The 243793-nt window shown below is 51.4% G+C and overlaps 122 non-coding genes across 122 annotated transcripts; all 122 read left to right on the plus strand.

Moving 5' to 3' along the window:
• The first annotated feature begins 40752 nt into the window (after positions 1 to 40752).
• Positions 40753 to 40824, plus strand: trnam-cau (transfer RNA methionine (anticodon CAU)). The gene has a single exon. It is a non-coding gene; the product is annotated as a tRNA-Met (tRNA).
• Positions 40825 to 43362: 2538 nt separating this feature from the next.
• trnam-cau (transfer RNA methionine (anticodon CAU)) lies at positions 43363 to 43434 on the plus strand. The gene has a single exon. It is a non-coding gene; the product is annotated as a tRNA-Met (tRNA).
• A 1233-nt stretch (positions 43435 to 44667) lies between these two features.
• trnam-cau (transfer RNA methionine (anticodon CAU)) lies at positions 44668 to 44739 on the plus strand. Its single transcript has one exon. It is a non-coding gene; the product is annotated as a tRNA-Met (tRNA).
• A 2537-nt stretch (positions 44740 to 47276) lies between these two features.
• On the plus strand, positions 47277 to 47348 carry trnam-cau (transfer RNA methionine (anticodon CAU)). Its single transcript has one exon. It is a non-coding gene; the product is annotated as a tRNA-Met (tRNA).
• A 1233-nt stretch (positions 47349 to 48581) lies between these two features.
• Positions 48582 to 48653, plus strand: trnam-cau (transfer RNA methionine (anticodon CAU)). Its single transcript has one exon. It is a non-coding gene; the product is annotated as a tRNA-Met (tRNA).
• Positions 48654 to 51191: 2538 nt separating this feature from the next.
• Positions 51192 to 51263, plus strand: trnam-cau (transfer RNA methionine (anticodon CAU)). Its single transcript has one exon. It is a non-coding gene; the product is annotated as a tRNA-Met (tRNA).
• Positions 51264 to 52496: 1233 nt separating this feature from the next.
• On the plus strand, positions 52497 to 52568 carry trnam-cau (transfer RNA methionine (anticodon CAU)). Its single transcript has one exon. It is a non-coding gene; the product is annotated as a tRNA-Met (tRNA).
• A 1232-nt stretch (positions 52569 to 53800) lies between these two features.
• Positions 53801 to 53872, plus strand: trnam-cau (transfer RNA methionine (anticodon CAU)). Its single transcript has one exon. It is a non-coding gene; the product is annotated as a tRNA-Met (tRNA).
• A 1233-nt stretch (positions 53873 to 55105) lies between these two features.
• Positions 55106 to 55177, plus strand: trnam-cau (transfer RNA methionine (anticodon CAU)). The gene has a single exon. It is a non-coding gene; the product is annotated as a tRNA-Met (tRNA).
• Positions 55178 to 57715: 2538 nt separating this feature from the next.
• trnam-cau (transfer RNA methionine (anticodon CAU)) lies at positions 57716 to 57787 on the plus strand. Its single transcript has one exon. It is a non-coding gene; the product is annotated as a tRNA-Met (tRNA).
• Positions 57788 to 59020: 1233 nt separating this feature from the next.
• trnam-cau (transfer RNA methionine (anticodon CAU)) lies at positions 59021 to 59092 on the plus strand. Its single transcript has one exon. It is a non-coding gene; the product is annotated as a tRNA-Met (tRNA).
• Positions 59093 to 60324: 1232 nt separating this feature from the next.
• trnam-cau (transfer RNA methionine (anticodon CAU)) lies at positions 60325 to 60396 on the plus strand. Its single transcript has one exon. It is a non-coding gene; the product is annotated as a tRNA-Met (tRNA).
• Positions 60397 to 61629: 1233 nt separating this feature from the next.
• Positions 61630 to 61701, plus strand: trnam-cau (transfer RNA methionine (anticodon CAU)). The gene has a single exon. It is a non-coding gene; the product is annotated as a tRNA-Met (tRNA).
• A 2524-nt stretch (positions 61702 to 64225) lies between these two features.
• Positions 64226 to 64297, plus strand: trnam-cau (transfer RNA methionine (anticodon CAU)). Its single transcript has one exon. It is a non-coding gene; the product is annotated as a tRNA-Met (tRNA).
• Positions 64298 to 65529: 1232 nt separating this feature from the next.
• trnam-cau (transfer RNA methionine (anticodon CAU)) lies at positions 65530 to 65601 on the plus strand. Its single transcript has one exon. It is a non-coding gene; the product is annotated as a tRNA-Met (tRNA).
• Positions 65602 to 66834: 1233 nt separating this feature from the next.
• Positions 66835 to 66906, plus strand: trnam-cau (transfer RNA methionine (anticodon CAU)). Its single transcript has one exon. It is a non-coding gene; the product is annotated as a tRNA-Met (tRNA).
• Positions 66907 to 68139: 1233 nt separating this feature from the next.
• Positions 68140 to 68211, plus strand: trnam-cau (transfer RNA methionine (anticodon CAU)). The gene has a single exon. It is a non-coding gene; the product is annotated as a tRNA-Met (tRNA).
• A 2524-nt stretch (positions 68212 to 70735) lies between these two features.
• On the plus strand, positions 70736 to 70807 carry trnam-cau (transfer RNA methionine (anticodon CAU)). The gene has a single exon. It is a non-coding gene; the product is annotated as a tRNA-Met (tRNA).
• A 1232-nt stretch (positions 70808 to 72039) lies between these two features.
• trnam-cau (transfer RNA methionine (anticodon CAU)) lies at positions 72040 to 72111 on the plus strand. The gene has a single exon. It is a non-coding gene; the product is annotated as a tRNA-Met (tRNA).
• Positions 72112 to 73344: 1233 nt separating this feature from the next.
• Positions 73345 to 73416, plus strand: trnam-cau (transfer RNA methionine (anticodon CAU)). The gene has a single exon. It is a non-coding gene; the product is annotated as a tRNA-Met (tRNA).
• Positions 73417 to 74649: 1233 nt separating this feature from the next.
• On the plus strand, positions 74650 to 74721 carry trnam-cau (transfer RNA methionine (anticodon CAU)). The gene has a single exon. It is a non-coding gene; the product is annotated as a tRNA-Met (tRNA).
• A 2524-nt stretch (positions 74722 to 77245) lies between these two features.
• On the plus strand, positions 77246 to 77317 carry trnam-cau (transfer RNA methionine (anticodon CAU)). The gene has a single exon. It is a non-coding gene; the product is annotated as a tRNA-Met (tRNA).
• A 1232-nt stretch (positions 77318 to 78549) lies between these two features.
• Positions 78550 to 78621, plus strand: trnam-cau (transfer RNA methionine (anticodon CAU)). Its single transcript has one exon. It is a non-coding gene; the product is annotated as a tRNA-Met (tRNA).
• Positions 78622 to 79854: 1233 nt separating this feature from the next.
• On the plus strand, positions 79855 to 79926 carry trnam-cau (transfer RNA methionine (anticodon CAU)). The gene has a single exon. It is a non-coding gene; the product is annotated as a tRNA-Met (tRNA).
• A 1232-nt stretch (positions 79927 to 81158) lies between these two features.
• trnam-cau (transfer RNA methionine (anticodon CAU)) lies at positions 81159 to 81230 on the plus strand. Its single transcript has one exon. It is a non-coding gene; the product is annotated as a tRNA-Met (tRNA).
• Positions 81231 to 82463: 1233 nt separating this feature from the next.
• Positions 82464 to 82535, plus strand: trnam-cau (transfer RNA methionine (anticodon CAU)). Its single transcript has one exon. It is a non-coding gene; the product is annotated as a tRNA-Met (tRNA).
• A 1233-nt stretch (positions 82536 to 83768) lies between these two features.
• Positions 83769 to 83840, plus strand: trnam-cau (transfer RNA methionine (anticodon CAU)). The gene has a single exon. It is a non-coding gene; the product is annotated as a tRNA-Met (tRNA).
• A 5098-nt stretch (positions 83841 to 88938) lies between these two features.
• Positions 88939 to 89010, plus strand: trnam-cau (transfer RNA methionine (anticodon CAU)). Its single transcript has one exon. It is a non-coding gene; the product is annotated as a tRNA-Met (tRNA).
• Positions 89011 to 94155: 5145 nt separating this feature from the next.
• Positions 94156 to 94227, plus strand: trnam-cau (transfer RNA methionine (anticodon CAU)). The gene has a single exon. It is a non-coding gene; the product is annotated as a tRNA-Met (tRNA).
• A 1232-nt stretch (positions 94228 to 95459) lies between these two features.
• Positions 95460 to 95531, plus strand: trnam-cau (transfer RNA methionine (anticodon CAU)). Its single transcript has one exon. It is a non-coding gene; the product is annotated as a tRNA-Met (tRNA).
• Positions 95532 to 96763: 1232 nt separating this feature from the next.
• On the plus strand, positions 96764 to 96835 carry trnam-cau (transfer RNA methionine (anticodon CAU)). The gene has a single exon. It is a non-coding gene; the product is annotated as a tRNA-Met (tRNA).
• A 1232-nt stretch (positions 96836 to 98067) lies between these two features.
• trnam-cau (transfer RNA methionine (anticodon CAU)) lies at positions 98068 to 98139 on the plus strand. The gene has a single exon. It is a non-coding gene; the product is annotated as a tRNA-Met (tRNA).
• A 1232-nt stretch (positions 98140 to 99371) lies between these two features.
• trnam-cau (transfer RNA methionine (anticodon CAU)) lies at positions 99372 to 99443 on the plus strand. Its single transcript has one exon. It is a non-coding gene; the product is annotated as a tRNA-Met (tRNA).
• Positions 99444 to 100653: 1210 nt separating this feature from the next.
• Positions 100654 to 100725, plus strand: trnam-cau (transfer RNA methionine (anticodon CAU)). Its single transcript has one exon. It is a non-coding gene; the product is annotated as a tRNA-Met (tRNA).
• A 1232-nt stretch (positions 100726 to 101957) lies between these two features.
• On the plus strand, positions 101958 to 102029 carry trnam-cau (transfer RNA methionine (anticodon CAU)). Its single transcript has one exon. It is a non-coding gene; the product is annotated as a tRNA-Met (tRNA).
• Positions 102030 to 103262: 1233 nt separating this feature from the next.
• Positions 103263 to 103334, plus strand: trnam-cau (transfer RNA methionine (anticodon CAU)). The gene has a single exon. It is a non-coding gene; the product is annotated as a tRNA-Met (tRNA).
• Positions 103335 to 104567: 1233 nt separating this feature from the next.
• trnam-cau (transfer RNA methionine (anticodon CAU)) lies at positions 104568 to 104639 on the plus strand. The gene has a single exon. It is a non-coding gene; the product is annotated as a tRNA-Met (tRNA).
• Positions 104640 to 105872: 1233 nt separating this feature from the next.
• trnam-cau (transfer RNA methionine (anticodon CAU)) lies at positions 105873 to 105944 on the plus strand. The gene has a single exon. It is a non-coding gene; the product is annotated as a tRNA-Met (tRNA).
• A 1232-nt stretch (positions 105945 to 107176) lies between these two features.
• Positions 107177 to 107248, plus strand: trnam-cau (transfer RNA methionine (anticodon CAU)). The gene has a single exon. It is a non-coding gene; the product is annotated as a tRNA-Met (tRNA).
• Positions 107249 to 108481: 1233 nt separating this feature from the next.
• Positions 108482 to 108553, plus strand: trnam-cau (transfer RNA methionine (anticodon CAU)). Its single transcript has one exon. It is a non-coding gene; the product is annotated as a tRNA-Met (tRNA).
• Positions 108554 to 109786: 1233 nt separating this feature from the next.
• trnam-cau (transfer RNA methionine (anticodon CAU)) lies at positions 109787 to 109858 on the plus strand. Its single transcript has one exon. It is a non-coding gene; the product is annotated as a tRNA-Met (tRNA).
• A 2537-nt stretch (positions 109859 to 112395) lies between these two features.
• trnam-cau (transfer RNA methionine (anticodon CAU)) lies at positions 112396 to 112467 on the plus strand. Its single transcript has one exon. It is a non-coding gene; the product is annotated as a tRNA-Met (tRNA).
• A 2538-nt stretch (positions 112468 to 115005) lies between these two features.
• trnam-cau (transfer RNA methionine (anticodon CAU)) lies at positions 115006 to 115077 on the plus strand. Its single transcript has one exon. It is a non-coding gene; the product is annotated as a tRNA-Met (tRNA).
• A 2537-nt stretch (positions 115078 to 117614) lies between these two features.
• Positions 117615 to 117686, plus strand: trnam-cau (transfer RNA methionine (anticodon CAU)). The gene has a single exon. It is a non-coding gene; the product is annotated as a tRNA-Met (tRNA).
• Positions 117687 to 118919: 1233 nt separating this feature from the next.
• trnam-cau (transfer RNA methionine (anticodon CAU)) lies at positions 118920 to 118991 on the plus strand. The gene has a single exon. It is a non-coding gene; the product is annotated as a tRNA-Met (tRNA).
• A 1233-nt stretch (positions 118992 to 120224) lies between these two features.
• trnam-cau (transfer RNA methionine (anticodon CAU)) lies at positions 120225 to 120296 on the plus strand. The gene has a single exon. It is a non-coding gene; the product is annotated as a tRNA-Met (tRNA).
• Positions 120297 to 121529: 1233 nt separating this feature from the next.
• Positions 121530 to 121601, plus strand: trnam-cau (transfer RNA methionine (anticodon CAU)). The gene has a single exon. It is a non-coding gene; the product is annotated as a tRNA-Met (tRNA).
• Positions 121602 to 122834: 1233 nt separating this feature from the next.
• Positions 122835 to 122906, plus strand: trnam-cau (transfer RNA methionine (anticodon CAU)). The gene has a single exon. It is a non-coding gene; the product is annotated as a tRNA-Met (tRNA).
• Positions 122907 to 125444: 2538 nt separating this feature from the next.
• Positions 125445 to 125516, plus strand: trnam-cau (transfer RNA methionine (anticodon CAU)). The gene has a single exon. It is a non-coding gene; the product is annotated as a tRNA-Met (tRNA).
• Positions 125517 to 126748: 1232 nt separating this feature from the next.
• trnam-cau (transfer RNA methionine (anticodon CAU)) lies at positions 126749 to 126820 on the plus strand. The gene has a single exon. It is a non-coding gene; the product is annotated as a tRNA-Met (tRNA).
• A 1232-nt stretch (positions 126821 to 128052) lies between these two features.
• Positions 128053 to 128124, plus strand: trnam-cau (transfer RNA methionine (anticodon CAU)). The gene has a single exon. It is a non-coding gene; the product is annotated as a tRNA-Met (tRNA).
• Positions 128125 to 129357: 1233 nt separating this feature from the next.
• trnam-cau (transfer RNA methionine (anticodon CAU)) lies at positions 129358 to 129429 on the plus strand. The gene has a single exon. It is a non-coding gene; the product is annotated as a tRNA-Met (tRNA).
• Positions 129430 to 130662: 1233 nt separating this feature from the next.
• On the plus strand, positions 130663 to 130734 carry trnam-cau (transfer RNA methionine (anticodon CAU)). Its single transcript has one exon. It is a non-coding gene; the product is annotated as a tRNA-Met (tRNA).
• A 1233-nt stretch (positions 130735 to 131967) lies between these two features.
• Positions 131968 to 132039, plus strand: trnam-cau (transfer RNA methionine (anticodon CAU)). Its single transcript has one exon. It is a non-coding gene; the product is annotated as a tRNA-Met (tRNA).
• Positions 132040 to 133271: 1232 nt separating this feature from the next.
• On the plus strand, positions 133272 to 133343 carry trnam-cau (transfer RNA methionine (anticodon CAU)). The gene has a single exon. It is a non-coding gene; the product is annotated as a tRNA-Met (tRNA).
• A 1233-nt stretch (positions 133344 to 134576) lies between these two features.
• Positions 134577 to 134648, plus strand: trnam-cau (transfer RNA methionine (anticodon CAU)). The gene has a single exon. It is a non-coding gene; the product is annotated as a tRNA-Met (tRNA).
• Positions 134649 to 141078: 6430 nt separating this feature from the next.
• trnam-cau (transfer RNA methionine (anticodon CAU)) lies at positions 141079 to 141150 on the plus strand. Its single transcript has one exon. It is a non-coding gene; the product is annotated as a tRNA-Met (tRNA).
• A 1232-nt stretch (positions 141151 to 142382) lies between these two features.
• Positions 142383 to 142454, plus strand: trnam-cau (transfer RNA methionine (anticodon CAU)). The gene has a single exon. It is a non-coding gene; the product is annotated as a tRNA-Met (tRNA).
• A 1233-nt stretch (positions 142455 to 143687) lies between these two features.
• trnam-cau (transfer RNA methionine (anticodon CAU)) lies at positions 143688 to 143759 on the plus strand. Its single transcript has one exon. It is a non-coding gene; the product is annotated as a tRNA-Met (tRNA).
• Positions 143760 to 146297: 2538 nt separating this feature from the next.
• On the plus strand, positions 146298 to 146369 carry trnam-cau (transfer RNA methionine (anticodon CAU)). The gene has a single exon. It is a non-coding gene; the product is annotated as a tRNA-Met (tRNA).
• Positions 146370 to 150197: 3828 nt separating this feature from the next.
• Positions 150198 to 150269, plus strand: trnam-cau (transfer RNA methionine (anticodon CAU)). Its single transcript has one exon. It is a non-coding gene; the product is annotated as a tRNA-Met (tRNA).
• A 1233-nt stretch (positions 150270 to 151502) lies between these two features.
• trnam-cau (transfer RNA methionine (anticodon CAU)) lies at positions 151503 to 151574 on the plus strand. Its single transcript has one exon. It is a non-coding gene; the product is annotated as a tRNA-Met (tRNA).
• A 1233-nt stretch (positions 151575 to 152807) lies between these two features.
• Positions 152808 to 152879, plus strand: trnam-cau (transfer RNA methionine (anticodon CAU)). Its single transcript has one exon. It is a non-coding gene; the product is annotated as a tRNA-Met (tRNA).
• Positions 152880 to 154111: 1232 nt separating this feature from the next.
• trnam-cau (transfer RNA methionine (anticodon CAU)) lies at positions 154112 to 154183 on the plus strand. The gene has a single exon. It is a non-coding gene; the product is annotated as a tRNA-Met (tRNA).
• A 1233-nt stretch (positions 154184 to 155416) lies between these two features.
• Positions 155417 to 155488, plus strand: trnam-cau (transfer RNA methionine (anticodon CAU)). The gene has a single exon. It is a non-coding gene; the product is annotated as a tRNA-Met (tRNA).
• Positions 155489 to 156718: 1230 nt separating this feature from the next.
• On the plus strand, positions 156719 to 156790 carry trnam-cau (transfer RNA methionine (anticodon CAU)). The gene has a single exon. It is a non-coding gene; the product is annotated as a tRNA-Met (tRNA).
• Positions 156791 to 158022: 1232 nt separating this feature from the next.
• On the plus strand, positions 158023 to 158094 carry trnam-cau (transfer RNA methionine (anticodon CAU)). The gene has a single exon. It is a non-coding gene; the product is annotated as a tRNA-Met (tRNA).
• A 1232-nt stretch (positions 158095 to 159326) lies between these two features.
• On the plus strand, positions 159327 to 159398 carry trnam-cau (transfer RNA methionine (anticodon CAU)). The gene has a single exon. It is a non-coding gene; the product is annotated as a tRNA-Met (tRNA).
• A 1232-nt stretch (positions 159399 to 160630) lies between these two features.
• On the plus strand, positions 160631 to 160702 carry trnam-cau (transfer RNA methionine (anticodon CAU)). The gene has a single exon. It is a non-coding gene; the product is annotated as a tRNA-Met (tRNA).
• A 1232-nt stretch (positions 160703 to 161934) lies between these two features.
• trnam-cau (transfer RNA methionine (anticodon CAU)) lies at positions 161935 to 162006 on the plus strand. The gene has a single exon. It is a non-coding gene; the product is annotated as a tRNA-Met (tRNA).
• Positions 162007 to 163239: 1233 nt separating this feature from the next.
• Positions 163240 to 163311, plus strand: trnam-cau (transfer RNA methionine (anticodon CAU)). Its single transcript has one exon. It is a non-coding gene; the product is annotated as a tRNA-Met (tRNA).
• Positions 163312 to 164543: 1232 nt separating this feature from the next.
• trnam-cau (transfer RNA methionine (anticodon CAU)) lies at positions 164544 to 164615 on the plus strand. The gene has a single exon. It is a non-coding gene; the product is annotated as a tRNA-Met (tRNA).
• A 1233-nt stretch (positions 164616 to 165848) lies between these two features.
• Positions 165849 to 165920, plus strand: trnam-cau (transfer RNA methionine (anticodon CAU)). The gene has a single exon. It is a non-coding gene; the product is annotated as a tRNA-Met (tRNA).
• Positions 165921 to 167152: 1232 nt separating this feature from the next.
• Positions 167153 to 167224, plus strand: trnam-cau (transfer RNA methionine (anticodon CAU)). The gene has a single exon. It is a non-coding gene; the product is annotated as a tRNA-Met (tRNA).
• Positions 167225 to 169760: 2536 nt separating this feature from the next.
• Positions 169761 to 169832, plus strand: trnam-cau (transfer RNA methionine (anticodon CAU)). The gene has a single exon. It is a non-coding gene; the product is annotated as a tRNA-Met (tRNA).
• Positions 169833 to 171065: 1233 nt separating this feature from the next.
• Positions 171066 to 171137, plus strand: trnam-cau (transfer RNA methionine (anticodon CAU)). The gene has a single exon. It is a non-coding gene; the product is annotated as a tRNA-Met (tRNA).
• Positions 171138 to 172370: 1233 nt separating this feature from the next.
• trnam-cau (transfer RNA methionine (anticodon CAU)) lies at positions 172371 to 172442 on the plus strand. Its single transcript has one exon. It is a non-coding gene; the product is annotated as a tRNA-Met (tRNA).
• Positions 172443 to 173674: 1232 nt separating this feature from the next.
• Positions 173675 to 173746, plus strand: trnam-cau (transfer RNA methionine (anticodon CAU)). The gene has a single exon. It is a non-coding gene; the product is annotated as a tRNA-Met (tRNA).
• A 1233-nt stretch (positions 173747 to 174979) lies between these two features.
• Positions 174980 to 175051, plus strand: trnam-cau (transfer RNA methionine (anticodon CAU)). The gene has a single exon. It is a non-coding gene; the product is annotated as a tRNA-Met (tRNA).
• Positions 175052 to 176284: 1233 nt separating this feature from the next.
• On the plus strand, positions 176285 to 176356 carry trnam-cau (transfer RNA methionine (anticodon CAU)). The gene has a single exon. It is a non-coding gene; the product is annotated as a tRNA-Met (tRNA).
• Positions 176357 to 177588: 1232 nt separating this feature from the next.
• On the plus strand, positions 177589 to 177660 carry trnam-cau (transfer RNA methionine (anticodon CAU)). The gene has a single exon. It is a non-coding gene; the product is annotated as a tRNA-Met (tRNA).
• A 2537-nt stretch (positions 177661 to 180197) lies between these two features.
• trnam-cau (transfer RNA methionine (anticodon CAU)) lies at positions 180198 to 180269 on the plus strand. The gene has a single exon. It is a non-coding gene; the product is annotated as a tRNA-Met (tRNA).
• Positions 180270 to 181501: 1232 nt separating this feature from the next.
• trnam-cau (transfer RNA methionine (anticodon CAU)) lies at positions 181502 to 181573 on the plus strand. The gene has a single exon. It is a non-coding gene; the product is annotated as a tRNA-Met (tRNA).
• Positions 181574 to 182805: 1232 nt separating this feature from the next.
• On the plus strand, positions 182806 to 182877 carry trnam-cau (transfer RNA methionine (anticodon CAU)). The gene has a single exon. It is a non-coding gene; the product is annotated as a tRNA-Met (tRNA).
• Positions 182878 to 185413: 2536 nt separating this feature from the next.
• Positions 185414 to 185485, plus strand: trnam-cau (transfer RNA methionine (anticodon CAU)). Its single transcript has one exon. It is a non-coding gene; the product is annotated as a tRNA-Met (tRNA).
• A 1233-nt stretch (positions 185486 to 186718) lies between these two features.
• On the plus strand, positions 186719 to 186790 carry trnam-cau (transfer RNA methionine (anticodon CAU)). The gene has a single exon. It is a non-coding gene; the product is annotated as a tRNA-Met (tRNA).
• A 1233-nt stretch (positions 186791 to 188023) lies between these two features.
• On the plus strand, positions 188024 to 188095 carry trnam-cau (transfer RNA methionine (anticodon CAU)). Its single transcript has one exon. It is a non-coding gene; the product is annotated as a tRNA-Met (tRNA).
• Positions 188096 to 189328: 1233 nt separating this feature from the next.
• Positions 189329 to 189400, plus strand: trnam-cau (transfer RNA methionine (anticodon CAU)). The gene has a single exon. It is a non-coding gene; the product is annotated as a tRNA-Met (tRNA).
• A 1233-nt stretch (positions 189401 to 190633) lies between these two features.
• trnam-cau (transfer RNA methionine (anticodon CAU)) lies at positions 190634 to 190705 on the plus strand. The gene has a single exon. It is a non-coding gene; the product is annotated as a tRNA-Met (tRNA).
• A 1233-nt stretch (positions 190706 to 191938) lies between these two features.
• On the plus strand, positions 191939 to 192010 carry trnam-cau (transfer RNA methionine (anticodon CAU)). Its single transcript has one exon. It is a non-coding gene; the product is annotated as a tRNA-Met (tRNA).
• Positions 192011 to 193242: 1232 nt separating this feature from the next.
• On the plus strand, positions 193243 to 193314 carry trnam-cau (transfer RNA methionine (anticodon CAU)). Its single transcript has one exon. It is a non-coding gene; the product is annotated as a tRNA-Met (tRNA).
• A 1233-nt stretch (positions 193315 to 194547) lies between these two features.
• Positions 194548 to 194619, plus strand: trnam-cau (transfer RNA methionine (anticodon CAU)). The gene has a single exon. It is a non-coding gene; the product is annotated as a tRNA-Met (tRNA).
• A 2536-nt stretch (positions 194620 to 197155) lies between these two features.
• Positions 197156 to 197227, plus strand: trnam-cau (transfer RNA methionine (anticodon CAU)). The gene has a single exon. It is a non-coding gene; the product is annotated as a tRNA-Met (tRNA).
• Positions 197228 to 199763: 2536 nt separating this feature from the next.
• trnam-cau (transfer RNA methionine (anticodon CAU)) lies at positions 199764 to 199835 on the plus strand. Its single transcript has one exon. It is a non-coding gene; the product is annotated as a tRNA-Met (tRNA).
• A 1233-nt stretch (positions 199836 to 201068) lies between these two features.
• On the plus strand, positions 201069 to 201140 carry trnam-cau (transfer RNA methionine (anticodon CAU)). Its single transcript has one exon. It is a non-coding gene; the product is annotated as a tRNA-Met (tRNA).
• A 1233-nt stretch (positions 201141 to 202373) lies between these two features.
• trnam-cau (transfer RNA methionine (anticodon CAU)) lies at positions 202374 to 202445 on the plus strand. The gene has a single exon. It is a non-coding gene; the product is annotated as a tRNA-Met (tRNA).
• A 1232-nt stretch (positions 202446 to 203677) lies between these two features.
• trnam-cau (transfer RNA methionine (anticodon CAU)) lies at positions 203678 to 203749 on the plus strand. Its single transcript has one exon. It is a non-coding gene; the product is annotated as a tRNA-Met (tRNA).
• A 1233-nt stretch (positions 203750 to 204982) lies between these two features.
• trnam-cau (transfer RNA methionine (anticodon CAU)) lies at positions 204983 to 205054 on the plus strand. Its single transcript has one exon. It is a non-coding gene; the product is annotated as a tRNA-Met (tRNA).
• A 1232-nt stretch (positions 205055 to 206286) lies between these two features.
• On the plus strand, positions 206287 to 206358 carry trnam-cau (transfer RNA methionine (anticodon CAU)). Its single transcript has one exon. It is a non-coding gene; the product is annotated as a tRNA-Met (tRNA).
• A 1233-nt stretch (positions 206359 to 207591) lies between these two features.
• On the plus strand, positions 207592 to 207663 carry trnam-cau (transfer RNA methionine (anticodon CAU)). Its single transcript has one exon. It is a non-coding gene; the product is annotated as a tRNA-Met (tRNA).
• A 1232-nt stretch (positions 207664 to 208895) lies between these two features.
• Positions 208896 to 208967, plus strand: trnam-cau (transfer RNA methionine (anticodon CAU)). Its single transcript has one exon. It is a non-coding gene; the product is annotated as a tRNA-Met (tRNA).
• A 1233-nt stretch (positions 208968 to 210200) lies between these two features.
• trnam-cau (transfer RNA methionine (anticodon CAU)) lies at positions 210201 to 210272 on the plus strand. Its single transcript has one exon. It is a non-coding gene; the product is annotated as a tRNA-Met (tRNA).
• Positions 210273 to 211504: 1232 nt separating this feature from the next.
• Positions 211505 to 211576, plus strand: trnam-cau (transfer RNA methionine (anticodon CAU)). The gene has a single exon. It is a non-coding gene; the product is annotated as a tRNA-Met (tRNA).
• A 1232-nt stretch (positions 211577 to 212808) lies between these two features.
• Positions 212809 to 212880, plus strand: trnam-cau (transfer RNA methionine (anticodon CAU)). Its single transcript has one exon. It is a non-coding gene; the product is annotated as a tRNA-Met (tRNA).
• Positions 212881 to 214112: 1232 nt separating this feature from the next.
• Positions 214113 to 214184, plus strand: trnam-cau (transfer RNA methionine (anticodon CAU)). The gene has a single exon. It is a non-coding gene; the product is annotated as a tRNA-Met (tRNA).
• A 1233-nt stretch (positions 214185 to 215417) lies between these two features.
• trnam-cau (transfer RNA methionine (anticodon CAU)) lies at positions 215418 to 215489 on the plus strand. Its single transcript has one exon. It is a non-coding gene; the product is annotated as a tRNA-Met (tRNA).
• A 1232-nt stretch (positions 215490 to 216721) lies between these two features.
• trnam-cau (transfer RNA methionine (anticodon CAU)) lies at positions 216722 to 216793 on the plus strand. Its single transcript has one exon. It is a non-coding gene; the product is annotated as a tRNA-Met (tRNA).
• Positions 216794 to 218026: 1233 nt separating this feature from the next.
• On the plus strand, positions 218027 to 218098 carry trnam-cau (transfer RNA methionine (anticodon CAU)). Its single transcript has one exon. It is a non-coding gene; the product is annotated as a tRNA-Met (tRNA).
• A 1233-nt stretch (positions 218099 to 219331) lies between these two features.
• On the plus strand, positions 219332 to 219403 carry trnam-cau (transfer RNA methionine (anticodon CAU)). Its single transcript has one exon. It is a non-coding gene; the product is annotated as a tRNA-Met (tRNA).
• A 1232-nt stretch (positions 219404 to 220635) lies between these two features.
• trnam-cau (transfer RNA methionine (anticodon CAU)) lies at positions 220636 to 220707 on the plus strand. Its single transcript has one exon. It is a non-coding gene; the product is annotated as a tRNA-Met (tRNA).
• A 3841-nt stretch (positions 220708 to 224548) lies between these two features.
• On the plus strand, positions 224549 to 224620 carry trnam-cau (transfer RNA methionine (anticodon CAU)). Its single transcript has one exon. It is a non-coding gene; the product is annotated as a tRNA-Met (tRNA).
• Positions 224621 to 225853: 1233 nt separating this feature from the next.
• On the plus strand, positions 225854 to 225925 carry trnam-cau (transfer RNA methionine (anticodon CAU)). Its single transcript has one exon. It is a non-coding gene; the product is annotated as a tRNA-Met (tRNA).
• A 1233-nt stretch (positions 225926 to 227158) lies between these two features.
• On the plus strand, positions 227159 to 227230 carry trnam-cau (transfer RNA methionine (anticodon CAU)). Its single transcript has one exon. It is a non-coding gene; the product is annotated as a tRNA-Met (tRNA).
• A 2537-nt stretch (positions 227231 to 229767) lies between these two features.
• On the plus strand, positions 229768 to 229839 carry trnam-cau (transfer RNA methionine (anticodon CAU)). The gene has a single exon. It is a non-coding gene; the product is annotated as a tRNA-Met (tRNA).
• A 1233-nt stretch (positions 229840 to 231072) lies between these two features.
• Positions 231073 to 231144, plus strand: trnam-cau (transfer RNA methionine (anticodon CAU)). The gene has a single exon. It is a non-coding gene; the product is annotated as a tRNA-Met (tRNA).
• Positions 231145 to 233681: 2537 nt separating this feature from the next.
• trnam-cau (transfer RNA methionine (anticodon CAU)) lies at positions 233682 to 233753 on the plus strand. The gene has a single exon. It is a non-coding gene; the product is annotated as a tRNA-Met (tRNA).
• A 1233-nt stretch (positions 233754 to 234986) lies between these two features.
• On the plus strand, positions 234987 to 235058 carry trnam-cau (transfer RNA methionine (anticodon CAU)). Its single transcript has one exon. It is a non-coding gene; the product is annotated as a tRNA-Met (tRNA).
• A 1233-nt stretch (positions 235059 to 236291) lies between these two features.
• On the plus strand, positions 236292 to 236363 carry trnam-cau (transfer RNA methionine (anticodon CAU)). Its single transcript has one exon. It is a non-coding gene; the product is annotated as a tRNA-Met (tRNA).
• A 1232-nt stretch (positions 236364 to 237595) lies between these two features.
• Positions 237596 to 237667, plus strand: trnam-cau (transfer RNA methionine (anticodon CAU)). Its single transcript has one exon. It is a non-coding gene; the product is annotated as a tRNA-Met (tRNA).
• Positions 237668 to 240204: 2537 nt separating this feature from the next.
• On the plus strand, positions 240205 to 240276 carry trnam-cau (transfer RNA methionine (anticodon CAU)). The gene has a single exon. It is a non-coding gene; the product is annotated as a tRNA-Met (tRNA).
• Positions 240277 to 241509: 1233 nt separating this feature from the next.
• On the plus strand, positions 241510 to 241581 carry trnam-cau (transfer RNA methionine (anticodon CAU)). Its single transcript has one exon. It is a non-coding gene; the product is annotated as a tRNA-Met (tRNA).
• Positions 241582 to 242814: 1233 nt separating this feature from the next.
• On the plus strand, positions 242815 to 242886 carry trnam-cau (transfer RNA methionine (anticodon CAU)). The gene has a single exon. It is a non-coding gene; the product is annotated as a tRNA-Met (tRNA).
• Positions 242887 to 243793: the final 907 nt, after the last annotated feature.

Below are 243793 nucleotides of genomic sequence, written 5' to 3' on the forward strand. Positions count from 1 at the left end.
GAGCGTGCGGCAAACCAGATTCCCCACCCACCCTTTCCTTTAACCACTGTCTGCCCCAGCTGTGACAGAGACTGTAATTCCTGTATTGGACTGAACAGCCACCTGAGAACTCACTTTTCGAGTGGAAGCAAGTCTTCCTCGATTTCGAGGGGCTGCCTCTGGTGATGACTGGAGCAGTGGTTAATCACTCCCATCCACCACGTGACCCCGCGGCCCAATCCGCTCACTAGAGCAGCTGTCAATCACACGCAACCGCAGCCAGCCATGTCCAAGCACAAGGAGGTGCAATTCATCAGTTCCAACACCAGCAGCAGAGTGGCGCAGCGGAAGCGTGCTGGGCCCATAACCCAGAGGTCGATGGATCGAAACCATCCTCTGCTAAAGGCAACTTTTAATGTGGTTGCAGCCAACACTTGCACTGCAACTAATCCCAACCTTGACAAGGATGCATCTCTAAAATCATTCTCTTTCAATTAATTTGAGGAGCTTTGGCTGACAGAGCACACTCATAAAATATGAGCTTGATATTAAAAGTCTTATTGTTTCCTCTTCTTTTACTAAATAAGTTTTGCTGATCTGCAAGCAAATCGGAATATGATGCTGTGGCAATAACTGCGATCTGGCTCAAAGGGCAGGCGTGGGCCGTAAATATAGCTGGATATCGGGTGTACATGAATGGTAGCAGTTGGGGTGGCAGTATTGGTTAAGGACAATGTTAGTGTTGACGAGAGAGGATGTCCTGTAAATATTGCAGGATACAGGCTGTTGGGCCTTCGGCCGCCGGAGGAAGACAGTGTTCCAAGATCAGGCCTTCAAATCTGGCACCAAGCTCATGGTATACAGGGCTGTAGTGATATCCGGCCTCCTGGGTGGCTCAGAGACATGGACCATATACAGCAATCACCTCAAATCACTGGAGAAATACCACAACATCCTGCAAATCCCCTGGGAGGATAGACGCTTCAACGTCAGTGCTCTCGATCAAGCCAACATCCCCAGCATCGAAGCACTGACCACACTCGACCAGCTCCATTTGGCGGGCCACATTGTCCGCATTCTCGACACAAGACTCCCAAAACAAGCGCTCTACTAGGAATCCTACACGGCAAGTGAGCCGCAGGTGGGCAGAGGGAACGTTTCAAGGACATCCTCAAAGCCTCCTTGATAAAGTGCAACATCCCCACCGACACCTGGGAATCTCTTGCCAAAGAGCGCCCTAAGTGGAGGAAGAGCATCCGGGAGGGCGCTGAGCACCTCGAGTCTCGCCGCCGAGAACATGCAGAAAACAAGCGCAGGCAGCGGAAGGAGCGTGCGGCAAACCAGACTCCCCACCCACCCTTTCCTTTAACCACTGTCTGCCCCAGCTGTGACAGAGACTGTAATTCCTGTATTGGACTGAACAGCCACCTGAGAACTCACATTTAGAGTGGAAGCAAGTCTTCCTCGATTTCGAGGGGCTGCCTCTGGTGATGACTGGAGCAGTGGTTAATCACGCCCATCCACCACGTGACCCCGCGGCCCAATCCGCTCACTAGAGCAGCTGTCAATCACACGCAACCGCAGCCAGCCATGTCCAAGCACAAGGAGGTGCAATTCATCAGTTCCAACACCAGCAGCAGAGTGGCGCAGCGGAAGCGTGCTGGGCCCATAACCCAGAGGTCGATGGATAGAAACCATCCTCTGCAAAGGCAACTTTTAATGTGGTTGCAGCCAACACTTGCACTGCAACTAATCCCAACCTTGACAAGGATGCATCTCTAAAATCATTCTCTTTCAATTAATTTGAGGAGCTTTGGCTGACAGAGCACACTCATAAAATATGAGCTTGATATTAAAAGTCTTATTGTTTCCTCTTCTTTTACTAAATAAGTTTTGCTGATCTGCAAGCAAATCGGAATATGATGCTGTGGCAATAACTGGGATCTGGCTCAAAGGGCAGGCGTGGGCCGTAAATATAGCTGGATATCGGGTGTACATGAATGGTAGCAGTTGAGGTGGCAGTATTGGTTAAGGACAATGTTAGTGTTGACGAGAGAGGATGTCCTGTAAATATTGCAGGATACAGGCTGTTGGGCCTTCGGCCGCCGGAGGAAGACAGTGTTCCAAGATCAGGCCTTCAAATCTGGCACCAAGCTCATGGTATACAGGGCTGTAGTGATATCCGGCCTCCTGGGTGGCTCAGAGACATGGACCATATACAGCAATCACCTCAAATCACTGGAGAAATACCACAACATCCTGCAAATCCCCTGGGAGGATAGACGCTTCAACGTCAGTGCTCTCGATCAAGCCAACATCCCCAGCATCGAAGCACTGACCACACTCGACCAGCTCCATTGGGCGGGCCACATTGTCCGCATTCTCGACACAAGACTCCCAAAACAAGCGCTCTACTAGGAATCCTACACGGCAAGTGAGCCGCAGGTGGGCAGAGGGAACGTTTCAAGGACATCCTCAAAGCCTCCTTGATAAAGTGCAACATCCCCACCGACACCTGGGAATCTCTTGCCAAAGAGCGCCCTAAGTGGAGGAAGAGCATCCGGGAGGGCGCTGAGCACCTCGAGTCTCGCCGCCGAGAACATGCAGAAAACAAGCGCAGGCAGCGGAAGGAGCGTGCGGCAAACCAGACTCCCCACCCACCCTTTCCTTTAACCACTGTCTGCCCCAGCTGTGACAGAGACTGTAATTCCTGTATTGGACTGAACAGCCACCTGAGAACTCACATTTAGAGTGGAAGCAAGTCTTCCTCGATTTCGAGGGGCTGCCTCTGGTGATGACTGGAGCAGTGGTTAATCACGCCCATCCACCACGTGACCCCGCGGCCCAATCCGCTCACTAGAGCAGCTGTCAATCACACGCAACCGCAGCCAGCCATGTCCAAGCACAAGGAGGTGCAATTCATCAGTTCCAACACCAGCAGCAGAGTGGCGCAGCGGAAGCGTGCTGGGCCCATAACCCAGAGGTCGATGGATCGAAACCATCCTCTGCTAAAGGCAACTTTTAATGTGGTTGCAGCCAACACTTGCACTGCAACTAATCCCAACCTTGACAAGGATGCATCTCTAAAATCATTCTCTTTCAATTAATTTGAGGAGCTTTGGCTGACAGAGCACACTCATAAAATATGAGCTTGATATTAAAAGTCTTATTGTTTCCTCTTCTTTTACTAAATAAGTTTTGCTGATCTGCAAGCAAATCGGAATATGATGCTGTGGCAATAACTGCGATCTGGCTCAAAGGGCAGGCGTGGGCCGTAAATATAGCTGGATATCGGGTGTACATGAATGGTAGCAGTTGGGGTGGCAGTATTGGTTAAGGACAATGTTAGTGTTGACGAGAGAGGATGTCCTGTAAATATTGCAGGATACAGGCTGTTGGGCCTTCGGCCGCCGGAGGAAGACAGTGTTCCAAGATCAGGCCTTCAAATCTGGCACCAAGCTCATGGTATACAGGGCTGTAGTGATATCCGGCCTCCTGGGTGGCTCAGAGACATGGACCATATACAGCAATCACCTCAAATCACTGGAGAAATACCACAACATCCTGCAAATCCCCTGGGAGGATAGACGCTTCAACGTCAGTGCTCTCGATCAAGCCAACATCCCCAGCATCGAAGCACTGACCACACTCGACCAGCTCCATTTGGCGGGCCACATTGTCCGCATTCTCGACACAAGACTCCCAAAACAAGCGCTCTACTAGGAATCCTACACGGCAAGTGAGCCGCAGGTGGGCAGAGGGAACGTTTCAAGGACATCCTCAAAGCCTCCTTGATAAAGTGCAACATCCCCACCGACACCTGGGAATCTCTTGCCAAAGAGCGCCCTAAGTGGAGGAAGAGCATCCGGGAGGGCGCTGAGCACCTCGAGTCTCGCCGCCGAGAACATGCAGAAAACAAGCGCAGGCAGCGGAAGGAGCGTGCGGCAAACCAGACTCCCCACCCACCCTTTCCTTTAACCACTGTCTGCCCCAGCTGTGACAGAGACTGTAATTCCTGTATTGGACTGAACAGCCACCTGAGAACTCACATTTAGAGTGGAAGCAAGTCTTCCTCGATTTCGAGGGGCTGCCTCTGGTGATGACTGGAGCAGTGGTTAATCACGCCCATCCACCACGTGACCCCGCGGCCCAATCCGCTCACTAGAGCAGCTGTCAATCACACGCAACCGCAGCCAGCCATGTCCAAGCACAAGGAGGTGCAATTCATCAGTTCCAACACCAGCAGCAGAGTGGCGCAGCGGAAGCGTGCTGGGCCCATAACCCAGAGGTCGATGGATAGAAACCATCCTCTGCAAAGGCAACTTTTAATGTGGTTGCAGCCAACACTTGCACTGCAACTAATCCCAACCTTGACAAGGATGCATCTCTAAAATCATTCTCTTTCAATTAATTTGAGGAGCTTTGGCTGACAGAGCACACTCATAAAATATGAGCTTGATATTAAAAGTCTTATTGTTTCCTCTTCTTTTACTAAATAAGTTTTGCTGATCTGCAAGCAAATCGGAATATGATGCTGTGGCAATAACTGGGATCTGGCTCAAAGGGCAGGCGTGGGCCGTAAATATAGCTGGATATCGGGTGTACATGAATGGTAGCAGTTGAGGTGGCAGTATTGGTTAAGGACAATGTTAGTGTTGACGAGAGAGGATGTCCTGTAAATATTGCAGGATACAGGCTGTTGGGCCTTCGGCCGCCGGAGGAAGACAGTGTTCCAAGATCAGGCCTTCAAATCTGGCACCAAGCTCATGGTATACAGGGCTGTAGTGATATCCGGCCTCCTGGGTGGCTCAGAGACATGGACCATATACAGCAATCACCTCAAATCACTGGAGAAATACCACAACATCCTGCAAATCCCCTGGGAGGATAGACGCTTCAACGTCAGTGCTCTCGATCAAGCCAACATCCCCAGCATCGAAGCACTGACCACACTCGACCAGCTCCATTGGGCGGGCCACATTGTCCGCATTCTCGACACAAGACTCCCAAAACAAGCGCTCTACTAGGAATCCTACACGGCAAGTGAGCCGCAGGTGGGCAGAGGGAACGTTTCAAGGACATCCTCAAAGCCTCCTTGATAAAGTGCAACATCCCCACCGACACCTGGGAATCTCTTGCCAAAGAGCGCCCTAAGTGGAGGAAGAGCATCCGGGAGGGCGCTGAGCACCTCGAGTCTCGCCGCCGAGAACATGCAGAAAACAAGCGCAGGCAGCGGAAGGAGCGTGCGGCAAACCAGACTCCCCACCCACCCTTTCCTTTAACCACTGTCTGCCCCAGCTGTGACAGAGACTGTAATTCCTGTATTGGACTGAACAGCCACCTGAGAACTCACATTTAGAGTGGAAGCAAGTCTTCCTCGATTTCGAGGGGCTGCCTCTGGTGATGACTGGAGCAGTGGTTAATCACGCCCATCCACCACGTGACCCCGCGGCCCAATCCGCTCACTAGAGCAGCTGTCAATCACACGCAACCGCAGCCAGCCATGTCCAAGCACAAGGAGGTGCAATTCATCAGTTCCAACACCAGCAGCAGAGTGGCGCAGCGGAAGCGTGCTGGGCCCATAACCCAGAGGTCGATGGATCGAAACCATCCTCTGCTAAAGGCAACTTTTAATGTGGTTGCAGCCAACACTTGCACTGCAACTAATCCCAACCTTGACAAGGATGCATCTCTAAAATCATTCTCTTTCAATTAATTTGAGGAGCTTTGGCTGACAGAGCACACTCATAAAATATGAGCTTGATATTAAAAGTCTTATTGTTTCCTCTTCTTTTACTAAATAAGTTTTGCTGATCTGCAAGCAAATCGGAATATGATGCTGTGGCAATAACTGCGATCTGGCTCAAAGGGCAGGCGTGGGCCGTAAATATAGCTGGATATCGGGTGTACATGAATGGTAGCAGTTGGGGTGGCAGTATTGGTTAAGGACAATGTTAGTGTTGACGAGAGAGGATGTCCTGTAAATATTGCAGGATACAGGCTGTTGGGCCTTCGGCCGCCGGAGGAAGACAGTGTTCCAAGATCAGGCCTTCAAATCTGGCACCAAGCTCATGGTATACAGGGCTGTAGTGATATCCGGCCTCCTGGGTGGCTCAGAGACATGGACCATATACAGCAATCACCTCAAATCACTGGAGAAATACCACAACATCCTGCAAATCCCCTGGGAGGATAGACGCTTCAACGTCAGTGCTCTCGATCAAGCCAACATCCCCAGCATCGAAGCACTGACCACACTCGACCAGCTCCATTTGGCGGGCCACATTGTCCGCATTCTCGACACAAGACTCCCAAAACAAGCGCTCTACTAGGAATCCTACACGGCAAGTGAGCCGCAGGTGGGCAGAGGGAACGTTTCAAGGACATCCTCAAAGCCTCCTTGATAAAGTGCAACATCCCCACCGACACCTGGGAATCTCTTGCCAAAGAGCGCCCTAAGTGGAGGAAGAGCATCCGGGAGGGCGCTGAGCACCTCGAGTCTCGCCGCCGAGAACATGCAGAAAACAAGCGCAGGCAGCGGAAGGAGCGTGCGGCAAACCAGACTCCCCACCCACCCTTTCCTTTAACCACTGTCTGCCCCAGCTGTGACAGAGACTGTAATTCCTGTATTGGACTGAACAGCCACCTGAGAACTCACATTTAGAGTGGAAGCAAGTCTTCCTCGATTTCGAGGGGCTGCCTCTGGTGATGACTGGAGCAGTGGTTAATCACGCCCATCCACCACGTGACCCCGCGGCCCAATCCGCTCACTAGAGCAGCTGTCAATCACACGCAACCGCAGCCAGCCATGTCCAAGCACAAGGAGGTGCAATTCATCAGTTCCAACACCAGCAGCAGAGTGGCGCAGCGGAAGCGTGCTGGGCCCATAACCCAGAGGTCGATGGATCGAAACCATCCTCTGCTAAAGGCAACTTTTAATGTGGTTGCAGCCAACACTTGCACTGCAACTAATCCCAACCTTGACAAGGATGCATCTCTAAAATCATTCTCTTTCAATTAATTTGAGGAGCTTTGGCTGACAGAGCACACTCATAAAATATGAGCTTGATATTAAAAGTCTTATTGTTTCCTCTTCTTTTACTAAATAAGTTTTGCTGATCTGCAAGCAAATCGGAATATGATGCTGTGGCAATAACTGGGATCTGGCTCAAAGGGCAGGCGTGGGCCGTAAATATAGCTGGATATCGGGTGTACATGAATGGTAGCAGTTGAGGTGGCAGTATTGGTTAAGGACAATGTTAGTGTTGACGAGAGAGGATGTCCTGTAAATATTGCAGGATACAGGCTGTTGGGCCTTCGGCCGCCGGAGGAAGACAGTGTTCCAAGATCAGGCCTTCAAATCTGGCACCAAGCTCATGGTATACAGGGCTGTAGTGATATCCGGCCTCCTGGGTGGCTCAGAGACATGGACCATATACAGCAATCACCTCAAATCACTGGAGAAATACCACAACATCCTGCAAATCCCCTGGGAGGATAGACGCTTCAACGTCAGTGCTCTCGATCAAGCCAACATCCCCAGCATCGAAGCACTGACCACACTCGACCAGCTCCATTGGGCGGGCCACATTGTCCGCATTCTCGACACAAGACTCCCAAAACAAGCGCTCTACTAGGAATCCTACACGGCAAGTGAGCCGCAGGTGGGCAGAGGGAACGTTTCAAGGACATCCTCAAAGCCTCCTTGATAAAGTGCAACATCCCCACCGACACCTGGGAATCTCTTGCCAAAGAGCGCCCTAAGTGGAGGAAGAGCATCCGGGAGGGCGCTGAGCACCTCGAGTCTCGCCGCCGAGAACATGCAGAAAACAAGCGCAGGCAGCGGAAGGAGCGTGCGGCAAACCAGACTCCCCACCCACCCTTTCCTTTAACCACTGTCTGCCCCAGCTGTGACAGAGACTGTAATTCCTGTATTGGACTGAACAGCCACCTGAGAACTCACATTTAGAGTGGAAGCAAGTCTTCCTCGATTTCGAGGGGCTGCCTCTGGTGATGACTGGAGCAGTGGTTAATCACGCCCATCCACCACGTGACCCCGCGGCCCAATCCGCTCACTAGAGCAGCTGTCAATCACACGCAACCGCAGCCAGCCATGTCCAAGCACAAGGAGGTGCAATTCATCAGTTCCAACACCAGCAGCAGAGTGGCGCAGCGGAAGCGTGCTGGGCCCATAACCCAGAGGTCGATGGATCGAAACCATCCTCTGCTAAAGGCAACTTTTAATGTGGTTGCAGCCAACACTTGCACTGCAACTAATCCCAACCTTGACAAGGATGCATCTCTAAAATCATTCTCTTTCAATTAATTTGAGGAGCTTTGGCTGATAGAGCACACTCATAAAATATGAGCTTGATATTAAAAGTCTTATTGTTTCCTCTTCTTTTACTAAATAAGTTTTGCTGATCTGCAAGCAAATCGGAATATGATGCTGTGGCAATAACTGCGATCTGGCTCAAAGGGCAGGCGTGGGCCGTAAATATAGCTGGATATCGGGTGTACATGAATGGTAGCAGTTGGGGTGGCAGTATTGGTTAAGGACAATGTTAGTGTTGACGAGAGAGGATGTCCTGTAAATATTGCAGGATACAGGCTGTTGGGCCTTCGGCCGCCGGAGGAAGACAGTGTTCCAAGATCAGGCCTTCAAATCTGGCACCAAGCTCATGGTATACAGGGCTGTAGTGATATCCGGCCTCCTGGGTGGCTCAGAGACATGGACCATATACAGCAATCACCTCAAATCACTGGAGAAATACCACAACATCCTGCAAATCCCCTGGGAGGATAGACGCTTCAACGTCAGTGCTCTCGATCAAGCCAACATCCCCAGCATCGAAGCACTGACCACACTCGACCAGCTCCATTGGGCGGGCCACATTGTCCGCATTCTCGACACAAGACTCCCAAAACAAGCGCTCTACTAGGAATCCTACACGGCAAGTGAGCCGCAGGTGGGCAGAGGGAACGTTTCAAGGACATCCTCAAAGCCTCCTTGATAAAGTGCAACATCCCCACCGACACCTGGGAATCTCTTGCCAAAGAGCGCCCTAAGTGGAGGAAGAGCATCCGGGAGGGCGCTGAGCACCTCGAGTCTCGCCGCCGAGAACATGCAGAAAACAAGCGCAGGCAGCGGAAGGAGCGTGCGGCAAACCAGACTCCCCACCCACCCTTTCCTTTAACCACTGTCTGCCCCAGCTGTGACAGAGACTGTAATTCCTGTATTGGACTGAACAGCCACCTGAGAACTCACATTTAGAGTGGAAGCAAGTCTTCCTCGATTTCGAGGGGCTGCCTCTGGTGATGACTGGAGCAGTGGTTAATCACGCCCATCCACCACGTGACCCCGCGGCCCAATCCGCTCACTAGAGCAGCTGTCAATCACACGCAACCGCAGCCAGCCATGTCCAAGCACAAGGAGGTGCAATTCATCAGTTCCAACACCAGCAGCAGAGTGGCGCAGCGGAAGCGTGCTGGGCCCATAACCCAGAGGTCGATGGATCGAAACCATCCTCTGCTAAAGGCAACTTTTAATGTGGTTGCAGCCAACACTTGCACTGCAACTAATCCCAACCTTGACAAGGATGCATCTCCAAAATCATTCTCTTTCAATTAATTTGAGGAGCTTTGGCTGACAGAGCACACTCATAAAATATGAGCTTGATATTAAAAGTCTTATTGTTTCCTCTTCTTTTACTAAATAAGTTTTGCTGATCTGCAAGCAAATCGGAATATGATGCTGTGGCAATAACTGCGATCTGGCTCAAAGGGCAGGCGTGGGCCGTAAATATAGCTGGATATCGGGTGTACATGAATGGTAGCAGTTGGGGTGGCAGTATTGGTTAAGGACAATGTTAGTGTTGACGAGAGAGGATGTCCTGTAAATATTGCAGGATACAGGCTGTTGGGCCTTCGGCCGCCGGAGGAAGACAGTGTTCCAAGATCAGGCCTTCAAATCTGGCACCAAGCTCATGGTATACAGGGCTGTAGTGATATCCGGCCTCCTGGGTGGCTCAGAGACATGGACCATACACAGCAATCACCTCAAATCACTGGAGAAATACCACAACATCCTGCAAATCCCCTGGGAGGATAGACGCTTCAACGTCAGTGCTCTCGATCAAGCCAACATCCCCAGCATCGAAGCACTGACCACACTCGACCAGCTCCATTGGGCGGGCCACATTGTCCGCATTCTCGACACAAGACTCCCAAAACAAGCGCTCTACTAGGAATCCTACACGGCAAGTGAGCCGCAGGTGGGCAGAGGGAACGTTTCAAGGACATCCTCAAAGCCTCCTTGATAAAGTGCAACATCCCCACCGACACCTGGGAATCTCTTGCCAAAGAGCGCCCTAAGTGGAGGAAGAGCATCCGGGAGGGCGCTGAGCACCTCGAGTCTCGCCGCCGAGAACATGCAGAAAACAAGCGCAGGCAGCGGAAGGAGCGTGCGGCAAACCAGACTCCCCACCCACCCTTTCCTTTAACCACTGTCTGCCCCAGCTGTGACAGAGACTGTAATTCCTGTATTGGACTGAACAGCCACCTGAGAACTCACTTTTAGAGTGGAAGCAAGTCTTCCTCGATTTCGAGGGGCTGCCTCTGGTGATGACTGGAGCAGTGGTTAATCACGCCCATCCACCATGTGACCCCGCGGCCCAATCCGCTCACTAGAGCAGCTGTCAATCACACGCAACCGCAGCCAGCCATGTCCAAGCACAAGGAGGTGCAATTCATCAGTTCCAACACCAGCAGCAGAGTGGCGCAGCGGAAGCGTGCTGGGCCCATAACCCAGAGGTCGATGGATCGAAACCATCCTCTGCTAAAGGCAACTTTTAATGTGGTTGCAGCCAACACTTGCACTGCAACTAATCCCAGCCTTGACAAGGATGCATCTCTAAAATCATTCTCTTTCAATTAATTTGAGGAGCTTTGGCTGACAGAGCACACTCATAAAATATGAGCTTGATATTAAAAGTCTTATTGTTTCCTCTTCTTTTACTAAATAAGTTTTACTGATCTGCAAGCAAATCGGAATATGATGCTGTGGCAATAACTGGGATCTGGCTCAAAGGGCAGGCGTGGGCCGTAAATATAGCTGGATATCGGGTGTACATGAATGGTAGCAGTTGGGGTGGCAGTATTGGTTAAGGACAATGTTAGTGTTGACGAGAGAGGATGTCCTGTAAATATTGCAGGATACAGGCTGTTGGGCCTTCGGCCGCCGGAGGAAGACAGTGTTCCAAGATCAGGCCTTCAAATCTGGCACCAAGCTCATGGTATACAGGGCTGTAGTGATATCCGGCCTCCTGGGTGGCTCAGAGACATGGACCATATACAGCAATCACCTCAAATCGCTGGAGAAATACCACAACATCCTGCAAATCCCCTGGGAGGATAGACGCTTCAACGTCAGTGCTCTCGATCAAGCCAACATCCCCAGCATCGAAGCACTGACCACACTCGACCAGCTCCATTGGGCGAGCCACATTGTCCGCATTCTCGACACAAGACTCCCAAAACAAGCGCTCTACTAGGAATCCTACACGGCAAGTGAGCCGCAGGTGGGCAGAGGGAACGTTTCAAGGACATCCTCAAAGCCTCCTTGATAAAGTGCAACATCCCCACCGACACCTGGGAATCTCTTGCCAAAGAGCGCCCTAAGTGGAGGAAGAGCATCCGGGAGGGCGCTGAGCACCTCGAGTCTCGCCGCCGAGAACATGCAGAAAACAAGCGCAGGCAGCGGAAGGAGCGTGCGGCAAACCAGACTCCCCACCCACCCTTTCCTTTAACCACTGTCTGCCCCAGCTGTGACAGAGACTGTAATTCCTGTATTGGACTGAACAGCCACCTGAGAACTCACTTTTAGAGTGGAAGCAAGTCTTCCTCGATTTCGAGGGGCTGCCTCTGGTGATGACTGGAGCAGTGGTTAATCACGCCCATCCACCACGTGACCCCGCGGCCCAATCCGCTCACTAGAGCAGCTGTCAATCACACGCAACCGCAGCCAGCCATGTCCAAGCACAAGGAGGTGCATTTCATCAGTTCCAACACCAGCAGCAGAGTGGTGCAGCGAAAGCGTGGGGGGCCCATAACCCAGAGGTCGATGGATCGAAACCATCCTCTGCTAAAGGCAACTTTTAATGTGGTTGCAGCCAACACTTGCACTGCAGCTAATCCCAGCCTTGACAAGGATGCATGTCTAAAATCATTCTCTTTCAATTAATTTGAGGAGCTTTGGCTGATAGAGCACATTCATAAAATATGAGCTTGATATTAAAAGTCTTATTGTTTCCTCTTCTTTTACTAAATAAGTTTTGCTGATTTGCAAGCAAATCGGAATATGATGCTGTGGCAATAACTGGGATCTGGCTCAAAGGGCAGGCGTGGGCCGTAAATATAGCTGGATATCGGGTGTACATGAATGGTAGCAGTTGGGGTGGCAGTATTGGTTAAGGACAATGTTAGTGTTGACGAGAGAGGATGTCCTGTAAATATTGCAGGATACAGGCTGTTGGGCCTTCGGCCGCCGGAGGAAGACAGTGTTCCAAGATCAGGCCTTCAAATCTGGCACCAAGCTCATGGTATACAGGGCTGTAGTGATATCCGGCCTCCTGGGTGGCTCAGAGACATGGACCATATACAGCAATCACCTCAAATCACTGGAGAAATACCACAACATCCTGCAAATCCCCTGGGAGGATAGACGCTTCAACGTCAGTGCTCTCGATCAAGCCAACATCCCCAGCATCGAAGCACTGACCACACTCGACCAGCTCCATTGGGCGGGCCACATTGTCCGCATTCTCGACACAAGACTCCCAAAACAAGCGCTCTACTAGGAATCCTAGACGGCAAGTGAGCCGCAGGTGGGCAGAGGGAACGTTTCAAGGACATCCTCAAAGCCTCCTTGATAAAGTGCAACATCCCCACCGACACCTGGGAATCTCTTGCCAAAGAGCGCCCTAAGTGGAGGAAGAGCATCCGGGAGGGCGCTGAGCACCTCGAGTCTCGCCGCCGAGAACATGCAGAAAACAAGCGCAGGCAGCGGAAGGAGCGTGCGGCAAACCAGACTCCCCACCCACCCTTTCCTTTAACCACTGTCTGCCCCAGCTGTGACAGAGACTGTAATTCCTGTATTGGACTGAACAGCCACCTGAGAACTCACATTTAGAGTGGAAGCAAGTCTTCCTCGATTTCGAGGGGCTGCCTCTGGTGATGACTGGAGCAGTGGTTAATCACGCCCATCCACCATGTGACCCCGCGGCCCAATCCGCTCACTAGAGCAGCTGTCAATCACACGCAACCGCAGCCAGCCATGTCCAAGCACAAGGAGGTGCAATTCATCAGTTCCAACACCAGCAGCAGAGTGGCGCAGCGGAAGCGTGCTGGGCCCATAACCCAGAGGTCGATGGATCGAAACCATCCTCTGCTAAAGGCAACTTTTAATGTGGTTGCAGCCAACACTTGCACTGCAACTAATCCCAGCCTTGACAAGGATGCATCTCTAAAATCATTCTCTTTCAATTAATTTGAGGAGCTTTGGCTGACAGAGCACACTCATAAAATATGAGCTTGATATTAAAAGTCTTATTGTTTCCTCTTCTTTTACTAAATAAGTTTTACTGATCTGCAAGCAAATCGGAATATGATGCTGTGGCAATAACTGGGATCTGGCTCAAAGGGCAGGCGTGGGCCGTAAATATAGCTGGATATCGGGTGTACATGAATGGTAGCAGTTGGGGTGGCAGTATTGGTTAAGGACAATGTTAGTGTTGACGAGAGAGGATGTCCTGTAAATATTGCAGGATACAGGCTGTTGGGCCTTCGGCCGCCGGAGGAAGACAGTGTTCCAAGATCAGGCCTTCAAATCTGGCACCAAGCTCATGGTATACAGGGCTGTAGTGATATCCGGCCTCCTGGGTGGCTCAGAGACATGGACCATATACAGCAATCACCTCAAATCGCTGGAGAAATACCACAACATCCTGCAAATCCCCTGGGAGGATAGACGCTTCAATGTCAGTGCTCTCGATCAAGCCAACATCCCCAGCATCGAAGCACTGACCACACTCGACCAGCTCCATTGGGCGAGCCACATTGTCCGCATTCTCGACACAAGACTCCCAAAACAAGCGCTCTACTAGGAATCCTACACGGCAAGTGAGCCGCAGGTGGGCAGAGGGAACGTTTCAAGGACATCCTCAAAGCCTCCTTGATAAAGTGCAACATCCCCACCGACACCTGGGAATCTCTTGCCAAAGAGCGCCCTAAGTGGAGGAAGAGCATCCGGGAGGGCGCTGAGCACCTCGAGTCTCGCCGCCGAGAACATGCAGAAAACAAGCGCAGGCAGCGGAAGGAGCGTGCGGCAAACCAGACTCCCCACCCACCCTTTCCTTTAACCACTGTCTGCCCCAGCTGTGACAGAGACTGTAATTCCTGTATTGGACTGAACAGCCACCTGAGAACTCACTTTTAGAGTGGAAGCAAGTCTTCCTCGATTTCGAGGGGCTGCCTCTGGTGATGACTGGAGCAGTGGTTAATCACGCCCATCCACCACGTGACCCCGCGGCCCAATCCGCTCACTAGAGCAGCTGTCAATCACACGCAACCGCAGCCAGCCATGTCCAAGCACAAGGAGGTGCATTTCATCAGTTCCAACACCAGCAGCAGAGTGGTGCAGCGGAAGCGTGGGGGGCCCATAACCCAGAGGTCGATGGATCGAAACCATCCTCTGCTAAAGGCAACTTTTAATGTGGTTGCAGCCAACACTTGCACTGCAGCTAATCCCAGCCTTGACAAGGATGCATCTCTAAAATCATTCTCTTTCAATTAATTTGAGGAGCTTTGGCTGATAGAGCACATTCATAAAATATGAGCTTGATATTAAAAGTCTTATTGTTTCCTCTTCTTTTACTAAATAAGTTTTGCTGATCTGCAAGCAAATCGGAATATGATGCTGTGGCAATAACTGGGATCTGGCTCAAAGGGCAGGCGTGGGCCGTAAATATAGCTGGATATCGGGTGTACATGAATGGTAGCAGTTGGGGTGGCAGTATTGGTTAAGGACAATGTTAGTGTTGACGAGAGAGGATGTCCTGTAAATATTGCAGGATACAGGCTGTTGGGCCTTCGGCCGCCGGAGGAAGACAGTGTTCCAAGATCAGGCCTTCAAATCTGGCACCAAGCTCATGGTATACAGGGCTGTAGTGATATCCGGCCTCCTGGGTGGCTCAGAGACATGGACCATATACAGCAATCACCTCAAATCGCTGGAGAAATACCACAACATCCTGCAAATCCCCTGGGAGGATAGACGCTTCAACGTCAGTGCTCTCGATCAAGCCAACATCCCCAGCATCGAAGCACTGACCACACTCGACCAGCTCCATTGGGCGGGCCACATTGTCCGCATTCTCGACACAAGACTCCCAAAACAAGCGCTCTACTAGGAATCCTAGACGGCAAGTGAGCCGCAGGTGGGCAGAGGGAACGTTTCAAGGACATCCTCAAAGCCTCCTTGATAAAGTGCAACATCCCCACCGACACCTGGGAATCTCTTGCCAAAGAGCGCCCTAAGTGGAGGAAGAGCATCCGGGAGGGCGCTGAGCACCTCGAGTCTCGCCGCCGAGAACATGCAGAAAACAAGCGCAGGCAGCGGAAGGAGCGTGCGGCAAACCAGACTCCCCACCCACCCTTTCCTTTAACCACTGTCTGCCCCAGCTGTGACAGAGACTGTAATTCCTGTATTGGACTGAACAGCCACCTGAGAACTCACTTTTAGAGTGGAAGCAAGTCTTCCTCGATTTCGAGGGGCTGCCTCTGGTGATGACTGGAGCAGTGGTTAATCACGCCCATCCACCATGTGACCCCGCGGCCCAATCCGCTCACTAGAGCAGCTGTCAATCACACGCAACCGCAGCCAGCCATGTCCAAGCACAAGGAGGTGCAATTCATCAGTTCCAACACCAGCAGCAGAGTGGCGCAGCGGAAGCGTGCTGGGCCCATAACCCAGAGGTCGATGGATCGAAACCATCCTCTGCTAAAGGCAACTTTTAATGTGGTTGCAGCCAACACTTGCACTGCAACTAATCCCAGCCTTGACAAGGATGCATCTCTAAAATCATTCTCTTTCAATTAATTTGAGGAGCTTTGGCTGACAGAGCACACTCATAAAATATGAGCTTGATATTAAAAGTCTTATTGTTTCCTCTTCTTTTACTAAATAAGTTTTACTGATCTGCAAGCAAATCGGAATATGATGCTGTGGCAATAACTGGGATCTGGCTCAAAGGGCAGGCGTGGGCCGTAAATATAGCTGGATATCGGGTGTACATGAATGGTAGCAGTTGGGGTGGCAGTATTGGTTAAGGACAATGTTAGTGTTGACGAGAGAGGATGTCCTGTAAATATTGCAGGATACAGGCTGTTGGGCCTTCGGCCGCCGGAGGAAGACAGTGTTCCAAGATCAGGCCTTCAAATCTGGCACCAAGCTCATGGTATACAGGGCTGTAGTGATATCCGGCCTCCTGGGTGGCTCAGAGACATGGACCATATACAGCAATCACCTCAAATCGCTGGAGAAATACCACAACATCCTGCAAATCCCCTGGGAGGATAGACGCTTCAATGTCAGTGCTCTCGATCAAGCCAACATCCCCAGCATCGAAGCACTGACCACACTCGACCAGCTCCATTGGGCGAGCCACATTGTCCGCATTCTCGACACAAGACTCCCAAAACAAGCGCTCTACTAGGAATCCTACACGGCAAGTGAGCCGCAGGTGGGCAGAGGGAACGTTTCAAGGACATCCTCAAAGCCTCCTTGATAAAGTGCAACATCCCCACCGACACCTGGGAATCTCTTGCCAAAGAGCGCCCTAAGTGGAGGAAGAGCATCCGGGAGGGCGCTGAGCACCTCGAGTCTCGCCGCCGAGAACATGCAGAAAACAAGCGCAGGCAGCGGAAGGAGCGTGCGGCAAACCAGACTCCCCACCCACCCTTTCCTTTAACCACTGTCTGCCCCAGCTGTGACAGAGACTGTAATTCCTGTATTGGACTGAACAGCCACCTGAGAACTCACTTTTAGAGTGGAAGCAAGTCTTCCTCGATTTCGAGGGGCTGCCTCTGGTGATGACTGGAGCAGTGGTTAATCACGCCCATCCACCACGTGACCCCGCGGCCCAATCCGCTCACTAGAGCAGCTGTCAATCACACGCAACCGCAGCCAGCCATGTCCAAGCACAAGGAGGTGCATTTCATCAGTTCCAACACCAGCAGCAGAGTGGTGCAGCGGAAGCGTGGGGGGCCCATAACCCAGAGGTCGATGGATCGAAACCATCCTCTGCTAAAGGCAACTTTTAATGTGGTTGCAGCCAACACTTGCACTGCAGCTAATCCCAGCCTTGACAAGGATGCATCTCTAAAATCATTCTCTTTCAATTAATTTGAGGAGCTTTGGCTGATAGAGCACATTCATAAAATATGAGCTTGATATTAAAAGTCTTATTGTTTCCTCTTCTTTTACTAAATAAGTTTTGCTGATCTGCAAGCAAATCGGAATATGATGCTGTGGCAATAACTGGGATCTGGCTCAAAGGGCAGGCGTGGGCCGTAAATATAGCTGGATATCGGGTGTACATGAATGGTAGCAGTTGGGGTGGCAGTATTGGTTAAGGACAATGTTAGTGTTGACGAGAGAGGATGTCCTGTAAATATTGCAGGATACAGGCTGTTGGGCCTTCGGCCGCCGGAGGAAGACAGTGTTCCAAGATCAGGCCTTCAAATCTGGCACCAAGCTCATGGTATACAGGGCTGTAGTGATATCCGGCCTCCTGGGTGGCTCAGAGACATGGACCATATACAGCAATCACCTCAAATCGCTGGAGAAATACCACAACATCCTGCAAATCCCCTGGGAGGATAGACGCTTCAACGTCAGTGCTCTCGATCAAGCCAACATCCCCAGCATCGAAGCACTGACCACACTCGACCAGCTCCATTGGGCGGGCCACATTGTCCGCATTCTCGACACAAGACTCCCAAAACAAGCGCTCTACTAGGAATCCTAGACGGCAAGTGAGCCGCAGGTGGGCAGAGGGAACGTTTCAAGGACATCCTCAAAGCCTCCTTGATAAAGTGCAACATCCCCACCGACACCTGGGAATCTCTTGCCAAAGAGCGCCCTAAGTGGAGGAAGAGCATCCGGGAGGGCGCTGAGCACCTCGAGTCTCGCCGCCGAGAACATGCAGAAAACAAGCGCAGGCAGCGGAAGGAGCGTGCGGCAAACCAGACTCCCCACCCACCCTTTCCTTTAACCACTGTCTGCCCCAGCTGTGACAGAGACTGTAATTCCTGTATTGGACTGAACAGCCACCTGAGAACTCACTTTTAGAGTGGAAGCAAGTCTTCCTCGATTTCGAGGGGCTGCCTCTGGTGATGACTGGAGCAGTGGTTAATCACGCCCATCCACCATGTGACCCCGCGGCCCAATCCGCTCACTAGAGCAGCTGTCAATCACACGCAACCGCAGCCAGCCATGTCCAAGCACAAGGAGGTGCAATTCATCAGTTCCAACACCAGCAGCAGAGTGGCGCAGCGGAAGCGTGCTGGGCCCATAACCCAGAGGTCGATGGATCGAAACCATCCTCTGCTAAAGGCAACTTTTAATGTGGTTGCAGCCAACACTTGCACTGCAACTAATCCCAGCCTTGACAAGGATGCATCTCTAAAATCATTCTCTTTCAATTAATTTGAGGAGCTTTGGCTGACAGAGCACACTCATAAAATATGAGCTTGATATTAAAAGTCTTATTGTTTCCTCTTCTTTTACTAAATAAGTTTTGCTGATCTGCAAGCAAATCGGAATATGATGCTGTGGCAATAACTGGGATCTGGCTCAAAGGGCAGGCGTGGGCCGTAAATATAGCTGGATATCGGGTGTACATGAATGGTAGCAGTTGGGGTGGCAGTATTGGTTAAGGACAATGTTAGTGTTGACGAGAGAGGATGTCCTGTAAATATTGCAGGATACAGGCTGTTGGGCCTTCGGCCGCCGGAGGAAGACAGTGTTCCAAGATCAGGCCTTCAAATCTGGCACCAAGCTCATGGTATACAGGGCTGTAGTGATATCCGGCCTCCTGGGTGGCTCAGAGACATGGACCATATACAGCAATCACCTCAAATCGCTGGAGAAATACCACAACATCCTGCAAATCCCCTGGGAGGATAGACGCTTCAACGTCAGTGCTCTCGATCAAGCCAACATCCCCAGCATCGAAGCACTGACCACACTCGACCAGCTCCATTGGGCGAGCCACATTGTCCGCATTCTCGACACAAGACTCCCAAAACAAGCGCTCTACTAGGAATCCTAGACGGCAAGTGAGCCGCAGGTGGGCAGAGGGAACGTTTCAAGGACATCCTCAAAGCCTCCTTGATAAAGTGCAACATCCCCACCGACACCTGGGAATCTCTTGCCAAAGAGCGCCCTAAGTGGAGGAAGAGCATCCGGGAGGGCGCTGAGCACCTCGAGTCTCGCCGCCGAGAACATGCAGAAAACAAGCGCAGGCAGCGGAAGGAGCGTGCGGCAAACCAGACTCCCCACCCACCCTTTCCTTTAACCACTGTCTGCCCCAGCTGTGACAGAGACTGTAATTCCTGTATTGGACTGAACAGCCACCTGAGAACTCACTTTTAGAGTGGAAGCAAGTCTTCCTCGATTTCGAGGGGCTGCCTCTGGTGATGACTGGAGCAGTGGTTAATCACGCCCATCCACCATGTGACCCCGCGGCCCAATCCGCTCACTAGAGCAGCTGTCAATCACACGCAACCGCAGCCAGCCATGTCCAAGCACAAGGAGGTGCAATTCATCAGTTCCAACACCAGCAGCAGAGTGGCGCAGCGGAAGCGTGCTGGGCCCATAACCCAGAGGTCGATGGATCGAAACCATCCTCTGCTAAAGGCAACTTTTAATGTGGTTGCAGCCAACACTTGCACTGCAACTAATCCCAGCCTTGACAAGGATGCATCTCTAAAATCATTCTCTTTCAATTAATTTGAGGAGCTTTGGCTGACAGAGCACACTCATAAAATATGAGCTTGATATTAAAAGTCTTATTGTTTCCTCTTCTTTTACTAAATAAGTTTTGCTGATCTGCAAGCAAATCGGAATATGATGCTGTGGCAATAACTGGGATCTGGCTCAAAGGGCAGGCGTGGGCCGTAAATATAGCTGGATATCGGGTGTACATGAATGGTAGCAGTTGGGGTGGCAGTATTGGTTAAGGACAATGTTAGTGTTGACGAGAGAGGATGTCCTGTAAATATTGCAGGATACAGGCTGTTGGGCCTTCGGCCGCCGGAGGAAGACAGTGTTCCAAGATCAGGCCTTCAAATCTGGCACCAAGCTCATGGTATACAGGGCTGTAGTGATATCCGGCCTCCTGGGTGGCTCAGAGACATGGACCATATACAGCAATCACCTCAAATCGCTGGAGAAATACCACAACATCCTGCAAATCCCCTGGGAGGATAGACGCTTCAACGTCAGTGCTCTCGATCAAGCCAACATCCCCAGCATCGAAGCACTGACCACACTCGACCAGCTCCATTGGGCGAGCCACATTGTCCGCATTCTCGACACAAGACTCCCAAAACAAGCGCTCTACTAGGAATCCTAGACGGCAAGTGAGCCGCAGGTGGGCAGAGGGAACGTTTCAAGGACATCCTCAAAGCCTCCTTGATAAAGTGCAACATCCCCACCGACACCTGGGAATCTCTTGCCAAAGAGCGCCCTAAGTGGAGGAAGAGCATCCGGGAGGGCGCTGAGCACCTCGAGTCTCGCCGCCGAGAACATGCAGAAAACAAGCGCAGGCAGCGGAAGGAGCGTGCGGCAAACCAGACTCCCCACCCACCCTTTCCTTTAACCACTGTCTGCCCCAGCTGTGACAGAGACTGTAATTCCTGTATTGGACTGAACAGCCACCTGAGAACTCACATTTAGAGTGGAAGCAAGTCTTCCTCGATTTCGAGGGGCTGCCTCTGGTGATGACTGGAGCAGTGGTTAATCACGCCCATCCACCACGTGACCCCGCGGCCCAATCCGCTCACTAGAGCAGCTGTCAATCACACGCAACCGCAGCCAGCCATGTCCAAGCACAAGGAGGTGCAATTCATCAGTTCCAACACCAGCAGCAGAGTGGCGCAGCGGAAGCGTGCTGGGCCCATAACCCAGAGGTCGATGGATCGAAACCATCCTCTGCTAAAGGCAACTTTTAATGTGGTTGCAGCCAACACTTGCACTGCAACTAATCCCAGCCTTGACAAGGATGCATCTCTAAAATCATTCTCTTTCAATTAATTTGAGGAGCTTTGGCTGACAGAGCACACTCATAAAATATGAGCTTGATATTAAAAGTCTTATTGTTTCCTCTTCTTTTACTAAATAAGTTTTGCTGATCTGCAAGCAAATCGGAATATGATGCTGTGGCAATAACTGGGATCTGGCTCAAAGGGCAGGCGTGGGCCGTAAATATAGCTGGATATCGGGTGTACATGAATGGTAGCAGTTGGGGTGGCAGTATTGGTTAAGGACAATGTTAGTGTTGACGAGAGAGGATGTCCTGTAAATATTGCAGGATACAGGCTGTTGGGCCTTCGGCCGCCGGAGGAAGACAGTGTTCCAAGATCAGGCCTTCAAATCTGGCACCAAGCTCATGGTATACAAGGCTGTAGTGATATCCGGCCTCCTGGGTGGCTCAGAGACATGGACCATATACAGCAATCACCTCAAATCGCTGGAGAAATACCACAACATCCTGCAAATCCCCTGGGAGGATAGACGCTTCAACGTCAGTGCTCTCGATCAAGCCAACATCCCCAGCATCGAAGCACTGACCACACTCGACCAGCTCCATTGGGCGAGCCACATTGTCCGCATTCTCGACACAAGACTCCCAAAACAAGCGCTCTACTAGGAATCCTAGACGGCAAGTGAGCCGCAGGTGGGCAGAGGGAACGTTTCAAGGACATCCTCAAAGCCTCCTTGATAAAGTGCAACATCCCCACCGACACCTGGGAATCTCTTGCCAAAGAGCGCCCTAAGTGGAGGAAGAGCATCCGGGAGGGCGCTGAGCACCTCGAGTCTCGCCGCCGAGAACATGCAGAAAACAAGCGCAGGCAGCGGAAGGAGCGTGCGGCAAACCAGACTCCCCACCCACCCTTTCCTTTAACCACTGTCTGCCCCAGCTGTGACAGAGACTGTAATTCCTGTATTGGACTGAACAGCCACCTGAGAACTCACTTTTAGAGTGGAAGCAAGTCTTCCTCGATTTCGAGGGGCTGCCTCTGGTGATGACTGGAGCAGTGGTTAATCACGCCCATCCACCACGTGACCCCGCGGCCCAATCCGCTCACTAGAGCAGCTGTCAATCACACGCAACCGCAGCCAGCCATGTCCAAGCACAAGGAGGTGCATTTCATCAGTTCCAACACCAGCAGCAGAGTGGTGTAGCGGAAGCGTGGGGGGCCCATAACCCAGAGGTCGATGGATCGAAACCATCCTCTGCTAAAGGCAACTTTTAATGTGGTTGCAGCCAACACTTGCACTGCAACTAATCCCAGCCTTGACAAGGATGCATCTCTAAAATCATTCTCTTTCAATTAATTTGAGGAGCTTTGGCTGATAGAGCACATTCATAAAATATGAGCTTGATATTAAAAGTCTTATTGTTTCCTCTTCTTTTACTAAATAAGTTTGCTGATCTGCAAGCAAATCGGATTATGATGCTGTGGCAATAACTGGGATCTGGCTCAAAGGGCAGGCGTGGGCCGTAAATATAGCTGGATATCGGGTGTACATGAATGGTAGCAGTTGGGGTGGCATTATTGGTTGAGGACAATGTTAGTGTTGACGAGAGAGGATGTCCTGTAAATATTGCAGGATACAGGCTGTTGGGCCTTCGGCCGCCGGAGGAAGACAGTGTTCCAAGATCAGGCCTTCAAATCTGGCACCAAGCTCATGGTATACAGGGCTGTAGTGATATCCGGCCTCCTGGGTGGCTCAGAGACATGGACCATATACAGCAATCACCTCAAATCGCTGGAGAAATACCACAACATCCTGCAAATCCCCTGGGAGGATAGACGCTTCAACGTCAGTGCTCTCGATCAAGCCAACATCCCCAGCATCGAAGCACTGACCACACTCGACCAGCTCCATTGGGCGAGCCACATTGTCCGCATTCTCGACACAAGACTCCCAAAACAAGCGCTCTACTAGGAATCCTAGACGGCAAGTGAGCCGCAGGTGGGCAGAGGGAACGTTTCAAGGACATCCTCAAAGCCTCCTTGATAAAGTGCAACATCCCCACCGACACCTGGGAATCTCTTGCCAAAGAGCGCCCTAAGTGGAGGAAGAGCATCCGGGAGGGCGCTGAGCACCTCGAGTCTCGCCGCCGAGAACATGCAGAAAACAAGCGCAGGCAGCGGAAGGAGCGTGCGGCAAACCAGACTCCCCACCCACCCTTTCCTTTAACCACTGTCTGCCCCAGCTGTGACAGAGACTGTAATTCCTGTATTGGACTGAACAGCCACCTGAGAACTCACTTTTAGAGTGGAAGCAAGTCTTCCTCGATTTCGAGGGGCTGCCTCTGGTGATGACTGGAGCAGTGGTTAATCACGCCCATCCACCACGTGACCCCGCGGCCCAATCCGCTCACTAGAGCAGCTGTCAATCACACGCAACCGCAGCCAGCCATGTCCAAGCACAAGGAGGTGCATTTCATCAGTTCCAACACCAGCAGCAGAGTGGTGCAGCGGAAGCGTGGGGGGCCCATAACCCAGAGGTCGATGGATCGAAACCATCCTCTGCTAAAGGCAACTTTTAATGTGGTTGCAGCCAACACTTGCACTGCAACTAATCCCAGCCTTGACAAGGATGCATCTCTAAAATCATTCTCTTTCAATTAATTTGAGGAGCTTTGGCTGATAGAGCACATTCATAAAATATGAGCTTGATATTAAAAGTCTTATTGTTTCCTCTTCTTTTACTAAATAAGTTTGCTGATCTGCAAGCAAATCGGATTATGATGCTGTGGCAATAACTGGGATCTGGCTCAAAGGGCAGGCGTGGGCCGTAAATATAGCTGGATATCGGGTGTACATGAATGGTAGCAGTTGAGGTGGCAGTATTGGTTAAGGACAATGTTAGTGTTGACGAGAGAGGATGTCCTGTAAATATTGCAGGATACAGGCTGTTGGGCCTTCGGCCGCCGGAGGAAGACAGTGTTCCAAGATCAGGCCTTCAAATCTGGCACCAAGCTCATGGTATACAGGGCTGTAGTGATATCCGGCCTCCTGGGTGGCTCAGAGACATGGACCATATACAGCAATCACCTCAAATCGCTGGAGAAATACCACAACATCCTGCAAATCCCCTGGGAGGATAGACGCTTCAACGTCAGTGCTCTCGATCAAGCCAACATCCCCAGCATCGAAGCACTGACCACACTCGACCAGCTCCATTGGGCGGGCCACATTGTCCGCATTCTCGACACAAGACTCCCAAAACAAGCGCTCTACTAGGAATCCTAGACGGCAAGTGAGCCGCAGGTGGGCAGAGGGAACGTTTCAAGGACATCCTCAAAGCCTCCTTGATAAAGTGCAACATCCCCACCGACACCTGGGAATCTCTTGCCAAAGAGCGCCCTAAGTGGAGGAAGAGCATCCGGGAGGGCGCTGAGCACCTCGAGTCTCGCCGCCGAGAACATGCAGAAAACAAGCGCAGGCAGCGGAAGGAGCGTGCGGCAAACCAGACTCCCCACCCACCCTTTCCTTTAACCACTGTCTGCCCCAGCTGTGACAGAGACTGTAATTCCTGTATTGGACTGAACAGCCACCTGAGAACTCACATTTAGAGTGGAAGCAAGTCTTCCTCGATTTCGAGGGGCTGCCTCTGGTGATGACTGGAGCAGTGGTTAATCACGCCCATCCACCATGTGACCCCGCGGCCCAATCCGCTCACTAGAGCAGCTGTCAATCACACGCAACCGCAGCCAGCCATGTCCAAGCACAAGGAGGTGCAATTCATCAGTTCCAACACCAGCAGCAGAGTGGCGCAGCGGAAGCGTGCTGGGCCCATAACCCAGAGGTCGATGGATCGAAACCATCCTCTGCTAAAGGCAACTTTTAATGTGGTTGCAGCCAACACTTGCACTGCAACTAATCCCAGCCTTGACAAGGATGCATCTCTAAAATCATTCTCTTTCAATTAATTTGAGGAGCTTTGGCTGACAGAGCACACTCATAAAATATGAGCTTGATATTAAAAGTCTTATTGTTTCCTCTTCTTTTACTAAATAAGTTTTGCTGATCTGCAAGCAAATCGGAATATGATGCTGTGGCAATAACTGGGATCTGGCTCAAAGGGCAGGCGTGGGCCGTAAATATAGCTGGATATCGGGTGTACATGAATGGTAGCAGTTGGGGTGGCAGTATTGGTTAAGGACAATGTTAGTGTTGACGAGAGAGGATGTCCTGTAAATATTGCAGGATACAGGCTGTTGGGCCTTCGGCCGCCGGAGGAAGACAGTGTTCCAAGATCAGGCCTTCAAATCTGGCACCAAGCTCATGGTATACAGGGCTGTAGTGATATCCGGCCTCCTGGGTGGCTCAGAGACATGGACCATATACAGCAATCACCTCAAATCGCTGGAGAAATACCACAACATCCTGCAAATCCCCTGGGAGGATAGACGCTTCAACGTCAGTGCTCTCGATCAAGCCAACATCCCCAGCATCGAAGCACTGACCACACTCGACCAGCTCCATTGGGCGGGCCACATTGTCCGCATTCTCGACACAAGACTCCCAAAACAAGCGCTCTACTAGGAATCCTAGACGGCAAGTGAGCCGCAGGTGGGCAGAGGGAACGTTTCAAGGACATCCTCAAAGCCTCCTTGATAAAGTGCAACATCCCCACCGACACCTGGGAATCTCTTGCCAAAGAGCGCCCTAAGTGGAGGAAGAGCATCCGGGAGGGCGCTGAGCACCTCGAGTCTCGCCGCCGAGAACATGCAGAAAACAAGCGCAGGCAGCGGAAGGAGCGTGCGGCAAACCAGACTCCCCACCCACCCTTTCCTTTAACCACTGTCTGCCCCAGCTGTGACAGAGACTGTAATTCCCGTATTGGACTGAACAGCCACCTGAGAACTCACATTTAGAGTGGAAGCAAGTCTTCCTCGATTTCGAGGGGCTGCCTCTGGTGATGACTGGAGCAGTGGTTAATCACGCCCATCCACCACGTGACCCCGCGGCCCAATCCGCTCACTAGAGCAGCTGTCAATCACACGCAACCGCAGCCAGCCATGTCCAAGCACAAGGAGGTGCAATTCATCAGTTCCAACACCAGCAGCAGAGTGGCACAGCGGAAGCGTGCTGGGCCCATAACCCAGAGGTCGATGGATTGAAACCATCCTCTGCTAAAGGCAACTTTTAATGTGGTTGCAGCCAACACTTGCACTGCAACTAATCCCAGCCTTGACAAGGATGCATCTCTAAAATCATTCTCTTTCAATTAATTTGAGGAGCTTTGGCTGATAGAGCACATTCATAAAATATGAGCTTGATATTAAAAGTCTTATTGTTTCCTCTTCTTTTACTAAATAAGTTTGCTGATCTGCAAGCAAATCGGATTATGATGCTGTGGCAATAACTGGGATCTGGCTCAAAGGGCAGGCGTGGGCCGTAAATATAGCTGGATATCGGGTGTACATGAATGGTAGCAGTTGAGGTGGCAGTATTGGTTAAGGACAATGTTAGTGTTGACGAGAGAGGATGTCCTGTAAATATTGCAGGATACAGGCTGTTGGGCCTTCGGCCGCCGGAGGAAGACAGTGTTCCAAGATCAGGCCTTCAAATCTGGCACCAAGCTCATGGTATACAGGGCTGTAGTGATATCCGGCCTCCTGGGTGGCTCAGAGACATGGACCATATACAGCAATCACCTCAAATCGCTGGAGAAATACCACAACATCCTGCAAATCCCCTGGGAGGATAGACGCTTCAACGTCAGTGCTCTCGATCAAGCCAACATCCCCAGCATCGAAGCACTGACCACACTCGACCAGCTCCATTGGGCGGGCCACATTGTCCGCATTCTCGACACAAGACTCCCAAAACAAGCGCTCTACTAGGAATCCTAGACGGCAAGTGAGCCGCAGGTGGGCAGAGGGAACGTTTCAAGCACATCCTCAAAGCCTCCTTGATAAAGTGCAACATCCCCACCGACACCTGGGAATCTCTTGCCAAAGAGCGCCCTAAGTGGAGGAAGAGCATCCGGGAGGGCGCTGAGCACCTCGAGTCTCGCCGCCGAGAACATGCAGAAAACAAGCGCAGGCAGCGGAAGGAGCGTGCGGCAAACCAGACTCCCCACCCACCCTTTCCTTTAACCACTGTCTGCCCCAGCTGTGACAGAGACTGTAATTCCTGTATTGGACTGAACAGCCACCTGAGAACTCACATTTAGAGTGGAAGCAAGTCTTCCTCGATTTCGAGTGGCTGCCTCTGGTGATGACTGGAGCAGTGGTTAATCACTCCCATCCACCACGTGACCCCGCGGCCCAATCCGCTCACTAGAGCAGCTGTCAATCACACGCAACCGCAGCCAGCCATGTCCAAGCACAAGGAGGTGCAATTCAACAGTTCCAACACCAGCAGCAGAGTGGCGCAGCGGAAGCGTGCTGGGCCCATTACCCAGAGGTCGATGGATCGAAACCATCCTCTGCTAAAGGCAACTTTTAATGTGGTTGCAGCCAACACTTGCACTGCAACTAATCCCAGCCTTGACAAGGATGCATCTCTAAAATCATTCTCTTTCAATTAATTTGAGGAGCTTTGGCTGATAGAGCACATTCATAAAATATGAGCTTGATATTAAAGGTCTTATTGTTTCCTCTTCTTTTACTAAATAAGTTTGCTGATCTGCAAGCAAATCGGATTATGATGCTGTGGCAATAACTGGGATCTGGCTCAAAGGGCAGGCGTGGGCCGTAAATATAGCTGGATATCGGGTGTACATGAATGGTAGCAGTTGAGGTGGCAGTATTGGTTAAGGACAATGTTAGTGTTGACGAGAGAGGATGTCCTGTAAATATTGCAGGATACAGGCTGTTGGGCCTTCGGCCGCCGGAGGAAGACAGTGTTCCAAGATCAGGCCTTCAAATCTGGCACCAAGCTCATGGTATACAGGGCTGTAGTGATATCCGGCCTCCTGGGTGGCTCAGAGACATGGATCATATACAGCAATCACCTCAAATCGCTGGAGAAATACCACAACATCCTGCAAATCCCCTGGGAGGATAGACGCTTCAACGTCAGTGCTCTCGATCAAGCCAACATCCCCAGCATCGAAGCACTGACCACACTCGACCAGCTCCATTGGGCGGGCCACATTGTCCGCATTCTCGACACAAGACTCCCAAAACAAGCGCTCTACTAGGAATCCTAGACGGCAAGTGAGCCGCAGGTGGGCAGAGGGAACGTTTCAAGGACATCCTCAAAGCCTCCTTGATAAAGTGCAACATCCCCACCGACACCTGGGAATCTCTTGCCAAAGAGCGCCCTAAGTGGAGGAAGAGCATCCGGGAGGGCGCTGAGCACCTCGAGTCTCGCCGCCGAGAACATGCAGAAAACAAGCGCAGGCAGCGGAAGGAGCGTGCGGCAAACCAGACTCCCCACCCACCCTTTCCTTTAACCACTGTCTGCCCCAGCTGTGACAGAGACTGTAATTCCTGTATTGGACTGAACAGCCACCTGAGAACTCACATTTAGAGTGGAAGCAAGTCTTCCTCGATTTCGAGTGGCTGCCTCTGGTGATGACTGGAGCAGTGGTTAATCACTCCCATCCACCACGTGACCCCGCGGCCCAATCCGCTCACTAGAGCAGCTGTCAATCACACGCAACCGCAGCCAGCCATGTCCAAGCACAAGGAGGTGCAATTCAACAGTTCCAACACCAGCAGCAGAGTGGCGCAGCGGAAGCGTGCTGGGCCCATTACCCAGAGGTCGATGGATCGAAACCATCCTCTGCTAAAGGCAACTTTTAATGTGGTTGCAGCCAACACTTGCACTGCAACTAATCCCAGCCTTGACAAGGATGCATCTCTAAAATCATTCTCTTTCAATTAATTTGAGGAGCTTTGGCTGATAGAGCACATTCATAAAATATGAGCTTGATATTAAAGGTCTTATTGTTTCCTCTTCTTTTACTAAATAAGTTTGCTGATCTGCAAGCAAATCGGATTATGATGCTGTGGCAATAACTGGGATCTGGCTCAAAGGGCAGGCGTGGGCCGTAAATATAGCTGGATATCGGGTGTACATGAATGGTAGCAGTTGAGGTGGCAGTATTGGTTAAGGACAATGTTAGTGTTGACGAGAGAGGATGTCCTGTAAATATTGCAGGATACAGGCTGTTGGGCCTTCGGCCGCCGGAGGAAGACAGTGTTCCAAGATCAGGCCTTCAAATCTGGCACCAAGCTCATGGTATACAGGGCTGTAGTGATATCCGGCCTCCTGGGTGGCTCAGAGACATGGACCATATACAGCAATCACCTCAAATCGCTGGAGAAATACCACAACATCCTGCAAATCCCCTGGGAGGATAGACGCTTCAACGTCAGTGCTCTCGATCAAGCCAACATCCCCAGCATCGAAGCACTGACCACACTCGACCAGCTCCATTGGGCGGGCCACATTGTCCGCATTCTCGACACAAGACTCCCAAAACAAGCGCTCTACTAGGAATCCTAGACGGCAAGTGAGCCGCAGGTGGGCAGAGGGAACGTTTCAAGGACATCCTCAAAGCCTCCTTGATAAAGTGCAACATCCCCACCGACACCTGGGAATCTCTTGCCAAAGAGCGCCCTAAGTGGAGGAAGAGCATCCGGGAGGGCGCTGAGCACCTCGAGTCTCGCCGCCGAGAACATGCAGAAAACAAGCGCAGGCAGCGGAAGGAGCGTGCGGCAAACCAGACTCCCCACCCACCCTTTCCTTTAACCACTGTCTGCCCCAGCTGTGACAGAGACTGTAATTCCTGTATTGGACTGAACAGCCACCTGAGAACTCACATTTAGAGTGGAAGCAAGTCTTCCTCGATTTCGAGGGGCTGCCTCTGGTGATGACTGGAGCAGTGGTTAATCACGCCCATCCACCATGTGACCCCGCGGCCCAATCCGCTCACTAGAGCAGCTGTCAATCACACGCAACCGCAGCCAGCCATGTCCAAGCACAAGGAGGTGCAATTCATCAGTTCCAACACCAGCAGCAGAGTGGCGCAGCGGAAGCGTGCTGGGCCCATAACCCAGAGGTCGATGGATCGAAACCATCCTCTGCTAAAGGCAACTTTTAATGTGGTTGCAGCCAACACTTGCACTGCAACTAATCCCAGCCTTGACAAGGATGCATCTCTAAAATCATTCTCTTTCAATTAATTTGAGGAGCTTTGGCTGACAGAGCACACTCATAAAATATGAGCTTGATATTAAAAGTCTTATTGTTTCCTCTTCTTTTACTAAATAAGTTTTGCTGATCTGCAAGCAAATCGGAATATGATGCTGTGGCAATAACTGGGATCTGGCTCAAAGGGCAGGCGTGGGCCGTAAATATAGCTGGATATCGGGTGTACATGAATGGTAGCAGTTGGGGTGGCAGTATTGGTTAAGGACAATGTTAGTGTTGACGAGAGAGGATGTCCTGTAAATATTGCAGGATACAGGCTGTTGGGCCTTCGGCCGCCGGAGGAAGACAGTGTTCCAAGATCAGGCCTTCAAATCTGGCACCAAGCTCATGGTATACAAGGCTGTAGTGATATCCGGCCTCCTGGGTGGCTCAGAGACATGGACCATATACAGCAATCACCTCAAATCGCTGGAGAAATACCACAACATCCTGCAAATCCCCTGGGAGGATAGACGCTTCAACGTCAGTGCTCTCGATCAAGCCAACATCCCCAGCATCGAAGCACTGACCACACTCGACCAGCTCCATTGGGCGGGCCACATTGTCCGCATTCTCGACACAAGACTCCCAAAACAAGCGCTCTACTAGGAATCCTAGACGGCAAGTGAGCCGCAGGTGGGCAGAGGGAACGTTTCAAGGACATCCTCAAAGCCTCCTTGATAAAGTGCAACATCCCCACCGACACCTGGGAATCTCTTGCCAAAGAGCGCCCTAAGTGGAGGAAGAGCATCCGGGAGGGCGCTGAGCACCTCGAGTCTCGCCGCCGAGAACATGCAGAAAACAAGCGCAGGCAGCGGAAGGAGCGTGCGGCAAACCAGACTCCCCACCCACCCTTTCCTTTAACCACTGTCTGCCCCAGCTGTGACAGAGACTGTAATTCCTGTATTGGACTGAACAGCCACCTGAGAACTCACATTTAGAGTGGAAGCAAGTCTTCCTCGATTTCGAGTGGCTGCCTCTGGTGATGACTGGAGCAGTGGTTAATCACTCCCATCCACCACGTGACCCCGCGGCCCAATCCGCTCACTAGAGCAGCTGTCAATCACACGCAACCGCAGCCAGCCATGTCCAAGCACAAGGAGGTGCAATTCAACAGTTCCAACACCAGCAGCAGAGTGGCGCAGCGGAAGCGTGCTGGGCCCATTACCCAGAGGTCGATGGATCGAAACCATCCTCTGCTAAAGGCAACTTTTAATGTGGTTGCAGCCAACACTTGCACTGCAACTAATCCCAGCCTTGACAAGGATGCATCTCTAAAATCATTCTCTTTCAATTAATTTGAGGAGCTTTGGCTGATAGAGCACATTCATAAAATATGAGCTTGATATTAAAGGTCTTATTGTTTCCTCTTCTTTTACTAAATAAGTTTGCTGATCTGCAAGCAAATCGGATTATGATGCTGTGGCAATAACTGGGATCTGGCTCAAAGGGCAGGCGTGGGCCGTAAATATAGCTGGATATCGGGTGTACATGAATGGTAGCAGTTGAGGTGGCAGTATTGGTTAAGGACAATGTTAGTGTTGACGAGAGAGGATGTCCTGTAAATATTGCAGGATACAGGCTGTTGGGCCTTCGGCCGCCGGAGGAAGACAGTGTTCCAAGATCAGGCCTTCAAATCTGGCACCAAGCTCATGGTATACAGGGCTGTAGTGATATCCGGCCTCCTGGGTGGCTCAGAGACATGGACCATATACAGCAATCACCTCAAATCGCTGGAGAAATACCACAACATCCTGCAAATCCCCTGGGAGGATAGACGCTTCAACGTCAGTGCTCTCGATCAAGCCAACATCCCCAGCATCGAAGCACTGACCACACTCGACCAGCTCCATTGGGCGGGCCACATTGTCCGCATTCTCGACACAAGACTCCCAAAACAAGCGCTCTACTAGGAATCCTAGACGGCAAGTGAGCCGCAGGTGGGCAGAGGGAACGTTTCAAGGACATCCTCAAAGCCTCCTTGATAAAGTGCAACATCCCCACCGACACCTGGGAATCTCTTGCCAAAGAGCGCCCTAAGTGGAGGAAGAGCATCCGGGAGGGCGCTGAGCACCTCGAGTCTCGCCGCCGAGAACATGCAGAAAACAAGCGCAGGCAGCGGAAGGAGCGTGCGGCAAACCAGACTCCCCACCCACCCTTTCCTTTAACCACTGTCTGCCCCAGCTGTGACAGAGACTGTAATTCCTGTATTGGACTGAACAGCCACCTGAGAACTCACATTTAGAGTGGAAGCAAGTCTTCCTCGATTTCGAGGGGCTGCCTCTGGTGATGACTGGAGCAGTGGTTAATCACGCCCATCCACCATGTGACCCCGCGGCCCAATCCGCTCACTAGAGCAGCTGTCAATCACACGCAACCGCAGCCAGCCATGTCCAAGCACAAGGAGGTGCAATTCATCAGTTCCAACACCAGCAGCAGAGTGGCGCAGCGGAAGCGTGCTGGGCCCATAACCCAGAGGTCGATGGATCGAAACCATCCTCTGCTAAAGGCAACTTTTAATGTGGTTGCAGCCAACACTTGCACTGCAACTAATCCCAGCCTTGACAAGGATGCATCTCTAAAATCATTCTCTTTCAATTAATTTGAGGAGCTTTGGCTGACAGAGCACACTCATAAAATATGAGCTTGATATTAAAAGTCTTATTGTTTCCTCTTCTTTTACTAAATAAGTTTTGCTGATCTGCAAGCAAATCGGAATATGATGCTGTGGCAATAACTGGGATCTGGCTCAAAGGGCAGGCGTGGGCCGTAAATATAGCTGGATATCGGGTGTACATGAATGGTAGCAGTTGGGGTGGCAGTATTGGTTAAGGACAATGTTAGTGTTGACGAGAGAGGATGTCCTGTAAATATTGCAGGATACAGGCTGTTGGGCCTTCGGCCGCCGGAGGAAGACAGTGTTCCAAGATCAGGCCTTCAAATCTGGCACCAAGCTCATGGTATACAAGGCTGTAGTGATATCCGGCCTCCTGGGTGGCTCAGAGACATGGACCATACACAGCAATCACCTCAAATCGCTGGAGAAATACCACAACATCCTGCAAATCCCCTGGGAGGATAGACGCTTCAACGTCAGTGCTCTCGATCAAGCCAACATCCCCAGCATCGAAGCACTGACCACACTCGACCAGCTCCATTGGGCGGGCCACATTGTCCGCATTCTCGACACAAGACTCCCAAAACAAGCGCTCTACTAGGAATCCTAGACGGCAAGTGAGCCGCAGGTGGGCAGAGGGAACGTTTCAAGGACATCCTCAAAGCCTCCTTGATAAAGTGCAACATCCCCACCGACACCTGGGAATCTCTTGCCAAAGAGCGCCCTAAGTGGAGGAAGAGCATCCGGGAGGGCGCTGAGCACCTCGAGTCTCGCCGCCGAGAACATGCAGAAAACAAGCGCAGGCAGCGGAAGGAGCGTGCGGCAAACCAGACTCCCCACCCACCCTTTCCTTTAACCACTGTCTGCCCCAGCTGTGACAGAGACTGTAATTCCTGTATTGGACTGAACAGCCACCTGAGAACTCACATTTAGAGTGGAAGCAAGTCTTCCTCGATTTCGAGGGGCTGCCTCTGGTGATGACTGGAGCAGTGGTTAATCACGCCCATCCACCACGTGACCCCGCGGCCCAATCCGCTCACTAGAGCAGCTGTCAATCACACGCAACCGCAGCCAGCCATGTCCAAGCACAAGGAGGTGCAATTCATCAGTTCCAACACCAGCAGCAGAGTGGCGCAGCGGAAGCGTGCTGGGCCCATAACCCAGAGGTCGATGGATCGAAACCATCCTCTGCTAAAGGCAACTTTTAATGTGGTTGCAGCCAACACTTGCACTGCAACTGATCCCAGCCTTGACAAGGATGCATCTCTAAAATCATTCTCTTTCAATTAATTTGAGGAGCTTTGGCTGATAGAGCACATTCATAAAATATGAGCTTGATATTAAAAGTCTTATTGTTTCCTCTTCTTTTACTAAATAAGTTTGCTGATCTGCAAGCAAATCGGATTATGATGCTGTGGCAATAACTGGGATCTGGCTCAAAGGGCAGGCGTGGGCCGTAAATATAGCTGGATATCGGGTGTACATGAATGGTAGCAGTTGAGGTGGCAGTATTGGTTAAGGACAATGTTAGTGTTGACGAGAGAGGATGTCCTGTAAATATTGCAGGATACAGGCTGTTGGGCCTTCGGCCGCCGGAGGAAGACAGTGTTCCAAGATCAGGCCTTCAAATCTGGCACCAAGCTCATGGTATACAGGGCTGTAGTGATATCCGGCCTCCTGGGTGGCTCAGAGACATGGACCATATACAGCAATCACCTCAAATCGCTGGAGAAATACCACAACATCCTGCAAATCCCCTGGGAGGATAGACGCTTCAACGTCAGTGCTCTCGATCAAGCCAACAACCCCAGCATCGAAGCACTGACCACACTCGACCAGCTCCATTGGGCGGGCCACATTGTCCGCATTCTCGACACAAGACTCCCAAAACAAGCGCTCTACTAGGAATCCTAGACGGCAAGTGAGCCGCAGGTGGGCAGAGGGAACGTTTCAAGGACATCCTCAAAGCCTCCTTGATAAAGTGCAACATCCCCACCGACACCTGGGAATCTCTTGCCAAAGAGCGCCCTAAGTGGAGGAAGAGCATCCGGGAGGGCGCTGAGCACCTCGAGTCTCGCCGCCGAGAACATGCAGAAAACAAGCGCAGGCAGCGGAAGGAGCGTGCGGCAAACCAGACTCCCCACCCACCCTTTCCTTTAACCACTGTCTGCCCCAGCTGTGACAGAGACTGTAATTCCTGTATTGGACTGAACAGCCACCTGAGAACTCACATTTAGAGTGGAAGCAAGTCTTCCTCGATTTCGAGGGGCTGCCTCTGGTGATGACTGGAGCAGTGGTTAATCACGCCCATCCACCATGTGACCCCGCGGCCCAATCCGCTCACTAGAGCAGCTGTCAATCACACGCAACCGCAGCCAGCCATGTCCAAGCACAAGGAGGTGCAATTCATCAGTTCCAACACCAGCAGCAGAGTGGCGCAGCGGAAGCGTGCTGGGCCCATAACCCAGAGGTCGATGGATCGAAACCATCCTCTGCTAAAGGCAACTTTTAATGTGGTTGCAGCCAACACTTGCACTGCAACTAATCCCAGCCTTGACAAGGATGCATCTCTAAAATCATTCTCTTTCAATTAATTTGAGGAGCTTTGGCTGATAGAGCACATTCATAAAATATGAGCTTGATATTGAAGGTCTTATTGTTTCCTCTTCTTTTACTAAATAAGTTTGCTGATCTGCAAGCAAATCGGATTATGATGCTGTGGCAATAACTGGGATCTGGCTCAAAGGGCAGGCGTGGGCCGTAAATATAGCTGGATATCGGGTGTACATGAATGGTAGCAGTTGAGGTGGCAGTATTGGTTAAGGACAATGTTAGTGTTGACGAGAGAGGATGTCCTGTAAATATTGCAGGATACAGGCTGTTGGGCCTTCGGCCGCCGGAGGAAGACAGTGTTCCAAGATCAGGCCTTCAAATCTGGCACCAAGCTCATGGTATACAGGGCTGTAGTGATATCCGGCCTCCTGGGTGGCTCAGAGACATGGACCATATACAGCAATCACCTCAAATCGCTGGAGAAATACCACAACATCCTGCAAATCCCCTGGGAGGATAGACGCTTCAACGTCAGTGCTCTCGATCAAGCCAACATCCCCAGCATCGAAGCACTGACCACACTCGACCAGCTCCATTGGGCGGGCCACATTGTCCGCATTCTCGACACAAGACTCCCAAAACAAGCGCTCTACTAGGAATCCTAGACGGCAAGTGAGCCGCAGGTGGGCAGAGGGAACGTTTCAAGGACATCCTCAAAGCCTCCTTGATAAAGTGCAACATCCCCACCGACACCTGGGAATCTCTTGCCAAAGAGCGCCCTAAGTGGAGGAAGAGCATCCGGGAGGGCGCTGAGCACCTCGAGTCTCGCCGCCGAGAACATGCAGAAAACAAGCGCAGGCAGCGGAAGGAGCGTGCGGCAAACCAGACTCCCCACCCACCCTTTCCTTTAACCACTGTCTGCCCCAGCTGTGACAGAGACTGTAATTCCTGTATTGGACTGAACAGCCACCTGAGAACTCACATTTAGAGTGGAAGCAAGTCTTCCTCGATTTCGAGGGGCTGCCTCTGGTGATGACTGGAGCAGTGGTTAATCACGCCCATCCACCATGTGACCCCGCGGCCCAATCCGCTCACTAGAGCAGCTGTCAATCACACGCAACCGCAGCCAGCCATGTCCAAGCACAAGGAGGTGCAATTCATCAGTTCCAACACCAGCAGCAGAGTGGCGCAGCGGAAGCGTGCTGGGCCCATAACCCAGAGGTCGATGGATCGAAACCATCCTCTGCTAAAGGCAACTTTTAATGTGGTTGCAGCCAACACTTGCACTACAACTAATCCCAGCCTTGACAAGGATGCATCTCTAAAATCATTCTCTTTCAATTAATTTGAGGAGCTTTGGCTGACAGAGCACACTCATAAAATATGAGCTTGATATTAAAAGTCTTATTGTTTCCTCTTCTTTTACTAAATAAGTTTTGCTGATCTGCAAGCAAATCGGAATATGATGCTGTGGCAATAACTGGGATCTGGCTCAAAGGGCAGGCGTGGGCCGTAAATATAGCTGGATATCGGGTGTACATGAATGGTAGCAGTTGGGGTGGCAGTATTGGTTAAGGACAATGTTAGTGTTGACGAGAGAGGATGTCCTGTAAATATTGCAGGATACAGGCTGTTGGGCCTTCGGCCGCCGGAGGAAGACAGTGTTCCAAGATCAGGCCTTCAAATCTGGCACCAAGCTCATGGTATACAGGGCTGTAGTGATATCCGGCCTCCTGGGTGGCTCAGAGACATGGACCATATACAGCAATCACCTCAAATCGCTGGAGAAATACCACAACATCCTGCAAATCCCCTGGGAGGATAGACGCTTCAACGTCAGTGCTCTCGATCAAGCCAACATCCCCAGCATCGAAGCACTGACCACACTCGACCAGCTCCATTGGGCGGGCCACATTGTCCGCATTCTCGACACAAGACTCCCAAAACAAGCGCTCTACTAGGAATCCTAGACGGCAAGTGAGCCGCAGGTGGGCAGAGGGAACGTTTCAAGGACATCCTCAAAGCCTCCTTGATAAAGTGCAACATCCCCACCGACACCTGGGAATCTCTTGCCAAAGAGCGCCCTAAGTGGAGGAAGAGCATCCGGGAGGGCGCTGAGCACCTCGAGTCTCGCCGCCGAGAACATGCAGAAAACAAGCGCAGGCAGCGGAAGGAGCGTGCGGCAAACCAGACTCCCCACCCACCCTTTCCTTTAACCACTGTCTGCCCCAGCTGTGACAGAGACTGTAATTCCTGTATTGGACTGAACAGCCACCTGAGAACTCACTTTTCGAGTGGAAGCAAGTCTTCCTCGATTTCGAGGGGCTGCCTCTGGTGATGACTGGAGCAGTGGTTAATCACGCCCATCCACCACGTGACCCCGCGGCCCAATCCGCTCACTAGAGCAGCTGTCAATCACACGCAACCGCAGCCAGCCATGTCCAAGCACAAGGAGGTGCAATTCATCAGTTCCAACACCAGCAGCAGAGTGGCGCAGCGGAAGTGTGCTGGGCCCATTACCCAGAGGTCGATGGATTGAAACCATCCTCTGCTAAAGGCAACTTTTAATGTGGTTGCAGCCAACACTTGCACTGCAACTAATCCCAGCCTTGACAAGGATGCATCTCTAAAATCATTCTCTTTCAATTAATTTGAGGAGCTTTGGCTGATAGAGCACATTCATAAAATATGAGCTTGATATTAAAAGTCTTATTGTTTCCTCTTCTTTTACTAAATAAGTTTGCTGATCTGCAAGCAAATCGGATTATGATGCTGTGGCAATAACTGGGATCTGGCTCAAAGGGCAGGCGTGGGCCGTAAATATAGCTGGATATCGGGTGTACATGAATGGTAGCAGTTGAGGTGGCAGTATTGGTTAAGGACAATGTTAGTGTTGACGAGAGAGGATGTCCTGTAAATATTGCAGGATACAGGCTGTTGGGCCTTCGGCCGCCGGAGGAAGACAGTGTTCCAAGATCAGGCCTTCAAATCTGGCACCAAGCTCATGGTATACAGGGCTGTAGTGATATCCGGCCTCCTGGGTGGCTCAGAGACATGGACCATATACAGCAATCACCTCAAATCGCTGGAGAAATACCACAACATCCTGCAAATCCCCTGGGAGGATAGACGCTTCAACGTCAGTGCTCTCGATCAAGCCAACATCCCCAGCATCGAAGCACTGACCACACTCGACCAGCTCCATTGGGCGGGCCACATTGTCCGCATTCTCGACACAAGACTCCCAAAACAAGCGCTCTACTAGGAATCCTAGACGGCAAGTGAGCCGCAGGTGGGCAGAGGGAACGTTTCAAGGACATCCTCAAAGCCTCCTTGATAAAGTGCAACATCCCCACCGACACCTGGGAATCTCTTGCCAAAGAGCGCCCTAAGTGGAGGAAGAGCATCCGGGAGGGCGCTGAGCACCTCGAGTCTCGCCGCCGAGAACATGCAGAAAACAAGCGCAGGCAGCGGAAGGAGCGTGCGGCAAACCAGACTCCCCACCCACCCTTTCCTTTAACCACTGTCTGCCCCAGCTGTGACAGAGACTGTAATTCCTGTATTGGACTGAACAGCCACCTGAGAACTCACTTTTAGAGTGGAAGCAAGTCTTCCTCGATTTCGAGGGGCTGCCTCTGGTGATGACTGGAGCAGTGGTTAATCACGCCCATCCACCATGTGACCCCGCGGCCCAATCCGCTCACTAGAGCAGCTGTCAATCACACGCAACCGCAGCCAGCCATGTCCAAGCACAAGGAGGTGCAATTCATCTGTTCCAACACCAGCAGCAGAGTGGCGCAGCGGAAGCGTGCTGGGCCCATAACCCAGAGGTCGATGGATCGAAACCATCCTCTGCTAAAGGCAACTTTTAATGTGGTTGCAGCCAACACTTGCACTGCAACTAATCCCAGCCTTGACAAGGATGCATCTCTAAAATCATTCTCTTTCAATTAATTTGAGGAGCTTTGGCTGACAGAGCACACTCATAAAATATGAGCTTGATATTAAAAGTCTTATTGTTTCCTCTTCTTTTACTAAATAAGTTTGCTGATCTGCAAGCAAATCGGATTATGATGCTGTGGCAATAACTGGGATCTGGCTCAAAGGGCAGGCGTGGGCCGTAAATATAGCTGGATATCGGGTGTACATGAATGGTAGCAGTTGAGGTGGCAGTATTGGTTAAGGACAATGTTAGTGTTGACGAGAGAGGATGTCCTGTAAATATTGCAGGATACAGGCTGTTGGGCCTTCGGCCGCCGGAGGAAGACAGTGTTCCAAGATCAGGCCTTCAAATCTGGCACCAAGCTCATGGTATACAGGGCTGTAGTGATATCCGGCCTCCTGGGTGGCTCAGAGACATGGACCATATACAGCAATCACCTCAAATCGCTGGAGAAATACCACAACATCCTGCAAATCCCCTGGGAGGATAGACGCTTCAACGTCAGTGCTCTCGATCAAGCCAACATCCCCAGCATCGAAGCACTGACCACACTCGACCAGCTCCATTGGGCGGGCCACATTGTCCGCATTCTCGACACAAGACTCCCAAAACAAGCGCTCTACTAGGAATCCTAGACGGCAAGTGAGCCGCAGGTGGGCAGAGGGAACGTTTCAAGGACATCCTCAAAGCCTCCTTGATAAAGTGCAACATCCCCACCGACACCTGGGAATCTCTTGCCAAAGAGCGCCCTAAGTGGAGGAAGAGCATCCGGGAGGGCGCTGAGCACCTCGAGTCTCGCCGCCGAGAACATGCAGAAAACAAGCGCAGGCAGCGGAAGGAGCGTGCGGCAAACCAGACTCCCCACCCACCCTTTCCTTTAACCACTGTCTGCCCCAGCTGTGACAGAGACTGTAATTCCTGTATTGGACTGAACAGCCACCTGAGAACTCACTTTTAGAGTGGAAGCAAGTCTTCCTCGATTTCGAGGGGCTGCCTCTGGTGATGACTGGAGCAGTGGTTAATCACGCCCATCCACCATGTGACCCCGCGGCCCAATCCGCTCACTAGAGCAGCTGTCAATCACACGCAACCGCAGCCAGCCATGTCCAAGCACAAGGAGGTGCAATTCATCTGTTCCAACACCAGCAGCAGAGTGGCGCAGCGGAAGCGTGCTGGGCCCATAACCCAGAGGTCGATGGATCGAAACCATCCTCTGCTAAAGGCAACTTTTAATGTGGTTGCAGCCAACACTTGCACTGCAACTAATCCCAGCCTTGACAAGGATGCATCTCTAAAATCATTCTCTTTCAATTAATTTGAGGAGCTTTGGCTGACAGAGCACACTCATAAAATATGAGCTTGATATTAAAAGTCTTATTGTTTCCTCTTCTTTTACTAAATAAGTTTTGCTGATCTGCAAGCAAATCGGAATATGATGCTGTGGCAATAACTGGGATCTGGCTCAAAGGGCAGGCGTGGGCCGTAAATATAGCTGGATATCGGGTGTACATGAATGGTAGCAGTTGGGGTGGCAGTATTGGTTAAGGACAATGTTAGTGTTGACGAGAGAGGATGTCCTGTAAATATTGCAGGATACAGGCTGTTGGGCCTTCGGCCGCCGGAGGAAGACAGTGTTCCAAGATCAGGCCTTCAAATCTGGCACCAAGCTCATGGTATACAGGGCTGTAGTGATATCCGGCCTCCTGGGTGGCTCAGAGACATGGACCATATACAGCAATCACCTCAAATCGCTGGAGAAATAACACAACATCCTGCAAATCCCCTGGGAGGATAGACGCTTCAACGTCAGTGCTCTCGATCAAGCCAACATCCCCAGCATCGAAGCACTGACCACACTCGACCAGCTCCATTGGGCGGGCCACATTGTCCGCATTCTCGACACAAGACTCCCAAAACAAGCGCTCTACTAGGAATCCTAGACGGCAAGTGAGCCGCAGGTGGGCAGAGGGAACGTTTCAAGGACATCCTCAAAGCCTCCTTGATAAAGTGCAACATCCCCACCGACACCTGGGAATCTCTTGCCAAAGAGCGCCCTAAGTGGAGGAAGAGCATCCGGGAGGGCGCTGAGCACCTCGAGTCTCGCCGCCGAGAACATGCAGAAAACAAGCGCAGGCAGCGGAAGGAGCGTGCGGCAAACCAGACTCCCCACCCACCCTTTCCTTTAACCACTGTCTGCCCCAGCTGTGACAGAGACTGTAATTCCTGTATTGGACTGAACAGCCACCTGAGAACTCACATTTAGAGTGGAAGCAAGTCTTCCTCGATTTCGAGGGGCTGCCTCTGGTGATGACTGGAGCAGTGGTTAATCACGCCCATCCACCACGTGACCCCGCGGCCCAATCCGCTCACTAGAGCAGCTGTCAATCACACGCAACCGCAGCCAGCCATGTCCAAGCACAAGGAGGTGCAATTCATCAGTTCCAACACCAGCAGCAGAGTGGCGCAGCGGAAGCGTGCTGGGCCCATAACCCAGAGGTCGATGGATCGAAACCATCCTCTACTAAAGGCAACTTTTAATGTGGTTGCAGCCAACACTTGCACTGCAACTAATCCCAGCCTTGACAAGGATGCATCTCTAAAATCATTCTCTTTCAATTAATTTGAGGAGCTTTGGCTGACAGAGCACACTCATAAAATATGAGCTTGATATTAAAAGTCTTATTGTTTCCTCTTCTTTTACTAAATAAGTTTTGCTGATCTGCAAGCAAATCGGAATATGATGCTGTGGCAATAACTGGGATCTGGCTCAAAGGGCAGGCGTGGGCCGTAAATATAGCTGGATATCGGGTGTACATGAATGGTAGCAGTTGGGGTGGCAGTATTGGTTAAGGACAATGTTAGTGTTGACGAGAGAGGATGTCCTGTAAATATTGCAGGATACAGGCTGTTGGGCCTTCGGCCGCCGGAGGAAGACAGTGTTCCAAGATCAGGCCTTCAAATCTGGCACCAAGCTCATGGTATACAGGGCTGTAGTGATATCCGGCCTCCTGGGTGGCTCAGAGACATGGACCATATACAGCAATCACCTCAAATCGCTGGAGAAATACCACAACATCCTGCAAATCCCCTGGGAGGATAGACGCTTCAACGTCAGTGCTCTCGATCAAGCCAACATCCCCAGCATCGAAGCACTGACCACACTCGACCAGCTCCATTGGGCGGGCCACATTGTCCGCATTCTCGACACAAGACTCCCAAAACAAGCGCTCTACTAGGAATCCTAGACGGCAAGTGAGCCGCAGGTGGGCAGAGGGAACGTTTCAAGGACATCCTCAAAGCCTCCTTGATAAAGTGCAACATCCCCACCGACACCTGGGAATCTCTTGCCAAAGAGCGCCCTAAGTGGAGGAAGAGCATCCGGGAGGGCGCTGAGCACCTCGAGTCTCGCCGCCGAGAACATGCAGAAAACAAGCGCAGGCAGCGGAAGGAGCGTGCGGCAAACCAGACTCCCCACCCACCCTTTCCTTTAACCACTGTCTGCCCCAGCTGTGACAGAGACTGTAATTCCTGTATTGGACTGAACAGCCACCTGAGAACTCACTTTTAGAGTGGAAGCAAGTCTTCCTCGATTTCGAGGGGCTGCCTCTGGTGATGACTGGAGCAGTGGTTAATCACGCCCATCCACCACGTGACCCCGCGGCCCAATCCGCTCACTAGAGCAGCTGTCAATCACACGCAACCGCAGCCAGCCATGTCCAAGCACAAGGAGGTGCAATTCATCAGTTCCAACACCAGCAGCAGAGTGGCGCAGCGGAAGCGTGCTGGGCCCATAACCCAGAGGTCGATGGATCGAAACCATCCTCTGCTAAAGGCAACTTTTAATGTGGTTGCAGCCAACACTTGCACTGCAATTAATCCCAGCCTTGACAAGGATGCATCTCCAAAATCATTCTCTTTCAATTAATTTGAGGAGCTTTGGCTGATAGAGCACACTCATAAAATATGAGCTTGATATTAAAAGTCTTATTGTTTCCTCTTCTTTTACTAAATAAGTTTTGCTGATCTGCAAGCAAATCGGAATATGATGCTGTGGCAATAACTGGGATCTGGCTCAAAGGGCAGGCGTGGGCCGTAAATATAGCTGGATATCGGGTGTACATGAATGGTAGCAGTTGGGGTGGCAGTATTGGTTAAGGACAATGTTAGTGTTGACGAGAGAGGATGTCCTGTAAATATTGCAGGATACAGGCTGTTGGGCCTTCGGCCGCCGGAGGAAGACAGTGTTCCAAGATCAGGCCTTCAAATCTGGCACCAAGCTCATGGTATACAGGGCTGTAGTGATATCCGGCCTCCTGGGTGGCTCAGAGACATGGACCATATACAGCAATCACCTCAAATCGCTGGAGAAATACCACAACATCCTGCAAATCCCCTGGGAGGATAGACGCTTCAACGTCAGTGCTCTCGATCAAGCCAACATCCCCAGCATCGAAGCACTGACCACACTCGACCAGCTCCATTGGGCGGGCCACATTGTCCGCATTCTCGACACAAGACTCCCAAAACAAGCGCTCTACTAGGAATCCTAGACGGCAAGTGAGCCGCAGGTGGGCAGAGGGAACGTTTCAAGGACATCCTCAAAGCCTCCTTGATAAAGTGCAACATCCCCACCGACACCTGGGAATCTCTTGCCAAAGAGCGCCCTAAGTGGAGGAAGAGCATCCGGGAGGGCGCTGAGCACCTCGAGTCTCGCCGCCGAGAACATGCAGAAAACAAGCGCAGGCAGCGGAAGGAGCGTGCGGCAAACCAGACTCCCCACCCACCCTTTCCTTTAACCACTGTCTGCCCCAGCTGTGACAGAGACTGTAATTCCTGTATTGGACTGAACAGCCACCTGAGAACTCACTTTTAGAGTGGAAGCAAGTCTTCCTCGATTTCGAGGGGCTGCCTCTGGTGATGACTGGAGCAGTGGTTAATCACGCCCATCCACCACGTGACCCCGCGGCCCAATCCGCTCACTAGAGCAGCTGTCAATCACACGCAACCGCAGCCAGCCATGTCCAAGCACAAGGAGGTGCAATTCATCAGTTCCAACACCAGCAGCAGAGTGGCGCAGCGGAAGCGTGCTGGGCCCATAACCCAGAGGTCGATGGATCGAAACCATCCTCTGCTAAAGGCAACTTTTAATGTGGTTGCAGCCAACACTTGCACTGCAACTAATCCCAGCCTTGACAAGGATGCATCTCTAAAATCATTCTCTTTCAATTAATTTGAGGAGCTTTGGCTGATAGAGCACATTCATAAAATATGAGCTTGATATTAAAAGTCTTATTGTTTCCTCTTCTTTTACTAAATAAGTTTGCTGATCTGCAAGCAAATCGGATTATGATGCTGTGGCAATAACTGGGATCTGGCTCAAAGGGCAGGCGTGGGCCGTAAATATAGCTGGATATCGGGTGTACATGAATGGTAGCAGTTGAGGTGGCAGTATTGGTTAAGGACAATGTTAGTGTTGACGAGAGAGGATGTCCTGTAAATATTGCAGGATACAGGCTGTTGGGCCTTCGGCCGCCGGAGGAAGACAGTGTTCCAAGATCAGGCCTTCAAATCTGGCACCAAGCTCATGGTATACAGGGCTGTAGTGATATCCGGCCTCCTGGGTGGCTCAGAGACATGGACCATATACAGCAATCACCTCAAATCGCTGGAGAAATACCACAACATCCTGCAAATCCCCTGGGAGGATAGACGCTTCAACGTCAGTGCTCTCGATCAAGCCAACATCCCCAGCATCGAAGCACTGACCACACTCGACCAGCTCCATTGGGCGGGCCACATTGTCCGCATTCTCGACACAAGACTCCCAAAACAAGCGCTCTACTAGGAATCCTACACGGCAAGTGAGCCGCAGGTGGGCAGAGGGAACGTTTCAAGGACATCCTCAAAGCCTCCTTGATAAAGTGCAACATCCCCACCGACACCTGGGAATCTCTTGCCAAAGAGCGCCCTAAGTGGAGGAAGAGCATCCGGGAGGGCGCTGAGCACCTCGAGTCTCGCCGCCGAGAACATGCAGAAAACAAGCGCAGGCAGCGGAAGGAGCGTGCGGCAAACCAGACTCCCCACCCACCCTTTCCTTTAACCACTGTCTGCCCCAGCTGTGACAGAGACTGTAATTCCTGTATTGGACTGAACAGCCACCTGAGAACTCACATTTAGAGTGGAAGCAAGTCTTCCTCGATTTCGAGGGGCTGCCTCTGGTGATGACTGGAGCAGTGGTTAATCACGCCCATCCACCACGTGACCCCGCGGCCCAATCCGCTCACTAGAGCAGCTGTCAATCACACGCAACCGCAGCCAGCCATGTCCAAGCACAAGGAGGTGCAATTCATCAGTTCCAACACCAGCAGCAGAGTGGCGCAGCGGAAGCGTGCTGGGCCCATAACCCAGAGGTCGATGGATCGAAACCATCCTCTACTAAAGGCAACTTTTAATGTGGTTGCAGCCAACACTTGCACTGCAACTAATCCCAGCCTTGACAAGGATGCATCTCTAAAATCATTCTCTTTCAATTAATTTGAGGAGCTTTGGCTGACAGAGCACACTCATAAAATATGAGCTTGATATTAAAAGTCTTATTGTTTCCTCTTCTTTTACTAAATAAGTTTTGCTGATCTGCAAGCAAATCGGAATATGATGCTGTGGCAATAACTGGGATCTGGCTCAAAGGGCAGGCGTGGGCCGTAAATATAGCTGGATATCGGGTGTACATGAATGGTAGCAGTTGGGGTGGCAGTATTGGTTAAGGACAATGTTAGTGTTGACGAGAGAGGATGTCCTGTAAATATTGCAGGATACAGGCTGTTGGGCCTTCGGCCGCCGGAGGAAGACAGTGTTCCAAGATCAGGCCTTCAAATCTGGCACCAAGCTCATGGTATACAGGGCTGTAGTGATATCCGGCCTCCTGGGTGGCTCAGAGACATGGACCATATACAGCAATCACCTCAAATCACTGGAGAAATACCACAACATCCTGCAAATCCCCTGGGAGGATAGACGCTTCAACGTCAGTGCTCTCGATCAAGCCAACATCCCCAGCATCGAAGCACTGACAACACTCGACCAGCTCCATTGGGCGGGCCACATTGTCCGCATTCTTAACACAAGACTCCCAAAACAAGCGCTCTACTAGGAATCCTACACGGCAAGTGAGCCGCAGGTGGGAAGAGGGAACGTTTCAAAGACATCCTCAAAGCCTCCTTGATAAATGGCAACATCCCCACCGACACCTGGGAATCTCTTGCCAAAGAGCGCCCTAAGTGGAGGAAGAGCATCCGGGAGGGCGCTGAGCACCTCGAGTCTCGCCGCCGAGAACATGCAGAAAACAAGCGCAGGCAGCGGAAGGAGCGTGCGGCAAACCAGACTTCCCACCCACCCTTTCCTTCAACCACTGTCTTCCCCAGCTGTGACAGAGACTGTAATTCCCGTATTGGACTGAACAGCCACCTGAGAACTCACATTTAGAGTGGAAGCAAGTCTTCCTCGATTTCGAGGGACTGCCTCTGGTGATGACTGGAGCAGTGGTTAATCACGCCCATCCACCACGTGACCCCGCGGCCCAATCCGTTCACTAGAGCAGCTGTCAATCACACGCAACCGCAGCCAGCCATGTCCAAGCACAAGGAGGTGCAATTCATCAGTTCCAACACCAGCAGCAGAGTGGCGCAGCGGAAGCGTGCTGGGCCCATAACCCAGAGGTCGATGGATCGAAACCATCCTCTGCTAAAGGCAACTTTTAATGTGGTTGCAGCCAACACTTGCACTGCAACTAATCCCAGCCTTGACAAGGATGCATCTCTAAAATCATTCTCTTTCAATTAATTTGAGGAGCTTTGGCTGATAGAGCACACTCATAAAATATGAGCTTGATATTAAAAGTCTTATTGTTTCCTCTTCTTTTACTAAATAAGTTTTGCTGATCTGCAAGCAAATCGGAATATGATGCTGTGGCAATAACTGGGATCTGGCTCAAAGGGCAGGCGTGGGCCGTAAATATAGCTGGATATCGGGTGTACATGAATGGTAGCAGTTGGGGTGGCAGTGTTGGTTAAGGACAATGTTAGTGTTGACGAGAGAGGATGTCCTGTAAATATTGCAGGATACAGGCTGTTGGGCCTTCGGCCGCCGGAGGAAGACAGTGTTCCAAGATCAGGCCTTCAAATCTGGCACCAAGCTCATGGTATACAGGGCTGTAGTGATATCCGGCCTCCTGGGTGGCTCAGAGACATGGACCATATACAGCAATCACCTCAAATCGCTGGAGAAATACCACAACATCCTGCAAATCCCCTGGGAGGATAGACGCTTCAACGTCAGTGCTCTCGATCAAGCCAACATCCCCAGCATCGAAGCACTGACCACACTCGACCAGCTCCATTGGGCGGGCCACATTGTCCGCATTCTCGACACAAGACTCCCAAAACAAGCGCTCTACTAGGAATCCTAGACGGCAAGTGAGCCGCAGGTGGGCAGAGGGAACGTTTCAAGGACATCCTCAAAGCCTCCTTGATAAAGTGCAACATCCCCACCGACACCTGGGAATCTCTTGCCAAAGAGCGCCCTAAGTGGAGGAAGAGCATCCGGGAGGGCGCTGAGCACCTCGAGTCTCGCCGCCGAGAACATGCAGAAAACAAGCGCAGGCAGCGGAAGGAGCGTGCGGCAAACCAGACTCCCCACCCACCCTTTCCTTTAACCACTGTCTGCCCCAGCTGTGACAGAGACTGTAATTCCTGTATTGGACTGAACAGCCACCTGAGAACTCACTTTTAGAGTGGAAGCAAGTCTTCCTCGATTTCGAGGGGCTGCCTCTGGTGATGACTGGAGCAGTGGTTAATCACGCCCATCCACCATGTGACCCCGCGGCCCAATCCGCTCACTAGAGCAGCTGTCAATCACACGCAACCGCAGCCAGCCATGTCCAAGCACAAGGAGGTGCAATTCATCTGTTCCAACACCAGCAGCAGAGTGGCGCAGCGGAAGCGTGCTGGGCCCATAACCCAGAGGTCGATGGATCGAAACCATCCTCTGCTAAAGGCAACTTTTAATGTGGTTGCAGCCAACACTTGCACTGCAACTAATCCCAGCCTTGACAAGGATGCATCTCTAAAATCATTCTCTTTCAATTAATTTGAGGAGCTTTGGCTGACAGAGCACACTCATAAAATATGAGCTTGATATTAAAAGTCTTATTGTTTCCTCTTCTTTTACTAAATAAGTTTTGCTGATCTGCAAGCAAATCGGAATATGATGCTGTGGCAATAACTGGGATCTGGCTCAAAGGGCAGGCGTGGGCCGTAAATATAGCTGGATATCGGGTGTACATGAATGGTAGCAGTTGGGGTGGCAGTATTGGTTAAGGACAATGTTAGTGTTGACGAGAGAGGATGTCCTGTAAATATTGCAGGATACAGGCTGTTGGGCCTTCGGCCGCCGGAGGAAGACAGTGTTCCAAGATCAGGCCTTCAAATCTGGCACCAAGCTCATGGTATACAGGGCTGTAGTGATATCCGGCCTCCTGGGTGGCTCAGAGACATGGACCATATACAGCAATCACCTCAAATCGCTGGAGAAATAACACAACATCCTGCAAATCCCCTGGGAGGATAGACGCTTCAACGTCAGTGCTCTCGATCAAGCCAACATCCCCAGCATCGAAGCACTGACCACACTCGACCAGCTCCATTGGGCGGGCCACATTGTCCGCATTCTCGACACAAGACTCCCAAAACAAGCGCTCTACTAGGAATCCTAGACGGCAAGTGAGCCGCAGGTGGGCAGAGGGAACGTTTCAAGGACATCCTCAAAGCCTCCTTGATAAAGTGCAACATCCCCACCGACACCTGGGAATCTCTTGCCAAAGAGCGCCCTAAGTGGAGGAAGAGCATCCGGGAGGGCGCTGAGCACCTCGAGTCTCGCCGCCGAGAACATGCAGAAAACAAGCGCAGGCAGCGGAAGGAGCGTGCGGCAAACCAGACTCCCCACCCACCCTTTCCTTTAACCACTGTCTGCCCCAGCTGTGACAGAGACTGTAATTCCTGTATTGGACTGAACAGCCACCTGAGAACTCACATTTAGAGTGGAAGCAAGTCTTCCTCGATTTCGAGGGGCTGCCTCTGGTGATGACTGGAGCAGTGGTTAATCACGCCCATCCACCACGTGACCCCGCGGCCCAATCCGCTCACTAGAGCAGCTGTCAATCACACGCAACCGCAGCCAGCCATGTCCAAGCACAAGGAGGTGCAATTCATCAGTTCCAACACCAGCAGCAGAGTGGCGCAGCGGAAGCGTGCTGGGCCCATAACCCAGAGGTCGATGGATCGAAACCATCCTCTACTAAAGGCAACTTTTAATGTGGTTGCAGCCAACACTTGCACTGCAACTAATCCCAGCCTTGACAAGGATGCATCTCTAAAATCATTCTCTTTCAATTAATTTGAGGAGCTTTGGCTGACAGAGCACACTCATAAAATATGAGCTTGATATTAAAAGTCTTATTGTTTCCTCTTCTTTTACTAAATAAGTTTTGCTGATCTGCAAGCAAATCGGAATATGATGCTGTGGCAATAACTGGGATCTGGCTCAAAGGGCAGGCGTGGGCCGTAAATATAGCTGGATATCGGGTGTACATGAATGGTAGCAGTTGGGGTGGCAGTATTGGTTAAGGACAATGTTAGTGTTGACGAGAGAGGATGTCCTGTAAATATTGCAGGATACAGGCTGTTGGGCCTTCGGCCGCCGGAGGAAGACAGTGTTCCAAGATCAGGCCTTCAAATCTGGCACCAAGCTCATGGTATACAGGGCTGTAGTGATATCCGGCCTCCTGGGTGGCTCAGAGACATGGACCATATACAGCAATCACCTCAAATCGCTGGAGAAATACCACAACATCCTGCAAATCCCCTGGGAGGATAGACGCTTCAACGTCAGTGCTCTCGATCAAGCCAACATCCCCAGCATCGAAGCACTGACCACACTCGACCAGCTCCATTGGGCGGGCCACATTGTCCGCATTCTCGACACAAGACTCCCAAAACAAGCGCTCTACTAGGAATCCTAGACGGCAAGTGAGCCGCAGGTGGGCAGAGGGAACGTTTCAAGGACATCCTCAAAGCCTCCTTGATAAAGTGCAACATCCCCACCGACACCTGGGAATCTCTTGCCAAAGAGCGCCCTAAGTGGAGGAAGAGCATCCGGGAGGGCGCTGAGCACCTCGAGTCTCGCCGCCGAGAACATGCAGAAAACAAGCGCAGGCAGCGGAAGGAGCGTGCGGCAAACCAGACTCCCCACCCACCCTTTCCTTTAACCACTGTCTGCCCCAGCTGTGACAGAGACTGTAATTCCTGTATTGGACTGAACAGCCACCTGAGAACTCACTTTTAGAGTGGAAGCAAGTCTTCCTCGATTTCGAGGGGCTGCCTCTGGTGATGACTGGAGCAGTGGTTAATCACGCCCATCCACCACGTGACCCCGCGGCCCAATCCGCTCACTAGAGCAGCTGTCAATCACACGCAACCGCAGCCAGCCATGTCCAAGCACAAGGAGGTGCAATTCATCAGTTCCAACACCAGCAGCAGAGTGGCGCAGCGGAAGCGTGCTGGGCCCATAACCCAGAGGTCGATGGATCGAAACCATCCTCTGCTAAAGGCAACTTTTAATGTGGTTGCAGCCAACACTTGCACTGCAATTAATCCCAGCCTTGACAAGGATGCATCTCCAAAATCATTCTCTTTCAATTAATTTGAGGAGCTTTGGCTGATAGAGCACACTCATAAAATATGAGCTTGATATTAAAAGTCTTATTGTTTCCTCTTCTTTTACTAAATAAGTTTTGCTGATCTGCAAGCAAATCGGAATATGATGCTGTGGCAATAACTGGGATCTGGCTCAAAGGGCAGGCGTGGGCCGTAAATATAGCTGGATATCGGGTGTACATGAATGGTAGCAGTTGGGGTGGCAGTATTGGTTAAGGACAATGTTAGTGTTGACGAGAGAGGATGTCCTGTAAATATTGCAGGATACAGGCTGTTGGGCCTTCGGCCGCCGGAGGAAGACAGTGTTCCAAGATCAGGCCTTCAAATCTGGCACCAAGCTCATGGTATACAGGGCTGTAGTGATATCCGGCCTCCTGGGTGGCTCAGAGACATGGACCATATACAGCAATCACCTCAAATCGCTGGAGAAATACCACAACATCCTGCAAATCCCCTGGGAGGATAGACGCTTCAACGTCAGTGCTCTCGATCAAGCCAACATCCCCAGCATCGAAGCACTGACCACACTCGACCAGCTCCATTGGGCGGGCCACATTGTCCGCATTCTCGACACAAGACTCCCAAAACAAGCGCTCTACTAGGAATCCTAGACGGCAAGTGAGCCGCAGGTGGGCAGAGGGAACGTTTCAAGGACATCCTCAAAGCCTCCTTGATAAAGTGCAACATCCCCACCGACACCTGGGAATCTCTTGCCAAAGAGCGCCCTAAGTGGAGGAAGAGCATCCGGGAGGGCGCTGAGCACCTCGAGTCTCGCCGCCGAGAACATGCAGAAAACAAGCGCAGGCAGCGGAAGGAGCGTGCGGCAAACCAGACTCCCCACCCACCCTTTCCTTTAACCACTGTCTGCCCCAGCTGTGACAGAGACTGTAATTCCTGTATTGGACTGAACAGCCACCTGAGAACTCACTTTTAGAGTGGAAGCAAGTCTTCCTCGATTTCGAGGGGCTGCCTCTGGTGATGACTGGAGCAGTGGTTAATCACGCCCATCCACCACGTGACCCCGCGGCCCAATCCGCTCACTAGAGCAGCTGTCAATCACACGCAACCGCAGCCAGCCATGTCCAAGCACAAGGAGGTGCAATTCATCAGTTCCAACACCAGCAGCAGAGTGGCGCAGCGGAAGCGTGCTGGGCCCATAACCCAGAGGTCGATGGATCGAAACCATCCTCTGCTAAAGGCAACTTTTAATGTGGTTGCAGCCAACACTTGCACTGCAACTAATCCCAGCCTTGACAAGGATGCATCTCTAAAATCATTCTCTTTCAATTAATTTGAGGAGCTTTGGCTGATAGAGCACATTCATAAAATATGAGCTTGATATTAAAAGTCTTATTGTTTCCTCTTCTTTTACTAAATAAGTTTGCTGATCTGCAAGCAAATCGGATTATGATGCTGTGGCAATAACTGGGATCTGGCTCAAAGGGCAGGCGTGGGCCGTAAATATAGCTGGATATCGGGTGTACATGAATGGTAGCAGTTGAGGTGGCAGTATTGGTTAAGGACAATGTTAGTGTTGACGAGAGAGGATGTCCTGTAAATATTGCAGGATACAGGCTGTTGGGCCTTCGGCCGCCGGAGGAAGACAGTGTTCCAAGATCAGGCCTTCAAATCTGGCACCAAGCTCATGGTATACAGGGCTGTAGTGATATCCGGCCTCCTGGGTGGCTCAGAGACATGGACCATATACAGCAATCACCTCAAATCGCTGGAGAAATACCACAACATCCTGCAAATCCCCTGGGAGGATAGACGCTTCAACGTCAGTGCTCTCGATCAAGCCAACATCCCCAGCATCGAAGCACTGACCACACTCGACCAGCTCCATTGGGCGGGCCACATTGTCCGCATTCTCGACACAAGACTCCCAAAACAAGCGCTCTACTAGGAATCCTACACGGCAAGTGAGCCGCAGGTGGGCAGAGGGAACGTTTCAAGGACATCCTCAAAGCCTCCTTGATAAAGTGCAACATCCCCACCGACACCTGGGAATCTCTTGCCAAAGAGCGCCCTAAGTGGAGGAAGAGCATCCGGGAGGGCGCTGAGCACCTCGAGTCTCGCCGCCGAGAACATGCAGAAAACAAGCGCAGGCAGCGGAAGGAGCGTGCGGCAAACCAGACTCCCCACCCACCCTTTCCTTTAACCACTGTCTGCCCCAGCTGTGACAGAGACTGTAATTCCTGTATTGGACTGAACAGCCACCTGAGAACTCACATTTAGAGTGGAAGCAAGTCTTCCTCGATTTCGAGGGGCTGCCTCTGGTGATGACTGGAGCAGTGGTTAATCACGCCCATCCACCACGTGACCCCGCGGCCCAATCCGCTCACTAGAGCAGCTGTCAATCACACGCAACCGCAGCCAGCCATGTCCAAGCACAAGGAGGTGCAATTCATCAGTTCCAACACCAGCAGCAGAGTGGCGCAGCGGAAGCGTGCTGGGCCCATAACCCAGAGGTCGATGGATCGAAACCATCCTCTGCTAAAGGCAACTTTTAATGTGGTTGCAGCCAACACTTGCACTGCAATTAATCCCAGCCTTGACAAGGATGCATCTCCAAAATCATTCTCTTTCAATTAATTTGAGGAGCTTTGGCTGATAGAGCACACTCATAAAATATGAGCTTGATATTAAAAGTCTTATTGTTTCCTCTTCTTTTACTAAATAAGTTTTGCTGATCTGCAAGCAAATCGGAATATGATGCTGTGGCAATAACTGGGATCTGGCTCAAAGGGCAGGCGTGGGCCGTAAATATAGCTGGATATCGGGTGTACATGAATGGTAGCAGTTGGGGTGGCAGTATTGGTTAAGGACAATGTTAGTGTTGACGAGAGAGGATGTCCTGTAAATATTGCAGGATACAGGCTGTTGGGCCTTCGGCCGCCGGAGGAAGACAGTGTTCCAAGATCAGGCCTTCAAATCTGGCACCAAGCTCATGGTATACAGGGCTGTAGTGATATCCGGCCTCCTGGGTGGCTCAGAGACATGGACCATATACAGCAATCACCTCAAATCGCTGGAGAAATACCACAACATCCTGCAAATCCCCTGGGAGGATAGACGCTTCAACGTCAGTGCTCTCGATCAAGCCAACATCCCCAGCATCGAAGCACTGACCACACTCGACCAGCTCCATTGGGCGGGCCACATTGTCCGCATTCTCGACACAAGACTCCCAAAACAAGCGCTCTACTAGGAATCCTAGACGGCAAGTGAGCCGCAGGTGGGCAGAGGGAACGTTTCAAGGACATCCTCAAAGCCTCCTTGATAAAGTGCAACATCCCCACCGACACCTGGGAATCTCTTGCCAAAGAGCGCCCTAAGTGGAGGAAGAGCATCCGGGAGGGCGCTGAGCACCTCGAGTCTCGCCGCCGAGAACATGCAGAAAACAAGCGCAGGCAGCGGAAGGAGCGTGCGGCAAACCAGACTCCCCACCCACCCTTTCCTTTAACCACTGTCTGCCCCAGCTGTGACAGAGACTGTAATTCCTGTATTGGACTGAACAGCCACCTGAGAACTCACTTTTAGAGTGGAAGCAAGTCTTCCTCGATTTCGAGGGGCTGCCTCTGGTGATGACTGGAGCAGTGGTTAATCACGCCCATCCACCACGTGACCCCGCGGCCCAATCCGCTCACTAGAGCAGCTGTCAATCACACGCAACCGCAGCCAGCCATGTCCAAGCACAAGGAGGTGCAATTCATCAGTTCCAACACCAGCAGCAGAGTGGCGCAGCGGAAGCGTGCTGGGCCCATAACCCAGAGGTCGATGGATCGAAACCATCCTCTGCTAAAGGCAACTTTTAATGTGGTTGCAGCCAACACTTGCACTGCAACTAATCCCAGCCTTGACAAGGATGCATCTCTAAAATCATTCTCTTTCAATTAATTTGAGGAGCTTTGGCTGACAGAGCACACTCATAAAATATGAGCTTGATATTAAAAGTCTTATTGTTTCCTCTTCTTTTACTAAATAAGTTTTGCTGATCTGCAAGCAAATCGGAATATGATGCTGTGGCAATAACTGGGATCTGGCTCAAAGGGCAGGCGTGGGCCGTAAATATAGCTGGATATCGGGTGTACATGAATGGTAGCAGTTGGGGTGGCAGTATTGGTTAAGGACAATGTTAGTGTTGACGAGAGAGGATGTCCTGTAAATATTGCAGGATACAGGCTGTTGGGCCTTCGGCCGCCGGAGGAAGACAGTGTTCCAAGATCAGGCCTTCAAATCTGGCACCAAGCTCATGGTATACAGGGCTGTAGTGATATCCGGCCTCCTGGGTGGCTCAGAGACATGGACCATATACAGCAATCACCTCAAATCGCTGGAGAAATAACACAACATCCTGCAAATCCCCTGGGAGGATAGACGCTTCAACGTCAGTGCTCTCGATCAAGCCAACATCCCCAGCATCGAAGCACTGACCACACTCGACCAGCTCCATTGGGCGGGCCACATTGTCCGCATTCTCGACACAAGACTCCCAAAACAAGCGCTCTACTAGGAATCCTAGACGGCAAGTGAGCCGCAGGTGGGCAGAGGGAACGTTTCAAGGACATCCTCAAAGCCTCCTTGATAAAGTGCAACATCCCCACCGACACCTGGGAATCTCTTGCCAAAGAGCGCCCTAAGTGGAGGAAGAGCATCCGGGAGGGCGCTGAGCACCTCGAGTCTCGCCGCCGAGAACATGCAGAAAACAAGCGCAGGCAGCGGAAGGAGCGTGCGGCAAACCAGACTCCCCACCCACCCTTTCCTTTAACCACTGTCTGCCCCAGCTGTGACAGAGACTGTAATTCCTGTATTGGACTGAACAGCCACCTGAGAACTCACATTTAGAGTGGAAGCAAGTCTTCCTCGATTTCGAGGGGCTGCCTCTGGTGATGACTGGAGCAGTGGTTAATCACGCCCATCCACCACGTGACCCCGCGGCCCAATCCGCTCACTAGAGCAGCTGTCAATCACACGCAACCGCAGCCAGCCATGTCCAAGCACAAGGAGGTGCAATTCATCAGTTCCAACACCAGCAGCAGAGTGGTGCAGCGGAAGCGTGCTGGGCCCATAACCCAGAGGTCGATGGATCGAAACCATCCTCTACTAAAGGCAACTTTTAATGTGGTTGCAGCCAACACTTGCACTGCAACTAATCCCAGCCTTGACAAGGATGCATCTCTAAAATCATTCTCTTTCAATTAATTTGAGGAGCTTTGGCTGACAGAGCACACTCATAAAATATGAGCTTGATATTAAAAGTCTTATTGTTTCCTCTTCTTTTACTAAATAAGTTTTGCTGATCTGCAAGCAAATCGGAATATGATGCTGTGGCAATAACTGGGATCTGGCTCAAAGGGCAGGCGTGGGCCGTAAATATAGCTGGATATCGGGTGTACATGAATGGTAGCAGTTGGGGTGGCAGTATTGGTTAAGGACAATGTTAGTGTTGACGAGAGAGGATGTCCTGTAAATATTGCAGGATACAGGCTGTTGGGCCTTCGGCCGCCGGAGGAAGACAGTGTTCCAAGATCAGGCCTTCAAATCTGGCACCAAGCTCATGGTATACAGGGCTGTAGTGATATCCGGCCTCCTGGGTGGCTCAGAGACATGGACCATATACAGCAATCACCTCAAATCGCTGGAGAAATACCACAACATCCTGCAAATCCCCTGGGAGGATAGACGCTTCAACGTCAGTGCTCTCGATCAAGCCAACATCCCCAGCATCGAAGCACTGACCACACTCGACCAGCTCCATTGGGCGGGCCACATTGTCCGCATTCTCGACACAAGACTCCCAAAACAAGCGCTCTACTAGGAATCCTAGACGGCAAGTGAGCCGCAGGTGGGCAGAGGGAACGTTTCAAGGACATCCTCAAAGCCTCCTTGATAAAGTGCAACATCCCCACCGACACCTGGGAATCTCTTGCCAAAGAGCGCCCTAAGTGGAGGAAGAGCATCCGGGAGGGCGCTGAGCACCTCGAGTCTCGCCGCCGAGAACATGCAGAAAACAAGCGCAGGCAGCGGAAGGAGCGTGCGGCAAACCAGACTCCCCACCCACCCTTTCCTTTAACCACTGTCTGCCCCAGCTGTGACAGAGACTGTAATTCCTGTATTGGACTGAACAGCCACCTGAGAACTCACTTTTAGAGTGGAAGCAAGTCTTCCTCGATTTCGAGGGGCTGCCTCTGGTGATGACTGGAGCAGTGGTTAATCACGCCCATCCACCACGTGACCCCGCGGCCCAATCCGCTCACTAGAGCAGCTGTCAATCACACGCAACCGCAGCCAGCCATGTCCAAGCACAAGGAGGTGCAATTCATCAGTTCCAACACCAGCAGCAGAGTGGCGCAGCGGAAGCGTGCTGGGCCCATAACCCAGAGGTCGATGGATCGAAACCATCCTCTGCTAAAGGCAACTTTTAATGTGGTTGCAGCCAACACTTGCACTGCAATTAATCCCAGCCTTGACAAGGATGCATCTCCAAAATCATTCTCTTTCAATTAATTTGAGGAGCTTTGGCTGATAGAGCACACTCATAAAATATGAGCTTGATATTAAAAGTCTTATTGTTTCCTCTTCTTTTACTAAATAAGTTTTGCTGATCTGCAAGCAAATCGGAATATGATGCTGTGGCAATAACTGGGATCTGGCTCAAAGGGCAGGCGTGGGCCGTAAATATAGCTGGATATCGGGTGTACATGAATGGTAGCAGTTGGGGTGGCAGTATTGGTTAAGGACAATGTTAGTGTTGACGAGAGAGGATGTCCTGTAAATATTGCAGGATACAGGCTGTTGGGCCTTCGGCCGCCGGAGGAAGACAGTGTTCCAAGATCAGGCCTTCAAATCTGGCACCAAGCTCATGGTATACAGGGCTGTAGTGATATCCGGCCTCCTGGGTGGCTCAGAGACATGGACCATATACAGCAATCACCTCAAATCGCTGGAGAAATACCACAACATCCTGCAAATCCCCTGGGAGGATAGACGCTTCAACGTCAGTGCTCTCGATCAAGCCAACATCCCCAGCATCGAAGCACTGACCACACTCGACCAGCTCCATTGGGCGGGCCACATTGTCCGCATTCTCGACACAAGACTCCCAAAACAAGCGCTCTACTAGGAATCCTAGACGGCAAGTGAGCCGCAGGTGGGCAGAGGGAACGTTTCAAGGACATCCTCAAAGCCTCCTTGATAAAGTGCAACATCCCCACCGACACCTGGGAATCTCTTGCCAAAGAGCGCCCTAAGTGGAGGAAGAGCATCCGGGAGGGCGCTGAGCACCTCGAGTCTCGCCGCCGAGAACATGCAGAAAACAAGCGCAGGCAGCGGAAGGAGCGTGCGGCAAACCAGACTCCCCACCCACCCTTTCCTTTAACCACTGTCTGCCCCAGCTGTGACAGAGACTGTAATTCCTGTATTGGACTGAACAGCCACCTGAGAACTCACTTTTAGAGTGGAAGCAAGTCTTCCTCGATTTCGAGGGGCTGCCTCTGGTGATGACTGGAGCAGTGGTTAATCACGCCCATCCACCACGTGACCCCGCGGCCCAATCCGCTCACTAGAGCAGCTGTCAATCACACGCAACCGCAGCCAGCCATGTCCAAGCACAAGGAGGTGCAATTCATCAGTTCCAACACCAGCAGCAGAGTGGCGCAGCGGAAGCGTGCTGGGCCCATAACCCAGAGGTCGATGGATCGAAACCATCCTCTGCTAAAGGCAACTTTTAATGTGGTTGCAGCCAACACTTGCACTGCAACTAATCCCAGCCTTGACAAGGATGCATCTCTAAAATCATTCTCTTTCAATTAATTTGAGGAGCTTTGGCTGATAGAGCACATTCATAAAATATGAGCTTGATATTAAAAGTCTTATTGTTTCCTCTTCTTTTACTAAATAAGTTTGCTGATCTGCAAGCAAATCGGATTATGATGCTGTGGCAATAACTGGGATCTGGCTCAAAGGGCAGGCGTGGGCCGTAAATATAGCTGGATATCGGGTGTACATGAATGGTAGCAGTTGAGGTGGCAGTATTGGTTAAGGACAATGTTAGTGTTGACGAGAGAGGATGTCCTGTAAATATTGCAGGATACAGGCTGTTGGGCCTTCGGCCGCCGGAGGAAGACAGTGTTCCAAGATCAGGCCTTCAAATCTGGCACCAAGCTCATGGTATACAGGGCTGTAGTGATATCCGGCCTCCTGGGTGGCTCAGAGACATGGACCATATACAGCAATCACCTCAAATCGCTGGAGAAATACCACAACATCCTGCAAATCCCCTGGGAGGATAGACGCTTCAACGTCAGTGCTCTCGATCAAGCCAACATCCCCAGCATCGAAGCACTGACCACACTCGACCAGCTCCATTGGGCGGGCCACATTGTCCGCATTCTCGACACAAGACTCCCAAAACAAGCGCTCTACTAGGAATCCTACACGGCAAGTGAGCCGCAGGTGGGCAGAGGGAACGTTTCAAGGACATCCTCAAAGCCTCCTTGATAAAGTGCAACATCCCCACCGACACCTGGGAATCTCTTGCCAAAGAGCGCCCTAAGTGGAGGAAGAGCATCCGGGAGGGCGCTGAGCACCTCGAGTCTCGCCGCCGAGAACATGCAGAAAACAAGCGCAGGCAGCGGAAGGAGCGTGCGGCAAACCAGACTCCCCACCCACCCTTTCCTTTAACCACTGTCTGCCCCAGCTGTGACAGAGACTGTAATTCCTGTATTGGACTGAACAGCCACCTGAGAACTCACATTTAGAGTGGAAGCAAGTCTTCCTCGATTTCGAGGGGCTGCCTCTGGTGATGACTGGAGCAGTGGTTAATCACGCCCATCCACCACGTGACCCCGCGGCCCAATCCGCTCACTAGAGCAGCTGTCAATCACACGCAACCGCAGCCAGCCATGTCCAAGCACAAGGAGGTGCAATTCATCAGTTCCAACACCAGCAGCAGAGTGGCGCAGCGGAAGCGTGCTGGGCCCATAACCCAGAGGTCGATGGATCGAAACCATCCTCTGCTAAAGGCAACTTTTAATGTGGTTGCAGCCAACACTTGCACTGCAATTAATCCCAGCCTTGACAAGGATGCATCTCCAAAATCATTCTCTTTCAATTAATTTGAGGAGCTTTGGCTGATAGAGCACACTCATAAAATATGAGCTTGATATTAAAAGTCTTATTGTTTCCTCTTCTTTTACTAAATAAGTTTTGCTGATCTGCAAGCAAATCGGAATATGATGCTGTGGCAATAACTGGGATCTGGCTCAAAGGGCAGGCGTGGGCCGTAAATATAGCTGGATATCGGGTGTACATGAATGGTAGCAGTTGGGGTGGCAGTATTGGTTAAGGACAATGTTAGTGTTGACGAGAGAGGATGTCCTGTAAATATTGCAGGATACAGGCTGTTGGGCCTTCGGCCGCCGGAGGAAGACAGTGTTCCAAGATCAGGCCTTCAAATCTGGCACCAAGCTCATGGTATACAGGGCTGTAGTGATATCCGGCCTCCTGGGTGGCTCAGAGACATGGACCATATACAGCAATCACCTCAAATCGCTGGAGAAATACCACAACATCCTGCAAATCCCCTGGGAGGATAGACGCTTCAACGTCAGTGCTCTCGATCAAGCCAACATCCCCAGCATCGAAGCACTGACCACACTCGACCAGCTCCATTGGGCGGGCCACATTGTCCGCATTCTCGACACAAGACTCCCAAAACAAGCGCTCTACTAGGAATCCTAGACGGCAAGTGAGCCGCAGGTGGGCAGAGGGAACGTTTCAAGGACATCCTCAAAGCCTCCTTGATAAAGTGCAACATCCCCACCGACACCTGGGAATCTCTTGCCAAAGAGCGCCCTAAGTGGAGGAAGAGCATCCGGGAGGGCGCTGAGCACCTCGAGTCTCGCCGCCGAGAACATGCAGAAAACAAGCGCAGGCAGCGGAAGGAGCGTGCGGCAAACCAGACTCCCCACCCACCCTTTCCTTTAACCACTGTCTGCCCCAGCTGTGACAGAGACTGTAATTCCTGTATTGGACTGAACAGCCACCTGAGAACTCACTTTTAGAGTGGAAGCAAGTCTTCCTCGATTTCGAGGGGCTGCCTCTGGTGATGACTGGAGCAGTGGTTAATCACGCCCATCCACCACGTGACCCCGCGGCCCAATCCGCTCACTAGAGCAGCTGTCAATCACACGCAACCGCAGCCAGCCATGTCCAAGCACAAGGAGGTGCAATTCATCAGTTCCAACACCAGCAGCAGAGTGGCGCAGCGGAAGCGTGCTGGGCCCATAACCCAGAGGTCGATGGATCGAAACCATCCTCTGCTAAAGGCAACTTTTAATGTGGTTGCAGCCAACACTTGCACTGCAATTAATCCCAGCCTTGACAAGGATGCATCTCCAAAATCATTCTCTTTCAATTAATTTGAGGAGCTTTGGCTGATAGAGCACACTCATAAAATATGAGCTTGATATTAAAAGTCTTATTGTTTCCTCTTCTTTTACTAAATAAGTTTTGCTGATCTGCAAGCAAATCGGAATATGATGCTGTGGCAATAACTGGGATCTGGCTCAAAGGGCAGGCGTGGGCCGTAAATATAGCTGGATATCGGGTGTACATGAATGGTAGCAGTTGGGGTGGCAGTATTGGTTAAGGACAATGTTAGTGTTGACGAGAGAGGATGTCCTGTAAATATTGCAGGATACAGGCTGTTGGGCCTTCGGCCGCCGGAGGAAGACAGTGTTCCAAGATCAGGCCTTCAAATCTGGCACCAAGCTCATGGTATACAGGGCTGTAGTGATATCCGGCCTCCTGGGTGGCTCAGAGACATGGACCATATACAGCAATCACCTCAAATCGCTGGAGAAATACCACAACATCCTGCAAATCCCCTGGGAGGATAGACGCTTCAACGTCAGTGCTCTCGATCAAGCCAACATCCCCAGCATCGAAGCACTGACCACACTCGACCAGCTCCATTGGGCGGGCCACATTGTCCGCATTCTCGACACAAGACTCCCAAAACAAGCGCTCTACTAGGAATCCTAGACGGCAAGTGAGCCGCAGGTGGGCAGAGGGAACGTTTCAAGGACATCCTCAAAGCCTCCTTGATAAAGTGCAACATCCCCACCGACACCTGGGAATCTCTTGCCAAAGAGCGCCCTAAGTGGAGGAAGAGCATCCGGGAGGGCGCTGAGCACCTCGAGTCTCGCCGCCGAGAACATGCAGAAAACAAGCGCAGGCAGCGGAAGGAGCGTGCGGCAAACCAGACTCCCCACCCACCCTTTCCTTTAACCACTGTCTGCCCCAGCTGTGACAGAGACTGTAATTCCTGTATTGGACTGAACAGCCACCTGAGAACTCACATTTAGAGTGGAAGCAAGTCTTCCTCGATTTCGAGGGGCTGCCTCTGGTGATGACTGGAGCAGTGGTTAATCACGCCCATCCACCACGTGACCCCGCGGCCCAATCCGCTCACTAGAGCAGCTGTCAATCACACGCAACCGCAGCCAGCCATGTCCAAGCACAAGGAGGTGCAATTCATCAGTTCCAACACCAGCAGCAGAGTGGCGCAGCGGAAGCGTGCTGGGCCCATAACCCAGAGGTCGATGGATTGAAACCATCCTCTGCTAAAGGCAACTTTTAATGTGGTTGCAGCCAACACTTGCACTGCAACTAATCCCAGCCTTGACAAGGATGCATCTCTAAAATCATTCTCTTTCAATTAATTTGAGGAGCTTTGGCTGATAGAGCACATTCATAAAATATGAGCTTGATATTAAAAGTCTTATTGTTTCCTCTTCTTTTACTAAATAAGTTTGCTGATCTGCAAGCAAATCGGATTATGATGCTGTGGCAATAACTGGGATCTGGCGTGGGCCGTAAATATAGCTGGATATCGGGTGTACATGAATGGTAGCAGTTGAGGTGGCAGTATTGGTTAAGGACAATGTTAGTGTTGACGAGAGAGGATGTCCTGTAAATATTGCAGGATACAGGCTGTTGGGCCTTCGGCCGCCGGAGGAAGACAGTGTTCCAAGATCAGGCCTTCAAATCTGGCACCAAGCTCATGGTATACAGGGCTGTAGTGATATCCGGCCTCCTGGGTGGCTCAGAGACATGGACCATATACAGCAATCACCTCAAATCGCTGGAGAAATACCACAACATCCTGCAAATCCCCTGGGAGGATAGACGCTTCAACGTCAGTGCTCTCGATCAAGCCAACATCCCCAGCATCGAAGCACTGACCACACTCGACCAGCTCCATTGGGCGGGCCACATTGTCCGCATTCTCGACACAAGACTCCCAAAACAAGCGCTCTACTAGGAATCCTAGACGGCAAGTGAGCCGCAGGTGGGCAGAGGGAACGTTTCAAGGACATCCTCAAAGCCTCCTTGATAAAGTGCAACATCCCCACCGACACCTGGGAATCTCTTGCCAAAGAGCGCCCTAAGTGGAGGAAGAGCATCCGGGAGGGCGCTGAGCACCTCGAGTCTCGCCGCCGAGAACATGCAGAAAACAAGCGCAGGCAGCGGAAGGAGCGTGCGGCAAACCAGACTCCCCACCCACCCTTTCCTTTAACCACTGTCTGCCCCAGCTGTGACAGAGACTGTAATTCCTGTATTGGACTGAACAGCCACCTGAGAACTCACATTTAGAGTGGAAGCAAGTCTTCCTCGATTTCGAGGGGCTGCCTCTGGTGATGACTGGAGCAGTGGTTAATCACGCCCATCCACCACGTGACCCCGCGGCCCAATCCGCTCACTAGAGCAGCTGTCAATCACACGCAACCGCAGCCAGCCATGTCCAAGCACAAGGAGGTGCAATTCATCAGTTCCAACACCAGCAGCAGAGTGGCGCAGCGGAAGCGTGCTGGGCCCATAACCCAGAGGTCGATGGATCGAAACCATCCTCTGCTAAAGGCAACTTTTAATGTGGTTGCAGCCAACACTTGCACTGCAATTAATCCCAGCCTTGACAAGGATGCATCTCCAAAATCATTCTCTTTCAATTAATTTGAGGAGCTTTGGCTGATAGAGCACATTCATAAAATATGAGCTTGATATTAAAAGTCTTATTGTTTCCTCTTCTTTTACTAAATAAGTTTGCTGATCTGCAAGCAAATCGGATTATGATGCTGTGGCAATAACTGGGATCTGGCTCAAAGGGCAGGCGTGGGCCGTAAATATAGCTGGATATCGGGTGTACATGAATGGTAGCAGTTGAGGTGGCAGTATTGGTTAAGGACAATGTTAGTGTTGACGAGAGAGGATGTCCTGTAAATATTGCAGGATACAGGCTGTTGGGCCTTCGGCCGCCGGAGGAAGACAGTGTTCCAAGATCAGGCCTTCAAATCTGGCACCAAGCTCATGGTATACAGGGCTGTAGTGATATCCGGCCTCCTGGGTGGCTCAGAGACATGGACCATATACAGCAATCACCTCAAATCGCTGGAGAAATACCACAACATCCTGCAAATCCCCTGGGAGGATAGACGCTTCAACGTCAGTGCTCTCGATCAAGCCAACATCCCCAGCATCGAAGCACTGACCACACTCGACCAGCTCCATTGGGCGGGCCACATTGTCCGCATTCTCGACACAAGACTCCCAAAACAAGCGCTCTACTAGGAATCCTAGACGGCAAGTGAGCCGCAGGTGGGCAGAGGGAACGTTTCAAGGACATCCTCAAAGCCTCCTTGATAAAGTGCAACATCCCCACCGACACCTGGGAATCTCTTGCCAAAGAGCGCCCTAAGTGGAGGAAGAGCATCCGGGAGGGCGCTGAGCACCTCGAGTCTCGCCGCCGAGAACATGCAGAAAACAAGCGCAGGCAGCGGAAGGAGCGTGCGGCAAACCAGACTCCCCACCCACCCTTTCCTTTAACCACTGTCTGCCCCAGCTGTGACAGAGACTGTAATTCCTGTATTGGACTGAACAGCCACCTGAGAACTCACATTTAGAGTGGAAGCAAGTCTTCCTCGATTTCGAGGGGCTGCCTCTGGTGATGACTGGAGCAGTGGTTAATCACGCCCATCCACCACGTGACCCCGCGGCCCAATCCGCTCACTAGAGCAGCTGTCAATCACACGCAACCGCAGCCAGCCATGTCCAAGCACAAGGAGGTGCAATTCATCAGTTCCAACACCAGCAGCAGAGTGGCGCAGCGGAAGCGTGCTGGGCCCATAACCCAGAGGTCGATGGATCGAAACCATCCTCTGCTAAAGGCAACTTTTAATGTGGTTGCAGCCAACACTTGCACTGCAATTAATCCCAGCCTTGACAAGGATGCATCTCCAAAATCATTCTCTTTCAATTAATTTGAGGAGCTTTGGCTGATAGAGCACACTCATAAAATATGAGCTTGATATTAAAAGTCTTATTGTTTCCTCTTCTTTTACTAAATAAGTTTTGCTGATCTGCAAGCAAATCGGAATATGATGCTGTGGCAATAACTGCGATCTGGCTCAAAGGGCAGGCGTGGGCCGTAAATATAGCTGGATATCGGGTGTACATGAATGGTAGCAGTTGGGGTGGCAGTATTGGTTAAGGACAATGTTAGTGTTGACGAGAGAGGATGTCCTGTAAATATTGCAGGATACAGGCTGTTGGGCCTTCGGCCGCCGGAGGAAGACAGTGTTCCAAGATCAGGCCTTCAAATCTGGCACCAAGCTCATGGTATACAGGGCTGTAGTGATATCCGGCCTCCTGGGTGGCTCAGAGACATGGACCATATACAGCAATCACCTCAAATCGCTGGAGAAATACCACAACATCCTGCAAATCCCCTGGGAGGATAGACGCTTCAACGTCAGTGCTCTCGATCAAGCCAACATCCCCAGCATCGAAGCACTGACCACACTCGACCAGCTCCATTGGGCGGGCCACATTGTCCGCATTCTCGACACAAGACTCCCAAAACAAGCGCTCTACTAGGAATCCTAGACGGCAAGTGAGCCGCAGGTGGGCAGAGGGAACGTTTCAAGGACATCCTCAAAGCCTCCTTGATAAAGTGCAACATCCCCACCGACACCTGGGAATCTCTTGCCAAAGAGCGCCCTAAGTGGAGGAAGAGCATCCGGGAGGGCGCTGAGCACCTCGAGTCTCGCCGCCGAGAACATGCAGAAAACAAGCGCAGGCAGCGGAAGGAGCGTGCGGCAAACCAGACTCCCCACCCACCCTTTCCTTTAACCACTGTCTGCCCCAGCTGTGACAGAGACTGTAATTCCTGTATTGGACTGAACAGCCACCTGAGAACTCACTTTTAGAGTGGAAGCAAGTCTTCCTCGATTTCGAGGGGCTGCCTCTGGTGATGACTGGAGCAGTGGTTAATCACGCCCATCCACCACGTGACCCCGCGGCCCAATCCGCTCACTAGAGCAGCTGTCAATCACACGCAACCGCAGCCAGCCATGTCCAAGCACAAGGAGGTGCAATTCATCAGTTCCAACACCAGCAGCAGAGTGGCGCAGCGGAAGCGTGCTGGGCCCATAACCCAGAGGTCGATGGATCGAAACCATCCTCTGCTAAAGGCAACTTTTAATGTAGTTGCAGCCAACACTTGCACTGCAATTAATCCCAGCCTTGACAAGGATGCATCTCCAAAATCATTCTCTTTCAATTAATTTGAGGAGCTTTGGCTGATAGAGCACACTCATAAAATATGAGCTTGATATTAAAAGTCTTATTGTTTCCTCTTCTTTTACTAAATAAGTTTTGCTGATCTGCAAGCAAATCGGAATATGATGCTGTGGCAATAACTGGGATCTGGCTCAAAGGGCAGGCGTGGGCCGTAAATATAGCTGGATATCGGGTGTACATGAATGGTAGCAGTTGGGGTGGCAGTATTGGTTAAGGACAATGTTAGTGTTGACGAGAGAGGATGTCCTGTAAATATTGCAGGATACAGGCTGTTGGGCCTTCGGCCGCCGGAGGAAGACAGTGTTCCAAGATCAGGCCTTCAAATCTGGCACCAAGCTCATGGTATACAGGGCTGTAGTGATATCCGGCCTCCTGGGTGGCTCAGAGACATGGACCATATACAGCAATCACCTCAAATCGCTGGAGAAATACCACAACATCCTGCAAATCCCCTGGGAGGATAGACGCTTCAACGTCAGTGCTCTCGATCAAGCCAACATCCCCAGCATCGAAGCACTGACCACACTCGACCAGCTCCATTGGGCGGGCCACATTGTCCGCATTCTCGACACAAGACTCCCAAAACAAGCGCTCTACTAGGAATCCTAGACGGCAAGTGAGCCGCAGGTGGGCAGAGGGAACGTTTCAAGGACATCCTCAAAGCCTCCTTGATAAAGTGCAACATCCCCACCGACACCTGGGAATCTCTTGCCAAAGAGCGCCCTAAGTGGAGGAAGAGCATCCGGGAGGGCGCTGAGCACCTCGAGTCTCGCCGCCGAGAACATGCAGAAAACAAGCGCAGGCAGCGGAAGGAGCGTGCGGCAAACCAGACTCCCCACCCACCCTTTCCTTTAACCACTGTCTGCCCCAGCTGTGACAGAGACTGTAATTCCTGTATTGGACTGAACAGCCACCTGAGAACTCACATTTAGAGTGGAAGCAAGTCTTCCTCGATTTCGAGGGGCTGCCTCTGGTGATGACTGGAGCAGTGGTTAATCACGCCCATCCACCACGTGACCCCGCGGCCCAATCCGCTCACTAGAGCAGCTGTCAATCACACGCAACCGCAGCCAGCCATGTCCAAGCACAAGGAGGTGCAATTCATCAGTTCCAACACCAGCAGCAGAGTGGCGCAGCGGAAGCGTGCTGGGCCCATAACCCAGAGGTCGATGGATCGAAACCATCCTCTGCTAAAGGCAACTTTTAATGTGGTTGCAGCCAACACTTGCACTGCAATTAATCCCAGCCTTGACAAGGATGCATCTCCAAAATCATTCTCTTTCAATTAATTTGAGGAGCTTTGGCTGATAGAGCACACTCATAAAATATGAGCTTGATATTAAAAGTCTTATTGTTTCCTCTTCTTTTACTAAATAAGTTTTGCTGATCTGCAAGCAAATCGGAATATGATGCTGTGGCAATAACTGGGATCTGGCTCAAAGGGCAGGCGTGGGCCGTAAATATAGCTGGATATCGGGTGTACATGAATGGTAGCAGTTGGGGTGGCAGTATTGGTTAAGGACAATGTTAGTGTTGACGAGAGAGGATGTCCTGTAAATATTGCAGGATACAGGCTGTTGGGCCTTCGGCCGCCGGAGGAAGACAGTGTTCCAAGATCAGGCCTTCAAATCTGGCACCAAGCTCATGGTATACAGGGCTGTAGTGATATCCGGCCTCCTGGGTGGCTCAGAGACATGGACCATATACAGCAATCACCTCAAATCGCTGGAGAAATACCACAACATCCTGCAAATCCCCTGGGAGGATAGACGCTTCAACGTCAGTGCTCTCGATCAAGCCAACATCCCCAGCATCGAAGCACTGACCACACTCGACCAGCTCCATTGGGCGGGCCACATTGTCCGCATTCTCGACACAAGACTCCCAAAACAAGCGCTCTACTAGGAATCCTAGACGGCAAGTGAGCCGCAGGTGGGCAGAGGGAACGTTTCAAGGACATCCTCAAAGCCTCCTTGATAAAGTGCAACATCCCCACCGACACCTGGGAATCTCTTGCCAAAGAGCGCCCTAAGTGGAGGAAGAGCATCCGGGAGGGCGCTGAGCACCTCGAGTCTCGCCGCCGAGAACATGCAGAAAACAAGCGCAGGCAGCGGAAGGAGCGTGCGGCAAACCAGACTCCCCACCCACCCTTTCCTTTAACCACTGTCTGCCCCAGCTGTGACAGAGACTGTAATTCCTGTATTGGACTGAACAGCCACCTGAGAACTCACATTTAGAGTGGAAGCAAGTCTTCCTCGATTTCGAGGGGCTGCCTCTGGTGATGACTGGAGCAGTGGTTAATCACGCCCATCCACCACGTGACCCCGCGGCCCAATCCGCTCACTAGAGCAGCTGTCAATCACACGCAACCGCAGCCAGCCATGTCCAAGCACAAGGAGGTGCAATTCATCAGTTCCAACACCAGCAGCAGAGTGGCGCAGCGGAAGCGTGCTGGGCCCATAACCCAGAGGTCGATGGATTGAAACCATCCTCTGCTAAAGGCAACTTTTAATGTGGTTGCAGCCAACACTTGCACTGCAACTAATCCCAGCCTTGACAAGGATGCATCTCTAAAATCATTCTCTTTCAATTAATTTGAGGAGCTTTGGCTGATAGAGCACATTCATAAAATATGAGCTTGATATTAAAAGTCTTATTGTTTCCTCTTCTTTTACTAAATAAGTTTGCTGATCTGCAAGCAAATCGGATTATGATGCTGTGGCAATAACTGGGATCTGGCGTGGGCCGTAAATATAGCTGGATATCGGGTGTACATGAATGGTAGCAGTTGAGGTGGCAGTATTGGTTAAGGACAATGTTAGTGTTGACGAGAGAGGATGTCCTGTAAATATTGCAGGATACAGGCTGTTGGGCCTTCGGCCGCCGGAGGAAGACAGTGTTCCAAGATCAGGCCTTCAAATCTGGCACCAAGCTCATGGTATACAGGGCTGTAGTGATATCCGGCCTCCTGGGTGGCTCAGAGACATGGACCATATACAGCAATCACCTCAAATCGCTGGAGAAATACCACAACATCCTGCAAATCCCCTGGGAGGATAGACGCTTCAACGTCAGTGCTCTCGATCAAGCCAACATCCCCAGCATCGAAGCACTGACCACACTCGACCAGCTCCATTGGGCGGGCCACATTGTCCGCATTCTCGACACAAGACTCCCAAAACAAGCGCTCTACTAGGAATCCTAGACGGCAAGTGAGCCGCAGGTGGGCAGAGGGAACGTTTCAAGGACATCCTCAAAGCCTCCTTGATAAAGTGCAACATCCCCACCGACACCTGGGAATCTCTTGCCAAAGAGCGCCCTAAGTGGAGGAAGAGCATCCGGGAGGGCGCTGAGCACCTCGAGTCTCGCCGCCGAGAACATGCAGAAAACAAGCGCAGGCAGCGGAAGGAGCGTGCGGCAAACCAGACTCCCCACCCACCCTTTCCTTTAACCACTGTCTGCCCCAGCTGTGACAGAGACTGTAATTCCTGTATTGGACTGAACAGCCACCTGAGAACTCACATTTAGAGTGGAAGCAAGTCTTCCTCGATTTCGAGGGGCTGCCTCTGGTGATGACTGGAGCAGTGGTTAATCACGCCCATCCACCACGTGACCCCGCGGCCCAATCCGCTCACTAGAGCAGCTGTCAATCACACGCAACCGCAGCCAGCCATGTCCAAGCACAAGGAGGTGCAATTCATCAGTTCCAACACCAGCAGCAGAGTGGCGCAGCGGAAGCGTGCTGGGCCCATAACCCAGAGGTCGATGGATCGAAACCATCCTCTGCTAAAGGCAACTTTTAATGTGGTTGCAGCCAACACTTGCACTGCAATTAATCCCAGCCTTGACAAGGATGCATCTCCAAAATCATTCTCTTTCAATTAATTTGAGGAGCTTTGGCTGATAGAGCACATTCATAAAATATGAGCTTGATATTAAAAGTCTTATTGTTTCCTCTTCTTTTACTAAATAAGTTTGCTGATCTGCAAGCAAATCGGATTATGATGCTGTGGCAATAACTGGGATCTGGCTCAAAGGGCAGGCGTGGGCCGTAAATATAGCTGGATATCGGGTGTACATGAATGGTAGCAGTTGAGGTGGCAGTATTGGTTAAGGACAATGTTAGTGTTGACGAGAGAGGATGTCCTGTAAATATTGCAGGATACAGGCTGTTGGGCCTTCGGCCGCCGGAGGAAGACAGTGTTCCAAGATCAGGCCTTCAAATCTGGCACCAAGCTCATGGTATACAGGGCTGTAGTGATATCCGGCCTCCTGGGTGGCTCAGAGACATGGACCATATACAGCAATCACCTCAAATCGCTGGAGAAATACCACAACATCCTGCAAATCCCCTGGGAGGATAGACGCTTCAACGTCAGTGCTCTCGATCAAGCCAACATCCCCAGCATCGAAGCACTGACCACACTCGACCAGCTCCATTGGGCGGGCCACATTGTCCGCATTCTCGACACAAGACTCCCAAAACAAGCGCTCTACTAGGAATCCTAGACGGCAAGTGAGCCGCAGGTGGGCAGAGGGAACGTTTCAAGGACATCCTCAAAGCCTCCTTGATAAAGTGCAACATCCCCACCGACACCTGGGAATCTCTTGCCAAAGAGCGCCCTAAGTGGAGGAAGAGCATCCGGGAGGGCGCTGAGCACCTCGAGTCTCGCCGCCGAGAACATGCAGAAAACAAGCGCAGGCAGCGGAAGGAGCGTGCGGCAAACCAGACTCCCCACCCACCCTTTCCTTTAACCACTGTCTGCCCCAGCTGTGACAGAGACTGTAATTCCTGTATTGGACTGAACAGCCACCTGAGAACTCACATTTAGAGTGGAAGCAAGTCTTCCTCGATTTCGAGGGGCTGCCTCTGGTGATGACTGGAGCAGTGGTTAATCACGCCCATCCACCACGTGACCCCGCGGCCCAATCCGCTCACTAGAGCAGCTGTCAATCACACGCAACCGCAGCCAGCCATGTCCAAGCACAAGGAGGTGCAATTCATCAGTTCCAACACCAGCAGCAGAGTGGCGCAGCGGAAGCGTGCTGGGCCCATAACCCAGAGGTCGATGGATCGAAACCATCCTCTGCTAAAGGCAACTTTTAATGTGGTTGCAGCCAACACTTGCACTGCAATTAATCCCAGCCTTGACAAGGATGCATCTCCAAAATCATTCTCTTTCAATTAATTTGAGGAGCTTTGGCTGATAGAGCACACTCATAAAATATGAGCTTGATATTAAAAGTCTTATTGTTTCCTCTTCTTTTACTAAATAAGTTTTGCTGATCTGCAAGCAAATCGGAATATGATGCTGTGGCAATAACTGCGATCTGGCTCAAAGGGCAGGCGTGGGCCGTAAATATAGCTGGATATCGGGTGTACATGAATGGTAGCAGTTGGGGTGGCAGTATTGGTTAAGGACAATGTTAGTGTTGACGAGAGAGGATGTCCTGTAAATATTGCAGGATACAGGCTGTTGGGCCTTCGGCCGCCGGAGGAAGACAGTGTTCCAAGATCAGGCCTTCAAATCTGGCACCAAGCTCATGGTATACAGGGCTGTAGTGATATCCGGCCTCCTGGGTGGCTCAGAGACATGGACCATATACAGCAATCACCTCAAATCGCTGGAGAAATACCACAACATCCTGCAAATCCCCTGGGAGGATAGACGCTTCAACGTCAGTGCTCTCGATCAAGCCAACATCCCCAGCATCGAAGCACTGACCACACTCGACCAGCTCCATTGGGCGGGCCACATTGTCCGCATTCTCGACACAAGACTCCCAAAACAAGCGCTCTACTAGGAATCCTAGACGGCAAGTGAGCCGCAGGTGGGCAGAGGGAACGTTTCAAGGACATCCTCAAAGCCTCCTTGATAAAGTGCAACATCCCCACCGACACCTGGGAATCTCTTGCCAAAGAGCGCCCTAAGTGGAGGAAGAGCATCCGGGAGGGCGCTGAGCACCTCGAGTCTCGCCGCCGAGAACATGCAGAAAACAAGCGCAGGCAGCGGAAGGAGCGTGCGGCAAACCAGACTCCCCACCCACCCTTTCCTTTAACCACTGTCTGCCCCAGCTGTGACAGAGACTGTAATTCCTGTATTGGACTGAACAGCCACCTGAGAACTCACTTTTAGAGTGGAAGCAAGTCTTCCTCGATTTCGAGGGGCTGCCTCTGGTGATGACTGGAGCAGTGGTTAATCACGCCCATCCACCACGTGACCCCGCGGCCCAATCCGCTCACTAGAGCAGCTGTCAATCACACGCAACCGCAGCCAGCCATGTCCAAGCACAAGGAGGTGCAATTCATCAGTTCCAACACCAGCAGCAGAGTGGCGCAGCGGAAGCGTGCTGGGCCCATAACCCAGAGGTCGATGGATCGAAACCATCCTCTGCTAAAGGCAACTTTTAATGTAGTTGCAGCCAACACTTGCACTGCAATTAATCCCAGCCTTGACAAGGATGCATCTCCAAAATCATTCTCTTTCAATTAATTTGAGGAGCTTTGGCTGATAGAGCACACTCATAAAATATGAGCTTGATATTAAAAGTCTTATTGTTTCCTCTTCTTTTACTAAATAAGTTTTGCTGATCTGCAAGCAAATCGGAATATGATGCTGTGGCAATAACTGGGATCTGGCTCAAAGGGCAGGCGTGGGCCGTAAATATAGCTGGATATCGGGTGTACATGAATGGTAGCAGTTGGGGTGGCAGTATTGGTTAAGGACAATGTTAGTGTTGACGAGAGAGGATGTCCTGTAAATATTGCAGGATACAGGCTGTTGGGCCTTCGGCCGCCGGAGGAAGACAGTGTTCCAAGATCAGGCCTTCAAATCTGGCACCAAGCTCATGGTATACAGGGCTGTAGTGATATCCGGCCTCCTGGGTGGCTCAGAGACATGGACCATATACAGCAATCACCTCAAATCGCTGGAGAAATACCACAACATCCTGCAAATCCCCTGGGAGGATAGACGCTTCAACGTCAGTGCTCTCGATCAAGCCAACATCCCCAGCATCGAAGCACTGACCACACTCGACCAGCTCCATTGGGCGGGCCACATTGTCCGCATTCTCGACACAAGACTCCCAAAACAAGCGCTCTACTAGGAATCCTAGACGGCAAGTGAGCCGCAGGTGGGCAGAGGGAACGTTTCAAGGACATCCTCAAAGCCTCCTTGATAAAGTGCAACATCCCCACCGACACCTGGGAATCTCTTGCCAAAGAGCGCCCTAAGTGGAGGAAGAGCATCCGGGAGGGCGCTGAGCACCTCGAGTCTCGCCGCCGAGAACATGCAGAAAACAAGCGCAGGCAGCGGAAGGAGCGTGCGGCAAACCAGACTCCCCACCCACCCTTTCCTTTAACCACTGTCTGCCCCAGCTGTGACAGAGACTGTAATTCCTGTATTGGACTGAACAGCCACCTGAGAACTCACATTTAGAGTGGAAGCAAGTCTTCCTCGATTTCGAGGGGCTGCCTCTGGTGATGACTGGAGCAGTGGTTAATCACGCCCATCCACCACGTGACCCCGCGGCCCAATCCGCTCACTAGAGCAGCTGTCAATCACACGCAACCGCAGCCAGCCATGTCCAAGCACAAGGAGGTGCAATTCATCAGTTCCAACACCAGCAGCAGAGTGGCGCAGCGGAAGCGTGCTGGGCCCATAACCCAGAGGTCGATGGATCGAAACCATCCTCTGCTAAAGGCAACTTTTAATGTGGTTGCAGCCAACACTTGCACTGCAATTAATCCCAGCCTTGACAAGGATGCATCTCCAAAATCATTCTCTTTCAATTAATTTGAGGAGCTTTGGCTGATAGAGCACACTCATAAAATATGAGCTTGATATTAAAAGTCTTATTGTTTCCTCTTCTTTTACTAAATAAGTTTTGCTGTTCTGCAAGCAAATCGGAATATGATGCTGTGGCAATAACTGGGATCTGGCTCAAAGGGCAGGCGTGGGCCGTAAATATAGCTGGATATCGGGTGTACATGAATGGTAGCAGTTGGGGTGGCAGTATTGGTTAAGGACAATGTTAGTGTTGACGAGAGAGGATGTCCTGTAAATATTGCAGGATACAGGCTGTTGGGCCTTCGGCCGCCGGAGGAAGACAGTGTTCCAAGATCAGGCCTTCAAATCTGGCACCAAGCTCATGGTATACAGGGCTGTAGTGATATCCGGCCTCCTGGGTGGCTCAGAGACATGGACCATATACAGCAATCACCTCAAATCGCTGGAGAAATACCACAACATCCTGCAAATCCCCTGGGAGGATAGACGCTTCAACGTCAGTGCTCTCGATCAAGCCAACATCCCCAGCATCGAAGCACTGACCACACTCGACCAGCTCCATTGGGCGGGCCACATTGTCCGCATTCTCGACACAAGACTCCCAAAACAAGCGCTCTACTAGGAATCCTAGACGGCAAGTGAGCCGCAGGTGGGCAGAGGGAACGTTTCAAGGACATCCTCAAAGCCTCCTTGATAAAGTGCAACATCCCCACCGACACCTGGGAATCTCTTGCCAAAGAGCGCCCTAAGTGGAGGAAGAGCATCCGGGAGGGCGCTGAGCACCTCGAGTCTCGCCGCCGAGAACATGCAGAAAACAAGCGCAGGCAGCGGAAGGAGCGTGCGGCAAACCAGACTCCCCACCCACCCTTTCCTTTAACCACTGTCTGCCCCAGCTGTGACAGAGACTGTAATTCCTGTATTGGACTGAACAGCCACCTGAGAACTCACATTTAGAGTGGAAGCAAGTCTTCCTCGATTTCGAGGGGCTGCCTCTGGTGATGACTGGAGCAGTGGTTAATCACGCCCATCCACCACGTGACCCCGCGGCCCAATCCGCTCACTAGAGCAGCTGTCAATCACACGCAACCGCAGCCAGCCATGTCCAAGCACAAGGAGGTGCAATTCATCAGTTCCAACACCAGCAGCAGAGTGGCGCAGCGGAAGCGTGCTGGGCCCATAACCCAGAGGTCGATGGATTGAAACCATCCTCTGCTAAAGGCAACTTTTAATGTGGTTGCAGCCAACACTTGCACTGCAACTAATCCCAGCCTTGACAAGGATGCATCTCTAAAATCATTCTCTTTCAATTAATTTGAGGAGCTTTGGCTGATAGAGCACATTCATAAAATATGAGCTTGATATTAAAAGTCTTATTGTTTCCTCTTCTTTTACTAAATAAGTTTGCTGATCTGCAAGCAAATCGGATTATGATGCTGTGGCAATAACTGGGATCTGGCGTGGGCCGTAAATATAGCTGGATATCGGGTGTACATGAATGGTAGCAGTTGAGGTGGCAGTATTGGTTAAGGACAATGTTAGTGTTGACGAGAGAGGATGTCCTGTAAATATTGCAGGATACAGGCTGTTGGGCCTTCGGCCGCCGGAGGAAGACAGTGTTCCAAGATCAGGCCTTCAAATCTGGCACCAAGCTCATGGTATACAGGGCTGTAGTGATATCCGGCCTCCTGGGTGGCTCAGAGACATGGACCATATACAGCAATCACCTCAAATCGCTGGAGAAATACCACAACATCCTGCAAATCCCCTGGGAGGATAGACGCTTCAACGTCAGTGCTCTCGATCAAGCCAACATCCCCAGCATCGAAGCACTGACCACACTCGACCAGCTCCATTGGGCGGGCCACATTGTCCGCATTCTCGACACAAGACTCCCAAAACAAGCGCTCTACTAGGAATCCTAGACGGCAAGTGAGCCGCAGGTGGGCAGAGGGAACGTTTCAAGGACATCCTCAAAGCCTCCTTGATAAAGTGCAACATCCCCACCGACACCTGGGAATCTCTTGCCAAAGAGCGCCCTAAGTGGAGGAAGAGCATCCGGGAGGGCGCTGAGCACCTCGAGTCTCGCCGCCGAGAACATGCAGAAAACAAGCGCAGGCAGCGGAAGGAGCGTGCGGCAAACCAGACTCCCCACCCACCCTTTCCTTTAACCACTGTCTGCCCCAGCTGTGACAGAGACTGTAATTCCTGTATTGGACTGAACAGCCACCTGAGAACTCACATTTAGAGTGGAAGCAAGTCTTCCTCGATTTCGAGGGGCTGCCTCTGGTGATGACTGGAGCAGTGGTTAATCACGCCCATCTACCACGTGACCCCGCGGCCCAATCCGCTCACTAGAGCAGCTGTCAATCACACGCAACCGCAGCCAGCCATGTCCAAGCACAAGGAGGTGCAATTCATCAGTTCCAACACCAGCAGCAGAGTGGCGCAGCGGAAGCGTGCTGGGCCCATAACCCAGAGGTCGATGGATCGAAACCATCCTCTGCTAAAGGCAACTTTTAATGTGGTTGCAGCCAACACTTGCACTGCAACTAATCCCAGCCTTGACAAGGATGCATCTCTAAAATCATTCTCTTTCAATTAATTTGAGGAGCTTTGGCTGATAGAGCACATTCATAAAATATGAGCTTGATATTAAAAGTCTTATTGTTTCCTCTTCTTTTACTAAATAAGTTTGCTGATCTGCAAGCAAATCGGATTATGATGCTGTGGCAATAACTGGGATCTGGCTCAAAGGGCAGGCGTGGGCCGTAAATATAGCTGGATATCGGGTGTACATGAATGGTAGCAGTTGAGGTGGCAGTATTGGTTAAGGACAATGTTAGTGTTGACGAGAGAGGATGTCCTGTAAATATTGCAGGATACAGGCTGTTGGGCCTTCGGCCGCCGGAGGAAGACAGTGTTCCAAGATCAGGCCTTCAAATCTGGCACCAAGCTCATGGTATACAGGGCTGTAGTGATATCCGGCCTCCTGGGTGGCTCAGAGACATGGACCATATACAGCAATCACCTCAAATCGCTGGAGAAATACCACAACATCCTGCAAATCCCCTGGGAGGATAGACGCTTCAACGTCAGTGCTCTCGATCAAGCCAACATCCCCAGCATCGAAGCACTGACCACACTCGACCAGCTCCATTGGGCGGGCCACATTGTCCGCATTCTCGACACAAGACTCCCAAAACAAGCGCTCTACTAGGAATCCTAGACGGCAAGTGAGCCGCAGGTGGGCAGAGGGAACGTTTCAAGGACATCCTCAAAGCCTCCTTGATAAAGTGCAACATCCCCACCGACACCTGGGAATCTCTTGCCAAAGAGCGCCCTAAGTGGAGGAAGAGCATCCGGGAGGGCGCTGAGCACCTCGAGTCTCGCCGCCGAGAACATGCAGAAAACAAGCGCAGGCAGCGGAAGGAGCGTGCGGCAAACCAGACTCCCCACCCACCCTTTCCTTTAACCACTGTCTGCCCCAGCTGTGACAGAGACTGTAATTCCTGTATTGGACTGAACAGCCACCTGAGAACTCACATTTAGAGTGGAAGCAAGTCTTCCTCGATTTCGAGGGGCTGCCTCTGGTGATGACTGGAGCAGTGGTTAATCACGCCCATCCACCACGTGACCCCGCGGCCCAATCCGCTCACTAGAGCAGCTGTCAATCACACGCAACCGCAGCCAGCCATGTCCAAGCACAAGGAGGTGCAATTCATCAGTTCCAACACCAGCAGCAGAGTGGCGCAGCGGAAGCGTGCTGGGCCCATAACCCAGAGGTCGATGGATCGAAACCATCCTCTGCTAAAGGCAACTTTTAATGTGGTTGCAGCCAACACTTGCACTGCAATTAATCCCAGCCTTGACAAGGATGCATCTCCAAAATCATTCTCTTTCAATTAATTTGAGGAGCTTTGGCTGATAGAGCACACTCATAAAATATGAGCTTGATATTAAAAGTCTTATTGTTTCCTCTTCTTTTACTAAATAAGTTTTGCTGATCTGCAAGCAAATCGGAATATGATGCTGTGGCAATAACTGCGATCTGGCTCAAAGGGCAGGCGTGGGCCGTAAATATAGCTGGATATCGGGTGTACATGAATGGTAGCAGTTGGGGTGGCAGTATTGGTTAAGGACAATGTTAGTGTTGACGAGAGAGGATGTCCTGTAAATATTGCAGGATACAGGCTGTTGGGCCTTCGGCCGCCGGAGGAAGACAGTGTTCCAAGATCAGGCCTTCAAATCTGGCACCAAGCTCATGGTATACAGGGCTGTAGTGATATCCGGCCTCCTGGGTGGCTCAGAGACATGGACCATATACAGCAATCACCTCAAATCGCTGGAGAAATACCACAACATCCTGCAAATCCCCTGGGAGGATAGACGCTTCAACGTCAGTGCTCTCGATCAAGCCAACATCCCCAGCATCGAAGCACTGACCACACTCGACCAGCTCCATTGGGCGGGCCACATTGTCCGCATTCTCGACACAAGACTCCCAAAACAAGCGCTCTACTAGGAATCCTAGACGGCAAGTGAGCCGCAGGTGGGCAGAGGGAACGTTTCAAGGACATCCTCAAAGCCTCCTTGATAAAGTGCAACATCCCCACCGACACCTGGGAATCTCTTGCCAAAGAGCGCCCTAAGTGGAGGAAGAGCATCCGGGAGGGCGCTGAGCACCTCGAGTCTCGCCGCCGAGAACATGCAGAAAACAAGCGCAGGCAGCGGAAGGAGCGTGCGGCAAACCAGACTCCCCACCCACCCTTTCCTTTAACCACTGTCTGCCCCAGCTGTGACAGAGACTGTAATTCCTGTATTGGACTGAACAGCCACCTGAGAACTCACATTTAGAGTGGAAGCAAGTCTTCCTCGATTTCGAGGGGCTGCCTCTGGTGATGACTGGAGCAGTGGTTAATCACGCCCATCCACCACGTGACCCCGCGGCCCAATCCGCTCACTAGAGCAGCTGTCAATCACACGCAACCGCAGCCAGCCATGTCCAAGCACAAGGAGGTGCAATTCATCAGTTCCAACACCAGCAGCAGAGTGGCGCAGCGGAAGCGTGCTGGGCCCATAACCCAGAGGTCGATGGATCGAAACCATCCTCTGCTAAAGGCAACTTTTAATGTGGTTGCAGCCAACACTTGCACTGCAACTAATCCCAGCCTTGACAAGGATGCATCTCTAAAATCATTCTCTTTCAATTAATTTGAGGAGCTTTGGCTGATAGAGCACATTCATAAAATATGAGCTTGATATTAAAAGTCTTATTGTTTCCTCTTCTTTTACTAAATAAGTTTGCTGATCTGCAAGCAAATCGGATTATGATGCTGTGGCAATAACTGGGATCTGGCTCAAAGGGCAGGCGTGGGCCGTAAATATAGCTGGATATCGGGTGTACATGAATGGTAGCAGTTGAGGTGGCAGTATTGGTTAAGGACAATGTTAGTGTTGACGAGAGAGGATGTCCTGTAAATATTGCAGGATACAGGCTGTTGGGCCTTCGGCCGCCGGAGGAAGACAGTGTTCCAAGATCAGGCCTTCAAATCTGGCACCAAGCTCATGGTATACAGGGCTGTAGTGATATCCGGCCTCCTGGGTGGCTCAGAGACATGGACCATATACAGCAATCACCTCAAATCGCTGGAGAAATACCACAACATCCTGCAAATCCCCTGGGAGGATAGACGCTTCAACGTCAGTGCTCTCGATCAAGCCAACATCCCCAGCATCGAAGCACTGACCACACTCGACCAGCTCCATTGGGCGGGCCACATTGTCCGCATTCTCGACACAAGACTCCCAAAACAAGCGCTCTACTAGGAATCCTACACGGCAAGTGAGCCGCAGGTGGGCAGAGGGAACGTTTCAAGGACATCCTCAAAGCCTCCTTGATAAAGTGCAACATCCCCACCGACACCTGGGAATCTCTTGCCAAAGAGCGCCCTAAGTGGAGGAAGAGCATCCGGGAGGGCGCTGAGCACCTCGAGTCTCGCCGCCGAGAACATGCAGAAAACAAGCGCAGGCAGCGGAAGGAGCGTGCGGCAAACCAGACTCCCCACCCACCCTTTCCTTTAACCACTGTCTGCCCCAGCTGTGACAGAGACTGTAATTCCTGTATTGGACTGAACAGCCACCTGAGAACTCACATTTAGAGTGGAAGCAAGTCTTCCTCGATTTCGAGGGGCTGCCTCTGGTGATGACTGGAGCAGTGGTTAATCACGCCCATCCACCACGTGACCCCGCGGCCCAATCCGCTCACTAGAGCAGCTGTCAATCACACGCAACCGCAGCCAGCCATGTCCAAGCACAAGGAGGTGCAATTCATCAGTTCCAACACCAGCAGCAGAGTGGCGCAGCGGAAGCGTGCTGGGCCCATAACCCAGAGGTCGATGGATCGAAACCATCCTCTGCTAAAGGCAACTTTTAATGTGGTTGCAGCCAACACTTGCACTGCAATTAATCCCAGCCTTGACAAGGATGCATCTCCAAAATCATTCTCTTTCAATTAATTTGAGGAGCTTTGGCTGATAGAGCACACTCATAAAATATGAGCTTGATATTAAAAGTCTTATTGTTTCCTCTTCTTTTACTAAATAAGTTTTGCTGATCTGCAAGCAAATCGGAATATGATGCTGTGGCAATAACTGCGATCTGGCTCAAAGGGCAGGCGTGGGCCGTAAATATAGCTGGATATCGGGTGTACATGAATGGTAGCAGTTGGGGTGGCAGTATTGGTTAAGGACAATGTTAGTGTTGACGAGAGAGGATGTCCTGTAAATATTGCAGGATACAGGCTGTTGGGCCTTCGGCCGCCGGAGGAAGACAGTGTTCCAAGATCAGGCCTTCAAATCTGGCACCAAGCTCATGGTATACAGGGCTGTAGTGATATCCGGCCTCCTGGGTGGCTCAGAGACATGGACCATATACAGCAATCACCTCAAATCGCTGGAGAAATACCACAACATCCTGCAAATCCCCTGGGAGGATAGACGCTTCAACGTCAGTGCTCTCGATCAAGCCAACATCCCCAGCATCGAAGCACTGACCACACTCGACCAGCTCCATTGGGCGGGCCACATTGTCCGCATTCTCGACACAAGACTCCCAAAACAAGCGCTCTACTAGGAATCCTAGACGGCAAGTGAGCCGCAGGTGGGCAGAGGGAACGTTTCAAGGACATCCTCAAAGCCTCCTTGATAAAGTGCAACATCCCCACCGACACCTGGGAATCTCTTGCCAAAGAGCGCCCTAAGTGGAGGAAGAGCATCCGGGAGGGCGCTGAGCACCTCGAGTCTCGCCGCCGAGAACATGCAGAAAACAAGCGCAGGCAGCGGAAGGAGCGTGCGGCAAACCAGACTCCCCACCCACCCTTTCCTTTAACCACTGTCTGCCCCAGCTGTGACAGAGACTGTAATTCCTGTATTGGACTGAACAGCCACCTGAGAACTCACTTTTAGAGTGGAAGCAAGTCTTCCTCGATTTCGAGGGGCTGCCTCTGGTGATGACTGGAGCAGTGGTTAATCACGCCCATCCACCACGTGACCCCGCGGCCCAATCCGCTCACTAGAGCAGCTGTCAATCACACGCAACCGCAGCCAGCCATGTCCAAGCACAAGGAGGTGCAATTCATCAGTTCCAACACCAGCAGCAGAGTGGCGCAGCGGAAGCGTGCTGGGCCCATAACCCAGAGGTCGATGGATCGAAACCATCCTCTGCTAAAGGCAACTTTTAATGTAGTTGCAGCCAACACTTGCACTGCAATTAATCCCAGCCTTGACAAGGATGCATCTCCAAAATCATTCTCTTTCAATTAATTTGAGGAGCTTTGGCTGATAGAGCACACTCATAAAATATGAGCTTGATATTAAAAGTCTTATTGTTTCCTCTTCTTTTACTAAATAAGTTTTGCTGATCTGCAAGCAAATCGGAATATGATGCTGTGGCAATAACTGGGATCTGGCTCAAAGGGCAGGCGTGGGCCGTAAATATAGCTGGATATCGGGTGTACATGAATGGTAGCAGTTGGGGTGGCAGTATTGGTTAAGGACAATGTTAGTGTTGACGAGAGAGGATGTCCTGTAAATATTGCAGGATACAGGCTGTTGGGCCTTCGGCCGCCGGAGGAAGACAGTGTTCCAAGATCAGGCCTTCAAATCTGGCACCAAGCTCATGGTATACAGGGCTGTAGTGATATCCGGCCTCCTGGGTGGCTCAGAGACATGGACCATATACAGCAATCACCTCAAATCGCTGGAGAAATACCACAACATCCTGCAAATCCCCTGGGAGGATAGACGCTTCAACGTCAGTGCTCTCGATCAAGCCAACATCCCCAGCATCGAAGCACTGACCACACTCGACCAGCTCCATTGGGCGGGCCACATTGTCCGCATTCTCGACACAAGACTCCCAAAACAAGCGCTCTACTAGGAATCCTAGACGGCAAGTGAGCCGCAGGTGGGCAGAGGGAACGTTTCAAGGACATCCTCAAAGCCTCCTTGATAAAGTGCAACATCCCCACCGACACCTGGGAATCTCTTGCCAAAGAGCGCCCTAAGTGGAGGAAGAGCATCCGGGAGGGCGCTGAGCACCTCGAGTCTCGCCGCCGAGAACATGCAGAAAACAAGCGCAGGCAGCGGAAGGAGCGTGCGGCAAACCAGACTCCCCACCCACCCTTTCCTTTAACCACTGTCTGCCCCAGCTGTGACAGAGACTGTAATTCCTGTATTGGACTGAACAGCCACCTGAGAACTCACATTTAGAGTGGAAGCAAGTCTTCCTCGATTTCGAGGGGCTGCCTCTGGTGATGACTGGAGCAGTGGTTAATCACGCCCATCCACCACGTGACCCCGCGGCCCAATCCGCTCACTAGAGCAGCTGTCAATCACACGCAACCGCAGCCAGCCATGTCCAAGCACAAGGAGGTGCAATTCATCAGTTCCAACACCAGCAGCAGAGTGGCGCAGCGGAAGCGTGCTGGGCCCATAACCCAGAGGTCGATGGATCGAAACCATCCTCTGCTAAAGGCAACTTTTAATGTGGTTGCAGCCAACACTTGCACTGCAACTAATCCCAGCCTTGACAAGGATGCATCTCTAAAATCATTCTCTTTCAATTAATTTGAGGAGCTTTGGCTGATAGAGCACATTCATAAAATATGAGCTTGATATTAAAAGTCTTATTGTTTCCTCTTCTTTTACTAAATAAGTTTGCTGATCTGCAAGCAAATCGGATTATGATGCTGTGGCAATAACTGGGATCTGGCGTGGGCCGTAAATATAGCTGGATATCGGGTGTACATGAATGGTAGCAGTTGAGGTGGCAGTATTGGTTAAGGACAATGTTAGTGTTGACGAGAGAGGATGTCCTGTAAATATTGCAGGATACAGGCTGTTGGGCCTTCGGCCGCCGGAGGAAGACAGTGTTCCAAGATCAGGCCTTCAAATCTGGCACCAAGCTCATGGTATACAGGGCTGTAGTGATATCCGGCCTCCTGGGTGGCTCAGAGACATGGACCATATACAGCAATCACCTCAAATCGCTGGAGAAATACCACAACATCCTGCAAATCCCCTGGGAGGATAGACGCTTCAACGTCAGTGCTCTCGATCAAGCCAACATCCCCAGCATCGAAGCACTGACCACACTCGACCAGCTCCATTGGGCGGGCCACATTGTCCGCATTCTCGACACAAGACTCCCAAAACAAGCGCTCTACTAGGAATCCTAGACGGCAAGTGAGCCGCAGGTGGGCAGAGGGAACGTTTCAAGGACATCCTCAAAGCCTCCTTGATAAAGTGCAACATCCCCACCGACACCTGGGAATCTCTTGCCAAAGAGCGCCCTAAGTGGAGGAAGAGCATCCGGGAGGGCGCTGAGCACCTCGAGTCTCGCCGCCGAGAACATGCAGAAAACAAGCGCAGGCAGCGGAAGGAGCGTGCGGCAAACCAGACTCCCCACCCACCCTTTCCTTTAACCACTGTCTGCCCCAGCTGTGACAGAGACTGTAATTCCTGTATTGGACTGAACAGCCACCTGAGAACTCACATTTAGAGTGGAAGCAAGTCTTCCTCGATTTCGAGGGGCTGCCTCTGGTGATGACTGGAGCAGTGGTTAATCACGCCCATCCACCACGTGACCCCGCGGCCCAATCCGCTCACTAGAGCAGCTGTCAATCACACGCAACCGCAGCCAGCCATGTCCAAGCACAAGGAGGTGCAATTCATCAGTTCCAACACCAGCAGCAGAGTGGCGCAGCGGAAGCGTGCTGGGCCCATAACCCAGAGGTCGATGGATTGAAACCATCCTCTGCTAAAGGCAACTTTTAATGTGGTTGCAGCCAACACTTGCACTGCAACTAATCCCAGCCTTGACAAGGATGCATCTCTAAAATCATTCTCTTTCAATTAATTTGAGGAGCTTTGGCTGATAGAGCACATTCATAAAATATGAGCTTGATATTAAAAGTCTTATTGTTTCCTCTTCTTTTACTAAATATGTTTGCTGATCTGCAAGCAAATCGGATTATGATGCTGTGGCAATAACTGGGATCTGGCTCAAAGGGCAGGCGTGGGCCGTAAATATAGCTGGATATCGGGTGTACATGAATGGTAGCAGTTGAGGTGGCAGTATTGGTTAAGGACAATGTTAGTGTTGACGAGAGAGGATGTCCTGTAAATATTGCAGGATACAGGCTGTTGGGCCTTCGGCCGCCGGAGGAAGACAGTGTTCCAAGATCAGGCCTTCAAATCTGGCACCAAGCTCATGGTATACAGGGCTGTAGTGATATCCGGCCTCCTGGGTGGCTCAGAGACATGGACCATATACAGCAATCACCTCAAATCGCTGGAGAAATACCACAACATCCTGCAAATCCCCTGGGAGGATAGACGCTTCAACGTCAGTGCTCTCGATCAAGCCAACATCCCCAGCATCGAAGCACTGACCACACTCGACCAGCTCCATTGGGCGGGCCACATTGTCCGCATTCTCGACACAAGACTCCCAAAACAAGCGCTCTACTAGGAATCCTAGACGGCAAGTGAGCCGCAGGTGGGCAGAGGGAACGTTTCAAGGACATCCTCAAAGCCTCCTTGATAAAGTGCAACATCCCCACCGACACCTGGGAATCTCTTGCCAAAGAGCGCCCTAAGTGGAGGAAGAGCATCCGGGAGGGCGCTGAGCACCTCGAGTCTCGCCGCCGAGAACAAGCGCAGGCAGCGGAAGGAGCGTGCGGCAAACCAGACTCCCCACCCACCCTTTCCTTTAACCACTGTCTGCCCCAGCTGTGACAGAGACTGTAATTCCTGTATTGGACTGAACAGCCACCTGAGAACTCACTTTTAGAGTGGAAGCAAGTCTTCCTCGATTTCGAGGGGCTGCCTCTGGTGATGACTGGAGCAGTGGTTAATCACGCCCTTCCACCACGTGACCCCGCGGCCCAATCCGCTCACTAGAGCAGCTGTCAATCACACGCAACCGCAGCCAGCCATGTCCAAGCACAAGGAGGTGCAATTCATCAGTTCCAACACCAGCAGCAGAGTGGCGCAGCGGAAGCGTGCTGGGCCCATAACCCAGAGGTCGATGGATTGAAACCATCCTCTGCTAAAGGCAACTTTTAATGTGGTTGCAGCCAACACTTGCACTGCAACTAATCCCAGCCTTGACAAGGATGCATCTCTAAAATCATTCTCTTTCAATTAATTTGAGGAGCTTTGGCTGATAGAGCACATTCATAAAATATGAGCTTGATATTAAAAGTCTTATTGTTTCCTCTTCTTTTACTAAATATGTTTGCTGATCTGCAAGCAAATCGGATTATGATGCTGTGGCAATAACTGGGATCTGGCTCAAAGGGCAGGCGTGGGCCGTAAATATAGCTGGATATCGGGTGTACATGAATGGTAGCAGTTGAGGTGGCAGTATTGGTTAAGGACAATGTTAGTGTTGACGAGAGAGGATGTCCTGTAAATATTGCAGGATACAGGCTGTTGGGCCTTCGGCCGCCGGAGGAAGACAGTGTTCCAAGATCAGGCCTTCAAATCTGGCACCAAGCTCATGGTATACAGGGCTGTAGTGATATCCGGCCTCCTGGGTGGCTCAGAGACATGGACCATATACAGCAATCACCTCAAATCGCTGGAGAAATACCACAACATCCTGCAAATCCCCTGGGAGGATAGACGCTTCAACGTCAGTGCTCTCGATCAAGCCAACATCCCCAGCATCGAAGCACTGACCACACTCGACCAGCTCCATTGGGCGGGCCACATTGTCCGCATTCTCGACACAAGACTCCCAAAACAAGCGCTCTACTAGGAATCCTAGACGGCAAGTGAGCCGCAGGTGGGCAGAGGGAACGTTTCAAGGACATCCTCAAAGCCTCCTTGATAAAGTGCAACATCCCCACCGACACCTGGGAATCTCTTGCCAAAGAGCGCCCTAAGTGGAGGAAGAGCATCCGGGAGGGCGCTGAGCACCTCGAGTCTCGCCGCCGAGAACAAGCGCAGGCAGCGGAAGGAGCGTGCGGCAAACCAGACTCCCCACCCACCCTTTCCTTTAACCACTGTCTGCCCCAGCTGTGACAGAGACTGTAATTCCTGTATTGGACTGAACAGCCACCTGAGAACTCACTTTTAGAGTGGAAGCAAGTCTTCCTCGATTTCGAGGGGCTGCCTCTGGTGATGACTGGAGCAGTGGTTAATCACGCCCTTCCACCACGTGACCCCGCGGCCCAATCCGCTCACTAGAGCAGCTGTCAATCACACGCAACCGCAGCCAGCCATGTCCAAGCACAAGGAGGTGCAATTCATCAGTTCCAACACCAGCAGCAGAGTGGCGCAGCGGAAGCGTGCTGGGCCCATAACCCAGAGGTCGATGGATTGAAACCATCCTCTGCTAAAGGCAACTTTTAATGTGGTTGCAGCCAACACTTGCACTGCAACTAATCCCAGCCTTGACAAGGATGCATCTCTAAAATCATTCTCTTTCAATTAATTTGAGGAGCTTTGGCTGATAGAGCACATTCATAAAATATGAGCTTGATATTAAAAGTCTTATTGTTTCCTCTTCTTTTACTAAATATGTTTGCTGATCTGCAAGCAAATCGGATTATGATGCTGTGGCAATAACTGGGATCTGGCTCAAAGGGCAGGCGTGGGCCGTAAATATAGCTGGATATCGGGTGTACATGAATGGTAGCAGTTGAGGTGGCAGTATTGGTTAAGGACAATGTTAGTGTTGACGAGAGAGGATGTCCTGTAAATATTGCAGGATACAGGCTGTTGGGCCTTCGGCCGCCGGAGGAAGACAGTGTTCCAAGATCAGGCCTTCAAATCTGGCACCAAGCTCATGGTATACAGGGCTGTAGTGATATCCGGCCTCCTGGGTGGCTCAGAGACATGGACCATATACAGCAATCACCTCAAATCACTGGAGAAATACCACAACATCCTGCAAATCCCCTGGGAGGATAGACGCTTCAACGTCAGTGCTCTCGATCAAGCCAACATCCCCAGCATCGAAGCACTGACCACACTCGACCAGCTCCATTGGGCGGGCCACATTGTCCGCATTCTCGACACAAGACTCCCAAAACAAGCGCTCTACTAGGAATCCTAGACGGCAAGTGAGCCGCAGGTGGGCAGAGGGAACGTTTCAAGGACATCCTCAAAGCCTCCTTGATAAAGTGCAACATCCCCACCGACACCTGGGAATCTCTTGCCAAAGAGCGCCCTAAGTGGAGGAAGAGCATCCGGGAGGGCGCTGAGCACCTCGAGTCTCGCCGCCGAGAACAAGCGCAGGCAGCGGAAGGAGCGTGCGGCAAACCAGACTCCCCACCCACCCTTTCCTTTAACCACTGTCTGCCCCAGCTGTGACAGAGACTGTAATTCCTGTATTGGACTGAACAGCCACCTGAGAACTCACTTTTAGAGTGGAAGCAAGTCTTCCTCGATTTCGAGGGGCTGCCTCTGGTGATGACTGGAGCAGTGGTTAATCACGCCCTTCCACCACGTGACCCCGCGGCCCAATCCGCTCACTAGAGCAGCTGTCAATCACACGCAACCGCAGCCAGCCATGTCCAAGCACAAGGAGGTGCAATTCATCAGTTCCAACACCAGCAGCAGAGTGGCGCAGCGGAAGCGTGCTGGGCCCATAACCCAGAGGTCGATGGATCGAAACCATCCTCTGCTAAAGGCAACTTTTAATGTGGTTGCAGCCAACACTTGCACTGCAATTAATCCCAGCCTTGACAAGGATGCATCTCTAAAATCATTCTCTTTCAATTAATTTGAGGAGCTTTGGCTGATAGAGCACATTCATAAAATATGAGCTTGATATTAAAAGTCTTATTGTTTCCTCTTCTTTTACTAAATAAGTTTGCTGATCTGCAAGCAAATCGGATTATGATGCTGTGGCAATAACTGGAATCTGGCTCAAAGGGCAGGCGTGGGCCGTAAATATAGCTGGATATCGGGTGTACATGAATGGTAGCAGTTGAGGTGGCAGTATTGGTTAAGGACAATGTTAGTGTTGACGAGAGAGGATGTCCTGTAAATATTGCAGGATACAGGCTGTTGGGCCTTCGGCCGCCGGAGGAAGACAGTGTTCCAAGATCAGGCCTTCAAATCTGGCACCAAGCTCATGGTATACAGGGCTGTAGTGATATCCGGCCTCCTGGGTGGCTCAGAGACATGGACCATATACAGCAATCACCTCAAATCGCTGGAGAAATACCACAACATCCTGCAAATCCCCTGGGAGGATAGACGCTTCAACGTCAGTGCTCTCGATCAAGCCAACATCCCCAGCATCGAAGCACTGACCACACTCGACCAGCTCCATTGGGCGGGCCACATTGTTCGCATTCTTAACACAAGACTCCAAAAACAAGCGCTCTACTAGGAATCCTACACGGCAAGTGAGCCGCAGGTGGGAAGAGGGAACGTTTCAAGGACATCCTCAAAGCCTCCTTGATAAAGTGCAACATCCCCACCGACACCTGGGAATCTCTTGCCAAAGAGCGCCCTAAGTGGAGGAAGAGCATCCGGGAGGGCGCTGAGCACCTCGAGTCTCGCCGCCGAGAACATGCAGAAAACAAGCGCAGGCAGCGGAAGGAGCGTGCGGCAAACCAGACTCCCCACCCACCCTTTCCTTTAACCACTGTCTGCCCCAGCTGTGACAGAGACTGTAATTCCCGTATTGGACTGAACAGCCACCTGAGAACTCACTTTTAGAGTGGAAGCAAGTCTTCCTCGATTTCGAGGGGCTGCCTCTGGTGATGACTGGAGCAGTGGTTAATCACGCCCATCCACCACGTGACCCCGCGGCCCAATCCGCTCACTAGAGCAGCTGTCAATCACACGCAACCGCAGCCAGCCATGTCCCAGCACAAGGAGGTGCAATTCATCAGTTCCAACACCAGCAGCAGAGTGGCGCAGCGGAAGCGTGCTGGGCCCATAACCCAGAGGTCGATGGATCAAAACCATCCTCTGCTAAAGGCAACTTTTAATGTGGTTGCAGCCAACACTTGCACTGCAACTAATCCCAGCCTTGACAAGGATGCATCTCTAAAATCATTCTCTTTCAATTAATTTGAGGAGCTTTGGCTGATAGAGCACACTCATAAAATATGAGCTTGATATTAAAAGTCTTATTGTTTCCTCTTCTTTTACTAAATAAGTTTTGCTGATCTGCAAGCAAATCGGAATATGATGCTGTGGCAATAACTGGGATCTGGCTCAAAGGGCAGGCGTGGGCCGTAAATATAGCTGGATATCGGGTGTACATGAATGGTAGCAGTTGGGGTGGCAGTATTGGTTAAGGACAATGTTAGTGTTGACGAGAGAGGATGTCCTGTAAATATTGCAGGATACAGGCTGTTGGGCCTTCGGCCGCCGGAGGAAGACAGTGTTCCAAGATCAGGCCTTCAAATCTGGCACCAAGCTCATGGTATACAGGGCTGTAGTGATATCCGGCCTCCTGGGTGGCTCAGAGACATGGACCATATACAGCAATCACCTCAAATCGCTGGAGAAATACCACAACATCCTGCAAATCCCCTGGGAGGATAGACGCTTCAACGTCAGTGCTCTCGATCAAGCCAACATCCCCAGCATCGAAGCACTGACCACACTCGACCAGCTCCATTGGGCGGGCCACATTGTCCGCATTCTTAACACAAGACTCCAAAAACAAGCGCTCTACTAGGAATCCTACACGGCAAGTGAGCCGCAGGTGGGAAGAGGGAACGTTTCAAGGACATCCTCAAAGCCTCCTTGATAAAGTGCAACATCCCCACCGACACCTGGGAATCTCTTGCCAAAGAGCGCCCTAAGTGGAGGAAGAGCATCCGGGAGGGCGCTGAGCACCTCGAGTCTCGCCGCCGAGAACATGCAGAAAACAAGCGCAGGCAGCGGAAGGAGCGTGCGGCAAACCAGACTTCCCACCCACCCTTTCCTTCAACCACTGTCTTCCCCAGCTGTGACAGAGACTGTAATTCCCGTATTGGACTGAACAGCCACCTGAGAACTCACATTTAGAGTGGAAGCAAGTCTTCCTCGATTTCGAGGGACTGCCTCTGGTGATGACTGGAGCAGTGGTTAATCACGCCCATCCACCACGTGACCCCGCGGCCCAATCCGCTCACTAGAGCAGCTGTCAATCACACGCAACCGCAGCCAGCCATGTCCCAGCACAAGGAGGTGCAATTCATTATTTCCAGCACCAGCAGCAGAGTGGCGCAGCGGAAGCGTGCTGTGCCCATAACCCAGAGGTCGATGGATCGAAACCATCCTCTGCTAAAGGCAACTTTTAATGTGGTTGCAGCCAACACTTGCACTGCAACTAATCCCAGCCTTGACAAGGATGCATCTCTCAAATCATTCTCTTTCAATTAATTTGAGGAGCTTTGGCTGATAGAGCACACTCATAAAATATGAGCTTGATATTAAAAGTCTTATTGTTTCCTCTTCTTTTACTAAATAAGTTTGCTGATCTGCAAGCAAATCGGAATATGATGCTGTGGCAATTATTGGGATCTGGCTCAAAGGGCAGGCGTGGGCCGTAAATATAGCTGGATATCGGGTGTACATGAATGGTAGCAGTTGGGGTGGCAGTATTGGTTGAGGACAATGTTAGTGTTGACGAGAGAGGATGTCCTGTAAATATTGCAGGATACAGGCTGTTGGGCCTTCGGCCGCCGGAGGAAGACAGTGTTCCAAGATCAGGCCTTCAAATCTGGCACCAAGCTCATGGTATACAGGGCTGTAGTGATATCCGGCCTCCTGGGTGGCTCAGAGACATGGACCATATACAGCAATCACCTCAAATCACTGGAGAAATACCACAACATCCTGCAAATCCCCTGGGAGGATAGACGCTTCAACGTCAGTGCTCTCGATCAAGCCAACATCCCCAGCATCGAAGCACTGACCACACTCGACCAGCTCCATTTGGCGGGCCACATTGTCCGGATTCTCGACACAAGACTCCCAAAACAAGCGCTCTACTAGGAATCCTACACGGCAAGTGAGCCGCAGGTGGGCAGAGGGAACGTTTCAAGGACATCCTCAAAGCCTCCTTGATAAAGTGCAACATCCCCACCGACACCTGGGAATCTCTTGCCAAAGAGCGCCCTAAGTGGAGGAAGAGCATCCGGGAGGGCGCTGAGCACCTCGAGTCTCGCCGCCGAGAACATGCAGAAAACAAGCGCAGGCAGCGGAAGGAGCGTGCGGCAAACCAGACTCCCCACCCACCCTTTCCTTTAACCACTGTCTGCCCCAGCTGTGACAGAGACTGTAATTCCTGTATTGGACTGAACAGCCACCTGAGAACTCACTTTTAGAGTGGAAGCAAGTCTTCCTCGATTTCGAGGGGCTGCCTCTGGTGATGACTGGAGCAGTGGTTAATCACGCCCATCCACCACGTGACCCCGCGGCCCAATCCGCTCACTAGAGCAGCTGTCAATCACACGCAACCGCAGCCAGCCATGTCCAAGCACAAGGAGGTGCAATTCATCAGTTCCAACACCAGCAGCAGAGTGGCGCAGCGGAAGCGTGCTGGGCCCATAACCCAGAGGTCAATGGATCGAAACCATCCTCTGCTAAAGGCAACTTTTAATGTGGTTGCAGCCAACACTTGCACTGCAACTAATCCCAGCCTTGACAAGGATGCATCTCTAAAATCATTCTCTTTCAATTAATTTGAGGAGCTTTGGCTGATAGAGCACACTCATAAAATATGAGCTTGATATTAAAAGTCTTATTGTTTCCTCTTCTTTTACTAAATAAGTTTGCTGATCTGCAAGCAAATCGGAATATGATGCTGTGGCAATTATTGGGATCTGGCTCAAAGGGCAGGCGTGGGCCGTAAATATAGCTGGATATCGGGTGTACATGAATGGTAGCAGTTGGGGTGGCAGTGTTGGTTAAGGACAATGTTAGTGTTGACGAGAGAGGATGTCCTGTAAATATTGCAGGATACAGGCTGTTGGGCCTTCGGCCGCCGGAGGAAGACAGTGTTCCAAGATCAGGCCTTCAAATCTGGCACCAAGCTCATGGTATACAGGGCTGTCGTGATATCCGGCCTCCTGGGTGGCTCAGAGACATGGACCATATACAGCAATCACCTCAAATCGCTGGAGAAATACCACAACATCCTGCAAATCCCCTGGGAGGATAGACGCTTCAACGTCAGTGCTCTCGATCAAGCCAACATCCCCAGCATCGAAGCACTGACCACACTCGACCAGCTCCATTGGGCGGGCCACATTGTCCGCATTCTCGACACAAGACTCCCAAAACAAGCGCTCTACTAGGAATCCTAGACGGCAAGTGAGCCGCAGGTGGGCAGAGGGAACGTTTCAAGGACATCCTCAAAGCCTCCTTGATAAAGTGCAACATCCCCACCGACACCTGGGAATCTCTTGCCAAAGAGCGCCCTAAGTGGAGGAAGAGCATCCGGGAGGGCGCTGAGCACCTCGAGTCTCGCCGCCGAGAACATGCAGAAAACAAGCGCAGGCAGCGGAAGGAGCGTGCGGCAAACCAGACTCCCCACCCACCCTTTCCTTTAACCACTGTCTGCCCCAGCTGTGACAGAGACTGTAATTCCCGTATTGGACTGAACAGCCACCTGAGAACTCACTTTTAGAGTGGAAGCAAGTCTTCCTCGATTTCGAGGGGCTGCCTCTGGTGATGACTGGAGCAGTGGTTAATCACGCCCATCCACCACGTGACCCCGCGGCCCAATCCGCTCACTAGAGCAGCTGTCAATCACACGCAACCGCAGCCAGCCATGTCCCAGCACAAGGAGGTGCAATTCATTATTTCCAGCACCAGCAGCAGAGTGGCGCAGCGGAAGCGTGCTGGGCCCATAACCCAGAGGTCGATGGATCGAAACCATCCTCTGCTAAAGGCAACTTTTAATGTGGTTGCAGCCAACACTTGCACTGCAACTAATCCCAGCCTTGACAAGGATGCATCTCTAAAATCATTCTCTTTCAATTAATTTGAGGAGTTTTGGCTGATAGAGCACACTCATAAAATATGAGCTTGATATTAAAAGTCTTATTGTTTCCTCTTCTTTTACTAAATAAGTTTGCTGATCTGCAAGCAAATCGGAATATGATGCTGTGGCAATTATTGGGATCTGGCTCAAAGGGCAGGCGTGGGCCGTAAATATAGCTGGATATCGGGTGTACATGAATGGTAGCAGTTGGGGTGGCAGTGTTGGTTAAGGACAATGTTAGTGTTGACGAGAGAGGATGTCCTGTAAATATTGCAGGATACAGGCTGTTGGGCCTTCGGCCGCCGGAGGAAGACAGTGTTCCAAGATCAGGCCTTCAAATCTGGCACCAAGCTCATGGTATACAGGGCTGTAGTGATATCCGGCCTCCTGGGTGGCTCAGAGACATGGACCATATACAGCAATCACCTCAAATCACTGGAGAAATACCACAACATCCTGCAAATCCCCTGGGAGGATAGACGCTTCAACGTCAGTGCTCTCGATCAAGCCAACATCCCCAGCATCGAAGCACTGACCACACTCGACCAGCTCCATTGGGCGGGCCACATTGTCCGCATTCTTAACACAAGACTCCAAAAACAAGCGCTCTACTAGGAATCCTACACGGCAAGTGAGCCGCAGGTGGGAAGAGGGAACGTTTCAAGGACATCCTCAAAGCCTCCTTGATAAAGTGCAACATCCCCACCGACACCTGGGAATCTCTTGCCAAAGAGCGCCCTAAGTGGAGGAAGAGCATCCGGGAGGGCGCTAAGCACCTCGAGTCTCGCCGCCGAGAACATGCAGAAAACAAGCGCAGGCAGCGGAAGGAGCGTGCGGCAAACCAGACTTCCCACCCACCCTTTCCTTCAACCACTGTCTTCCCCAGCTGTGACAGAGACTGTAATTCCCGTATTGGACTGAACAGCCACCTGAGAACTCACATTTAGAGTGGAAGCAAGTCTTCCTCGATTTCGAGGGACTGCCTCTGGTGATGACTGGAGCAGTGGTTAATCACGCCCATCCACCACGTGACCCCGCGGCCCAATCCGCTCACTAGAGCAGCTGTCAATCACACGCAACCGCAGCCAGCCATGTCCCAGCACAAGGAGGTGCAATTCATCAGTTCCAACACCAGCAGCAGAGTGGCGCAGCGGAAGCGTGCTGGGCCCATAACCCAGAGGTCGATGGATCGAAACCATCCTCTGCTAAAGGCAACTTTTAATGTGGTTGCAGCCAACACTTGCACTGCAACTAATCCCAGCCTTGACAAGGATGCATCTCTAAAATCATTCTCTTTCAATTAATTTGAGGAGTTTTGGCTGATAGAGCACACTCATAAAATATGAGCTTGATATTAAAAGTCTTATTGTTTCCTCTTCTTTTACTAAATAAGTTTGCTGATCTGCAAGCAAATCGGAATATGATGCTGTGGCAATTATTGGGATCTGGCTCAAAGGGCAGGCGTGGGCCGTAAATATAGCTGGATATCGGGTGTACATGAATGGTAGCAGTTGGGGTGGCAGTATTGGTTGAGGACAATGTTAGTGTTGACGAGAGAGGATGTCCTGTAAATATTGCAGGATACAGGCTGTTGGGCCTTCGGCCGCCGGAGGAAGACAGTGTTCCAAGATCAGGCCTTCAAATCTGGCACCAAGCTCATGGTATACAGGGCTGTAGTGATATCCGGCCTCCTGGGTGGCTCAGAGACATGGACCATATACAGCAATCACCTCAAATCACTGGAGAAATACCACAACATCCTGCAAATCCCCTGGGAGGATAGACGCTTCAACGTCAGTGCTCTCGATCAAGCCAACATCCCCAGCATCGAAGCACTGACCACACTCGACCAGCTCCATTGGGCGGGCCACATTGTCCGCATTCTCGACACAAGACTCCCAAAACAAGCGCTCTACTAGGAATCCTACACGGCAAGTGAGCCGCAGGTGGGCAGAGGGAACGTTTCAAGGACATCCTCAAAGCCTCCTTGATAAAGTGCAACATCCCCACCGACACCTGGGAATCTCTTGCCAAAGAGCGCCCTAAGTGGAGGAAGAGCATCCGGGAGGGCGCTGAGCACCTCGAGTCTCGCCGCCGAGAACATGCAGAAAACAAGCGCAGGCAGCGGAAGGAGCGTGCGGCAAACCAGACTTCCCACCCACCCTTTCCTTTAACCACTGTCTGCCCCAGCTGTGACAGAGACTGTAATTCCTGTATTGGACTGAACAGCCACCTGAGAACTCACATTTAGAGTGGAAGCAAGTCTTCCTCGATTTCGAGGGACTGCCTCTGGTGATGACTGGAGCAGTGGTTAATCACGCCCATCCACCACGTGACCCCGCGGCCCAATCCGCTCACTAGAGCAGCTGTCAATCACACGCAACCGCAGCCAGCCATGTCCCAGCACAAGGAGGTGCAATTCATTATTTCCAGCACCAGCAGCAGAGTGGCGCAGCGGAAGCGTGCTGGGCCCATAACCCAGAGGTCGATGGATCGAAACCATCCTCTGCTAAAGGCAACTTTTAATGTGGTTGCAGCCAACACTTGCACTGCAACTAATCCCAGCCTTGACAAGGATGCATCTCTAAAATCATTCTCTTTCAATTAATTTGAGGAGTTTTGGCTGATAGAGCACACTCATAAAATATGAGCTTGATATTAAAAGTCTTATTGTTTCCTCTTCTTTTACTAAATAAGTTTGCTGATCTGCAAGCAAATCGGAATATGATGCTGTGGCAATTATTGGGATCTGGCTCAAAGGGCAGGCGTGGGCCGTAAATATAGCTGGATATCGGGTGTACATGAATGGTAGCAGTTGGGGTGGCAGTGTTGGTTAAGGACAATGTTAGTGTTGACGAGAGAGGATGTCCTGTAAATATTGCAGGATACAGGCTGTTGGGCCTTCGGCCGCCGGAGGAAGACAGTGTTCCAAGATCAGGCCTTCAAATCTGGCACCAAGCTCATGGTATACAGGGCTGTAGTGATATCCGGCCTCCTGGGTGGCTCAGAGACATGGACCATATACAGCAATCACCTCAAATCACTGGAGAAATACCACAACATCCTGCAAATCCCCTGGGAGGATAGACGCTTCAACGTCAGTGCTCTCGATCAAGCCAACATCCCCAGCATCGAAGCACTGACCACACTCGACCAGCTCCATTGGGCGGGCCACATTGTCCGCATTCTTAACACAAGACTCCAAAAACAAGCGCTCTACTAGGAATCCTACACGGCAAGTGAGCCGCAGGTGGGAAGAGGGAACGTTTCAAGGACATCCTCAAAGCCTCCTTGATAAAGTGCAACATCCCCACCGACACCTGGGAATCTCTTGCCAAAGAGCGCCCTAAGTGGAGGAAGAGCATCCGGGAGGGCGCTAAGCACCTCGAGTCTCGCCGCCGAGAACATGCAGAAAACAAGCGCAGGCAGCGGAAGGAGCGTGCGGCAAACCAGACTTCCCACCCACCCTTTCCTTCAACCACTGTCTTCCCCAGCTGTGACAGAGACTGTAATTCCCGTATTGGACTGAACAGCCACCTGAGAACTCACATTTAGAGTGGAAGCAAGTCTTCCTCGATTTCGAGGGGCTGCCTCTGGTGATGACTGGAGCAGTGGTTAATCACGCCCATCCACCACGTGACCCCGCGGCCCAATCCGCTCACTAGAGCAGCTGTCAATCACACGCAACCGCAGCCAGCCATGTCCCAGCACAAGGAGGTGCAATTCATCAGTTCCAACACCAGCAGCAGAGTGGCGCAGCGGAAGCGTGCTGGGCCCATAACCCAGAGGTCGATGGATCGAAACCATCCTCTGCTAAAGGCAACTTTTAATGTGGTTGCAGCCAACACTTGCACTGCAACTAATCCCAGCCTTGACAAGGATGCATCTCTAAAATCATTCTCTTTCAATTAATTTGAGGAGTTTTGGCTGATAGAGCACACTCATAAAATATGAGCTTGATATTAAAAGTCTTATTGTTTCCTCTTCTTTTACTAAATAAGTTTGCTGATCTGCAAGCAAATCGGAATATGATGCTGTGGCAATTATTGGGATCTGGCTCAAAGGGCAGGCGTGGGCCGTAAATATAGCTGGATATCGGGTGTACATGAATGGTAGCAGTTGGGGTGGCAGTATTGGTTGAGGACAATGTTAGTGTTGACGAGAGAGGATGTCCTGTAAATATTGCAGGATACAGGCTGTTGGGCCTTCGGCCGCCGGAGGAAGACAGTGTTCCAAGATCAGGCCTTCAAATCTGGCACCAAGCTCATGGTATACAGGGCTGTAGTGATATCCGGCCTCCTGGGTGGCTCAGAGACATGGACCATATACAGCAATCACCTCAAATCACTGGAGAAATACCACAACATCCTGCAAATCCCCTGGGAGGATAGACGCTTCAACGTCAGTGCTCTCGATCAAGCCAACATCCCCAGCATCGAAGCACTGACCACACTCGACCAGCTCCATTGGGCGGGCCACATTGTCCGCATTCTCGACACAAGACTCCCAAAACAAGCGCTCTACTAGGAATCCTACACGGCAAGTGAGCCGCAGGTGGGCAGAGGGAACGTTTCAAGGACATCCTCAAAGCCTCCTTGATAAAGTGCAACATCCCCACCGACACCTGGGAATCTCTTGCCAAAGAGCGCCCTAAGTGGAGGAAGAGCATCCGGGAGGGCGCTGAGCACCTCGAGTCTCGCCGCCGAGAACATGCAGAAAACAAGCGCAGGCAGCGGAAGGAGCGTGCGGCAAACCAGACTCCCCACCCACCCTTTCCTTTAACCACTGTCTTCCCCAGCTGTGACAGAGACTGTAATTCCTGTATTGGACTGAACAGCCACCTGAGAACTCACATTTAGAGTGGAAGCAAGTCTTCCTCGATTTCGAGGGACTGCCTCTGGTGATGACTGGAGCAGTGGTTAATCACGCCCATCCACCACGTGACCCCGCGGCCCAATCCGCTCACTAGAGCAGCTGTCAATCACACGCAACCGCAGCCAGCCATGTCCCAGCACAAGGAGGTGCAATTCATTATTTCCAGCACCAGCAGCAGAGTGGCGCAGCGGAAGCGTGCTGGGCCCATAACCCAGAGGTCGATGGATCGAAACCATCCTCTGCTAAAGGCAACTTTTAATGTGGTTGCAGCCAACACTTGCACTGCAACTAATCCCAGCCTTGACAAGGATGCATCTCTAAAATCATTCTCTTTCAATTAATTTGAGGAGTTTTGGCTGATAGAGCACACTCATAAAATATGAGCTTGATATTAAAAGTCTTATTGTTTCCTCTTCTTTTACTAAATAAGTTTGCTGATCTGCAAGCAAATCGGAATATGATGCTGTGGCAATTATTGGGATCTGGCTCAAAGGGCAGGCGTGGGCCGTAAATATAGCTGGATATCGGGTGTACATGAATGGTAGCAGTTGGGGTGGCAGTGTTGGTTAAGGACAATGTTAGTGTTGACGAGAGAGGATGTCCTGTAAATATTGCAGGATACAGGCTGTTGGGCCTTCGGCCGCCGGAGGAAGACAGTGTTCCAAGATCAGGCCTTCAAATCTGGCACCAAGCTCATGGTATACAGGGCTGTAGTGATATCCGGCCTCCTGGGTGGCTCAGAGACATGGACCATATACAGCAATCACCTCAAATCGCTGGAGAAATACCACAACATCCTGCAAATCCCCTGGGAGGATAGACGCTTCAACGTCAGTGCTCTCGATCAAGCCAACATCCCCAGCATCGAAGCACTGACCACACTCGACCAGCTCCATTGGGCGGGCCACATTGTCCGCATTCTCGACACAAGACTCCCAAAACAAGCGCTCTACTAGGAATCCTACACGGCAAGTGAGCCGCAGGTGGGCAGAGGGAACGTTTCAAGGACATCCTCAAAGCCTCCTTGATAAAGTGCAACATCCCCACCGACACCTGGGAATCTCTTGCCAAAGAGCGCCCTAAGTGGAGGAAGAGCATCCGGGAGGGCGCTGAGCACCTCGAGTCTCGCCGCCGAGAACATGCAGAAAACAAGCGCAGGCAGCGGAAGGAGCGTGCGGCAAACCAGACTCCCCACCCACCCTTTCCTTTAACCACTGTCTTCCCCAGCTGTGACAGAGACTGTAATTCCTGTATTGGACTGAACAGCCACCTGAGAACTCACATTTAGAGTGGAAGCAAGTCTTCTGGTGATGACTGGAGCAGTGGTTAATCACGCCCATCCACCACGTGACCCCGCGGCCCAATCCGCTCACTAGAGCAGCTGTCAATCACACGCAACCGCAGCCAGCCATGTCCCAGCACAAGGAGGTGCAATTCATTATTTCCAGCACCAGCAGCAGAGTGGCGCAGCGGAAGCGTGCTGGGCCCATAACCCAGAGGTCGATGGATCGAAACCATCCTCTGCTAAAGGCAACTTTTAATGTGGTTGCAGCCAACACTTGCACTGCAACTAATCCCAGCCTTGACAAGGATGCATCTCTAAAATCATTCTCTTTCAATTAATTTGAGGAGTTTTGGCTGATAGAGCACACTCATAAAATATGAGCTTGATATTAAAAGTCTTATTGTTTCCTCTTCTTTTACTAAATAAGTTTGCTGATCTGCAAGCAAATCGGAATATGATGCTGTGGCAATTATTGGGATCTGGCTCAAAGGGCAGGCGTGGGCCGTAAATATAGCTGGATATCGGGTGTACATGAATGGTAGCAGTTGGGGTGGCAGTGTTGGTTAAGGACAATGTTAGTGTTGACGAGAGAGGATGTCCTGTAAATATTGCAGGATACAGGCTGTTGGGCCTTCGGCCGCCGGAGGAAGACAGTGTTCCAAGATCAGGCCTTCAAATCTGGCACCAAGCTCATGGTATACAGGGCTGTAGTGATATCCGGCCTCCTGGGTGGCTCAGAGACATGGACCATATACAGCAATCACCTCAAATCGCTGGAGAAATACCACAACATCCTGCAAATCCCCTGGGAGGATAGACGCTTCAACGTCAGTGCTCTCGATCAAGCCAACATCCCCAGCATCGAAGCACTGACCACACTCGACCAGCTCCATTGGGCGGGCCACATTGTCCGCATTCTCGACACAAGACTCCCAAAACAAGCGCTCTACTAGGAATCCTACACGGCAAGTGAGCCGCAGGTGGGCAGAGGGAACGTTTCAAGCACATCCTCAAAGCCTCCTTGATAAAGTGCAACATCCCCACCGACACCTGGGAATCTCTTGCCAAAGAGCGCCCTAAGTGGAGGAAGAGCATCCGGGAGGGCGCTGAGCACCTCGAGTCTCGCCGCCGAGAACATGCAGAAAACAAGCGCAGGCAGCGGAAGGAGCGTGCGGCAAACCAGACTCCCCACCCACCCTTTCCTTTAACCACTGTCTGCCCCAGCTGTGACAGAGACTGTAATTCCCGTATTGGACTGAACAGCCACCTGAGAACTCACTTTTAGAGTGGAAGCAAGTCTTCCTCGATTTCGAGGGGCTGCCTCTGGTGATGACTGGAGCAGTGGTTAATCACGCCCATCCACCACGTGACCCCGCGGCCCAATCCGCTCACTAGAGCAGCTGTCAATCACACGCAACCGCAGCCAGCCATGTCCCAGCACAAGGAGGTGCAATTCATTATTTCCACCACCAGCAGCAGAGTGGCGCAGCGGAAGCGTGCTGGGCCCATAACCCAGAGGTCGATGGATCGAAACCATCCTCTGCTAAAGGCAACTTTTAATGTGGTTGCAGCCAACACTTGCACTGCAACTAATCCCAGCCTTGACAAGGATGCATCTCTAAAATCATTCTCTTTCAATTAATTTGAGGAGTTTTGGCTGATAGAGCACACTCATAAAATATGCGCTTGATATTAAAAGTCTTATTGTTTCCTCTTCTTTTACTAAATAAGTTTTGCTGATCTGCAAGCAAATCGGAATATGATGCTGTGGCAATAACTGGGATCTGGCTCAAAGGGCAGGCGTGGGCCGTAAATATAGCTGGATATCGGGTGTACATGAATGGTAGCAGTTGGGGTGGCAGTATTGGTTAAGGACAATGTTAGTGTTGACGAGAGAGGATGTCCTGTAAATATTGCAGGATACAGGCTGTTGGGCCTTCGGCCGCCGGAGGAAGACAGTGTTCCAAGATCAGGCCTTCAAATCTGGCACCAAGCTCATGGTATACAGGGCTGTAGTGATATCCGGCCTCCTGGGTGGCTCAGAGACATGGACCATATACAGCAATCACCTCAAATCGCTGGAGAAATACCACAACATCCTGCAAATCCCCTGGGAGGATAGACGCTTCAACGTCAGTGCTCTCGATCAAGCCAACATCCCCAGCATCGAAGCACTGACCACACTCGACCAGCTCCATTGGGCGGGCCACATTGTCTGCATTCTCGACACAAGACTCCCAAAACAAGCGCTCTACTAGGAATCCTACACGGCAAGTGAGCCGCAGGTGGGCAGAGGGAACGTTTCAAGCACATCCTCAAAGCCTCCTTGATAAAGTGCAACATCCCCACCGACACCTGGGAATCTCTTGCCAAAGAGCGCCCTAAGTGGAGGAAGAGCATCCGGGAGGGCGCTGAGCACCTCGAGTCTCGCCGCCGAGAACATGCAGAAAACAAGCGCAGGCAGCGGAAGGAGCGTGCGGCAAACCAGACTCCCCACCCACCCTTTCCTTTAACCACTGTCTGCCCCAGCTGTGACAGAGACTGTAATTCCTGTATTGGACTGAACAGCCACCTGAGAACTCACTTTTAGAGTGGAAGCAAGTCTTCCTCGATTTCGAGGGACTGCCTCTGGTGATGACTGGAGCAGTGGTTAATCACGCCCATCCACCACGTGACCCCGCGGCCCAATCCGCTCACTAGAGCAGCTGTCAATCACACGCAACCGCAGCCAGCCATGTCCCAGCACAAGGAGGTGCAATTCATCAGTTCCAACACCAGCAGCAGAGTGGCGCAGCGGAAGCGTGCTGGGCCCATAACCCAGAGGTCGATGGATCGAAACCATCCTCTGCTAAAGGCAACTTTTAATGTGGTTGCAGCCAACACTTGCACTGCAACTAATCCCAGCCTTGACAAGGATGCATCTCTAAAATCATTCTCTTTCAATTAATTTGAGGAGTTTTGGCTGATAGAGCACACTCATAAAATATGAGCTTGATATTAAAAGTCTTATTGTTTCCTCTTCTTTTACTAAATAAGTTTTGCTGATCTGCAAGCAAATCGGAATATGATGCTGTGGCAATAACTGGGATCTGGCTCAAAGGGCAGGCGTGGGCCGTAAATATAGCTGGATATCGGGTGTACATGAATGGTAGCAGTTGGGGTGGCAGTATTGGTTAAGGACAATGTTAGTGTTGACGAGAGAGGATGTCCTGTAAATATTGCAGGATACAGGCTGTTGGGCCTTCGGCCGCCGGAGGAAGACAGTGTTCCAAGATCAGGCCTTCAAATCTGGCACCAAGCTCATGGTATACAGGGCTGTAGTGATATCCGGCCTCCTGGGTGGCTCAGAGACATGGACCATATACAGCAATCACCTCAAATCGCTGGAGAAATACCACAACATCCTGCAAATCCCCTGGGAGGATAGACGCTTCAACGTCAGTGCTCTCGATCAAGCCAACATCCCCAGCATCGAAGCACTGACCACACTCGACCAGCTCCATTGGGCGGGCCACATTGTCCGCATTCTCGACACAAGACTCCCAAAACAAGCGCTCTACTAGGAATCCTAGACGGCAAGTGAGCCGCAGGTGGGCAGAGGGAACGTTTCAAGGACATCCTTAAAGCCTCCTTGATAAAGTGCAACATCCCCACCGACACCTGGGAATCTCTTGCCAAAGAGCGCCCTAAGTGGAGGAAGAGCATCCGGGAGGGCGCTGAGCACCTCGAGTCTCGCCGCCGAGAACATGCAGAAAACAAGCGCAGGCAGCGGAAGGAGCGTGCGGCAAACCAGACTCCCCACCCACCCTTTCCTTTAACCACTGTCTGCCCCAGCTGTGACAGAGACTGTAATTCCTGTATTGGACTGAACAGCCACCTGAGAACTCACTTTTAGAGTGGAAGCAAGTCTTCCTCGATTTCGAGGGGCTGCCTCTGGTGATGACTGGAGCAGTGGTTAATCACTCCCATCCACCACGTGACCCCGCGGCCCAATCCGCTCACTAGAGCAGCTGTCAATCACACGCAACCGCAGCCAGCCATGTCCAAGCACAAGGAGGTGCAATTCATTATTTCCACCACCAGCAGCAGAGTGGCGCAGCGGAAGCGTGCTGGGCCCATAACCCAGAGGTCGATGGATCGAAACCATCCTCTGCTAAAGGCAACTTTTAATGTGGTTGCAGCCAACACTTGCACTGCAACTAATCCCAGCCTTGACAAGGATGCATCTCTAAAATCATTCTCTTTCAATTAATTTGAGGAGCTTTGGCTGATAGAGCACACTCATAAAATATGAGCTTGATATTAAAAGTCTTATTGTTTCCTCTTCTTTCACTAAATAAGTTTTGCTGATCTGCAAGCAAATCGGAATATGATGCTGTGGCAATAACTGGGATCTGGCTCAAAGGGCAGGCGTGGGCCGTAAATATAGCTGGATATCGGGTGTACATGAATGGTAGCAGTTGGGGTGGCAGTATTGGTTAAGGACAATGTTAGTGTTGACGAGAGAGGATGTCCTGTAAATATTGCAGGATACAGGCTGTTGGGCCTTCGGCCGCCGGAGGAAGACAGTGTTCCAAGATCAGGCCTTCAAATCTGGCACCAAGCTCATGGTATACAGGGCTGTAGTGATATCCGGCCTCCTGGGTGGCTCAGAGACATGGACCATATACAGCAATCACCTCAAATCACTGGAGAAATACCACAACATCCTGCAAATCACCTGGGAGGATAGACGCTTCAACGTCAGTGCTCTCGATCAAGCCAACATCCCCAGCATCGAAGCACTGACCACACTCGACCAGCTCCATTGGGCGGGCCACATTGTCCGGATTCTCGACACAAGACTCCCAAAACAAGCGCTCTACTAGGAATCCTACACGGCAAGTGAGCCGCAGGTGGGCAGAGGGAACGTTTCAAGGACATCCTCAAAGCCTCCTTGATAAAGTGCAACATCCCCACCGACACCTGGGAATCTCTTGCCAAAGAGCGCCCTAAGTGGAGGAAGAGCATCCGGGAGGGCGCTGAGCACCTCGAGTCTCGCCGCCGAGAACATGCAGAAAACAAGCGCAGGCAGCGGAAGGAGCGTGCGGCAAACCAGACTCCCCACCCACCCTTTCCTTTAACCACTGTCTTCCCCAGCTGTGACAGAGACTGTAATTCCTGTATTGGACTGAACAGCCACCTGAGAACTCACATTTAGAGTGGAAGCAAGTCTTCCTCGATTTCGAGGGACTGCCTCTGGTGATGACTGGAGCAGTGGTTAATCACGCCCATCCACCACGTGACCCCGCGGCCCAATCCGCTCACTAGAGCAGCTGTCAATCACACGCAACCGCAGCCAGCCATGTCCAAGCACAAGGAGGTGCAATTCATCAGTTCCAACACCAGCAGCAGAGTGGCGCAGCGGAAGCGTGCTGGGCCCATAACCCAGAGGTCGATGGATCGAAACCATCCTCTGCTAAAGGCAACTTTTAATGTGGTTGCAGCCAACACTTGCACTGCAACTAATCCCAACCTTGACAAGGATGCATCTCTAAAATCATTCTCTTTCAATTAATTTGAGGAGTTTTGGCTGATAGAGCACACTCATAAAATATGAGCTTGATATTAAAAGTCTTATTGTTTCCTCTTCTTTTACTAAATAAGTTTGCTGATCTGCAAGCAAATCGGAATATGATGCTGTGGCAATTATTGGGATCTGGCTCAAAGGGCAGGCGTGGGCCGTAAATATAGCTGGATATCGGGTGTACATGAATGGTAGCAGTTGGGGTGGCAGTGTTGGTTAAGGACAATGTTAGTGTTGACGAGAGAGGATGTCCTGTAAATATTGCAGGATACAGGCTGTTGGGCCTTCGGCCGCCGGAGGAAGACAGTGTTCCAAGATCAGGCCTTCAAATCTGGCACCAAGCTCATGGTATACAGGGCTGTAGTGATATCCGGCCTCCTGGGTGGCTCAGAGACATGGACCATATACAGCAATCACCTCAAATCGCTGGAGAAATACCACAACATCCTGCAAATCCCCTGGGAGGATAGACGCTTCAACGTCAGTGCTCTCGATCAAGCCAACATCCCCAGCATCGAAGCACTGACCACACTCGACCAGCTCCATTGGGCGGGCCACATTGTCCGCATTCTCGACACAAGACTCCCAAAACAAGCGCTCTACTAGGAATCCTACACGGCAAGTGAGCCGCAGGTGGGCAGAGGGAACGTTTCAAGCACATCCTCAAAGCCTCCTTGATAAAGTGCAACATCCCCACCGACACCTGGGAATCTCTTGCCAAAGAGCGCCCTAAGTGGAGGAAGAGCATCCGGGAGGGCGCTGAGCACCTCGAGTCTCGCCGCCGAGAACATGCAGAAAACAAGCGCAGGCAGCGGAAGGAGCGTGCGGCAAACCAGACTCCCCACCCACCCTTTCCTTTAACCACTGTCTGCCCCAGCTGTGACAGAGACTGTAATTCCCGTATTGGACTGAACAGCCACCTGAGAACTCACTTTTAGAGTGGAAGCAAGTCTTCCTCGATTTCGAGGGGCTGCCTCTGGTGATGACTGGAGCAGTGGTTAATCACGCCCATCCACCACGTGACCCCGCGGCCCAATCCGCTCACTAGAGCAGCTGTCAATCACACGCAACCGCAGCCAGCCATGTCCCAGCACAAGGAGGTGCAATTCATTATTTCCACCACCAGCAGCAGAGTGGCGCAGCGGAAGCGTGCTGGGCCCATAACCCAGAGGTCGATGGATCGAAACCATCCTCTGCTAAAGGCAACTTTTAATGTGGTTGCAGCCAACACTTGCACTGCAACTAATCCCAGCCTTGACAAGGATGCATCTCTAAAATCATTCTCTTTCAATTAATTTGAGGAGTTTTGGCTGATAGAGCACACTCATAAAATATGCGCTTGATATTAAAAGTCTTATTGTTTCCTCTTCTTTTACTAAATAAGTTTTGCTGATCTGCAAGCAAATCGGAATATGATGCTGTGGCAATAACTGGGATCTGGCTCAAAGGGCAGGCGTGGGCCGTAAATATAGCTGGATATCGGGTGTACATGAATGGTAGCAGTTGGGGTGGCAGTATTGGTTAAGGACAATGTTAGTGTTGACGAGAGAGGATGTCCTGTAAATATTGCAGGATACAGGCTGTTGGGCCTTCGGCCGCCGGAGGAAGACAGTGTTCCAAGATCAGGCCTTCAAATCTGGCACCAAGCTCATGGTATACAGGGCTGTAGTGATATCCGGCCTCCTGGGTGGCTCAGAGACATGGACCATATACAGCAATCACCTCAAATCGCTGGAGAAATACCACAACATCCTGCAAATCCCCTGGGAGGATAGACGCTTCAACGTCAGTGCTCTCGATCAAGCCAACATCCCCAGCATCGAAGCACTGACCACACTCGACCAGCTCCATTGGGCGGGCCACATTGTCTGCATTCTCGACACAAGACTCCCAAAACAAGCGCTCTACTAGGAATCCTACACGGCAAGTGAGCCGCAGGTGGGCAGAGGGAACGTTTCAAGCACATCCTCAAAGCCTCCTTGATAAAGTGCAACATCCCCACCGACACCTGGGAATCTCTTGCCAAAGAGCGCCCTAAGTGGAGGAAGAGCATCCGGGAGGGCGCTGAGCACCTCGAGTCTCGCCGCCGAGAACATGCAGAAAACAAGCGCAGGCAGCGGAAGGAGCGTGCGGCAAACCAGACTCCCCACCCACCCTTTCCTTTAACCACTGTCTGCCCCAGCTGTGACAGAGACTGTAATTCCTGTATTGGACTGAACAGCCACCTGAGAACTCACTTTTAGAGTGGAAGCAAGTCTTCCTCGATTTCGAGGGACTGCCTCTGGTGATGACTGGAGCAGTGGTTAATCACGCCCATCCACCACGTGACCCCGCGGCCCAATCCGCTCACTAGAGCAGCTGTCAATCACACGCAACCGCAGCCAGCCATGTCCCAGCACAAGGAGGTGCAATTCATCAGTTCCAACACCAGCAGCAGAGTGGCGCAGCGGAAGCGTGCTGGGCCCATAACCCAGAGGTCGATGGATCGAAACCATCCTCTGCTAAAGGCAACTTTTAATGTGGTTGCAGCCAACACTTGCACTGCAACTAATCCCAGCCTTGACAAGGATGCATCTCTAAAATCATTCTCTTTCAATTAATTTGAGGAGTTTTGGCTGATAGAGCACACTCATAAAATATGAGCTTGATATTAAAAGTCTTATTGTTTCCTCTTCTTTTACTAAATAAGTTTTGCTGATCTGCAAGCAAATCGGAATATGATGCTGTGGCAATAACTGGGATCTGGCTCAAAGGGCAGGCGTGGGCCGTAAATATAGCTGGATATCGGGTGTACATGAATGGTAGCAGTTGGGGTGGCAGTATTGGTTAAGGACAATGTTAGTGTTGACGAGAGAGGATGTCCTGTAAATATTGCAGGATACAGGCTGTTGGGCCTTCGGCCGCCGGAGGAAGACAGTGTTCCAAGATCAGGCCTTCAAATCTGGCACCAAGCTCATGGTATACAGGGCTGTAGTGATATCCGGCCTCCTGGGTGGCTCAGAGACATGGACCATATACAGCAATCACCTCAAATCGCTGGAGAAATACCACAACATCCTGCAAATCCCCTGGGAGGATAGACGCTTCAACGTCAGTGCTCTCGATCAAGCCAACATCCCCAGCATCGAAGCACTGACCACACTCGACCAGCTCCATTGGGCGGGCCACATTGTCCGCATTCTCGACACAAGACTCCCAAAACAAGCGCTCTACTAGGAATCCTAGACGGCAAGTGAGCCGCAGGTGGGCAGAGGGAACGTTTCAAGGACATCCTTAAAGCCTCCTTGATAAAGTGCAACATCCCCACCGACACCTGGGAATCTCTTGCCAAAGAGCGCCCTAAGTGGAGGAAGAGCATCCGGGAGGGCGCTGAGCACCTCGAGTCTCGCCGCCGAGAACATGCAGAAAACAAGCGCAGGCAGCGGAAGGAGCGTGCGGCAAACCAGACTCCCCACCCACCCTTTCCTTTAACCACTGTCTGCCCCAGCTGTGACAGAGACTGTAATTCCTGTATTGGACTGAACAGCCACCTGAGAACTCACTTTTAGAGTGGAAGCAAGTCTTCCTCGATTTCGAGGGACTGCCTCTGGTGATGACTGGAGCAGTGGTTAATCACGCCCATCCACCACGTGACCCCGCGGCCCAATCCGCTCACTAGAGCAGCTGTCAATCACACGCAACCGCAGCCAGCCATGTCCAAGCACAAGGAGGTGCAATTCATTATTTCCACCACCAGCAGCAGAGTGGCGCAGCGGAAGCGTGCTGGGCCCATAACCCAGAGGTCGATGGATCGAAACCATCCTCTGCTAAAGGCAACTTTTAATGTGGTTGCAGCCAACACTTGCACTGCAACTAATCCCAGCCTTGACAAGGATGCATCTCTAAAATCATTCTCTTTCAATTAATTTGAGGAGCTTTGGCTGATAGAGCACACTCATAAAATATGAGCTTGATATTAAAAGTCTTATTGTTTCCTCTTCTTTCACTAAATAAGTTTTGCTGATCTGCAAGCAAATCGGAATATGATGCTGTGGCAATAACTGGGATCTGGCTCAAAGGGCAGGCGTGGGCCGTAAATATAGCTGGATATCGGGTGTACATGAATGGTAGCAGTTGGGGTGGCAGTATTGGTTAAGGACAATGTTAGTGTTGACGAGAGAGGATGTCCTGTAAATATTGCAGGATACAGGCTGTTGGGCCTTCGGCCGCCGGAGGAAGACAGTGTTCCAAGATCAGGCCTTCAAATCTGGCACCAAGCTCATGGTATACAGGGCTGTAGTGATATCCGGCCTCCTGGGTGGCTCAGAGACATGGACCATATACAGCAATCACCTCAAATCACTGGAGAAATACCACAACATCCTGCAAATCACCTGGGAGGATAGACGCTTCAACGTCAGTGCTCTCGATCAAGCCAACATCCCCAGCATCGAAGCACTGACCACACTCGACCAGCTCCATTGGGCGGGCCACATTGTCCGGATTCTCGACACAAGACTCCCAAAACAAGCGCTCTACTAGGAATCCTACACGGCAAGTGAGCCGCAGGTGGGCAGAGGGAACGTTTCAAGGACATCCTCAAAGCCTCCTTGATAAAGTGCAACATCCCCACCGACACCTGGGAATCTCTTGCCAAAGAGCGCCCTAAGTGGAGGAAGAGCATCCGGGAGGGCGCTGAGCACCTCGAGTCTCGCCGCCGAGAACATGCAGAAAACAAGCGCAGGCAGCGGAAGGAGCGTGCGGCAAACCAGACTCCCCACCCACCCTTTCCTTTAACCACTGTCTTCCCCAGCTGTAACAGAGACTGTAATTCCTGTATTGGACTGAACAGCCACCTGAGAACTCACATTTAGAGTGGAAGCAAGTCTTCCTCGATTTCGAGGGACTGCCTCTGGTGATGACTGGAGCAGTGGTTAATCACGCCCATCCACCACGTGACCCCGCGGCCCAATCCGCTCACTAGAGCAGCTGTCAATCACACGCAACCGCAGCCAGCCATGTCCCAGCACAAGGAGGTGCAATTCATCAGTTCCAACACCAGCAGCAGAGTGGCGCAGCGGAAGCATGCTGGGCCCATAACCCAGAGGTCGATGGATCGAAACCATCCTCTGCTAAAGGCAACTTTTAATGTGGTTGCAGCCAACACTTGCACTGCAACTAATCCCAGCCTTGACAAGGATGCATCTCTAAAATCATTCTCTTTCAATTAATTTGAGGAGTTTTGGCTGATAGAGCACACTCATAAAATATGAGCTTGATATTAAAAGTCTTATTGTTTCCTCTTCTTTTACTAAATAAGTTTGCTGATCTGCAAGCAAATCGGAATATGATGCTGTGGCAATTATTGGGATCTGGCTCAAAGGGCAGGCGTGGGCCGTAAATATAGCTGGATATCGGGTGTACATGAATGGTAGCAGTTGGGGTGGCAGTGTTGGTTAAGGACAATGTTAGTGTTGACGAGAGAGGATGTCCTGTAAATATTGCAGGATACAGGCTGTTGGGCCTTCGGCCGCCGGAGGAAGACAGTGTTCCAAGATCAGGCCTTCAAATCTGGCACCAAGCTCATGGTATACAGGGCTGTAGTGATATCCGGCCTCCTGGGTGGCTCAGAGACATGGACCATATACAGCAATCACCTCAAATCGCTGGAGAAATACCACAACATCCTGCAAATCCCCTGGGAGGATAGACGCTTCAACGTCAGTGCTCTCGATCAAGCCAACATCCCCAGCATCGAAGCACTGACCACACTCGACCAGCTCCATTGGGCGGGCCACATTGTCTGCATTCTCGACACAAGACTCCCAAAACAAGCGCTCTACTAGGAATCCTACACGGCAAGTGAGCCGCAGGTGGGCAGAGGGAACGTTTCAAGCACATCCTCAAAGCCTCCTTGATAAAGTGCAACATCCCCACCGACACCTGGGAATCTCTTGCCAAAGAGCGCCCTAAGTGGAGGAAGAGCATCCGGGAGGGCGCTGAGCACCTCGAGTCTCGCCGCCGAGAACATGCAGAAAACAAGCGCAGGCAGCGGAAGGAGCGTGCGGCAAACCAGACTCCCCACCCACCCTTTCCTTTAACCACTGTCTGCCCCAGCTGTGACAGAGACTGTAATTCCTGTATTGGACTGAACAGCCACCTGAGAACTCACTTTTAGAGTGGAAGCAAGTCTTCCTCGATTTCGAGGGGCTGCCTCTGGTGATGACTGGAGCAGTGGTTAATCACGCCCATCCACCACGTGACCCCGCGGCCCAATCCGCTCACTAGAGCAGCTGTCAATCACACGCAACCGCAGCCAGCCATGTCCCAGCACAAGGAGGTGCAATTCATCAGTTCCAACACCAGCAGCAGAGTGGCGCAGCGGAAGCGTGCTGGGCCCATAACCCAGAGGTCGATGGATCGAAACCATCCTCTGCTAAAGGCAACTTTTAATGTGGTTGCAGCCAACACTTGCACTGCAACTAATCCCAGCCTTGACAAGGATGCATCTCTAAAATCATTCTCTTTCAATTAATTTGAGGAGTTTTGGCTGATAGAGCACACTCATAAAATATGAGCTTGATATTAAAAGTCTTATTGTTTCCTCTTCTTTTACTAAATAAGTTTTGCTGATCTGCAAGCAAATCGGAATATGATGCTGTGGCAATAACTGGGATCTGGCTCAAAGGGCAGGCGTGGGCCGTAAATATAGCTGGATATCGGGTGTACATGAATGGTAGCAGTTGGGGTGGCAGTGTTGGTTAAGGACAATGTTAGTGTTGACGAGAGAGGATGTCCTGTAAATATTGCAGGATACAGGCTGTTGGGCCTTCGGCCGCCGGAGGAAGACAGTGTTCCAAGATCAGGCCTTCAAATCTGGCACCAAGCTCATGGTATACAGGGCTGTAGTGATATCCGGCCTCCTGGGTGGCTCAGAGACATGGACCATATACAGCAATCACCTCAAATCGCTGGAGAAATACCACAACATCCTGCAAATCCCCTGGGAGGATAGACGCTTCAACGTCAGTGCTCTCGATCAAGCCAACATCCCCAGCATCGAAGCACTGACCACACTCGACCAGCTCCATTGGGCGGGCCACATTGTCTGCATTCTCGACACAAGACTCCCAAAACAAGCGCTCTACTAGGAATCCTACACGGCAAGTGAGCCGCAGGTGGGCAGAGGGAACGTTTCAAGCACATCCTCAAAGCCTCCTTGATAAAGTGCAACATCCCCACCGACACCTGGGAATCTCTTGCCAAAGAGCGCCCTAAGTGGAGGAAGAGCATCCGGGAGGGCGCTGAGCACCTCGAGTCTCGCCGCCGAGAACATGCAGAAAACAAGCGCAGGCAGCGGAAGGAGCGTGCGGCAAACCAGACTCCCCACCCACCCTTTCCTTTAACCACTGTCTGCCCCAGCTGTGACAGAGACTGTAATTCCTGTATTGGACTGAACAGCCACCTGAGAACTCACTTTTAGAGTGGAAGCAAGTCTTCCTCGATTTCGAGGGGCTGCCTCTGGTGATGACTGGAGCAGTGGTTAATCACGCCCATCCACCACGTGACCCCGCGGCCCAATCCGCTCACTAGAGCAGCTGTCAATCACACGCAACCGCAGCCAGCCATGTCCCAGCACAAGGAGGTGCAATTCATCAGTTCCAACACCAGCAGCAGAGTGGCGCAGCTGAAGCGTGCTGGGCCCATAACCCAGAGGTCGATGGATCGAAACCATCCTCTGCTAAAGGCAACTTTTAATGTGGTTGCAGCCAACACTTGCACTTCAACTAATCCCAGCCTTGACAAGGATGCATCTCTAAAATCATTCTCTTTCAATTAATTTGAGGAGTTTTGGCTGATAGAGCACACTCATAAAATATGAGCTTGATATTAAAAGTCTTATTGTTTCCTCTTCTTTTACTAAATAAGTTTTGCTGATCTGCAAGCAAATCGGAATATGATGCTGTGGCAATAACTGGGATCTGGCTCAAAGGGCAGGCGTGGGCCGTAAATATAGCTGGATATCGGGTGTACATGAATGGTAGCAGTTGGGGTGGCAGTATTGGTTAAGGACAATGTTAGTGTTGACGAGAGAGGATGTCCTGTAAATATTGCAGGATACAGGCTGTTGGGCCTTCGGCCGCCGGAGGAAGACAGTGTTCCAAGATCAGGCCTTCAAATCTGGCACCAAGCTCATGGTATACAGGGCTGTAGTGATATCCGGCCTCCTGGGTGGCTCAGAGACATGGACCATATACAGCAATCACCTCAAATCGCTGGAGAAATACCACAACATCCTGCAAATCCCCTGGGAGGATAGACGCTTCAACGTCAGTGCTCTCGATCAAGCCAACATCCCCAGCATCGAAGCACTGACCACACTCGACCAGCTCCATTGGGCGGGCCACATTGTCCGCATTCTCGACACAAGACTCCCAAAACAAGCGCTCTACTAGGAATCCTAGACGGCAAGTGAGCCGCAGGTGGGCAGAGGGAACGTTTCAAGGACATCCTTAAAGCCTCCTTGATAAAGTGCAACATCCCCACCGACACCTGGGAATCTCTTGCCAAAGAGCGCCCTAAGTGGAGGAAGAGCATCCGGGAGGGCGCTGAGCACCTCGAGTCTCGCCGCCGAGAACATGCAGAAAACAAGCGCAGGCAGCGGAAGGAGCGTGCGGCAAACCAGACTCCCCACCCACCCTTTCCTTTAACCACTGTCTGCCCCAGCTGTGACAGAGACTGTAATTCCTGTATTGGACTGAACAGCCACCTGAGAACTCACTTTTAGAGTGGAAGCAAGTCTTCCTCGATTTCGAGGGGCTGCCTCTGGTGATGACTGGAGCAGTGGTTAATCACTCCCATCCACCACGTGACCCCGCGGCCCAATCCGCTCACTAGAGCAGCTGTCAATCACACGCAACCGCAGCCAGCCATGTCCAAGCACAAGGAGGTGCAATTCATTATTTCCACCACCAGCAGCAGAGTGGCGCAGCGGAAGCGTGCTGGGCCCATAACCCAGAGGTCGATGGATCGAAACCATCCTCTGCTAAAGGCAACTTTTAATGTGGTTGCAGCCAACACTTGCACTGCAACTAATCCCAGCCTTGACAAGGATGCATCTCTAAAATCATTCTCTTTCAATTAATTTGAGGAGCTTTGGCTGATAGAGCACACTCATAAAATATGAGCTTGATATTAAAAGTCTTATTGTTTCCTCTTCTTTCACTAAATAAGTTTTGCTGATCTGCAAGCAAATCGGAATATGATGCTGTGGCAATAACTGGGATCTGGCTCAAAGGGCAGGCGTGGGCCGTAAATATAGCTGGATATCGGGTGTACATGAATGGTAGCAGTTGGGGTGGCAGTATTGGTTAAGGACAATGTTAGTGTTGACGAGAGAGGATGTCCTGTAAATATTGCAGGATACAGGCTGTTGGGCCTTCGGCCGCCGGAGGAAGACAGTGTTCCAAGATCAGGCCTTCAAATCTGGCACCAAGCTCATGGTATACAGGGCTGTAGTGATATCCGGCCTCCTGGGTGGCTCAGAGACATGGACCATATACAGCAATCACCTCAAATCACTGGAGAAATACCACAACATCCTGCAAATCACCTGGGAGGATAGACGCTTCAACGTCAGTGCTCTCGATCAAGCCAACATCCCCAGCATCGAAGCACTGACCACACTCGACCAGCTCCATTGGGCGGGCCACATTGTCCGGATTCTCGACACAAGACTCCCAAAACAAGCGCTCTACTAGGAATCCTACACGGCAAGTGAGCCGCAGGTGGGCAGAGGGAACGTTTCAAGGACATCCTCAAAGCCTCCTTGATAAAGTGCAACATCCCCACCGACACCTGGGAATCTCTTGCCAAAGAGCGCCCTAAGTGGAGGAAGAGCATCCGGGAGGGCGCTGAGCACCTCGAGTCTCGCCGCCGAGAACATGCAGAAAACAAGCGCAGGCAGCGGAAGGAGCGTGCGGCAAACCAGACTCCCCACCCACCCTTTCCTTTAACCACTGTCTTCCCCAGCTGTGACAGAGACTGTAATTCCTGTATTGGACTGAACAGCCACCTGAGAACTCACATTTAGAGTGGAAGCAAGTCTTCCTCGATTTCGAGGGACTGCCTCTGGTGATGACTGGAGCAGTGGTTAATCACGCCCATCCACCACGTGACCCCGCGGCCCAATCCGCTCACTAGAGCAGCTGTCAATCACACGCAACCGCAGCCAGCCATGTCCCAGCACAAGGAGGTGCAATTCATCAGTTCCAACACCAGCAGCAGAGTGGCGCAGCGGAAGCATGCTGGGCCCATAACCCAGAGGTCGATGGATCGAAACCATCCTCTGCTAAAGGCAACTTTTAATGTGGTTGCAGCCAACACTTGCACTGCAACTAATCCCAGCCTTGACAAGGATGCATCTCTAAAATCATTCTCTTTCAATTAATTTGAGGAGTTTTGGCTGATAGAGCACACTCATAAAATATGAGCTTGATATTAAAAGTCTTATTGTTTCCTCTTCTTTTACTAAATAAGTTTGCTGATCTGCAAGCAAATCGGAATATGATGCTGTGGCAATTATTGGGATCTGGCTCAAAGGGCAGGCGTGGGCCGTAAATATAGCTGGATATCGGGTGTACATGAATGGTAGCAGTTGGGGTGGCAGTGTTGGTTAAGGACAATGTTAGTGTTGACGAGAGAGGATGTCCTGTAAATATTGCAGGATACAGGCTGTTGGGCCTTCGGCCGCCGGAGGAAGACAGTGTTCCAAGATCAGGCCTTCAAATCTGGCACCAAGCTCATGGTATACAGGGCTGTAGTGATATCCGGCCTCCTGGGTGGCTCAGAGACATGGACCATATACAGCAATCACCTCAAATCGCTGGAGAAATACCACAACATCCTGCAAATCCCCTGGGAGGATAGACGCTTCAACGTCAGTGCTCTCGATCAAGCCAACATCCCCAGCATCGAAGCACTGACCACACTCGACCAGCTCCATTGGGCGGGCCACATTGTCTGCATTCTCGACACAAGACTCCCAAAACAAGCGCTCTACTAGGAATCCTACACGGCAAGTGAGCCGCAGGTGGGCAGAGGGAACGTTTCAAGCACATCCTCAAAGCCTCCTTGATAAAGTGCAACATCCCCACCGACACCTGGGAATCTCTTGCCAAAGAGCGCCCTAAGTGGAGGAAGAGCATCCGGGAGGGCGCTGAGCACCTCGAGTCTCGCCGCCGAGAACATGCAGAAAACAAGCGCAGGCAGCGGAAGGAGCGTGCGGCAAACCAGACTCCCCACCCACCCTTTCCTTTAACCACTGTCTGCCCCAGCTGTGACAGAGACTGTAATTCCTGTATTGGACTGAACAGCCACCTGAGAACTCACTTTTAGAGTGGAAGCAAGTCTTCCTCGATTTCGAGGGGCTGCCTCTGGTGATGACTGGAGCAGTGGTTAATCACGCCCATCCACCACGTGACCCCGCGGCCCAATCCGCTCACTAGAGCAGCTGTCAATCACACGCAACCGCAGCCAGCCATGTCCCAGCACAAGGAGGTGCAATTCATCAGTTCCAACACCAGCAGCAGAGTGGCGCAGCGGAAGCGTGCTGGGCCCATAACCCAGAGGTCGATGGATCGAAACCATCCTCTGCTAAAGGCAACTTTTAATGTGGTTGCAGCCAACACTTGCACTGCAACTAATCCCAGCCTTGACAAGGATGCATCTCTAAAATCATTCTCTTTCAATTAATTTGAGGAGTTTTGGCTGATAGAGCACACTCATAAAATATGAGCTTGATATTAAAAGTCTTATTGTTTCCTCTTCTTTTACTAAATAAGTTTTGCTGATCTGTAAGCAAATCGGAATATGATGCTGTGGCAATAACTGGGATCTGGCTCAAAGGGCAGGCGTGGGCCGTAAATATAGCTGGATATCGGGTGTACATGAATGGTAGCAGTTGGGGTGGCAGTGTTGGTTAAGGACAATGTTAGTGTTGACGAGAGAGGATGTCCTGTAAATATTGCAGGATACAGGCTGTTGGGCCTTCGGCCGCCGGAGGAAGACAGTGTTCCAAGATCAGGCCTTCAAATCTGGCACCAAGCTCATGGTATACAGGGCTGTAGTGATATCCGGCCTCCTGGGTGGCTCAGAGACATGGACCATATACAGCAATCACCTCAAATCGCTGGAGAAATACCACAACATCCTGCAAATCCCCTGGGAGGATAGACGCTTCAACGTCAGTGCTCTCGATCAAGCCAACATCCCCAGCATCGAAGCACTGACCACACTCGACCAGCTCCATTGGGCGGGCCACATTGTCTGCATTCTCGACACAAGACTCCCAAAACAAGCGCTCTACTAGGAATCCTACACGGCAAGTGAGCCGCAGGTGGGCAGAGGGAACGTTTCAAGCACATCCTCAAAGCCTCCTTGATAAAGTGCAACATCCCCACCGACACCTGGGAATCTCTTGCCAAAGAGCGCCCTAAGTGGAGGAAGAGCATCCGGGAGGGCGCTGAGCACCTCGAGTCTCGCCGCCGAGAACATGCAGAAAACAAGCGCAGGCAGCGGAAGGAGCGTGCGGCAAACCAGACTCCCCACCCACCCTTTCCTTTAACCACTGTCTGCCCCAGCTGTGACAGAGACTGTAATTCCTGTATTGGACTGAACAGCCACCTGAGAACTCACTTTTAGAGTGGAAGCAAGTCTTCCTCGATTTCGAGGGGCTGCCTCTGGTGATGACTGGAGCAGTGGTTAATCACGCCCATCCACCACGTGACCCCGCGGCCCAATCCGCTCACTAGAGCAGCTGTCAATCACACGCAACCGCAGCCAGCCATGTCCCAGCACAAGGAGGTGCAATTCATCAGTTCCAACACCAGCAGCAGAGTGGCGCAGCGGAAGCGTGCTGGGCCCATAACCCAGAGGTCGATGGATCGAAACCATCCTCTGCTAAAGGCAACTTTTAATGTGGTTGCAGCCAACACTTGCACTGCAACTAATCCCAGCCTTGACAAGGATGCATCTCTAAAATCATTCTCTTTCAATTAATTTGAGGAGTTTTGGCTGATAGAGCACACTCATAAAATATGAGCTTGATATTAAAAGTCTTATTGTTTCCTCTTCTTTTACTAAATAAGTTTTGCTGATCTGCAAGCAAATCGGAATATGATGCTGTGGCAATAACTGGGATCTGGCTCAAAGGGCAGGCGTGGGCCGTAAATATAGCTGGATATCGGGTGTACATGAATGGTAGCAGTTGGGGTGGCAGTATTGGTTAAGGACAATGTTAGTGTTGACGAGAGAGGATGTCCTGTAAATATTGCAGGATACAGGCTGTTGGGCCTTCGGCCGCCGGAGGAAGACAGTGTTCCAAGATCAGGCCTTCAAATCTGGCACCAAGCTCATGGTATACAGGGCTGTAGTGATATCCGGCCTCCTGGGTGGCTCAGAGACATGGACCATATACAGCAATCACCTCAAATCGCTGGAGAAATACCACAACATCCTGCAAATCCCCTGGGAGGATAGACGCTTCAACGTCAGTGCTCTCGATCAAGCCAACATCCCCAGCATCGAAGCACTGACCACACTCGACCAGCTCCATTGGGCGGGCCACATTGTCCGCATTCTCGACACAAGACTCCCAAAACAAGCGCTCTACTAGGAATCCTACACGGCAAGTGAGCCGCAGGTGGGCAGAGGGAACGTTTCAAGCACATCCTCAAAGCCTCCTTGATAAAGTGCAACATCCCCACCGACACCTGGGAATCTCTTGCCAAAGAGCGCCCTAAGTGGAGGAAGAGCATCCGGGAGGGCGCTGAGCACCTCGAGTCTCGCCGCCGAGAACATGCAGAAAACAAGCGCAGGCAGCGGAAGGAGCGTGCGGCAAACCAGACTCCCCACCCACCCTTTCCTTTAACCACTGTCTGCCCCAGCTGTGACAGAGACTGTAATTCCTGTATTGGACTGAACAGCCACCTGAGAACTCACTTTTAGAGTGGAAGCAAGTCTTCCTCGATTTCGAGGGGCTGCCTCTGGTGATGACTGGAGCAGTGGTTAATCACGCCCATCCACCACGTGACCCCGCGGCCCAATCCGCTCACTAGAGCAGCTGTCAATCACACGCAACCGCAGCCAGCCATGTCCCAGCACAAGGAGGTGCAATTCATCAGTTCCAACACCAGCAGCAGAGTGGCGCAGCGGAAGCGTGCTGGGCCCATAACCCAGAGGTCGATGGATCGAAACCATCCTCTGCTAAAGGCAACTTTTAATGTGGTTGCAGCCAACACTTGCACTGCAACTAATCCCAGCCTTGACAAGGATGCATCTCTAAAATCATTCTCTTTCAATTAATTTGAGGAGTTTTGGCTGATAGAGCACACTCATAAAATATGAGCTTGATATTAAAAGTCTTATTGTTTCCTCTTCTTTTACTAAATAAGTTTTGCTGATCTGCAAGCAAATCGGAATATGATGCTGTGGCAATAACTGGGATCTGGCTCAAAGGGCAGGCGTGGGCCGTAAATATAGCTGGATATCGGGTGTACATGAATGGTAGCAGTTGGGGTGGCAGTATTGGTTAAGGACAATGTTAGTGTTGACGAGAGAGGATGTCCTGTAAATATTGCAGGATACAGGCTGTTGGGCCTTCGGCCGCCGGAGGAAGACAGTGTTCCAAGATCAGGCCTTCAAATCTGGCACCAAGCTCATGGTATACAGGGCTGTAGTGATATCCGGCCTCCTGGGTGGCTCAGAGACATGGACCATATACAGCAATCACCTCAAATCGCTGGAGAAATACCACAACATCCTGCAAATCCCCTGGGAGGATAGACGCTTCAACGTCAGTGCTCTCGATCAAGCCAACATCCCCAGCATCGAAGCACTGACCACACTCGACCAGCTCCATTGGGCGGGCCACATTGTCCGCATTCTCGACACAAGACTCCCAAAACAAGCGCTCTACTAGGAATCCTAGACGGCAAGTGAGCCGCAGGTGGGCAGAGGGAACGTTTCAAGGACATCCTTAAAGCCTCCTTGATAAAGTGCAACATCCCCACCGACACCTGGGAATCTCTTGCCAAAGAGCGCCCTAAGTGGAGGAAGAGCATCCGGGAGGGCGCTGAGCACCTCGAGTCTCGCCGCCGAGAACATGCAGAAAACAAGCGCAGGCAGCGGAAGGAGCGTGCGGCAAACCAGACTCCCCACCCACCCTTTCCTTTAACCACTGTCTGCCCCAGCTGTGACAGAGACTGTAATTCCTGTATTGGACTGAACAGCCACCTGAGAACTCACTTTTAGAGTGGAAGCAAGTCTTCCTCGATTTCGAGGGGCTGCCTCTGGTGATGACTGGAGCAGTGGTTAATCACTCCCATCCACCACGTGACCCCGCGGCCCAATCCGCTCACTAGAGCAGCTGTCAATCACACGCAACCGCAGCCAGCCATGTCCAAGCACAAGGAGGTGCAATTCATTATTTCCACCACCAGCAGCAGAGTGGCGCAGCGGAAGCGTGCTGGGCCCATAACCCAGAGGTCGATGGATCGAAACCATCCTCTGCTAAAGGCAACTTTTAATGTGGTTGCAGCCAACACTTGCACTGCAACTAATCCCAGCCTTGACAAGGATGCATCTCTAAAATCATTCTCTTTCAATTAATTTGAGGAGTTTTGGCTGATAGAGCACACTCATAAAATATGAGCTTGATATTAAAAGTCTTATTGTTTCCTCTTCTTTTACTAAATAAGTTTTGCTGATCTGCAAGCAAATCGGAATATGATGCTGTGGCAATAACTGGGATCTGGCTCAAAGGGCAGGCGTGGGCCGTAAATATAGCTGGATATCGGGTGTACATGAATGGTAGCAGTTGGGGTGGCAGTATTGGTTAAGGACAATGTTAGTGTTGACGAGAGAGGATGTCCTGTAAATATTGCAGGATACAGGCTGTTGGGCCTTCGGCCGCCGGAGGAAGACAGTGTTCCAAGATCAGGCCTTCAAATCTGGCACCAAGCTCATGGTATACAGGGCTGTAGTGATATCCGGCCTCCTGGGTGGCTCAGAGACATGGACCATATACAGCAATCACCTCAAATCGCTGGAGAAATACCACAACATCCTGCAAATCCCCTGGGAGGATAGACGCTTCAACGTCAGTGCTCTCGATCAAGCCAACATCCCCAGCATCGAAGCACTGACCACACTCGACCAGCTCCATTGGGCGGGCCACATTGTCCGCATTCTCGACACAAGACTCCCAAAACAAGCGCTCTACTAGGAATCCTACACGGCAAGTGAGCCGCAGGTGGGCAGAGGGAACGTTTCAAGCACATCCTCAAAGCCTCCTTGATAAAGTGCAACATCCCCACCGACACCTGGGAATCTCTTGCCAAAGAGCGCCCTAAGTGGAGGAAGAGCATCCGGGAGGGCGCTGAGCACCTCGAGTCTCGCCGCCGAGAACATGCAGAAAACAAGCGCAGGCAGCGGAAGGAGCGTGCGGCAAACCAGACTCCCCACCCACCCTTTCCTTTAACCACTGTCTGCCCCAGCTGTGACAGAGACTGTAATTCCTGTATTGGACTGAACAGCCACCTGAGAACTCACTTTTAGAGTGGAAGCAAGTCTTCCTCGATTTCGAGGGGCTGCCTCTGGTGATGACTGGAGCAGTGGTTAATCACGCCCATCCACCACGTGACCCCGCGGCCCAATCCGCTCACTAGAGCAGCTGTCAATCACACGCAACCGCAGCCAGCCATGTCCCAGCACAAGGAGGTGCAATTCATCAGTTCCAACACCAGCAGCAGAGTGGCGCAGCGGAAGCGTGCTGGGCCCATAACCCAGAGGTCGATGGATCGAAACCATCCTCTGCTAAAGGCAACTTTTAATGTGGTTGCAGCCAACACTTGCACTGCAACTAATCCCAGCCTTGACAAGGATGCATCTCTAAAATCATTCTCTTTCAATTAATTTGAGGAGTTTTGGCTGATAGAGCACACTCATAAAATATGAGCTTGATATTAAAAGTCTTATTGTTTCCTCTTCTTTTACTAAATAAGTTTTGCTGATCTGCAAGCAAATCGGAATATGATGCTGTGGCAATAACTGGGATCTGGCTCAAAGGGCAGGCGTGGGCCGTAAATATAGCTGGATATCGGGTGTACATGAATGGTAGCAGTTGGGGTGGCAGTATTGGTTAAGGACAATGTTAGTGTTGACGAGAGAGGATGTCCTGTAAATATTGCAGGATACAGGCTGTTGGGCCTTCGGCCGCCGGAGGAAGACAGTGTTCCAAGATCAGGCCTTCAAATCTGGCACCAAGCTCATGGTATACAGGGCTGTAGTGATATCCGGCCTCCTGGGTGGCTCAGAGACATGGACCATATACAGCAATCACCTCAAATCGCTGGAGAAATACCACAACATCCTGCAAATCCCCTGGGAGGATAGACGCTTCAACGTCAGTGCTCTCGATCAAGCCAACATCCCCAGCATCGAAGCACTGACCACACTCGACCAGCTCCATTGGGCGGGCCACATTGTCCGCATTCTCGACACAAGACTCCCAAAACAAGCGCTCTACTAGGAATCCTAGACGGCAAGTGAGCCGCAGGTGGGCAGAGGGAACGTTTCAAGGACATCCTTAAAGCCTCCTTGATAAAGTGCAACATCCCCACCGACACCTGGGAATCTCTTGCCAAAGAGCGCCCTAAGTGGAGGAAGAGCATCCGGGAGGGCGCTGAGCACCTCGAGTCTCGCCGCCGAGAACATGCAGAAAACAAGCGCAGGCAGCGGAAGGAGCGTGCGGCAAACCAGACTCCCCACCCACCCTTTCCTTTAACCACTGTCTGCCCCAGCTGTGACAGAGACTGTAATTCCTGTATTGGACTGAACAGCCACCTGAGAACTCACTTTTAGAGTGGAAGCAAGTCTTCCTCGATTTCGAGGGGCTGCCTCTGGTGATGACTGGAGCAGTGGTTAATCACTCCCATCCACCACGTGACCCCGCGGCCCAATCCGCTCACTAGAGCAGCTGTCAATCACACGCAACCGCAGCCAGCCATGTCCAAGCACAAGGAGGTGCAATTCATTATTTCCACCACCAGCAGCAGAGTGGCGCAGCGGAAGCGTGCTGGGCCCATAACCCAGATGTCGATGGATCGAAACCATCCTCTGCTAAAGGCAACTTTTAATGTGGTTGCAGCCAACACTTGCACTGCAACTAATCCCAGCCTTGACAAGGATGCATCTCTAAAATCATTCTCTTTCAATTAATTTGAGGAGCTTTGGCTGATAGAGCACACTCATAAAATATGAGCTTGATATTAAAAGTCTTATTGTTTCCTCTTCTTTTACTAAATAAGTTTTGCTGATCTGCAAGCAAATCGGAATATGATGCTGTGGCAATAACTGGGATCTGGCTCAAAGGGCAGGCGTGGGCCGTAAATATAGCTGGATATCGGGTGTACATGAATGGTAGCAGTTGGGGTGGCAGTATTGGTTAAGGACAATGTTAGTGTTGACGAGAGAGGATGTCCTGTAAATATTGCAGGATACAGGCTGTTGGGCCTTCGGCCGCCGGAGGAAGACAGTGTTCCAAGATCAGGCCTTCAAATCTGGCACCAAGCTCATGGTATACAGGGCTGTAGTGATATCCGGCCTCCTGGGTGGCTCAGAGACATGGACCATATACAGCAATCACCTCAAATCACTGGAGAAATACCACAACATCCTGCAAATCCCCTGGGAGGATAGACGCTTCAACGTCAGTGCTCTCGATCAAGCCAACATCCCCAGCATCGAAGCACTGACCACACTCGACCAGCTCCATTGGGCGGGCCACATTGTCCGGATTCTCGACACAAGACTCCCAAAACAAGCGCTCTACTAGGAATCCTACACGGCAAGTGAGCCGCAGGTGGGCAGAGGGAACGTTTCAAGGACATCCTCAAAGCCTCCTTGATAAAGTGCAACATCCCCACCGACACCTGGGAATCTCTTGCCAAAGAGCGCCCTAAGTGGAGGAAGAGCATCCGGGAGGGCGCTGAGCACCTCGAGTCTCGCCGCCGAGAACATGCAGAAAACAAGCGCAGGCAGCGGAAGGAGCGTGCGGCAAACCAGACTCCCCACCCACCCTTTCCTTTAACCACTGTCTGCCCCAGCTGTGACAGAGACTGTAATTCCTGTATTGGACTGAACAGCCACCTGAGAACTCACTTTTAGAGTGGAAGCAAGTCTTCCTCGATTTCGAGGGGCTGCCTCTGGTGATGACTGGAGCAGTGGTTAATCACGCCCATCCACCACGTGACCCCGCGGCCCAATCCGCTCACTAGAGCAGCTGTCAATCACACGCAACCGCAGCCAGCCATGTCCAAGCACAAGGAGATGCAATTCATCAGTTCAAACACCAGCAGCAGAGTGGCGCAGCGGAAGCGTGCTGGGCCCATAACCCAGAGGTCGATGGATCGAAACCATCCTCTGCTAAAGGCAACTTTTAATGTGGTTGCAGCCAACACTTGCACTGCAACTAATCCCAGCCTTGACAAGGATGCATCTCTCAAATCATTCTCTTTCAATTAATTTGAGGAGCTTTGGCTGATAGAGCACACTCATAAAATATGAGCTTGATATTAAAAGTCTTATTGTTTCCTCTTCTTTTACTAAATAAGTTTGCTGATCTGCAAGCAAATCGGAATATGATGCTGTGGCAATTATTGGGATCTGGCTCAAAGGGCAGGCGTGGGCCGTAAATATAGCTGGATATCGGGTGTACATGAATGGTAGCAGTTGGGGTGGCAGTATTGGTTGAGGACAATGTTAGTGTTGACGAGAGAGGATGTCCTGTAAATATTGCAGGATACAGGCTGTTGGGCCTTCGGCCGCCGGAGGAAGACAGTGTTCCAAGATCAGGCCTTCAAATCTGGCACCAAGCTCATGGTATACAGGGCTGTAGTGATATCCGGCCTCCTGGGTGGCTCAGAGACATGGACCATATACAGCAATCACCTCAAATCACTGGAGAAATACCACAACATCCTGCAAATCCCCTGGGAGGATAGACGCTTCAACGTCAGTGCTCTCGATCAAGCCAACATCCCCAGCATCGAAGCACTGACCACACTCGACCAGCTCCATTGGGCGGGCCACATTGTCCGCATTCTTAACACAAGACTCCAAAAACAAGCGCTCTACTAGGAATCCTAAACGGCAAGTGAGCCGCAGGTGGGAAGAGGGAACGTTTCAAGGACATCCTCAAAGCCTCCTTGATAAAGTGCAACATCCCCACCGACACCTGGGAATCTCTTGCCAAAGAGCGCCCTAAGTGGAGGAAGAGCATCCGGGAGGGCGCTGAGCACCTCGAGTCTCGCCGCCGAGAACATGCAGAAAACAAGCGCAGGCAGCGGAAGGAGCGTGCGGCAAACCAGACTTCCCACCCACCCTTTCCTTCAACCACTGTCTTCCCCAGCTGTGACAGAGACTGTAATTCCCGTATTGGACTGAACAGCCACCTGAGAACTCACATTTAGAGTGGAAGCAAGTCTTCCTCGATTTCGAGGGACTGCCTCTGGTGATGACTGGAGCAGTGGTTAATCACGCCCATCCACCACGTGACCCCGCGGCCCAATCCGCTCACTAGAGCAGCTGTCAATCACACGCAACCGCAGCCAGCCATGTCCAAGCACAAGGAGGTGCAATTCATCAGTTCCAACACCAGCAGCAGAGTGGCGCAGCGGAAGCGTGCTGGGCCCATAACCCAGAGGTCGATGGATCGAAACCATCCTCTGCTAAAGGCAACTTTTAATGTGGTTGCAGCCAACACTTGCACTGCAACTAATCCCAGCCTTGACAAGGATGCATCTCTAAAATCATTCTCTTTCAATTAATTTGAGGAGTTTTGGCTGATAGAGCACACTCATAAAATATGAGCTTGATATTAAAAGTCTTATTGTTTCCTCTTCTTTTACTAAATAAGTTTGCTGATCTGCAAGCAAATCGGAATATGATGCTGTGGCAATTATTGGGATCTGGCTCAAAGGGCAGGCGTGGGCCGTAAATATAGCTGGATATCGGGTGTACATGAATGGTAGCAGTTGGGGTGGCAGTATTGGTTGAGGACAATGTTAGTGTTGACGAGAGAGGATGTCCTGTAAATATTGCAGGATACAGGCTGTTGGGCCTTCGGCCGCCGGAGGAAGACAGTGTTCCAAGATCAGGCCTTCAAATCTGGCACCAAGCTCATGGTATACAGGGCTGTAGTGATATCCGGCCTCCTGGGTGGCTCAGAGACATGGACCATATACAGCAATCACCTCAAATCACTGGAGAAATACCACAACATCCTGCAAATCCCCTGGGAGGATAGACGCTTCAACGTCAGTGCTCTCGATCAAGCCAACATCCCCAGCATCGAAGCACTGACCACACTCGACCAGCTCCATTGGGCGGGCCACATTGTCCGCATTCTTAACACAAGACTCCAAAAACAAGCGCTCTACTAGGAATCCTACACGGCAAGTGAGCCGCAGGTGGGAAGAGGGAACGTTTCAAGGACATCCTCAAAGCCTCCTTGATAAAGTGCAACATCCCCACCGACACCTGGGAATCTCTTGCCAAAGAGCGCCCTAAGTGGAGGAAGAGCATCCGGGAGGGCGCTAAGCACCTCGAGTCTCGCCGCCGAGAACATGCAGAAAACAAGCGCAGGCAGCGGAAGGAGCGTGCGGCAAACCAGACTCCCCACCCACCCTTTCCTTTAACCACTGTCTGCCCCAGCTGTGACAGAGACTGTAATTCCCGTATTGGACTGAACAGCCACCTGAGAACTCACTTTTAGAGTGGAAGCAAGTCTTCCTCGATTTCGAGGGGCTGCCTCTGGTGATGACTGGAGCAGTGGTTAATCACGCCCATCCACCACGTGACCCCGCGGCCCAATCCGCTCACTAGAGCAGCTGTCAATCACACGCAACCGCAGCCAGCCATGTCCCAGCACAAGGAGGTGCAATTCATCAGTTCCAACACCAGCAGCAGAGTGGCGCAGCGGAAGCGTGCTGGGCCCATAACCCAGAGGTCGATGGATCGAAACCATCCTCTGCTAAAGGCAACTTTTAATGTGGTTGCAGCCAACACTTGCACTGCAACTAATCCCAGCCTTGACAAGGATGCATCTCTAAAATCATTCTCTTTCAATTAATTTGAGGAGTTTTGGCTGATAGAGCACACTCATAAAATATGAGCTTGATATTAAAAGTCTTATTGTTTCCTCTTCTTTTACTAAATAAGTTTTGCTGATCTGCAAGCAAATCGGAATATGATGCTGTGGCAATAACTGGGATCTGGCTCAAAGGGCAGGCGTGGGCCGTAAATATAGCTGGATATCGGGTGTACATGAATGGTAGCAGTTGGGGTGGCAGTGTTGGTTAAGGACAATGTTAGTGTTGACGAGAGAGGATGTCCTGTAAATATTGCAGGATACAGGCTGTTGGGCCTTCGGCCGCCGGAGGAAGACAGTGTTCCAAGATCAGGCCTTCAAATCTGGCACCAAGCTCATGGTATACAGGGCTGTAGTGATATCCGGCCTCCTGGGTGGCTCAGAGACATGGACCATATACAGCAATCACCTCAAATCGCTGGAGAAATACCACAACATCCTGCAAATCCCCTGGGAGGATAGACGCTTCAACGTCAGTGCTCTCGATCAAGCCAACATCCCCAGCATCGAAGCACTGACCACACTCGACCAGCTCCATTGGGCGGGCCACATTGTCTGCATTCTCGACACAAGACTCCCAAAACAAGCGCTCTACTAGGAATCCTACACGGCAAGTGAGCCGCAGGTGGGCAGAGGGAACGTTTCAAGCACATCCTCAAAGCCTCCTTGATAAAGTGCAACATCCCCACCGACACCTGGGAATCTCTTGCCAAAGAGCGCCCTAAGTGGAGGAAGAGCATCCGGGAGGGCGCTGAGCACCTCGAGTCTCGCCGCCGAGAACATGCAGAAAACAAGCGCAGGCAGCGGAAGGAGCGTGCGGCAAACCAGACTCCCCACCCACCCTTTCCTTTAACCACTGTCTGCCCCAGCTGTGACAGAGACTGTAATTCCTGTATTGGACTGAACAGCCACCTGAGAACTCACTTTTAGAGTGGAAGCAAGTCTTCCTCGATTTCGAGGGGCTGCCTCTGGTGATGACTGGAGCAGTGGTTAATCACGCCCATCCACCACGTGACCCCGCGGCCCAATCCGCTCACTAGAGCAGCTGTCAATCACACGCAACCGCAGCCAGCCATGTCCCAGCACAAGGAGGTGCAATTCATCAGTTCCAACACCAGCAGCAGAGTGGCGCAGCGGAAGCGTGCTGGGCCCATAACCCAGAGGTCGATGGATCGAAACCATCCTCTGCTAAAGGCAACTTTTAATGTGGTTGCAGCCAACACTTGCACTGCAACTAATCCCAGCCTTGACAAGGATGCATCTCTAAAATCATTCTCTTTCAATTAATTTGAGGAGTTTTGGCTGATAGAGCACACTCATAAAATATGAGCTTGATATTAAAAGTCTTATTGTTTCCTCTTCTTTTACTAAATAAGTTTTGCTGATCTGCAAGCAAATCGGAATATGATGCTGTGGCAATAACTGGGATCTGGCTCAAAGGGCAGGCGTGGGCCGTAAATATAGCTGGATATCGGGTGTACATGAATGGTAGCAGTTGGGGTGGCAGTATTGGTTAAGGACAATGTTAGTGTTGACGAGAGAGGATGTCCTGTAAATATTGCAGGATACAGGCTGTTGGGCCTTCGGCCGCCGGAGGAAGACAGTGTTCCAAGATCAGGCCTTCAAATCTGGCACCAAGCTCATGGTATACAGGGCTGTAGTGATATCCGGCCTCCTGGGTGGCTCAGAGACATGGACCATATACAGCAATCACCTCAAATCGCTGGAGAAATACCACAACATCCTGCAAATCCCCTGGGAGGATAGACGCTTCAACGTCAGTGCTCTCGATCAAGCCAACATCCCCAGCATCGAAGCACTGACCACACTCGACCAGCTCCATTGGGCGGGCCACATTGTCCGCATTCTCGACACAAGACTCCCAAAACAAGCGCTCTACTAGGAATCCTAGACGGCAAGTGAGCCGCAGGTGGGCAGAGGGAACGTTTCAAGGACATCCTTAAAGCCTCCTTGATAAAGTGCAACATCCCCACCGACACCTGGGAATCTCTTGCCAAAGAGCGCCCTAAGTGGAGGAAGAGCATCCGGGAGGGCGCTGAGCACCTCGAGTCTCGCCGCCGAGAACATGCAGAAAACAAGCGCAGGCAGCGGAAGGAGCGTGCGGCAAACCAGACTCCCCACCCACCCTTTCCTTTAACCACTGTCTGCCCCAGCTGTGACAGAGACTGTAATTCCTGTATTGGACTGAACAGCCACCTGAGAACTCACTTTTAGAGTGGAAGCAAGTCTTCCTCGATTTCGAGGGGCTGCCTCTGGTGATGACTGGAGCAGTGGTTAATCACTCCCATCCACCACGTGACCCCGCGGCCCAATCCGCTCACTAGAGCAGCTGTCAATCACACGCAACCGCAGCCAGCCATGTCCAAGCACAAGGAGGTGCAATTCATTATTTCCACCACCAGCAGCAGAGTGGCGCAGCGGAAGCGTGCTGGGCCCATAACCCAGAGGTCGATGGATCGAAACCATCCTCTGCTAAAGGCAACTTTTAATGTGGTTGCAGCCAACACTTGCACTGCAACTAATCCCAGCCTTGACAAGGATGCATCTCTAAAATCATTCTCTTTCAATTAATTTGAGGAGCTTTGGCTGATAGAGCACACTCATAAAATATGAGCTTGATATTAAAAGTCTTATTGTTTCCTCTTCTTTTACTAAATAAGTTTTGCTGATCTGCAAGCAAATCGGAATATGATGCTGTGGCAATAACTGGGATCTGGCTCAAAGGGCAGGCGTGGGCCGTAAATATAGCTGGATATCGGGTGTACATGAATGGTAGCAGTTGGGGTGGCAGTATTGGTTAAGGACAATGTTAGTGTTGACGAGAGAGGATGTCCTGTAAATATTGCAGGATACAGGCTGTTGGGCCTTCGGCCGCCGGAGGAAGACAGTGTTCCAAGATCAGGCCTTCAAATCTGGCACCAAGCTCATGGTATACAGGGCTGTAGTGATATCCGGCCTCCTGGGTGGCTCAGAGACATGGACCATATACAGCAATCACCTCAAATCACTGGAGAAATACCACAACATCCTGCAAATCCCCTGGGAGGATAGACGCTTCAACGTCAGTGCTCTCGATCAAGCCAACATCCCCAGCATCGAAGCACTGACCACACTCGACCAGCTCCATTGGGCGGGCCACATTGTCCGGATTCTCGACACAAGACTCCCAAAACAAGCGCTCTACTAGGAATCCTACACGGCAAGTGAGCCGCAGGTGGGCAGAGGGAACGTTTCAAGGACATCCTCAAAGCCTCCTTGATAAAGTGCAACATCCCCACCGACACCTGGGAATCTCTTGCCAAAGAGCGCCCTAAGTGGAGGAAGAGCATCCGGGAGGGCGCTGAGCACCTCGAGTCTCGCCGCCGAGAACATGCAGAAAACAAGCGCAGGCAGCGGAAGGAGCGTGCGGCAAACCAGACTCCCCACCCACCCTTTCCTTTAACCACTGTCTGCCCCAGCTGTGACAGAGACTGTAATTCCTGTATTGGACTGAACAGCCACCTGAGAACTCACTTTTAGAGTGGAAGCAAGTCTTCCTCGATTTCGAGGGGCTGCCTCTGGTGATGACTGGAGCAGTGGTTAATCACGCCCATCCACCACGTGACCCCGCGGCCCAATCCGCTCACTAGAGCAGCTGTCAATCACACGCAACCGCAGCCAGCCATGTCCAAGCACAAGGAGATGCAATTCATCAGTTCCAACACCAGCAGCAGAGTGGCGCAGCGGAAGCGTGCTGGGCCCATAACCCAGAGGTCGATGGATCGAAACCATCCTCTGCTAAAGGCAACTTTTAATGTGGTTGCAGCCAACACTTGCACTGCAACTAATCCCAGCCTTGACAAGGATGCATCTCTCAAATCATTCTCTTTCAATTAATTTGAGGAGCTTTGGCTGATAGAGCACACTCATAAAATATGAGCTTGATATTAAAAGTCTTATTGTTTCCTCTTCTTTTACTAAATAAGTTTGCTGATCTGCAAGCAAATCGGAATATGATGCTGTGGCAATTATTGGGATCTGGCTCAAAGGGCAGGCGTGGGCCGTAAATATAGCTGGATATCGGGTGTACATGAATGGTAGCAGTTGGGGTGGCAGTATTGGTTGAGGACAATGTTAGTGTTGACGAGAGAGGATGTCCTGTAAATATTGCAGGATACAGGCTGTTGGGCCTTCGGCCGCCGGAGGAAGACAGTGTTCCAAGATCAGGCCTTCAAATCTGGCACCAAGCTCATGGTATACAGGGCTGTAGTGATATCCGGCCTCCTGGGTGGCTCAGAGACATGGACCATATACAGCAATCACCTCAAATCGCTGGAGAAATACCACAACATCCTGCAAATCCCCTGGGAGGATAGACGCTTCAACGTCAGTGCTCTCGATCAAGCCAACATCCCCAGCATCGAAGCACTGACCACACTCGACCAGCTCCATTGGGCGGGCCACATTGTCCGCATTCTCGACACAAGACTCCCAAAACAAGCGCTCTACTAGGAATCCTAGACGGCAAGTGAGCCGCAGGTGGGCAGAGGGAACGTTTCAAGGACATCCTTAAAGCCTCCTTGATAAAGTGCAACATCCCCACCGACACCTGGGAATCTCTTGCCAAAGAGCGCCCTAAGTGGAGGAAGAGCATCCGGGAGGGCGCTGAGCACCTCGAGTCTCGCCGCCGAGAACATGCAGAAAACAAGCGCAGGCAGCGGAAGGAGCGTGCGGCAAACCAGACTCCCCACCCACCCTTTCCTTTAACCACTGTCTGCCCCAGCTGTGACAGAGACTGTAATTCCTGTATTGGACTGAACAGCCACCTGAGAACTCACTTTTAGAGTGGAAGCAAGTCTTCCTCGATTTCGAGGGGCTGCCTCTGGTGATGACTGGAGCAGTGGTTAATCACTCCCATCCACCACGTGACCCCGCGGCCCAATCCGCTCACTAGAGCAGCTGTCAATCACACGCAACCGCAGCCAGCCATGTCCAAGCACAAGGAGGTGCAATTCATTATTTCCACCACCAGCAGCAGAGTGGCGCAGCGGAAGCGTGCTGGGCCCATAACCCAGAGGTCGATGGATCGAAACCATCCTCTGCTAAAGGCAACTTTTAATGTGGTTGCAGCCAACACTTGCACTGCAACTAATCCCAGCCTTGACAAGGATGCATCTCTAAAATCATTCTCTTTCAATTAATTTGAGGAGCTTTGGCTGATAGAGCACACTCATAAAATATGAGCTTGATATTAAAAGTCTTATTGTTTCCTCTTCTTTTACTAAATAAGTTTTGCTGATCTGCAAGCAAATCGGAATATGATGCTGTGGCAATAACTGGGATCTGGCTCAAAGGGCAGGCGTGGGCCGTAAATATAGCTGGATATCGGGTGTACATGAATGGTAGCAGTTGGGGTGGCAGTATTGGTTAAGGACAATGTTAGTGTTGACGAGAGAGGATGTCCTGTAAATATTGCAGGATACAGGCTGTTGGGCCTTCGGCCGCCGGAGGAAGACAGTGTTCCAAGATCAGGCCTTCAAATCTGGCACCAAGCTCATGGTATACAGGGCTGTAGTGATATCCGGCCTCCTGGGTGGCTCAGAGACATGGACCATATACAGCAATCACCTCAAATCACTGGAGAAATACCACAACATCCTGCAAATCCCCTGGGAGGATAGACGCTTCAACGTCAGTGCTCTCGATCAAGCCAACATCCCCAGCATCGAAGCACTGACCACACTCGACCAGCTCCATTGGGCGGGCCACATTGTCCGGATTCTCGACACAAGACTCCCAAAACAAGCGCTCTACTAGGAATCCTACACGGCAAGTGAGCCGCAGGTGGGCAGAGGGAACGTTTCAAGGACATCCTCAAAGCCTCCTTGATAAAGTGCAACATCCCCACCGACACCTGGGAATCTCTTGCCAAAGAGCGCCCTAAGTGGAGGAAGAGCATCCGGGAGGGCGCTGAGCACCTCGAGTCTCGCCGCCGAGAACATGCAGAAAACAAGCGCAGGCAGCGGAAGGAGCGTGCGGCAAACCAGACTCCCCACCCACCCTTTCCTTTAACCACTGTCTGCCCCAGCTGTGACAGAGACTGTAATTCCTGTATTGGACTGAACAGCCACCTGAGAACTCACTTTTAGAGTGGAAGCAAGTCTTCCTCGATTTCGAGGGGCTGCCTCTGGTGATGACTGGAGCAGTGGTTAATCACGCCCATCCACCACGTGACCCCGCGGCCCAATCCGCTCACTAGAGCAGCTGTCAATCACACGCAACCGCAGCCAGCCATGTCCAAGCACAAGGAGATGCAATTCATCAGTTCCAACACCAGCAGCAGAGTGGCGCAGCGGAAGCGTGCTGGGCCCATAACCCAGAGGTCGATGGATCGAAACCATCCTCTGCTAAAGGCAACTTTTAATGTGGTTGCAGCCAACACTTGCACTGCAACTAATCCCAGCCTTGACAAGGATGCATCTCTCAAATCATTCTCTTTCAATTAATTTGAGGAGCTTTGGCTGATAGAGCACACTCATAAAATATGAGCTTGATATTAAAAGTCTTATTGTTTCCTCTTCTTTTACTAAATAAGTTTGCTGATCTGCAAGCAAATCGGAATATGATGCTGTGGCAATTATTGGGATCTGGCTCAAAGGGCAGGCGTGGGCCGTAAATATAGCTGGATATCGGGTGTACATGAATGGTAGCAGTTGGGGTGGCAGTATTGGTTGAGGACAATGTTAGTGTTGACGAGAGAGGATGTCCTGTAAATATTGCAGGATACAGGCTGTTGGGCCTTCGGCCGCCGGAGGAAGACAGTGTTCCAAGATCAGGCCTTCAAATCTGGCACCAAGCTCATGGTATACAGGGCTGTAGTGATATCCGGCCTCCTGGGTGGCTCAGAGACATGGACCATATACAGCAATCACCTCAAATCACTGGAGAAATACCACAACATCCTGCAAATCCCCTGGGAGGATAGACGCTTCAACGTCAGTGCTCTCGATCAAGCCAACATCCCCAGCATCGAAGCACTGACCACACTCGACCAGCTCCATTGGGCGGGCCACATTGTCCGCATTCTTAACACAAGACTCCAAAAACAAGCGCTCTACTAGGAATCCTACACGGCAAGTGAGCCGCAGGTGGGAAGAGGGAACGTTTCAAGGACATCCTCAAAGCCTCCTTGATAAAGTGCAACATCCCCACCGACACCTGGGAATCTCTTGCCAAAGAGCGCCCTAAGTGGAGGAAGAGCATCCGGGAGGGCGCTGAGCACCTCGAGTCTCGCCGCCGAGAACATGCAGAAAACAAGCGCAGGCAGCGGAAGGAGCGTGCGGCAAACCAGACTTCCCACCCACCCTTTCCTTCAACCACTGTCTTCCCCAGCTGTGACAGAGACTGTAATTCCCGTATTGGACTGAACAGCCACCTGAGAACTCACATTTAGAGTGGAAGCAAGTCTTCCTCGATTTCGAGGGACTGCCTCTGGTGATGACTGGAGCAGTGGTTAATCACGCCCATCCACCACGTGACCCCGCGGCCCAATCCGCTCACTAGAGCAGCTGTCAATCACACGCAACCGCAGCCAGCCATGTCCCAGCACAAGGAGGTGCAATTCATCAGTTCCAACACCAGCAGCAGAGTGGCGCAGCGGAAGCGTGCTGGGAACCAGAGGTCGATGGATCGAAACCATCCTCTGCTAAAGGCAACTTTTAATGTGGTTGCAGCCAACACTTGCACTGCAACTAATCCCAGCCTTGACAAGGATGCATCTCCAAAATCATTCTCTTTCAATTAATTTGAGGAGTTTTGGCTGATAGAGCACACTCATAAAATATGAGCTTGATATTAAAAGTCTTATTGTTTCCTCTTCTTTTACTAAATAAGTTTGCTGATCTGCAAGCAAATCGGAATATGATGCTGTGGCAATTATTGGGATCTGGCTCAAAGGGCAGGCGTGGGCCGTAAATATAGCTGGATATCGGGTGTACATGAATGGTAGCAGTTGGGGTGGCAGTATTGGTTGAGGACAATGTTAGTGTTGACGAGAGAGGATGTCCTGTAAATATTGCAGGATACAGGCTGTTGGGCCTTCGGCCGCCGGAGGAAGACAGTGTTCCAAGATCAGGCCTTCAAATCTGGCACCAAGCTCATGGTATACAGGGCTGTAGTGATATCCGGCCTCCTGGGTGGCTCAGAGACATGGACCATATACAGCAATCACCTCAAATCGCTGGAGAAATACCACAACATCCTGCAAATCCCCTGGGAGGATAGACGCTTCAACGTCAGTGCTCTCGATCAAGCCAACATCCCCAGCATCGAAGCACTGACCACACTCGACCAGCTCCATTGGGCGGGCCACATTGTCCGCATTCTTAACACAAGACTCCAAAAACAAGCGCTCTACTAGGAATCCTACACGGCAAGTGAGCCGCAGGTGGGAAGAGGGAACGTTTCAAGGACATCCTCAAAGCCTCCTTGATAAAGTGCAACATCCCCACCGACACCTGGGAATCTCTTGCCAAAGAGCGCCCTAAGTGGAGGAAGAGCATCCGGGAGGGCGCTAAGCACCTCGAGTCTCGCCGCCGAGAACATGCAGAAAACAAGCGCAGGCAGCGGAAGGAGCGTGCGGCAAACCAGACTTCCCACCCACCCTTTCCTTCAACCACTGTCTTCCCCAGCTGTGACAGAGACTGTAATTCCCGTATTGGACTGAACAGCCACCTGAGAACTCACATTTAGAGTGGAAGCAAGTCTTCCTCGATTTCGAGGGACTGCCTCTGGTGATGACTGGAGCAGTGGTTAATCACGCCCATCCACCACGTGACCCCGCGGCCCAATCCGCTCACTAGAGCAGCTGTCAATCACACGCAACCGCAGCCAGCCATGTCCCAGCACAAGGAGGTGCAATTCATTATTTCCAGCACCAGCAGCAGAGTGGCGCAGCGGAAGCGTGCTGGGAACCAGAGGTCGATGGATCGAAACCATCCTCTGCTAAAGGCAACTTTTAATGTGGTTGCAGCCAACACTTGCACTGCAACTAATCCCAGCCTTGACAAGGATGCATCTCTAAAATCATTCTCTTTCAATTAATTTGAGGAGTTTTGGCTGATAGAGCACACTCATAAAATATGAGCTTGATATTAAAAGTCTTATTGTTTCCTCTTCTTTTACTAAATAAGTTTGCTGATCTGCAAGCAAATCGGAATATGATGCTGTGGCAATTATTGGGATCTGGCTCAAAGGGCAGGCGTGGGCCGTAAATATAGCTGGATATCGGGTGTACATGAATGGTAGCAGTTGGGGTGGCAGTATTGGTTGAGGACAATGTTAGTGTTGACGAGAGAGGATGTCCTGTAAATATTGCAGGATACAGGCTGTTGGGCCTTCGGCCGCCGGAGGAAGACAGTGTTCCAAGATCAGGCCTTCAAATCTGGCACCAAGCTCATGGTATACAGGGCTGTAGTGATATCCGGCCTCCTGGGTGGCTCAGAGACATGGACCATATACAGCAATCACCTCAAATCACTGGAGAAATACCACAACATCCTGCAAATCCCCTGGGAGGATAGACGCTTCAACGTCAGTGCTCTCGATCAAGCCAACATCCCCAGCATCGAAGCACTGACCACACTCGACCAGCTCCATTGGGCGGGCCACATTGTCCGCATTCTTAACACAAGACTCCAAAAACAAGCGCTCTACTAGGAATCCTACACGGCAAGTGAGCCGCAGGTGGGAAGAGGGAACGTTTCAAGGACATCCTCAAAGCCTCCTTGATAAAGTGCAACATCCCCACCGACACCTGGGAATCTCTTGCCAAAGAGCGCCCTAAGTGGAGGAAGAGCATCCGGGAGGGCGCTAAGCACCTCGAGTCTCGCCGCCGAGAACATGCAGAAAACAAGCGCAGGCAGCGGAAGGAGCGTGCGGCAAACCAGACTTCCCACCCACCCTTTCCTTCAACCACTGTCTTCCCCAGCTGTGACAGAGACTGTAATTCCCGTATTGGACTGAACAGCCACCTGAGAACTCACATTTAGAGTGGAAGCAAGTCTTCCTCGATTTCGAGGGACTGCCTCTGGTGATGACTGGAGCAGTGGTTAATCACGCCCATCCACCACGTGACCCCGCGGCCCAATCCGCTCACTAGAGCAGCTGTCAATCACACGCAACCGCAGCCAGCCATGTCCCAGCACAAGGAGGTGCAATTCATTATTTCCAGCACCAGCAGCAGAGTGGCGCAGCGGAAGCGTGCTGGGAACCAGAGGTCGATGGATCGAAACCATCCTCTGCTAAAGGCAACTTTTAATGTGGTTGCAGCCAACACTTGCACTGCAACTAATCCCAGCCTTGACAAGGATGCATCTCTAAAATCATTCTCTTTCAATTAATTTGAGGAGCTTTGGCTGATAGAGCACACTCATAAAATATGAGCTTGATATTAAAAGTCTTATTGTTTCCTCTTCTTTTACTAAATAAGTTTGCTGATCTGCAAGCAAATCGGAATATGATGCTGTGGCAATTATTGGGATCTGGCTCAAAGGGCAGGCGTGGGCCGTAAATATAGCTGGATATCGGGTGTACATGAATGGTAGCAGTTGGGGTGGCAGTATTGGTTGAGGACAATGTTAGTGTTGACGAGAGAGGATGTCCTGTAAATATTGCAGGATACAGGCTGTTGGGCCTTCGGCCGCCGGAGGAAGACAGTGTTCCAAGATCAGGCCTTCAAATCTGGCACCAAGCTCATGGTATACAGGGCTGTAGTGATATCCGGCCTCCTGGGTGGCTCAGAGACATGGACCATATACAGCAATCACCTCAAATCGCTGGAGAAATACCACAACATCCTGCAAATCCCCTGGGAGGATAGACGCTTCAACGTCAGTGCTCTCGATCAAGCCAACATCCCCAGCATCGAAGCACTGACCACACTCGACCAGCTCCATTGGGCGGGCCACATTGTCCGCATTCTCGACACAAGACTCCCAAAACAAGCGCTCTACTAGGAATCCTACACGGCAAGTGAGCCGCAGGTGGGCAGAGGGAACGTTTCAAGGACATCCTCAAAGCCTCCTTGATAAAGTGCAACATCCCCACCGACACCTGGGAATCTCTTGCCAAAGAGCGCCCTAAGTGGAGGAAGAGCATCCGGGAGGGCGCTGAGCACCTCGAGTCTCGCCGCCGAGAACATGCAGAAAACAAGCGCAGGCAGCGGAAGGAGCGTGCGGCAAACCAGACTCCCCACCCACCCTTTCCTTTAACCACTGTCTGCCCCAGCTGTGACAGAGACTGTAATTCCTGTATTGGACTGAACAGCCACCTGAGAACTCACTTTTAGAGTGGAAGCAAGTCTTCCTCGATTTCGAGGGGCTGCCTCTGGTGATGACTGGAGCAGTGGTTAATCACGCCCATCCACCACGTGACCCCGCGGCCCAATCCGCTCACTAGAGCAGCTGTCAATCACACGCAACCGCAGCCAGCCATGTCCAAGCACAAGGAGGTGCAATTCATCAGTTCCAACACCAGCAGCAGAGTTGCGCAGCGGAAGCGTGCTGGGCCCATAACCCAGAGGTCGATGGATCGAAACCATCCTCTGCTAAAGGCAACTTTTAATGTGGTTGCAGCCAACACTTGCACTGCAACTAATCCCAGCCTTGACAAGGATGCATCTCTCAAATCATTCTCTTTCAATTAATTTGAGGAGCTTTGGCTGATAGAGCACACTCATAAAATATGAGCTTGATATTAAAAGTCTTATTGTTTCCTCTTCTTTTACTAAATAAGTTTGCTGATCTGCAAGCAAATCGGAATATGATGCTGTGGCAATTATTGGGATCTGGCTCAAAGGGCAGGCGTGGGCCGTAAATATAGCTGGATATCGGGTGTACATGAATGGTAGCAGTTGGGGTGGCAGTATTGGTTGAGGACAATGTTAGTGTTGACGAGAGAGGATGTCCTGTAAATATTGCAGGATACAGGCTGTTGGGCCTTCGGCCGCCGGAGGAAGACAGTGTTCCAAGATCAGGCCTTCAAATCTGGCACCAAGCTCATGGTATACAGGGCTGTAGTGATATCCGGCCTCCTGGGTGGCTCAGAGACATGGACCATATACAGCAATCACCTCAAATCACTGGAGAAATACCACAACATCCTGCAAATCCCCTGGGAGGATAGACGCTTCAACGTCAGTGCTCTCGATCAAGCCAACATCCCCAGCATCGAAGCACTGACCACACTCGACCAGCTCCATTGGGCGGGCCACATTGTCCGCATTCTTAACACAAGACTCCAAAAACAAGCGCTCTACTAGGAATCCTACACGGCAAGTGAGCCGCAGGTGGGAAGAGGGAACGTTTCAAGGACATCCTCAAAGCCTCCTTGATAAAGTGCAACATCCCCACCGACACCTGGGAATCTCTTGCCAAAGAGCGCCCTAAGTGGAGGAAGAGCATCCGGGAGGGCGCTAAGCACCTCGAGTCTCGCCGCCGAGAACATGCAGAAAACAAGCGCAGGCAGCGGAAGGAGCGTGCGGCAAACCAGACTTCCCACCCACCCTTTCCTTTAACCACTGTCTGCCCCAGCTGTGACAGAGACTGTAATTCCCGTATTGGACTGAACAGCCACCTGAGAACTCACATTTAGAGTGGAAGCAAGTCTTCCTCGATTTCGAGGGACTGCCTCTGGTGATGACTGGAGCAGTGGTTAATCACGCCCATCCACCACGTGACCCCGCGGCCCAATCCGCTCACTAGAGCAGCTGTCAATCACACGCAACCGCAGCCAGCCATGTCCCAGCACAAGGAGGTGCAATTCATTATTTCCAGCACCAGCAGCAGAGTGGCGCAGCGGAAGCGTGCTGGGCCCATAACCCAGAGGTCGATGGATCGAAACCATCCTCTGCTAAAGGCAACTTTTAATGTGGTTGCAGCCAACACTTGCACTGCAACTAATCCCAGCCTTGACAAGGATGCATCTCTAAAATCATTCTCTTTCAATTAATTTGAGGAGTTTTGGCTGATAGAGCACACTCATAAAATATGAGCTTGATATTAAAAGTCTTATTGTTTCCTCTTCTTTTACTAAATAAGTTTGCTGATCTGCAAGCAAATCGGAATATGATGCTGTGGCAATTATTGGGATCTGGCTCAAAGGGCAGGCGTGGGCCGTAAATATAGCTGGATATCGGGTGTACATGAATGGTAGCAGTTGGGGTGGCAGTATTGGTTGAGGACAATGTTAGTGTTGACGAGAGAGGATGTCCTGTAAATATTGCAGGATACAGGCTGTTGGGCCTTCGGCCGCCGGAGGAAGACAGTGTTCCAAGATCAGGCCTTCAAATCTGGCACCAAGCTCATGGTATACAGGGCTGTAGTGATATCCGGCCTCCTGGGTGGCTCAGAGACATGGACCATATACAGCAATCACCTCAAATCACTGGAGAAATACCACAACATCCTGCAAATCCCCTGGGAGGATAGACGCTTCAACGTCAGTGCTCTCGATCAAGCCAACATCCCCAGCATCGAAGCACTGACCACACTCGACCAGCTCCATTGGGCGGGCCACATTGTCCGCATTCTTAACACAAGACTCCAAAAACAAGCGCTCTACTAGGAATCCTACACGGCAAGTGAGCCGCAGGTGGGAAGAGGGAACGTTTCAAGGACATCCTCAAAGCCTCCTTGATAAAGTGCAACATCCCCACCGACACCTGGGAATCTCTTGCCAAAGAGCGCCCTAAGTGGAGGAAGAGCATCCGGGAGGGCGCTAAGCACCTCGAGTCTCGCCGCCGAGAACATGCAGAAAACAAGCGCAGGCAGCGGAAGGAGCGTGCGGCAAACCAGACTCCCCACCCACCCTTTCCTTTAACCACTGTCTGCCCCAGCTGTGACAGAGACTGTAATTCCTGTATTGGACTGAACAGCCACCTGAGAACTCACTTTTAGAGTGGAAGCAAGTCTTCCTCGATTTCGAGGGGCTGCCTCTGGTGATGACTGGAGCAGTGGTTAATCACGCCCATCCACCACGTGACCCCGCGGCCCAATCCGCTCACTAGAGCAGCTGTCAATCACACGCAACCGCAGCCAGCCATGTCCCAGCACAAGGAGGTGCAATTCATCAGTTCCAACACCAGCAGCAGAGTGGCGCAGCGGAAGCGTGCTGGGCCCATAACCCAGAGGTCGATGGATCGAAACCATCCTCTGCTAAAGGCAACTTTTAATGTGGTTGCAGCCAACACTTGCACTGCAACTAATCCCAGCCTTGACAAGGATGCATCTCTAAAATCATTCTCTTTCAATTAATTTGAGGAGTTTTGGCTGATAGAGCACACTCATAAAATATGAGCTTGATATTAAAAGTCTTATTGTTTCCTCTTCTTTTACTAAATAAGTTTTGCTGATCTGCAAGCAAATCGGAATATGATGCTGTGGCAATAACTGGGATCTGGCTCAAAGGGCAGGCGTGGGCCGTAAATATAGCTGGATATCGGGTGTACATGAATGGTAGCAGTTGGGGTGGCAGTGTTGGTTAAGGACAATGTTAGTGTTGACGAGAGAGGATGTCCTGTAAATATTGCAGGATACAGGCTGTTGGGCCTTCGGCCGCCGGAGGAAGACAGTGTTCCAAGATCAGGCCTTCAAATCTGGCACCAAGCTCATGGTATACAGGGCTGTAGTGATATCCGGCCTCCTGGGTGGCTCAGAGACATGGACCATATACAGCAATCACCTCAAATCGCTGGAGAAATACCACAACATCCTGCAAATCCCCTGGGAGGATAGACGCTTCAACGTCAGTGCTCTCGATCAAGCCAACATCCCCAGCATCGAAGCACTGACCACACTCGACCAGCTCCATTGGGCGGGCCACATTGTCTGCATTCTCGACACAAGACTCCCAAAACAAGCGCTCTACTAGGAATCCTACACGGCAAGTGAGCCGCAGGTGGGCAGAGGGAACGTTTCAAGGACATCCTCAAAGCCTCCTTGATAAAGTGCAACATCCCCACCGACACCTGGGAATCTCTTGCCAAAGAGCGCCCTAAGTGGAGGAAGAGCATCCGGGAGGGCGCTGAGCACCTCGAGTCTCGCCGCCGAGAACATGCAGAAAACAAGCGCAGGCAGCGGAAGGAGCGTGCGGCAAACCAGACTCCCCACCCACCCTTTCCTTTAACCACTGTCTGCCCCAGCTGTGACAGAGACTGTAATTCCTGTATTGGACTGAACAGCCACCTGAGAACTCACTTTTAGAGTGGAAGCAAGTCTTCCTCGATTTCGAGGGGCTGCCTCTGGTGATGACTGGAGCAGTGGTTAATCACGCCCATCCACCACGTGACCCCGCGGCCCAATCCGCTCACTAGAGCAGCTGTCAATCACACGCAACCGCAGCCAGCCATGTCCCAGCACAAGGAGGTGCAATTCATCAGTTCCAACACCAGCAGCAGAGTGGCGCAGCGGAAGCGTGCTGGGCCCATAACCCAGAGGTCGATGGATCGAAACCATCCTCTGCTAAAGGCAACTTTTAATGTGGTTGCAGCCAACACTTGCACTGCAACTAATCCCAGCCTTGACAAGGATGCATCTCTAAAATCATTCTCTTTCAATTAATTTGAGGAGTTTTGGCTGATAGAGCACACTCATAAAATATGAGCTTGATATTAAAAGTCTTATTGTTTCCTCTTCTTTTACTAAATAAGTTTTGCTGATCTGCAAGCAAATCGGAATATGATGCTGTGGCAATAACTGGGATCTGGCTCAAAGGGCAGGCGTGGGCCGTAAATATAGCTGGATATCGGGTGTACATGAATGGTAGCAGTTGGGGTGGCAGTGTTGGTTAAGGACAATGTTAGTGTTGACGAGAGAGGATGTCCTGTAAATATTGCAGGATACAGGCTGTTGGGCCTTCGGCCGCCGGAGGAAGACAGTGTTCCAAGATCAGGCCTTCAAATCTGGCACCAAGCTCATGGTATACAGGGCTGTAGTGATATCCGGCCTCCTGGGTGGCTCAGAGACATGGACCATATACAGCAATCACCTCAAATCGCTGGAGAAATACCACAACATCCTGCAAATCCCCTGGGAGGATAGACGCTTCAACGTCAGTGCTCTCGATCAAGCCAACATCCCCAGCATCGAAGCACTGACCACACTCGACCAGCTCCATTGGGCGGGCCACATTGTCTGCATTCTCGACACAAGACTCCCAAAACAAGCGCTCTACTAGGAATCCTACACGGCAAGTGAGCCGCAGGTGGGCAGAGGGAACGTTTCAAGGACATCCTTAAAGCCTCCTTGATAAAGTGCAACATCCCCACCGACACCTGGGAATCTCTTGCCAAAGAGCGCCCTAAGTGGAGGAAGAGCATCCGGGAGGGCGCTGAGCACCTCGAGTCTCGCCGCCGAGAACATGCAGAAAACAAGCGCAGGCAGCGGAAGGAGCGTGCGGCAAACCAGACTCCCCACCCACCCTTTCCTTTAACCACTGTCTGCCCCAGCTGTGACAGAGACTGTAATTCCTGTATTGGACTGAACAGCCACCTGAGAACTCACTTTTAGAGTGGAAGCAAGTCTTCCTCGATTTCGAGGGGCTGCCTCTGGTGATGACTGGAGCAGTGGTTAATCACTCCCATCCACCACGTGACCCCGCGGCCCAATCCGCTCACTAGAGCAGCTGTCAATCACACGCAACCGCAGCCAGCCATGTCCAAGCACAAGGAGGTGCAATTCATTATTTCCACCACCAGCAGCAGAGTGGCACAGCGGAAGCGTGCTGGGCCCATAACCCAGAGGTCGATGGATCGAAACCATCCTCTGCTAAAGGCAACTTTTAATGTGGTTGCAGCCAACACTTGCACTGCAACTAATCCCAGCCTTGACAAGGATGCATCTCTAAAATCATTCTCTTTCAATTAATTTGAGGAGCTTTGGCTGATAGAGCACACTCATAAAATATGAGCTTGATATTAAAAGTCTTATTGTTTCCTCTTCTTTTACTAAATAAGTTTTGCTGATCTGCAAGCAAATCGGAATATGATGCTGTGGCAATAACTGGGATCTGGCTCAAAGGGCAGGCGTGGGCCGTAAATATAGCTGGATATCGGGTGTACATGAATGGTAGCAGTTGGGGTGGCAGTATTGGTTAAGGACAATGTTAGTGTTGACGAGAGAGGATGTCCTGTAAATATTGCAGGATACAGGCTGTTGGGCCTTCGGCCGCCGGAGGAAGACAGTGTTCCAAGATCAGGCCTTCAAATCTGGCACCAAGCTCATGGTATACAGGGCTGTAGTGATATCCGGCCTCCTGGGTGGCTCAGAGACATGGACCATATACAGCAATCACCTCAAATCACTGGAGAAATACCACAACATCCTGCAAATCCCCTGGGAGGATAGACGCTTCAACGTCAGTGCTCTCGATCAAGCCAACATCCCCAGCATCGAAGCACTGACCACACTCGACCAGCTCCATTGGGCGGGCCACATTGTCCGGATTCTCGACACAAGACTCCCAAAACAAGCGCTCTACTAGGAATCCTACACGGCAAGTGAGCCGCAGGTGGGCAGAGGGAACGTTTCAAGGACATCCTCAAAGCCTCCTTGATAAAGTGCAACATCCCCACCGACACCTGGGAATCTCTTGCCAAAGAGCGCCCTAAGTGGAGGAAGAGCATCCGGGAGGGCGCTGAGCACCTCGAGTCTCGCCGCCGAGAACATGCAGAAAACAAGCGCAGGCAGCGGAAGGAGCGTGCGGCAAACCAGACTCCCCACCCACCCTTTCCTTTAACCACTGTCTGCCCCAGCTGTGACAGAGACTGTAATTCCTGTATTGGACTGAACAGCCACCTGAGAACTCACTTTTAGAGTGGAAGCAAGTCTTCCTCGATTTCGAGGGGCTGCCTCTGGTGATGACTGGAGCAGTGGTTAATCACGCCCATCCACCACGTGACCCCGCGGCCCAATCCGCTCACTAGAGCAGCTGTCAATCACACGCAACCGCAGCCAGCCATGTCCAAGCACAAGGAGATGCAATTCATCAGTTCCAACACCAGCAGCAGAGTGGCGCAGCGGAAGCGTGCTGGGCCCATAACCCAGAGGTCGATGGATCGAAACCATCCTCTGCTAAAGGCAACTTTTAATGTGGTTGCAGCCAACACTTGCACTGCAACTAATCCCAGCCTTGACAAGGATGCATCTCTCAAATCATTCTCTTTCAATTAATTTGAGGAGCTTTGGCTGATAGAGCACACTCATAAAATATGAGCTTGATATTAAAAGTCTTATTGTTTCCTCTTCTTTTACTAAATAAGTTTGCTGATCTGCAAGCAAATCGGAATATGATGCTGTGGCAATTATTGGGATCTGGCTCAAAGGGCAGGCGTGGGCCGTAAATATAGCTGGATATCGGGTGTACATGAATGGTAGCAGTTGGGGTGGCAGTATTGGTTGAGGACAATGTTAGTGTTGACGAGAGAGGATGTCCTGTAAATATTGCAGGATACAGGCTGTTGGGCCTTCGGCCGCCGGAGGAAGACAGTGTTCCAAGATCAGGCCTTCAAATCTGGCACCAAGCTCATGGTATACAGGGCTGTAGTGATATCCGGCCTCCTGGGTGGCTCAGAGACATGGACCATATACAGCAATCACCTCAAATCACTGGAGAAATACCACAACATCCTGCAAATCCCCTGGGAGGATAGACGCTTCAACGTCAGTGCTCTCGATCAAGCCAACATCCCCAGCATCGAAGCACTGACCACACTCGACCAGCTCCATTGGGCGGGCCACATTGTCCGCATTCTTAACACAAGACTCCAAAAACAAGCGCTCTACTAGGAATCCTACACGGCAAGTGAGCCGCAGGTGGGAAGAGGGAACGTTTCAAGGACATCCTCAAAGCCTCCTTGATAAAGTGCAACATCCCCACCGACACCTGGGAATCTCTTGCCAAAGAGCGCCCTAAGTGGAGGAAGAGCATCCGGGAGGGCGCTAAGCACCTCGAGTCTCGCCGCCGAGAACATGCAGAAAACAAGCGCAGGCAGCGGAAGGAGCGTGCGGCAAACCAGACTCCCCACCCACCCTTTCCTTCAACCACTGTCTTCCCCAGCTGTGACAGAGACTGTAATTCCCGTATTGGACTGAACAGCCACCTGAGAACTCACATTTAGAGTGGAAGCAAGTCTTCCTCGATTTCGAGGGACTGCCTCTGGTGATGACTGGAGCAGTGGTTAATCACGCCCATCCACCACGTGACCCCGCGGCCCAATCCGCTCACTAGAGCAGCTGTCAATCACACGCAACCGCAGCCAGCCATGTCCCAGCACAAGGAGGTGCAATTCATTATTTCCAGCACCAGCAGCAGAGTGGCGCAGCGGAAGCGTGCTGGGAACCAGAGGTCGATGGATCGAAACCATCCTCTGCTAAAGGCAACTTTTAATGTGGTTGCAGCCAACACTTGCACTGCAACTAATCCCAGCCTTGACAAGGATGCATCTCCAAAATCATTCTCTTTCAATTAATTTGAGGAGTTTTGGCTGATAGAGCACACTCATAAAATATGAGCTTGATATTAAAAGTCTTATTGTTTCCTCTTCTTTTACTAAATAAGTTTGCTGATCTGCAAGCAAATCGGAATATGATGCTGTGGCAATTATTGGGATCTGGCTCAAAGGGCAGGCGTGGGCCGTAAATATAGCTGGATATCGGGTGTACATGAATGGTAGCAGTTGGGGTGGCAGTATTGGTTGAGGACAATGTTAGTGTTGACGAGAGAGGATGTCCTGTAAATATTGCAGGATACAGGCTGTTGGGCCTTCGGCCGCCGGAGGAAGACAGTGTTCCAAGATCAGGCCTTCAAATCTGGCACCAAGCTCATGGTATACAGGGCTGTAGTGATATCCGGCCTCCTGGGTGGCTCAGAGACATGGACCATATACAGCAATCACCTCAAATCGCTGGAGAAATACCACAACATCCTGCAAATCCCCTGGGAGGATAGACGCTTCAACGTCAGTGCTCTCGATCAAGCCAACATCCCCAGCATCGAAGCACTGACCACACTCGACCAGCTCCATTGGGCGGGCCACATTGTCCGCATTCTTAACACAAGACTCCAAAAACAAGCGCTCTACTAGGAATCCTACACGGCAAGTGAGCCGCAGGTGGGAAGAGGGAACGTTTCAAGGACATCCTCAAAGCCTCCTTGATAAAGTGCAACATCCCCACCGACACCTGGGAATCTCTTGCCAAAGAGCGCCCTAAGTGGAGGAAGAGCATCCGGGAGGGCGCTAAGCACCTCGAGTCTCGCCGCCGAGAACATGCAGAAAACAAGCGCAGGCAGCGGAAGGAGCGTGCGGCAAACCAGACTTCCCACCCACCCTTTCCTTCAACCACTGTCTTCCCCAGCTGTGACAGAGACTGTAATTCCCGTATTGGACTGAACAGCCACCTGAGAACTCACATTTAGAGTGGAAGCAAGTCTTCCTCGATTTCGAGGGACTGCCTCTGGTGATGACTGGAGCAGTGGTTAATCACGCCCATCCACCACGTGACCCCGCGGCCCAATCCGCTCACTAGAGCAGCTGTCAATCACACGCAACCGCAGCCAGCCATGTCCCAGCACAAGGAGGTGCAATTCATCAGTTCCAACACCAGCAGCAGAGTGGCGCAGCGGAAGCGTGCTGGGAACCAGAGGTCGATGGATCGAAACCATCCTCTGCTAAAGGCAACTTTTAATGTGGTTGCAGCCAACACTTGCACTGCAACTAATCCCAGCCTTGACAAGGATGCATCTCTAAAATCATTCTCTTTCAATTAATTTGAGGAGTTTTGGCTGATAGAGCACACTCATAAAATATGAGCTTGATATTAAAAGTCTTATTGTTTCCTCTTCTTTTACTAAATAAGTTTGCTGATCTGCAAGCAAATCGGAATATGATGCTGTGGCAATTATTGGGATCTGGCTCAAAGGGCAGGCGTGGGCCGTAAATATAGCTGGATATCGGGTGTACATGAATGGTAGCAGTTGGGGTGGCAGTATTGGTTGAGGACAATGTTAGTGTTGACGAGAGAGGATGTCCTGTAAATATTGCAGGATACAGGCTGTTGGGCCTTCGGCCGCCGGAGGAAGACAGTGTTCCAAGATCAGGCCTTCAAATCTGGCACCAAGCTCATGGTATACAGGGCTGTAGTGATATCCGGCCTCCTGGGTGGCTCAGAGACATGGACCATATACAGCAATCACCTCAAATCACTGGAGAAATACCACAACATCCTGCAAATCCCCTGGGAGGATAGACGCTTCAACGTCAGTGCTCTCGATCAAGCCAACATCCCCAGCATCGAAGCACTGACCACACTCGACCAGCTCCATTGGGCGGGCCACATTGTCCGCATTCTTAACACAAGACTCCAAAAACAAGCGCTCTACTAGGAATCCTACACGGCAAGTGAGCCGCAGGTGGGAAGAGGGAACGTTTCAAGGACATCCTCAAAGCCTCCTTGATAAAGTGCAACATCCCCACCGACACCTGGGAATCTCTTGCCAAAGAGCGCCCTAAGTGGAGGAAGAGCATCCGGGAGGGCGCTAAGCACCTCGAGTCTCGCCGCCGAGAACATGCAGAAAACAAGCGCAGGCAGCGGAAGGAGCGTGCGGCAAACCAGACTTCCCACCCACCCTTTCCTTCAACCACTGTCTTCCCCAGCTGTGACAGAGACTGTAATTCCCGTATTGGACTGAACAGCCACCTGAGAACTCACATTTAGAGTGGAAGCAAGTCTTCCTCGATTTCGAGGGACTGCCTCTGGTGATGACTGGAGCAGTGGTTAATCACGCCCATCCACCACGTGACCCCGCGGCCCAATCCGCTCACTAGAGCAGCTGTCAATCACACGCAACCGCAGCCAGCCATGTCCCAGCACAAGGAGGTGCAATTCATTATTTCCAGCACCAGCAGCAGAGTGGCGCAGCGGAAGCGTGCTGGGCCCATAACCCAGAGGTCGATGGATCGAAACCATCCTCTGCTAAAGGCAACTTTTAATGTGGTTGCAGCCAACACTTGCACTGCAACTAATCCCAGCCTTGACAAGGATGCATCTCTAAAATCATTCTCTTTCAATTAATTTGAGGAGTTTTGGCTGATAGAGCACACTCATAAAATATGAGCTTGATATTAAAAGTCTTATTGTTTCCTCTTCTTTTACTAAATAAGTTTTGCTGATCTGCAAGCAAATCGGAATATGATGCTGTGGCAATAACTGGGATCTGGCTCAAAGGGCAGGCGTGGGCCGTAAATATAGCTGGATATCGGGTGTACATGAATGGTAGCAGTTGGGGTGGCAGTATTGGTTAAGGACAATGTTAGTGTTGACGAGAGAGGATGTCCTGTAAATATTGCAGGATACAGGCTGTTGGGCCTTCGGCCGCCGGAGGAAGACAGTGTTCCAAGATCAGGCCTTCAAATCTGGCACCAAGCTCATGGTATACAGGGCTGTAGTGATATCCGGCCTCCTGGGTGGCTCAGAGACATGGACCATATACAGCAATCACCTCAAATCGCTGGAGAAATACCACAACATCCTGCAAATCCCCTGGGAGGATAGACGCTTCAACGTCAGTGCTCTCGATCAAGCCAACATCCCCAGCATCGAAGCACTGACCACACTCGACCAGCTCCATTGGGCGGGCCACATTGTCCGCATTCTCGACACAAGACTCCCAAAACAAGCGCTCTACTAGGAATCCTAGACGGCAAGTGAGCCGCAGGTGGGCAGAGGGAACGTTTCAAGGACATCCTTAAAGCCTCCTTGATAAAGTGCAACATCCCCACCGACACCTGGGAATCTCTTGCCAAAGAGCGCCCTAAGTGGAGGAAGAGCATCCGGGAGGGCGCTGAGCACCTCGAGTCTCGCCGCCGAGAACATGCAGAAAACAAGCGCAGGCAGCGGAAGGAGCGTGCGGCAAACCAGACTCCCCACCCACCCTTTCCTTCAACCACTGTCTGCCCCAGCTGTGACAGAGACTGTAATTCCTGTATTGGACTGAACAGCCACCTGAGAACTCACTTTTAGAGTGGAAGCAAGTCTTCCTCGATTTCGAGGGGCTGCCTCTGGTGATGACTGGAGCAGTGGTTAATCACGCCCATCCACCACGTGACCCCGCGGCCCAATCCGCTCACTAGAGCAGCTGTCAATCACACGCAACCGCAGCCAGCCATGTCCAAGCACAAGGAGGTGCAATTCATCAGTTCCAACACCAGCAGCAGAGTGGCGCAGCGGAAGCGTGCTGGGCCCATAACCCAGAGGTCGATGGATCGAAACCATCCTCTGCTAAAGGCAACTTTTAATGTGGTTGCAGCCAACACTTGCACTGCAACTAATCCCAGCCTTGACAAGGATGCATCTCCAAAATCATTCTCTTTCAATTAATTTGAGGAGCTTTGGCTGATAGAGCACACTCATAAAATATGAGCTTGATATTAAAAGTCTTATTGTTTCCTCTTCTTTTACTAAATAAGTTTTGCTGATCTGCAAGCAAATCGGAATATGATGCTGTGGCAATAACTGGGATCTGGCTCAAAGGGCAGGCGTGGGCCGTAAATATAGCTGGATATCGGGTGTACATGAATGGTAGCAGTTGGGGTGGCAGTATTGGTTAAGGACAATGTTAGTGTTGACGAGAGAGGATGTCCTGTAAATATTGCAGGATACAGGCTGTTGGACCTTCGGCCGCCGGAGGAAGACAGTGTTCCAAGATCAGGCCTTCAAATCTGGCACCAAGCTCATGGTATACAGGGCTGTAGTGATATCCGGCCTCCTGGGTGGCTCAGAGACATGGACCATATACAGCAATCACCTCAAATCACTGGAGAAATACCACAACATCCTGCAAATCCCCTGGGAGGATAGACGCTTCAACGTCAGTGCTCTCGATCAAGCCAACATCCCCAGCATCGAAGCACTGACCACACTCGACCAGCTCCATTGGGCGGGCCACATTGTCCGGATTCTCGACACAAGACTCCCAAAACAAGCGCTCTACTAGGAATCCTAGACGGCAAGTGAGCCGCAGGTGGGCAGAGGGTACGTTTCAAGGACATCCTCAAAGCCTCCTTGATAAAGTGCAACATCCCCACCGACACCTGGGAATCTCTTGCCAAAGAGCGCCCTAAGTGGAGGAAGAGCATCCGGGAGGGCGCTGAGCACCTCGAGTCTCGCCGCCGAGAACATGCAGAAAACAAGCGCAGGCAGCGGAAGGAGCGTGCGGCAAACCAGACTCCCCACCCACCCTTTCCTTTAACCACTGTCTGCCCCAGCTGTGACAGAGACTGTAATTCCTGTATTGGACTGAACAGCCACCTGAGAACTCACTTTTAGAGTGGAAGCAAGTCTTCCTCGATTTCGAGGGGCTGCCTCTGGTGATGACTGGAGCAGTGGTTAATCACGCCCATCCACCACGTGACCCCGCGGCCCAATCCGCTCACTAGAGCAGCTGTCAATCACACGCAACCGCAGCCAGCCATGTCCAAGCACAAGGAGGTGCAATTCATCAGTTCCAACACCAGCAGCAGAGTGGCGCAGCGGAAGCGTGCTGGGCCCATAACCCAGAGGTCGATGGATCGAAACCATCCTCTGCTAAAGGCAACTTTTAATGTGGTTGCAGCCAACACTTGCACTGCAACTAATCCCAGCCTTGACAAGGATGCATCTCTCAAATCATTCTCTTTCAATTAATTTGAGGAGCTTTGGCTGATAGAGCACACTCATAAAATATGAGCTTGATATTAAAAGTCTTATTGTTTCCTCTTCTTTTACTAAATAAGTTTGCTGATCTGCAAGCAAATCGGAATATGATGCTGTGGCAATAATTGGGATCTGGCTCAAAGGGCAGGCGTGGGCCGTAAATATAGCTGGATATCGGGTGTACATGAATGGTAGCAGTTGGGGTGGCAGTATTGGTTGAGGACAATGTTAGTGTTGACGAGAGAGGATGTCCTGTAAATATTGCAGGATACAGGCTGTTGGGCCTTCGGCCGCCGGAGGAAGACAGTGTTCCAAGATCAGGCCTTCAAATCTGGCACCAAGCTCATGGTATACAGGGCTGTAGTGATATCCGGCCTCCTGGGTGGCTCAGAGACATGGACCATATACAGCAATCACCTCAAATCACTGGAGAAATACCACAACATCCTGCAAATCCCCTGGGAGGATAGACGCTTCAACGTCAGTGCTCTCGATCAAGCCAACATCCCCAGCATCGAAGCACTGACCACACTCGACCAGCTCCATTGGGCGGGCCACATTGTCCGGATTCTCGACACAAGACTCCCAAAACAAGCGCTCTACTAGGAATCCTAGACGGCAAGTGAGCCGCAGGTGGGCAGAGGGAACGTTTCAAGGACATCCTTAAAGCCTCCTTGATAAAGTGCAACATCCCCACCGACACCTGGGAATCTCTTGCCAAAGAGCGCCCTAAGTGGAGGAAGAGCATCCGGGAGGGCGCTGAGCACCTCGAGTCTCGCCGCCGAGAACATGCAGAAAACAAGCGCAGGCAGCGGAAGGAGCGTGCGGCAAACCAGACTCCCCACCCACCCTTTCCTTCAACCACTGTCTGCCCCAGCTGTGACAGAGACTGTAATTCCTGTATTGGACTGAACAGCCACCTGAGAACTCACTTTTAGAGTGGAAGCAAGTCTTCCTCGATTTCGAGGGGCTGCCTCTGGTGATGACTGGAGCAGTGGTTAATCACGCCCATCCACCACGTGACCCCGCGGCCCAATCCGCTCACTAGAGCAGCTGTCAATCACACGCAACCGCAGCCAGCCATGTCCAAGCACAAGGAGGTGCAATTCATCAGTTCCAACACCAGCAGCAGAGTGGCGCAGCGGAAGCGTGCTGGGCCCATAACCCAGAGGTCGATGGATCGAAACCATCCTCTGCTAAAGGCAACTTTTAATGTGGTTGCAGCCAACACTTGCACTGCAACTAATCCCAGCCTTGACAAGGATGCATCTCCAAAATCATTCTCTTTCAATTAATTTGAGGAGCTTTGGCTGATAGAGCACACTCATAAAATATGAGCTTGATATTAAAAGTCTTATTGTTTCCTCTTCTTTTACTAAATAAGTTTTGCTGATCTGCAAGCAAATCGGAATATGATGCTGTGGCAATAACTGGGATCTGGCTCAAAGGGCAGGCGTGGGCCGTAAATATAGCTGGATATCGGGTGTACATGAATGGTAGCAGTTGGGGTGGCAGTATTGGTTAAGGACAATGTTAGTGTTGACGAGAGAGGATGTCCTGTAAATATTGCAGGATACAGGCTGTTGGGCCTTCGGCCGCCGGAGGAAGACAGTGTTCCAAGATCAGGCCTTCAAATCTGGCACCAAGCTCATGGTATACAGGGCTGTAGTGATATCCGGCCTCCTGGGTGGCTCAGAGACATGGACCATATACAGCAATCACCTCAAATCACTGGAGAAATACCACAACATCCTGCAAATCCCCTGGGAGGATAGACGCTTCAACGTCAGTGCTCTCGATCAAGCCAACATCCCCAGCATCGAAGCACTGACCACACTCGACCAGCTCCATTGGGCGGGCCACATTGTCCGGATTCTCGACACAAGAATCCCAAAACAAGCGCTCTACTAGGAATCCTAGACGGCAAGTGAGCCGCAGGTGGGCAGAGGGTACGTTTCAAGGACATCCTCAAAGCCTCCTTGATAAAGTGCAACATCCCCACCGACACCTGGGAATCTCTTGCCAAAGAGCGCCCTAAGTGGAGGAAGAGCATCCGGGAGGGCGCTGAGCACCTCGGGTCTCGCCGCCGAGAACATGCAGAAAACAAGCGCAGGCAGCGGAAGGAGCGTGCGGCAAACCAGACTCCCCACCCACCCTTTCCTTTAACCACTGTCTGCCCCAGCTGTGACAGAGACTGTAATTCCTGTATTGGACTGAACAGCCACCTGAGAACTCACTTTTAGAGTGGAAGCAAGTCTTCCTCGATTTCGAGGGGCTGCCTCTGGTGATGACTGGAGCAGTGGTTAATCACGCCCATCCACCACGTGACCCCGCGGCCCAATCCGCTCACTAGAGCAGCTGTCAATCACACGCAACCGCAGCCAGCCATGTCCAAGCACAAGGAGGTGCAATTCATCAGTTCCAACACCAGGAGCAGAGTGGCGCAGCGGAAGCGTGCTGGGCCCATAACCCAGAGGTCGATGGATCGAAACCATCCTCTGCTAAAGGCAACTTTTAATGTGGTTGCAGCCAACTTGCACTGCAACTAATCCCAGCCTTGACAAGGATGCATCTCTCAAATCATTCTCTTTCAATTAATTTGAGGAGCTTTGGCTGATAGAGCACACTCATAAAATATGAGCTTGATATTAAAAGTCTTATTGTTTCCTCTTCTTTTACTAAATAAGTTTGCTGATCTGCAAGCAAATCGGAATATGATGCTGTGGCAATAATTGGGATCTGGCTCAAAGGGCAGGCGTGGGCCGTAAATATAGCTGGATATCGGGTGTACATGAATGGTAGCAGTTGGGGTGGCAGTATTGGTTGAGGACAATGTTAGTGTTGACGAGAGAGGATGTCCTGTAAATATTGCAGGATACAGGCTGTTGGGCCTTCGGCCGCCGGAGGAAGACAGTGTTCCAAGATCAGGCCTTCAAATCTGGCACCAAGCTCATGGTATACAGGGCTGTAGTGATATCCGGCCTCCTGGGTGGCTCAGAGACATGGACCATATACAGCAATCACCTCAAATCACTGGAGAAATACCACAACATCCTGCAAATCCCCTGGGAGGATAGACGCTTCAACGTCAGTGCTCTCGATCAAGCCAACATCCCCAGCATCGAAGCACTGACCACACTCGACCAGCTCCATTGGGCGGGCCACATTGTCCGCATTCTTAACACAAGACTCCAAAAACAAGCGCTCTACTAGGAATCCTACACGGCAAGTGAGCCGCAGGTGGGAAGAGGGAACGTTTCAAGGACATCCTCAAAGCCTCCTTGATAAAGTGCAACATCCCCACCGACACCTGGGAATCTCTTGCCAAAGAGCGCCCTAAGTGGAGGAAGAGCATCCGGGAGGGCGCTAAGCACCTCGAGTCTCGCCGCCGAGAACATGCAGAAAACAAGCGCAGGCAGCGGAAGGAGCGTGCGGCAAACCAGACTTCCCACCCACCCTTTCCTTCAACCACTGTCTTCCCCAGCTGTGACAGAGACTGTAATTCCCGTATTGGACTGAACAGCCACCTGAGAACTCACATTTAGAGTGGAAGCAAGTCTTCCTCGATTTCGAGGGACTGCCTCTGGTGATGACTGGAGCAGTGGTTAATCACGCCCATCCACCACGTGACCCCGCGGCCCAATCCGCTCACTAGAGCAGCTGTCAATCACACGCAACCGCAGCCAGCCATGTCCCAGCACAAGGAGGTGCAATTCATCAGTTCCAACACCAGCAGCAGAGTGGCGCAGCGGAAGCGTGCTGGGCCCATAACCCAGAGGTCGATGGATCGAAACCATCCTCTGCTAAAGGCAACTTTTAATGTGGTTGCAGCCAACACTTGCACTGCAACTAATCCCAGCCTTGACAAGGATGCATCTCTAAAATCATTCTCTTTCAATTAATTTGAGGAGTTTTGGCTGATAGAGCACACTCATAAAATATGAGCTTGATATTAAAAGTCTTATTGTTTCCTCTTCTTTTACTAAATAAGTTTGCTGATCTGCAAGCAAATCGGAATATGATGCTGTGGCAATTATTGGGATCTGGCTCAAAGGGCAGGCGTGGGCCGTAAATATAGCTGGATATCGGGTGTACATGAATGGTAGCAGTTGGGGTGGCAGTGTTGGTTAAGGACAATGTTAGTGTTGACGAGAGAGGATGTCCTGTAAATATTGCAGGATACAGGCTGTTGGGCCTTCGGCCGCCGGAGGAAGACAGTGTTCCAAGATCAGGCCTTTAAATCTGGCACCAAGCTCATGGTATACAGGGCTGTAGTGATATCCGGCCTCCTGGGTGGCTCAGAGACATGGACCATATACAGCAATCACCTCAAATCGCTGGAGAAATACCACAACATCCTGCAAATCCCCTGGGAGGATAGACGCTTCAACGTCAGTGCTCTCGATCAAGCCAACATCCCCAGCATCGAAGCACTGACCACACTCGACCAGCTCCATTGGGCGGGCCACATTGTCCGGATTCTCGACACAAGACTCCCAAAACAAGCGCTCTACTAGGAATCCTAGACGGCAAGTGAGCCGCAGGTGGGCAGAGGGAACGTTTCAAGGACATCCTCAAAGCCTCCTTGATAAAGTGCAACATCCCCACCGACACCTGGGAATCTCTTGCCAAAGAGCGCCCTAAGTGGAGGAAGAGCATCCGGGAGGGCGCTGAGCACCTCGAGTCTCGCCGCCGAGAACATGCAGAAAACAAGCGCAGGCAGCGGAAGGAGCGTGCGGCAAACCAGACTCCCCACCCACCCTTTCCTTTAACCACTGTCTGCCCCAGCTGTGACAGAGACTGTAATTCCTGTATTGGACTGAACAGCCACCTGAGAACTCACTTTTAGAGTGGAAGCAAGTCTTCCTCGATTTCGAGGGGCTGCCTCTGGTGATGACTGGAGCAGTGGTTAATCACGCCCATCCACCACGTGACCCCGCGGCCCAATCCGCTCACTAGAGCAGCTGTCAATCACACGCAACCGCAGCCAGCCATGTCCCAGCACAAGGAGGTGCAATTCATCAGTTCCAACACCAGCAGCAGAGTGGCGCAGCGGAAGCGCGCTGGGCCCATAACCCAGAGGTCGATGGATCGAAACCATCCTCTGCTAAAGGCAACTTTTAATGTGGTTGCAGCCAACACTTGCACTGCAACTAATCCCAGCCTTGACAAGGATGCATCTCTCAAATCATTCTCTTTCAATTAATTTGAGGAGCTTTGGCTGATAGAGCACACTCATAAAATATGAGCTTGATATTAAAAGTCTTATTGTTTCCTCTTCTTTTACTAAATAAGTTTGCTGATCTGCAAGCAAATCGGAATATGATGCTGTGGCAATAATTGGGATCTGGCTCAAAGGGCAGGCGTGGGCCGTAAATATAGCTGGATATCGGGTGTACATGAATGGTAGCAGTTGGGTTGGCAGTATTGGTTGAGGACAATGTTAGTGTTGACGAGAGAGGATGTCCTGTAAATATTGCAGGATACAGGCTGTTGGGCCTTCGGCCGCCGGAGGAAGACAGTGTTCCAAGATCAGGCCTTCAAATCTGGCACCAAGCTCATGGTATACAGGGCTGTAGTGATATCCGGCCTCCTGGGTGGCTCAGAGACATGGACCATATACAGCAATCACCTCAAATCACTGGAGAAATACCACAACATCCTGCAAATCCCCTGGGAGGATAGACGCTTCAACGTCAGTGCTCTCGATCAAGCCAACATCCCCAGCATCGAAGCACTGACCACACTCGACCAGCTCCATTGGGCGGGCCACATTGTCCGCATTCTTAACACAAGACTCCAAAAACAAGCGCTCTACTAGGAATCCTAGACGGCAAGTGAGCCGCAGGTGGGAAGAGGGAACGTTTCAAGGACATCCTCAAAGCCTCCTTGATAAAGTGCAACATCCCCACCGACACCTGGGAATCTCTTGCCAAAGAGCGCCCTAAGTGGAGGAAGAGCATCCGGGAGGGCGCTGAGCACCTCGAGTCTCGCCGCCGAGAACATGCAGAAAACAAGCGCAGGCAGCGGAAGGAGCGTGCGGCAAACCAGACTTCCCACCCACCCTTTCCTTCAACCACTGTCTTCCCCAGCTGTGACAGAGACTGTAATTCCCGTATTGGACTGAACAGCCACCTGAGAACTCACATTTAGAGTGGAAGCAAGTCTTCCTCGATTTCGAGGGACTGCCTCTGGTGATGACTGGAGCAGTGGTTAATCACGCCCATCCACCACGTGACCCCGCGGCCCAATCCGCTCACTAGAGCAGCTGTCAATCACACGCAACCGCAGCCAGCCATGTCCCAGCACAAGGAGGTGCAATTCATTATTTCCAGCACCAGCAGCAGAGTGGCGCAGCGGAAGCGTGCTGGGCCCATAACCCAGAGGTCGATGGATCGAAACCATCCTCTGCTAAAGGCAACTTTTAATGTGGTTGCAGCCAACACTTGCACTGCAACTAATCCCAGCCTTGACAAGGATGCATCTCTAAAATCATTCTCTTTCAATTAATTTGAGGAGTTTTGGCTGATAGAGCACACTCATAAAATATGAGCTTGATATTAAAAGTCTTATTGTTTCCTCTTCTTTTACTAAATAAGTTTGCTGATCTGCAAGCAAATCGGAATATGATGCTGTGGCAATTATTGGGATCTGGCTCAAAGGGCAGGCGTGGGCCGTAAATATAGCTGGATATCGGGTGTACATGAATGGTAGCAGTTGGGGTGGCAGTGTTGGTTAAGGACAATGTTAGTGTTGACGAGAGAGGATGTCCTGTAAATATTGCAGGATACAGGCTGTTGGGCCTTCGGCCGCCGGAGGAAGACAGTGTTCCAAGATCAGGCCTTCAAATCTGGCACCAAGCTCATGGTATACAGGGCTGTAGTGATATCCGGCCTCCTGGGTGGCTCAGAGACATGGACCATATACAGCAATCACCTCAAATCGCTGGAGAAATACCACAACATCCTGCAAATCCCCTGGGAGGATAGACGCTTCAACGTCAGTGCTCTCGATCAAGCCAACATCCCCAGCATCGAAGCACTGACCACACTCGACCAGCTCCATTGGGCGGGCCACATTGTCCGCATTCTTAACACAAGACTCCAAAAACAAGCGCTCTACTAGGAATCCTACACGGCAAGTGAGCCGCAGGTGGGAAGAGGGAACGTTTCAAGGACATCCTCAAAGCCTCCTTGATAAAGTGCAACATCCCCACCGACACCTGGGAATCTCTTGCCAAAGAGCGCCCTAAGTGGAGGAAGAGCATCCGGGAGGGCGCTGAGCACCTCGAGTCTCGCCGCCGAGAACATGCAGAAAACAAGCGCAGGCAGCGGAAGGAGCGTGCGGCAAACCAGACTTCCCACCCACCCTTTCCTTCAACCACTGTCTTCCCCAGCTGTGACAGAGACTGTAATTCCCGTATTGGACTGAACAGCCACCTGAGAACTCACATTTAGAGTGGAAGCAAGTCTTCCTCGATTTCGAGGGACTGCCTCTGGTGATGACTGGAGCAGTGGTTAATCACGCCCATCCACCACGTGACCCCGCGGCCCAATCCGCTCACTAGAGCAGCTGTCAATCACACGCAACCGCAGCCAGCCATGTCCCAGCACAAGGAGGTGCAATTCATTATTTCCAGCACCAGCAGCAGAGTGGCGCAGCGGAAGCGTGCTGGGCCCATAACCCAGAGGTCGATGGATCGAAACCATCCTCTGCTAAAGGCAACTTTTAATGTGGTTGCAGCCAACACTTGCACTGCAACTAATCCCAGCCTTGACAAGGATGCATCTCCAAAATCATTCTCTTTCAATTAATTTGAGGAGCTTTGGCTGATAGAGCACACTCATAAAATATGAGCTTGATATTAAAAGTCTTATTGTTTCCTCTTCTTTTACTAAATAAGTTTGCTGATCTGCAAGCAAATCGGAATATGATGCTGTGGCAATTATTGGGATCTGGCTCAAAGGGCAGGCGTGGGCCGTAAATATAGCTGGATATCGGGTGTACATGAATGGTAGCAGTTGGGGTGGCAGTGTTGGTTAAGGACAATGTTAGTGTTGACGAGAGAGGATGTCCTGTAAATATTGCAGGATACAGGCTGTTGGGCCTTCGGCCGCCGGAGGAAGACAGTGTTCCAAGATCAGGCCTTCAAATCTGGCACCAAGCTCATGGTATACAGGGCTGTAGTGATATCCGGCCTCCTGGGTGGCTCAGAGACATGGACCATATACAGCAATCACCTCAAATCGCTGGAGAAATACCACAACATCCTGCAAATCCCCTGGGAGGATAGACGCTTCAACGTCAGTGCTCTCGATCAAGCCAACATCCCCAGCATCGAAGCACTGACCACACTCGACCAGCTCCATTGGGCGGGCCACATTGTCCGCATTCTCGACACAAGACTCCCAAAACAAGCGCTCTACTAGGAATCCTACACGGCAAGTGAGCCGCAGGTGGGCAGAGGGAACGTTTCAAGCACATCCTCAAAGCCTCCTTGATAAAGTGCAACATCCCCACCGACACCTGGGAATCTCTTGCCAAAGAGCGCCCTAAGTGGAGGAAGAGCATCCGGGAGGGCGCTGAGCACCTCGAGTCTCGCCGCCGAGAACATGCAGAAAACAAGCGCAGGCAGCGGAAGGAGCGTGCGGCAAACCAGACTCCCCACCCACCCTTTCCTTTAACCACTGTCTGCCCCAGCTGTGACAGAGACTGTAATTCCTGTATTGGACTGAACAGCCACCTGAGAACTCACTTTTAGAGTGGAAGCAAGTCTTCCTCGATTTCGAGGGGCTGCCTCTGGTGATGACTGGAGCAGTGGTTAATCACGCCCATCCACCACGTGACCCCGCGGCCCAATCCGCTCACTAGAGCAGCTGTCAATCACACGCAACCGCAGCCAGCCATGTCCAAGCACAAGGAGGTGCAATTCATCAGTTCCAACACCAGCAGCAGAGTGGCGCAGCGGAAGCGTGCTGGGCCCATAACCCAGAGGTCGATGGATCGAAACCATCCTCTGCTAAAGGCAACTTTTAATGTGGTTGCAGCCAACACTTGCACTGCAACTAATCCCAGCCTTGACAAGGATGCATCTCTAAAATCATTCTCTTTCAATTAATTTGAGGAGCTTTGGCTGATAGAGCACACTCATAAAATATGAGCTTGATATTAAAAGTCTTATTGTTTCCTCTTCTTTTACTAAATAAGTTTTGCTGATCTGCAAGCAAATCGGAATATGATGCTGTGGCAATAACTGGGATCTGGCTCAAAGGGCAGGCGTGGGCCGTAAATATAGCTGGATATCGGGTGTACATGAATGGTAGCAGTTGGGGTGGCAGTATTGGTTAAGGACAATGTTAGTGTTGACGAGGGAGGATGTCCTGTAAATATTGCAGGATACAGGCTGTTGGGCCTTCGGCCGCCGGAGGAAGACAGTGTTCCAAGATCAGGCCTTCAAATCTGGCACCAAGCTCATGGTATACAGGGCTGTAGTGATATCCGGCCTCCTGGGTGGCTCAGAGACATGGACCATATACAGCAATCACCTCAAATCGCTGGAGAAATACCACAACATCCTGCAAATCCCCTGGGAGGATAGACGCTTCAACGTCAGTGCTCTCGATCAAGCCAACATCCCCAGCATCGAAGCACTGACCACACTCGACCAGCTCCATTGGGCGGGCCACATTGTCCGCATTCTCGACACAAGACTCCCAAAACAAGCGCTCTACTAGGAATCCTACACGGCAAGTGAGCCGCAGGTGGGCAGAGGGAACGTTTCAAGGACATCCTCAAAGCCTCCTTGATAAAGTGCAACATCCCCACCGACACCTGGGAATCTCTTGCCAAAGAGCGCCCTAAGTGGAGGAAGAGCATCCGGGAGGGCGCTGAGCACCTCGAGTCTCGCCGCCGAGAACATGCAGAAAACAAGCGCAGGCAACGGAAGGAGCGTGCGGCAAACCAGACTCCCCACCCACCCTTTCCTTTAACCACTGTCTGCCCCAGCTGTGACAGAGACTGTAATTCCTGTATTGGACTGAACAGCCACCTGAGAACTCACTTTTAGAGTGGAAGCAAGTCTTCCTCGATTTCGAGGGGCTGCCTCTGGTGATGACTGGAGCAGTGGTTAATCACGCCCATCCACCACGTGACCCCGCGGCCCAATCCGCTCACTAGAGCAGCTGTCAATCACACGCAACCGCAGCCAGCCATGTCCAAGCACAAGGAGGTGCAATTCATCAGTTCCAACACCAGGAGCAGAGTGGCGCAGCGGAAGCGTGCTGGGCCCATAACCCAGAGGTCGATGGATCGAAACCATCCTCTGCTAAAGGCAACTTTTAATGTGGTTGCAGCCAACACTTGCACTGCAACTAATCCCAGCCTTGACAAGGATGCATCTCTAAAATCATTCTCTTTCAATTAATTTGAGGAGTTTTGGCTGATAGAGCACACTCATAAAATATGAGCTTGATATTAAAAGTCTTATTGTTTCCTCTTCTTTTACTAAATAAGTTTGCTGATCTGCAAGCAAATCGGAATATGATGCTGTGGCAATTATTGGGATCTGGCTCAAAGGGCAGGCGTGGGCCGTAAATATAGCTGGATATCGGGTGTACATGAATGGTAGCAGTTGGGGTGGCAGTATTGGTTGAGGACAATGTTAGTGTTGACGAGAGAGGATGTCCTGTAAATATTGCAGGATACAGGCTGTTGGGCCTTCGGCCGCCAGAGGAAGACAGTGTTCCAAGATCAGGCCTTCAAATCTGGCACCAAGCTCATGGTATACAGGGCTGTAGTGATATCCGGCCTCCTGGGTGGCTCAGAGACATGGACCATATACAGCAATCACCTCAAATCACTGGAGAAATACCACAACATCCTGCAAATCCCCTGGGAGGATAGACGCTTCAACGTCAGTGCTCTCGATCAAGCCAACATCCCCAGCATCGAAGCACTGACCACACTCGACCAGCTCCATTGGGCGGGCCACATTGTCCGCATTCTTAACACAAGACTCCAAAAACAAGCGCTCTACTAGGAATCCTACACGGCAAGTGAGCCGCAGGTGGGAAGAGGGAACGTTTCAAGGACATCCTCAAAGCCTCCTTGATAAAGTGCAACATCCCCACCGACACCTGGGAATCTCTTGCCAAAGAGCGCCCTAAGTGGAGGAAGAGCATCCGGGAGGGCGCTGAGCACCTCGAGTCTCGCCGCCGAGAACATGCAGAAAACAAGCGCAGGCAGCGGAAGGAGCGTGCGGCAAACCAGACTTCCCACCCACCCTTTCCTTCAACCACTGTCTTCCCCAGCTGTGACAGAGACTGTAATTCCCGTATTGGACTGAACAGCCACCTGAGAACTCACATTTAGAGTGGAAGCAAGTCTTCCTCGATTTCGAGGGACTGCCTCTGGTGATGACTGGAGCAGTGGTTAATCACGCCCATCCACCACGTGACCCCGCGGCCCAATCCGCTCACTAGAGCAGCTGTCAATCACACGCAACCGCAGCCAGCCATGTCCCAGCACAAGGAGGTGCAATTCATTATTTCCAGCACCAGCAGCAGAGTGGCGCAGCGGAAGCGTGCTGGGCCCATAACCCAGAGGTCGATGGATCGAAACCATCCTCTGCTAAAGGCAACTTTTAATGTGGTTGCAGCCAACACTTGCACTGCAACTAATCCCAGCCTTGACAAGGATGCATCTCTAAAATCATTCTCTTTCAATTAATTTGAGGAGTTTTGGCTGATAGAGCACACTCATAAAATATGAGCTTGATATTAAAAGTCTTATTGTTTCCTCTTCTTTTACTAAATAAGTTTTGCTGATCTGCAAGCAAATCGGAATATGATGCTGTGGCAATAACTGGGATCTGGCTCAAAGGGCAGGCGTGGGCCGTAAATATAGCTGGATATCGGGTGTACATGAATGGTAGCAGTTGGGGTGGCAGTATTGGTTAAGGACAATGTTAGTGTTGACGAGGGAGGATGTCCTGTAAATATTGCAGGATACAGGCTGTTGGGCCTTCGGCCGCCGGAGGAAGACAGTGTTCCAAGATCAGGCCTTCAAATCTGGCACCAAGCTCATGGTATACAGGGCTGTAGTGATATCCGGCCTCCTGGGTGGCTCAGAGACATGGACCATATACAGCAATCACCTCAAATCGCTGGAGAAATACCACAACATCCTGCAAATCCCCTGGGAGGATAGACGCTTCAACGTCAGTGCTCTCGATCAAGCCAACATCCCCAGCATCGAAGCACTGACCACACTCGACCAGCTCCATTGGGCGGGCCACATTGTCCGCATTCTCGACACAAGACTCCCAAAACAAGCGCTCTACTAGGAATCCTACACGGCAAGTGAGCCGCAGGTGGGCAGAGGGAACGTTTCAAGGACATCCTCAAAGCCTCCTTGATAAAGTGCAACATCCCCACCGACACCTGGGAATCTCTTGCCAAAGAGCGCCCTAAGTGGAGGAAGAGCATCCGGGAGGGCGCTGAGCACCTCGAGTCTCGCCGCCGAGAACATGCAGAAAACAAGCGCAGGCAGCGGAAGGAGCGTGCGGCAAACCAGACTCCCCACCCACCCTTTCCTTTAACCACTGTCTGCCCCAGCTGTGACAGAGACTGTAATTCCTGTATTGGACTGAACAGCCACCTGAGAACTCACTTTTAGAGTGGAAGCAAGTCTTCCTCGATTTCGAGGGGCTGCCTCTGGTGATGACTGGAGCAGTGGTTAATCACGCCCATCCACCACGTGACCCCGCGGCCCAATCCGCTCACTAGAGCAGCTGTCAATCACACGCAACCGCAGCCAGCCATGTCCAAGCACAAGGAGGTGCAATTCATCAGTTCCAACACCAGGAGCAGAGTGGCGCAGCGGAAGCGTGCTGGGCCCATAACCCAGAGGTCGATGGATCGAAACCATCCTCTGCTAAAGGCAACTTTTAATGTGGTTGCAGCCAACACTTGCACTGCAACTAATCCCAGCCTTGACAAGGATGCATCTCTAAAATCATTCTCTTTCAATTAATTTGAGGAGTTTTGGCTGATAGAGCACACTCATAAAATATGAGCTTGATATTAAAAGTCTTATTGTTTCCTCTTCTTTTACTAAATAAGTTTGCTGATCTGCAAGCAAATCGGAATATGATGCTGTGGCAATTATTGGGATCTGGCTCAAAGGGCAGGCGTGGGCCGTAAATATAGCTGGATATCGGGTGTACATGAATGGTAGCAGTTGGGGTGGCAGTATTGGTTGAGGACAATGTTAGTGTTGACGAGAGAGGATGTCCTGTAAATATTGCAGGATACAGGCTGTTGGGCCTTCGGCCGCCAGAGGAAGACAGTGTTCCAAGATCAGGCCTTCAAATCTGGCACCAAGCTCATGGTATACAGGGCTGTAGTGATATCCGGCCTCCTGGGTGGCTCAGAGACATGGACCATATACAGCAATCACCTCAAATCACTGGAGAAATACCACAACATCCTGCAAATCCCCTGGGAGGATAGACGCTTCAACGTCAGTGCTCTCGATCAAGCCAACATCCCCAGCATCGAAGCACTGACCACACTCGACCAGCTCCATTGGGCGGGCCACATTGTCCGCATTCTTAACACAAGACTCCAAAAACAAGCGCTCTACTAGGAATCCTACACGGCAAGTGAGCCGCAGGTGGGAAGAGGGAACGTTTCAAGGACATCCTCAAAGCCTCCTTGATAAAGTGCAACATCCCCACCGACACCTGGGAATCTCTTGCCAAAGAGCGCCCTAAGTGGAGGAAGAGCATCCGGGAGGGCGCTGAGCACCTCGAGTCTCGCCGCCGAGAACATGCAGAAAACAAGCGCAGGCAGCGGAAGGAGCGTGCGGCAAACCAGACTTCCCACCCACCCTTTCCTTCAACCACTGTCTTCCCCAGCTGTGACAGAGACTGTAATTCCCGTATTGGACTGAACAGCCACCTGAGAACTCACATTTAGAGTGGAAGCAAGTCTTCCTCGATTTCGAGGGACTGCCTCTGGTGATGACTGGAGCAGTGGTTAATCACGCCCATCCACCACGTGACCCCGCGGCCCAATCCGCTCACTAGAGCAGCTGTCAATCACACGCAACCGCAGCCAGCCATGTCCCAGCACAAGGAGGTGCAATTCATTATTTACAGCACCAGCAGCAGAGTGGCGCAGCGGAAGCGTGCTGGGCCCATAACCCAGAGGTCGATGGATCGAAACCATCCTCTGCTAAAGGCAACTTTTAATGTGGTTGCAGCCAACACTTGCACTGCAACTAATCCCAGCCTTGACAAGGATGCATCTCTCAAATCATTCTCTTTCAATTAATTTGAGGAGCTTTGGCTGATAGAGCACACTCATAAAATATGAGCTTGATATTAAAAGTCTTATTGTTTCCTCTTCTTTTACTAAATAAGTTTGCTGATCTGCAAGCAAATCGGAATATGATGCTGTGGCAATTATTGGGATCTGGCTCAAAGGGCAGGCGTGGGCCGTAAATATAGCTGGATATCGGGTGTACATGAATGGTAGCAGTTGGGGTGGCAGTGTTGGTTAAGGACAATGTTAGTGTTGACGAGAGAGGATGTCCTGTAAATATTGCAGGATACAGGCTGTTGGGCCTTCGGCCGCCGGAGGAAGACAGTGTTCCAAGATCAGGCCTTCAAATCTGGCACCAAGCTCATGGTATACAGGGCTGTAGTGATATCCGGCCTCCTGGGTGGCTCAGAGACATGGACCATATACAGCAATCACCTCAAATCGCTGGAGAAATACCACAACATCCTGCAAATCCCCTGGAAGGATAGACGCTTCAACGTCAGTGCTCTCGATCAAGCCAACATCCCCAGCATCGAAGCACTGACCACACTCGACCAGCTCCATTGGGCGGGCCACATTGTCCGCATTCTCGACACAAGACTCCCAAAACAAGCGCTCTACTAGGAATCCTAGACGGCAAGTGAGCCGCAGGTGGGCAGAGGGAACGTTTCAAGGACATCCTCAAAGCCTCCTTGATAAAGTGCAACATCCCCACCGACACCTGGGAATCTCTTGCCAAAGAGCGCCCTAAGTGGAGGAAGAGCATCCGGGAGGGCGCTGAGCACCTCGAGTCTCGCCGCCGAGAACATGCAGAAAACAAGCGCAGGCAGCGGAAGGAGCGTGCGGCAAACCAGACTCCCCACCCACCCTTTCCTTTAACCACTGTCTGCCCCAGCTGTGACAGAGACTGTAATTCCTGTATTGGACTGAACAGCCACCTGAGAACTCACTTTTAGAGTGGAAGCAAGTCTTCCTCGATTTCGAGGGGCTGCCTCTGGTGATGACTGGAGCAGTGGTTAATCACGCCCATCCACCACGTGACCCCGCGGCCCAATCCGCTCACTAGAGCAGCTGTCAATCACACGCAACCGCAGCCAGCCATGTCCAAGCACAAGGAGGTGCAATTCATCAGTTCCAACACCAGCAGCAGAGTGGCGCAGCGGAAGCGTGCTGGGCCCATAACCCAGAGGTCGATGGATCGAAATCATCCTCTGCTAAAGGCAACTTTTAATGTGGTTGCAGCCAACACTTGCACTGCAACTAATCCCAGCCTTGACAAGGATGCATCTCTCAAATCATTCTCTTTCAATTAATTTGAGGAGCTTTGGCTGATAGAGCACACTCATAAAATATGAGCTTGATATTAAAAGTCTTATTGTTTCCTCTTCTTTTACTAAATAAGTTTGCTGATCTGCAAGCAAATCGGAATATGATGCTGTGGCAATTATTGGGATCTGGCTCAAAGGGCAGGCGTGGGCCGTAAATATAGCTGGATATCGGGTGTACATGAATGGTAGCAGTTGGGGTGGCAGTATTGGTTGAGGACAATGTTAGTGTTGACGAGAGAGGATGTCCTGTAAATATTGCAGGATACAGGCTGTTGGGCCTTCGGCCGCCAGAGGAAGACAGTGTTCCAAGATCAGGCCTTCAAATCTGGCACCAAGCTCATGGTATACAGGGCTGTAGTGATATCCGGCCTCCTGGGTGGCTCAGAGACATGGACCATATACAGCAATCACCTCAAATCACTGGAGAAATACCACAACATCCTGCAAATCCCCTGGGAGGATAGACGCTTCAACGTCAGTGCTCTCGATCAAGCCAACATCCCCAGCATCGAAGCACTGACCACACTCGACCAGCTCCATTGGGCGGGCCACATTGTCCGCATTCTCGACACAAGACTCCCAAAACAAGCGCTCTACTAGGAATCCTAGACGGCAAGTGAGCCGCAGGTGGGCAGAGGGAACGTTTCAAGGACATCCTCAAAGCCTCCTTGATAAAGTGCAACATCCCCACCGACACCTGGGAATCTCTTGCCAAAGAGCGCCCTAAGTGGAGGAAGAGCATCCGGGAGGGCGCTGAGCACCTCGAGTCTCGCCGCCGAGAACATGCAGAAAACAAGCGCAGGCAGCGGAAGGAGCGTGCGGCAAACCAGACTCCCCACCCACCCTTTCTTTTAACCACTGTCTGCCCCAGCTGTGACAGAGACTGTAATTCCTGTATTGGACTGAACAGCCACCTGAGAACTCACTTTTAGAGTGGAAGCAAGTCTTCCTCGATTTCGAGGGACTGCCTCTGGTGATGACTGGAGCAGTGGTTAATCACGCCCATCCACCACGTGACCCCGCGGCCCAATCCGCTCACTAGAGCAGCTGTCAATCACACGCAACCGCAGCCAGCCATGTCCCAGCACAAGGAGGTGCAATTCATCATTTCCAACACCAGCAGCAGAGTGGCGCAGCGGAAGCGTGCTGGGCCCATAACCCAGAGGTCGATGGATCGAAACCATCCTCTGCTAAAGGCAACTTTTAATGTGGTTGCAGCCAACACTTGCACTGCAACTAATCCCAGCCTTGACAAGGATGCATCTCTCAAATCATTCTCTTTCAATTAATTTGAGGAGCTTTGGCTGATAGAGCACACTCATAAAATATGAGCTTGATATTAAAAGTCTTATTGTTTCCTCTTCTTTTACTAAATAAGTTTTGCTGATCTGCAAGCAAATCGGAATATGATGCTGTGGCAATAACTGGGATCTGGCTCAAAGGGCAGGCGTGGGCCGTAAATATAGCTGGATATCGGGTGTACATGAATGGTAGCAGTTGAGGTGGCAGTATTGGTTAAGGACAATGTTAGTGTTGACGAGAGAGGATGTCCTGTAAATATTGCAGGATACAGGCTGTTGGGCCTTCGGCCGCCGGAGGAAGACAGTGTTCCAAGATCAGGCCTTCAAATCTGGCACCAAGCTCATGGTATACAGGGCTGTAGTGATATCCGGCCTCCTGGGTGGCTCAGAGACATGGACCATATACAGCAATCACCTCAAATCGCTGGAGAAATACCACAACATCCTGCAAATCCCCTGGGAGGATAGACGCTTCAACGTCAGTGCTCTCGATCAAGCCAACATCCCCAGCATCGAAGCACTGACCACACTCGACCAGCTCCATTGGGCGGGCCACATTGTCCGCATTCTCGACACAAGACTCCCAAAACAAGCGCTCTACTAGGAATCCTAGACGGCAAGTGAGCCGCAGGTGGGCAGAGGGAACGTTTCAAGGACATCCTCAAAGCCTCCTTGATAAAGTGCAACATCCCCACCGACACCTGGGAATCTCTTGCCAAAGAGCGCCCTAAGTGGAGGAAGAGCATCCGGGAGGGCGCTGAGCACCTCGAGTCTCGCCGCCGAGAACATGCAGAAAACAAGCGCAGGCAGCGGAAGGAGCGTGCGGCAAACCAGACTCCCCACCCACCCTTTCTTTTAACCACTGTCTGCCCCAGCTGTGACAGGGACTGTAATTCCTGTATTGGACTGAACAGCCACCTGAGAACTCACTTTTAGAGTGGAAGCAAGTCTTCCTCGATTTCGAGGGACTGCCTCTGGTGATGACTGGAGCAGTGGTTAATCACGCCCATCCACCACGTGACCCCGCGGCCCAATCCGCTCACTAGAGCAGCTGTCAATCACACGCAACCGCAGCCAGCCATGTCCCAGCACAAGGAGGTGCAATTCATTATTTCCAACACCAGCAGCAGAGTGGCGCAGCGGAAGCGTGCTGGGCCCATAACCCAGAGGTCGATGGATCGAAACCATCCTCTGCTAAAGGCAACTTTTAATGTGGTTGCAGCCAACACTTGCACTGCAACTAATCCCAGCCTTGACAAGGATGCATCTCTAAAATCATTCTCTTTCAATTAATTTGAGGAGCTTTGGCTGATAGAGCACACTCATAAAATATGAGCTTGATATTAAAAGTCTTATTGTTTCCTCTTCTTTTACTAAATAAGTTTTGCTGATCTGCAAGCAAATCGGAATATGATGCTGTGGCAATAACTGGGATCTGGCTCAAAGGGCAGGCGTGGGCCGTAAATATAGCTGGATATCGGGTGTACATGAATGGTAGCAGTTGAGGTGGCAGTATTGGTTAAGGACAATGTTAGTGTTGACGAGAGAGGATGTCCTGTAAATATTGCAGGATACAGGCTGTTGGGCCTTCGGCCGCCGGAGGAAGACAGTGTTCCAAGATCAGGCCTTCAAATCTGGCACCAAGCTCATGGTATACAGGGCTGTAGTGATATCCGGCCTCCTGGGTGGCTCAGAGACATGGACCATATACAGCAATCACCTCAAATCGCTGGAGAAATACCACAACATCCTGCAAATCCCCTGGGAGGATAGACGCTTCAACGTCAGTGCTCTCGATCAAGCCAACATCCCCAGCATCGAAGCACTGACCACACTCGACCAGCTCCATTGGGCGGGCCACATTGTCCGCATTCTCGACACAAGACTCCCAAAACAAGCGCTCTACTAGGAATCCTAGACGGCAAGTGAGCCGCAGGTGGGCAGAGGGAACGTTTCAAGGACATCCTCAAAGCCTCCTTGATAAAGTGCAACATCCCCACCGACACCTGGGAATCTCTTGCCAAAGAGCGCCCTAAGTGGAGGAAGAGCATCCGGGAGGGCGCTGAGCACCTCGAGTCTCGCCGCCGAGAACATGCAGAAAACAAGCGCAGGCAGCGGAAGGAGCGTGCGGCAAACCAGACTTCCCACCCACCCTTTCCTTCAACCACTGTCTTCCCCAGCTGTGACAGAGACTGTAATTCCCGTATTGGACTGAACAGCCACCTGAGAACTCACATTTAGAGTGGAAGCAAGTCTTCCTCGATTTCGAGGGACTGCCTCTGGTGATGACTGGAGCAGTGGTTAATCACGCCCATCCACCACGTGACCCCGCGGCCCAATCCGCTCACTAGAGCAGCTGTCAATCACACGCAACCGCAGCCAGCCATGTCCAAGCACAAGGAGGTGCAATTCATCAGTTCCAACACCAGGAGCAGAGTGGCGCAGCGGAAGCGTGCTGGGCCCATAACCCAGAGGTCGATGGATCGAAACCATCCTCTGCTAAAGGCAACTTTTAATGTGGTTGCAGCCAACACTTGCACTGCAACTAATCCCAGCCTTGACAAGGATGCATCTCTAAAATCATTCTCTTTCAATTAATTTGAGGAGTTTTGGCTGATAGAGCACACTCATAAAATATGAGCTTGATATTAAAAGTCTTATTGTTTCCTCTTCTTTTACTAAATAAGTTTGCTGATCTGCAAGCAAATCGGAATATGATGCTGTGGCAATTATTGGGATCTGGCTCAAAGGGCAGGCGTGGGCCGTAAATATAGCTGGATATCGGGTGTACATGAATGGTAGCAGTTGGGGTGGCAGTATTGGTTGAGGACAATGTTAGTGTTGACGAGAGAGGATGTCCTGTAAATATTGCAGGATACAGGCTGTTGGGCCTTCGGCCGCCAGAGGAAGACAGTGTTCCAAGATCAGGCCTTCAAATCTGGCACCAAGCTCATGGTATACAGGGCTGTAGTGATATCCGGCCTCCTGGGTGGCTCAGAGACATGGACCATATACAGCAATCACCTCAAATCACTGGAGAAATACCACAACATCCTGCAAATCCCCTGGGAGGATAGACGCTTCAACGTCAGTGCTCTCGATCAAGCCAACATCCCCAGCATCGAAGCACTGACCACACTCGACCAGCTCCATTGGGCGGGCCACATTGTCCGCATTCTTAACACAAGACTCCAAAAACAAGCGCTCTACTAGGAATCCTACACGGCAAGTGAGCCGCAGGTGGGAAGAGGGAACGTTTCAAGGACATCCTCAAAGCCTCCTTGATAAAGTGCAACATCCCCACCGACACCTGGGAATCTCTTGCCAAAGAGCGCCCTAAGTGGAGGAAGAGCATCCGGGAGGGCGCTGAGCACCTCGAGTCTCGCCGCCGAGAACATGCAGAAAACAAGCGCAGGCAGCGGAAGGAGCGTGCGGCAAACCAGACTCCCCACCCACCCTTTCTTTTAACCACTGTCTGCCCCAGCTGTGACAGGGACTGTAATTCCTGTATTGGACTGAACAGCCACCTGAGAACTCACTTTTAGAGTGGAAGCAAGTCTTCCTCGATTTCGAGGGACTGCCTCTGGTGATGACTGGAGCAGTGGTTAATCACGCCCATCCACCACGTGACCCCGCGGCCCAATCCGCTCACTAGAGCAGCTGTCAATCACACGCAACCGCAGCCAGCCATGTCCCAGCACAAGGAGGTGCAATTCATTATTTCCAACACCAGCAGCAGAGTGGCGCAGCGGAAGCGTGCTGGGCCCATAACCCAGAGGTCGATGGATCGAAACCATCCTCTGCTAAAGGCAACTTTTAATGTGGTTGCAGCCAACACTTGCACTGCAACTAATCCCAGCCTTGACAAGGATGCATCTCTAAAATCATTCTCTTTCAATTAATTTGAGGAGCTTTGGCTGATAGAGCACACTCATAAAATATGAGCTTGATATTAAAAGTCTTATTGTTTCCTCTTCTTTTACTAAATAAGTTTTGCTGATCTGCAAGCAAATCGGAATATGATGCTGTGGCAATAACTGGGATCTGGCTCAAAGGGCAGGCGTGGGCCGTAAATATAGCTGGATATCGGGTGTACATGAATGGTAGCAGTTGAGGTGGCAGTATTGGTTAAGGACAATGTTAGTGTTGACGAGAGAGGATGTCCTGTAAATATTGCAGGATACAGGCTGTTGGGCCTTCGGCCGCCGGAGGAAGACAGTGTTCCAAGATCAGGCCTTCAAATCTGGCACCAAGCTCATGGTATACAGGGCTGTAGTGATATCCGGCCTCCTGGGTGGCTCAGAGACATGGACCATATACAGCAATCACCTCAAATCGCTGGAGAAATACCACAACATCCTGCAAATCCCCTGGGAGGATAGACGCTTCAACGTCAGTGCTCTCGATCAAGCCAACATCCCCAGCATCGAAGCACTGACCACACTCGACCAGCTCCATTGGGCGGGCCACATTGTCCGCATTCTCGACACAAGACTCCCAAAACAAGCGCTCTACTAGGAATCCTAGACGGCAAGTGAGCCGCAGGTGGGCAGAGGGAACGTTTCAAGGACATCCTCAAAGCCTCCTTGATAAAGTGCAACATCCCCACCGACACCTGGGAATCTCTTGCCAAAGAGCGCCCTAAGTGGAGGAAGAGCATCCGGGAGGGCGCTGAGCACCTCGAGTCTCGCCGCCGAGAACATGCAGAAAACAAGCGCAGGCAGCGGAAGGAGCGTGCGGCAAACCAGACTCCCCACCCACCCTTTCTTTTAACCACTGTCTGCCCCAGCTGTGACAGGGACTGTAATTCCTGTATTGGACTGAACAGCCACCTGAGAACTCACTTTTAGAGTGGAAGCAAGTCTTCCTCGATTTCGAGGGACTGCCTCTGGTGATGACTGGAGCAGTGGTTAATCACGCCCATCCACCACGTGACCCCGCGGCCCAATCCGCTCACTAGAGCAGCTGTCAATCACACGCAACCGCAGCCAGCCATGTCCCAGCACAAGGAGGTGCAATTCATTATTTCCAACACCAGCAGCAGAGTGGCGCAGCGGAAGCGTGCTGGGCCCATAACCCAGAGGTCGATGGATCGAAACCATCCTCTGCTAAAGGCAACTTTTAATGTGGTTGCAGCCAACACTTGCACTGCAACTAATCCCAGCCTTGACAAGGATGCATCTCTAAAATCATTCTCTTTCAATTAATTTGAGGAGCTTTGGCTGATAGAGCACACTCATAAAATATGAGCTTGATATTAAAAGTCTTATTGTTTCCTCTTCTTTTACTAAATAAGTTTTGCTGATCTGCAAGCAAATCGGAATATGATGCTGTGGCAATAACTGGGATCTGGCTCAAAGGGCAGGCGTGGGCCGTAAATATAGCTGGATATCGGGTGTACATGAATGGTAGCAGTTGAGGTGGCAGTATTGGTTAAGGACAATGTTAGTGTTGACGAGAGAGGATGTCCTGTAAATATTGCAGGATACAGGCTGTTGGGCCTTCGGCCGCCGGAGGAAGACAGTGTTCCAAGATCAGGCCTTCAAATCTGGCACCAAGCTCATGGTATACAGGGCTGTAGTGATATCCGGCCTCCTGGGTGGCTCAGAGACATGGACCATATACAGCAATCACCTCAAATCGCTGGAGAAATACCACAACATCCTGCAAATCCCCTGGGAGGATAGACGCTTCAACGTCAGTGCTCTCGATCAAGCCAACATCCCCAGCATCGAAGCACTGACCACACTCGACCAGCTCCATTGGGCGGGCCACATTGTCCGCATTCTCGACACAAGACTCCCAAAACAAGCGCTCTACTAGGAATCCTAGACGGCAAGTGAGCCGCAGGTGGGCAGAGGGAACGTTTCAAGGACATCCTCAAAGCCTCCTTGATAAAGTGCAACATCCCCACCGACACCTGGGAATCTCTTGCCAAAGAGCGCCCTAAGTGGAGGAAGAGCATCCGGGAGGGCGCTGAGCACCTCGAGTCTCGCCGCCGAGAACATGCAGAAAACAAGCGCAGGCAGCGGAAGGAGCGTGCGGCAAACCAGACTTCCCACCCACCCTTTCCTTCAACCACTGTCTTCCCCAGCTGTGACAGAGACTGTAATTCCCGTATTGGACTGAACAGCCACCTGAGAACTCACATTTAGAGTGGAAGCAAGTCTTCCTCGATTTCGAGGGACTGCCTCTGGTGATGACTGGAGCAGTGGTTAATCACGCCCATCCACCACGTGACCCCGCGGCCCAATCCGCTCACTAGAGCAGCTGTCAATCACACGCAACCGCAGCCAGCCATGTCCAAGCACAAGGAGGTGCAATTCATCAGTTCCAACACCAGGAGCAGAGTGGCGCAGCGGAAGCGTGCTGGGCCCATAACCCAGAGGTCGATGGATCGAAACCATCCTCTGCTAAAGGCAACTTTTAATGTGGTTGCAGCCAACACTTGCACTGCAACTAATCCCAGCCTTGACAAGGATGCATCTCTAAAATCATTCTCTTTCAATTAATTTGAGGAGTTTTGGCTGATAGAGCACACTCATAAAATATGAGCTTGATATTAAAAGTCTTATTGTTTCCTCTTCTTTTACTAAATAAGTTTGCTGATCTGCAAGCAAATCGGAATATGATGCTGTGGCAATTATTGGGATCTGGCTCAAAGGGCAGGCGTGGGCCGTAAATATAGCTGGATATCGGGTGTACATGAATGGTAGCAGTTGGGGTGGCAGTATTGGTTGAGGACAATGTTAGTGTTGACGAGAGAGGATGTCCTGTAAATATTGCAGGATACAGGCTGTTGGGCCTTCGGCCGCCAGAGGAAGACAGTGTTCCAAGATCAGGCCTTCAAATCTGGCACCAAGCTCATGGTATACAGGGCTGTAGTGATATCCGGCCTCCTGGGTGGCTCAGAGACATGGACCATATACAGCAATCACCTCAAATCACTGGAGAAATACCACAACATCCTGCAAATCCCCTGGGAGGATAGACGCTTCAACGTCAGTGCTCTCGATCAAGCCAACATCCCCAGCATCGAAGCACTGACCACACTCGACCAGCTCCATTGGGCGGGCCACATTGTCCGCATTCTTAACACAAGACTCCAAAAACAAGCGCTCTACTAGGAATCCTACACGGCAAGTGAGCCGCAGGTGGGAAGAGGGAACGTTTCAAGGACATCCTCAAAGCCTCCTTGATAAAGTGCAACATCCCCACCGACACCTGGGAATCTCTTGCCAAAGAGCGCCCTAAGTGGAGGAAGAGCATCCGGGAGGGCGCTGAGCACCTCGAGTCTCGCCGCCGAGAACATGCAGAAAACAAGCGCAGGCAGCGGAAGGAGCGTGCGGCAAACCAGACTCCCCACCCACCCTTTCTTTTAACCACTGTCTGCCCCAGCTGTGACAGGGACTGTAATTCCTGTATTGGACTGAACAGCCACCTGAGAACTCACTTTTAGAGTGGAAGCAAGTCTTCCTCGATTTCGAGGGACTGCCTCTGGTGATGACTGGAGCAGTGGTTAATCACGCCCATCCACCACGTGACCCCGCGGCCCAATCCGCTCACTAGAGCAGCTGTCAATCACACGCAACCGCAGCCAGCCATGTCCCAGCACAAGGAGGTGCAATTCATTATTTCCAACACCAGCAGCAGAGTGGCGCAGCGGAAGCGTGCTGGGCCCATAACCCAGAGGTCGATGGATCGAAACCATCCTCTGCTAAAGGCAACTTTTAATGTGGTTGCAGCCAACACTTGCACTGCAACTAATCCCAGCCTTGACAAGGATGCATCTCTAAAATCATTCTCTTTCAATTAATTTGAGGAGCTTTGGCTGATAGAGCACACTCATAAAATATGAGCTTGATATTAAAAGTCTTATTGTTTCCTCTTCTTTTACTAAATAAGTTTTGCTGATCTGCAAGCAAATCGGAATATGATGCTGTGGCAATAACTGGGATCTGGCTCAAAGGGCAGGCGTGGGCCGTAAATATAGCTGGATATCGGGTGTACATGAATGGTAGCAGTTGAGGTGGCAGTATTGGTTAAGGACAATGTTAGTGTTGACGAGAGAGGATGTCCTGTAAATATTGCAGGATACAGGCTGTTGGGCCTTCGGCCGCCGGAGGAAGACAGTGTTCCAAGATCAGGCCTTCAAATCTGGCACCAAGCTCATGGTATACAGGGCTGTAGTGATATCCGGCCTCCTGGGTGGCTCAGAGACATGGACCATATACAGCAATCACCTCAAATCGCTGGAGAAATACCACAACATCCTGCAAATCCCCTGGGAGGATAGACGCTTCAACGTCAGTGCTCTCGATCAAGCCAACATCCCCAGCATCGAAGCACTGACCACACTCGACCAGCTCCATTGGGCGGGCCACATTGTCCGCATTCTCGACACAAGACTCCCAAAACAAGCGCTCTACTAGGAATCCTAGACGGCAAGTGAGCCGCAGGTGGGCAGAGGGAACGTTTCAAGGACATCCTCAAAGCCTCCTTGATAAAGTGCAACATCCCCACCGACACCTGGGAATCTCTTGCCAAAGAGCGCCCTAAGTGGAGGAAGAGCATCCGGGAGGGCGCTGAGCACCTCGAGTCTCGCCGCCGAGAACATGCAGAAAACAAGCGCAGGCAGCGGAAGGAGCGTGCGGCAAACCAGACTCCCCACCCACCCTTTCCTTTAACCACTGTCTGCCCCAGCTGTGACAGAGACTGTAATTCCTGTATTGGACTGAACAGCCACCTGAGAACTCACTTTTAGAGTGGAAGCAAGTCTTCCTCGATTTCGAGGGGCTGCCTCTGGTGATGACTGGAGCAGTGGTTAATCACGCCCATCCACCACGTGACCCCGCGGCCCAATCCGCTCACTAGAGCAGCTGTCAATCACACGCAACCGCAGCCAGCCATGTCCAAGCACAAGGAGGTGCAATTCATCAGTTCCAACACCAGCAGCAGAGTGGCGCAGCGGAAGCGTGCTGGGCCCATAACCCAGAGGTCGATGGATTGAAACCATCCTCTGCTAAAGGCAACTTTTAATGTGGTTGCAGCCAACACTTGCACTGCAACTAATCCCAGCCTTGACAAGGATGCATCTCTCAAATCATTCTCTTTCAATTAATTTGAGGAGCTTTGGCTGATAGAGCACACTCATAAAATATGAGCTTGATATTAAAAGTCTTATTGTTTCCTCTTCTTTTACTAAATAAGTTTGCTGATCTGCAAGCAAATCGGAATATGATGCTGTGGCAATTATTGGGATCTGGCTCAAAGGGCAGGCGTGGGCCGTAAATATAGCTGGATATCGGGTGTACATGAATGGTAGCAGTTGGGGTGGCAGTATTGGTTGAGGACAATGTTAGTGTTGACGAGAGAGGATGTCCTGTAAATATTGCAGGATACAGGCTGTTGGGCCTTCGGCCGCCAGAGGAAGACAGTGTTCCAAGATCAGGCCTTCAAATCTGGCACCAAGCTCATGGTATACAGGGCTGTAGTGATATCCGGCCTCCTGGGTGGCTCAGAGACATGGACCATATACAGCAATCACCTCAAATCACTGGAGAAATACCACAACATCCTGCAAATCCCCTGGGAGGATAGACGCTTCAACGTCAGTGCTCTCGATCAAGCCAACATCCCCAGCATCGAAGCACTGACCACACTCGACCAGCTCCATTGGGCGGGCCACATTGTCCGCATTCTTAACACAAGACTCCAAAAACAAGCGCTCTACTAGGAATCCTACACGGCAAGTGAGCCGCAGGTGGGAAGAGGGAACGTTTCAAGGACATCCTCAAAGCCTCCTTGATAAAGTGCAACATCCCCACCGACACCTGGGAATCTCTTGCCAAAGAGCGCCCTAAGTGGAGGAAGAGCATCCGGGAGGGCGCTGAGCACCTCGAGTCTCGCCGCCGAGAACATGCAGAAAACAAGCGCAGGCAGCGGAAGGAGCGTGCGGCAAACCAGACTTCCCACCCACCCTTTCCTTCAACCACTGTCTTCCCCAGCTGTGACAGAGACTGTAATTCCCGTATTGGACTGAACAGCCACCTGAGAACTCACATTTAGAGTGGAAGCAAGTCTTCCTCGATTTCGAGGGACTGCCTCTGGTGATGACTGGAGCAGTGGTTAATCACGCCCATCCACCACGTGACCCCGCGGCCCAATCCGCTCACTAGAGCAGCTGTCAATCACACGCAACCGCAGCCAGCCATGTCCAAGCACAAGGAGGTGCAATTCATCAGTTCCAACACCAGGAGCAGAGTGGCGCAGCGGAAGCGTGCTGGGCCCATAACCCAGAGGTCGATGGATCGAAACCATCCTCTGCTAAAGGCAACTTTTAATGTGGTTGCAGCCAACACTTGCACTGCAACTAATCCCAGCCTTGACAAGGATGCATCTCTAAAATCATTCTCTTTCAATTAATTTGAGGAGTTTTGGCTGATAGAGCACACTCATAAAATATGAGCTTGATATTAAAAGTCTTATTGTTTCCTCTTCTTTTACTAAATAAGTTTGCTGATCTGCAAGCAAATCGGAATATGATGCTGTGGCAATTATTGGGATCTGGCTCAAAGGGCAGGCGTGGGCCGTAAATATAGCTGGATATCGGGTGTACATGAATGGTAGCAGTTGGGGTGGCAGTATTGGTTGAGGACAATGTTAGTGTTGACGAGAGAGGATGTCCTGTAAATATTGCAGGATACAGGCTGTTGGGCCTTCGGCCGCCAGAGGAAGACAGTGTTCCAAGATCAGGCCTTCAAATCTGGCACCAAGCTCATGGTATACAGGGCTGTAGTGATATCCGGCCTCCTGGGTGGCTCAGAGACATGGACCATATACAGCAATCACCTCAAATCACTGGAGAAATACCACAACATCCTGCAAATCCCCTGGGAGGATAGACGCTTCAACGTCAGTGCTCTCGATCAAGCCAACATCCCCAGCATCGAAGCACTGACCACACTCGACCAGCTCCATTGGGCGGGCCACATTGTCCGCATTCTTAACACAAGACTCCAAAAACAAGCGCTCTACTAGGAATCCTACACGGCAAGTGAGCCGCAGGTGGGAAGAGGGAACGTTTCAAGGACATCCTCAAAGCCTCCTTGATAAAGTGCAACATCCCCACCGACACCTGGGAATCTCTTGCCAAAGAGCGCCCTAAGTGGAGGAAGAGCATCCGGGAGGGCGCTGAGCACCTCGAGTCTCGCCGCCGAGAACATGCAGAAAACAAGCGCAGGCAGCGGAAGGAGCGTGCGGCAAACCAGACTTCCCACCCACCCTTTCCTTCAACCACTGTCTTCCCCAGCTGTGACAGAGACTGTAATTCCCGTATTGGACTGAACAGCCACCTGAGAACTCACATTTAGAGTGGAAGCAAGTCTTCCTCGATTTCGAGGGACTGCCTCTGGTGATGACTGGAGCAGTGGTTAATCACGCCCATCCACCACGTGACCCCGCGGCCCAATCCGCTCACTAGAGCAGCTGTCAATCACACGCAACCGCAGCCAGCCATGTCCAAGCACAAGGAGGTGCAATTCATCAGTTCCAACACCAGGAGCAGAGTGGCGCAGCGGAAGCGTGCTGGGCCCATAACCCAGAGGTCGATGGATCGAAACCATCCTCTGCTAAAGGCAACTTTTAATGTGGTTGCAGCCAACACTTGCACTGCAACTAATCCCAGCCTTGACAAGGATGCATCTCTAAAATCATTCTCTTTCAATTAATTTGAGGAGTTTTGGCTGATAGAGCACACTCATAAAATATGAGCTTGATATTAAAAGTCTTATTGTTTCCTCTTCTTTTACTAAATAAGTTTGCTGATCTGCAAGCAAATCGGAATATGATGCTGTGGCAATTATTGGGATCTGGCTCAAAGGGCAGGCGTGGGCCGTAAATATAGCTGGATATCGGGTGTACATGAATGGTAGCAGTTGGGGTGGCAGTATTGGTTGAGGACAATGTTAGTGTTGACGAGAGAGGATGTCCTGTAAATATTGCAGGATACAGGCTGTTGGGCCTTCGGCCGCCAGAGGAAGACAGTGTTCCAAGATCAGGCCTTCAAATCTGGCACCAAGCTCATGGTATACAGGGCTGTAGTGATATCCGGCCTCCTGGGTGGCTCAGAGACATGGACCATATACAGCAATCACCTCAAATCACTGGAGAAATACCACAACATCCTGCAAATCCCCTGGGAGGATAGACGCTTCAACGTCAGTGCTCTCGATCAAGCCAACATCCCCAGCATCGAAGCACTGACCACACTCGACCAGCTCCATTGGGCGGGCCACATTGTCCGCATTCTTAACACAAGACTCCAAAAACAAGCGCTCTACTAGGAATCCTACACGGCAAGTGAGCCGCAGGTGGGAAGAGGGAACGTTTCAAGGACATCCTCAAAGCCTCCTTGATAAAGTGCAACATCCCCACCGACACCTGGGAATCTCTTGCCAAAGAGCGCCCTAAGTGGAGGAAGAGCATCCGGGAGGGCGCTGAGCACCTCGAGTCTCGCCGCCGAGAACATGCAGAAAACAAGCGCAGGCAGCGGAAGGAGCGTGCGGCAAACCAGACTTCCCACCCACCCTTTCCTTCAACCACTGTCTTCCCCAGCTGTGACAGAGACTGTAATTCCCGTATTGGACTGAACAGCCACCTGAGAACTCACATTTAGAGTGGAAGCAAGTCTTCCTCGATTTCGAGGGACTGCCTCTGGTGATGACTGGAGCAGTGGTTAATCACGCCCATCCACCACGTGACCCCGCGGCCCAATCCGCTCACTAGAGCAGCTGTCAATCACACGCAACCGCAGCCAGCCATGTCCAAGCACAAGGAGGTGCAATTCATCAGTTCCAACACCAGGAGCAGAGTGGCGCAGCGGAAGCGTGCTGGGCCCATAACCCAGAGGTCGATGGATCGAAACCATCCTCTGCTAAAGGCAACTTTTAATGTGGTTGCAGCCAACACTTGCACTGCAACTAATCCCAGCCTTGACAAGGATGCATCTCTCAAATCATTCTCTTTCAATTAATTTGAGGAGTTTTGGCTGATAGAGCACACTCATAAAATATGAGCTTGATATTAAAAGTCTTATTGTTTCCTCTTCTTTTACTAAATAAGTTTGCTGATCTGCAAGCAAATCGGAATATGATGCTGTGGCAATTATTGGGATCTGGCTCAAAGGGCAGGCGTGGGCCGTAAATATAGCTGGATATCGGGTGTACATGAATGGTAGCAGTTGGGGTGGCAGTATTGGTTGAGGACAATGTTAGTGTTGACGAGAGAGGATGTCCTGTAAATATTGCAGGATACAGGCTGTTGGGCCTTCGGCCGCCAGAGGAAGACAGTGTTCCAAGATCAGGCCTTCAAATCTGGCACCAAGCTCATGGTATACAGGGCTGTAGTGATATCCGGCCTCCTGGGTGGCTCAGAGACATGGACCATATACAGCAATCACCTCAAATCACTGGAGAAATACCACAACATCCTGCAAATCCCCTGGGAGGATAGACGCTTCAACGTCAGTGCTCTCGATCAAGCCAACATCCCCAGCATCGAAGCACTGACCACACTTGACCAGCTCCATTGGGCGGGCCACATTGTCCGCATTCTCGACACAAGACTCCCAAAACAAGCGCTCTACTAGGAATCCTAGACGGCAAGTGAGCCGCAGGTGGGCAGAGGGAACGTTTCAAGGACATCCTCAAAGCCTCCTTGATAAAGTGCAACATCCCCACCGACACCTGGGAATCTCTTGCCAAAGAGCGCCCTAAGTGGAGGAAGAGCATCCGGGAGGGCGCTGAGCACCTCGAGTCTCGCCGCCGAGAACATGCAGAAAACAAGCGCAGGCAGCGGAAGGAGCGTGCGGCAAACCAGACTCCCCACCCACCCTTTCCTTTAACCACTGTCTGCCCCAGCTGTGACAGAGACTGTAATTCCTGTATTGGACTGAACAGCCACCTGAGAACTCACTTTTAGAGTGGAAGCAAGTCTTCCTCGATTTCGAGGGGCTGCCTCTGGTGATGACTGGAGCAGTGGTTAATCACGCCCATCCACCACGTGACCCCGCGGCCCAATCCGCTCACTAGAGCAGCTGTCAATCACACGCAACCGCAGCCAGCCATGTCCAAGCACAAGGAGGTGCAATTCATCAGTTCCAACACCAGCAGCAGAGTGGCGCAGCGGAAGCGTGCTGGGCCCATAACCCAGAGGTCGATGGATCGAAATCATCCTCTGCTAAAGGCAACTTTTAATGTGGTTGCAGCCAACACTTGCACTGCAACTAATCCCAGCCTTGACAAGGATGCATCTCTCAAATCATTCTCTTTCAATTAATTTGAGGAGCTTTGGCTGATAGAGCACACTCATAAAATATGAGCTTGATATTAAAAGTCTTATTGTTTCCTCTTCTTTTACTAAATAAGTTTGCTGATCTGCAAGCAAATCGGAATATGATGCTGTGGCAATTATTGGGATCTGGCTCAAAGGGCAGGCGTGGGCCGTAAATATAGCTGGATATCGGGTGTACATGAATGGTAGCAGTTGGGGTGGCAGTATTGGTTGAGGACAATGTTAGTGTTGACGAGAGAGGATGTCCTGTAAATATTGCAGGATACAGGCTGTTGGGCCTTCGGCCGCCAGAGGAAGACAGTGTTCCAAGATCAGGCCTTCAAATCTGGCACCAAGCTCATGGTATACAGGGCTGTAGTGATATCCGGCCTCCTGGGTGGCTCAGAGACATGGACCATATACAGCAATCACCTCAAATCACTGGAGAAATACCACAACATCCTGCAAATCCCCTGGGAGGATAGACGCTTCAACGTCAGTGCTCTCGATCAAGCCAACATCCCCAGCATCGAAGCACTGACCACACTCGACCAGCTCCATTGGGCGGGCCACATTGTCCGCATTCTCGACACAAGACTCCCAAAACAAGCGCTCTACTAGGAATCCTAGACGGCAAGTGAGCCGCAGGTGGGCAGAGGGAACGTTTCAAGGACATCCTCAAAGCCTCCTTGATAAAGTGCAACATCCCCACCGACACCTGGGAATCTCTTGCCAAAGAGCGCCCTAAGTGGAGGAAGAGCATCCGGGAGGGCGCTGAGCACCTCGAGTCTCGCCGCCGAGAACATGCAGAAAACAAGCGCAGGCAGCGGAAGGAGCGTGCGGCAAACCAGACTCCCCACCCACCCTTTCCTTTAACCACTGTCTGCCCCAGCTGTGACAGAGACTGTAATTCCTGTATTGGACTGAACAGCCACCTGAGAACTCACATTTAGAGTGGAAGCAAGTCTTCCTCGATTTCGAGGGGCTGCCTCTGGTGATGACTGGAGCAGTGGTTAATCACGCCCATCCACCACGTGACCCCGCGGCCCAATCCGCTCACTAGAGCAGCTGTCAATCACACGCAACCGCAGCCAGCCATGTCCAAGCACAAGGAGGTGCAATTCATCAGTTCCAACACCAGCAGCAGAGTGGCGCAGCGGAAGCGTGCTGGGCCCATAACCCAGAGGTCGATGGATCGAAACCATCCTCTGCTAAAGGCAACTTTTAATGTGGTTGCAGCCAACACTTGCACTGCAACTAATCCCAGCCTTGACAAGGATGCATCTCTAAAATCATTCTCTTTCAATTAATTTGAGGAGCTTTGGCTGATAGAGCACACTCATAAAATATGAGCTTGATATTAAAAGTCTTATTGTTTCCTCTTCTTTTACTAAATAAGTTTTGCTGATCTGCAAGCAAATCGGAATATGATGCTGTGGCAATAACTGGGATCTGGCTCAAAGGGCAGGCGTGGGCCGTAAATATAGCTGGATATCGGGTGTACATGAATGGTAGCAGTTGGGGTGGCAGTATTGGTTAAGGACAATGTTAGTGTTGACGAGAGAGGATGTCCTGTAAATATTGCAGGATACAGGCTGTTGGGCCTTCGGCCGCCGGAGGAAGACAGTGTTCCAAGATCAGGCCTTCAAATCTGGCACCAAGCTCATGGTATACAGGGCTGTAGTGATATCCGGCCTCCTGGGTGGCTCAGAGACATGGACCATATACAGCAATCACCTCAAATCGCTGGAGAAATACCACAACATCCTGCAAATCCCCTGGGAGGATAGACGCTTCAACGTCAGTGCTCTCGATCAAGCCAACATCCCCAGCATCGAAGCACTGACCACACTCGACCAGCTCCATTGGGCGGGCCACATTGTCCGCATTCTCGACACAAGACTCCCAAAACAAGCGCTCTACTAGGAATCCTAGACGGCAAGTGAGCCGCAGGTGGGCAGAGGGAACGTTTCAAGGACATCCTCAAAGCCTCCTTGATAAAGTGCAACATCCCCACCGACACCTGGGAATCTCTTGCCAAAGAGCGCCCTAAGTGGAGGAAGAGCATCCGGGAGGGCGCTGAGCACCTCGAGTCTCGCCGCCGAGAACATGCAGAAAACAAGCGCAGGCAGCGGAAGGAGCGTGCGGCAAACCAGACTCCCCACCCACCCTTTCTTTTAACCACTGTCTGCCCCAGCTGTGACAGAGACTGTAATTCCTGTATTGGACTGAACAGCCACCTGAGAACTCACTTTTAGAGTGGAAGCAAGTCTTCCTCGATTTCGAGGGACTGCCTCTGGTGATGACTGGAGCAGTGGTTAATCACGCCCATCCACCACGTGACCCCGCGGCCCAATCCGCTCACTAGAGCAGCTGTCAATCACACGCAACCGCAGCCAGCCATGTCCCAGCACAAGGAGGTGCAATTCATTATTTCCAACACCAGCAGCAGAGTGGCGCAGCGGAAGCGTGCTGGGCCCATAACCCAGAGGTCGATGGATCGAAACCATCCTCTGCTAAAGGCAACTTTTAATGTGGTTGCAGCCAACACTTGCACTGCAACTAATCCCAGCCTTGACAAGGATGCATCTCTAAAATCATTCTCTTTCAATTAATTTGAGGAGCTTTGGCTGATAGAGCACACTCATAAAATATGAGCTTGATATTGAAAGTCTTATTGTTTCCTCTTCTTTTACTAAATAAGTTTTGCTGATCTGCAAGCAAATCGGAATATGATGCTGTGGCAATAACTGGGATCTGGCTCAAAGGGCAGGCGTGGGCCGTAAATATAGCTGGATATCGGGTGTACATGAATGGTAGCAGTTGAGGTGGCAGTATTGGTTAAGGACAATGTTAGTGTTGACGAGAGAGGATGTCCTGTAAATATTGCAGGATACAGGCTGTTGGGCCTTCGGCCGCCGGAGGAAGACAGTGTTCCAAGATCAGGCCTTCAAATCTGGCACCAAGCTCATGGTATACAGGGCTGTAGTGATATCCGGCCTCCTGGGTGGCTCAGAGACATGGACCATATACAGCAATCACCTCAAATCGCTGGAGAAATACCACAACATCCTGCAAATCCCCTGGGAGGATAGACGCTTCAACGTCAGTGCTCTCGATCAAGCCAACATCCCCAGCATCGAAGCACTGACCACACTCGACCAGCTCCATTGGGCGGGCCACATTGTCCGCATTCTCGACACAAGACTCCCAAAACAAGCGCTCTACTAGGAATCCTAGACGGCAAGTGAGCCGCAGGTGGGCAGAGGGAACGTTTCAAGGACATCCTCAAAGCCTCCTTGATAAAGTGCAACATCCCCACCGACACCTGGGAATCTCTTGCCAAAGAGCGCCCTAAGTGGAGGAAGAGCATCCGGGAGGGCGCTGAGCACCTCGAGTCTCGCCGCCGAGAACATGCAGAAAACAAGCGCAGGCAGCGGAAGGAGCGTGCGGCAAACCAGACTCCCCACCCACCCTTTCTTTTAACCACTGTCTGCCCCAGCTGTGACAGAGACTGTAATTCCTGTATTGGACTGAACAGCCACCTGAGAACTCACTTTTAGAGTGGAAGCAAGTCTTCCTCGATTTCGAGGGACTGCCTCTGGTGATGACTGGAGCAGTGGTTAATCACGCCCATCCACCACGTGACCCCGCGGCCCAATCCGCTCACTAGAGCAGCTGTCAATCACACGCAACCGCAGCCAGCCATGTCCCAGCACAAGGAGGTGCAATTCATTATTTCCAACACCAGCAGCAGAGTGGCGCAGCGGAAGCGTGCTGGGCCCATAACCCAGAGGTCGATGGATCGAAACCATCCTCTGCTAAAGGCAACTTTTAATGTGGTTGCAGCCAACACTTGCACTGCAACTAATCCCAGCCTTGACAAGGATGCATCTCTAAAATCATTCTCTTTCAATTAATTTGAGGAGCTTTGGCTGATAGAGCACACTCATAAAATATGAGCTTGATATTGAAAGTCTTATTGTTTCCTCTTCTTTTACTAAATAAGTTTTGCTGATCTGCAAGCAAATCGGAATATGATGCTGTGGCAATAATTGGGATCTGGCTCAAAGGGCAGGCGTGGGCCGTAAATATAGCTGGATATCGGGTGTACATGAATGGTAGCAGTTGAGGTGGCAGTATTGGTTAAGGACAATGTTAGTGTTGACGAGAGAGGATGTCCTGTAAATATTGCAGGATACAGGCTGTTGGGCCTTCGGCCGCCGGAGGAAGACAGTGTTCCAAGATCAGGCCTTCAAATCTGGCACCAAGCTCATGGTATACAGGGCTGTAGTGATATCCGGCCTCCTGGGTGGCTCAGAGACATGGACCATATACAGCAATCACCTCAAATCGCTGGAGAAATACCACAACATCCTGCAAATCCCCTGGGAGGATAGACGCTTCAACGTCAGTGCTCTCGATCAAGCCAACATCCCCAGCATCGAAGCACTGACCACACTCGACCAGCTCCATTGGGCGGGCCACATTGTCCGCATTCTCGACACAAGACTCCCAAAACAAGCGCTCTACTAGGAATCCTAGACGGCAAGTGAGCCGCAGGTGGGCAGAGGGAACGTTTCAAGGACATCCTCAAAGCCTCCTTGATAAAGTGCAACATCCCCACCGACACCTGGGAATCTCTTGCCAAAGAGCGCCCTAAGTGGAGGAAGAGCATCCGGGAGGGCGCTGAGCACCTCGAGTCTCGCCGCCGAGAACATGCAGAAAACAAGCGCAGGCAGCGGAAGGAGCGTGCGGCAAACCAGACTCCCCACCCACCCTTTCTTTTAACCACTGTCTGCCCCAGCTGTGACAGAGACTGTAATTCCTGTATTGGACTGAACAGCCACCTGAGAACTCACTTTTAGAGTGGAAGCAAGTCTTCCTCGATTTCGAGGGACTGCCTCTGGTGATGACTGGAGCAGTGGTTAATCACGCCCATCCACCACGTGACCCCGCGGCCCAATCCGCTCACTAGAGCAGCTGTCAATCACACGCAACCGCAGCCAGCCATGTCCCAGCACAAGGAGGTGCAATTCATTATTTCCAACACCAGCAGCAGAGTGGCGCAGCGGAAGCGTGCTGGGCCCATAACCCAGAGGTCGATGGATCGAAACCATCCTCTGCTAAAGGCAACTTTTAATGTGGTTGCAGCCAACACTTGCACTGCAACTAATCCCAGCCTTGACAAGGATGCATCTCTAAAATCATTCTCTTTCAATTAATTTGAGGAGCTTTGGCTGATAGAGCACACTCATAAAATATGAGCTTGATATTAAAAGTCTTATTGTTTCCTCTTCTTTTACTAAATAAGTTTTGCTGATCTGCAAGCAAATCGGAATATGATGCTGTGGCAATAACTGGGATCTGGCTCAAAGGGCAGGCGTGGGCCGTAAATATAGCTGGATATCGGGTGTACATGAATGGTAGCAGTTGAGGTGGCAGTATTGGTTAAGGACAATGTTAGTGTTGACGAGAGAGGATGTCCTGTAAATATTGCAGGATACAGGCTGTTGGGCCTTCGGCCGCCGGAGGAAGACAGTGTTCCAAGATCAGGCCTTCAAATCTGGCACCAAGCTCATGGTATACAGGGCTGTAGTGATATCCGGCCTCCTGGGTGGCTCAGAGACATGGACCATATACAGCAATCACCTCAAATCGCTGGAGAAATACCACAACATCCTGCAAATCCCCTGGGAGGATAGACGCTTCAACGTCAGTGCTCTCGATCAAGCCAACATCCCCAGCATCGAAGCACTGACCACACTCGACCAGCTCCATTGGGCGGGCCACATTGTCCGCATTCTCGACACAAGACTCCCAAAACAAGCGCTCTACTAGGAATCCTAGACGGCAAGTGAGCCGCAGGTGGGCAGAGGGAACGTTTCAAGGACATCCTCAAAGCCTCCTTGATAAAGTGCAACATCCCCACCGACACCTGGGAATCTCTTGCCAAAGAGCGCCCTAAGTGGAGGAAGAGCATCCGGGAGGGCGCTGAGCACCTCGAGTCTCGCCGCCGAGAACATGCAGAAAACAAGCGCAGGCAGCGGAAGGAGCGTGCGGCAAACCAGACTCCCCACCCACCCTTTCTTTTAACCACTGTCTGCCCCAGCTGTGACAGAGACTGTAATTCCTGTATTGGACTGAACAGCCACCTGAGAACTCACTTTTAGAGTGGAAGCAAGTCTTCCTCGATTTCGAGGGACTGCCTCTGGTGATGACTGGAGCAGTGGTTAATCACGCCCATCCACCACGTGACCCCGCGGCCCAATCCGCTCACTAGAGCAGCTGTCAATCACACGCAACCGCAGCCAGCCATGTCCAAGCACAAGGAGGTGCAATTCATCAGTTCCAACACCAGCAGCAGAGTGGCGCAGCGGAAGCGTGCTGGGCCCATAACCCAGAGGTCGATGGATCGAAACCATCCTCTGCTACAGGCAACTTTTAATGTGGTTGCAGCCAACACTTGCACTGCAACTAATCCCAGCCTTGACAAGGATGCATCTCTAAAATCATTCTCTTTCAATTAATTTGAGGAGCTTTGGCTGATAGAGCACACTCATAAAATATGAGCTTGATATTAAAAGTCTTATTGTTTCCTCTTCTTTTACTAAATAAGTTTTGCTGATCTGCAAGCAAATCGGAATATGATGCTGTGGCAATAACTGGGATCTGGCTCAAAGGGCAGGCGTGGGCCGTAAATATAGCTGGATATCGGGTGTACATGAATGGTAGCAGTTGAGGTGGCAGTATTGGTTAAGGACAATGTTAGTGTTGACGAGAGAGGATGTCCTGTAAATATTGCAGGATACAGGCTGTTGGGCCTTCGGCCGCCGGAGGAAGACAGTGTTCCAAGATCAGGCCTTCAAATCTGGCACCAAGCTCATGGTATACAGGGCTGTAGTGATATCCGGCCTCCTGGGTGGCTCAGAGACATGGACCATATACAGCAATCACCTCAAATCACTGGAGAAATACCACAACATCCTGCAAATCCCCTGGGAGGATAGACGCTTCAACGTCAGTGCTCTCGATCAAGCCAACATCCCCAGCATCGAAGCACTGACCACACTCGACCAGCTCCATTGGGCGGGCCACATTGTCCGCATTCTTAACACAAGACTCCAAAAACAAGCGCTCTACTAGGAATCCTACACGGCAAGTGAGCCGCAGGTGGGAAGAGGGAACGTTTCAAGGACATCCTCAAAGCCTCCTTGATAAAGTGCAACATCCCCACCGACACCTGGGAATCTCTTGCCAAAGAGCGCCCTAAGTGGAGGAAGAGCATCCGGGAGGGCGCTGAGCACCTCGAGTCTCGCCGCCGAGAACATGCAGAAAACAAGCGCAGGCAGCGGAAGGAGCGTGCGGCAAACCAGACTTCCCACCCACCCTTTCCTTCAACCACTGTCTTCCCCAGCTGTGACAGAGACTGTAATTCCCGTATTGGACTGAACAGCCACCTGAGAACTCACATTTAGAGTGGAAGCAAGTCTTCCTCGATTTCGAGGGACTGCCTCTGGTGATGACTGGAGCAGTGGTTAATCACGCCCATCCACCACGTGACCCCGCGGCCCAATCCGCTCACTAGAGCAGCTGTCAATCACACGCAACCGCAGCCAGCCATGTCCAAGCACAAGGAGGTGCAATTCATCAGTTCCAACACCAGCAGCAGAGTGGCGCAGCGGAAGCGTGCTGGGCCCATAACCCAGAGGTCGATGGATCGAAACCATCCTCTGCTAAAGGCAACTTTTAATGTGGTTGCAGCCAACACTTGCACTGCAACTAATCCCAGCCTTGACAAGGATGCATCTCTCAAATCATTCTCTTTCAATTAATTTGAGGAGCTTTGGCTGATAGAGCACACTCATAAAATATGAGCTTGATATTAAAAGTCTTATTGTTTCCTCTTCTTTTACTAAATAAGTTTGCTGATCTGCAAGCAAATCGGAATATGATGCTGTGGCAATTATTGGGATCTGGCTCAAAGGGCAGGCGTGGGCCGTAAATATAGCTGGATATCGGGTGTACATGAATGGTAGCAGTTGAGGTGGCAGTATTGGTTAAGGACAATGTTAGTGTTGACGAGAGAGGATGTCCTGTAAATATTGCAGGATACAGGCTGTTGGGCCTTCGGCCGCCGGAGGAAGACAGTGTTCCAAGATCAGGCCTTCAAATCTGGCACCAAGCTCATGGTATACAGGGCTGTAGTGATATCCGGCCTCCTGGGTGGCTCAGAGACATGGACCATATACAGCAATCACCTCAAATCGCTGGAGAAATACCACAACATCCTGCAAATCCCCTGGGAGGATAGACGCTTCAACGTCAGTGCTCTCGATCAAGCCAACATCCCCAGCATCGAAGCACTGACCACACTCGACCAGCTCCATTGGGCGGGCCACATTGTCCGCATTCTCGACACAAGACTCCCAAAACAAGCGCTCTACTAGGAATCCTAGACGGCAAGTGAGCCGCAGGTGGGCAGAGGGAACGTTTCAAGGACATCCTCAAAGCCTCCTTGATAAAGTGCAACATCCCCACCGACACCTGGGAATCTCTTGCCAAAGAGCGCCCTAAGTGGAGGAAGAGCATCCGGGAGGGCGCTGAGCACCTCGAGTCTCGCCGCCGAGAACATGCAGAAAACAAGCGCAGGCAGCGGAAGGAGCGTGCGGCAAACCAGACTCCCCACCCACCCTTTCTTTTAACCACTGTCTGCCCCAGCTGTGACAGAGACTGTAATTCCTGTATTGGACTGAACAGCCACCTGAGAACTCACTTTTAGAGTGGAAGCAAGTCTTCCTCGATTTCGAGGGACTGCCTCTGGTGATGACTGGAGCAGTGGTTAATCACGCCCATCCACCACGTGACCCCGCGGCCCAATCCGCTCACTAGAGCAGCTGTCAATCACACGCAACCGCAGCCAGCCATGTCCAAGCACAAGGAGGTGCAATTCATCAGTTCCAACACCAGCAGCAGAGTGGCGCAGCGGAAGCGTGCTGGGCCCATAACCCAGAGGTCGATGGATCGAAACCATCCTCTGCTACAGGCAACTTTTAATGTGGTTGCAGCCAACACTTGCACTGCAACTAATCCCAGCCTTGACAAGGATGCATCTCTAAAATCATTCTCTTTCAATTAATTTGAGGAGCTTTGGCTGATAGAGCACACTCATAAAATATGAGCTTGATATTAAAAGTCTTATTGTTTCCTCTTCTTTTACTAAATAAGTTTTGCTGATCTGCAAGCAAATCGGAATATGATGCTGTGGCAATAACTGGGATCTGGCTCAAAGGGCAGGCGTGGGCCGTAAATATAGCTGGATATCGGGTGTACATGAATGGTAGCAGTTGAGGTGGCAGTATTGGTTAAGGACAATGTTAGTGTTGACGAGAGAGGATGTCCTGTAAATATTGCAGGATACAGGCTGTTGGGCCTTCGGCCGCCGGAGGAAGACAGTGTTCCAAGATCAGGCCTTCAAATCTGGCACCAAGCTCATGGTATACAGGGCTGTAGTGATATCCGGCCTCCTGGGTGGCTCAGAGACATGGACCATATACAGCAATCACCTCAAATCACTGGAGAAATACCACAACATCCTGCAAATCCCCTGGGAGGATAGACGCTTCAACGTCAGTGCTCTCGATCAAGCCAACATCCCCAGCATCGAAGCACTGACCACACTCGACCAGCTCCATTGGGCGGGCCACATTGTCCGCATTCTTAACACAAGACTCCAAAAACAAGCGCTCTACTAGGAATCCTACACGGCAAGTGAGCCGCAGGTGGGAAGAGGGAACGTTTCAAGGACATCCTCAAAGCCTCCTTGATAAAGTGCAACATCCCCACCGACACCTGGGAATCTCTTGCCAAAGAGCGCCCTAAGTGGAGGAAGAGCATCCGGGAGGGCGCTGAGCACCTCGAGTCTCGCCGCCGAGAACATGCAGAAAACAAGCGCAGGCAGCGGAAGGAGCGTGCGGCAAACCAGACTTCCCACCCACCCTTTCCTTCAACCACTGTCTTCCCCAGCTGTGACAGAGACTGTAATTCCCGTATTGGACTGAACAGCCACCTGAGAACTCACATTTAGAGTGGAAGCAAGTCTTCCTCGATTTCGAGGGACTGCCTCTGGTGATGACTGGAGCAGTGGTTAATCACGCCCATCCACCACGTGACCCCGCGGCCCAATCCGCTCACTAGAGCAGCTGTCAATCACACGCAACCGCAGCCAGCCATGTCCAAGCACAAGGAGGTGCAATTCATCAGTTCCAACACCAGCAGCAGAGTGGCGCAGCGGAAGCGTGCTGGGCCCATAACCCAGAGGTCGATGGATCGAAACCATCCTCTGCTAAAGGCAACTTTTAATGTGGTTGCAGCCAACACTTGCACTGCAACTAATCCCAGCCTTGACAAGGATGCATCTCTCAAATCATTCTCTTTCAATTAATTTGAGGAGCTTTGGCTGATAGAGCACACTCATAAAATATGAGCTTGATATTAAAAGTCTTATTGTTTCCTCTTCTTTTACTAAATAAGTTTGCTGATCTGCAAGCAAATCGGAATATGATGCTGTGGCAATTATTGGGATCTGGCTCAAAGGGCAGGCGTGGGCCGTAAATATAGCTGGATATCGGGTGTACATGAATGGTAGCAGTTGGGGTGGCAGTGTTGGTTAAGGACAATGTTAGTGTTGACGAGAGAGGATGTCCTGTAAATATTGCAGGATACAGGCTGTTGGGCCTTCGGCCGCCGGAGGAAGACAGTGTTCCAAGATCAGGCCTTCAAATCTGGCACCAAGCTCATGGTATACAGGGCTGTAGTGATATCCGGCCTCCTGGGTGGCTCAGAGACATGGACCATATACAGCAATCACCTCAAATCGCTGGAGAAATACCACAACATCCTGCAAATCCCCTGGGAGGATAGACGCTTCAACGTCAGTGCTCTCGATCAAGCCAACATCCCCAGCATCGAAGCACTGACCACACTCGACCAGCTCCATTGGGCGGGCCACATTGTCCGCATTCTCGACACAAGACTCCCAAAACAAGCGCTCTACTAGGAATCCTAGACGGCAAGTGAGCCGCAGGTGGGCAGAGGGAACGTTTCAAGGACATCCTCAAAGCCTCCTTGATAAAGTGCAACATCCCCACCGACACCTGGGAATCTCTTGCCAAAGAGCGCCCTAAGTGGAGGAAGAGCATCCGGGAGGGCGCTGAGCACCTCGAGTCTCGCCGCCGAGAACATGCAGAAAACAAGCGCAGGCAGCGGAAGGAGCGTGCGGCAAACCAGACTCCCCACCCACCCTTTCCTTTAACCACTGTCTGCCCCAGCTGTGACAGAGACTGTAATTCCTGTATTGGACTGAACAGCCACCTGAGAACTCACTTTTAGAGTGGAAGCAAGTCTTCCTCGATTTCGAGGGGCTGCCTCTGGTGATGACTGGAGCAGTGGTTAATCACGCCCATCCACCACGTGACCCCGCGGCCCAATCCGCTCACTAGAGCAGCTGTCAATCACACGCAACCGCAGCCAGCCATGTCCAAGCACAAGGAGGTGCAATTCATCAGTTCCAACACCAGCAGCAGAGTGGCGCAGCGGAAGCGTGCTGGGCCCATAACCCAGAGGTCGATGGATCGAAATCATCCTCTGCTAAAGGCAACTTTTAATGTGGTTGCAGCCAACACTTGCACTGCAACTAATCCCAGCCTTGACAAGGATGCATCTCTCAAATCATTCTCTTTCAATTAATTTGAGGAGCTTTGGCTGATAGAGCACACTCATAAAATATGAGCTTGATATTAAAAGTCTTATTGTTTCCTCTTCTTTTACTAAATAAGTTTGCTGATCTGCAAGCAAATCGGAATATGATGCTGTGGCAATTATTGGGATCTGGCTCAAAGGGCAGGCGTGGGCCGTAAATATAGCTGGATATCGGGTGTACATGAATGGTAGCAGTTGGGGTGGCAGTATTGGTTGAGGACAATGTTAGTGTTGACGAGAGAGGATGTCCTGTAAATATTGCAGGATACAGGCTGTTGGGCCTTCGGCCGCCAGAGGAAGACAGTGTTCCAAGATCAGGCCTTCAAATCTGGCACCAAGCTCATGGTATACAGGGCTGTAGTGATATCCGGCCTCCTGGGTGGCTCAGAGACATGGACCATATACAGCAATCACCTCAAATCACTGGAGAAATACCACAACATCCTGCAAATCCCCTGGGAGGATAGACGCTTCAACGTCAGTGCTCTCGATCAAGCCAACATCCCCAGCATCGAAGCACTGACCACACTCGACCAGCTCCATTGGGCGGGCCACATTGTCCGCATTCTCGACACAAGACTCCCAAAACAAGCGCTCTACTAGGAATCCTAGACGGCAAGTGAGCCGCAGGTGGGCAGAGGGAACGTTTCAAGGACATCCTCAAAGCCTCCTTGATAAAGTGCAACATCCCCACCGACACCTGGGAATCTCTTGCCAAAGAGCGCCCTAAGTGGAGGAAGAGCATCCGGGAGGGCGCTGAGCACCTCGAGTCTCGCCGCCGAGAACATGCAGAAAACAAGCGCAGGCAGCGGAAGGAGCGTGCGGCAAACCAGACTCCCCACCCACCCTTTCTTTTAACCACTGTCTGCCCCAGCTGTGACAGAGACTGTAATTCCTGTATTGGACTGAACAGCCACCTGAGAACTCACTTTTAGAGTGGAAGCAAGTCTTCCTCGATTTCGAGGGACTGCCTCTGGTGATGACTGGAGCAGTGGTTAATCACGCCCATCCACCACGTGACCCCGCGGCCCAATCCGCTCACTAGAGCAGCTGTCAATCACACGCAACCGCAGCCAGCCATGTCCAAGCACAAGGAGGTGCAATTCATCAGTTCCAACACCAGCAGCAGAGTGGCGCAGCGGAAGCGTGCTGGGCCCATAACCCAGAGGTCGATGGATCGAAACCATCCTCTGCTACAGGCAACTTTTAATGTGGTTGCAGCCAACACTTGCACTGCAACTAATCCCAGCCTTGACAAGGATGCATCTCTCAAATCATTCTCTTTCAATTAATTTGAGGAGCTTTGGCTGATAGAGCACACTCATAAAATATGAGCTTGATATTAAAAGTCTTATTGTTTCCTCTTCTTTTACTAAATAAGTTTGCTGATCTGCAAGCAAATCGGAATATGATGCTGTGGCAATTATTGGGATCTGGCTCAAAGGGCAGGCGTGGGCCGTAAATATAGCTGGATATCGGGTGTACATGAATGGTAGCAGTTGGGGTGGCAGTGTTGGTTAAGGACAATGTTAGTGTTGACGAGAGAGGATGTCCTGTAAATATTGCAGGATACAGGCTGTTGGGCCTTCGGCCGCCGGAGGAAGACAGTGTTCCAAGATCAGGCCTTCAAATCTGGCACCAAGCTCATGGTATACAGGGCTGTAGTGATATCCGGCCTCCTGGGTGGCTCAGAGACATGGACCATATACAGCAATCACCTCAAATCGCTGGAGAAATACCACAACATCCTGCAAATCCCCTGGGAGGATAGACGCTTCAACGTCAGTGCTCTCGATCAAGCCAACATCCCCAGCATCGAAGCACTGACCACACTCGACCAGCTCCATTGGGCGGGCCACATTGTCCGCATTCTCGACACAAGACTCCCAAAACAAGCGCTCTACTAGGAATCCTAGACGGCAAGTGAGCCGCAGGTGGGCAGAGGGAACGTTTCAAGGACATCCTCAAAGCCTCCTTGATAAAGTGCAACATCCCCACCGACACCTGGGAATCTCTTGCCAAAGAGCGCCCTAAGTGGAGGAAGAGCATCCGGGAGGGCGCTGAGCACCTCGAGTCTCGCCGCCGAGAACATGCAGAAAACAAGCGCAGGCAGCGGAAGGAGCGTGCGGCAAACCAGACTCCCCACCCACCCTTTCCTTTAACCACTGTCTGCCCCAGCTGTGACAGAGACTGTAATTCCTGTATTGGACTGAACAGCCACCTGAGAACTCACTTTTAGAGTGGAAGCAAGTCTTCCTCGATTTCGAGGGGCTGCCTCTGGTGATGACTGGAGCAGTGGTTAATCACGCCCATCCACCACGTGACCCCGCGGCCCAATCCGCTCACTAGAGCAGCTGTCAATCACACGCAACCGCAGCCAGCCATGTCCAAGCACAAGGAGGTGCAATTCATCAGTTCCAACACCAGCAGCAGAGTGGCGCAGCGGAAGCGTGCTGGGCCCATAACCCAGAGGTCGATGGATCGAAATCATCCTCTGCTAAAGGCAACTTTTAATGTGGTTGCAGCCAACACTTGCACTGCAACTAATCCCAGCCTTGACAAGGATGCATCTCTCAAATCATTCTCTTTCAATTAATTTGAGGAGCTTTGGCTGATAGAGCACACTCATAAAATATGAGCTTGATATTAAAAGTCTTATTGTTTCCTCTTCTTTTACTAAATAAGTTTGCTGATCTGCAAGCAAATCGGAATATGATGCTGTGGCAATTATTGGGATCTGGCTCAAAGGGCAGGCGTGGGCCGTAAATATAGCTGGATATCGGGTGTACATGAATGGTAGCAGTTGGGGTGGCAGTATTGGTTGAGGACAATGTTAGTGTTGACGAGAGAGGATGTCCTGTAAATATTGCAGGATACAGGCTGTTGGGCCTTCGGCCGCCAGAGGAAGACAGTGTTCCAAGATCAGGCCTTCAAATCTGGCACCAAGCTCATGGTATACAGGGCTGTAGTGATATCCGGCCTCCTGGGTGGCTCAGAGACATGGACCATATACAGCAATCACCTCAAATCACTGGAGAAATACCACAACATCCTGCAAATCCCCTGGGAGGATAGACGCTTCAACGTCAGTGCTCTCGATCAAGCCAACATCCCCAGCATCGAAGCACTGACCACACTCGACCAGCTCCATTGGGCGGGCCACATTGTCCGCATTCTCGACACAAGACTCCCAAAACAAGCGCTCTACTAGGAATCCTAGACGGCAAGTGAGCCGCAGGTGGGCAGAGGGAACGTTTCAAGGACATCCTCAAAGCCTCCTTGATAAAGTGCAACATCCCCACCGACACCTGGGAATCTCTTGCCAAAGAGCGCCCTAAGTGGAGGAAGAGCATCCGGGAGGGCGCTGAGCACCTCGAGTCTCGCCGCCGAGAACATGCAGAAAACAAGCGCAGGCAGCGGAAGGAGCGTGCGGCAAACCAGACTCCCCACCCACCCTTTCTTTTAACCACTGTCTGCCCCAGCTGTGACAGAGACTGTAATTCCTGTATTGGACTGAACAGCCACCTGAGAACTCACTTTTAGAGTGGAAGCAAGTCTTCCTCGATTTCGAGGGACTGCCTCTGGTGATGACTGGAGCAGTGGTTAATCACGCCCATCCACCACGTGACCCCGCGGCCCAATCCGCTCACTAGAGCAGCTGTCAATCACACGCAACCGCAGCCAGCCATGTCCAAGCACAAGGAGGTGCAATTCATCAGTTCCAACACCAGCAGCAGAGTGGCGCAGCGGAAGCGTGCTGGGCCCATAACCCAGAGGTCGATGGATCGAAACCATCCTCTGCTACAGGCAACTTTTAATGTGGTTGCAGCCAACACTTGCACTGCAACTAATCCCAGCCTTGACAAGGATGCATCTCTAAAATCATTCTCTTTCAATTAATTTGAGGAGCTTTGGCTGATAGAGCACACTCATAAAATATGAGCTTGATATTAAAAGTCTTATTGTTTCCTCTTCTTTTACTAAATAAGTTTTGCTGATCTGCAAGCAAATCGGAATATGATGCTGTGGCAATAACTGGGATCTGGCTCAAAGGGCAGGCGTGGGCCGTAAATATAGCTGGATATCGGGTGTACATGAATGGTAGCAGTTGAGGTGGCAGTATTGGTTAAGGACAATGTTAGTGTTGACGAGAGAGGATGTCCTGTAAATATTGCAGGATACAGGCTGTTGGGCCTTCGGCCGCCGGAGGAAGACAGTGTTCCAAGATCAGGCCTTCAAATCTGGCACCAAGCTCATGGTATACAGGGCTGTAGTGATATCCGGCCTCCTGGGTGGCTCAGAGACATGGACCATATACAGCAATCACCTCAAATCGCTGGAGAAATACCACAACATCCTGCAAATCCCCTGGGAGGATAGACGCTTCAACGTCAGTGCTCTCGATCAAGCCAACATCCCCAGCATCGAAGCACTGACCACACTCGACCAGCTCCATTGGGCGGGCCACATTGTCCGCATTCTCGACACAAGACTCCCAAAACAAGCGCTCTACTAGGAATCCTAGACGGCAAGTGAGCCGCAGGTGGGCAGAGGGAACGTTTCAAGGACATCCTCAAAGCCTCCTTGATAAAGTGCAACATCCCCACCGACACCTGGGAATCTCTTGCCAAAGAGCGCCCTAAGTGGAGGAAGAGCATCCGGGAGGGCGCTGAGCACCTCGAGTCTCGCCGCCGAGAACATGCAGAAAACAAGCGCAGGCAGCGGAAGGAGCGTGCGGCAAACCAGACTCCCCACCCACCCTTTCTTTTAACCACTGTCTGCCCCAGCTGTGACAGAGACTGTAATTCCTGTATTGGACTGAACAGCCACCTGAGAACTCACTTTTAGAGTGGAAGCAAGTCTTCCTCGATTTCGAGGGACTGCCTCTGGTGATGACTGGAGCAGTGGTTAATCACGCCCATCCACCACGTGACCCCGCGGCCCAATCCGCTCACTAGAGCAGCTGTCAATCACACGCAACCGCAGCCAGCCATGTCCCAGCACAAGGAGGTGCAATTCATTATTTCCAACACCAGCAGCAGAGTGGCGCAGCGGAAGCGTGCTGGGCCCATAACCCAGAGGTCGATGGATCGAAACCATCCTCTGCTAAAGGCAACTTTTAATGTGGTTGCAGCCAACACTTGCACTGCAACTAATCCCAGCCTTGACAAGGATGCATCTCTAAAATCATTCTCTTTCAATTAATTTGAGGAGCTTTGGCTGATAGAGCACACTCATAAAATATGAGCTTGATATTGAAAGTCTTATTGTTTCCTCTTCTTTTACTAAATAAGTTTTGCTGATCTGCAAGCAAATCGGAATATGATGCTGTGGCAATAACTGGGATCTGGCTCAAAGGGCAGGCGTGGGCCGTAAATATAGCTGGATATCGGGTGTACATGAATGGTAGCAGTTGAGGTGGCAGTATTGGTTAAGGACAATGTTAGTGTTGACGAGAGAGGATGTCCTGTAAATATTGCAGGATACAGGCTGTTGGGCCTTCGGCCGCCGGAGGAAGACAGTGTTCCAAGATCAGGCCTTCAAATCTGGCACCAAGCTCATGGTATACAGGGCTGTAGTGATATCCGGCCTCCTGGGTGGCTCAGAGACATGGACCATATACAGCAATCACCTCAAATCGCTGGAGAAATACCACAACATCCTGCAAATCCCCTGGGAGGATAGACGCTTCAACGTCAGTGCTCTCGATCAAGCCAACATCCCCAGCATCGAAGCACTGACCACACTCGACCAGCTCCATTGGGCGGGCCACATTGTCCGCATTCTCGACACAAGACTCCCAAAACAAGCGCTCTACTAGGAATCCTAGACGGCAAGTGAGCCGCAGGTGGGCAGAGGGAACGTTTCAAGGACATCCTCAAAGCCTCCTTGATAAAGTGCAACATCCCCACCGACACCTGGGAATCTCTTGCCAAAGAGCGCCCTAAGTGGAGGAAGAGCATCCGGGAGGGCGCTGAGCACCTCGAGTCTCGCCGCCGAGAACATGCAGAAAACAAGCGCAGGCAGCGGAAGGAGCGTGCGGCAAACCAGACTTCCCACCCACCCTTTCCTTCAACCACTGTCTTCCCCAGCTGTGACAGAGACTGTAATTCCCGTATTGGACTGAACAGCCACCTGAGAACTCACATTTAGAGTGGAAGCAAGTCTTCCTCGATTTCGAGGGACTGCCTCTGGTGATGACTGGAGCAGTGGTTAATCACGCCCATCCACCACGTGACCCCGCGGCCCAATCCGCTCACTAGAGCAGCTGTCAATCACACGCAACCGCAGCCAGCCATGTCCAAGCACAAGGAGGTGCAATTCATCAGTTCCAACACCAGCAGCAGAGTGGCGCAGCGGAAGCGTGCTGGGCCCATAACCCAGAGGTCGATGGATCGAAACCATCCTCTGCTAAAGGCAACTTTTAATGTGGTTGCAGCCAACACTTGCACTGCAACTAATCCCAGCCTTGACAAGGATGCATCTCTCAAATCATTCTCTTTCAATTAATTTGAGGAGCTTTGGCTGATAGAGCACACTCATAAAATATGAGCTTGATATTAAAAGTCTTATTGTTTCCTCTTCTTTTACTAAATAAGTTTGCTGATCTGCAAGCAAATCGGAATATGATGCTGTGGCAATTATTGGGATCTGGCTCAAAGGGCAGGCGTGGGCCGTAAATATAGCTGGATATCGGGTGTACATGAATGGTAGCAGTTGGGGTGGCAGTGTTGGTTAAGGACAATGTTAGTGTTGACGAGAGAGGATGTCCTGTAAATATTGCAGGATACAGGCTGTTGGGCCTTCGGCCGCCGGAGGAAGACAGTGTTCCAAGATCAGGCCTTCAAATCTGGCACCAAGCTCATGGTATACAGGGCTGTAGTGATATCCGGCCTCCTGGGTGGCTCAGAGACATGGACCATATACAGCAATCACCTCAAATCGCTGGAGAAATACCACAACATCCTGCAAATCCCCTGGGAGGATAGACGCTTCAACGTCAGTGCTCTCGATCAAGCCAACATCCCCAGCATCGAAGCACTGACCACACTCGACCAGCTCCATTGGGCGGGCCACATTGTCCGCATTCTCGACACAAGACTCCCAAAACAAGCGCTCTACTAGGAATCCTAGACGGCAAGTGAGCCGCAGGTGGGCAGAGGGAACGTTTCAAGGACATCCTCAAAGCCTCCTTGATAAAGTGCAACATCCCCACCGACACCTGGGAATCTCTTGCCAAAGAGCGCCCTAAGTGGAGGAAGAGCATCCGGGAGGGCGCTGAGCACCTCGAGTCTCGCCGCCGAGAACATGCAGAAAACAAGCGCAGGCAGCGGAAGGAGCGTGCGGCAAACCAGACTCCCCACCCACCCTTTCTTTTAACCACTGTCTGCCCCAGCTGTGACAGAGACTGTAATTCCTGTATTGGACTGAACAGCCACCTGAGAACTCACTTTTAGAGTGGAAGCAAGTCTTCCTCGATTTCGAGGGACTGCCTCTGGTGATGACTGGAGCAGTGGTTAATCACGCCCATCCACCACGTGACCCCGCGGCCCAATCCGCTCACTAGAGCAGCTGTCAATCACACGCAACCGCAGCCAGCCATGTCCAAGCACAAGGAGGTGCAATTCATCAGTTCCAACACCAGCAGCAGAGTGGCGCAGCGGAAGCGTGCTGGGCCCATAACCCAGAGGTCGATGGATCGAAACCATCCTCTGCTACAGGCAACTTTTAATGTGGTTGCAGCCAACACTTGCACTGCAACTAATCCCAGCCTTGACAAGGATGCATCTCTAAAATCATTCTCTTTCAATTAATTTGAGGAGCTTTGGCTGATAGAGCACACTCATAAAATATGAGCTTGATATTAAAAGTCTTATTGTTTCCTCTTCTTTTACTAAATAAGTTTTGCTGATCTGCAAGCAAATCGGAATATGATGCTGTGGCAATAACTGGGATCTGGCTCAAAGGGCAGGCGTGGGCCGTAAATATAGCTGGATATCGGGTGTACATGAATGGTAGCAGTTGAGGTGGCAGTATTGGTTAAGGACAATGTTAGTGTTGACGAGAGAGGATGTCCTGTAAATATTGCAGGATACAGGCTGTTGGGCCTTCGGCCGCCGGAGGAAGACAGTGTTCCAAGATCAGGCCTTCAAATCTGGCACCAAGCTCATGGTATACAGGGCTGTAGTGATATCCGGCCTCCTGGGTGGCTCAGAGACATGGACCATATACAGCAATCACCTCAAATCACTGGAGAAATACCACAACATCCTGCAAATCCCCTGGGAGGATAGACGCTTCAACGTCAGTGCTCTCGATCAAGCCAACATCCCCAGCATCGAAGCACTGACCACACTCGACCAGCTCCATTGGGCGGGCCACATTGTCCGCATTCTTAACACAAGACTCCAAAAACAAGCGCTCTACTAGGAATCCTACACGGCAAGTGAGCCGCAGGTGGGAAGAGGGAACGTTTCAAGGACATCCTCAAAGCCTCCTTGATAAAGTGCAACATCCCCACCGACACCTGGGAATCTCTTGCCAAAGAGCGCCCTAAGTGGAGGAAGAGCATCCGGGAGGGCGCTGAGCACCTCGAGTCTCGCCGCCGAGAACATGCAGAAAACAAGCGCAGGCAGCGGAAGGAGCGTGCGGCAAACCAGACTTCCCACCCACCCTTTCCTTCAACCACTGTCTTCCCCAGCTGTGACAGAGACTGTAATTCCCGTATTGGACTGAACAGCCACCTGAGAACTCACATTTAGAGTGGAAGCAAGTCTTCCTCGATTTCGAGGGACTGCCTCTGGTGATGACTGGAGCAGTGGTTAATCACGCCCATCCACCACGTGACCCCGCGGCCCAATCCGCTCACTAGAGCAGCTGTCAATCACACGCAACCGCAGCCAGCCATGTCCAAGCACAAGGAGGTGCAATTCATCAGTTCCAACACCAGCAGCAGAGTGGCGCAGCGGAAGCGTGCTGGGCCCATAACCCAGAGGTCGATGGATCGAAACCATCCTCTGCTAAAGGCAACTTTTAATGTGGTTGCAGCCAACACTTGCACTGCAACTAATCCCAGCCTTGACAAGGATGCATCTCTCAAATCATTCTCTTTCAATTAATTTGAGGAGCTTTGGCTGATAGAGCACACTCATAAAATATGAGCTTGATATTAAAAGTCTTATTGTTTCCTCTTCTTTTACTAAATAAGTTTGCTGATCTGCAAGCAAATCGGAATATGATGCTGTGGCAATTATTGGGATCTGGCTCAAAGGGCAGGCGTGGGCCGTAAATATAGCTGGATATCGGGTGTACATGAATGGTAGCAGTTGGGGTGGCAGTGTTGGTTAAGGACAATGTTAGTGTTGACGAGAGAGGATGTCCTGTAAATATTGCAGGATACAGGCTGTTGGGCCTTCGGCCGCCGGAGGAAGACAGTGTTCCAAGATCAGGCCTTCAAATCTGGCACCAAGCTCATGGTATACAGGGCTGTAGTGATATCCGGCCTCCTGGGTGGCTCAGAGACATGGACCATATACAGCAATCACCTCAAATCGCTGGAGAAATACCACAACATCCTGCAAATCCCCTGGGAGGATAGACGCTTCAACGTCAGTGCTCTCGATCAAGCCAACATCCCCAGCATCGAAGCACTGACCACACTCGACCAGCTCCATTGGGCGGGCCACATTGTCCGCATTCTCGACACAAGACTCCCAAAACAAGCGCTCTACTAGGAATCCTAGACGGCAAGTGAGCCGCAGGTGGGCAGAGGGAACGTTTCAAGGACATCCTCAAAGCCTCCTTGATAAAGTGCAACATCCCCACCGACACCTGGGAATCTCTTGCCAAAGAGCGCCCTAAGTGGAGGAAGAGCATCCGGGAGGGCGCTGAGCACCTCGAGTCTCGCCGCCGAGAACATGCAGAAAACAAGCGCAGGCAGCGGAAGGAGCGTGCGGCAAACCAGACTCCCCACCCACCCTTTCTTTTAACCACTGTCTGCCCCAGCTGTGACAGAGACTGTAATTCCTGTATTGGACTGAACAGCCACCTGAGAACTCACTTTTAGAGTGGAAGCAAGTCTTCCTCGATTTCGAGGGACTGCCTCTGGTGATGACTGGAGCAGTGGTTAATCACGCCCATCCACCACGTGACCCCGCGGCCCAATCCGCTCACTAGAGCAGCTGTCAATCACACGCAACCGCAGCCAGCCATGTCCCAGCACAAGGAGGTGCAATTCATTATTTCCAACACCAGCAGCAGAGTGGCGCAGCGGAAGCGTGCTGGGCCCATAACCCAGAGGTCGATGGATCGAAACCATCCTCTGCTAAAGGCAACTTTTAATGTGGTTGCAGCCAACACTTGCACTGCAACTAATCCCAGCCTTGACAAGGATGCATCTCTAAAATCATTCTCTTTCAATTAATTTGAGGAGCTTTGGCTGATAGAGCACACTCATAAAATATGAGCTTGATATTGAAAGTCTTATTGTTTCCTCTTCTTTTACTAAATAAGTTTTGCTGATCTGCAAGCAAATCGGAATATGATGCTGTGGCAATAACTGGGATCTGGCTCAAAGGGCAGGCGTGGGCCGTAAATATAGCTGGATATCGGGTGTACATGAATGGTAGCAGTTGAGGTGGCAGTATTGGTTAAGGACAATGTTAGTGTTGACGAGAGAGGATGTCCTGTAAATATTGCAGGATACAGGCTGTTGGGCCTTCGGCCGCCGGAGGAAGACAGTGTTCCAAGATCAGGCCTTCAAATCTGGCACCAAGCTCATGGTATACAGGGCTGTAGTGATATCCGGCCTCCTGGGTGGCTCAGAGACATGGACCATATACAGCAATCACCTCAAATCGCTGGAGAAATACCACAACATCCTGCAAATCCCCTGGGAGGATAGACGCTTCAACGTCAGTGCTCTCGATCAAGCCAACATCCCCAGCATCGAAGCACTGACCACACTCGACCAGCTCCATTGGGCGGGCCACATTGTCCGCATTCTCGACACAAGACTCCCAAAACAAGCGCTCTACTAGGAATCCTAGACGGCAAGTGAGCCGCAGGTGGGCAGAGGGAACGTTTCAAGGACATCCTCAAAGCCTCCTTGATAAAGTGCAACATCCCCACCGACACCTGGGAATCTCTTGCCAAAGAGCGCCCTAAGTGGAGGAAGAGCATCCGGGAGGGCGCTGAGCACCTCGAGTCTCGCCGCCGAGAACATGCAGAAAACAAGCGCAGGCAGCGGAAGGAGCGTGCGGCAAACCAGACTTCCCACCCACCCTTTCCTTCAACCACTGTCTTCCCCAGCTGTGACAGAGACTGTAATTCCCGTATTGGACTGAACAGCCACCTGAGAACTCACATTTAGAGTGGAAGCAAGTCTTCCTCGATTTCGAGGGACTGCCTCTGGTGATGACTGGAGCAGTGGTTAATCACGCCCATCCACCACGTGACCCCGCGGCCCAATCCGCTCACTAGAGCAGCTGTCAATCACACGCAACCGCAGCCAGCCATGTCCAAGCACAAGGAGGTGCAATTCATCAGTTCCAACACCAGCAGCAGAGTGGCGCAGCGGAAGCGTGCTGGGCCCATAACCCAGAGGTCGATGGATCGAAACCATCCTCTGCTAAAGGCAACTTTTAATGTGGTTGCAGCCAACACTTGCACTGCAACTAATCCCAGCCTTGACAAGGATGCATCTCTCAAATCATTCTCTTTCAATTAATTTGAGGAGCTTTGGCTGATAGAGCACACTCATAAAATATGAGCTTGATATTAAAAGTCTTATTGTTTCCTCTTCTTTTACTAAATAAGTTTGCTGATCTGCAAGCAAATCGGAATATGATGCTGTGGCAATTATTGGGATCTGGCTCAAAGGGCAGGCGTGGGCCGTAAATATAGCTGGATATCGGGTGTACATGAATGGTAGCAGTTGGGGTGGCAGTGTTGGTTAAGGACAATGTTAGTGTTGACGAGAGAGGATGTCCTGTAAATATTGCAGGATACAGGCTGTTGGGCCTTCGGCCGCCGGAGGAAGACAGTGTTCCAAGATCAGGCCTTCAAATCTGGCACCAAGCTCATGGTATACAGGGCTGTAGTGATATCCGGCCTCCTGGGTGGCTCAGAGACATGGACCATATACAGCAATCACCTCAAATCGCTGGAGAAATACCACAACATCCTGCAAATCCCCTGGGAGGATAGACGCTTCAACGTCAGTGCTCTCGATCAAGCCAACATCCCCAGCATCGAAGCACTGACCACACTCGACCAGCTCCATTGGGCGGGCCACATTGTCCGCATTCTCGACACAAGACTCCCAAAACAAGCGCTCTACTAGGAATCCTAGACGGCAAGTGAGCCGCAGGTGGGCAGAGGGAACGTTTCAAGGACATCCTCAAAGCCTCCTTGATAAAGTGCAACATCCCCACCGACACCTGGGAATCTCTTGCCAAAGAGCGCCCTAAGTGGAGGAAGAGCATCCGGGAGGGCGCTGAGCACCTCGAGTCTCGCCGCCGAGAACATGCAGAAAACAAGCGCAGGCAGCGGAAGGAGCGTGCGGCAAACCAGACTCCCCACCCACCCTTTCTTTTAACCACTGTCTGCCCCAGCTGTGACAGAGACTGTAATTCCTGTATTGGACTGAACAGCCACCTGAGAACTCACTTTTAGAGTGGAAGCAAGTCTTCCTCGATTTCGAGGGACTGCCTCTGGTGATGACTGGAGCAGTGGTTAATCACGCCCATCCACCACGTGACCCCGCGGCCCAATCCGCTCACTAGAGCAGCTGTCAATCACACGCAACCGCAGCCAGCCATGTCCAAGCACAAGGAGGTGCAATTCATCAGTTCCAACACCAGCAGCAGAGTGGCGCAGCGGAAGCGTGCTGGGCCCATAACCCAGAGGTCGATGGATCGAAACCATCCTCTGCTACAGGCAACTTTTAATGTGGTTGCAGCCAACACTTGCACTGCAACTAATCCCAGCCTTGACAAGGATGCATCTCTAAAATCATTCTCTTTCAATTAATTTGAGGAGCTTTGGCTGATAGAGCACACTCATAAAATATGAGCTTGATATTAAAAGTCTTATTGTTTCCTCTTCTTTTACTAAATAAGTTTTGCTGATCTGCAAGCAAATCGGAATATGATGCTGTGGCAATAACTGGGATCTGGCTCAAAGGGCAGGCGTGGGCCGTAAATATAGCTGGATATCGGGTGTACATGAATGGTAGCAGTTGAGGTGGCAGTATTGGTTAAGGACAATGTTAGTGTTGACGAGAGAGGATGTCCTGTAAATATTGCAGGATACAGGCTGTTGGGCCTTCGGCCGCCGGAGGAAGACAGTGTTCCAAGATCAGGCCTTCAAATCTGGCACCAAGCTCATGGTATACAGGGCTGTAGTGATATCCGGCCTCCTGGGTGGCTCAGAGACATGGACCATATACAGCAATCACCTCAAATCACTGGAGAAATACCACAACATCCTGCAAATCCCCTGGGAGGATAGACGCTTCAACGTCAGTGCTCTCGATCAAGCCAACATCCCCAGCATCGAAGCACTGACCACACTCGACCAGCTCCATTGGGCGGGCCACATTGTCCGCATTCTTAACACAAGACTCCAAAAACAAGCGCTCTACTAGGAATCCTACACGGCAAGTGAGCCGCAGGTGGGAAGAGGGAACGTTTCAAGGACATCCTCAAAGCCTCCTTGATAAAGTGCAACATCCCCACCGACACCTGGGAATCTCTTGCCAAAGAGCGCCCTAAGTGGAGGAAGAGCATCCGGGAGGGCGCTGAGCACCTCGAGTCTCGCCGCCGAGAACATGCAGAAAACAAGCGCAGGCAGCGGAAGGAGCGTGCGGCAAACCAGACTTCCCACCCACCCTTTCCTTCAACCACTGTCTTCCCCAGCTGTGACAGAGACTGTAATTCCCGTATTGGACTGAACAGCCACCTGAGAACTCACATTTAGAGTGGAAGCAAGTCTTCCTCGATTTCGAGGGACTGCCTCTGGTGATGACTGGAGCAGTGGTTAATCACGCCCATCCACCACGTGACCCCGCGGCCCAATCCGCTCACTAGAGCAGCTGTCAATCACACGCAACCGCAGCCAGCCATGTCCAAGCACAAGGAGGTGCAATTCATCAGTTCCAACACCAGCAGCAGAGTGGCGCAGCGGAAGCGTGCTGGGCCCATAACCCAGAGGTCGATGGATCGAAACCATCCTCTGCTAAAGGCAACTTTTAATGTGGTTGCAGCCAACACTTGCACTGCAACTAATCCCAGCCTTGACAAGGATGCATCTCTCAAATCATTCTCTTTCAATTAATTTGAGGAGCTTTGGCTGATAGAGCACACTCATAAAATATGAGCTTGATATTAAAAGTCTTATTGTTTCCTCTTCTTTTACTAAATAAGTTTGCTGATCTGCAAGCAAATCGGAATATGATGCTGTGGCAATTATTGGGATCTGGCTCAAAGGGCAGGCGTGGGCCGTAAATATAGCTGGATATCGGGTGTACATGAATGGTAGCAGTTGGGGTGGCAGTGTTGGTTAAGGACAATGTTAGTGTTGACGAGAGAGGATGTCCTGTAAATATTGCAGGATACAGGCTGTTGGGCCTTCGGCCGCCGGAGGAAGACAGTGTTCCAAGATCAGGCCTTCAAATCTGGCACCAAGCTCATGGTATACAGGGCTGTAGTGATATCCGGCCTCCTGGGTGGCTCAGAGACATGGACCATATACAGCAATCACCTCAAATCGCTGGAGAAATACCACAACATCCTGCAAATCCCCTGGGAGGATAGACGCTTCAACGTCAGTGCTCTCGATCAAGCCAACATCCCCAGCATCGAAGCACTGACCACACTCGACCAGCTCCATTGGGCGGGCCACATTGTCCGCATTCTCGACACAAGACTCCCAAAACAAGCGCTCTACTAGGAATCCTAGACGGCAAGTGAGCCGCAGGTGGGCAGAGGGAACGTTTCAAGGACATCCTCAAAGCCTCCTTGATAAAGTGCAACATCCCCACCGACACCTGGGAATCTCTTGCCAAAGAGCGCCCTAAGTGGAGGAAGAGCATCCGGGAGGGCGCTGAGCACCTCGAGTCTCGCCGCCGAGAACATGCAGAAAACAAGCGCAGGCAGCGGAAGGAGCGTGCGGCAAACCAGACTCCCCACCCACCCTTTCCTTTAACCACTGTCTGCCCCAGCTGTGACAGAGACTGTAATTCCTGTATTGGACTGAACAGCCACCTGAGAACTCACTTTTAGAGTGGAAGCAAGTCTTCCTCGATTTCGAGGGGCTGCCTCTGGTGATGACTGGAGCAGTGGTTAATCACGCCCATCCACCACGTGACCCCGCGGCCCAATCCGCTCACTAGAGCAGCTGTCAATCACACGCAACCGCAGCCAGCCATGTCCAAGCACAAGGAGGTGCAATTCATCAGTTCCAACACCAGCAGCAGAGTGGCGCAGCGGAAGCGTGCTGGGCCCATAACCCAGAGGTCGATGGATCGAAACCATCCTCTGCTAAAGGCAACTTTTAATGTGGTTGCAGCCAACACTTGCACTGCAACTAATCCCAGCCTTGACAAGGATGCATCTCTCAAATCATTCTCTTTCAATTAATTTGAGGAGCTTTGGCTGATAGAGCACACTCATAAAATATGAGCTTGATATTAAAAGTCTTATTGTTTCCTCTTCTTTTACTAAATAAGTTTGCTGATCTGCAAGCAAATCGGAATATGATGCTGTGGCAATTATTGGGATCTGGCTCAAAGGGCAGGCGTGGGCCGTAAATATAGCTGGATATCGGGTGTACATGAATGGTAGCAGTTGGGGTGGCAGTATTGGTTGAGGACAATGTTAGTGTTGACGAGAGAGGATGTCCTGTAAATATTGCAGGATACAGGCTGTTGGGCCTTCGGCCGCCAGAGGAAGACAGTGTTCCAAGATCAGGCCTTCAAATCTGGCACCAAGCTCATGGTATACAGGGCTGTAGTGATATCCGGCCTCCTGGGTGGCTCAGAGACATGGACCATATACAGCAATCACCTCAAATCACTGGAGAAATACCACAACATCCTGCAAATCCCCTGGGAGGATAGACGCTTCAACGTCAGTGCTCTCGATCAAGCCAACATCCCCAGCATCGAAGCACTGACCACACTCGACCAGCTCCATTGGGCGGGCCACATTGTCCGCATTCTCGACACAAGACTCCCAAAACAAGCGCTCTACTAGGAATCCTAGACGGCAAGTGAGCCGCAGGTGGGCAGAGGGAACGTTTCAAGGACATCCTCAAAGCCTCCTTGATAAAGTGCAACATCCCCACCGACACCTGGGAATCTCTTGCCAAAGAGCGCCCTAAGTGGAGGAAGAGCATCCGGGAGGGCGCTGAGCACCTCGAGTCTCGCCGCCGAGAACATGCAGAAAACAAGCGCAGGCAGCGGAAGGAGCGTGCGGCAAACCAGACTCCCCACCCACCCTTTCTTTTAACCACTGTCTGCCCCAGCTGTGACAGAGACTGTAATTCCTGTATTGGACTGAACAGCCACCTGAGAACTCACTTTTAGAGTGGAAGCAAGTCTTCCTCGATTTCGAGGGACTGCCTCTGGTGATGACTGGAGCAGTGGTTAATCACGCCCATCCACCACGTGACCCCGCGGCCCAATCCGCTCACTAGAGCAGCTGTCAATCACACGCAACCGCAGCCAGCCATGTCCAAGCACAAGGAGGTGCAATTCATCAGTTCCAACACCAGCAGCAGAGTGGCGCAGCGGAAGCGTGCTGGGCCCATAACCCAGAGGTCGATGGATCGAAACCATCCTCTGCTAAAGGCAACTTTTAATGTGGTTGCAGCCAACACTTGCACTGCAACTAATCCCAGCCTTGACAAGGATGCATCTCTCAAATCATTCTCTTTCAATTAATTTGAGGAGCTTTGGCTGATAGAGCACACTCATAAAATATGAGCTTGATATTAAAAGTCTTATTGTTTCCTCTTCTTTTACTAAATAAGTTTGCTGATCTGCAAGCAAATCGGAATATGATGCTGTGGCAATTATTGGGATCTGGCTCAAAGGGCAGGCGTGGGCCGTAAATATAGCTGGATATCGGGTGTACATGAATGGTAGCAGTTGGGGTGGCAGTATTGGTTGAGGACAATGTTAGTGTTGACGAGAGAGGATGTCCTGTAAATATTGCAGGATACAGGCTGTTGGGCCTTCGGCCGCCAGAGGAAGACAGTGTTCCAAGATCAGGCCTTCAAATCTGGCACCAAGCTCATGGTATACAGGGCTGTAGTGATATCCGGCCTCCTGGGTGGCTCAGAGACATGGACCATATACAGCAATCACCTCAAATCACTGGAGAAATACCACAACATCCTGCAAATCCCCTGGGAGGATAGACGCTTCAACGTCAGTGCTCTCGATCAAGCCAACATCCCCAGCATCGAAGCACTGACCACACTCGACCAGCTCCATTGGGCGGGCCACATTGTCCGCATTCTCGACACAAGACTCCCAAAACAAGCGCTCTACTAGGAATCCTAGACGGCAAGTGAGCCGCAGGTGGGCAGAGGGAACGTTTCAAGGACATCCTCAAAGCCTCCTTGATAAAGTGCAACATCCCCACCGACACCTGGGAATCTCTTGCCAAAGAGCGCCCTAAGTGGAGGAAGAGCATCCGGGAGGGCGCTGAGCACCTCGAGTCTCGCCGCCGAGAACATGCAGAAAACAAGCGCAGGCAGCGGAAGGAGCGTGCGGCAAACCAGACTCCCCACCCACCCTTTCTTTTAACCACTGTCTGCCCCAGCTGTGACAGAGACTGTAATTCCTGTATTGGACTGAACAGCCACCTGAGAACTCACTTTTAGAGTGGAAGCAAGTCTTCCTCGATTTCGAGGGACTGCCTCTGGTGATGACTGGAGCAGTGGTTAATCACGCCCATCCACCACGTGACCCCGCGGCCCAATCCGCTCACTAGAGCAGCTGTCAATCACACGCAACCGCAGCCAGCCATGTCCAAGCACAAGGAGGTGCAATTCATCAGTTCCAACACCAGCAGCAGAGTGGCGCAGCGGAAGCGTGCTGGGCCCATAACCCAGAGGTCGATGGATCGAAACCATCCTCTGCTACAGGCAACTTTTAATGTGGTTGCAGCCAACACTTGCACTGCAACTAATCCCAGCCTTGACAAGGATGCATCTCTAAAATCATTCTCTTTCAATTAATTTGAGGAGCTTTGGCTGATAGAGCACACTCATAAAATATGAGCTTGATATTAAAAGTCTTATTGTTTCCTCTTCTTTTACTAAATAAGTTTTGCTGATCTGCAAGCAAATCGGAATATGATGCTGTGGCAATAACTGGGATCTGGCTCAAAGGGCAGGCGTGGGCCGTAAATATAGCTGGATATCGGGTGTACATGAATGGTAGCAGTTGAGGTGGCAGTATTGGTTAAGGACAATGTTAGTGTTGACGAGAGAGGATGTCCTGTAAATATTGCAGGATACAGGCTGTTGGGCCTTCGGCCGCCGGAGGAAGACAGTGTTCCAAGATCAGGCCTTCAAATCTGGCACCAAGCTCATGGTATACAGGGCTGTAGTGATATCCGGCCTCCTGGGTGGCTCAGAGACATGGACCATATACAGCAATCACCTCAAATCACTGGAGAAATACCACAACATCCTGCAAATCCCCTGGGAGGATAGACGCTTCAACGTCAGTGCTCTCGATCAAGCCAACATCCCCAGCATCGAAGCACTGACCACACTCGACCAGCTCCATTGGGCGGGCCACATTGTCCGCATTCTTAACACAAGACTCCAAAAACAAGCGCTCTACTAGGAATCCTACACGGCAAGTGAGCCGCAGGTGGGAAGAGGGAACGTTTCAAGGACATCCTCAAAGCCTCCTTGATAAAGTGCAACATCCCCACCGACACCTGGGAATCTCTTGCCAAAGAGCGCCCTAAGTGGAGGAAGAGCATCCGGGAGGGCGCTGAGCACCTCGAGTCTCGCCGCCGAGAACATGCAGAAAACAAGCGCAGGCAGCGGAAGGAGCGTGCGGCAAACCAGACTTCCCACCCACCCTTTCCTTCAACCACTGTCTTCCCCAGCTGTGACAGAGACTGTAATTCCCGTATTGGACTGAACAGCCACCTGAGAACTCACATTTAGAGTGGAAGCAAGTCTTCCTCGATTTCGAGGGACTGCCTCTGGTGATGACTGGAGCAGTGGTTAATCACGCCCATCCACCACGTGACCCCGCGGCCCAATCCGCTCACTAGAGCAGCTGTCAATCACACGCAACCGCAGCCAGCCATGTCCAAGCACAAGGAGGTGCAATTCATCAGTTCCAACACCAGCAGCAGAGTGGCGCAGCGGAAGCGTGCTGGGCCCATAACCCAGAGGTCGATGGATCGAAACCATCCTCTGCTAAAGGCAACTTTTAATGTGGTTGCAGCCAACACTTGCACTGCAACTAATCCCAGCCTTGACAAGGATGCATCTCTCAAATCATTCTCTTTCAATTAATTTGAGGAGCTTTGGCTGATAGAGCACACTCATAAAATATGAGCTTGATATTAAAAGTCTTATTGTTTCCTCTTCTTTTACTAAATAAGTTTGCTGATCTGCAAGCAAATCGGAATATGATGCTGTGGCAATTATTGGGATCTGGCTCAAAGGGCAGGCGTGGGCCGTAAATATAGCTGGATATCGGGTGTACATGAATGGTAGCAGTTGGGGTGGCAGTGTTGGTTAAGGACAATGTTAGTGTTGACGAGAGAGGATGTCCTGTAAATATTGCAGGATACAGGCTGTTGGGCCTTCGGCCGCCGGAGGAAGACAGTGTTCCAAGATCAGGCCTTCAAATCTGGCACCAAGCTCATGGTATACAGGGCTGTAGTGATATCCGGCCTCCTGGGTGGCTCAGAGACATGGACCATATACAGCAATCACCTCAAATCGCTGGAGAAATACCACAACATCCTGCAAATCCCCTGGGAGGATAGACGCTTCAACGTCAGTGCTCTCGATCAAGCCAACATCCCCAGCATCGAAGCACTGACCACACTCGACCAGCTCCATTGGGCGGGCCACATTGTCCGCATTCTCGACACAAGACTCCCAAAACAAGCGCTCTACTAGGAATCCTAGACGGCAAGTGAGCCGCAGGTGGGCAGAGGGAACGTTTCAAGGACATCCTCAAAGCCTCCTTGATAAAGTGCAACATCCCCACCGACACCTGGGAATCTCTTGCCAAAGAGCGCCCTAAGTGGAGGAAGAGCATCCGGGAGGGCGCTGAGCACCTCGAGTCTCGCCGCCGAGAACATGCAGAAAACAAGCGCAGGCAGCGGAAGGAGCGTGCGGCAAACCAGACTCCCCACCCACCCTTTCCTTTAACCACTGTCTGCCCCAGCTGTGACAGAGACTGTAATTCCTGTATTGGACTGAACAGCCACCTGAGAACTCACTTTTAGAGTGGAAGCAAGTCTTCCTCGATTTCGAGGGGCTGCCTCTGGTGATGACTGGAGCAGTGGTTAATCACGCCCATCCACCACGTGACCCCGCGGCCCAATCCGCTCACTAGAGCAGCTGTCAATCACACGCAACCGCAGCCAGCCATATCCAAGCACAAGGAGGTGCAATTCATCAGTTCCAACACCAGCAGCAGAGTGGCGCAGCGGAAGCGTGCTGGGCCCATAACCCAGAGGTCGATGGATCGAAACCATCCTCTGCTAAAGGCAACTTTTAATGTGGTTGCAGCCAACACTTGCACTGCAACTAATCCCAGCCTTGACAAGGATGCATCTCTAAAATCATTCTCTTTCAATTAATTTGAGGAGCTTTGGCTGATAGAGCACACTCATAAAATATGAGCTTGATATTAAAAGTCTTATTGTTTCCTCTTCTTTTACTAAATAAGTTTTGCTGATCTGCAAGCAAATCGGAATATGATGCTGTGGCAATAACTGGGATCTGGCTCAAAGGGCAGGCGTGGGCCGTAAATATAGCTGGATATCGGGTGTACATGAATGGTAGCAGTTGGGGTGGCAGTATTGGTTAAGGACAATGTTAGTGTTGACGAGAGAGGATGTCCTGTAAATATTGCAGGATACAGGCTGTTGGGCCTTCGGCCGCCGGAGGAAGACAGTGTTCCAAGATCAGGCCTTCAAATCTGGCACCAAGCTCATGGTATACAGGACTGTAGTGATATCCGGCCTCCTGGGTGGCTCAGAGACATGGACCATATACAGCAATCACCTCAAATCGCTGGAGAAATACCACAACATCCTGCAAATCCCCTGGGAGGATAGACGCTTCAACGTCAGTGCTCTCGATCAAGCCAACATCCCCAGCATCGAAGCACTGACCACACTCGACCAGCTCCATTGGGCGGGCCACATTGTCCGCATTCTCGACACAAGACTCCCAAAACAAGCGCTCTACTAGGAATCCTAGACGGCAAGTGAGCCGCAGGTGGGCAGAGGGAACGTTTCAAGGACATCCTCAAAGCCTCCTTGATAAAGTGCAACATCCCCACCGACACCTGGGAATCTCTTGCCAAAGAGCGCCCTAAGTGGAGGAAGAGCATCCGGGAGGGCGCTGAGCACCTCGAGTCTCGCCGCCGAGAACATGCAGAAAACAAGCGCAGGCAGCGGAAGGAGCGTGCGGCAAACCAGACTCCCCACCCACCCTTTCTTTTAACCACTGTCTGCCCCAGCTGTGACAGAGACTGTAATTCCTGTATTGGACTGAACAGCCACCTGAGAACTCACTTTTAGAGTGGAAGCAAGTCTTCCTCGATTTCGAGGGACTGCCTCTGGTGATGACTGGAGCAGTGGTTAATCACGCCCATCCACCACGTGACCCCGCGGCCCAATCCGCTCACTAGAGCAGCTGTCAATCACACGCAACCGCAGCCAGCCATGTCCAAGCACAAGGAGGTGCAATTCATCAGTTCCAACACCAGCAGCAGAGTGGCGCAGCGGAAGCGTGCTGGGCCCATAACCCAGAGGTCGATGGATCGAAACCATCCTCTGCTACAGGCAACTTTTAATGTGGTTGCAGCCAACACTTGCACTGCAACTAATCCCAGCCTTGACAAGGATGCATCTCTAAAATCATTCTCTTTCAATTAATTTGAGGAGCTTTGGCTGATAGAGCACACTCATAAAATATGAGCTTGATATTAAAAGTCTTATTGTTTCCTCTTCTTTTACTAAATAAGTTTTGCTGATCTGCAAGCAAATCGGAATATGATGCTGTGGCAATAACTGGGATCTGGCTCAAAGGGCAGGCGTGGGCCGTAAATATAGCTGGATATCGGGTGTACATGAATGGTAGCAGTTGAGGTGGCAGTATTGGTTAAGGACAATGTTAGTGTTGACGAGAGAGGATGTCCTGTAAATATTGCAGGATACAGGCTGTTGGGCCTTCGGCCGCCGGAGGAAGACAGTGTTCCAAGATCAGGCCTTCAAATCTGGCACCAAGCTCATGGTATACAGGGCTGTAGTGATATCCGGCCTCCTGGGTGGCTCAGAGACATGGACCATATACAGCAATCACCTCAAATCACTGGAGAAATACCACAACATCCTGCAAATCCCCTGGGAGGATAGACGCTTCAACGTCAGTGCTCTCGATCAAGCCAACATCCCCAGCATCGAAGCACTGACCACACTCGACCAGCTCCATTGGGCGGGCCACATTGTCCGCATTCTTAACACAAGACTCCAAAAACAAGCGCTCTACTAGGAATCCTACACGGCAAGTGAGCCGCAGGTGGGAAGAGGGAACGTTTCAAGGACATCCTCAAAGCCTCCTTGATAAAGTGCAACATCCCCACCGACACCTGGGAATCTCTTGCCAAAGAGCGCCCTAAGTGGAGGAAGAGCATCCGGGAGGGCGCTGAGCACCTCGAGTCTCGCCGCCGAGAACATGCAGAAAACAAGCGCAGGCAGCGGAAGGAGCGTGCGGCAAACCAGACTTCCCACCCACCCTTTCCTTCAACCACTGTCTTCCCCAGCTGTGACAGAGACTGTAATTCCCGTATTGGACTGAACAGCCACCTGAGAACTCACATTTAGAGTGGAAGCAAGTCTTCCTCGATTTCGAGGGACTGCCTCTGGTGATGACTGGAGCAGTGGTTAATCACGCCCATCCACCACGTGACCCCGCGGCCCAATCCGCTCACTAGAGCAGCTGTCAATCACACGCAACCGCAGCCAGCCATGTCCAAGCACAAGGAGGTGCAATTCATCAGTTCCAACACCAGCAGCAGAGTGGCGCAGCGGAAGCGTGCTGGGCCCATAACCCAGAGGTCGATGGATCGAAACCATCCTCTGCTAAAGGCAACTTTTAATGTGGTTGCAGCCAACACTTGCACTGCAACTAATCCCAGCCTTGACAAGGATGCATCTCTCAAATCATTCTCTTTCAATTAATTTGAGGAGCTTTGGCTGATAGAGCACACTCATAAAATATGAGCTTGATATTAAAAGTCTTATTGTTTCCTCTTCTTTTACTAAATAAGTTTGCTGATCTGCAAGCAAATCGGAATATGATGCTGTGGCAATTATTGGGATCTGGCTCAAAGGGCAGGCGTGGGCCGTAAATATAGCTGGATATCGGGTGTACATGAATGGTAGCAGTTGGGGTGGCAGTGTTGGTTAAGGACAATGTTAGTGTTGACGAGAGAGGATGTCCTGTAAATATTGCAGGATACAGGCTGTTGGGCCTTCGGCCGCCGGAGGAAGACAGTGTTCCAAGATCAGGCCTTCAAATCTGGCACCAAGCTCATGGTATACAGGGCTGTAGTGATATCCGGCCTCCTGGGTGGCTCAGAGACATGGACCATATACAGCAATCACCTCAAATCGCTGGAGAAATACCACAACATCCTGCAAATCCCCTGGGAGGATAGACGCTTCAACGTCAGTGCTCTCGATCAAGCCAACATCCCCAGCATCGAAGCACTGACCACACTCGACCAGCTCCATTGGGCGGGCCACATTGTCCGCATTCTCGACACAAGACTCCCAAAATAAGCGCTCTACTAGGAATCCTAGACGGCAAGTGAGCCGCAGGTGGGCAGAGGGAACGTTTCAAGGACATCCTCAAAGCCTCCTTGATAAAGTGCAACATCCCCACCGACACCTGGGAATCTCTTGCCAAAGAGCGCCCTAAGTGGAGGAAGAGCATCCGGGAGGGCGCTGAGCACCTCGAGTCTCGCCGCCGAGAACATGCAGAAAACAAGCGCAGGCAGCGGAAGGAGCGTGCGGCAAACCAGACTCCCCACCCACCCTTTCCTTTAACCACTGTCTGCCCCAGCTGTGACAGAGACTGTAATTCCTGTATTGGACTGAACAGCCACCTGAGAACTCACTTTTAGAGTGGAAGCAAGTCTTCCTCGATTTCGAGGGGCTGCCTCTGGTGATGACTGGAGCAGTGGTTAATCACGCCCATCCACCACGTGACCCCGCGGCCCAATCCGCTCACTAGAGCAGCTGTCAATCACACGCAACCGCAGCCAGCCATATCCAAGCACAAGGAGGTGCAATTCATCAGTTCCAACACCAGCAGCAGAGTGGCGCAGCGGAAGCGTGCTGGGCCCATAACCCAGAGGTCGATGGATCGAAACCATCCTCTGCTAAAGGCAACTTTTAATGTGGTTGCAGCCAACACTTGCACTGCAACTAATCCCAGCCTTGACAAGGATGCATCTCTAAAATCATTCTCTTTCAATTAATTTGAGGAGCTTTGGCTGATAGAGCACACTCATAAAATATGAGCTTGATATTAAAAGTCTTATTGTTTCCTCTTCTTTTACTAAATAAGTTTTGCTGATCTGCAAGCAAATCGGAATATGATGCTGTGGCAATAACTGGGATCTGGCTCAAAGGGCAGGCGTGGGCCGTAAATATAGCTGGATATCGGGTGTACATGAATGGTAGCAGTTGGGGTGGCAGTATTGGTTAAGGACAATGTTAGTGTTGACGAGAGAGGATGTCCTGTAAATATTGCAGGATACAGGCTGTTGGGCCTTCGGCCGCCGGAGGAAGACAGTGTTCCAAGATCAGGCCTTCAAATCTGGCACCAAGCTCATGGTATACAGGACTGTAGTGATATCCGGCCTCCTGGGTGGCTCAGAGACATGGACCATATACAGCAATCACCTCAAATCGCTGGAGAAATACCACAACATCCTGCAAATCCCCTGGGAGGATAGACGCTTCAACGTCAGTGCTCTCGATCAAGCCAACATCCCCAGCATCGAAGCACTGACCACACTCGACCAGCTCCATTGGGCGGGCCACATTGTCCGCATTCTCGACACAAGACTCCCAAAACAAGCGCTCTACTAGGAATCCTAGACGGCAAGTGAGCCGCAGGTGGGCAGAGGGAACGTTTCAAGGACATCCTCAAAGCCTCCTTGATAAAGTGCAACATCCCCACCGACACCTGGGAATCTCTTGCCAAAGAGCGCCCTAAGTGGAGGAAGAGCATCCGGGAGGGCGCTGAGCACCTCGAGTCTCGCCGCCGAGAACATGCAGAAAACAAGCGCAGGCAGCGGAAGGAGCGTGCGGCAAACCAGACTCCCCACCCACCCTTTCCTTTAACCACTGTCTGCCCCAGCTGTGACAGAGACTGTAATTCCTGTATTGGACTGAACAGCCACCTGAGAACTCACTTTTAGAGTGGAAGCAAGTCTTCCTCGATTTCGAGGGGCTGCCTCTGGTGATGACTGGAGCAGTGGTTAATCACGCCCATCCACCACGTGACCCCGCGGCCCAATCCGCTCACTAGAGCAGCTGTCAATCACACGCAACCGCAGCCAGCCATGTCCAAGCACAAGGAGGTGCAATTCATCAGTTCCAACACCAGCAGCAGAGTGGCGCAGCGGAAGCGTGCTGGGCCCATAACCCAGAGGTCGATGGATCGAAATCATCCTCTGCTAAAGGCAACTTTTAATGTGGTTGCAGCCAACACTTGCACTGCAACTAATCCCAGCCTTGACAAGGATGCATCTCTCAAATCATTCTCTTTCAATTAATTTGAGGAGCTTTGGCTGATAGAGCACACTCATAAAATATGAGCTTGATATTAAAAGTCTTATTGTTTCCTCTTCTTTTACTAAATAAGTTTGCTGATCTGCAAGCAAATCGGAATATGATGCTGTGGCAATTATTGGGATCTGGCTCAAAGGGCAGGCGTGGGCCGTAAATATAGCTGGATATCGGGTGTACATGAATGGTAGCAGTTGGGGTGGCAGTATTGGTTGAGGACAATGTTAGTGTTGACGAGAGAGGATGTCCTGTAAATATTGCAGGATACAGGCTGTTGGGCCTTCGGCCGCCAGAGGAAGACAGTGTTCCAAGATCAGGCCTTCAAATCTGGCACCAAGCTCATGGTATACAGGGCTGTAGTGATATCCGGCCTCCTGGGTGGCTCAGAGACATGGACCATATACAGCAATCACCTCAAATCACTGGAGAAATACCACAACATCCTGCAAATCCCCTGGGAGGATAGACGCTTCAACGTCAGTGCTCTCGATCAAGCCAACATCCCCAGCATCGAAGCACTGACCACACTCGACCAGCTCCATTGGGCGGGCCACATTGTCCGCATTCTCGACACAAGACTCCCAAAACAAGCGCTCTACTAGGAATCCTAGACGGCAAGTGAGCCGCAGGTGGGCAGAGGGAACGTTTCAAGGACATCCTCAAAGCCTCCTTGATAAAGTGCAACATCCCCACCGACACCTGGGAATCTCTTGCCAAAGAGCGCCCTAAGTGGAGGAAGAGCATCCGGGAGGGCGCTGAGCACCTCGAGTCTCGCCGCCGAGAACATGCAGAAAACAAGCGCAGGCAGCGGAAGGAGCGTGCGGCAAACCAGACTCCCCACCCACCCTTTCCTTTAACCACTGTCTGCCCCAGCTGTGACAGAGACTGTAATTCCTGTATTGGACTGAACAGCCACCTGAGAACTCACATTTAGAGTGGAAGCAAGTCTTCCTCGATTTCGAGGGGCTGCCTCTGGTGATGACTGGAGCAGTGGTTAATCACGCCCATCCACCACGTGACCCCGCGGCCCAATCCGCTCACTAGAGCAGCTGTCAATCACACGCAACCGCAGCCAGCCATGTCCCAGCACAAGGAGGTGCAATTCATTATTTCCAACACCAGCAGCAGAGTGGCGCAGCGGAAGCGTGCTGGGCCCATAACCCAGAGGTCGATGGATCGAAATCATCCTCTGCTAAAGGCAACTTTTAATGTGGTTGCAGCCAACACTTGCACTGCAACTAATCCCAGCCTTGACAAGGATGCATCTCTCAAATCATTCTCTTTCAATTAATTTGAGGAGCTTTGGCTGATAGAGCACACTCATAAAATATGAGCTTGATATTAAAAGTCTTATTGTTTCCTCTTCTTTTACTAAATAAGTTTGCTGATCTGCAAGCAAATCGGAATATGATGCTGTGGCAATTATTGGGATCTGGCTCAAAGGGCAGGCGTGGGCCGTAAATATAGCTGGATATCGGGTGTACATGAATGGTAGCAGTTGGGGTGGCAGTATTGGTTGAGGACAATGTTAGTGTTGACGAGAGAGGATGTCCTGTAAATATTGCAGGATACAGGCTGTTGGGCCTTCGGCCGCCAGAGGAAGACAGTGTTCCAAGATCAGGCCTTCAAATCTGGCACCAAGCTCATGGTATACAGGGCTGTAGTGATATCCGGCCTCCTGGGTGGCTCAGAGACATGGACCATATACAGCAATCACCTCAAATCACTGGAGAAATACCACAACATCCTGCAAATCCCCTGGGAGGATAGACGCTTCAACGTCAGTGCTCTCGATCAAGCCAACATCCCCAGCATCGAAGCACTGACCACACTCGACCAGCTCCATTGGGCGGGCCACATTGTCCGCATTCTCGACACAAGACTCCCAAAACAAGCGCTCTACTAGGAATCCTAGACGGCAAGTGAGCCGCAGGTGGGCAGAGGGAACGTTTCAAGGACATCCTCAAAGCCTCCTTGATAAAGTGCAACATCCCCACCGACACCTGGGAATCTCTTGCCAAAGAGCGCCCTAAGTGGAGGAAGAGCATCCGGGAGGGCGCTGAGCACCTCGAGTCTCGCCGCCGAGAACATGCAGAAAACAAGCGCAGGCAGCGGAAGGAGCGTGCGGCAAACCAGACTCCCCACCCACCCTTTCCTTTAACCACTGTCTGCCCCAGCTGTGACAGAGACTGTAATTCCTGTATTGGACTGAACAGCCACCTGAGAACTCACATTTAGAGTGGAAGCAAGTCTTCCTCGATTTCGAGGGGCTGCCTCTGGTGATGACTGGAGCAGTGGTTAATCACGCCCATCCACCACGTGACCCCGCGGCCCAATCCGCTCACTAGAGCAGCTGTCAATCACACGCAACCGCAGCCAGCCATGTCCCAGCACAAGGAGGTGCAATTCATCAGTTCCAACACCAGCAGCAGAGTGGCGCAGCGGAAGCGTGCTGGGCCCATAACCCAGAGGTCGATGGATCGAAACCATCCTCTGCTAAAGGCAACTTTTAATGTGGTTGCAGCCAACACTTGCACTGCAACTAATCCCAGCCTTGACAAGGATGCATCTCTAAAATCATTCTCTTTCAATTAATTTGAGGAGCTTTGGCTGATAGAGCACACTCATAAAATATGAGCTTGATATTAAAAGTCTTATTGTTTCCTCTTCTTTTACTAAATAAGTTTTGCTGATCTGCAAGCAAATCGGAATATGATGCTGTGGCAATAACTGGGATCTGGCTCAAAGGGCAGGCGTGGGCCGTAAATATAGCTGGATATCGGGTGTACATGAATGGTAGCAGTTGAGGTGGCAGTATTGGTTAAGGACAATGTTAGTGTTGACGAGAGAGGATGTCCTGTAAATATTGCAGGATACAGGCTGTTGGGCCTTCGGCCGCCGGAGGAAGACAGTGTTCCAAGATCAGGCCTTCAAATCTGGCACCAAGCTCATGGTATACAGGGCTGTAGTGATATCCGGCCTCCTGGGTGGCTCAGAGACATGGACCATATACAGCAATCACCTCAAATCGCTGGAGAAATACCACAACATCCTGCAAATCCCCTGGGAGGATAGACGCTTCAACGTCAGTGCTCTCGATCAAGCCAACATCCCCAGCATCGAAGCACTGACCACACTCGACCAGCTCCATTGGGCGGGCCACATTGTCCGCATTCTCGACACAAGACTCCCAAAACAAGCGCTCTACTAGGAATCCTACACGGCAAGTGAGCCGCAGGTGGGCAGAGGGAACGTTTCAAGGACATCCTCAAAGCCTCCTTGATAAAGTGCAACATCCCCACCGACACCTGGGAATCTCTTGCCAAAGAGCGCCCTAAGTGGAGGAAGAGCATCCGGGAGGGCGCTGAGCACCTCGAGTCTCGCCGCCGAGAACATGCAGAAAACAAGCGCAGGCAGCGGAAGGAGCGTGCGGCAAACCAGACTCCCCACCCACCCTTTCTTTTAACCACTGTCTGCCCCAGCTGTGACAGAGACTGTAATTCCTGTATTGGACTGAACAGCCACCTGAGAACTCACTTTTAGAGTGGAAGCAAGTCTTCCTCGATTTCGAGGGACTGCCTCTGGTGATGACTGGAGCAGTGGTTAATCACGCCCATCCACCACGTGACCCCGCGGCCCAATCCGCTCACTAGAGCAGCTGTCAATCACACGCAACCGCAGCCAGCCATGTCCCAGCACAAGGAGGTGCAATTCATTATTTCCAACACCAGCAGCAGAGTGGCGCAGCGGAAGCGTGCTGGGCCCATAACCCAGAGGTCGATGGATCGAAACCATCCTCTGCTAAAGGCAACTTTTAATGTGGTTGCAGCCAACACTTGCACTGCAACTAATCCCAGCCTTGACAAGGATGCATCTCTAAAATCATTCTCTTTCAATTAATTTGAGGAGCTTTGGCTGATAGAGCACACTCATAAAATATGAGCTTGATATTAAAAGTCTTATTGTTTCCTCTTCTTTTACTAAATAAGTTTTGCTGATCTGCAAGCAAATCGGAATATGATGCTGTGGCAATAACTGGGATCTGGCTCAAAGGGCAGGCGTGGGCCGTAAATATAGCTGGATATCGGGTGTACATGAATGGTAGCAGTTGAGGTGGCAGTATTGGTTAAGGACAATGTTAGTGTTGACGAGAGAGGATGTCCTGTAAATATTGCAGGATACAGGCTGTTGGGCCTTCGGCCGCCGGAGGAAGACAGTGTTCCAAGATCAGGCCTTCAAATCTGGCACCAAGCTCATGGTATACAGGGCTGTAGTGATATCCGGCCTCCTGGGTGGCTCAGAGACATGGACCATATACAGCAATCACCTCAAATCGCTGGAGAAATACCACAACATCCTGCAAATCCCCTGGGAGGATAGACGCTTCAACGTCAGTGCTCTCGATCAAGCCAACATCCCCAGCATCGAAGCACTGACCACACTCGACCAGCTCCATTGGGCGGGCCACATTGTCCGCATTCTCGACACAAGACTCCCAAAACAAGCGCTCTACTAGGAATCCTAGACGGCAAGTGAGCCGCAGGTGGGCAGAGGGAACGTTTCAAGGACATCCTCAAAGCCTCCTTGATAAAGTGCAACATCCCCACCGACACCTGGGAATCTCTTGCCAAAGAGCGCCCTAAGTGGAGGAAGAGCATCCGGGAGGGCGCTGAGCACCTCGAGTCTCGCCGCCGAGAACATGCAGAAAACAAGCGCAGGCAGCGGAAGGAGCGTGCGGCAAACCAGACTCCCCACCCACCCTTTCCTTTAACCACTGTCTGCCCCAGCTGTGACAGAGACTGTAATTCCTGTATTGGACTGAACAGCCACCTGAGAACTCACTTTTAGAGTGGAAGCAAGTCTTCCTCGATTTCGAGGGGCTGCCTCTGGTGATGACTGGAGCAGTGGTTAATCACGCCCATCCACCACGTGACCCCGCGGCCCAATCCGCTCACTAGAGCAGCTGTCAATCACACGCAACCGCAGCCAGCCATATCCAAGCACAAGGAGGTGCAATTCATCAGTTCCAACACCAGCAGCAGAGTGGCGCAGCGGAAGCGTGCTGGGCCCATAACCCAGAGGTCGATGGATCGAAACCATCCTCTGCTAAAGGCAACTTTTAATGTGGTTGCAGCCAACACTTGCACTGCAACTAATCCCAGCCTTGACAAGGATGCATCTCTAAAATCATTCTCTTTCAATTAATTTGAGGAGCTTTGGCTGATAGAGCACACTCATAAAATATGAGCTTGATATTAAAAGTCTTATTGTTTCCTCTTCTTTTACTAAATAAGTTTTGCTGATCTGCAAGCAAATCGGAATATGATGCTGTGGCAATAACTGGGATCTGGCTCAAAGGGCAGGCGTGGGCCGTAAATATAGCTGGATATCGGGTGTACATGAATGGTAGCAGTTGGGGTGGCAGTATTGGTTAAGGACAATGTTAGTGTTGACGAGAGAGGATGTCCTGTAAATATTGCAGGATACAGGCTGTTGGGCCTTCGGCCGCCGGAGGAAGACAGTGTTCCAAGATCAGGCCTTCAAATCTGGCACCAAGCTCATGGTATACAGGACTGTAGTGATATCCGGCCTCCTGGGTGGCTCAGAGACATGGACCATATACAGCAATCACCTCAAATCGCTGGAGAAATACCACAACATCCTGCAAATCCCCTGGGAGGATAGACGCTTCAACGTCAGTGCTCTCGATCAAGCCAACATCCCCAGCATCGAAGCACTGACCACACTCGACCAGCTCCATTGGGCGGGCCACATTGTCCGCATTCTCGACACAAGACTCCCAAAACAAGCGCTCTACTAGGAATCCTAGACGGCAAGTGAGCCGCAGGTGGGCAGAGGGAACGTTTCAAGGACATCCTCAAAGCCTCCTTGATAAAGTGCAACATCCCCACCGACACCTGGGAATCTCTTGCCAAAGAGCGCCCTAAGTGGAGGAAGAGCATCCGGGAGGGCGCTGAGCACCTCGAGTCTCGCCGCCGAGAACATGCAGAAAACAAGCGCAGGCAGCGGAAGGAGCGTGCGGCAAACCAGACTCCCCACCCACCCTTTCCTTTAACCACTGTCTGCCCCAGCTGTGACAGAGACTGTAATTCCTGTATTGGACTGAACAGCCACCTGAGAACTCACTTTTAGAGTGGAAGCAAGTCTTCCTCGATTTCGAGGGGCTGCCTCTGGTGATGACTGGAGCAGTGGTTAATCACGCCCATCCACCACGTGACCCCGCGGCCCAATCCGCTCACTAGAGCAGCTGTCAATCACACGCAACCGCAGCCAGCCATGTCCAAGCACAAGGAGGTGCAATTCATCAGTTCCAACACCAGCAGCAGAGTGGCGCAGCGGAAGCGTGCTGGGCCCATAACCCAGAGGTCGATGGATCGAAATCATCCTCTGCTAAAGGCAACTTTTAATGTGGTTGCAGCCAACACTTGCACTGCAACTAATCCCAGCCTTGACAAGGATGCATCTCTCAAATCATTCTCTTTCAATTAATTTGAGGAGCTTTGGCTGATAGAGCACACTCATAAAATATGAGCTTGATATTAAAAGTCTTATTGTTTCCTCTTCTTTTACTAAATAAGTTTGCTGATCTGCAAGCAAATCGGAATATGATGCTGTGGCAATTATTGGGATCTGGCTCAAAGGGCAGGCGTGGGCCGTAAATATAGCTGGATATCGGGTGTACATGAATGGTAGCAGTTGGGGTGGCAGTATTGGTTGAGGACAATGTTAGTGTTGACGAGAGAGGATGTCCTGTAAATATTGCAGGATACAGGCTGTTGGGCCTTCGGCCGCCAGAGGAAGACAGTGTTCCAAGATCAGGCCTTCAAATCTGGCACCAAGCTCATGGTATACAGGGCTGTAGTGATATCCGGCCTCCTGGGTGGCTCAGAGACATGGACCATATACAGCAATCACCTCAAATCACTGGAGAAATACCACAACATCCTGCAAATCCCCTGGGAGGATAGACGCTTCAACGTCAGTGCTCTCGATCAAGCCAACATCCCCAGCATCGAAGCACTGACCACACTCGACCAGCTCCATTGGGCGGGCCACATTGTCCGCATTCTCGACACAAGACTCCCAAAACAAGCGCTCTACTAGGAATCCTAGACGGCAAGTGAGCCGCAGGTGGGCAGAGGGAACGTTTCAAGGACATCCTCAAAGCCTCCTTGATAAAGTGCAACATCCCCACCGACACCTGGGAATCTCTTGCCAAAGAGCGCCCTAAGTGGAGGAAGAGCATCCGGGAGGGCGCTGAGCACCTCGAGTCTCGCCGCCGAGAACATGCAGAAAACAAGCGCAGGCAGCGGAAGGAGCGTGCGGCAAACCAGACTCCCCACCCACCCTTTCCTTTAACCACTGTCTGCCCCAGCTGTGACAGAGACTGTAATTCCTGTATTGGACTGAACAGCCACCTGAGAACTCACATTTAGAGTGGAAGCAAGTCTTCCTCGATTTCGAGGGGCTGCCTCTGGTGATGACTGGAGCAGTGGTTAATCACGCCCATCCACCACGTGACCCCGCGGCCCAATCCGCTCACTAGAGCAGCTGTCAATCACACGCAACCGCAGCCAGCCATGTCCCAGCACAAGGAGGTGCAATTCATTATTTCCAACACCAGCAGCAGAGTGGCGCAGCGGAAGCGTGCTGGGCCCATAACCCAGAGGTCGATGGATCGAAACCATCCTCTGCTAAAGGCAACTTTTAATGTGGTTGCAGCCAACACTTGCACTGCAACTAATCCCAGCCTTGACAAGGATGCATCTCTAAAATCATTCTCTTTCAATTAATTTGAGGAGCTTTGGCTGATAGAGCACACTCATAAAATATGAGCTTGATATTAAAAGTCTTATTGTTTCCTCTTCTTTTACTAAATAAGTTTTGCTGATCTGCAAGCAAATCGGAATATGATGCTGTGGCAATAACTGGGATCTGGCTCAAAGGGCAGGCGTGGGCCGTAAATATAGCTGGATATCGGGTGTACATGAATGGTAGCAGTTGAGGTGGCAGTATTGGTTAAGGACAATGTTAGTGTTGACGAGAGAGGATGTCCTGTAAATATTGCAGGATACAGGCTGTTGGGCCTTCGGCCGCCGGAGGAAGACAGTGTTCCAAGATCAGGCCTTCAAATCTGGCACCAAGCTCATGGTATACAGGGCTGTAGTGATATCCGGCCTCCTGGGTGGCTCAGAGACATGGACCATATACAGCAATCACCTCAAATCGCTGGAGAAATACCACAACATCCTGCAAATCCCCTGGGAGGATAGACGCTTCAACGTCAGTGCTCTCGATCAAGCCAACATCCCCAGCATCGAAGCACTGACCACACTCGACCAGCTCCATTGGGCGGGCCACATTGTCCGCATTCTCGACACAAGACTCCCAAAACAAGCGCTCTACTAGGAATCCTAGACGGCAAGTGAGCCGCAGGTGGGCAGAGGGAACGTTTCAAGGACATCCTCAAAGCCTCCTTGATAAAGTGCAACATCCCCACCGACACCTGGGAATCTCTTGCCAAAGAGCGCCCTAAGTGGAGGAAGAGCATCCGGGAGGGCGCTGAGCACCTCGAGTCTCGCCGCCGAGAACATGCAGAAAACAAGCGCAGGCAGCGGAAGGAGCGTGCGGCAAACCAGACTCCCCACCCACCCTTTCCTTTAACCACTGTCTGCCCCAGCTGTGACAGAGACTGTAATTCCTGTATTGGACTGAACAGCCACCTGAGAACTCACTTTTAGAGTGGAAGCAAGTCTTCCTCGATTTCGAGGGGCTGCCTCTGGTGATGACTGGAGCAGTGGTTAATCACGCCCATCCACCACGTGACCCCGCGGCCCAATCCGCTCACTAGAGCAGCTGTCAATCACACGCAACCGCAGCCAGCCATATCCAAGCACAAGGAGGTGCAATTCATCAGTTCCAACACCAGCAGCAGAGTGGCGCAGCGGAAGCGTGCTGGGCCCATAACCCAGAGGTCGATGGATCGAAACCATCCTCTGCTAAAGGCAACTTTTAATGTGGTTGCAGCCAACACTTGCACTGCAACTAATCCCAGCCTTGACAAGGATGCATCTCTAAAATCATTCTCTTTCAATTAATTTGAGGAGCTTTGGCTGATAGAGCACACTCATAAAATATGAGCTTGATATTAAAAGTCTTATTGTTTCCTCTTCTTTTACTAAATAAGTTTTGCTGATCTGCAAGCAAATCGGAATATGATGCTGTGGCAATAACTGGGATCTGGCTCAAAGGGCAGGCGTGGGCCGTAAATATAGCTGGATATCGGGTGTACATGAATGGTAGCAGTTGGGGTGGCAGTATTGGTTAAGGACAATGTTAGTGTTGACGAGAGAGGATGTCCTGTAAATATTGCAGGATACAGGCTGTTGGGCCTTCGGCCGCCGGAGGAAGACAGTGTTCCAAGATCAGGCCTTCAAATCTGGCACCAAGCTCATGGTATACAGGACTGTAGTGATATCCGGCCTCCTGGGTGGCTCAGAGACATGGACCATATACAGCAATCACCTCAAATCGCTGGAGAAATACCACAACATCCTGCAAATCCCCTGGGAGGATAGACGCTTCAACGTCAGTGCTCTCGATCAAGCCAACATCCCCAGCATCGAAGCACTGACCACACTCGACCAGCTCCATTGGGCGGGCCACATTGTCCGCATTCTCGACACAAGACTCCCAAAACAAGCGCTCTACTAGGAATCCTAGACGGCAAGTGAGCCGCAGGTGGGCAGAGGGAACGTTTCAAGGACATCCTCAAAGCCTCCTTGATAAAGTGCAACATCCCCACCGACACCTGGGAATCTCTTGCCAAAGAGCGCCCTAAGTGGAGGAAGAGCATCCGGGAGGGCGCTGAGCACCTCGAGTCTCGCCGCCGAGAACATGCAGAAAACAAGCGCAGGCAGCGGAAGGAGCGTGCGGCAAACCAGACTCCCCACCCACCCTTTCCTTTAACCACTGTCTGCCCCAGCTGTGACAGAGACTGTAATTCCTGTATTGGACTGAACAGCCACCTGAGAACTCACTTTTAGAGTGGAAGCAAGTCTTCCTCGATTTCGAGGGGCTGCCTCTGGTGATGACTGGAGCAGTGGTTAATCACGCCCATCCACCACGTGACCCCGCGGCCCAATCCGCTCACTAGAGCAGCTGTCAATCACACGCAACCGCAGCCAGCCATGTCCAAGCACAAGGAGGTGCAATTCATCAGTTCCAACACCAGCAGCAGAGTGGCGCAGCGGAAGCGTGCTGGGCCCATAACCCAGAGGTCGATGGATCGAAATCATCCTCTGCTAAAGGCAACTTTTAATGTGGTTGCAGCCAACACTTGCACTGCAACTAATCCCAGCCTTGACAAGGATGCATCTCTCAAATCATTCTCTTTCAATTAATTTGAGGAGCTTTGGCTGATAGAGCACACTCATAAAATATGAGCTTGATATTAAAAGTCTTATTGTTTCCTCTTCTTTTACTAAATAAGTTTGCTGATCTGCAAGCAAATCGGAATATGATGCTGTGGCAATTATTGGGATCTGGCTCAAAGGGCAGGCGTGGGCCGTAAATATAGCTGGATATCGGGTGTACATGAATGGTAGCAGTTGGGGTGGCAGTATTGGTTGAGGACAATGTTAGTGTTGACGAGAGAGGATGTCCTGTAAATATTGCAGGATACAGGCTGTTGGGCCTTCGGCCGCCAGAGGAAGACAGTGTTCCAAGATCAGGCCTTCAAATCTGGCACCAAGCTCATGGTATACAGGGCTGTAGTGATATCCGGCCTCCTGGGTGGCTCAGAGACATGGACCATATACAGCAATCACCTCAAATCACTGGAGAAATACCACAACATCCTGCAAATCCCCTGGGAGGATAGACGCTTCAACGTCAGTGCTCTCGATCAAGCCAACATCCCCAGCATCGAAGCACTGACCACACTCGACCAGCTCCATTGGGCGGGCCACATTGTCCGCATTCTCGACACAAGACTCCCAAAACAAGCGCTCTACTAGGAATCCTAGACGGCAAGTGAGCCGCAGGTGGGCAGAGGGAACGTTTCAAGGACATCCTCAAAGCCTCCTTGATAAAGTGCAACATCCCCACCGACACCTGGGAATCTCTTGCCAAAGAGCGCCCTAAGTGGAGGAAGAGCATCCGGGAGGGCGCTGAGCACCTCGAGTCTCGCCGCCGAGAACATGCAGAAAACAAGCGCAGGCAGCGGAAGGAGCGTGCGGCAAACCAGACTCCCCACCCACCCTTTCCTTTAACCACTGTCTGCCCCAGCTGTGACAGAGACTGTAATTCCTGTATTGGACTGAACAGCCACCTGAGAACTCACATTTAGAGTGGAAGCAAGTCTTCCTCGATTTCGAGGGGCTGCCTCTGGTGATGACTGGAGCAGTGGTTAATCACGCCCATCCACCACGTGACCCCGCGGCCCAATCCGCTCACTAGAGCAGCTGTCAATCACACGCAACCGCAGCCAGCCATGTCCCAGCACAAGGAGGTGCAATTCATTATTTCCAACACCAGCAGCAGAGTGGCGCAGCGGAAGCGTGCTGGGCCCATAACCCAGAGGTCGATGGATCGAAACCATCCTCTGCTAAAGGCAACTTTTAATGTGGTTGCAGCCAACACTTGCACTGCAACTAATCCCAGCCTTGACAAGGATGCATCTCTAAAATCATTCTCTTTCAATTAATTTGAGGAGCTTTGGCTGATAGAGCACACTCATAAAATATGAGCTTGATATTAAAAGTCTTATTGTTTCCTCTTCTTTTACTAAATAAGTTTTGCTGATCTGCAAGCAAATCGGAATATGATGCTGTGGCAATAACTGGGATCTGGCTCAAAGGGCAGGCGTGGGCCGTAAATATAGCTGGATATCGGGTGTACATGAATGGTAGCAGTTGAGGTGGCAGTATTGGTTGAGGACAATGTTAGTGTTGACGAGAGAGGATGTCCTGTAAATATTGCAGGATACAGGCTGTTGGGCCTTCGGCCGCCAGAGGAAGACAGTGTTCCAAGATCAGGCCTTCAAATCTGGCACCAAGCTCATGGTATACAGGGCTGTAGTGATATCCGGCCTCCTGGGTGGCTCAGAGACATGGACCATATACAGCAATCACCTCAAATCACTGGAGAAATACCACAACATCCTGCAAATCCCCTGGGAGGATAGACGCTTCAACGTCAGTGCTCTCGATCAAGCCAACATCCCCAGCATCGAAGCACTGACCACACTCGACCAGCTCCATTGGGCGGGCCACATTGTCCGCATTCTCGACACAAGACTCCCAAAACAAGCGCTCTACTAGGAATCCTAGACGGCAAGTGAGCCGCAGGTGGGCAGAGGGAACGTTTCAAGGACATCCTCAAAGCCTCCTTGATAAAGTGCAACATCCCCACCGACACCTGGGAATCTCTTGCCAAAGAGCGCCCTAAGTGGAGGAAGAGCATCCGGGAGGGCGCTGAGCACCTCGAGTCTCGCCGCCGAGAACATGCAGAAAACAAGCGCAGGCAGCGGAAGGAGCGTGCGGCAAACCAGACTCCCCACCCACCCTTTCCTTTAACCACTGTCTGCCCCAGCTGTGACAGAGACTGTAATTCCTGTATTGGACTGAACAGCCACCTGAGAACTCACATTTAGAGTGGAAGCAAGTCTTCCTCGATTTCGAGGGGCTGCCTCTGGTGATGACTGGAGCAGTGGTTAATCACGCCCATCCACCACGTGACCCCGCGGCCCAATCCGCTCACTAGAGCAGCTGTCAATCACACGCAACCGCAGCCAGCCATGTCCCAGCACAAGGAGGTGCAATTCATTATTTCCAACACCAGCAGCAGAGTGGCGCAGCGGAAGCGTGCTGGGCCCATAACCCAGAGGTCGATGGATCGAAACCATCCTCTGCTAAAGGCAACTTTTAATGTGGTTGCAGCCAACACTTGCACTGCAACTAATCCCAGCCTTGACAAGGATGCATCTCTAAAATCATTCTCTTTCAATTAATTTGAGGAGCTTTGGCTGATAGAGCACACTCATAAAATATGAGCTTGATATTAAAAGTCTTATTGTTTCCTCTTCTTTTACTAAATAAGTTTTGCTGATCTGCAAGCAAATCGGAATATGATGCTGTGGCAATAACTGGGATCTGGCTCAAAGGGCAGGCGTGGGCCGTAAATATAGCTGGATATCGGGTGTACATGAATGGTAGCAGTTGAGGTGGCAGTATTGGTTAAGGACAATGTTAGTGTTGACGAGAGAGGATGTCCTGTAAATATTGCAGGATACAGGCTGTTGGGCCTTCGGCCGCCGGAGGAAGACAGTGTTCCAAGATCAGGCCTTCAAATCTGGCACCAAGCTCATGGTATACAGGGCTGTAGTGATATCCGGCCTCCTGGGTGGCTCAGAGACATGGACCATATACAGCAATCACCTCAAATCGCTGGAGAAATACCACAACATCCTGCAAATCCCCTGGGAGGATAGACGCTTCAACGTCAGTGCTCTCGATCAAGCCAACATCCCCAGCATCGAAGCACTGACCACACTCGACCAGCTCCATTGGGCGGGCCACATTGTCCGCATTCTTAACACAAGACTCCAAAAACAAGCGCTCTACTAGGAATCCTACACGGCAAGTGAGCCGCAGGTGGGAAGAGGGAACGTTTCAAGGACATCCTCAAAGCCTCCTTGATAAAGTGCAACATCCCCACCGACACCTGGGAATCTCTTGCCAAAGAGCGCCCTAAGTGGAGGAAGAGCATCCGGGAGGGCGCTGAGCACCTCGAGTCTCGCCGCCGAGAACATGCAGAAAACAAGCGCAGGCAGCGGAAGGAGCGTGCGGCAAACCAGACTTCCCACCCACCCTTTCCTTCAACCACTGTCTTCCCCAGCTGTGACAGAGACTGTAATTCCCGTATTGGACTGAACAGCCACCTGAGAACTCACATTTAGAGTGGAAGCAAGTCTTCCTCGATTTCGAGGGACTGCCTCTGGTGATGACTGGAGCAGTGGTTAATCACGCCCATCCACCACGTGACCCCGCGGCCCAATCCGCTCACTAGAGCAGCTGTCAATCACACGCAACCGCAGCCAGCCATGTCCAAGCACAAGGAGGTGCAATTCATCAGTTCCAACACCAGCAGCAGAGTGGCGCAGCGGAAGCGTGCTGGGCCCATAACCCAGAGGTCGATGGATCGAAACCATCCTCTGCTAAAGGCAACTTTTAATGTGGTTGCAGCCAACACTTGCACTGCAACTAATCCCAGCCTTGACAAGGATGCATCTCTCAAATCATTCTCTTTCAATTAATTTGAGGAGCTTTGGCTGATAGAGCACACTCATAAAATATGAGCTTGATATTAAAAGTCTTATTGTTTCCTCTTCTTTTACTAAATAAGTTTGCTGATCTGCAAGCAAATCGGAATATGATGCTGTGGCAATTATTGGGATCTGGCTCAAAGGGCAGGCGTGGGCCGTAAATATAGCTGGATATCGGGTGTACATGAATGGTAGCAGTTGGGGTGGCAGTGTTGGTTAAGGACAATGTTAGTGTTGACGAGAGAGGATGTCCTGTAAATATTGCAGGATACAGGCTGTTGGGCCTTCGGCCGCCGGAGGAAGACAGTGTTCCAAGATCAGGCCTTCAAATCTGGCACCAAGCTCATGGTATACAGGGCTGTAGTGATATCCGGCCTCCTGGGTGGTTCAGAGACATGGACCATATACAGCAATCACCTCAAATCGCTGGAGAAATACCACAACATCCTGCAAATCCCCTGGGAGGATAGACGCTTCAACGTCAGTGCTCTCGATCAAGCCAACATCCCCAGCATCGAAGCACTGACCACACTCGACCAGCTCCATTGGGCGGGCCACATTGTCCGCATTCTCGACACAAGACTCCCAAAACAAGCGCTCTACTAGGAATCCTAGACGGCAAGTGAGCCGCAGGTGGGCAGAGGGAACGTTTCAAGGACATCCTCAAAGCCTCCTTGATAAAGTGCAACATCCCCACCGACACCTGGGAATCTCTTGCCAAAGAGCGCCCTAAGTGGAGGAAGAGCATCCGGGAGGGCGCTGAGCACCTCGAGTCTCGCCGCCGAGAACATGCAGAAAACAAGCGCAGGCAGCGGAAGGAGCGTGCGGCAAACCAGACTCCCCACCCACCCTTTCCTTTAACCACTGTCTGCCCCAGCTGTGACAGAGACTGTAATTCCTGTATTGGACTGAACAGCCACCTGAGAACTCACTTTTAGAGTGGAAGCAAGTCTTCCTCGATTTCGAGGGGCTGCCTCTGGTGATGACTGGAGCAGTGGTTAATCACGCCCATCCACCACGTGACCCCGCGGCCCAATCCGCTCACTAGAGCAGCTGTCAATCACACGCAACCGCAGCCAGCCATATCCAAGCACAAGGAGGTGCAATTCATCAGTTCCAACACCAGCAGCAGAGTGGCGCAGCGGAAGCGTGCTGGGCCCATAACCCAGAGGTCGATGGATCGAAACCATCCTCTGCTAAAGGCAACTTTTAATGTGGTTGCAGCCAACACTTGCACTGCAACTAATCCCAGCCTTGACAAGGATGCATCTCTAAAATCATTCTCTTTCAATTAATTTGAGGAGCTTTGGCTGATAGAGCACACTCATAAAATATGAGCTTGATATTAAAAGTCTTATTGTTTCCTCTTCTTTTACTAAATAAGTTTTGCTGATCTGCAAGCAAATCGGAATATGATGCTGTGGCAATAACTGGGATCTGGCTCAAAGGGCAGGCGTGGGCCGTAAATATAGCTGGATATCGGGTGTACATGAATGGTAGCAGTTGGGGTGGCAGTATTGGTTAAGGACAATGTTAGTGTTGACGAGAGAGGATGTCCTGTAAATATTGCAGGATACAGGCTGTTGGGCCTTCGGCCGCCGGAGGAAGACAGTGTTCCAAGATCAGGCCTTCAAATCTGGCACCAAGCTCATGGTATACAGGACTGTAGTGATATCCGGCCTCCTGGGTGGCTCAGAGACATGGACCATATACAGCAATCACCTCAAATCGCTGGAGAAATACCACAACATCCTGCAAATCCCCTGGGAGGATAGACGCTTCAACGTCAGTGCTCTCGATCAAGCCAACATCCCCAGCATCGAAGCACTGACCACACTCGACCAGCTCCATTGGGCGGGCCACATTGTCCGCATTCTCGACACAAGACTCCCAAAACAAGCGCTCTACTAGGAATCCTAGACGGCAAGTGAGCCGCAGGTGGGCAGAGGGAACGTTTCAAGGACATCCTCAAAGCCTCCTTGATAAAGTGCAACATCCCCACCGACACCTGGGAATCTCTTGCCAAAGAGCGCCCTAAGTGGAGGAAGAGCATCCGGGAGGGCGCTGAGCACCTCGAGTCTCGCCGCCGAGAACATGCAGAAAACAAGCGCAGGCAGCGGAAGGAGCGTGCGGCAAACCAGACTCCCCACCCACCCTTTCCTTTAACCACTGTCTGCCCCAGCTGTGACAGAGACTGTAATTCCTGTATTGGACTGAACAGCCACCTGAGAACTCACTTTTAGAGTGGAAGCAAGTCTTCCTCGATTTCGAGGGGCTGCCTCTGGTGATGACTGGAGCAGTGGTTAATCACGCCCATCCACCACGTGACCCCGCGGCCCAATCCGCTCACTAGAGCAGCTGTCAATCACACGCAACCGCAGCCAGCCATGTCCAAGCACAAGGAGGTGCAATTCATCAGTTCCAACACCAGCAGCAGAGTGGCGCAGCGGAAGCGTGCTGGGCCCATAACCCAGAGGTCGATGGATCGAAATCATCCTCTGCTAAAGGCAACTTTTAATGTGGTTGCAGCCAACACTTGCACTGCAACTAATCCCAGCCTTGACAAGGATGCATCTCTCAAATCATTCTCTTTCAATTAATTTGAGGAGCTTTGGCTGATAGAGCACACTCATAAAATATGAGCTTGATATTAAAAGTCTTATTGTTTCCTCTTCTTTTACTAAATAAGTTTGCTGATCTGCAAGCAAATCGGAATATGATGCTGTGGCAATTATTGGGATCTGGCTCAAAGGGCAGGCGTGGGCCGTAAATATAGCTGGATATCGGGTGTACATGAATGGTAGCAGTTGGGGTGGCAGTATTGGTTGAGGACAATGTTAGTGTTGACGAGAGAGGATGTCCTGTAAATATTGCAGGATACAGGCTGTTGGGCCTTCGGCCGCCAGAGGAAGACAGTGTTCCAAGATCAGGCCTTCAAATCTGGCACCAAGCTCATGGTATACAGGGCTGTAGTGATATCCGGCCTCCTGGGTGGCTCAGAGACATGGACCATATACAGCAATCACCTCAAATCACTGGAGAAATACCACAACATCCTGCAAATCCCCTGGGAGGATAGACGCTTCAACGTCAGTGCTCTCGATCAAGCCAACATCCCCAGCATCGAAGCACTGACCACACTCGACCAGCTCCATTGGGCGGGCCACATTGTCCGCATTCTCGACACAAGACTCCCAAAACAAGCGCTCTACTAGGAATCCTAGACGGCAAGTGAGCCGCAGGTGGGCAGAGGGAACGTTTCAAGGACATCCTCAAAGCCTCCTTGATAAAGTGCAACATCCCCACCGACACCTGGGAATCTCTTGCCAAAGAGCGCCCTAAGTGGAGGAAGAGCATCCGGGAGGGCGCTGAGCACCTCGAGTCTCGCCGCCGAGAACATGCAGAAAACAAGCGCAGGCAGCGGAAGGAGCGTGCGGCAAACCAGACTCCCCACCCACCCTTTCCTTTAACCACTGTCTGCCCCAGCTGTGACAGAGACTGTAATTCCTGTATTGGACTGAACAGCCACCTGAGAACTCACATTTAGAGTGGAAGCAAGTCTTCCTCGATTTCGAGGGGCTGCCTCTGGTGATGACTGGAGCAGTGGTTAATCACGCCCATCCACCACGTGACCCCGCGGCCCAATCCGCTCACTAGAGCAGCTGTCAATCACACGCAACCGCAGCCAGCCATGTCCCAGCACAAGGAGGTGCAATTCATTATTTCCAACACCAGCAGCAGAGTGGCGCAGCGGAAGCGTGCTGGGCCCATAACCCAGAGGTCGATGGATCGAAACCATCCTCTGCTAAAGGCAACTTTTAATGTGGTTGCAGCCAACACTTGCACTGCAACTAATCCCAGCCTTGACAAGGATGCATCTCTAAAATCATTCTCTTTCAATTAATTTGAGGAGCTTTGGCTGATAGAGCACACTCATAAAATATGAGCTTGATATTAAAAGTCTTATTGTTTCCTCTTCTTTTACTAAATAAGTTTTGCTGATCTGCAAGCAAATCGGAATATGATGCTGTGGCAATAACTGGGATCTGGCTCAAAGGGCAGGCGTGGGCCGTAAATATAGCTGGATATCGGGTGTACATGAATGGTAGCAGTTGAGGTGGCAGTATTGGTTAAGGACAATGTTAGTGTTGACGAGAGAGGATGTCCTGTAAATATTGCAGGATACAGGCTGTTGGGCCTTCGGCCGCCGGAGGAAGACAGTGTTCCAAGATCAGGCCTTCAAATCTGGCACCAAGCTCATGGTATACAGGGCTGTAGTGATATCCGGCCTCCTGGGTGGCTCAGAGACATGGACCATATACAGCAATCACCTCAAATCACTGGAGAAATACCACAACATCCTGCAAATCCCCTGGGAGGATAGACGCTTCAACGTCAGTGCTCTCGATCAAGCCAACATCCCCAGCATCGAAGCACTGACCACACTCGACCAGCTCCATTGGGCGGGCCACATTGTCCGCATTCTTAACACAAGACTCCAAAAACAAGCGCTCTACTAGGAATCCTACACGGCAAGTGAGCCGCAGGTGGGAAGAGGGAACGTTTCAAGGACATCCTCAAAGCCTCCTTGATAAAGTGCAACATCCCCACCGACACCTGGGAATCTCTTGCCAAAGAGCGCCCTAAGTGGAGGAAGAGCATCCGGGAGGGCGCTGAGCACCTCGAGTCTCGCCGCCGAGAACATGCAGAAAACAAGCGCAGGCAGCGGAAGGAGCGTGCGGCAAACCAGACTTCCCACCCACCCTTTCCTTCAACCACTGTCTTCCCCAGCTGTGACAGAGACTGTAATTCCCGTATTGGACTGAACAGCCACCTGAGAACTCACATTTAGAGTGGAAGCAAGTCTTCCTCGATTTCGAGGGACTGCCTCTGGTGATGACTGGAGCAGTGGTTAATCACGCCCATCCACCACGTGACCCCGCGGCCCAATCCGCTCACTAGAGCAGCTGTCAATCACACGCAACCGCAGCCAGCCATGTCCAAGCACAAGGAGGTGCAATTCATCAGTTCCAACACCAGCAGCAGAGTGGCGCAGCGGAAGCGTGCTGGGCCCATAACCCAGAGGTCGATGGATCGAAACCATCCTCTGCTAAAGGCAACTTTTAATGTGGTTGCAGCCAACACTTGCACTGCAACTAATCCCAGCCTTGACAAGGATGCATCTCTCAAATCATTCTCTTTCAATTAATTTGAGGAGCTTTGGCTGATAGAGCACACTCATAAAATATGAGCTTGATATTAAAAGTCTTATTGTTTCCTCTTCTTTTACTAAATAAGTTTTGCTGATCTGCAAGCAAATCGGAATATGATGCTGTGGCAATAACTGGGATCTGGCTCAAAGGGCAGGCGTGGGCCGTAAATATAGCTGGATATCGGGTGTACATGAATGGTAGCAGTTGAGGTGGCAGTATTGGTTAAGGACAATGTTAGTGTTGACGAGAGAGGATGTCCTGTAAATATTGCAGGATACAGGCTGTTGGGCCTTCGGCCGCCGGAGGAAGACAGTGTTCCAAGATCAGGCCTTCAAATCTGGCACCAAGCTCATGGTATACAGGGCTGTAGTGATATCCGGCCTCCTGGGTGGCTCAGAGACATGGACCATATACAGCAATCACCTCAAATCGCTGGAGAAATACCACAACATCCTGCAAATCCCCTGGGAGGATAGACGCTTCAACGTCAGTGCTCTCGATCAAGCCAACATCCCCAGCATCGAAGCACTGACCACACTCGACCAGCTCCATTGGGCGGGCCACATTGTCCGCATTCTCGACACAAGACTCCCAAAACAAGCGCTCTACTAGGAATCCTACACGGCAAGTGAGCCGCAGGTGGGCAGAGGGAACGTTTCAAGGACATCCTCAAAGCCTCCTTGATAAAGTGCAACATCCCCACCGACACCTGGGAATCTCTTGCCAAAGAGCGCCCTAAGTGGAGGAAGAGCATCCGGGAGGGCGCTGAGCACCTCGAGTCTCGCCGCCGAGAACATGCAGAAAACAAGCGCAGGCAGCGGAAGGAGCGTGCGGCAAACCAGACTCCCCACCCACCCTTTCCTTTAACCACTGTCTGCCCCAGCTGTGACAGAGACTGTAATTCCTGTATTGGACTGAACAGCCACCTGAGAACTCACTTTTAGAGTGGAAGCAAGTCTTCCTCGATTTCGAGGGGCTGCCTCTGGTGATGACTGGAGCAGTGGTTAATCACGCCCATCCACCACGTGACCCCGCGGCCCAATCCGCTCACTAGAGCAGCTGTCAATCACACGCAACCGCAGCCAGCCATGTCCAAGCACAAGGAGGTGCAATTCATCAGTTCCAACACCAGCAGCAGAGTGGCGCAGCGGAAGCGTGCTGGGCCCATAACCCAGAGGTCGATGGATCGAAACCATCCTCTGCTAAAGGCAACTTTTAATGTGGTTGCAGCCAACACTTGCACTGCAACTAATCCCAGCCTTGACAAGGATGCATCTCTCAAATCATTCTCTTTCAATTAATTTGAGGAGCTTTGGCTGATAGAGCACACTCATAAAATATGAGCTTGATATTAAAAGTCTTATTGTTTCCTCTTCTTTTACTAAATAAGTTTGCTTATCTGCAAGCAAATCGGAATATGATGCTGTGGCAATTATTGGGATCTGGCTCAAAGGGCAGGCGTGGGCCGTAAATATAGCTGGATATCGGGTGTACATGAATGGTAGCAGTTGGGGTGGCAGTATTGGTTGAGGACAATGTTAGTGTTGACGAGAGAGGATGTCCTGTAAATATTGCAGGATACAGGCTGTTGGGCCTTCGGCCGCCGGAGGAAGACAGTGTTCCAAGATCAGGCCTTCAAATCTGGCACCAAGCTCATGGTATACAGGGCTGTAGTGATATCCGGCCTCCTGGGTGGCTCAGAGACATGGACCATATACAGCAATCACCTCAAATCACTGGAGAAATACCACAACATCCTGCAAATCCCCTGGGAGGATAGACGCTTCAACGTCAGTGCTCTCGATCAAGCCAACATCCCCAGCATCGAAGCACTGACCACACTCGACCAACTCCATTGGGCGGGCCACATTGTCCGCATTCTTAACACAAGACTCCAAAAACAAGAGCTCTACTAGGAATCCTACACGGCAAGTGAGCCGCAGGTGGGAAGAGGGAACGTTTCAAGGACATCCTCAAAGCCTCCTTGATAAAGTGCAACATCCCCACCGACACCTGGGAATCTCTTGCCAAAGAGCGCCCTAAGTGGAGGAAGAGCATCCGGGAGGGCGCTGAGCACCTCGAGTCTCGCCGCCGAGAACATGCAGAAAACAA

The sequence above is a fragment of the Pristiophorus japonicus genome, chromosome 7 (genome assembly GCF_044704955.1).
Source record: "Pristiophorus japonicus isolate sPriJap1 chromosome 7, sPriJap1.hap1, whole genome shotgun sequence".
Classification (NCBI taxonomy): Eukaryota; Metazoa; Chordata; class Chondrichthyes; family Pristiophoridae; genus Pristiophorus; species Pristiophorus japonicus.